This window comes from Carettochelys insculpta, chromosome 4 (genome assembly GCF_033958435.1).
Source record: "Carettochelys insculpta isolate YL-2023 chromosome 4, ASM3395843v1, whole genome shotgun sequence".
NCBI classification, from domain to species: Eukaryota; Metazoa; Chordata; order Testudines; family Carettochelyidae; genus Carettochelys; species Carettochelys insculpta.
In genome coordinates, this window is record NC_134140.1 from 132,381,541 (window position 1) to 132,669,898 (window position 288,358).

At 45.1% G+C, this 288,358-nt stretch overlaps 4 protein-coding genes and 1 long non-coding RNA gene across 8 annotated transcripts; 3 read left to right on the forward strand and 2 right to left on the reverse strand.

The window, feature by feature from the left end:
* Nucleotides 1–15,409: 15,409 nt before the first annotated feature.
* On the forward strand, nt 15,410–65,084 carry LOC142012933 (transmembrane protease serine 11C-like). Its single transcript, XM_074993980.1, has 10 exons — nt 15,410–15,507; nt 20,446–20,567; nt 21,037–21,155; nt 41,658–41,725; nt 46,691–46,851; nt 51,740–51,778; nt 55,662–55,848; nt 56,728–56,987; nt 57,988–58,130; nt 64,923–65,084. Exons 1-10 carry the CDS (start codon nt 15,410–15,412, stop codon nt 65,082–65,084), a joined length of 1,359 nt encoding a protein of 452 aa, XP_074850081.1.
* LOC142012204 (uncharacterized) lies at nt 24,991–29,874 on the reverse strand. The gene is made up of 3 exons (XR_012645281.1): nt 29,722–29,874; nt 26,504–26,684; nt 24,991–25,509 (listed from the first exon to the last, which is right to left on the reverse strand). It is a non-coding gene; the product is annotated as an uncharacterized LOC142012204 (long non-coding RNA).
* A 9,250-nt stretch (nt 65,085–74,334) lies between the features above and the next one.
* Nucleotides 74,335–140,126, forward strand: UBA6 (ubiquitin like modifier activating enzyme 6). Of its 3 annotated transcripts, none has more exons than XM_074993892.1 (34): nt 74,335–74,462; nt 75,578–75,796; nt 80,964–81,022; nt 83,412–83,506; nt 85,208–85,236; nt 86,560–86,654; nt 87,266–87,377; nt 88,745–88,825; nt 90,523–90,645; nt 94,116–94,239; nt 96,251–96,354; nt 100,972–101,034; nt 103,985–104,061; nt 104,869–104,935; nt 106,621–106,764; nt 109,302–109,369; nt 109,685–109,763; nt 111,592–111,672; nt 112,934–113,011; nt 116,111–116,292; nt 119,193–119,298; nt 119,931–120,020; nt 120,134–120,214; nt 121,148–121,276; nt 123,040–123,091; nt 123,203–123,266; nt 124,787–124,856; nt 126,916–126,987; nt 129,669–129,786; nt 131,015–131,208; nt 133,730–133,857; nt 134,765–134,852; nt 135,328–135,422; nt 138,068–140,126. In XM_074993892.1, the coding sequence occupies exons 3-34, from the start codon at nt 80,982–80,984 to the stop codon at nt 138,201–138,203; spliced, it is 3,066 nt and encodes a 1,021-aa protein (XP_074849993.1). In that variant the 5' UTR covers nt 74,335–74,462; nt 75,578–75,796; nt 80,964–80,981; the 3' UTR covers nt 138,204–140,126. The 3 variants fall into 3 exon arrangements, with proteins under 3 accessions (XP_074849993.1, XP_074849994.1, XP_074849995.1); XM_074993893.1 differs by having other exon boundaries at nt 75,578–75,746; XM_074993894.1 differs by lacking the exon at nt 75,578–75,796 and having other exon boundaries at nt 74,349–74,462.
* A 1,747-nt stretch (nt 140,127–141,873) lies between these two features.
* STAP1 (signal transducing adaptor family member 1) lies at nt 141,874–179,119 on the reverse strand. Its single transcript, XM_074992063.1, has 10 exons — nt 178,997–179,119; nt 170,332–170,403; nt 168,227–168,340; nt 163,869–163,925; nt 159,052–159,224; nt 155,879–156,007; nt 154,178–154,247; nt 144,149–144,248; nt 143,573–143,713; nt 141,874–141,953 (listed from the first exon to the last, which is right to left on the reverse strand). The coding sequence occupies exons 1-10, from the start codon at nt 179,117–179,119 to the stop codon at nt 141,874–141,876; spliced, it is 1,059 nt and encodes a 352-aa protein (XP_074848164.1).
* A 7,504-nt stretch (nt 179,120–186,623) lies between these two features.
* CENPC (centromere protein C) lies at nt 186,624–242,912 on the forward strand. Of its 2 annotated transcripts, XM_074992065.1 has the most exons (19): nt 186,624–186,672; nt 190,021–190,067; nt 190,544–190,608; nt 190,929–191,026; nt 192,534–192,624; nt 192,733–193,015; nt 193,433–193,633; nt 199,209–199,627; nt 200,551–201,424; nt 206,253–206,291; nt 207,343–207,425; nt 209,586–209,654; nt 212,250–212,354; nt 214,463–214,549; nt 216,831–216,926; nt 217,268–217,422; nt 219,424–219,514; nt 220,736–220,808; nt 242,674–242,912. In XM_074992065.1, the coding sequence occupies exons 1-19, from the start codon at nt 186,658–186,660 to the stop codon at nt 242,714–242,716; spliced, it is 2,934 nt and encodes a 977-aa protein (XP_074848166.1). In that variant the 5' UTR covers nt 186,624–186,657; the 3' UTR covers nt 242,717–242,912. The 2 variants fall into 2 exon arrangements, with proteins under 2 accessions (XP_074848166.1, XP_074848167.1); XM_074992066.1 differs by lacking the exons at nt 186,624–186,672; nt 190,021–190,067; nt 190,544–190,608; nt 192,534–192,624 and having other exon boundaries at nt 190,977–191,026.
* The last annotated feature ends 45,446 nt before the right edge of the window (nt 242,913–288,358 follow it).

The window sequence follows — 288,358 nt, forward strand, 5'->3', positions numbered from 1 at the left end:
GCCCTTACTTGTGAACTCAGACAGGCAGAGTGGCTTCCCTTGCCTGGCAAGGATGACTATAACATTAAGTGAAGTCAAAGTTTTGCTGATTGCCCTATCCACCCACGGGGAAATCCCTACAGGAGGCCTCATTCCATTGGCTGGACTAGCCAAATGGAAAAATTTTCAGCTCTTTGCTGTTTGGCACTTCCCAAGGGCTGATGCGAATGGCATGTCTGTGCTTTCACCAGCACCCGGACCCAGGCTAGAATCGGCCTAGGCATGAGGCTTGCAAACCACCAGGTCACTGTTACTGCTAATCATTCCCATTTGTGTGTAGAATAAATTTTGTGATGTACATCAAGGCATGTGTGGACATGCACCACTGCTAGAAACACACACTGCAGGTGACTGTGGGTACGCTGCCAGTCTGAATCCATCCAGAGCAGCCGCCCAAGCCCTTGGTTTACAGGGAACACTGCACCAGATCTACTAGGAGATGGCAGCTGATTTCCCCGGGCAGCTCTGGAGAAGCAAAATACCCCCAACATGCGCTACATTCCGATCACCCTCTCAACTGCTTGGACTGGTCAGGAGTATGGATTGCAACTGGACTCCTCCTCTCTGCCCCCCAATGGCATGTCTACACTACAGAGTTCTTCCAGAGTAGTTTATTCCGGAGTTGTTATTCCGAAATAAGATACTGTGGAATAACATGTCCACACAATAGCAAGCCTCAGAATAAGCAAAACTTATTCTGAAATAGTGTGTCCACATACGATAGTGCCTGTTTCAAACAAGAGCCCTGCTTCCAGGGGCTCTAATCCAAAATACTATGTCTGCCCAGCAGTGCTATTTTTGCTCTGGGTAGGGCTGGGGCACATGATCCACGTGAGAGGAACCCAAAACAGTAACAGCGTAAACAGAAAAGACAATTAGCGCCCTTTAAAAAGCAAAGGGAGACCTCAAAATAATACCTTCTCCCCTGGCTCTGAATTCCCCTCCTGCCCCCACGTTTTGTAATTCTCCACTGAGCCCTATGGGAAATCTCTTGGTTACAGAGGTAACTTTTCCATGATGAGAAATTAGGCCCTTACTATCTCTTTGTTTCCATTACTCAGCACAATGTCACTTTCTCCCTTGTGGAAACTCTCAAACCTCTCACCATTTGCTCCTTGAAACCACAAGCCTGGTGGAAGCCCAAGACTGACTAGACCTGTTTCCTCTTAGCCTGGGGGTGACTCCTCTTTGCAAGCTCAAATTCGACACATTAACACGTAATTTGAACCGGGATGCAAATTTTCTGGGTCATTATTGGGGCTCTTTTGCACACTCGGCTTAATCTAATTCTTGACTCCCCCACCTCTACCCCTATACTCTCCGATTTGCTCACCTTGATCATTTTTTTTCTGATTTGTCAACCTTGATTACTATTTTTGGTTCTCTGTGCCTTAAATATTGAGTCTGTTCTGGTATGGCTATGGTCTGAAGAAGTGGGTCTGTCCCATGAAAGCTCATCACCTACTAAATTATTTTGTTAGTCTTTAAAGTGCTACTTTACTGCTTTTTTGTTTTGATAGTATATAGACTCGCAGGGCTCCCTCTCTGTTACTTTGCAAGCTGGGTTTGAGTGAGCTCTCCCCTGCCACCTAGTGATGAGTTGGAAAAACCTTCAGGAGCAGACTTTGCATAGACACACCTACACTGGCTAGGTGTGCAGCAGATGGAGGTAGGGGACCAGTCCGCAAGTGCGATAAATTGGGGTGGATTAGGGGTAATAGGGATCAGTAGAAGACAAAGCCAAGAGTACTGGGAAGGTCCCAATAACAGCAGTTTGGCTGGTCCCCCTAAATGGAGCCGTTTTACCAAGGTGATGGATTTTGGCTGGCTTGAGGGCACTGTTCCCTATAAGCTGAGCCCTGGGAAAGCTTCACATGCCACCCAGCTGATTAGCTGAGGGCCTGTAGCTGGCAGCATGTGTTTCTACTGGTGGTGCACATGCCTTGGTGCACATAACAACATTTATTCCACCCAAGGATGGAAAAAATTAGCAGGAATGCTATCTGCGGGTTGAATGTGTTGTGTGATGCTGGCAGGCCAGAGGTCATGCCCAGGTTGCAGCGCTAGCTAAGAACTGGCAACCTTGGTGCAGAGACCAGACCAGATCACCTGTATGTTAGTTTTTTTTCAAAGTGGGTACTATAAGGATTTGCTCAATGTTTAGCCTTTGTGAAATGCTTTTACATTGCTGCTTGCACTAATCGCCCATGCAATATCTATCTTCTGTGCTATAAAAGTACATATGTTTTGCTTTATAACTTTGAAAAACCTTTGCTCTGAATTTATGAATGCACGCACAGGCCTCACCCTCCTCCTCTCCAACCAACAAAATCAGGTGGGCCACGCAGGAGCATTGCAATCCAAAGGACTTGGTAGTGGTCCTATCAACACCTGGGAAATGTTACATACAAAGAAGTTTGTCCTGTGGGCTTGGAAGCTCAAAGAAGGACATAAAACAAAGCCACAGGGGAAAATAAAAATCCATCCATTAGTCTCTTTGAACTCTGACAAGTCAGAAATTCAAACCTGGAGTCCAAGATCCCCGAGAGATATGCTGTTCGCAGACGATGCTGCTGTAGTGTCTTACACAGAAGACCAGCTTCAAAAACTGCTGGATCAGTTCTCCAAAGCGTGCAAAGACTTTGGGCTTACCATCAGCCTAAAGAAGACAAACGTACTCAGTCAGGATGTTGCTGAATCCCCATCACTCAGCATTGACAACTATACGTTAGAGGTCGTCCACGAGTTCGTTTACCTCGGGTCCACCATCACTGACACCCTGTCGTTGGACACTGAGCTAAATAGGAGGATCAGAAAAGCGGCCACAACTCTGTCCAGACTCAGCAAGAGAGTGCGGAATAACAACAAGCTGTACACTCACACCAAACTGCAAGTCTACAGAGCCTGCATCCTCAGCACCCTCCTTTATGGCAGCGAGACTTGGACCCTGTATGTCTGCCAGGAAAAGAGGCTAAACGTCTTCCACTTGTGCTGCCTCAGGCGCATCCTTGGAATATCATGGAAGGACAGAGTGACCAACACTGCCGTCCTCGAGCAAGCTGGAATCCCAACCATGCACACCCTCCTCAGGCAGCGTCGGCTCCGCTGGCTTGGCCACGCCCACAGGATGAATGATGGAAGGATTCCAAAAGACATCCTGTATGGTAAGCTAGCCTCTGGCAAAAGACCTCCCGGATGCCCCCAGCTGCGTTACAAAGAGGTCTGCAAGAGAGACCTCAGAGAGGTAGACATCGAGCTGGACAACTGGGAAGAACTAGCAGACGACCGCAGCAGATGGAGGCAGGGGTTACACAAGGGCCTTCAGAAGGGCGAGATGAGGATCAGACAGCTAGCAGAGGAGAAGCGAGCGCACAGAAAGCACACTAAGGACTTGCCAGACACCCACCACATCTGCAAGAGATGCAGCAAGGACTGTCACTCTTGTGTGGGTCTTCATAGTCACAATAGACGCTGTAAATGAAGTCCTCAATTTAAACTATAAAGGGCGTGATCCATAGTCTATGCAGACTGAAGGATGCCTACTACTACTGTTTCCTGGGTCTGCCTTTGAACTGACAGATCACTACAGCTCTTAAGATGTAGATGGTTGTTCATTGCACATATTTGTTCACTTGCTTTAATCTGTAAATAGCTCTCCTCTCTTTCCCCTCAGTAATAAACCTTAGTGCTTTATTACAGGATTGGCCACAGGATTGGTGCAAGATCTAAGCTACCAATTGTTCTGGGGTCAGCAACTGGTCTCATGGGACTGGAAGCCACCCGAATGTGATATGATCTTAGGTGAAAGTGACCATTTATTAACAAGTCTAGTGTGTCAGGAGGGGGTGGTGGCAGGGTGGAGAGAGACGGGAGAAGCTAAGGCGGCTGTCTGATTCCATGGTAAGATGATCGTAGTGATCCAGTTCATATCAGTTACTGGCTCAGTGAAATATAATGCTAGAACACGCCACCAGCTGAGTTGTCTCCCCTGATTTTAACCATAGGCACTCGTAGCACTGAGTCACTGTAGATTACGGGACACTGGTATAATGGCAGCTTGTTGTCCTTAGCGCAGGAGTCAGCAGAGCTGTGCCTAACTTGCCTGGATTGAGGGGTGCCTCTTCAATTTGAAGCTCATTTGCTTTGCAGAAGAAGGGATGACAAAAGGAAGGAAACAGAACGAGCTTGCCTGGGAGCCATCTGAAATAAGCTGTGGTAGAACTTGAGTGGCTGACTGGTAAGAAGGCCCTGAGGTGGAGCAACTGCTTTGAGTCAGCAGCCTTATAAAAAGGACATCCAACTGGAAAGTGAGTGAACTACAAACAGAGAAGAAGCAGGATTTTGTTTGGGGTGGCGGTGGGGCGGTGGGGAGGGAAGGTTCCCCAGGTGCCTTTCATGCTTCTGTGAGCAGGAAATACAACATCTGGGCTGCGTCTACACGTGCACGCTACTTCGAAGTAGCGGCAGTAACTTCGAAATAGCGCCCGTCACATCTACACGTGTTGGGCGCTATTTCGAAGTTGAAATCGACATTAGGCGGCGAGACGTCGAAGTCGCTAACCCCATGAGCGGATGGGAATAGCGCCCTACTTCGACGTTCAACATCGAAGTAGGGACGTGTAGACGATCCGCGTCCCGCAACATCGAAATAGCGGGGTCCTCCATGGCGGCCATCAGCTGGGGGGTTGAGAGATACTCTCTCTCCAGCCCTTGCGGGGCTCTGTGGTCACCGTGGGCAGCAGCCCTTAGCCCAGGACTTCTGGCTGCTGCTGCTGCAGCTGGGGGTCCGTGCTGCATATACAGGGTCTGCAACTAGTTGTTGGCTCTGTGTATCTTGCACTGTTTAATGAAAGTGTGTCTGGGAGGGGCCCTTTAAGGGAGCGACTTGCTGTTGAGTCCGTCCCGTGACCCTGTCTGCAGCTGTGCCTGGCTCCCTTATTTCGATGTGTGCTACTTTGCCGTGTAGACGTTCCCTCGCTGTGCCTATTTCGATGTTGGGCTGAGCAACGTCGAAGTTGAACATCGACGTTGCCAGCCCTGGAGGACGTGTAGACGTTATTCATCGAAATAGCCTATTTCGATGTCGCAACATCGAAATAAGCTATTTCGAAGTTGGGTGCACGTGTAGACGTAGCCCTGAAGAGGCTCTTGGAAAACAATATGGATAGTGAGTGATCAGCTCTTGTGGCCTGCACAGGATGTGCCATGTTTGTCTTTCTCCCACCAGATAGAAGTGACTTTCTCTGTAAGGTGGTCTCCGTATTGGAGGAGAAGGTTGAAGGAGCAGAGACTCAAGTATCAACCCTGCCTTTCAGCAGAGAAAACAAAAGATTATCTGGATAGAAGTCAGTGTTTGGTACTGTAGCATACTAAGGAATAGGAGAGCGGTGCCAAATGGGGAAGAAAACTGGCAGCATGTGACTTCCAGAGGAAGAAACTGGAGGACTCATGCACCCCAGTGTAGATAAAGGTAAAAAACCTTTTTCAGGCTATCTGCACCAGCACTATGGCGGAGAATGTTTTGGAAGAGTCAGCTGAGGAAAGAGATCAGAAGACCTCATTGCCCAGATGTGGATCCACAACTACCTTTCCCAAGAGGAGGAGACAGGTGGTGGTGATCAGAGATTTCCTCCCACCGGAGACTGGGGCACCCATCTGCTGTTCAGACCAGGCAACTCAAAATACATTGTTTACCTGAAGGTAGAATTGAGAATGTGACTGAGTGACTGCTGAGACTCGTCAAGTCTTTGGATTGCTACCCCTTCCAATTTCTCTATGCGAGCAACAATGCTATGGCCAAGGATGACCTTGAGTGTGCCCCTGCAGACTGTGTGCTGCTACAAAGATGGATAAAGGAGTTTGAGATGTAAGTTGTAGTCTTGTCCATCCATCCTCCCTGTTGAAGGAAAAGGCCCAGGTAGGGGCCATCAAATTGTGGAGATAAACGGTTGCACAGATAGTGTCATAAAGAGGCCTTTGGATTCCTCAACCATGGCATGTTCCATGAATGATTGCTAGGAAGAAATAGGATCCACCTAACCAAGAGGGGGAGAACATATAGAATCATAGAATCATAGAAGAGTAGGACTGGAAGGGACCTCGAGAGGCCATCGAGTCCAGCCCCCTGCCCTCATGGCAGGACCAAGCACTTTCTAGACCATCCCTGAAAGCCATCTATCTAACCTCTTCTTAAATATCTCCAGTGATGGAGATTCTACCACCTCCCTTGGCAATTCGTTCCAGTGTTTGATCACCCTGACAGTTAGGAACTTTTTGCTAATGTCCAACCTGAACCTCCCCTGCTGCAATTTAAGTCCATTGCCTCTTGTTCTATCCTCAGAGGCAAGGAAGAACAAGTTCCCTCCCTCTGCCTTATGACAGCCTTTTGGATACCTGAAGACTGCTATCATGTCCCCCCTCAGTCTTCTCTTTTCCAAACTAAACAAGCCCAATTCTTTCAGCCTTTCTTCACAGCTCATGTTCTCTCGACCTTTGATCATTCTCGTTGCTCTCCTCTGGACCCTCTCCAATTTCTCCACATCCTTCCTGAACTGCGGTGCCCAGAACTGGACACAATACTCCAGGTGAGGTCTAACCAGCGCAGAGTAGAGCAGGAGAATGACTTCTCGTGTCTTGTTCAGAAAACACCTGTTAATGCATCCTAGAATCATGTTTGCTTTTTTTGCAACAGCATCACACTGTTGACTCATATTTAGCTTGTGGTCCACTATAACCCCGAGATCCCTTTCTGCTGTACTCATTCCTAGGCAGTCCTTTCCCATTCTGTATGTGTGACACTGATTGTTCCTTCCTAAGTGGAGCACTTTGCATTTGTCCTTATTAAACTTCATCCTGTTTGCCTCAGCCCATTTCTCCAGTTTGTCCAGATCCTTTTGAATTATGACCCTATCCTCCAAAGAAGTTGCAACCCCTCCCAGGTTGATATCATCTGCAAACTTAATAAGTGTACTTTCTATGTCAATATCTAAATCGTTAATGAAGATATTGAACAGAACCGGTCCTAAAACAGACCCTGTGGAACCCCACTAGTTATACTTTTCCAGCAGGATTGAAAACCATTAATAACTACTCCCAGGGTACGGTTATCCAGCCAGTTGTTCACCCACCTTATAGTAGCCCCATTGAAGTTGTATTTGCGTAGTTTATTGATAAGTATATTATATGAGACCGTGTCAAATGCTTTACTGAAGTCTAGGTATACCACATCCACCGCTTCTCCCTCATCCACAAGACTCGTTATTCTATCAAAGAAAGCTTTTAGATTGGTTTGACATGATCTGTTTTTAACAAAGCCATGCTGGCTGTTCCCTAGCACCTTACCACCTTCCAAATGCTTGCAGATGATTTCCTTAATTACCTGCTCCATTATCTTTCCTGGCACAGAAGTTAAGCTGACTGGCCTGTAGTTTCCCAGGTTATTCTTGTTCCCCTTTTTATAAATGGGAACTATATTTGCCCTTTTCCAGTCTTCTGGAATCTCTCCCGTCTCCCACAATTTTCCAAAAATGATTCCTAAAGGCTCAGATACCTCTTCTATCAGCTCCTTGAGGATTCTAGGATGCATTTCATCAGGCCCTGGTGATTTGCAGACATCTAATTTTTCTAAGTAAATTTTAATTTGTTCTTTTCTTATTTCAACTTCTAAACCTACCCCTTTTTCACTAGCATTCCCTATGTCAGGCATTCCTTCAGATTTCTCAGTGAAGACTGAAACAAAGAAATCATTAAACATCTCTGCCATTTCCAAATTCCCTGTTACTGTTTCTCCCTCCTCACTGACCAATGGCCCTACCCTCTCCTTGGTCTTCCTCTTGTTACCAACATCTTCATATTCAGACTTGCTAACCTAATGAGGAGAGCTTTAAACTAGTTCCACTAGAGGATGGAGACCTCAGCCCTATGGTATGTAGAAAACGATTAGGAAAAATTATGTCACTAGGACGGTGGGGAACCACTAAAATGGGTTACCTAGGCCGTGCCTACACTATCCCAAAACTTCGAAATGGCCATGCAAATTGCCGAAATTGCCGTGGCTCGCCGCTGTGTGGCTTGTCCAGACAGGGGTCCTTTTTGAAAGGACCCCAACACCTTCGAAATCCCCTTATTCCTATCAGCAGAAATCCCCTTATTCCTATCTTATTTGCATGGCCATTTCAAAGTTTCGGGATAGTGTAGATGTAGCCCTAGAAAGGTGGTAGGTTCTCCATCTAGAGTTTTTTAAGGCCAGGATTGACAAAGCCATGGCTGGTGTGATTTGGTTGGTCCTGCTTTAGCAGGGGGTTGGACTAGATGACCTCCTGAGATCTCTTCCCACCCTTATCTTCTATGGGGAAAAGGAAAAGGGATAAATGAGGACAACCCAGGAAACTACAAATTAGTTAGCTTAACTTGTGTCAGAAAAGGTAATGGATCAAATAATTAAGGAATCCATCTGCAAACATCTGGAAGATAACAAGGTGGTAAGTAACAGTCAGCATGCATTTGTCATGAAGAAATCTTATCAAATCAAGAAATCCTATCAAAGATAGCTTTTCTTTGATAGCATAACAAGGCTTTTGAATAAAGGGGAAGTGGTAGACGTGGTATACCTAGAATTTAGTAAAACATTGGTCCAAGTCTTGTATGACTTTCTTATCAATAAACTAGGGAAATACAACCTGGATGGGACTACTATAAGGTGGGTTCATAACTGGTAGGATAACTGCTCTCTAAGAATGGTTATCAATGGTTCACAGCCATGCTGGAAGGAATAACAAGTGGCGTTCCATGTGGGTCAGTTTTGGGACCAGTTCTGTTTAAAAAAAAAACATAATTCTGGGATGCATTAACAGGAGCATAGTAAACAAGACACTAGAAGTAATTCTTTTCCTCTATTCTGCACTGATTAAGTTTCAGCTGGAGTATTCTGCCCAGTTCTGGATGCCACATTCCAAGAAAGAGGTGTAAAAATTGGAGAAGATCCAGAGAAGAGCAACAAAACTGATTAAAAGTGTAGAAAACATGACCTATGAGGGACAATTGAAAGAACTGGGTTTGTTTAGTTTGGAAAAGAGAAGACTGAGAAGGACATAGCTTTCAAGTACTTAAAAGGGTGTTGGTACTGTTTGTAGGAAACAGTGAACTGATAATTAATTGATTTTAAACCTCGAACCCCCAGCGCATCTATCAATGCTTACTGAACACTGGGTGAGGTACAACTATATAACTATTTATTTAATTCAGTTAACCTCACTAACATAACAATACTGTAAACTTAAGTATCAATCCGGTTGTCAAAAAATAATGAAATAAACATATATCTATACACAAGAATTTACACAGACTGACCCCACCCAAAGTCTCTCATACCACCAGTCAGATCAGGTAGGTTTTAAGTGGGATGCCAGGCTGATCTATGGACGAGCCTGCGATGTCTTCCTTCTCCTTTTTCCTTTCTTCTGTCTTCTTCTCTTCTTTCTTCAATATTTGACACGTCGTCCTGAGTGGCGTATGTCTACAAGGAATGATTCCTGTGTGCAGGTAAGTCTATAACTTCTTGTATAACAAAACTGAACTTATTCAAAGAATGGACCAGTATACACCCCTCTATGTCAAGAAGAGCGCATGTGTACATTTAGTCTCGAATCTCACTGTCCTCTGACATCACAGCAATCCAGTCACAACATGTCAGGGGAGAGTGAGAGACCCAGATGGACAGCTACCTCCTTATATAACCAACGGTTACCAGGGGAACCCTAGGTCACCTGACCCTGGTTTTCCCGCCTTTTCTTCTGAGGTAAATTGCTGAGTCATCTTAAACAAAATGGAGTCCTTACTGGCCGCCTACTGGCAGCCATTTTAAAATTCCATATTAAACAAATTTACCCTAACAGTACAAGGAGGGAGGAAAAATTATTCTCCTTAACCTCTGATGACAGGACAAGAAGCAATGGGCTTAAGTTGCATCAAGGGAAGTTTAGGTTGGACATTAGGTAATGCTTCCTACTTGTCAGGGTGGTTAAACTCCTGCAATAAATTACCTTGGGAGGTTGTGGAATCTCCATCACTGGAGATATTTTAGAACAGATTAGACAGACATCTCTCAGGCATGATCTAGATGGTGCTTGGTCCTGCCATGAGTGCAGAGGACTGGAGTCAATGACCTCTCAAGGTTCCCTCCAGTTCTAGGTAGCATTTTAAGTGACGATATAGCCCCCATGTGAGTTTGCACTTGTAGAATGTTGCCATTTCTTGTGATCTTGAAATCTGGAGATTTTCTTAAAGCAACAGTGCATGGGATCATGTCATTCCTATGCGGTTATTTTTGTGGTGTGACGGGAGAATATTAGCTTTCACTTAAAGTGAAGTTTCTAGCCCTCTTCTTTGCATAGAAAAGCTTTAAACCATGACCTGAGTGTAATACATTTCTAAAATTCAGAATTTTACTGATTTTTAAAAATAAAATTTTGTGGGGACTAATTTGATTCTGGGATGCTGGAGGCTGGCTGTGTGTACGTGTGTGCATGAGAGAGACACACACACATACACCAATCTCCCTCTTTCTCTCTCTATCTGCTTGGAAAACTTTGCTTTGCCCATATAGTGTTCTTCTGCAGAAGGGGAGCCTGCCCTTTTGCTTAGCTTTTGTACATCTTGATCTTTGACTTGGAACAGGCAAAATGAGCAGGGACTTGGACTGTCCAATTTGTGTGAAATCTCCTTCTTTTGAAATGTATTTAAGTTCTGATTTGGAACAAAACCAAAGTGTTCTGAAGTGCCCCATGAAATGAATTTCTGGAAAATTTCAGTATTTGAAAAATTTTGAAATTTCATTTAGAATTTTTTTTTGCTCTTGGAAGATTTGTATTATTTTTACATTTGTTGCATGACGTCAATAGGAGTGACTAGTACGACACCGATTGACACAACCCTTTGATTACAACACATACGGGAAACACTTTGTTCTTCCTAAGAAGTATTGATTGTCAATCTTCTCTAAGTTGCAGCTGCTCTTAATTATTTAAAATCTATAATAAAAGAACAGTTCAGTGATTATATTATGACATGACGTTAATGACTATTATAAAATAATGGAAATTGTAATTATAGTTATAATAAATAGTTAATAACATTTGACCTCTGTGGCTAGTCAAAATTCAAGGCTTTGTGGGATTTTCTAACTGGAGGAGAAGTCGGCGGTAGTCAGCAATGTTTCATCTAATTTTTTCCACGCATGGGCAGAATAAGTTTTGTTATGCGCACTGAAGCATGAGTGGATGTGCACCACCAGTAGAAAGACAGGCTGCCAGCAGTGGGTGCTGTGTTAATCAGCTGGGCTGCACTTGAATCTCTCGTGGATGTCCACCGGTGTGCTCAGACAACAGGGAACTCTGGCAGCCAGGAATGTATTTGGTGCAATCTTTGTTTATTTCCAAGGAACGTATGAGCCCTATGTCTCTGAACGAGGCAGGCTGTTCATCCAATTTTAAGCCACACACTCCTGTTTTGGGTACCTGGCTAGTCCTGGACAAGGTGTTGTCAGATATCAGCATGCAGGACGCTGCCTGACCCTGCCAAAAAGACCTCGCCAGTGGGTGTCACCTGTGGGGATTTTCCAACTCCTCTTCCTCCCTTACAGCACTTCTGGAGCATCAAGAATCTGCTGATTCCTGCTCTGTCCCTGGTACTCTCTCTCCTTCATAGATCTGGAACACCTGTCAAGCAGCTGATTCTTGGGACTAAAGCTCTGGGAAGAAGGGGTAGGAAGTGTGGGGCTCCAGTCTCAGTGTGCAAGAGGCATGTGGGGGAGAGGGGAGGGCAGGAGTTCTCAGTGGGCCCCAGGTTGTGCATACCTGCTCCCAGCCCATGCCCTCTTCGTCTTGTGTCTCTGCCTCTTTTTGGCTCTTCTTGGCCTTGTCTACATGGCCACTTTACAACGGCGTAACTTTCTTGCTCAGGGGTGTGAAAAAACATCGTCTCCCCTCCCAAGCACAGGAAGTTTCATTTTTTCTAATAAATTCTTATTTCTAATTAGTCCCTTGCACTCCACATGGAGCATAGGTCATTTCCAAGTTTCCGCCACTTCACTCCATCTTGGGATAAAACTTCCAGCTGGTTTCAGGAGTACCCCAGTCGTTGTCCTTCAGTCTCAGTAGACCTTCTCCATGTTGGCCGAGGTCTTCCTCTTTTGCGTTTTCCTTGCAGGTTCCATGTGAGAGCTTGATGGACTATACTGGACAATGGTTTTCTGAGAGTGTGGCCCAGCCATCCCCACTTTCTTCTCTTGATTTCAATGTCAAATGGTTCTTGTCCTGCTCTGTTCCAAAGCTCTTCGTCTGCGACAAAGTCTGGCCATTTGATGTGAAGGATGTACCTCAGGCATCTGTTTATGAATGTCTGCAGCTTGTGATCTGAAGATTATTTTAGTATGCTGGGTCTCACATCCATACAACAGCAAGTTCCAAAGCCCTAAAACACCAGTATAAATGGTCTCCCTGCACTCTTAGCTACTCCCTCAGGGCGGTGGTTTAACTCCCACGCCGTGAGATCTCTCACCCAGTAGTGGTGCTGGGACCACACTACCACATTAAACTTCCAAATGCACACACAGCCTCTGTCTGTGACCTCGGTGCCTGGGGCTTCTCTCACTTCCACCCAAAACAACGCTCAGCCCAAGAACTAAGGTGACCATCTGTCCTGTATTTGGCAGGATGGTCCCATATCTGCAATGCCAAAGAGGCGCCCCTACTTATTTTTTAAAAGGGACTAATTGTCCCATATTTGAGCCTTCCCCCTTCTGGCTGGAGAGCACACAGGGCACTTCCCTGAGCCACAGGGGAGCATGGGTAGCATCCGCATCCCTGCTGCTTCCCTGGGTCTGGCTGGCAGCTGGTGCTTCTCCCGGGCTCCCAGGGAGCGCCGGGCCTGCTGCTTCCCCTGGGCTCAAGGGGGGCTGGCAGCTGCCTCTTTCTTCCCAGTTCCTTGGGGTTGGTTGGAGCTGGAGGAGCTGCCCCTTCCCCACCACATGTCCCTGTCTCGTGTTTGGGATAGGGACGTACAGTTGTCCTACCGACAACTCCCAGGCGGGTGCACACCCACTTTTTGTCTTCGGTGGTTCTCACGTTTACAGTTCCATTAGCTGAAGGGTGAGCTCACACTGAGGAACCTCAGGGGGGTTTTAATGTAACCTCAGAAAAATGAAGAAAAGCCATGAAACCAAATAAATGTTCAGTGGCACTCTAAAATGAGAGCCTCCTGAAAGAAATGCAACCGTCACAGGTGGCATCTGACTCAGGTGATGAAAAGGGCAGTGGTGGAGTCCCTGAACGGAGGAGGGGGGAGCTCTGTGGTTTGAGTATTGACCTGCTAAACCCAGGGTTGGGAGTTCAGCCCCTGAGTAGGCCATTGAGGGGATCTGGGCAAATAGATTCTTGGGGGAAGAAAAAGGGATGGTATTTGGTCCTGCCAAGAAGGCAGGGGACTGGACTCAAGGTCCCTTCCTGACCTGTGAGGTGTGTGTAATACAGGCACAGTGCTTGGCTCTGCTTAGGCCTCCATGGGAGCCGTTTGTGTCCAGTTTGGTCACCAACGTATGGAAAGGATGTGGAGAAACTGGAAAGCATCCAGAGGGAAAGGGGATGGAATGTGACCTGTCTCAGCAAAGGCTGAAGGAATAGGGCATGTTTAGTTTGAAGCAGAGGGGACATGAGAGCAGTTATCGACTACTTGAAGGGCTGCCATGCAACAGACAGAGAAGAGCTGGTCTCTCAGCCACAGGGCAGGACAAGAGGCAAAGGGTTCAAATTACAGCAGAGGAGATTTAGATTAAATCTCAGGAAAATCTTCCCAACTGTAAGAACAGTAGGACAAGGGAGCAGATGCCTATCGAAGTCGTGGAAGCTCCTTCCCTGTAGGTTTTCAAAAGGAGGCTGGATAGTTACCTGTCTTGGATGGTTTACACCCAACAAGTCCTGCATGTTGGCAGGGGGTTAGGCTAGATAACCCTTGTGGTCCCTTCTAGCTCTATGGCTCTATGGCTCTTCCCCAGGGCTTCCTCTGTGTTCTTGGAGGGCTCCCACGGAGCAACTTTAGACTCCTTCCTCTTGGCCTCCATCTGCTTGCAGCTCCCTGGTTTTACAATGCTATCCCAGCCAGACACTGTTCTCACTTAGCCCTGAATCTCCTCTTCTCAGGTGGTGCCAGGTGACCTAACTGGCTTCTCAGGTGCTTCTGGCCCCCGTCAGGGCTAGCGTGGGGCACATACCTCATCACAATAATTGACTTGACCAAGGCCATAGAGAAAGTCAGTGTCAGGTTGCCTTTCCAACCTGTATTCAAAGTCAGGGCTTCAGAAACTTGTTTGGAAATAAGACACCCATCTCCTGTTAAAAGCCCCTGTTAGGAAGTTTGAAAATCTCACCTTTCCTATGCTGGACCATTCTGCTTCCACATGTGGGGTGGACAAGCCATGCTGGATGCTGACAAGGAGCATGCTTGATCTCAACCTGTAACCTGATTGGGGTGGAGAGAGGGGAAGCATAAAAGCAGACCTAATGCGATCAGCATAACCCAGTTGCTAAATGAACTGAAAACAAAGGGACCTGCTGTTGTGATTTGCAACCCCCAAAAGTCTGTTTTAGGGGAGTGTGAATTATGTGGCCTTCAGGAAAAATCAGTGGCAAGTTTTTAACCCCCACAGTCAGCTGCTGTCTGCTTCTACTGGGCTCCAAGTTGTCTTTGCAAGGGCGAGAGATTTTTACTGTATCCCTTCTAGTCTGCCCTGCATCACATGGGAGGGCTGCAGCCCTTGCAAGGCAGGCCCAAAGGCGGGGACTATGCTAATCACAGGTGCCTAACATATAATTACCAGGCCAAATGCATGCACAGTTGTGCTCCCAAATGCCAGCCAAGTTTGGGAGGAAGGAGCAGCTGCAGAGAGCCGTACAGGCAGAAGCCATTTGTTTACCTCTCTCATCATCGTGTAGGAGGAATGACGTAGCACAGCCAATGATGCTGGCTTAAGAAGGGGGCTTGGAGCTGGAATTCACGTTAGAGCATGCCAGGATGTGCTATCAGCTTTCCAGGAAGGGAGTAATACCCAAGGCAAAGTGCTTCCTGTTATGACTCCTCTTGGGCGAAGGACAGATCTTCTCACCCAGCTGGTGTGACTGCTCTGATATGTGAGCCCATCAGTGTCAAGCTCTGCTGGGCGCTGAGCAGCCAGTCAGTGTCTTCTGGGTGCCACCATGTGCACATTGGCTTGGTGTTAGAGTTGCATGCTGGCATTTCCTGATAGACCCACATGCTGCTGATGGAGGATTCTCCCCCAATGTTCTGCTCTTGCTGCAAAGCCCACCAGTGGAATGGCAGCATGTACAAGCAGCAGCCACAGGGCTTTCGAGACTTCAGGAGACCTGGGGCCTGGCGAGGCTACGAGACCTACTGGGACATGCCATGGGACCTGCAAAGGTAGGTGATGTGTTTAAGCCTTTGGTGATTGGCTTGGGGGCTTTGCAGCTCTTTGTGGGGCTCTGTAGTTTACATGAACGTGTCTCTGAAGGACCTAGAGTGAGATCCCCAGTCATCCCTTCCCTTCCCCACAGTCCAAAATTCCTGCTAAAAGGAGATCCAGATAATTCATAGATTTGTGTGTGTGTGTGTGTGTGTGTGTGTAATATGTGATGTAATGTAAGCAAGATTGCTTTCAGCTAATTCTACATTAAGAATTCCTTTTCATTGCCACATGCAAGTACTGTGAAACTGAAATAAAAAAGAGCTTTGAAATAATCAATGTGAACTATGAGTCAAATTTATTAAATTAAACATGCACTCCACCAATTCCTTAATCTTTTTTGTGTAAGGTCTTTTCGAAAGAGATCCTTTCAAAAGGATAAAAAGCAGTGTCGTCAGGGCTCTTTTGGAAATAAGACCCATCTTTGAAAGAACCCTTCTTCCTGAAATAAAATAAGAAGAAGGTGGGGTTTATTTTCAAAAGATCCTTGTCTACACTGCTTTTTTTCTTTCAAAAGAATCTCGTCTGAAAAGAGAGCATGCAAATGAAGTGTGAGGTATGTGAATCAGCACCTCATTTGCATTTTCCTTTCCCCTCATTTGCATTCTTCTTTCAAAAGAGGAATGCAAGTGTAGACACAGCCTAAGAGTTTTCAGTGTCTGCGAAACTCTTTTTAAAGCTTGTACACAATACTGAGATGTCTTTGCAAACCAATACAAAGGGAAAGCACTCGCTCAACTTTTGTCCCACCTCACTGTGCCAGCACCCTTTTCAGCTCTTTATCTCTAATAGCAAATGCATCTATTAAGCTGCTCTGATTTGTATTTGAATGTGGAAGCAAATCATCAGCGTGGTCTTGCACAGGGCCAAGTTAGTGTTGGTAAGCACGGACGGAACGTAGCGTGAGCGCGTGGAGCTTCCTCTTGGGGGACAAAAAACCACCACCGTCATTTTTTGTTTGTGATTTCTCTAAACACAGGGGGCTGAGAAGCTAAAGGTTTTCCATCTAGGTGTGACACTGCAACACCGGGGCATGTCTATACACATGCTGCTGTAGTATATTTTAATACTCTCTTATGCTGTATTTAAAGCAATAAAACACCCCTGCTGTGAATGCAGTTATACTAGTATAGCTTATGCTTTAAGGGCAGGGAAGTATGCGTGGAATGGGTGTAGTTTTATCAATCTAAAAAGTATCAGAAGGGTAGTGGTGTTAGTCTGTATCCGCAAAACAATGAGAGGTCCTGTGGCACCTTGTAGACTAACAGTATAAAAAGGCCCTTATAGCAGAATGTAATGTAATACAATATAATATAATCAAAGCCTTTTTCTGTAGTTAAAAGAGGAGCAGGTACTCAGTTGACTCCCCACCTGCCCTTCCCCCAGCTTCCAGGGCTGGGGCTGCCAAGGTGCTGGTAGTCCAGCACCAAAAAAGCACTGAATATCATATCATATCAAAAGTAATATTTATTAATAAAACCATGTCCATGCGAGGGCTTATAACAATGTAACTAGTTTGGTAAAAGAAAACATATCAAAGTCCTAACCAAAATAGTAACCAGGCCTGAGTAAAGCATGTGGCCACTACTGATTGGAAAGGCAGTTTGCCCTTGGAGAACATGCAAGACACGTGCCTGCAAATATGGCGGAAATCTCTGAATTAATGGGTGTAGCTCAGGGAAGCAATGCCGTACGCTGGTGTGGTTTCTCAGAAGGCTCACTGTGGGAAGGAATTTCTAAAAGCCCTGTGCAGAAGCCTACCTTGGCTGATGCTTGCTGCACACCACTGAGCTCAGGGTGGCTGGAACAGAGCACAGACATTGATCCCACTGTGCATGCTTTTCAACAGCCTAGTTTTGGAACCAGGATGGTCATGAGCTTTTGGAGCGGTAGCAGCTGCTGTATCCCAGTAAAAAAGCAATCATGTTATTGCCACTGAGAATACATTGTGGCAAACGTGTGCAGGAAAGAGAAATCAAAACGTCCAGGGCCTTGGCAGTGCAGAGCCCGACCGGCAACAGTTCTGTTCTGTGGAAAGTGGCATGGGAACCCTGCCTTTCAGTGCTGGCTGAATCAGCATTGGCTCCTGTTTCTACATGCAGAGCTCTGTGTGTGTGTGTGTGTGTGTGTGTTTTTTTTAAATAAAGCTGGGCCTGAACCAGATGCTGCCAACCTCACAGACCTCTGTTCAAATCCTCTCCCTGTCATTGATACATCTCCATTCAGTCCATCTCCTCCTACATTTTGTGACAATTCAAATCTAGGTCCCCGATCCAGCAAAGGATACATACGTAATCAGAAGGCTTTGAGGACTGTAACATATTTTCAGGTGGGCCTACTGTAAGTTGTAAATGATTTAGTTTCCTGTTGCCCAAGCGCTGTCATAACCAAGAGCATGTTGAAAAGAACTGCTGCAGCATACATAGAAGTTCAGCGGGACTTCTGTAGTTAAAGTTCAGTTTGTACTGAAGTTTATTTTGCTCCGGGGATTGAGGTTCTATATGGGAATCTAAGCTTTGGAGGTATGGGGGCACAGCTACAATTATAATGCTGAAGCTGCGTGGTGTTTAAACAAGTCATATCCTGCTGGGAGATGTTTCCGTTTAGAGCATTTTAAAGTTACTGTGGGAACAAACGGTTGGAAAGACTACGTAGGAAGTGGGCATGTGGCCCACAAGGACCCAATTGGTCTTTTCATGCTAGATCCCTCTGGGCAGCCTGGAGTGGATGGGTGTTATATAGCATCCATGGGAGACCCTGGTCCCAATGCCATGTGATGTAAACAGCAGGTTTGGTTTCCTCCATGGGACTGAAAAATGGGTGTAGGTGGTGAAGTATTGTAATGTGCATCCCTCTGGCATTCAGCAGGGGAGCAAAATGAGTGCAAATTGCAGTCTGCGGTGGAAGGCGTATAGCAGGAAAGGCAGCTAACATGAGGCTGTAGAATAAAATGTGCCCCCACACCTTACACCACCTTTCTTCGGCCCTTTACCACACTTCTCCACACACCGCTGACGCCAGTGCAAACCCTGTTGTCAGCTGGTTTTAGTCACATTGACACTAATCAGCATTTAAACTGGTTACTAAAGGGGTCAAATATGGTGCCCTGGGAACACCAAGCCAGTACAGCTTCCACTCCTGTTGTACATCTGGACCAGATCCTGATCCCACTAAATTCCAGGTAAAGTTCCCCATGATTTCAGTGGGACTCTGATATGATCCCTGCACATGTGAATGTTATGTTCGCTTTCACCCACTTTTCTGACCAGTTAACTCCTCAGAGGGACATGCAGAGGCTGCTGCAGAGTGAGGGTCAGTCAGTCCCTTCACCTCTGTAGGGGGACACTTAAGCAGGAGCTCTTCAGGGAGAGGTGACTTTTCCTCCAACTCTAATGCAGATTCTTTTAACAACTAGAAATGCATCTTACGGAGGCTCATGCTATTGCATCTTAGAGATTTAGGGCCAGAAGGGACCCCAACAGGTCATCTAGTCCAGCCTGCCATGGCAGAACCACACCAGCCTCGGCCATCCCTGACAAGTGTTGGTCCAACCTGTTCTGAACCTTCCAATGAAGCGGATTCTACAACCTCCCTTGGAAGCCGGCTCAATAATTTACCTGCCCTTATTGCAAGGGTGTATTTCCTCATATCTAGCCTACATCCTCCTTGCTGCAGCTGAAGCCCATTGCATTCTGGCCTACCGGCAGTAGACACAGAGAACAACTATGCGTCGTCCTCTCCATAGCAGCCCTGAACAGACTGGAAGGCTGATATCAGGTTTCCCCTCACTCTGCTTTTCTCAAGACTAAACACGCCCAGGGCTTTTTTTTTAACCTTTTCTTAGGGGTGGTGGGTACCATAGACACACGAACTCTGCCTTCCTGAACAGCCTGATGTATCCCTGTGCATTGTCACACCCACCAGACCCTCACCTGCCTGCTGTTCCCTTTGTGCCAGAGGCTGGGGCAGGCAGACTGGGGCTGGAGCAGGCAGGCAGGGGGCTCAGTGTACACAGGACCCCCAGGCTGGGGCTGTGCTGTGCATCTTCCTGGTGCTGGAGATGGTGGAGCCCCAGCTCTGTTGCCTGGTGTGGATCTCGGGGTGCTTCAGCCCCATCGGCTGCCTGGATGGTCGACCAGGCCATAGGATATGGTTGTGCTCTTGGCTCTGGTGGGGGAGGGCAGAATGGACCAGGCCTCGGGCAAAGGGGGAGGTGCTGAGGGCTAGACTCTCTCAAGGGTGGGTTTGTTCACCCGTCACCCTTGTCTTCCCCTATAGGTCACGTTTTCCAACCCTTGGCTCCTTTTGTTGCTCTGTTCAGGACTTTCTCTAGTTTAGCCACATCTCTGCTAAAGTGGGATGCACCGAAACTGCGTCCCACCTCCTGCTACCCCTGGGGTCCAGGCCATCGGTCCTGCAGGCTCCACTGCCACTTGGGTCCCAGCACAGGCCCAGGATCTACGGCCACTTACCGCTGTGAATTCCAATGTGGAGGACAACCGTCCCAGTCTGGATGGACTGGATGCCATTTGCAGCAATGGCACCTGGTCTGGGAAAGGTGGCCACCCTAGATGTGACCTGGCCTGGGGCAGTGAGGGACAGGAACAGGTGTGGGGGGAGCCACAGCTCAGCACTCCCACCCTAAAAATACTCCCAGCGCCAGTGCCCCATGGCTCAGAACCTAGAAAGCAGCTAGAACCTAGAGCTGGTTTTCCCGAAACGTCTCAACATTTACAAGCCAGTCTTGTGAGGTGTAAGGCCCGACTTGGGCGTCTGGACAGTCTGAGGTGCTGGAGTGGTTTGCTAGGGATGGGGAGGCTGGAAGAAATGGCGGCTTGGGATTACTGTTACACATAGTAATAAACGGGGGGTGTTTTTCCCCCTTTGCCGTGCAGAGTTCACCCGCTGGCCCCCACAGAGAGGTTGCTCAAGCCCTGGAAGATTGCGCTCCTTGCTGTGGCTGCAGTCCTGGCACTGGCGCTCACCATTGGCCTCCTGGCGTATTTTCTGGTCTTTGGTAAGTACGGCGTGTAGTTTCACTGTCTCGGCACACCGTACGGCGCCTCTCCCTCAGGTTCCTGGGAGCCAGTATTAAAACTCGGCTGAGGCGGACTACCTCCAAGTCCTACATCTCCTTCTCCCTTCGGCATTCTGGTTCACCTCTGCTCGGTCCTCCCTCCTGCCGCATGGGGTAGCACGTGCTGCATCGCTATTGTCTCTCTGCACTGTCTTGTACCCGTTTCAGCTCCTTCCTGTAAACCCCACCCTCTGCTGTGGTGCCTGCACCCCACTGCATGGGTCGATAGGAATCGTTCACGCAGTCCCGCAGGCTCGTGGCCTGCTGCTGTCTGAATGGCATCCATGCAGGTAGAGGCCCACCTGCTCCTGGGCCATCATATGCTTTCCCAGGAGGTCCCAGGGTGGTCCAGCCCAGCCCAGGATGGGCTGCAGTGTGAGTATTACCCGCTCCTTTTCCGTCCTTTCAGATCAGCAGCTGTTCTATTACAACGGCAACTTTAAAGTCATGGGTATCCCAAACAGCGACGACTTGGCCCGAAGAGCCTCCAGTGAGTTTCGGGAGCTGAGCAGAAGAATCGAGAAACAGGTCTGTGGGGACTTCTCCCTTCACACACTGGCCACTGAACATTCAGGGGGTGATGATGAAGTAAGAATGATCCACTTTTACACCGCAAATGTCTGACTCCTGTCCCCGGAGCTCCAGGGCTGGACTGTGGCAGGGTTTGCTTATTTCTGGCAGCCTCTGTCTTGGCCTGCGCCCTGGGGATTCAACCAGCACCTCCAGCGCTAAAAGTAGGAGCTGCCACTGCCTGAGCTAGCAGACTCAGAACCTGCACAGGCTGGGCAGATAGACCTGGATTCTGCCACTGTCCTGCTGTGTGATTGGGCCACCTCCCCTCCTCCTCCTCTCCAGTCTATTTGTATGGGATCTTTGGGAGAAGGCCTGGCTGCTATGACTGAGCCTGTAGCAATCCGAATGAGTCCCAGTCTTGTAACTGCTCCCTTTAGTAACTCAACAAGTCCCCTGACTGGGTCAGCAGGACAGCCAATCTTGACCTCAACTTGCGGTTTATGATCCTGTCCGTCGGAGGAAAATTCTATTTCAGTGTCTTGTCCTGCAAGGGTCCAGGAGCCCTAGCAGTTAGCGATGGCTTTGCTGGGAGCTGAAGGCACCCGGCCCCAGGCAGCAGGGAGCCCTTTTCTGATCCCTTTGCTATGCTGCGGTGGGTAACGATGGCACAGGGTAGGCATTAGCGGACTGGTTCTCCCTCATACAGGCAGGGGATCTGGCAGAGCTGCTGGGCCCCTGGGCAAGGTAAGGGGGGCAGACAGCTCCTGGGAGGGGCAAGGCCTCAGGTGAAAGTGGGGGGGCTGGAGCAGCAGGCCCTCAGTGCCACCCGGACCACACCGGACCCTCCAGCCACCTGCTGCGGTGATTTAAAGGGCCTGTGGCTTTGTCCTGTTGCTGTCATGGTAGCGGCAATTGGCAGCCCTGGGGCTTTTGAGTTGCCAGGCTCTGGGGCAGTTGTCCCCCTCTCCCACCATAACAGCAGGCCTGCCTACAGGAGCTAGGGAACCAGTTACATGCTGCACCGTGTAGGGAAAATAAGAGGAAATTGAACTTCCCTGCAGGTGGCGATTACAGAGTTCAACCCTCTGGGCAATAAGCAGCAGCTGTGTCCCGGTCTTTTATTCCTCACAGTATGAGGCTTGTCTCTCTGCCCCGTGTGACCTTGCCTTGGTGTTCACTCGCCAGGGCACTCAGCACCTCCTGCTCCCCTGATGCTACTCAAGCATTTAACTGAGGGCTGCACAACCTAGTCATAACGATAGGTAAACTCTAGAAAGCACCCTGCCTGAGGGAGACAGTGCTGGCTCGAGGTCCTGGCATGTATTCCAGGCTCTGCCAGTGACCAGTTGTGTGACCTTGGCTGTGTCACTGCTCTGCTGTATGCTCTGTTTTCTCCCCCAACCTCTATCTGTCTTGTGACTTGAGACTGCTGGTGTCTCCCTGTAAGAACTATCTCTGACTCTGTGTTTGTACAGCTCCTTGCACAATGGGACCCTGAATGTAGTTGGGGCTTCAGAGGCTACTGTGAGCACCTGAAAACATGGGGCTTTCAAATGGGTGAGAATCAGAGAATCTAGTGGCGGAGGAAAATTCTCCCAAAATGGAAAAAGCCGTGTTTATTTCCTAGCGTAATGTTATTTGCTGTGCAATGCATTCATTGTTAGATACATTATTGGAGAAGCCGTATTCATGGTGCTCTTGTACTGACACAAGGGTCACCAGTTTTCCATGAGCAGGGGTCTGCAACCAAAATAGCGAGAAGGGCCATTTTTGTCAAATTTGGTTACAAAATCAATACTTCATGAGCCACAATGCAGATGACTACGAGACTGTCCTTAACACACAATATCACACCAGGGCTACGTCTACACTAGCACACTACGTCGAAGTAACCTATTTCGAAGTAAGGACATTGCAATAGGCTACTTCAACGCATATTGTCTACACGTCCTCCAGGGCTGGTGCCATCGACATTCAATGTTGAAGTAGCGACGGGGAACATCGAAAGGAGCCTCCCCGGAAGGAAATGCGGAGCATCCACACACACAAGCGCTCCCTGTTGAAATAAGGGGCCAGCAAAGCCCCAAGCTGCTCCCTTAAAGGGCCCCTCCCATACACATTCGGCCTGCACAGCACAAGATCCACAGAGCCGACAACTGGTTGCAGACCCTGTGCATGCAGCATGGACCCCCAGCTGCAGCAGCAGCAGCCAGAAGCCCTGGGCTAAGGGCTGCTGCACACGGTGACCATAGAGCCCCGCGGGGGCTGGACAGAGCGTCTCTCAACCCCTCAGCTGATGGCCGCCATGGAGGACCCCGCTGTTGCGAAGTAGCAAGACGTGGATCGTCTACACACACCCTACTTCAACGTTCAACGTCGAAGTAGAGCGCTATTCCCATCTTCAGCTGGGAATAGCGATTTCGACGTCTAACCGCCTAACATCGATTTCAACGTCGAAATAGCACACGGCACGTGTAGATGCGATGCTTACTATTTTGACGTTGTGCCGGCTACTTCGAAGTAGCTGGCTAGTGTAGATGCACCCCAGATGTTTTGTTGCCCATTTTAAGAACAGCACACACCCACACTGATTTGTATCCATTAGAAAGTTAGTTACTTTCCCCCCTGGAGAGCAAACAAGGACAAGGAAAATGCTGCACCTAGGGGTAGGCCTTAAGCAGGAGGGAACAAGGTTTGCATCAACCCTCCATGTGCCTTCTCCATCCCCAGGCTCTACCCCTCTTGGCCCACAGTCCCGCTCCCCATCCCCAGGCTTAACCTCTCTCAGCCCCAAACCTGCCCCCCATCCCCAGGAGTAACCCAGCTCAGCTGATGAGCTTCTCCAGATGTGCGCCCTGCCCCAACCTGCCCACTGAACCTGGCTCTTACTTGCCCACCCAACACTCTCCCCACCGCATGTGGTCCAGGTCTCCCTGCCCTCCTCCCCTCCTGCAACTTCTCAGGCCAGAAAGTGCCTGCAACTTTCCTGGCTGCTCCCCACCCAGGGGCACTGGCACTGGATTCACTGGGTCCTGGACTGGGCCGGGGACTGAGATTGCACTGTGGGACACGGTTCCAGGCTCTGGCGGCTGCCAGCGGAAATGGGGAGGGGCTGCATCTGTGGAATCAGGAGGAGCTGGGCGGTGCCATGCTGCCCAGGAGGAGGCTCTCCTGCTCAGCTCCCAGGAGGCCTCCCCAGCCCCGACTCTTCCTCCTTCTCAGCGGGGCCACGCGGCTCCAGCAGGGGCAGACTCGCCGCCCTCCCCCGGCTCTCCTGCTCACTTCCCCACTGGCAGTGCAGCACCTCCCTGCCCTGCTGCGCTGAAATGATGGAACTCGGTTTAATGGCCAGATCCCTCCCGCCGGCCGGTAAACCATTTAAACGGAGTTCCATTATTTCGGCGCGGCTGGGCAGGGAGCTGCAACAGGAGGCAGTGGCGGTGCCCAGAGCCGCAAGTGGCTCTTAAAAGAGACACATGCGGCTCAAGAGCCTCAGGTTGCCAACCCCTGTCCATGAGCCGTGCCTATGGGCCCATCTCCCCAGAGCTGTCATTGCTCTATCTATGAATTTCCCCACAGGTGGCTTGACCTCCCCATCTCTCTTAGGCCTGACTCACTCTGATCCATTCCCACACAGACATTACCTATTGTAAAACGGCCACCACTCTGTTCTCCAGCCCTCACCAAGGAACAACCCTGCCATTTTCCTTCCCCTCTTCTTTTTAACCGCCGATGCTCTTCCCTAACAGGATGCCTGGAATGTCCTCAGATGGCCTTCTTAAAATTGCCCAGGGTGACCCAGAAAACAGCATCAGTCTACAAATGATCGATGATAGGTTCTTGTTGGATTTAGTCCTGCCCCTTAATGAAGCCAGTGGCAAAACTCCTGCTGATGTAAAATCACAGCTGTCTGTGTTAGTGGGAGTGGTTCCTCTCTTCTGCGGCACTTCTAGGAGCGACATTTATTTTGGAATGTTCTCCTCATTCAGCCCAATCCAGTCCAGACAATTTAAAGCATTCCTATTCATTGGCATGTTTCTTGGCTCACCAGCGTTTTGATCCAAAGGGTTTTCACCCATTTGTTGAAAACCAGCTTCCTACTTCCTAATTCTTCTGGACTTGACTCAAGTCCCTTGCAGACTGTCCCCTCTGGGTTCATGGTATAGCAGCCATAAGGCTCTCCATTGTTGTTGACCATAGGGATGTTTTTCATTGGCAGCTGTTGTGAACCATCTATTCATTGTAGATAAATGTAGCTATTTCATAATGATAAGCATGGTGAGCAAAGGTGAATCATCCCGAACAATTAGATATGCTTCAACCACTTCTTGTGAAACTTCTTGCAGTCTCTCCCCACTCTGGCCCTTGTCTGAAAAGAACCATAGCAGATTAGGGTTTTGAGAGATCTCAGGGGGTCATCAGTCCAACCTTCTGCTCAAAGGAGGACCTCCTCACAGCTCTCCTTCATCCATATTCAGAGCAGGTCAAAAATGGAAGGAGCCTCAAGAGGTCATCAAGACCAGTCCCTTGCACTCATGGCAGGACTACGTAGCATTGAGACCGTCCCTGACAAGTGTTTAGCTAACCTGCTCTTAAAAAATCTCCGAACATGGAGATTCCACAACTTCCCTAGATAAATTCTGGGAACTGGGGGAAATGAAGAGACTGATAATGAAAGGCTTCTGCTTCCCAGCTCGCTTGCCCTGAGTGGTCCTTAAAGATCCCCTCAGCACTTTCTGAGACACCATGTTGCTAACCTGGGGACCTGCTCCAATTCCAGGTCAGGTTGCACTGTTCTGACTAGTTGGATACATTATTTGCCCTGCTTGCCCTCAGTCAGATCTCCTCCTGTACATGGTATCTAGGGAGCCAAGGAGCAGGGATGGACCCTCCAGCTTATTTTATAGCGGGCTGCCTTACTGCCCATTTGATTTCCTAGGCACCTAAGACACCATCTGCTTGCTTTGCTTCTGCCTTCCCTCCCCACCTCCCTTGAAACTCCAAATTCTAACTTTCCTCATGTCACATTTTAGTTCAGTTTCCTTGTCCCCATCATGTTGCAGAGGAGAGAGAGACAGAGGCAGGAAACTCAAGAGAGGCCGGAGTAAATGGACCACTATATTGCCCTTACTTGTTCCTTGTCTCGTAACTCCAACACAGTGATCCGAGTGAGCAGTGATTTGACACCAGTTACACTCTTCTCTATTTCAGCATGTAAATTCACACATATATCATCGTCCTTGTTTAGTCAAGCGAGCTCCCACACCATGAATATTAACAGGAGGGAGATGCATATTATTTTACCTGCCCGTTTACTGTTCACAAGATTTTCAGTTAGATCAGCACTTTCCTACATTACATACCTCCCAAGCCAGCTGGTTACAGAGAGTAGACAGGATGTCACCCTGAAAATATTCTTGCCGAGTGAGCGAGACCTGAACAAGTGTATACGCAGCGATGTTGTTAACAAAGGTTGCCTTTGTCAAGTTACCATCTTCAAGTTATAGTTTCGATGCAGGCACATGCTGGTCTGTCTGTCCAGGCCTTAAACAAGAAGGAAAACATGTCCATAAATCAGTCAGGACAAAGCCTGGTCTGGCCAACCCCTCCACACATTATTGTATTGCTTTCCCAGACTCCTTACCAATCCCAACACACCAAATCCGCCTATTTGTCCTTGTCCCTCTCCTACACAGCACCAGCCTCACTGGCATGCACTGCAGTAGCACCAGCCTCAGCTGTGCTCTGACCCAGCCCCCAGTGGCTGTCAGAAGTAGTGGTTACTTTGACTCTCCCCAGTAGAGTTCCCTGGACTCCCCACGTGGTGATTTTTCTGGGTGACCTCCATCTCGAACAGCGGCCCTGCAGTGCCCCAAGCGCAGCGAGGACTGCAGGACTGGGACTTTCCTTTTGAGATGGCTTGAAATCTCCGTTGTCAGAGTCCTCTGCCGTAGGCCTGGCCAGGTCCATCCCCTCTCCCTTAGAGTCCCTTCTTAGGACATGCATTAAATTCAAAGCCCTCCTCCAGCCTTGAGGCTGTGTCTCTGCCCCCTCCCTTGTTCCCCCGCGACTCTCCTGCTGGGGTGTGGTGTTGAGCCAGCTCCTGGCCAGATGGGCAGTGGGGAATGGAGGTGCCAGTTGGCAGCCCAGGACCTGAGCACACTGTGTGGCTTAGGAAGAAGAGTGGAGGGACCAGGCCGCCGCACAAATGCCCCTAGTGCTGTGGGGTAGAAATGGTTTTCCCCAAGAAATCTCTGCAGGGTATCAAGTCAGTCCCTACCAGCTCCCCTTGCTACCTCAGCGCTGCCTGTGTGTCACCACTGGGGTGAACAAATCTGTGTGTCGTGTATAAAACTTTTGGACCTCTTTTCAGATGGACGGTGATAGAGGCGTAGTATTAAAGCCTGAAGGGACCATTATGATCAGCTAGTCTGACCTCTTCCATAACACAAGCCATGGGGGTTCTCCTAGTTACTCTTGAACCCAGGCATATCTTGAGGCTCATCTGGGAAACCTTCTTTAGACAGATATCTCACCTTGAATTAAAGACTTTGAGTGATGGAGAAACCACTACATTCTGAAGTATAGACATTTAGGATAGACTTACTTCAGTGAAGATCACTCTCAAAATATATTTTTGACCAGTAATTTTTGACCAGTAATTGTTCACCCGGAAACTGTGTGATCCTTTTGAAGCTCTTCACAATCTGGTTTGGTCTTACCTATCTTGAGCAGTTTAGTGTCATCTGCAAACTTTGCCACCTTGGAGTTTACCTCATTCTCTGGGTCATTTATGTTTGTATTAGGAAAAACTACTTCACCACAAGGGTGCTGAAACACTGCAATGCGTTGCCTAGAGAGGTGGTGGATTCTCCATCCCTAGAGGTTTTCAAGTCCCGGCTTGACGTGGCCCTGGCTGGGATGACTAAGTTGGGGTTGATCCTGCTTGAAGCAGGGGGCTGGACTAGATGACCTCCTGAGGTCCCTTCCAGTCCTCTGATTCTATGATATTATATTATAAAAATATAATAATGGAGCATGTGTGAGGAAAACTAATGTAGGTTTGTATAGACCATATCATCAGAGCATCAAATTTCTACCAAATACTGAAAAGGCACAATATATCGTAAAAACAATGGAAAATTATTGTTAATATGTTGAAGTGTTATAAGAAAAGTATCATAAAGCATGTTATAGAAATAACTGATTTGCAATGGGAAAGTATTGCAATTTAAATTACAGAGGAAATGAAATGTCTTGAAACAAGATATAGCAAAGGATTTCCACAATAGATTGCCAGGATAATGTGGGACAGATTATGTACACATTTACATTCACGCTGCTTGATAAGACGCATATATTTAATGCTGACAAGACGGTGAAATAATATTTTGCATCGGGCTAACTTCAGTTGCTGAAATAGACAAGCTTTCAAGTTACAAAGAGCTTTTCTTCATGTCTGGAAAAGGTAGCTCACACATCCCTATTCCCTATAATTTTTTTCCATCCCTGTGCAGAATAAATTTTTATGTGCACTGAGGCAAGTGTGACTGCACACCACCAGTAGAAACAAAAACCCTAGCTGTGGGCGCTCTGCTAATCATCTGAGTGGCATTTGAATATCTCCAGACCTTACAGGGATCACTGGCAAGCCTGACAGCTAAATACACAGTGGAACAGATTGTTTAGCATAGGCAAAGAACACATGAGGATTACTCCAGGGGAAAAAAGAGTGGGGTTAGTGGTTGTTATAACCCATCAATCTGGTGGCTCTGTTCAACCCATGATTTTTAATGTGTAACAGAATTAGGCATTTCGGTTCTCAGCTTGTCTTGTGTAAGTATTGAGCATGTTTATTTTGAAGTTAAGGACTGAGAGGTCAGATATGTGTGAAAAGTGTCTACTCATAGGTGAAGGGTGTTTTTGTCTTATCATTTGCTTGTATTAGTTCATTCCAGAGCGTAGTGATTGTCTGGTTTCACCCACGGAGTTGCTAATGAGGCATTTAGCGTGTTGGATGAAGAAGAGAACGTGTTGTATGTGATAAGCATGTGTCACACCCAGGGCTCCTGAAGGGTGTGCTGTGTGACGAGGAGAGGGTGTTGACCATTTAAGCAGTGGGGGTATGGCTGCTGGTTTTCCATCAGTTATTCTGACAGGCTCTGTTGCTGCTTTGAGTTGGTTTGTCCTCTTCTGCGTGGAGTTTGTGTCTGGTGATGAGCTTGGAGAGGGGCGGGGGTGGTTTGAAGGCCAGAAGTGTGGGGCTCAGGAAAGATTTCTTTCAGGAGGTGGTCCCCATCAAGTATGTGTTGTAGCAGTTTGATTATACCTACCCGATATGGATCCTAGTGTGAGGTGGTGGACAGGGCCATTCCTGGGCCCGGGACAACCCCCACCCCCACACCTCATTCTCCCCTGGCCACTTCCATGCCTCACTTCTTACCACCCCCACTCTGCTCCTGTTCCACCCCCACTCACTCCTTTCCCCAAAGTCTCTGACCCCTCCTCTCCTGAGAGATGCCTGGAGGGAGAGTGAAGCTGGGCCTGGGGTCCCCTAAAGTGCAGGGCCCAGTGCAATTACCCTGAATCGTCCAGCAGAGAGGATGAGTCTGGTGGTAGATGACAGCTACGGGTAGGCATTTGGGCAGGCGGGGGTGTTGTTTCAATATTGAAGCGGTTTCTCCCAGAGCATTTGGGTGGCCCATTCCATGATGAGATGTACTTCTCTGGCGGCATGTCCATGTTAAGTGAAGGTGGTTCTTGTCCATCAACCAGGAAGAGGGTGGCCTGGCTTTGCAGCCAGAGCCAGAGCTGTCGTCAGTTATCAGAGCCAGGGTCAAGACCTGAAGTGGGGAACTGGACACCAGAGCCAGGGATTGAGTCAGAGTCCATAGGTAGAAGCCAGAGGTCAGGGTCAAAACCAGAGGTCAAGAACTTGATTGAGCAGGATAGCGGGCGAGGAGTGGTTCAAGGCAGGGACGGGACAGAAGAGGCAAGATAGGTGGCAAGGTAGGATCGGTCAGGAACAAGGTAGTGCAGGAGAAGGGACGGTAATGAGTGTTGAGAAGCTAGCAGACTGCTGCTGTGACTAGATTAAGAGCCAGCCTGCTGTCCTTGGCAGCCACTCAGGTTTTATGGCTGTCAAACAGCCATTGCAGTCCAACTGTATGAACCAGGCTGCCCAGAGATCAGCTCTGCTGCAGGCCCCAATTGCTGACAGTTTAGAATGCGTTAAGCTTTATATCTCAGATTTTCTCCTGAGAGCATGCTGGAAGGTGTCTGGCTGGTGGCCTGGCTGTAACTAATGGGTTTGTTGGCGTGTTTGGGTGGTTATTGGGTCGATGAAGGTAGGTGTGGCAATCCAGGGGTTTCTTGTATAGAGTGGCTTGTAGGGATTCTTTGTAGAAACTGGTCGTGTAGTCCAGGAAGTTGATGCTGGCATGGAAATGTTGTGGAGAGAATTTAATGGACATGTGGTGATTGCTAATCATTGAGGAAGTTTTAAGTCATTCATGAAGAGGATGGACACATAATTGCCTTTCCTGAAGTATACAATTGGTTTTGTGGTATGTTTGACCAAACATTCTTCTTCAAGGCAGCCCAGAAAGAGGTCAGCATGTTGGGGAGCCATCCTATTACCCATGGCTGTTCGCATAGATTGGACAAAATGTCACTGAATGTAAAATTGTTGCGAGTGAAGATGAAATGGATGAATTAACTAATGTGTTGGGGTGGGTATCCGAGGGTTATTCATTATCTTGTAAATATTTGATGCAGACAGATATGTCTTTACTGTGAGGGGTGACTGTGTATAGAGAAATGACATCCACAGTGGCAAGAATGGTGTTCTGAGGGAGGTTTTTAGTGTTGCAGAGTTAATGGAGGAAGTCAGTTGTGTCCTGAAGGAGGCTGGCTCTTCGTGTGGTTGGTGGTTTCAGGATGGTTCCTGTGCGTTCTGATATCCCTTCAGTAAGAGTGCTGTGGCCAGCTATGATGATTCTGCTTGGTTTTCCTTGTTTATGTATCTCGTGAAGTATATAGATGGTTCTTTGAGCGTGTTCATGGGCAATGAGATTGTAGTGTTTCTCTGGGAATTGTTTGGGGAAAGAGTTGATTATATTCTTCAATTCCTGGGTAAACTGTAGTGTGAGATCATCTTTGAGTTTTTTATGATGGTGGTGGTAGAGAATTGTCAGTTGGTCTTGTTAACAGCTGAGGACTATGATGGTATTCCTTTGTCTGCTGCCTTCACTGCTGTTTGGGGGTGAGATTTCAGGAACTGTATGGCTGTGTTCTTGGTGGTGAATAGATTATGGTGCATGTGATGTTGAAGGACTCTACAGTCAGTTTTTTTCCTGTGAAGCAATCAATGCAGTCGTGATCAAGCGTGTGGTTTCTTCTGCTGTATGGTGTCCAGTCAGATGACTTTTCTTCTTATGATTTTTGGTAGTGACCTGGTAATTGTGAATGTTGTGAAAGAATTATTTGACATGGAGTCAACAGAAGAATTTCTATGAACCTAAGAATGGCCATACTGAGTCAGACCACTGGCTTCTGACAGTGGCCAGTGCCTCGTGCCTCATATGCCCATTAGTTGTCTTATTTTTCAAGCTAAGTAGTCCCAGTCTTATTAGTCTCGCCTTGTGTAGAAGCTGTTCCATACACCTAATAATTTTTGTCCATTTCTGAAACTTTTCTAATTCCAATATATCATTTGTGAGATGGGGTGACCACATCTGCACACAGAATTCAAAATAGATTTACATATATATTTATATATAAATTTATGTAAATGTATATATATTTATATAAATTTATATAAAGTTACATTTTTTTTCTGTCTTATCTATCACTTTCTTAATAAATCCCAACATTCTGTGAGCTTTTTTGATTGCTGCTGCACATTGAGTGGATGTTTTCAGAGAGCCATTCACAGTGACTTCAAAATCTCTTTCTTGAGTGGTAACAGTTAATTTAAGCCCCGTCATTTTATACTTACGATTTGGATGTGTTTTCCAATGTGCATTACTTTGAGTTTATCAACATTGAATTTCATCTGCCATTTTTGTTGCTCAATCACCCAGTTTTGTGAGATTCCCATTGTAACTCTTCACAGTCTGCTGTGGATTTAACTATTTTGAGTAGTTATTTTATCATCTATGAATTTTGCCCCCTTCTTGCTTATCCCATTTTCCAGATAGTTTATGATTATGTTGAACAGCACTGGTTCCAGTGTAAATTCCTGGGGAACACCATTATTTAACTTACTCCAGTCTGAAAACTGACCATTTAGTCTGACGTTTGTTTTCTTTCTTTTCACCAGTTACTGATCCACAAGGGATCCTTCCCTCTTATCCCATGACTGCTTTCCTTGCTTAACAGCCTTCAGTGAGGGACCTGGTCAAAGGTTTTCTGAAAGTTCAAGCACACTATATTTCCTGAATCACCCTGTCCACATGTTTGATGATACCCCTCAAAGAATTTTAATAGATTTATGAGCTGTGAGTTCCTTTTACAAAAGCCATGTTGACCCTTCCACTACAAACCCCTGTCCTCTGTGTCTCAGACAATAATTTAACCAGTTTGTCTGGTACTGAAGTTAGACTTACCAACAAATAATTGTCAGTGAATAGCATCTGGTCCTTTTCATTGATTTATTACTGTTTAGTTTCTCAGTTTGTTCCCGCACCACCTCCATTGACACTTCAATCTGGGACAGTTCCTGAGACCTGTCACCTAAACAGATTGGTTCAGGCATGCGAATCCCCCTCACATTCTTTGTAGTGAAGACTGATATGAAGAACTCATTCAGCTTCACTTTAATGGCCATACCTTCCTTGAGTGCTTCTTTAACATTTGGATCATCCAGGGGTCCCCACTGGTTATTTGTCAGGCTTCCTGCTGCTGATGCCCTTACCATCATGCTAGTTGCTCTTTGGGGTTTTTTTTTCCTTTAATTTCCTAATTATACTTTTACACTGGACATGAGTGAATGCAGAGACTAAACAGTTAATCCTACAGACTAGATCCATTTATAAGATGCCAATCATTCTGGGATCTTGGAGCCTTCGACAGTGCATGGGTTATGAATCATTAACAATCCCAAATATGGGACCATACCATTGGTTGTTAATTGGTTGTTAATTTTGGTTGTTAATTTTGGTGATTGGTTGTTAATTTTGCTACTCACTCCTTACTCTAATTCTAAGTCTAATTCAATGAAATAGCAATGCATACTAAATACAGCAAACAAAAAAGGAGTCCCTTGCTTTATGGAACTCATGTTTTTTGAGAACTATATGAATTAAAGTCATCACTTGTATAATCCCATAGTTTTAAAGGATGGAAGACAGGGAAAAACTTGACAGCCTGGAATGCCAGAGCCTACAGTGAGCTGAAAAGGTAGATCAAATAGGTGTGCCTCGTAAGGATGTGGATCAAGCCAAGCACTTAAGAATGCCAGTTATTCTGTTGACTGTGGAATCGCTTGCAGGTTTAAACAGAAGTATATGTTTTGTTGGATCTGGACCGCATTGTGCCCAGGGTTTGGCTTAGGCATACATCCAACAGGACTAGACCTCAGAGGTCCTGGGGCTTCAGCTTTCATGAATGTTCTCTTTGGGACACGGTGAGGGAGTGCAGCCAATAACAGCAGCTGTTGTGTTGGTGGATAAGTGATGAGGGAGGGCTAAACTCAGAAGTGATGTACAGAGGGGGTGGGAATTACTTATCAGGAAGAGGAGAGTCACAGCTGTGTTAGTCCTCTGAGATTGGAGAGAGGAGGCCAGGGAGGTAGAATTGTTTAGTAGACCAGATTCAGCTGGTGTGAGAGACCAGCTCTCAAGCCACACAGAGCTTGTCCTCAGGTCTGGGAAAGGCATATTTGATTTTGGAAGTGCTTGTGGTCTGCTTTGTGCGTAGACTAGTCAGGAATACTCTCACCTGCCCTTTCAGTTAGGAGGAATGCGGTCCCCCGATGGACTGTCCTACACTAGTTGTGTTTATTTGGGTTCTGCTGAGGCTGTCTCTGTCTTCGTGCCACCTAAACCCCACGAATTGTTGCGGCCACCCTCTTCCCCTCCATTTTGTTCGCTTAAGACATGTGGTGTTGTGGTGGAATCATTACTGGATAGTATTACCAGAGTCTCAATTCGTAAAGGGACCATCTCTGCTTCCAGAAAACACACAGAGGTCACCCCCCGCACTCAGGGATCCATCAACTGATGGTGAAATGCTTTCTCTTGACCACCCAGCCTCCATCTTCTCAAAGAGAAGGTGATTGAGAAGGTCAACGACTCAGTCCTGGTTTGAGAGTGGAGATTTTGCTAGTTACACTCCCAAGTGATCAGCTCTGGGCTACATCTGTTCCAAGTCAAGACTTCTCATGAGGTTTTGGTACATCCGCCGTGGTATGGTGCCTGGGCGAGAAAGAGGCATTGCTGAGCTTGCTTGAGCTGCTCTCTGAAAGGGAATCCAATCACTGGGGCTGGCCAGTCACGTGTCACCAATACGATATTTAAAATGTGAGGTCCCTCAAGGACAGGTTTCTGAAAACATGAAACCACTTGGGCTCTGTCTACACAAGGCATGTTCCCAGCTGCAGTTTAGACACACCCCTTGGCGAGATCATTTTTAAACAGAAGTTTTATCGTCATCAGTTCAGTGATGATGCTCAGCTATGTTGTAGGCCTCCTGCTCCTGTCCATATAGCCCACAGTGATGGCGCAACATCAAAATGTACTCTTCTGACTATGGGAGTCTTTAGTCCCTTCTCATCGGATCCCTTTCTCTCCTCCTTACAAATTGGATTGTTGTTTATGTTCTTCTAATATGTCAGCTTCTTAAACTAGTTTTCATTAAATTATATGGCTATGGTATCTTGCACAGCATGCAGGGAAATGGAAGCCATCATGTATAATTAATAACACTAGTTAGTAATTATCAATCTTTTAATATTTTCAATTTAAAAGCTATAAAGAAAGTGACTGAACGAAATGACTTGTTACATTTTATAGCAATAATCGGAGGAAAGTCTCAGAACAAGCTCTAGAGGCAAAGGAATCAACAGGATATAAAAGAAGAGCACTTTCCAAATGCAGATGTGGAGAAAATATCTGACTGGAGATACAGGAGCCAATGTTTGGAAATCTGTAGGACTTGTGCTCCTAAGTCATTTGGGTGCTTTTGAAAATCTCACCCACATAGTTCAGGGGGTTTTGGGAACACTCCAAAAGGAAACTGTTAGCGTACAATGTTGGCACAACCTTTGGTAGAGCCTGGGTCCTTAGGAATTTCTTCTAACACTTCAAGGCTACGTCTACACATGAAGCCAACATCGAAATAGCTTATTTCGATGTAGCAACATAACGTCTACACGTCCTCCAGGGCTGGCAACATCGATGTTCAACTTCGACGTTGCGCGGCACCACATCGAAATAGGTGCTGCGAGGGTACGTCTACACGCCAAAGTAGCACACATCGAAATAAGGGTGCCAGGCACAGCTGCAGACAGGGTCACAGGGCGGACTCAACAGCAAGCCGCTCCCTTAAAGGGCCCCTCCCAGACACAGTTGCACTAAACAACACAAGATGCACAGAGCCGACAACTGGTTGCAGACCCTGTGCCTGCAGCATGGATCCCCAGCTGCCGCAGCAGCAGCCAGAAGCCCTGGGCTAAGGGCTGCTGCCCACGGTGACCATAGAGCCCCGCAGGGGCTGGAGAGAGAGCATCTCTCAACCCCCCAGCTGATGGCTGCCATGGAGGACCCAGCAATTTCGACGTTGCGGGACGCGGATCGTCTACACGGTCCCTACTTCGACGTTGAACGTCGAAGTAGGGCGCTATTCCGATCCCCTCATGAGGTTAGCGACTTCGACGTCTCGCCGCCTAACGTCGAAGTTAACTTCGAAATAGCGCCCGATGCGTGTAGCCGCGACGGGCGCTATTTCGAAGTTAGTGCCGCTACTTCGAAGTAGCGTGCACGTGTAGACACAGCTCAAGAGTGTTCCAAAAGGCATTAACAGATTGGTTAGGAGAAGAACTAGTACAGATGTAATTCTTGAATGTAATTCTTAAAGGAGGAAAATTAGTGATAACATTCAATGTGAGGTTAAAACACCCTTTCACTGTCAAGTGTGGATTTACAGAAAAGAGAGCCAGAAATCCAGTACTGGACTCACTCGCTCATGCTGATTACTCACGTTTGAAATATTCAGAATTTATCATAACCGGGAATGGGACTAGAACATCCTTGGTATGTCTGGATGGATCACCTGACCTCTGTTATTCTGAAAACAAAAACTTCCTTGTTGACTCATGTTCAGGCTAGTTTGACTGTTCTGTAAGATGCAAAACAATGATTGATCCCCAATCATGAAATCTGTCTATATTGGCAAGACATGGATTTCCTGGTCAGTGTCTTCAGACAGCACTCCAGAATAGGGTGTGTATGGGACGTGGGGAAGGTGGAGCTGAACATGCTAAGAGGCCAAACTACCCAAAGTCAAATGAGTCGTTCCAGCTGTCAGAAACAGATGAAAAAAAACAAAGGATGCTCAGGAGCCTCCACATCTGTATCAACCTACAGAAGTGCTCTGAAAGGCTAGTGAGGCTTTCCCAGGATGCCGAGTAGTTATTCTGCCAGCTGGGACAACTGCACCAAAGCTGTGAGAAAATATCTGTACCTCTGTAGTTCTCGACAGGTTACAGGGGAATCTCCATCACTGCAGATATTTAAGAGCAGGTTAAATAAATATCTGTCAGGGATGATGGTGCTTGGTCCTGCTGTGAGGGCAGGGTACTGCGCTTGATGACATCTCAAGGTCCCGTCTAGATGTAATATTCTGTGGTATGGATGGGGATGTGTGTAAATTTTTTAACCCAATCTTCATCTGGCGCGAATCAGCACAGCTTCTTTGTCTTCAGCTGAGGCTCTGGAACTAACTTCTGCTGCCAGGCTCCCAAATATCTGAATCATAGAATGATGAGTTTGGATGAGACTTAGGGAGGTCATCAAGTCCAACCCCCACTTTGCACAACATCGGCGCCGAATTCTGCATCAGCATCAGCTCAGCTCAGGATGGAGGGGTTTATGGATCGGGTACGAAACCAAGTAATGTAATCCCTGCTGTTTTCCCTGTGCCATGTATTGGATCACATTCAGTATACTGCACTGAGCATGGGTTTTCACTTTACGGCAAATGGCAGTTTTTGCTAATGACTGTGTAGAACTTCATTGCACAAGGAGTCTAGGTGGGACCTGGGAGGTTTGGATAGCTGAACAGGAGAGAGTTGTGGCATTGGGGGTACCCTGAAGGAGTGGGGATAAATTAGGATTTGGCCATCTGGAGGAGATTGAGGAAGCAGGGAGGGGACATTTTTCTCTTTCCTCACCAGCAGGGGAAGAGCTGATTTATAATTTTATGGAGGGTTTAAATTCCTAGCTCCCTACCCCTGCAACACTGGACAGCATCCAGCCAATCCATTGCCATGAGTCACTGTATTGTTGGTATCATGTAGGCACCAAGACAGTCTACCCATGATGGATGCTCTGTCATGCAAGGCACTGTTGAAGCACAAAGGATATGTCTTCACTACGGGGAAGATCAGCCTGGTCAGGTCCCTAGCAGGGACACATGCAGTTGAACTATATAGGGTGTCAGGCTCTGGAACTAACTAACTGCATGAACAGGTGGCGGTCGATCTCTATACTCCTCAATATCACCAGCAGTAAGGTTTCTCCTGGGAACTCTCCAGGAGAGTTTCTCCTGTCAACCTACCTAGGATCGGCCAGGGAAGTGGATTGTAGATAAGTCAATCTAGCCATGCAATTGCCATAGCTAGAACTCAGTGTCTACAATTGACTTTAATGTCAAGCGTAGACCCAGCCTTAGTTAGAGAGGCCCTGCCCTACAGGGCTTACAAGTGTAGGATCTGCCATTACCCTCAACACAGCTGGCTCAGCTGCATGTTTCTGTGAATACGCTCAGCTTTCCAACCTAAGGGCAGGAAACATGATTAGTCCAAAGAGAGAGTTTAATTTTGAGGGCATAGTTCTGTAGCAGTGAGATGGCTCTCGGGGAGGCGGGGAGGATCTCTGATTACAGAATTGCAGAATTTCAGGAAATGCAGCATCTTCTGATATGTGTGTAGTACCCAGAGGCACTGAAACCTCATCTGGGGTGAGTGAAGTCTCTGCTCTACAGCCTTAGCTGAGAGCCAGCTGGCCTTTAGCTCATGCGGTACAGTGCAGGGCTTTAGACCCTCCACTCACAGGTTCTTTCTCTGGGGCTGGCAACCTGCATATGTCAGCCTTACACGTGCAAATCCTTCTTCCATCTAACCTGTATTGATAACCAGGTGATGAACTGCAGAGCTATGTGATAAAGTGCATTTTAGCATATACCTTTGATTGCCATCTTCCACTGAACTACTTGGAACATTCCATACCCTGAGCAACTTCCTACAGCTGCCACTGAAAAAAATAAGACAACTAAAAAACCTCCTGGAAAGTGTTTTTAGTCTTTCTTCCAAATGTGCATTTTTCAGCTGAAAATGATGGTGACTGTGTACAGGTAAAATTCAGGCCTGCCCGCTTGCCAGGTTTAACAGCTGATATCTCATGACAGTTCAGCTAAGAATAGGAGCTTTAGATTGCTGCAGGGGAGCCAAGAGCCTTGGTACGTGGGGCCTGGCTTCACATGCCTGGAAGGCGCAGGGTATCAGGCAGATGCGATGGGGCCGGGACAGCCAGCTCTCAGCACCAGGGCACCTTTTAAAGGGGGCTATCCCCACCCTGGATTTCATAGAATGTGATGAAGCGGGTCTTCGCCCACAAAAGCTTATGCTCCAAAATATCTGTTAGTCTATAAGGTGCCACGGGACTTCTTGTTGTTCTCAAAGATACAGAGTAACATGGCTCCCTCTCCAATACTGGATTTCATAGCAGATATCTTAAAGCACATGTGTAGTTTCCAGCTTTGCTTGGGGCAGGAAGTTTGTTTATAAACAGAGCAAGCGCTTCTGTAGCACCTTAAAGACTAAAAATATGAAATGAAAACTTTGTTCATTTGCAAGTTTGATATCTATCATCCGGGACTCAACAAAGATCTTAATTATCTTACACATTACAAGGACAAATTCCCCACCTTTGATAGCTACACACATCCCACTTAACTTAATAGACCCTTCCCAGAGGTTTCTCTCTCCACACCCCTGCACCATCCTTCCTCTCCCACCTCCCTACTTTTCATTTTTATATTTAGCTGGTCCTCAGTTTTCTCTCTTTTTCTCTCAGTTCTGCGCCAGAATCTGGAGCAGTGGGTCTTTTCCTCAATAGCTCATTATCTAATAAATAATAGTAGGCATAGTATAGTAGGCATCCTTCAGTCTACGTAGACTATGGATCGTGCCCCTCATAGTTCCGTTTGGCATCCTCATTTGCAGCGTCAGCTGTGACTGTGAAGGCCCACACGAGAGTGACAGTCCTTGCTGCATCTGTTGCATGTGTAGTGGGTGTCTGGCAGGTCCTTACTGTGCTTTCTGTGGGCTCACTTCTCCTCTGCTAGCTGTCTGATCCTCATCTCACCCTTCTGAAGGCCCTTGTGTAGTTCCTGCCTCCATCTGCTGCGATCGTCTGCCAGCTCCTCCCAGCTGTCCGGCTTGATGTCTGCCTCCCTGAGGTCCCTCTTGCAAACATCTTTGTAGCACAACTGGGGGTGTCCGGGAGGTCTTTTGCCAGAGGCTAGTTCGCCATACAGGATGTCTTTTGGGATCCTACTATCATTCATCCTGTGGACATGGCCAAGCCAGCGGAGCCACCACTGCCTGAGGAGGGTGTGCATGGTTGCTAATAATAATATTGTTAGTTTATAAGGTGCTACAGAACTGCTTGCTTTGTTTTGCAAAGGTGCAGACCAATGCAGCTACCCCTCTGAGACAATTTATAAACAGAGGGAAGCAGGGTGATTAAGATAACAAAAGATTCATCATTCAAGTAATTGAAAGATCACTAGATGATCACGAAAATGTTGTTGGGTACTCCACTTAATAAGTAAAGGGCAAACGGTAAAAAGGAGTAGGCACAGGTAGTGGTGTGCTCCAGGGATCTGCATGGACTCCAGCTATGCAACTTGTTTATAAATCATCTTGGGAAAAGGGTAAGCAGTGAGATTGCAAAATTTGCAAATGATACGAAAAGAGTTACAAAACTAGGTGATGGGGCAACACTAGAAATGCAAAAATGGTGGTGTTTAAAATAGCTGTAATAGCAAGATATCTTGGAATCACCCTGGATAGTTCCCTGAAAGCATCTGCTCAATGTGAAGTGGCAATCTTAAAAGCTGACAGAATATTGGGACTCATTAAGAAAGGAATAGATAACAAGACAGAAAATATCATATTGCCTCTATGTACAGCCATGGTCTGTCCACATCTTGAATGCTGCATATATATCTCGTCCCATCTGAAAAAAAGATATTGCATTTGGAAAAGGTACAAAGTGATGAGCAGAATGGAACAGCTTCCATAACAGGAGAGGTTAAAAAGACTGGGAGTTTTCAGCTTGGAAAAGAAATGACTAAAGGGCAGAGAGATAGGTCAGAGGTCTAGAAAACTGTGAATGGTGTGAAAAAATGTGATGGTCCAGCCTCCATTTGGGCCCTCGCAGGGTGAAAGGGACAACTTCAGTAGCATAAGATTGGCCAATTAAGGGCACCTTTGACCTTTAAAACATTTGTCTTCTGGTGAGAGAGATTTAGGAGAGGTGAGAGACAAGCTGGAGCAGGGAGAAGCCACTTCTCCTGACGGAAGAAGAAGGCTTATCTCCCATTAAAGGAGACAGCAGAAGTACGGACTGGCACCCAGAGGCCAGTGATAGGACCTGACATCAGAGAAGGGGCAGGGAAAGGTATTCCCTTCAAGGTTTCTTCATTTGGCTGAATAGCACTGGTTGGGCCTCCTGCTAGGAAAACACTGGAAAATAAAACCTGAGCAAGAAATAGAAACTCTCTCAGACTAATTCGCACCAGGCTCCCTGCTCTTGTTGCCAAAGGGGGAACACTGAATCCAGGGTGGGGAGGGAGATGCCTGGAGACGTTTACACATTAAGGGTCAGGTAAGCCTAGTTCAGCCCTTGTAAAGGCACAGCGTATGAAGAACTGTTCATAAGAGGCCAGGCCTGCATCAATTGCAGCCCCATGTTTGAGGTCAGAGAGACACTCCTGTGTCTCAGAGCCAGGGGCAGCAGTCACGTGGTGGGATGCTAGTGCAATCAGTGGGAATTTTTCAGTCAAGCTGGATGTTTTCCTAGAAGATCTTCTCTAGTTCCAGCAGGAACTGGTGCAGGGAAGTCCAGTGGTCTGGGATCGAGAGGAAGGCAGGTTACATGATTGGGAGGTTTGCTTCCAGCTTTCTAACCTGTGAATTTGTGAATTATTCTACAAGAAGGCAGCAGGACTGTAAACACACACACTCCCTTCACTTTTATTTTTAATGCTCTTTCCCCTTTCTTTTAACAGATAGACAACACATTTGTGGATTCCAGTTTGAGAAAAAAATACATCAGGTCACATGTTATCAGACTGAGGTATGTAACATTACAGCCAGGAAAACCCGGACAAGATATAACAGAATGTTCATCCCACCCAATGCCCTATTCCAGCACAGACACGCCAGCTAAATAACCTGTCGTGGGGCCACCCAACCCTGCAGTCAACCCTGCTGCTACCTGCTGACCCTTGCTCTAGTGGGGCTCCAGGCTGGTGGAGAGGTCTGCCTGCATGGAGCTCATTGCAGGACTGGGGCCTTTGGCCGTATCAAGGACTGTCTGTAGCTTGCCATCACTAGGTACACTTTGAGTTGCTGGAGGAAGTGGAGGGATAATGCTCCCACTTCTAAAAATTAACCCAAAAGCACAGTTACTGGCGGTCTTTTGATCGTCAGTTAAACAAGGCAGAAATGTCATATGCTAACCACTCAGCCTCATCTGAACTGGTTGGTTGTGGCCTCTAGATGAAGGCAAAGGTTGGTGAAACTTCTGTACACCAAAAGTAGGTGCCCTGTTGTAATGGGGTCTGCCATAGGCACTGGCTAATACCTTAGGCCAGCCACAGAGCTGTCCAAAACTGAAAGGAAAATTGTCAAGCCTTAATCTCTTCATTACACTGTACAATTTTATTATTTGTTTTTAACTTTCAGTTCTCCTCTTCAAGTTCCCCCTTGAGAGGCCTATAAAATCTAGTCAGGCCCAGTAACAGTTTTACACTCCCTGCCATGCATGGAACCCCCAAGAGAACCAAAGCGTCTTCCTAATCTTATTGGTGTGGTTGGGCCCCTTCTTAGATCTCCAGGCTTCGTGACTAACCTGCTGCAGACCTCAGTCCGGGAGAGTGCATCAGCGCTTTGAACTTCATCACCGATTTACTTTCTTAGGGGAAGGGCAGCAGTTTGGCTGGGCAGTCTCATGTCTCTCTGGGGTTCATTATGAATCACAGCACACGAATGACTTCGTAAGACAGAAAGCAGTCAAGTAGCACTTTGAAGACTAGCAAAATAATCTATTAGGTGAGGAGCTTTCATGGAACGAACCCACTTCTTCAGACCATAGCCATGCCAGAACAGACTCAATATTTAAAGCACAGAGAACCAAAAACAGTAATCAAGGAGGACAAATAAGAAAAAAAATGATCAAGGTGAGCAAATCAGAGAGTGGAGGGGTGGGCGGGGGGAAGGTCAAGAATTAGATTAAGCCACGTATGCAAACGAGCCCCGATAGTGACTCAGAAAATTCCCATCCCGGTTCAAACCACGTGTTAATGTGCTGAATTTGAATATAAAAGACAGCTTGACTGTTTCCCTTTGAATAGTGGTGCAAAAATTTCTCTTCAATAACACCCATACTCTTAAGTCATTAACAGAATGGCCCACTCCATTAAAATGTTGACTAACTGGTTTGTGGATCTGGAGTGTTTTGATGTCTGCTTTGTGCCCATTAACCCTTTGTCTAAGGGAGTTAGAAGTCTGTGCAATATACAAAGCATCTAGGCATTGTTGGCACATGATGGCATATATGATGTTAGTTGAGGAGCATGAGAATGTACCTGTGATTCTGTGAATAACCTGGTTAGGTCCAGTGATGGTATTTCCAGAGACGATATGTGGACAAAGCTGGCAGCGGGCTTTGTTGCAAGCAAAGGTTCCAGGACTGGTACAGTCTATACCCCAGGAATACCAGCAGACAACAGGAGAACCCAATTTCAGTTTTGAGAAGTGTTCTGCTTACTGTGGATTTTCCTCATGAAGCTGATTCTGTGAATTCTGTGTAAAGTATTTGTGTGAGTTTTAAAAACGCATTTCCCTTTCCTGTCAATTATTCATTTATATGGCAGTAGCGCCTCAGAGGCTTAATCTTGGACCAAGAACCTGTTGTTCTGGGCGCTGTGCTGGTCAACAGATCACAGGGTTAACAGAAGCGCTCTCTCTTTTCCAATCAGCTTCTCCTTTCAGTCTGAGTCATCCAGGGATACTAACCTTCAGAGCTTGTGACATCATAATTCTTGCACCAGATCTGATGTGAACTAACCGGTGTCACCTGCTGCAGGTTGTGTCATCACTTAGTGAACTGGATAGGAAGAAGAGGCTGAGTGGAAAGGAGAGATTCTCTTCACACACCCTTCTCTTGGTTGGTCGGCAATTAGGGGAAAGTATTTCCACAAAGAGCATGTAGGAACGTGAGGGTTACCACTCTGGGTTAGACCTATGAGGTAGGTAGTACCATGCTCTGCCTCAAGCCATGGCTAGCAACTGATGCTGCAGAGGAAGTAATAAATACCTAATAATAATGGACAAATTCAGTCCTTGTACAACTTTCCTACTTCTTCTTGAGTCTATACCTGGGATACATTGGCAGAAATTTAGCCTCCATTGTTGTTCAGGTGTGGAGGAGTTCCTTCCAAATACCCACCTCAAGAATTGCAGTCTTAAGCATTCTTGAGACTGCAATACCCACCTGAGGAAGTGAGAAAACAAATCAACAGAGCCAGACGTGTGCCACGAACCCTCCTACTACAGGACAAGCCCAAGAGAGAAACCAACAGAACACCACTAGCCATCACCTACAGTCCTCAGCTAAAACCTCTACAGCGCATCATCAGGGATCTACAACCCATCCTGGACAATGATCCCCCACTTTCACAGGCTTTGGGAGGCAGACCAGTTCTTGCCCACAGACAACCTGCCAACCTAAAACAAATCCTAACAAGCAACTATACACCGCACCACAGTCACTCTATCTCAGGGACCCATCCATGCAACAAACCTCGTTGCCAGTTCTGCCCACATATACACACCAGCAACATCATTACAGGACCTAACCGGATCAGCCACACCATCGTGGGCTCATTCAGCTGCACATCTACCAATGTAATTTATGCCATCATGTGCCAGCAATGCCCCTCTGCCATATACATCGGACAAACTGGACAGTCTCTACGTAAAAGAATAAATGCACACAAATCAGACATCAGAAATGGCAATATACAAAAACCCATAGGAGAGCACTTCAATCTCCCAGGACACACAGTAGCAGATTTAAAAGTAGCTATCCTGCAGCAAAGAAATTTGAAGAACAGACTCCAAAGAGAAATTGCTGAACTACAATTCGTCTGCAAATTCAATACCCTCAGCTCAGGATTAAACAAAGACTGTGAATGGCTGGCTAAATACAAAAGCAGCTTCCCCTCTCTTGGAGTTCACACCTCCAGATCTACTGATGACAATACAACTCAGCCTGCCTGACTGAGCTAACCTCGTTATCCCCAGCCTTGCTCTGGCCTATTTATACCTGGCCTTGCAGATTTCCAGGACCAGCATCTGAAGAAGTGAGTTAACTCACGAAAGCTCATGCTCTAAACTTTTCTGTTAGTCTATAAGGTGCCACAGGACCCTTCATTGCTGCTAGTGATTACTGTGTGGTTTCTGCAGTCCTACACCTCTTCAGGGTTCTCATGCAGAGAGACTGGTTTCAGCTTTATCACCATCCAAGTCAGGAGCCACAGAATGGTTTTAGTCAGCTCCTTCTCTTCCCCACTGGTTTTCCCTTTGCTAAGACCTGTAGATTCCTGTATTTGTTAGTCATAGAGGGGCCCAGACTTTCAAAGTCGCCTAAAATGAGGCCTCTAATACCAGATGTGGGTATCACAATGAACTGCCTGATGTTTTCAGTGTTGCAGAGCCTCTAGGCCACAGACATCAGAGGGAGCTGTAGGTGACCAGGTTATCTGAGTGCTCTGTACAGAATGGCTACGTCTACACGTGAACGCTACATCGAAATAGGCTATTTCGATGAATAACGTCTACACATCCTCCAGGGCTGGCAACGTCGACGTTCAACATCGACGTTGCGCGGCACCACATCGAAATAGGCGCTGCGATGGAACGTCTACACGCCACAGTAGCACACATCGAAATAAGGGTGCCAGGCAAAGCTGCAGACAGGGTCACAGGGTGGACTCAACAGCAAGCCGCTCCCTTAAAGGGCCCCTTCCAGACACAGTTGCACTAAACAACACAAGATCCACAGAGCCGACAACTGGTTGCAGACCCTGTGCATGCAGCATGGATCCCCAGCTGCGGCAGCAGCAGCCAGAAGCCCTGGGCTAAGAGCTGCTGCACACGGTGACCATAGAGCCCCGCAGGGGCTGGAGAGAGAGCGTCTCTCAACCCCTCAGCTGATGGCCGCCATGGAGGACCCCACTATTTCGATGTTGCGGGACGCGCAACGACTACATGGTCCCTACTTCGACGCTGAACGTCGAAGTAGGGCGCTATTCCTATCTCCTCGTGGGGTTAGCGGCTTTGACGTCTCGCCGCTTAACATCGATGTTAACATCGAAATAGCGCCCAACACGTGTAGCCGTGACGGGCGCTATTTCGAAGTTAGTGCCACTACTTCGAAGTAGCGTGCACGTGTAGACACGGCTAATGAGTGACCCATTTGGAGGCAGCCAGAGTTGAGCACATTGGCCTGGCTGCCCATTTGCAGGAAGTGTTGTTTCTCACTGAATGCAGCTTTCTTGCATGAATCTGCTCAGTCACAATGTCTAGGCGCCTGCTCAAATTTTTCAGCACTTCCCTCTCTTTTTACTCAACCCCTGGTAATAATGCAGATAATCTCTTAAATTAATCTGAAATCCTGGCATAGGTTGAACCTCTCTAGTCAGGCACCGTGGTCTGGTGTGATTTTAATCAGATGGATGTCCACGTGTCATCAGGGTGTCCAACTTTCCCACAGTCACATGAAGTTTGTTTACAGCCACCAGTCCTGGCTCTCAGGGTTCTGTGCTGTTATTTAGTTCCAATTTACCCTGAATGTCTTCTAAGGGCCCAGTAAGACATGAAAGTATTGGTAATGCTACTAGACAATATTGACCTCCTGTGGGTTCATTAAATTCCCTGGTTCAGCACCAGTTGGGTTCCAGTTTGTAGGACCTCATGAAAACCTAGGAAGAGAGAATCAGACAAGTCACTTAACCTCTGTCTTGTTGGTTTTCAGCCCTGACCCTAGTGGAGTGGTGGCACAGGTTGTGCTTGTGTTCCTTTTCTGCATGGATAACCGGCCAGCCTTACGGGAAAAAGTTGAATCTGTCCTACAGCAGAAACTGAATCAATACTCCGGGCCTTTGCAAATACATTTTTCATCTTCCACCTTCTCAGGCAAGTGTCTTAATGTCTCTGTTTTGCTCTTGATATAGTCTTACTGCCTTGTCTCTCTTTGTATAATGCACATTATTTTGCCTAGTAAATGTGAGTTGTTTCCCTGGTACATCTGTCCTCAGTGTAACTGTGGATGCAAGTCCCCCCTGTGTGTCCCATAAGCCTTCTAAATTATGCTTAAAGGAACCTTCCATGGGCCATATACTTTGTGCTCGCCTTTCCTGCACAACATGGATAAATTTTATTCCCAGGGCAATCCTGGTAGTGGTGGGAATGGGCAGCCCTAGTTGGTCAGGCAATAACCCAAATAAGCATGCTCTTTGCCTGCCAGAGTTTCTTGCTTCTTCCCTTAACCCTAAAACCTGACACTGCAGGCATGTCTGAAAACCCCTCCCCATTGTGGTACATGTGAGACTTTCTGCTCTCAAACATCCTCCCTGGCCTCCTTTCTGAGTGTGGTTTGGGTTTTTTGGTAAGTTTCCCATCATTCCCCCATCAAACCCAGAGAATGTTTCAATTTATTTTAAAAGTCTTAGCACTCTCATTTGGATAAGACAAATGTTACTGAACTGTCAGTTCAAGGATCCTGTTCTTGGTCCTTTTGTGAAGCTGCAGATTTAAGTGCTTTGCTTTGCATATGAATAAAGCTGAGCTTCACTTATTCTCTCTTCCTTTGAAGGTGAGGGTTGGTTTAAACTGTCTAAGGGTAAATAGCCAGATGGAAAAAAGTGGACTACAAGTGAAATATGAGTCAACAGTGTGCCACAGTTGCAGAAAAAAGCAAACATCCTTTCTTCTGGGGTACATTAACTAGAGTGTTGTAAGACACGAGAAACCATTCTTCTGCTCTACTCTGTGCTGTTTAGGCCTCTGGTGGAGTGTTGTGTCCAGTCTTGGGCACCACATTTTAAGACAGATGTGGAGAAATTGGAGAAGAGCAACAAAAATGATTAAACGTCTGGAAAACATGACCTATGAGAGAAGACTGAAAGAATTGGATTTGTTTTGTTTGGAAAAGACAAGCCTGAGAGGGGATATGATTGCGGCTTCCAAGTACCTAAAAGGGTGTTGCAAGGGGATGGAAGAAAAAATATTCTCCTTAACCTCTGAGGGTAGGACAAGAAGCAATAGGCTTACATTTCAGCAAGGAATGTTCAGGTTGAACGTAAAGGAAAAACTTCCTAATTGTCAGGGTGGTTAAACACTGGAGTAAATTGCCTAGGGAGATTGTGGAATCTCCATCTCTGGAGATGTTTAAGACGAGGTTAGATAAACATCTATCAGGGATGATCTAAATGGTGCCTGGTCCTGCGGTGAGTGGAGAGGACTGGACTTGATGACTCTCAAAGTCCCTTCCAGTTCTACTAATCTGTGATTCTTTGATTCTAAATAAATACCTGCACCTTCCACCATTGCAAGCTTACTTCCTCTCTAGGGCACCTAATCCTCCCTGGGATACTGTAAAACACACCTGGGCTTTGAGTTACTTTGTTTTTCCATAACGTCAAGTATCGGAGGAGTAGCCGTGTTAGTCTGGATCTGTAACAGCAATGAAGGGTCCTGTGGCACCTTATAGACTAACAGAAAAGTTTTGAGCATGAGCTTTCGTGGGCACAGACTCACTTCATCAGATGCTGGTCTTGGAAATCTGCAGGGCCAGGTATGAATAAGCCAGAGCAAGGGTGGGGATAACAAGGTTAGCTCAGTCAGCAAGGGTGAGGCTTACTACCAGCAGTTGATCTGGAGGTGTGAACACCAAGGGAGGGGAAGCTGCTTCTGTATTTACCCAGCCATTCGCAGTCTTTTTTTAAGCCTGAGCTGAGGGCGTCGAATTTGCAGATGAATTGTAGCTCAGAAATTTCTCTTTGGAGTCTGGTCCTGAAATTTCTTTGCTGTAGGATAGCTACTTTTAAGTCTGCTACTGTGTGGCCTGGGAGATTGAAGTGCTCTCCAATGGGTTTTTGTATATTGCCATTTCTGATATCTGATTTGTGTGCGTTTATTCTTTTACGTAGAGACTGTCCAGTTTGTCCGATGTACATAGCAGAGGGGCATTGCTGGCACATGATGGCGTAAATTATATTGGTAGATGTGCAGCTGAATGAACCCACGATGTTATGGCTGATCTGGTTAGGTACAAGCCACACGGTTGTGTGGAGATTTCAAGGTCAAGGCTGATGTTGTAGGAGCATTTGCTCAGACTCCGTGTTTGTTTGATTCAGTGTCCCTTCCAGTCAGAGATGACTGTAAGCTGCCTCTCTTTCCTTCTCTCAGCTCTTGCAATGGCTGGGCTGCCTTACAGGAATGGCCTAGTGCCCAAATGTGAGCTGCAAGTGTTTCTTCAAGAAAAAGAGCCATTTGTCACCTGTGATGTGGAGAAGTGGAAGGTGCCACTGGTTTAAAAATCGGACTTATCACCCCCAGCCAATGAGCTAGGTCGTAAAAGCTCTGTCTGTGCTATTACTATTATTCATATGCCTACAACACCTGCAGATCCCATTCAGTCCTCAGGGCCCCACTGCGCTAAACCTATACAACTAGAAACAAAGTCCATGACCCAGACAAGTCACCATCTGAGATTTCAAACATATGCAGCAGGTGAACCAGTCGATAACTGGGGTCTGTGGGAAGTGGGTGTGGGCAGACAAGGCAACAGGAGAGAGAGATATAAATGCAAATTATGTAAATTAGAAGTCACAGTGGTCTTAAGGTGGCAGCCACCTGAAATTACTATCTGATGGCAGAGCATAACTAACAGGTTGAACCTTTATTGAAAATCCAGGTCAGGCACTCATTTGTATGGACTATTAGGAAGTTCCAAGGAAAATGAGTAAACCTTCCTCCTGGTACCTGATCAACTTGCTGTTCAATGCCATGTCTCAACTTGTTCTTGGTTCAAAACTATTGATACTGCAGAGCAGCTAGAACAAACTATATATGGCTCTAGTGCATTGTTCGTGATCTTGCAGCTGTGATCAAGGATGACCTCGCAAAGCTGGTGTGAAAATTCACCAGACCCGGCACAGCATTTGTTTTCCTATGCCAGAGAGGTGGTGGTGGAGATGTTGGGAAGATTGGTGATATTTTACTAGTTCATTTAACACAAAACAAAATGCCTTGCCATGAGGAAGCTGGGAAGCAGGAGTTTTGCAAAGCTGAAAGAAGGGACAAGTGTCCACATTTTGTCTCATTATCAGAGACTGGGAAGGAAATAATATTTCCAGAAAGAGCTGCAGAAATACTTTAGTTCTGGTAGATGCTATATGGAACATGTTGCAGTTATACTTAATGATCTGTAGTTATATTTAATAATTTAGTGGCATTATAATTGTGTCTTCATGCAGCAAATAAAGAAGAAAATACATAGATGTCTGGAATCTCTCATATGCTCCTATGAGCTCACAGGAGGCTTTCCAAAACTGTCTTTCTCTTCTCAGTACTAAGCCTTCTTCTAGACCTGCCGCTGAAAACCTGTCTAGCTCCCACTCTTTTGTGGGCTCCAAGTAGATTGCAGTAGCTCACAGCACAGTAAACCCTAGAGATACGTGCATTTGATGTGTGCATATCTCACATTAGCACAATTGGAGGGTGACCCTGGAAGTTCCAGCCAGAGAAAGCCGCTGCCGCACAGATGAGGGGGGAGGAGATCCCCCTTTCAAAGGGGAACAGATCTTCCCCTGAGTGCCATCGCCAGGGATGGAGGGGTGGGAGAGGGGCAGGGGAGCCCCTTGTTAGCAGGGATCCTCCTGTTAAAAGGTTGCCGGTTGATTGGAACACTTGGAGCCAATCAAACCTCACTGTCTCAGTTGGTTCTAGCAGTTTCTAGATTGCATCCAGGTGTCTCCACTGGAAAATGCAAGTTCTCGATTGACTGCAAGCATGTTAATTAACCTAGGGTGGACCATGTTTGATTATCAGTGCAACACAGACTTGTTTAGCCTTGGACTAATAGACCTGTGTTATGCCTGGTCTGCCATCCTCACGGTAGGTATTAGGGGGATACCGAGGGGATGGCGGAGAAGGTGCAGGGGAGGGAGATGCAGGAGGGCAGGTATCGATGGTGCTGAGGTGCTGGTGGCAGTGCCAGGGTTGCTGGACAAGTCAGGTTTCCCAATGGCCTGCAAGTGACCAAGAAAGGGACCCTGGTTAGAAAGGGGGCATTATAGCCAGGAGACTCTGTTGAGGTATTTGGACCCCAGCCTGGGCACATTAACATCACTGATAACATTTACAGCGTGTGCTGAATCCCACAGTAGATATGGTGTCATGAACTGAGGGAAGCAGGATTTCAGCCAAGCCAGGATTGCCCACCGTGACCCAGCAAATTATTAGTATTAATTTTATTTGTTTCGTTCAGTATCCAGAAGTGTGCCAGGCACCTCCCAGCCCCAGTAGGAAGCTGTGGGAGCTGATCCTCAGCTTGTCATCGCTCCGCTGAAGTCAATGAGCCCTCCACTGACATTCTGCACTGGCTGTGGATGTGCACTGTGGTATCTGCCCTGAAGAGATCCCAGGCTCAGGGTCAGCCTGTCTGCCCCTTCAGCTGCAGGGTGTGGGGAGAGAATACAGAGCCTTCTGCAGTGCTCAGGCAGAATTTCAAACTCTGTCCATGCTGAGTCCCCTGTGTACTCGGCCCCAGCCAGGGCTGGAGATGTGGCTCACCCTGTCCTGTGCTCTGGTCCATCGAAGATGGCTTGCTCTTTTAGAGAGAGACTAAATATAAAGGTGGGAGAGCACAACAGGTGATGTTCTACCTCCAACTTATTATTCTGTAGTTCAGCTCCACCCGCCCTTTACTATGGGCAAGGTCTAAATCTGAGCCCTTTGAGTTGCATTTACATGTAAAAAAGCCCTGGCAGTGCTGACTTCGCTGTTTGTTTTATTTCAGATATAAAGAAAGAAAAGGCTGAAGCCCTCTTCAATGACTGTAAGTTAAAGCACTGCTGGCTTAGCAATTCCCTGTGTTAATAGACTCTGAGCATTGCTCCTGTTGAATGTGTTTGACCTGACACTTTACAGAGCTGCCGCAAACTTGGCAACTTAGCAAACTTCTCCATTGATCAAACTTTTACGGGGAAAGCATCTTCCCAGTGTCTTCTGGTTTTCCTTAAAGGGGCACAATCATCTGGACATCAACTCAGTTTAAAAACAAGGAGCTCATAGTTACATTTCAGGAGTGGTAAACCAGCATGAGCCCTGCTGCCCATTTTTTTTACAGTGATATTTGTCTCATCTCAAAACATTTGTCTAACGTGTTGAGAGTGTCAATTTAAGGGACAGAAACAAGTACTTAGATTTTTCAAGGAGTGCTGAAGACCTGAAGTCAGTGGAGGCTGTGTGTACTTGGCACAGTGATTGATTAGTCTGTTCTGCTGAAATGGACAGGACCCTTTCTGCTGATGTCAACAGGAGCTGAATCAGACCCTCAAATATACACGTAAGTGCCTGACTTTTGACCCGAGGTCGAAATATTTGGCACTCTTTTTTTTTTTTTTTGCAATCAGTTAAGAATTTGCAAAATATTGTTCAATTAATATTCTCAAAATTTTGAGGAGTAAAGGGACTTGAAAGTTGCCCTGGCACTTCGACTACCAGCGAGTGAGCCGCGGCTACACGTGAGCCGGCCCTTTGAAGTTTAAAACTTCAGAGTTGCTGCGGGGGAGGAATTTGCTTAATGAAGTTCTGCATATGCACCACAGCACTTCATTAGTAAATTCCCAACACTCTACTTACCATCCTCTCTTCAAAGTAGGGAGATAGTGTAGGCACAGCCTACATGGAGAATAGGTCATCTACAAGTCTCCTCCGCTTCACTCTGTCTTGGGACAAAACATCTCGCTGACCCCAGGAGTATCCTAGTTGTTGTCCTTCAACCTCAGTAGACCTTCTCCACGTTGTCCAAGGTCTTTCTCTTTTGCATTTTCCTTGTGGGTTCCATGTGAGAGCTTGATGGACTCTGCTGGATGATGGTTTTTGGAGATTGTGGCCTAGCTGTCCCCACTTTCTTCTTTTGATTTGAACATCAAGTGGTTCTTGTCCTGCTCTGTTCCAAACTTCCTCATTTGTGACAAAGTCTTGCCATTGGATGTGAAGGCTGTACCTCACGCATCAGTTTATGAATGTCTGTAGCTTGTCCTCTGAACCTGGCAGGATTAGGCACTTGTAGGAATATGAGGATTAATTGCCTTCAGTGTGCAATTGAATAATCAGGGATTTGTAATATTTTTTTCTGTGTCTCACTGTAAAAAAGGCTATATTACAGCATAAGCAAAAATAAAGATTTTCTAAATGACAGAATTCATTTATTTATTTAATTCTATCATTGGTAGAATTAAACTTTGTCATGGATGGAAAAGTGCACATTCATTTCTGATCTTCGCAGGCGTCACTGTGGGAGCAGAGTTAATGTAGGTTAGGTATCTGTTTGGAGAAATGCAACTTTAGCAGTTCATCTAGGTTTCTAACACATTGTGGACTTGTTTTCAGTTCTGATCTTCATGAAAGGTGATTATTTGTGCATACATTTATTCAGATCTGCACTGGTTTGGTGGCATCCACGTTAGTGGAAGGTCAAAAGGGGGTGGGGGCGTGCAGGAAGGGTTCAAACATTTTTTTTCTATTCAAGTTTCTGCAGTTTTGATCATGACAATTCTGGGTGTGCTTGGAGATCTATGAGATGTTCCCTACAGTTCAGACATCTGCCACTTGACTGGTGGACCCTGCTAGAAATTATTATTGGTGAAGAGAATCAAAATCTTCTCTTAAGAGGGAAACATGATTTCAGCAATTATTATGCATTCTCCTATCTTCCCAAGGAGGGTTTCTGTGAAGGCTCGAGGAGCTCTGGTTTTACCTAGTGTCCTCAGAATTCATGGATCCCTTTCAGCCTGGTTTTAGGTCAAGGTATTTTGGAACAACTGCAATGGGCTGAGTAGCTGACCTTTTCCTTCTAGGGATGGGCAGAAATGAAAACTCTGTGATTTCAGCATGGTGAGTTGTTGCTGATGTCTGTGCGGTTTTGATATTTCCCTTTTAAGACTTTCCAGGGTCTTTTTCAAAGAGGCTGAGATATTGTTTTATCATCCATCCAGGTGACTTCATTTAGGCTAAAACTGAACTGATGAAACTGTGTGGCTTAATTCATTAAGTCTCTGCTACCACACGACTGCATTGCCCAAAGGTGGACTCTTATCTATGCTCAAAATGATGGTCATGCATTGAATGAAGTCTTCAAGTTGGCCCAGGAGTGGGCTTACTCTCTCTAAGAGTGGGGATGGCCAGACCAGAGCTTCCCCAGTCAGCCCCACCCTGTCTGGTCAGTGGGGAGTGACTGCAGATGCAGCAGAAAGAGGAGCTGATGTGCTCCAATCGCTGTTCCACTCATCAGGCAGGGGAAACTTTAGCTCATATGGTCCAGATGGAGCGGAGGAATGGAGTCAGGGGCAGTGCTGTATACTAGGCTTACAGACAGATACTTGAGCTTGCAGGGTCAGTAAATCAGCCCTTATCTCTAGCAGGGAAAGACAGGCCAGGAGGGATCTATAGAAGCTACGGATCTGAACCCCTTCTCAGCCTCATCCTGTTTTAGAATTCGGGCTGCTCAAACTGTCCGGAGATGAGGTGATAGGCAGTCAGGCCTAGCAATCAGAGAGGGAGTCAGGCCTAGCGATCGGAAGCCAAATTCCAGAGCCTGGGGTCAAGACAGGATTGGTGTCAGAAGTCAGAGCTGAGGGTGAAACTGAAGGCAGAGTGCGAATGCCAGAGGCAAAGGTTGAGATGGAGTTGGAATCGGGAGTCAGCTGGGGGTCAGAACCAGATACAGGTATCGGGGAAGGCAGGGGCAAGTCTGGGATAGGTTGGGAACAAGGCGGGATGCTGGGCAGGATCTGGGCTGGAGCAGAACTTGGAGGAAGGAGCACAGGGAGGCAAAGTGTCTGTGGGCATGTGAAGTGAGTAACCAGCAAGCTCCTGGTGCTCATTTAAGAGCTGGCCTTCTGGCTTTCTCAGCCATTTAATCAGCCTGGTCAGTCCGTCAGGCAGCCTAGCTGGCTCACTGGGGTGTCAGGAGTACCGAGCTGGTGCAGCTGAGAGCCTTATGCCTGACAGATTGTCAGCTATTCCTGGATTTCCAAGAACTATGAGAAACCAAGAATCTCGTCCTCATTTCCTCTTGGCAAAGAGCTTTCCTGCCAGGTGCACACCTCACTCTGTTATCCACAGACTGTCACTTCCAGCTCGGATTAGTACCACATGCTGTTCTTGGGCCTACACTCAAGTGTTATTAGGAAACTTCCACTGGTGCAAACTGCACTTTGGTAGCAGTGTTTCACCGAGAAAGCCTTGCATGCAAACTCCATGTGTTGCCTTGTTTTACGAGTCATGTCTGGCTGCAATTCAAGGTGCTGCTTCTTCTGTAAAAATACCACAGAGTGTGTGCCCTGCCTATCCGAGAGAAACCTCTTATCCTAGCAACTGAGACCAGCTGCGACCTTCAAACAGACCATCCCTGGGGGAGGAATGCATGGTGAAAGGCTCTTAACTCCAGATTTGCTCCCCTTAGTCATGCAACTGAGTCTGAGTTTGCTGACTTCTGTGGCACTCCACAAGTCTCACCTGTTTTCTCAGGCTTTTACTTGACAGGGGGTGTGGACAGCTTGAATTTCAAGGAGTTTTGAGTTTGACTTTATGACATTACAGCATCTAATTGCATGTTCTCCTCTGGTACGTTTTGTACATGAGCCTTAAGGCATCACTAGGTGCAGTTAGTATATTGTACTTAGTACTTATTTTCTCTCTCCCCATTTTGACAGTCTGTGGGTTACGGCGCAATAAATCAAAATCTGTACGAACGTCAAACCGAGTAGTCGGTGGGGTGTCTTCTGCGGAGCCTGGTGACTGGCCCTGGCAAGCGAGTTTGCAGCAGAACAATGTTCACCGTTGTGGAGCGACGCTGGTCAGCAACACGTGGCTGGTGTCTGCAGCTCATTGCTTTGCACAGTAAGTTCCCAGCTTGGCAAGAGGCTGTAGTGAGATGTGGTGCATTCTGACTTGCACATCAGATGATGCATCATTCAGAACCAGCATGAAGCCCAGAACAGGCCATAGGAATGTTACAAGCTTTCAGGCACAGAGCTGTGGCTAATCTCTTTGAAGCTTGAGGAAGTTCCTCCTGAGGAAAAGGCTCTGAAGGGTGCTCTGCCTAAGCTCAACTAGAGCAAAAGGAAGGGCTCAGTGCTATTACAGGTTGGCCCGAATATTCGTATTTTGAGCCCTTAGGCCACCTTTATGCATTTCTTTCTATGGACAAGGGTGTGAGCTGTTCCCTGGAGCAGAGGTTAGAATTTGATGGTTCCATCATTGCTTTTACAGTACCCAGAGGTACTGAGACCTCATAGTAGGGTGAGTGAAGTCTCTGCTCTGCAGCCCCAGCTGAGGGCCACATGGTCTTCAGCTCCCATGGTAGAGTGCAGGGCTTTAGACCCTACGCTTACAGGTTCTATCCCTAGTGCCAGCAACACAGGTCTGTTGGCATTATGCTTTTATGAACAGCCACAGAGCTATTGAAGACTGCTGCAGCAATCAGTGTAAAGACTAGAATAGACTGAGTCAGCAAACAGCAAGACAAACACCTCTGGTTACCTGCTGTCGTGGGCTGTGTTCACTTTGTTTATTGGGAAGCTACCTGACCACATTTATGATTTGGTTAGTGACTAATACAGATGGAGTGGTGGAGGCCTAATTTTCCATTCTGCCAAGATCTTCCGAGGATCTAGTAGAGAAGTATAGGGCCAGTATTGAGCAGCACATGTTGGACCAAGTTTAGAGTTCTTTGTCTGTGCAGCTTCAATACCTAGAAAGTTCTTTAATCTTTTCCAGATCAAGCAACCCACATGTTTGGAGTGTTACCTTTGGAACCGTCTTATACCCTCCAAGAATTAAACGCTATGTCCAGGCTATTATCATGCATGAAAAGTACCAATATCCAGCGAACAACTACGACATAGCCGTCGTGAAACTCTCAGAACGAGTAGAGTTTACGAATATCGTTCATCACGTCTGTCTGCCCGATTCAACTCAGACTTTCCCGTATAATTCTGATGCTGTCGTCACAGGCTGGGGAGCACTAGATGATGGCCGTGAGTACCTCCACCTGTTAAAAAACCCCCACAAAGAACCAATATTGGGTACTTTACATTAACGATGAGTCCAACTAACTGTGTAAGTGAGAGCACCTGTACAGCCACGTATGGTTTAATCCTTGCCAAAAAAATTAATAGATTTATATAACTATAAGAAACACATTCCACGTTGCCTTGCTAATGTTGGAAAATGATAAAGCTGTCAGCCCCTGAAACTAAGAATGCGTTTGACTTTCTGTTCCTGTCCATACATTCTGAGCCAGCCTGGTGGGGCCCAAGGCAGCATGATATCAGTGGGGCCTGGCCGGTGGATGCTAGAGTCAGTTGGAACATGGGACCCTGAAGATGCAGGGTCCAAAGCAACCACCTTGCTCATCCTGCCCTAAGGCTGGGACTGCCTATATTTTAGACTGCAAACTCTTCAGTGCCGGTACTCTCCAGAAATTTGCTCATACAGTGAATACGACGATGGGGTTTCCCAAAACCTTCATGAGATACGTATTCTAAGCTGTGTAGCGGCGATATTAACTGAGCTGGAGATAGGTGGCCTCCCCAGCCACTGTCAGAACACAACTAGCCATAGAACCAAGCCATCCTGGCTCCATGCCATCTGCTGAAATTATTAGCCCATGCACCATTCTATCGTACTGTACTGAGGAGTAAATAGACTGCGGTAAGCCTCCTCTCCCGCCACAGTGGTAAAACTTCTGTGCCCTCACATGAGAGGGTGCCATTGGATCAGTGACTCACGCCTCTTTACTATGGAACTTTTCAAGTTCTTATTATAAAGTGATGTTGATCATAATGTATGTACAACTCCTCCCAGGTATTAGTTCAATCTAGGAAACGTGGCACAAGCTGTAGCAGCTCTAGGACATGTTAACCCAGCCCAGCACTCTCACCCGTGAACAGATACTAAATGTTCTTTCCACATCTCAGTTAGCGCAAAGGATTTGTATTTGTAGATACCAAAAGTTGTTTTGTTTTTTCCCTTCAGGCCCGGGTCCTAATGTTCTCCGGGAAGCAACAGTGAAACTCATAGACCCAGACACTTGCAATAGGAAAGAGGTGTACAATGGGATCATCACACCTGGTATGTTGTGTGCTGGATACTTGGAAGGAGGAATAGATGCCTGTCAGGTAGGTCTATGCTCAGAAGTAAGAACCAGTTGGAAAAATCACTTGAAATAATTCGATACAGTGATCTCCAGATCTTAACTAACACTGGGTATTAACCATCCCTGGATTCTTGGCCAGGCCTGCTCACGGATTGGGACGGAAGAAGGCAAAGGTGGCAGCTGCTCTGGGGAATGGAGATTTAACAGGGTCCAGTCCTCCTGGCCGCTGCGGCTACAGTAGCAATAGCAGTGGCTGGAGGACTGGGGCCTTTAAATCACCACCAGAGCCCTGGGCAGTCTAAAGGGCTGGCTGGGTGTGGCCAGTGCCCAGTCCTGTCCCTTCTGTCTGAGGCCACTTCCTTTCTGGGTGCCTGGAGCCATCCAGCTAGCAGGGGCACAGTGAAGTCTATTAGCCACCCTGACAATGGCCAAGAGGTGTGCTAAATAAAACATTTATTACATGTGCCTTAGCACATAGAGCTCATATTAACAGAAATAGGACAATACTTGTAAAATTAAAAAGTGAACCATCCAAATACATAAGCTCAAACTGGAGACTTGTAATTTAAAGTTGGCTTGTGCCTGCTCGTTAGCTCCCATCACAGCCGGCCCAGCTTGTCACCCGTCATCCTCTCCCTGGCTTCCCCATGTTGCCGGGTCAGCCTTCCTCTGTCCCCAGCCCTGCAGCTACTGACTTCTTGTGGTCAAGTGATCTGTTTTCTGCGAGCAAGTGGGTCTGATTCTCACCTACCCACAGGTTCGGCTCTGTTAAAGGGTCTTTAATGTAAGAGTAAATGGATATGCTGGAGCTGGTCATGACAGCTTCATTAAGATTAGAGTTATACCTATTTTAAGGCCCTTTTACATTGTTAGAGTGGCATAAAATGGCCTTCATAACAACGACAATCTGTCCCACGAGGAATAAATTACTTTCTACTGTGTAGATGTGATTCTGTGTAGTACCTGGCCTGCCTTTTTTTTTTCAAACTTTAAGTAAGTTAAAAAAAAAAAAAGAGTGAGTCATCATCTCAGACTGACGAGTGAAAGAGAAAAGATTTTTGAACAGCAACAAGCAGCCAGGACTAGAGCTCCACCATCCAAGAATCCTGAAGGTGTTTAGGAATGAAGTGGTTCAGCAATCGCTCATTACAATCAATTCCTTAGGCACATTGCCCCCTCTCCAGACTCTCCTTTAAAAAAGGTGCTAGCTAGGGCAGATCTTTGGAATTACAGGGCATTGAGACAGCTTCCGTACCAGGAAAACTGGTTGAAATGATAATTAAAAATTGGTCTAAAACAGTGAGATGCACAAGGGATGCTGAAATGTTTGATGTGCAAAGACTGCCAGGAAATGCTGATGTCCAAACAAAAATGATCTCTGTCGCAATATTTTTTTAAAAGTTCTGTGAGCATTAAGGGTCTAAAAAGTTCATCTAAATGTTGGGTCTAAATATTTAACAGTTTCCCACTCTGGCCCCAATCCTGCAAAGAGTTCTGCAAGTGCTTGGCTTTTTGCATGCAGGTATTCCCATTCAATTCAGTGTGTCTGAAATTACTATATGCAAAAATCTTTACAGGATCAGGGTCCACATGTCTTCCACCCAGATAAACTAGTTGCTGTGTTCCCATGCTATCTCACATAGAAAGACTGAAGGGTATAGTTATTTATATCTTTCAGTGAGGGGGAGGGGAAGTATAGTCACTGTTACAACAGAACTAACAGGCTTGAAATCCTGTAAGCCTCCCAGACCACTGATTTCTGTGTGCTGCGATTCAGTGTGTGTGAATTTTACAGTCTCAGGGGGTTATTGTGTTAACATTTAAAGAAATATCAGCTTAAACCTTTTAACCTACAATAGTTAACAAGTAGCACCTGTGATTGGGGTGTCCAGGGAGGGGTAGCACCTCTGGTGCAGGGACTTGTCATGTCTCTTCGGGGCTGTTCATGCAACTTTGGTCCTCACCTGGCACCCAGCTCTCACCTGTGGCTCCAAGAAGCTGTAGCATGCAGCAGCCACACCCCGACAAACTGCTTCGACAGGCGGGCTAAACCAGGTGAGGGTAGCCGGCAGGTCTGAAACCTGCGATGAGATAGGGAATTGCCTATCCCAGCATGCAAAGTCGGCCCCGGCAGACTGGGCGGATGAGATCAACAGCAAGATCCAATGACCAGGAAGGCTGTTCTGCAATGCTCTGTGGACAGCGAAGGGCATGACAAGGCACCGAAGATGGCCTGGTCATCTGCTGCAGCCTAGGAAGTCCCGGCTGTGATGAGTTTTCGTACCACTGGAACCAGGCTTCTGAGGTCGAGAGAGTGGAACTGCCGCTGTGCAACGGCTTTTCCACTTCAAGCATTCTCCCGCACAGGTTCTTTGCACATTCTCATCACTTCTGTCTACCTCAAAGTCCTACGGCGATGGCAGAGGGGCGAAGCGACAGGTGGAGATGACCACTGGGAGTCATAGCTCCAAACCTGCACATACACGGCCTGTGGACTTTGGTCACTCAGCTCTGACCCTGGGATGACAGAGGAGTTCAGCAGCAGCCCAGGCGACTGAGCAGGCCTTTTCAGGAACAGCACTGCTCACCCTCAAAATGAGAGAGGGGATTAGAAAAGGTGTCCCAAACATTGCCTGTCCCAACCAAAATGGCCAGCATGCCGCAGCTGGCAGTTTTACCCTCACAGCGGTCGAAAAACAGTGAAAAGAAAGATGATATTTGCAGCATGGAACATTTGCACCTTCTTGGACAGGGAGAATGCTGTGAGGCCTGAGAGAAGAACGGCCCTCGTAGCAAGAGAACTGGCACATTCTTGACATAGCCGCCCTGAGCGAGACCAGGCTGGCAGAGGAAGGCTCCATCTGCAAACCAAAAGGTGGTTACACTTTCTTCTGGAAAGGCAGGCCAGAAAATGAAGACAATCCATGGAGTGGGACTTGCCATCAAGACATCACTTCTGCCCCAGCTTCCTGACCTACCAACTTGCATCAGTGAGCGTCTGATCAAGCTCCATTTCCCTCTCAACGCCTCTCACCATGTTACAGTCATCAGTGCTTTTGCCCCCACACTGACTAGCAGCGACAAAGCAAAAGAAAGTTTCTATGAGGACCTTGACCATCTTGTGAAAGCAACTCCTCCTAGTGACAAGCTTCTGCTGTTGGGTGACTTCAATGCCAGGGTCAGCAAGGACTGTAGGACCTGGAAAGGGTTGCTGGGGCATCATGGTGTTGGTAACATGAATGCCAACAGCTGCCTTCTGCTGAGCTTGTGTGCAGAAAATGACCTGACGATTACCAACACTCTCTTCAGGCAGGCCAATAAATACAAGACCACATGGATGCACTCGAGATCAAAACAGTGGCACCTGATTGACTATATCATCAGTTGCAGGCGGGACATTCGAAATGTTGAGATCACCAGGACCATGAGGGGAGCTGAGTGCTGGACTGATCATCGACTCGTCAGATCAGTCCTTATGCTGCACATCACACCACTGCACCTCAAGAAGTTCAGGGTTGTCAGACCCTCCTCCAACATCGGGAAGTTGCAACATACTGGTCATCATGAGAAATTCGCAGCCTGCCTTGACAAAGTGCTGACGTCCCATGGACCTCTGACTGGAGACCCAACACAAAAGTGGGACCAGTTCAAAACCCTAGTGATGGAGTCAGCCAAGTCAACGCTAGGACTGAAAAAGAGAGTTCACCACGACTGGTTTGATGAAAATGACGAAGCCATCATGAAGATCTTGAAGGAAAAATAGAACGCATTTCTGCTATGGCAAAACGATCAGTTCTCAATCTTCAAACGTGATCATTTCAAACACCTTCAGAGCCAGGCGCAAACAGCACTTCGCAAAATGCAAGATGAGTGGTGGGAGAGTAAAGCTGGTGAAGTCCAATACTACGCTGACACCAAGAACCCCAAGATGTTCTTCAGTGCTATCAAAGCTATGTATGGACCTTCAAAGCCAAGTGCCACACCTGTCCTGTCTGCAGATGGCATGACCCTTCTGAGGGAGAAGAACAGCGTTAACAATAGGTGGAGAGAGCACTTCAGCAGCCTTCTCAGCAGACCCTCCATTGTTGACCCTGTGGCCCTAGACCAGATCCCTCAGAAACCCACAATAGACAGTCCTGACCTGACCCCTACAATGGATGAGGTCTAAAAGGCAATCAGCCAGACCAGCTCTGGCAAAGCCCCTGGGATGGACGGTATCCCTGCTGAAATTTTCAAAGCGGAGGACCAGTGTCACTTGAAGCCTTTCACAACATCTTGATCAGCTTCTGAGAAGAAGAAGACGACATGCCCAAAGACTTTAAGGATGCCACAATCATCTCGATCTTCAAGAACAAGGGCAACAAAGCTGACTGTGGAAATTACCGGGGCATCTCCCTTCTCTGTACTGCTGGGAAGATCTTGGCTCAAGTCATCCTCAACCGTCTGATCACCAGCATCTCAGAGGAGAACCTACCAGAGGCACGGTGTGGTTTTCACCCAGGCTGCAGCACCATTGACATGATCTTTGCTGTTCGTCAAGTCCAGGAAAAGTGCATAGAGCAGAACTTGGATCTGTACGCTGTCTTTATAGACCTGACCAAGGAGTTTGACACCATCAACAGAGAACCCTTGTGGATTATCCTGTCAAAACTTGGCTGCCTGAGAAGATTCGTTAACCTCATACACCTGTTCCACGGTGACATGACTGGCTTTGTTCTTTCGAATGGCGAGTCCTCAGATCCATTTGAGATATCCAGTGGTGTGAAGCAAGGGTGTGTGCTGGCCCCAGTGTTATTCAACCTCTTTTTCATGTGTGTCCTCAGCCACGCAGTTAGGGACCTGGACCGTGGAGTCTACATAAAGTACGGACTTGATGGGTCACTTGTCGATCTTCATCATCTGAATGCTAAAACCAAGACACTTGAGAGGCTCATCCTTGAAGCCCTTTTTGCTGACGCCTGGGCGCTTACAGCACACAAGGAATCTGATCTCCAGCTCATCGTCAACAAGTTTGCTGATGCCACTCGCCTCTTTGGTTTGACCACCCGCCTAGGAAAGACCCAGGTGCTGTTTCAACCTGCTCCAGGATCTGCTGCTCTCCCCGCTTCAGTCTTTATTGAAGGAATGGAGTTAAAAACAGTAGAGGAGTTCAAGTACCTTGGCAGTGTGATAGCCAATGATGGCTCCCTTGACAAAGAAATCAATGCCAGAATCTGCCAGGCCAGCCGGGCACTAGGACATCTGAGAGCGCGAGTGCTGAATGAGCACAATATGCGGTAGTCTACTCAACTGAAAGTGTACAAGGCTGTAGTCCTGACCAGTCTTCTGTATGTCTGTGAAAGCTGCACCTTGTACAGAAAACATATAAAACTGCTGGAGGCTTCCACGCATGCAGCCTGAGGTCAATATGGCACATTGGATGGCAGGACAGAGTTATGAACCTGGAAGTCCTGGACAGAGCAGGAACCACGAGCATCGAAGCCATGATTCTGAAAGCCCAGCTTCGCTGGACAGGGCACGTCATACGAATGGAGGAGTCAAGAATCCCTAAGCAACTCCTCTAGGGTGAACTCTCCCATGGCAAAATGAATCAAGGTGGGGCTCGCAAGAGGCATAAAGACTGCATCAAGGCCAACATTGCTCATGCTGGTTTAAAACCAGATCAGCTAGAGCAGCATGCAAAAGACCCAAAAGGCTGGCATGCCCTCGTACAACATGCGTATGACAACTTTGAAGAGCAGTGATGCATATGTCTCACTGATGCTTGTGAGAGGAAGAAAGCAACAGCAGCAGCCACACCAACAGAGCCAGGACAATTCCCTTGCCCCCACTGTGAATGCCCATGCCGTTCAAAGCTTGGACTCCTCAGGCACATGCGAGTCCACAACCGATGAGCCAATGCAAGCTGAAGATGTCATTGTCGGACACGACGGACTGCCTGCTACTACTAGCACCTGTGATTATTTAGTAGGAAAAAGATTGCAAGAACAATATTGTTCTTGTTCTCTTTGCTGTGGGCATTTGACAGCACTTAATATATAGCTGCTTTACTGTTTTCCCCTGAAAGACCCTCTCTGACTTCACTGGGCTAGAGATTAAGCCCTTAGCCAGGTTTCCCTGATGAGCTAGAGAAGCCTAAAAATCTAATTGGGAAATGGGATTGTAAAACCACAGAAAATGGTAGGGAAAGTCCATGGCAGGTAAAGAAGCAGAAGCAGCTTGTCATGTAGGGAAGTCTGCACTGCAAATGAAGGTGTGACTAGCACAGTAAGAGAGTCCATTTCAGCTTTAGTCTCTAGTGTTGACAAGAGTAGTAGTGCAAATACGGCATCAAAGGCTTTGGCCCAGGTTAGTTATTCCAGTATAAACCCACCAGGCACAGGGAATGTCCACTCCATGAATCTTACGAAGTGGGTCTTTGCCCACGAAAGCTTATGTTCCAATAAGTCTGTTAGTCCATAAGGTGCCACAGGACGACTATTTCTTGTTTCCACCAGGTACTGTGGATACCTATCCTAGTTGCTGGCCCATGCTGGCTTCTGCATCTTCATTACTGCTGTTAACCATGCCAACTAAATTAAAACCAGCATGTGTATGCCTACTTGTGTTGCAATCACACCTTCGTTTGCACTGTAGATGTACTCCTAGTTTTTGGAAAATTACTATATTCCGTGTTGATGATCATTACTTAAATAATGCTCATGTTCCATCTTCCTTCAAAGGAAGCTGTTCCCTTGTGTAGCTGATTGTCTGTGAGCTATATTTTCCTTTTGGAAGCATTGATTTTTTTTCTTTTTTTTTCCTCCTCTCCTAGGGTGACTCTGGTGGGCCACTGGTTACTCCAGATTCTAGAGGCATGTGGTACCTTGTGGGAATAGTGAGCTGGGGACATGAATGTGCTAAACCGAATAAGCCAGGAGTCTACACAAGAGTAACTTACTACCGGGACTGGATCACTTCAAAAACTGGCCTCTAATGCAGCAGAAGTCACAACTAGCCTAAGCTACACAGGCTGTATGCAGGCATACTCATTTGTTACTCTACAAAGTGTCCTTTCAATCGTATATCCCCATGTAGTATTGGTCAGTTCCTCGCTGGAGCTGAGAACCCTTGTGAACTTACACCAATGTGTGAGATCACCTGCCTCCTCTTCATACTCCTCTTCATACTGTGAGCTGGGCCCATTGGAGGAGAGGACCACACCCCATGAAACAAATGCAAAAGCTGCTGATTTATTTATTTTACTAGTTAAAATGTGTATGTACCTTTCCAAGGAAAGGGGATTTACCGGTTCCCAGGTCTGAGGATTCCCCCAGCCTTGCTGCCCCCTTCTCTTCCACTGGGGCCCAAAGTCTTAGCTGCTACTTTCATTTGAGCCAAGCAAGCCTGGACAGCTCCTCCTTTCAAATCCTACCAGCACACTTCACCAATCACTAGTTGCAGTTAAGACATGGGGCATTTCCCTTTAGTTGCTGAGAGAGGCCTGGCCTTCCCCCCACTCCAAACCATGGAATGAGGAGGATTAGCAATAAACCGGAGTGTAGAACTTGGCAGTGCGGAGTCCAGACGCTAGGCTACCGCCTGTAATCCTAAACTGCAACATCACTGCTGACCTCAGAACTGTGCTGGGACCAAAGGCAGGCAGGACTACCTACTTCTGCAACAAGAAGTAGGGCTGTACCAGGGAGCACGTAATTTAGATACAATGCTACTTAGCAGTCAAGGCTGCTGCGAAGAAATTTGGAGGGAGTTTTGTAGCTCACTAGAAAATCTAATGGTCCCCAGAGGCCAGTCAGAAATCTTCTGAGTCTGGGAAAGTCACAAAACCAGGACTAAGGGGAAGACTTTGTTAAAATGAAGGAGGATTTCAGTGGTTTTAAAAGTAGGTCCTTGGCTGGGCGGTGGGGAGCAGGGGGAGGGGAATCTGCCATGCTGCTACGAATTATATTTTTATTAGCAACTCAGTGGAGTCAGTGAAGCACAGATTATCTTTAATTTTTTTTAAAAAATCTTTATCGCAGTAGCCTGCTGCAGCTCTCTTAGTATACCTCTTAGTATGCCTTCTCTCTACCTGCATGATGGACGTGAAAGGCCAAAACACTCTAGAGTATCCTATTTTTGGTGCTTAATGTGCAAAACAATGCAGTTTATTATTGATTATTATTATGTTAAGAACCGTAAGGAAAGTCAGATAGCAGGAAAGACCTCCCTGCCTTTCTTGCTCATGTTCTCATCTGAATGTTTGCAAAAAGGGGACAAATGTTCACCATAAATTAGTATGTTAAGTAAAGGGATCATGGCCATTCCTGAGCCTCTGGTTCACTGAAAAGAAAGAACTGGGTGCTTTGCTTCCTGCTGCACCTGCTGGATTTATCCCAGCCAAGGATGACTGCGATCTTGACTCAGAAGGCTACAACTAGAGGATAATTTTACATGCTAAGTGTAGTCTAGAAGTCTTCAAAAGCAAATGCCCCTTCTGCCCAGCACGAGAACTTTACTGCCCACTCCTTCAAGTGCTTATGCATAATCCCAGGCACATAACGCTCACCTCCAAATCCCTGTGGGACTCATCTCTGTCACATCAGTGCACCAAAGTGAGGCTGTTGCTCTTGCTCCTGTCTCTGATTGGCCAGGAGAAGCAACAGGTGGTATAAAATACAGAGGATCTCCATGGGAATTGAGAGACACCGCAAATCCCTCACAACTGAAGATTTCTTCAGATTTACCAGCTTCCTTTTCCATCCCACGTCTATTCCTTCTCACCCAAAATTAACAGTGGCCCTTGATGAATGAAGCTAATGGGAGTTGCAGGCTACTCAGCATTTTATGAAAGGTCAAAGCATTTACTTGAGTGTCTAACTATGGATTTAGGAGCCTAAATTCTAGGTCCCCATTTTTAAAAATTCTTGGCTTAATTTCAGATATTTTATTAGTGGTGAGAGGGTTTCCCTGTACTGGGCTGAATGAAATGTATGCAATATGTGAAGTGAATTTCTACGCTTTAAATTGTGGTATTTCTATTCTGTTTTGTCATGTCATTATAAAAGATTTTTCCCTCTCCTAGTAAAATGCAAAAGGTGTCTTCAGACATGCAGGTCTCTCACTTATTGACAAAGGTTGCTACTCATGCTCTTTTGCGTTGCTGCTGCTTTTAAGCTAAGAAGTCATTCTGGGCCACATACAGTACTCAGTGGAGAGACCTGATGGGGATTCCAGCAGGGTTTCTGGGAACAGTGTTTTCAGTTATTGTGCACTGCCTCCACTGTTGATATGGAACAACAGAGGGAAACAATTTCCCATCTCAGAAGAAACAGCAGGTTATATAATAAAAGAAGATGGCTCAGGCTGTGTCTGCACTATCTGGGCAGATTGATCCACTCGGGCAATTTTTTTCCAGGGTTGGATTTTGTGCATCTAGCATGGATGAGCAAATTGACCTTTCAGAGGTTGCTGTTGACCCCTATACTCCTTGTGAGATACAAGGAGTAGGGGAGGTGGTTGGGAGAAATTCTCCTGTTGACCGTCTCCAGTATAGACAGCCAAGTTAGCTGAGCACTGATATGTCGATTTTTAGCTACGCAATGGCCATAGCTAGAATTGTGTATCTGTAGTCAACTTTCTTTGCCTAGCACAGATGGAGCCTAAAATATCATGGGCTGCATTTTCCCCCGTGTCTGTAAAATCTGCTCCTACTTTTCTGGGCTTGTATCTGATTTGCACCTCCTCTTCACTTAACTACTGGGGTGCAGGTGAGAAGCAGGTGGCAAAAAGGGCCAGGGCTCTCACTTGTACCTGGGGGGGCGGGGAATTATTTTGTGCCTCAAACTCAGCTTGTATAATCCATAACTAACTGGTTCCAAACTTATACTGAAAGTGTGTGTGTGTGTGTGTGTGTGTGTGCGCCTGCGCGCGCACACGCATATATTATAAAAGCTCCTTTTGGACATGGGAAAGGAAACATTTATTACTTCAGATGTGAGAAACCAAAGCACCTACTGGGAGCAAGTATCGGAGGGGTAGCCGTGTTAGTCTGGATCTGTAACAGCAACGAAGGCTCCTGTGGCACCTTATAGACTAACAGAAAAGTTTTGAGCATGAGCTTTCGTGAGCACATGAGTCTGAGCTCACGAAAGCTCATGCTCAAAACTTTTCTGTTAGTCTATAAGGTGCCACAGGACTCTTCGTTGCTGTTACTGGGAGCAAGGCTCTCCACCTTACTCAGGAACAAGCCAGACAGAAGCACCGTTCTACACATGCTACTAGTGAATCAACCTGAGTGCCTGTCTGAATTTAGAACATTGTTAAGGTTTGAACAAGTTGTACATGTCCTGCTTCAGGGCTTGGAAAAAACTTGTCCACAGGATATTTCTAGCTATTCCATACATTTCCCAAGAGATTTACACTTCCAAAGGTTTGGCTAAGCTTCCAAAGTTCATGCATTGTACTCTCTGAAATCAAGCTCTGAGTCCTCACAAATGTACGCAGTTTTAGACGGTGCTGACTTTTCTCTAGAGGCCATTCTCCTGTGGAAGCCACACGCAACCTCAGAAGAAGATTCCTGGGCTGCAGGCAGCAGCTGATGTGGTAGAGTTGTCCCCTAAGAGAGTGTTGTACTAAGCCAGAAGGCAGCGTGGATGTGCAGGGAACTGGTGCAAAGGGCCCTGCTCTTTATCAGATTTCCCAAGAGCAGGCCCACTGCTAGGGCTGGGGCTGGGGCTGGGGACGAGGCTGCAAAGGGGGCAGTTGCCCCTGGGCTTGGCATTTCAAAGGGGCCTGGAGCTCTGGCTGCTGCTGCTTCTTTGGCAGCGGTGGTGTCTGGAGCTCAGGACCCCTTTGAAGTGCCACTCCAGTGCTGCTCTGTCTGTGGGAGGGAGTGGTGAGGGATGGCTCAGTGCCGCAGTCTGGGTGGCACTGAGAGATGACTGCCCTCAGCCCCTTTCCTTTCAGGACATAGAGTCAGGCCCTCCTCTCACCTTGCCCCGAAGCACATGGCAGCTATCAGCACCGCTTCCCAAGATCATGAGATATGTGAATGCTAAGGTCTAAACCTTGTGCTTGCTCCATGAAAGTGTGTACTAAACACTTCACAGCAATGCTCCCTCCAGTCTTTGCCTTCCAGGTGCAGAATAAATTTTATGTACACTGAGACATGTGCAAATGTCCCCCACCACTAGGAAAAAAAACTTAGCCATGGGTGGACAGCATTTGAGTCTCTCCTGAACAGCTGCACAAATGCCCAGCTTACATGAACACCATCCCAAATGTGTGATCGGGTGGAAAATCCAGCAGATTAACCTTGTGGAATAGGTTGGTTCCTCTATGAATTTTATCAGGCAGAGTGTTGCAAGGATAAATATATTGATGATTGAGGACCTCTGATACTTAGGGTGAGAGGAGGTCCTGTAGATAGTACAGGCAACGTTCAGGAACAAAAATCAAACATGGAGCCTGATGCTTTCAATGCCACCCAAGAGATTTGGATACCTAATACCCATTCATTAAAATTCTGCCTTCCAGCATGTACATTGGCTCCAGCCAACTAGCAAGGGAGCAGCTTAAACACAGAATTTCACCCACTGAAGCCTAAAACATATTTGTGGGGCACAGGCTGAAGTGCAGTGTTCTAAGAAACCAGCCTTCAGCTATTGCAAAACAGATGTGCTCAACCCACAATGTGCTGAAAACAAGGTCGTACAGTACCTTAAAGCTCAGTTACGTAACCCCACCAGCTGCTTTATTGACTTCCAGACAATGTTTTTATTTACTTTCATGAAGCCAGGTGCTCTGCTTTGTTGTGATTGTAAATTTAAGCTTTTGCCAGCCTATGAAACATTAGCACTTAGGTAAAAGATTTTGTTTGTATTGGCTACTGGCTGCAGTACCAAAAATACAACTTGCTTTCCCCTTTCTTTCTGGCACATCATACAGTACATGACAGTGTTATATAATATAATGGGTGAAAAAATCAGATACATACAGGGTTTTAGTAGCTCAGTATCAGAGAGCTATAGGAAATACATGAGCAAATGGGATGTAAAGATAAAACGATACAAGTGAAGCAGTAAAACGTGTGATGCTTATATTTCAGGCCACACTTTATTGGTAAATTTTTACCCCAGCCTTTGTCACTTGTCATGTAAGCTGATAAGGATTAAACACATCCCCTTGTAGGTAAGGAAGTAATTAAAGACAAAGAGAATGCTGAAGTTAATAATCTGCTATTTGGGAATATTCCTGTACCTGTCTCTACAGGACAGCTTTTGTTGCCTTTGTGTTATTCTCGCAACTTCTTTTTATTCCCATTTCACTCAGTCATCACCTCATGCCTAAAACACTCCCTTTGCATTCTCCTCCCATGCTTGCTTCACCACATACCTGAACCCCACCTGAGGAGTGGCAAGCATCTCAGACTCTCTTCTTTAAAATAGCTCCCCAACTACACTTCTGTGAACTCCACCTGCACAAGTGCTCATGTTATAACTTTAAAATGCTGCCTCTCTGGGTGAGCATTCCCTCACCTGGTCATCTGGCGTTTCATGTGTCCACTGAGTTATTCATCATTGGTTTGCATGCTGTATTTTGTATGTATATCCAAACCATATTGGTGCACTTCACCACATTTTAAACTGGTGCGAATTTTGTCTGCACTTCCTTACATTGGTTTAGAGTTGGTTAGACCAATCTGGCTGTTTCCTGTAAAACTGTAAAATCGGGGTGGTGATACACAATGCTGAAGCAGTTTAATTAAACTAGTATTAAAATCACACCTTCAGTTAAACTGGAACAGCTTTGTGTATAAACCGAAACTTCGATTCTAATGTGTTCATGTCTCTCTCATTCATATTACATACCTGCAATGAGGACGAACACCCAGGTTCCAATCAAAAAATAAAATAGTGATGTTTTATCCTTGTATTTTCCCATTTTAATAGATATTATTTGGAGCAAGCAAGTAAATAAAGTATCTCACTTGTGCCTTTTGTTTCTGAATCTCATCTAGAACAGCTGCCCTGCTCTCTCTCTCTCGCCCATCACCCAATTTAGAAGTTTGGTGTCCTCTAGTGGTCACCTGAGAAATTTCTTTCCTTGTCCCATTCATTTTGCCTGAGAAATAAAGGCTGGGTGGTGGGAACTCTGACCCTGATCCTGCCGACCTATTTGTATGCTTATACACATTGTGAGCACAGCAGTTTCAGTCATTGGTATCACTCACAGTGCATAAAGTGAAGAATATGTAAATCTTTGAAGGGTTGGGGCCCCTTGAGCCTGGTTTTCCCCCGTGGCCCTCTTTGAGGGGATGTGGAACAGAGGACGAAACCACCTTCCAGCTGACACAATACAGAAGAAGACGGTGGCAGCAACCCAGACAGGGACAGCAGCAGGGGGTCCTTGGGATCTAGCACGAGGGCAATACAAGGGTCCCACTGACTGGGGAAGGTGGCCACCCAGGCCTGCACTGGGAGTTGGGCTGTTGGGTGTGTTTGGACCCTGCTCACTCTCTCAACCATGTTTTGCCATGCGGAGTCTCACTGCAGTCTGGATTTTCAGACTCTTGGGTGGACGGTGTAGCTCCATCTCACTTAGCAGAGAGATCAGCTGGACTCCCCTCACCCCACAGGTGATCAGGCCTCTGCATGGAGTTCATTGTGGGACCAGGGTCTTCGACTCCAAAGTACTCTGTGTTAAAAAGTACTCACCATTCCTGCTGGGATATACTCTAAATTCCAGACCTGCATCTTTAAAGTATCTTTAAAGGCTTACAGGTGGGATGTAACGTCACACTGTCTATGTGTAACCCTTCTATTAATGCCAGGTGCCTGCCAGAAGGGCCAGGTTCAGCTCCTAGGGGGCTCCTGTCAAGGCTACAACCAACTGGCTCGAGCCCCCACCCAGTGGCCTGGGACAATCTCACTCCACTTGCTGGATGCCTGTAAGGCCGTTCTCCCCACACCGCAAGCACAGAGTCTAGGATAGAAACAGCTTATTTGATGACCATAACCTACCCCAAGTTCACAGTGACATATACAGTATATCTAAGCAAAGGAGAGACAAACCCCCTTAATAAGATACCCTCCCCATACACTATATAACCAAGTCGCTTGCTGAGGCTCTTGGCCTTTACCCCCCAGACCGTTACAGGGTGTACCTCTCGCAGTGCAGTCCCGGACCCAGAGCCCACAGATACATATCCAGGGCAGTACTAGCTGTCCACTTGTCTGCAGCATCCCACTGACTGCCACCTGATAGCCACTGGCTACTCCTCCTACTTGCCACCCACCAGTTGCTATCATCTGCTGCTGCTCTGCCTACCGGCCGTCCGCCAGTTGCCAGCATCCACCACTCCTACCAGCCACCCACCAGCATCTGCTGGGGATTACCCTGAGGCAGATCCCTGTGATTTCAGCTCTGTATGGTGAGCTCTTCATACCTCCAGTGGGGAGTTTCACAAAAACCTAAGCATCCAACCCTATCTTTCAACAGACAAGAAAAACTAGTCAAGCTAGGCTTATAACTGAATGGCCAAAGCATAATGAAGTGAGTTTGTGCTCACAAAAGCTCATGCTCAAAACTTTCCTGGTAGTATATAAGGTACCACAAGACTTGTCATTACTGTTACAGATCCAGACTAACACAGCTACCCCTCGGATACTTGAAACCAAACCAAACCAAACCAAAGCACTCACCAAGCTAGTTTGATCAATATCCCTGCCCTATTACCTTACAATGTTTTAAACTAGGGAGCCCTGTGTAATCAATGTCTTACACAGCTATGGCAACTGCACTGTCCCCCACAACAACCCAGGGCATTGGTGAGGTCCCACAACTCCCACACTGAGTGTCAGCATAAATTGTGATTTTACAACAATGTGTTTACAATAGACAAAATCTTATGTCTTACTTGCTACCCATTAGGCTTTGCCTGAAAGGTATCACACATGCATACCTTTGCATTCTCATGCAGATGATCTCTGGGAGACACATTCCTCCCAGCCTTCAGCAGCATTGCGTTCCTGCTGCCACATTCCTTACATATGCAATATATTCCTTACATGTACATGCGCAAAACTAATTCTGGGAGTTAAGTGGCTCTATCGGGGTGAACATACTTCTCAGATTCAGCCCCCTTCCCCATCCACATATTACAGGGGGTAGTTGGGTGTGGCTGCAAAGGGCATCTGAGGGTGAGGATGGCTTTCTATGGGCTGCTGAGTGGCAAGGGGCTTCTGCGGAGTAGAGCTGGTTATGTGGAAGGGCTGGGAGGTGGTAAGGTGCCTCTATGGGATTCGACTTGCTGTGTGAGGTAGGGGACCTCTGTCACTGGGCTTCTGTGTGGATGTTGGTGAAGGCAGGATCCTATCTGAGGAAGCTAGAGGCTGGGGACACTGGTGTATAGGCCTTGGTGTAGGAGCTGGATGGTGGGGAAGGAGAGCTCTGTCTAGGAACTAGGGCTTGGCTGCTGCGGACAGAGCTCTGGGAAGGGGTGGGACTGCATGGGCACTGGGGCACTGGACAGGGCTGGGTAGCTCTGGGACCTAGGGTCCTGTAGGGGCTTGTGCAGTGGTTGGGGCTGTGTCCAGACTAGATGCAGTACTGAAGCTAAGGCACTGCATGGAGCTGAGCCTCATGCCTGGAATGCTGAAAGGGGGTAGGTTCAGGGGCTGGGGTTGGGGCACTGAGCACGGTGGGGTGCAGGGCCTGGGGCCAGAGCAGTGTCCAAGGTGTGGCCTGGGTCTGTTGGGGGCAGGGACCATGGTGTGGTGCTGGGGCTCTGTAGGGGCTGGGCTGGGTGCAGGGCTGGGGCTCTACATGGTCTGGGCAGGGGCTGGACTGGATGCAGGGCTGGGCCAGGTGCAGGGCTGTGCAGGGGCCTGGGGCTTGGCTGGGTGCGGGGCTGGGGCTCTACATGGCCCATGCAGGGGCTGCGCTGGGTCCAGGCTCTGCAAGGGCCTGGGGCTTGGCTGGGTGCGGGGCTGGGGCTCTACAGGGCCCATGCAGGGGCTGCGCTGGGTCCAGGCTCTGCAAGGGCCTGGGGCTTGGCTGGGTGCGGGGCTGGGGCTCTACAGGGCCCATGCAGGGGCTGCGCTGGGTCCAGGCTGTGCAAGGGCCTGGGGCTGCGCGCGAGGCCCGCGGGCAGCAGCACACGGAGGGCTCCGGCCGGGCCTGGCCGAGGGGGCGGGGCGGCGGCCGGCCGCGGCTGCGGGGATTGGCGGCGGCAGCGGCCCGGCCCCTGTCTCGCGCAGGCGGGGAAGCGCTGGCTGCGGCTGCGGCTCAGGCCCGGCCCGGCTCGGCTCGGCTCTGCTTCCCCCCGTTGGCGGCGCCCAGGCCTCGCAACCGGCACCGAGCCCGCCGCGCGGTGAGAGCCGGGACGGGACGGGGCGGGGCGGGGCGGGACGTGGGTGCATCCGGCCGCGCGGGCGAGGCGAGACCCCGCTTCCGTGTCCTGGCCGCGCTGGGGGGGAGTGGGGAGTATGGGGGGGTCGGTGGCGTGGGGGTTGCGCAGGGGTCGGGTAGTAGGTAGAGTGGGGGGTGTGCAGGGGTCGGGTAGTAGGTAGAGTGGGGGGTGTGCAGGGGGTGGGGCAGTAGCTGGAATGGGGTGTGGGGGGCAGTAGCTGGAATGGGGTGTGCAGGGGAGGGGGGGTAGTAGCTGGAATGGGGTGTGGGGGTAGTAGCTGGAATGGGGTGTGCAGGGGAGCTGGTGGAGGGCAGTAGGTGTAATGAGGGTGTGCAGGGAAGGGGGGGTAGTAGCTGGAATGGGGTGTGGGGGGTAGTAGCTGGAATGGGGTGTGCAGGGGAGGGGGGGTAGTAGCTGGAATGGGGTGTGCAGGGGAGCTGGTGGAGGGCAGTAGGTGGAATGAGGGTGTGCAGGGAGGGCCTGTGGGTCAGGGGTGGGGTGTGCGCAGGGGTCGGGTAGTAGGTAGAGGGGGGGGATGTGCAGGGGGTGGGGCAGTAGCTGGAATGGGGGTGTGCAGGAGGGTGGAGTTCTGAGAGGTGTATTTGCACCACTAGGCCGACATACTGGGCACCAGTCCCTGCTGGGCTCAGGAGTGGGGTGCCAGGTGCAAGCTGGAGGTTCTGGAGTGTGTGAGATGGGTGTGTCAGGGGGATTTGTGACTAGAGTGTGCGGGGGTGTTGGGGGTCTGAGTGTTGGGGTTGGTGTGTGAGGTGCTCTCTGGTGGGCAGAGAGTAGTGGAGGTGCAAGCCGAGAGGCAGGAGGATGAAGTTACAGGAATGTGTGTATGGGAGATACATGGAGGGAAATGGTTGTAAGAGGCACTTCTTAGGTCTCATTTTTCCATGTTGGACACGTGGGGTCATTTATTTTCAAAATAAAATCTCACAACAGTTGTAGTCCTTTCTCACTTTTGGCTACCCGTCTTTCCCTCCTCCCTAAACCCAACACCCGTGCGTGTAAATCTGACTCCATCCATAGTAACAGAACTCTTACCGTGTGTTTTACTGTCCTTGCAGGTGTGCTCAGTATCTTTACAGTCATTGATCATCTCTGAGGGGTTTCATAGTCAAACAAATCACGTTTCCTTTCATCCTTCCTCACCTTCAATTTCTTGCTGCACTGAAGCCTTTCCAAACTCTTACCAGCATCCAGAAGTGGCTGAAATAGATACAGCTATACTGGGAGGTCAGCGGAACTAACCAAATAGCAGAGTATTGGTGTGCTCTTTCCTTTGAGTAAGTGCCACATTATCATACCATGTACCTTACGTATCATTTTTTTCTACCAAATGATTAAAATTTCAGTTTAATTTGTAGCACACATTTGCATTGCTTGTGGCAGCATAATTGTCTCAGCCTTGAAGTTAGAGTGAATCCTTGCAGAAGTCTTTAAAACAGTGGTGTGGTGCGGTGTGAGCTTGTGAGGGGGCACGCATTTCAGTGGTGCAGGACAGCAAAAATCTTGTAACTGGGGCTCACTGGCATCCATGTTCTCAACAAAATAGTCACATTGTTAGATATAGACACTGAATTACCTTCCTGTCCTAAATGTGAGCTAGAATGGGCTAATGCAAATGGTCTGCATCTTGACTGTAGTTTTTTGTGAAAAGGTGTCACTGTTGGCGCATAGCGGTGATGTTAGCACTAGTGTAGACTAGCTGCAAGTGTATTTATCAGGCCAGGCATTCCTCTAGTAGGTCTAGTGTAGATCAGTGGGTTTTCAAACTGTTTCTTGCGTCCCGGTTGAAGAAAGTTGATGCCTATGACTAAACGGAGCTGGGAAAGAGCAGCGCAAGGTCTTTGGGTTGGGACAGGGAGCTGAGGTGTGTGTGTGTGTGGTTGGTCAGAGCTCTGGGATGAAGGTTTTGGAGTGCAGAAGACAGCTACAGATTTTTCTGAGGTGGGCATCAGATTGGGGCATGGGGTTACCTGCAGTAGCTCTCAATGGCCGTGTCTACACGTGCCCCAAACTTCGAAATGGCCATTTTGAAGTTTACTAATTAAGCGCTGAAATGCATATTCAGCGCTTCATTAGCATGCGGGCGGCCGCGGCGCTTCGAAATTGACGCGCCTTGCCGCCACGCGGTGCGTCCAGACGGGGCTCCTTTTCGAAAGGATGCTGCCTACTTCGAAGGAGCCCCGTCTGGACGCGCCGCACGGCGGCAAGGTGCGTCAATTTCGAAGCACCGCGGCCGCCCGCATGCTAATGAAGCGCTGAATATGCATTTCAGCGCTTCATTAGTAAACTCCGAAATGGCCATTTGCATGGCCATTTCGAAGTTTGGGGCACGTGTGGACGTAGCCAGTAAGTGGTGCAGTGGGGTTGCAGAGGCAGGCTTCCGACCTGACCTGGCACTGCTGACGGTACTGCACCCTGGAATCGACCAGCAGCATGTCCAGCTCGTAGGAAGTGGGGCCATGGGGCACCAGATGCTCCCAGGCATCTTGGCTCTACATTGCTATTGACCAATTCCTGGCCAATGGGAGCTGGGGTTGCGGTGCCTGTGGGTGAGAGCCACTTCCACGCTTCTGCTTAGGTGGTGGATCTGCTGCTGGCCACTTGTGGGCCACAACGCGGTGTCAGAACAGTTAGGGACTAGTGGTGGTGTTCAAAACACAGGCCATGACCCAGCTTTACCTGGCTTCCTGGGTGCCTAGGTGCTGAGCAAGGTGGCCCAGTGCCTTACATTTGGGAACCTGGTCCTGGCTTGTTACCTGAAGTTTGAAAACCTCAGATCTAAATGATATGGTGATGATAAACCTAGAAGTCAGTGTGTGGTGTTGCGTCTGCTTTTAGCAGGGGTGTTGTTCTCTTGTGCTTTAGTGACAAAGGGAGATAGTCACAGTGTAGAAAAGGCCCACTGATGCAATGTGAGGGGAAAGCATTTCAGAGGCAGAGCATTTGTGGGAAGTGCCATGTGCATTTCTAGTTTTGAATACGTAATAAGTGCCCAGTGGACTAGGTGATTCAGGCCTCTAGAGCTGTGGCTCGCACAGATTTCAGGAGTGTAAAAGTCAAGAGCTGAGCTGCTCATAAAAACTCATCAGTACTGCTTAAGAATTAGCGGTGAGTTTGCTTGGAGCATGATAGGCGGTGCACCCAGTTCCGAAGACATTGCTATTTTTATGCCATCCTCTTTTAAATATTAATGCATGATGGTGAAATAGTCTGTCTGACAACCCTGTGGCTCCTTATCCGTACAGAGGAAGAATAGTGTTTTGTCTCCAGATAGGTCTCCCCAGAACCAAGGTCCATTTTTTTTTTTCTGCTTAAATTCCGCTGTGGCTTGGAGTAAGTCCCTTAATCTAGCTTGTCTCAAATTGCCATCTGCAAAACAAGGTAATGGAATATTATCCCACAAGAGACCTGTGAGGATAAAATTCATTAATGGTTGTTAAGGTTCTCAGCGCTCTTCTGAGTGCCCTGGATATATTTAGATGGAGCAGTTCAGCATGGGTAATGGTAGTGCAAATTCACCTCCCTTGACCAATAAATTTGTCTTGTTTTTGGCCTGAAGGGATTAGAAGGTATTTCAGTTTCTGTGTCTGCTCAGTCCTTAGTTTCTCTGATAAGACTGTTGACAAAGGAATTTGTTACCACTAATTATGATGGTGGTGGATTTTTCCATTGTAGCCCCTGGGAATCAGCATCTTAATTTTTTTCAAATAGCTTTGAATAGTTGCTTAACAAAGGCTACTTCACTACTAAGCCAAGCTTGGACTGGTAAATTATTGTTTAACCCTCTTTCTCCTCACAATTTTCTACTATAGATTTATCACCAACGCCCTGTTTCTCCTCTTCCACATATGTCCTGAAAGTAAGAAGAATCCCAACCCTTCTGGGCGAGGGTTTTCAGCAGACAAACTCATTTCCCCCATGTAGTTTTGCAGAAATATCTGTTTGTTTTGTTTTTTAAAACTTTGCTTAAAATTGTGGCTAGGGAATGGCATTGCAAACAAAAAGCTCACATTGTTAATGCTGACATCTTACTTTACATTAAAAAAAAATCACAACCCAAACAAAACACCAAATGTGCACATCTTTGGGTGGCTTACAGAGAGAATTTTAATCCAACTGCCCAGTAAGCTTAGTTGTCCTTTGAAAATCACTCAGATGACGAGAGGATTTACTTATAGGAAAATATTTCTGGGTTTGTTGGAAAGCTAGTTTAAGAAGAACATTATCATTAAGTTTCTTGTTGAATAAGAGTTGTATATGCTGGAAATTATATATACACTAAAGAAATAATGTGCAAGTGATTTGTGTGTGGTACACACAAGCTTGGCAGAATTCATTTTTATCTTTTGATAATTTTCATGGCCAGTATCAATGTTTATTTTCAAACATCTTTGATTATTAATTTATTTTTTCACTTTTAAACAAAATGATGGGTTGAAGCTTTATATTTATTGATTGAAGTTTTCATAGATGCAGAAAATTATTCAGGGTCTGACTATAATTACTTTAGTAATAAATGTTGCGATTCAAAAAAATCAAAGCTTTAAATTGCTAAAATGCACCATCAGCATCACGTGCCAAAATATGGAAAGTTAATATTCTTAAATCAAACATCTAATAGGTTCTCAAAGTAACATTTTCTTTTTTTTGTGCATCCGTAAGTTTTATTACAGTTGGAAATGTGTTTTGGCCCATTTGTGTGTATACAGTTAAATCGATGTTTACCAACATTTACTGGTAAAAGTCTAATACTTCCAAGTCTAGATATGTATGGAGAAGGTTCTCATGTTTAATTCAACTGTACTTCCTTACTGTTCGCCCAAGACTACAAATTTGCAGATGGTAGTACATTCTCAGCTGAATGGTGAGAGGCAGGGAGGTGAACTGGTCACCAGACATAGCATGCCACTACCGTACAAGCAGGGGCGGCTTCTGTAAAGGAGGAGAACGTGGAAATATGTGATATTTTTGCCCTTAAAGGCTCATACCTGTTGGCTCATGTATAAAGTTGCATGGCAAGGTCCCTGTATGTGCAAACTGAGGAAGCACAGGCTTGGCAAGTTGGTAGCTCATTTTCCACTATAAACATATGGGGCTTCTCTACACTACCACCATCCTTTGAAGGCAGGATGGTGATTAGGATGTTAGGAATTTACTAATGAATCTCTTTTAGGAGCCACTACTAGATTTTAGGTAGGAACATACAGTGATTTCCAGACTGGGTGTGTGTGGAATAGCTTGCCCAGAGAGGAAGTTTCTTTTTAACTTTGTCGCTTAATGGTGAACTTACACTCTAAATCCACTGCATTGTTGTTCTGTCTAATAAAACTACATTTTTATTCATAAAAATGGCTGATCCTTTTTGAATGCTATCTTGTGGTTAAATGTGGTGGTGTGTTTTAAAAAAAAGCCCTGTTATAAACTTGAGTTTATAGAAAGGCATTCGATTTTCAGTATATCCTGTTCCATTCATTACATATCCTAGTGGAGTAAACTCTTTCATATCTGGCAGCCCTCGGACCGGGAGGTTGCTGAATATTCAGATATTCTGGATCATAGAGAGGTGTACCTAACAATGCATAATACTAAAAGAAAAAAAATTCAGCCCAAGTTTAGATATTAAGAAATCAACAACATTTTATGCAGAATACTTTATTTACCAGCAACAGTAGTAGTATATACTGTAAACTTATTCTGTATTTACTGTATTTATTTGTATTTACTTTCACTATACTGTACTTATGGAAAACATAACTAAAATTTACTTATGGTTAAAATGCCAGTTATCTGAGAGTTGTGGATGGTAGAATGCTGGATATGAAAGCTTTTACACTGTGTGTGTGTGCACGCACGCGCGCAAAGGTTTTACTATGCATTGTCTTTCATTAAGTGGTATCATTATCTATTTCCCACCAGCATAGATGATGGTACAAATGTTTCCTCCCAGTTATTCTTGCTAAGCCTTCAAATCCACAAGATCTTTTTAATAACAAAATGTAAAGCTATTAATACATAGTGGAATTTTGCATCTACAAAATAAAGAGATTCAAAGTTATGCCACAACTTGGAACATTGCTCTGAGTTAACATTTAATTCTGTATTACAGAGATGTCAGGTTTCAGCTCCATAATTAGAGTTGAGTTTTGCACTTCAAGCAGGGATTGTCACTTTATTATAAAAGGACAGACTTAAAATGGCATTGGGGTCGTTAACTTTTGGTTTCTTGACTCTTGTGTATTTCAGCTTTTAGATATATAACATTGCATCTGTTTATAGGTTTTTTTTTTAAGCTGGAATTTGGCCTTCGAATCCGTGGGTTTTTTGTATTTAATCTGTATCTAATTTGATTCTGATGTGCCTAAGAAAACAACAGTAGATATTTGTAAACTTACTTCCTTTGTAAGCATGCTCTATTCATTTTGTTATCCTGTATTCTTTTCCTAGCACAAATTACATCACATCATGGCAACTGATTCTATGGAGATCGATGATGCTTTGTACAGGTGAGAATGTTATACCTGATAAATCACTGCAAGGTATATTCTTGATATTACTGCACACAGATGCGCGTTGCTATAGTATTTATAACAGGATTTTAAAGTATATATTTGCTGCCTATCAGCCAGAATGAAAATGTGTTTCTGTGTCCCCTGCAGTTTAAAGGAATAAAACATTTTAAATTGCAGAACACGGAAGTAATACAGTGACTCCACTTGCTATTTAATACAGTCTTTCCCAACTGTGGTTTGCTGCTGGCCTTGCTGAATGGTGGAATATTTTTGTATGCTTGATCAGTTTTGCTGGTACTTTACATGTAATGTATTTATCAACCTAAAGAACTGATCTGATGCTGAAGAATAAGTGCCAGTTTACCTGAACTATAGTAATGAAAAGTATTTAATAATTATCAAATTATTATGTGGCCAGCCATGCATAATTATACCCCTTATGATGACAAATTTCAGAGGGGCAGCTGTGTTAGTCTGCTTCAGCAAAAACAATGAGGAGTCCTGTGGCACCTTAAAGACTAACAGTTTTATTTGGGTATCAGCATTTGTGGACTGGAGCATACTCATCAGATCCATGAAGTGGCAATTTCAGTTTGACACAGATATTTGCATGGACACAGAGATGGGAGTCTCATGTTGCTGTGTGTAGGTCCAGGGTTAATTACATCAATTCAGTCAGGGTGGATGTGGCCCACTCCCAACAGTTGATGAGAAGGTGAGAATACCAAAAGAGAAAAACTACTTTCTGTAATGAGCTAGCCATTCCAAGTCTCTCTTCAGACCCGGTTTGATTGTGTCAGGTGTGCATATAAATTCCAGCTTTCCAGTTTCATGCTGCAGTTTGTTTTTGAAGTTTATTTGCTTAAGTATGGCAACTTTCAAGTCTGTTACTGAGTATCCAGGGTGTGCACACCTACTGTTTTTGAATGGTGTTATTTGTGAAGTCTCATTAGTGTCCGTTTATTCTTTTGTGTCGAGGCAGTCTGGTTTAGTCAGCGTATGGGGCAAAGAGGCGTTGCTGGCACGTGACAGAATAAATCACATTGGTAGAAGTGCAGGTGAACAAGCCCTTGATGGTGTGGCTGATGTAGTTAGGTCATATGATGGTAGCACTAGGGTATATATTTGGACAGAGTTGGCCGTAGGGTTTGTTGCAGGGATTAGTTCCTAGGTTAGTGTTTCTGCAGAGTGGCGAGTAGTTGGTGATGAGTGAGTTTCAATTTGTGGGGCTGTCTGTAAATGAGGACTGGCCTGCCTCCAAGATCTGTGAGAGAGAAGGAAATGCCATAAAGGATAGGGCGTGGATCCTTGTTGACATGCTGGAGAGATTTTAGCTGGGGGCTATAGGTAATGGCCAATTTTTTCCTTCTTCCTTTGGAACAGGTTGGGGGTTTAGTGCATGCATAATCCTTGGGGGAGCCTGTGATCTTCTCATCCAAAACTGAGACATCTTAAGAGGATGGTGCCCTAAGGGAAGGGGTTCCTTGGCTGGTTGGTGGACTTCTTCAATTTTGCTGTCCCCAAAAGCCTCAGCAAGACCTTTCTTTTTCGTCCTTGAAAATAAGACTTCCATATTTCTATTACAGAAAGAGAGACAAAGCAAACTATTTATTTAAATTTTATGTTGGAAGGGTTGGTGCAGCTCCATCATATGTAGTGTGGAATTTAAAGTCCTTCTATTTCATGTTTCAAAATCATGGCAAATATATGTAAACAATTGGTCTATTTTAACATTTTGTTTTTATATCTTATTATTCTTTTCGTGATATGTGAAAGAAGTACTAAGATTCAAATTTTGTCCTCAGATAGTAGAATTGGACCTTAAGACTTTCATTTACATTTTGTAACCTGTAAGCAACTTGCAATGGTGTACCAGTAACAAGACATGAGGGTACTGGTGCATGTTTGCCCTCTTCTGGCAGATGTGTGACCCTTCGTTGCTCTGCGCTCTCTCCACCCTCTGGTTCTGTGTGCGTGCTGCTCCCAGGACCTCAGCATCCTCTTCCCACTTCTCCGTCTCTCACCCGCTTTCAGGGGTATCTGTATTCCTCAGTCTCGCCTGCCACTGTGGCCATCTGCAGCCCCAGAGTCTAGTCCCTTTCCTCAGGGGTAATCCACAGTCTGTTCAGGCCACTGTCCCTGGTGGCTAGATGTGGTACAAGCGGGGGGACCCAGGCCTGCCCCTACTCTGAGTGCTGGCCCAGGAACCCTCTGACTGCATCCTTGTCCTGCCCTCCTTCACTCCTCTCTCCTACCTCTCGCTCCCTGTGACCTTGTATCAAAGCCTGCAGCCTGGCAGGCCTCAGAGTCTTGAAATAAAGTGTCCTTATTTTCGAGGGAATTCTGTTTGTGTGTTTACTTATTTTTTGTCTCTTGCTTGTAGTCGGCAGAGGTACGTTCTTGGAGACACAGCAATGCAGAAGATGGCTCAGTCCCATGTGTTCCTAAGTGGTATGGGTGGACTTGGTGTGGAGATCGGTAAGTTCAGGTAGAACGTATTCTTAAATAAATATCTGTCTGGTGGGTAAATGTAAATGATTGAAGATATATTTTAAAAAATGGTTGATTTAGTGTACATTGAGTGAATAAATGTACAACACAGGTACATGAAGCAGAACCACAATACGGAGTATAGAAGTGTAGATAATTTTGTACCTACCTGTTGTAAAGCATTTTAAAATACATTTTTACTGTTGTTTATACTATTAAACTGATACAGAAATTATTGGATGAAATTCTTTGGCATGTCATATGTCAGTGGTTTTCAAGCTTGCGGTTGAAACCAATTTTCCCTCTAATCTTTTCCGTCCATGTGCAGAATTATTTGTGTGGAATAAATTTTGTGTGTACCACAGCTTATGTGCATGTGTTCCACCAGAAGAAACACAAACTTAGCTGAGGGCACTCTGCTGTTCAGCTGGGTGGCATTGGACTCTCTCCTGACTGGCGAGACAAGCACACAGTTTACAGGGAACCGCGGTCATGTCCTAGTATTGTGTTGCAGAAGGTAAGGCACCTTCTCAGCACTCAGAGACCCTGGCGGTTTACTAAAGATGTGACCCAAGCTTTGAAAATCATGTCTAGTCCCTAACTCTTCTGACGCCACATTGCACCTCAGTAGCAGCTGGTCTGGCTTCTAGGCGGTGGGGGCACAGGGCTCTAAGCACTGTCTAAGAGCTGAGCACCAGCTCCGCACTCCCATTGGATGGGAACTGGTTAATGGGGGCCGATGGGGGTAGTGCCTGTGGGTAAGAGCCATGAAGAGATACTCACACACTTCTACCTAGGAGCTGGACCTGCTGCTAGCCACTTCTAGGAGCAGTGCTGTTCTCAGTGCCAGGACAGCAGGGAAACCTGCCTCTTCATCCCTGCTGCACTGCTGACTGGGAGCTGCTGGGGGTAATCCCATGCTCCAAGCCCCTTCACCATCCCAGAGGCCCCCCCCCACCAAACCCACAACCCTCTCCTGTAGCACAGCCGCCTGACCCCCAGTTCCATCAGGCTGTGGGCTTCAATAATTTTCTTCAACTGGGTTGCCAGGAAAAGGGTTGGAAAAACGCTGTTTTATGCAGTAGACTAGATTAGATTACAATGACTCTAATTTGTGGGTGTATGCAATTAAATCACCTGACGCTACAACCACTATTCTCACTCAGTTGGTGGTGCCTAGTTGTTAGAATTTGGCCCTAACAGGCCACCTGAGAATTCCCCGGGTGTAGAGGATCACTTAACTGGTACCTCTGCTTTGGATGGGAAGAGACTTGTCAGCAAAGTGTTTCTGGGACCTGACAGCTTCATCTGGGAGATAGTCACTTGTGTTGACTTCATTCGGAGTTTTATGTGACTCCACAATTGAGTGTGTATCTTTTGGAATGGTGAGGATAGCCCTTTCTGCGACTGGCATTTTGGTAATAATCTCGTCAGATGGAGTGCTGTCGGAAAGCAGAAGCAGTTCACAAGTGAGAGAGAGAAAATTTCTTCATGCTTCTTGAAGATTTCCACTAAGAAGCTGAATGACTAATTTTAAAATTATTTATAAATGACTTCTGCAGTGTGTGAGTTTTCTGTGTAATTAGGAGGAATGAGCAGTATCATTGCCAACCAGTAACTTTTAATTCACTTTGAGCTTTACATTCAGGTCTGTAAATACGTTTATTTTATTTTGTCTTTGTCTTTCAGCTAAGAACATAGTTCTAGCTGGAATAAAGGTATGTAAATCAGTCTTCTTGTGAGAGGAATTGGTGCTTTCTATTAGTTAAATACAATTTTCATTTTTGCAGTGACTGGAAATCTTGTTCATAGAACAGATGATTGAGGAATCTATAGTTTTATGGTGAAGTGCTGATAAGATATGCTCCACCTGGAGTAAAAGGGTTTAAAAGCAGATGAGAGAGCTGATTAACACAGGCTAAAGTTGTTTCAAAAGTATAGTCTGATTCTTTCCTTAGTCTGTTTCTCATAGATGGGACCCTTTGAGAAACAACTCTGAAATACACCATTTAATAAAGATTACTCATCTGTCGGTTGGGTATCCTATGTCTTGGCAAGATCGAGGTCCTTTTGTAAAGTAAACAGTATGTCGAAATTTAGACGTTTTTTCTGTTCTGAGCTATACAGTGGCTGTGTTTGCACTACCCCTCCCTTTCAGAAAGCGCATGTGAGTGACACGGATTGGAACTGGTTAATGATGAACAAATTGGGAATAAGGGAATTTCCAAGTCTGGGGTTTGTTTCGAAGCACCCGTATCTATACAGCCAGCGCTTTCAAAGCATGGCTGGCTGCCATTATGCTCATGAGGTGCTGAATATTCATATCAGCACCTCATTAACCGGTTTCTATTTGTGTCATTTACATGCCCCTTCCAAAAAGGGGCAGTGGTGTAGACACAGCCAGTGTCAGTACACTTCATGCTTTGAACTGTAAAATATTTCTAATGTGGATTAAAGCCCCCTTACTCTTCATTCTTGCTGTCAGGTGTAACAGGAGGATAGATTTTTAAGGGCTTTTCTCCAGCTCTTCTCCAATGATTGCAGCTATAATTGCAATGCAACAAAAATTATTCTTGTGCAGCCAGGTTAATATATGCTTAGGCATTCTAGGTCTTGCATCAATAACAATTTCATATGAGTGGAATAGGGAATCTTCCATTTTAGGCAAAAAAATTATTGCAATGACTGCTTTTACATATATTTTACCACTTACAACAAGTGACTGTGAAAAATCAAGTTCCACATCATGTTACATGCTAAGCAAAATGCAGACATTTTCTGATTGAATTATTTATTGAGTAGCAATTGAAAAAGGTGTGGGGGTATATTGCTTTTAATTAAAGCAGTACATGTAGCACTTCTGTTTAGCTCACTTAATTTTTTTGCAGTATTAGTCCATCAGAATCTCGGTATTGAACATACTACCTAGACTGAACTGTGTCACGGCCAAGTGCATTTCTTTCAGTTAACTAGTGCTAGATGTATGCTTTAATTAAAAACAATAAACTGTTTTAACACACCCCTCTTGAACTCCTTTAAAGGCTCTTACAGTTCATGACACCAAGCAGTGCAAGACATGGGATTTGGGAACCAACTTTTTCATCTGTGAAGATGATGTTATAAATCTAAGGAACAGGTCAGTACTGTTATTTAGATGTGTCTGAGCTATCTGTCTGTCACTTGTGCATTCCAATAATGTTAAGTGTTCCATTGGCTGTGATATATTCTAATTGTTGTAACTAGTTTTATTGGCATCATGGCCTTTTGAGCTCAGTGCCTAGATATGAAGGGGGAGAGCCTTTTAAAGTGGGATTGAATTTTGTTTGTGCTGCTCATCTCACTTCCCATAGCTAGCAGCACATAAGATTTGATTGTTTGCTTGTATACAATGAAAGAAGAAATGCATATCTTTTCCATCAGTCCAAAACTGTCTGAAAAAAGCGAATAAAACACCTTATTTTTAGTATTTCACTCTTCCAAAGCCAACATTAAAAAACACAAGTGGTCAGACTCTACCTCTTGCTATCTGGTTGATGGATCCAAAGTTATCAGAGCACATATGGTAGATAATTTAAATGTGAGGAAGCATGATAAGTAATGTCACTATTTTTCTTTTATCATAAGAGAGAGCTGTTAAGAAATAAGAGTTCTGGAAATGGATTGGAGGGATGGCATTGAACTTGTGGAATTAGACATGTTCTCATTATAGTTTGTAAATGGATGAAAACTAGAAAGCTGTTGTTTCAGAGCTGAGGCCACACTTCCACACATCGCAGAGCTCAACCCATACGTCCATGTTTTATCATCAGCTGCACCGCTTGATGAAACTACAGACATCTCCTTTCTCAAACAGTATCAGGTATGTAGCATTTATTTAAAGCAGGCTGTGCAACATTCTACCTGACCACAGTGAGTAGTTTCTCCTTTTTATTTGAAGTGGGGGGAAAAAAACCCCAACCAACTCCCTTTTTTCATCATGTCGAAAAGAAGATAAATAGGTATTGTGCCCAGACTGGTAAAAATGTTAAGAATTTTGCAAGATTGAAAGAACGTATTCCTAACATTGAACTTAAAGCTGTCAGTAAATACTTTTAAATTGTGAAAGGCAAAGCTCCTGGATAGTGTCTTTAAGAGATGAGAGCACTTCCTACTGTAGAGCTGACCTTGCTGGATTGCAAAACTTGTATTATATTGTATGCACTTTATGACAAGCTGTGATATTATTGAGCTACGTATTTAACCTGAAAACTAGGAATGGAAAATGCTACATTTATGCCATGGCACAAAATCCTAAATTTTTAAAAGTGTGTGTTTTTATGTTGTTGTGAGTTTGCAGCTTGGGCGTATGCACTTGATGTGTGTACAAGTACTTTACATTAGATCATAAGAGGTTGTGCCTATTTTCTTTAAAAATATTGTCACTATTATTTGCATTTTCTAACTTTATGACTTGAATCTTAAATGTTTGTATTATAGTTTTATTTATAACAGCTTTGCCTTATGACTAATACTAACATTAAAATAGTCCCAGTTAGGCCCCAAACCACGCTACTTGTAGGCGCAACCTTTGAAGTTGCTTTGTCATGAGACTGTGTGCTAAGACTGTTGTTAGAGTAGAAATAGACGGAAATAGTGAGGGAAGCATTAAACACCAATGGACGCTGAGCCCATGGTTGATGATGATGTTGAAACCTGCACGACAGAGGCTTTGTTATGCACCTTGGAGTAAGGGTGTATCTTTTATGTTACTTCAAAACAACGAGAAGTCCTGTGGCACCTTACAGACGACCAGATATTTTGAAGCATAAACTTTTGTGGGCAAATACCCGCTTCATCAGATGCATGACTGGGGTTTCCAGAGGACGGTTTAAATATATGGGCTTATGAAAAGGAGTGAGTCCCACTCAAGAAGTGACATAGTCAGTTCACTTCCTCCGTGATTGAACTGACCTTGTGAACTCTGGCCCTCCTCTTCACTGGCACTCCCTCCTTTTCATAAGCCTATAGATTTAAACCTTCCTCTGGACCACCCCGCCGCCCACGTATCTGACAAAACGGGTCTTTGCCCACAAAAGCTTATGCTCCAAAACATCTGTTCGTCTATAAGGTGCCACAGGACTTGTTGATTCTGAAGATACAGACTAACTCGGCTACCCTGTCTGATATTTTATGTTACTGGCTTTCAGGAGTACCTAGACGTCATTTCTTGTACCTATTTCTCAACAGTGTGTCGTATTAACTGAAACGAGACTGTCGCTGCAGAAGAAGATAAATGATTTTTGTCATGCTCAGCACCCCCCTATTAAGGTAAGCCAAACAGTGGCGGGCTTGTTGTGTTTGACCATCTCCTGTGTGTGAAGGATTTTTCCTTCATCTTCCTCTTTACACAGAAATGAGAGAAGGAGAATGCTGCCTCTATAGCAAATTGCCCACCACAAAGCTCCTTTTGCTGGTATATTGTGGAAACTCTGGAGATGTAACTTTTTATGACAGTTCCCTGTCCTGCTCCTGGATTTTTGGTTAAATGTCCAAGTCTGAGGTAGAAGAACCTGTGCTATATTATCTCTTTCTGGGGACTCTTCCCAGTGTAATGGAAACAGCTGCTAATAAAAGGAGTTCAGCATTTTCACAGCTTTAGATTGGGTTGGGGAACCTTTTTTGGATTGAAGGGGAAGCACAGACTTGCAGAAAAATCAGTTGGGGCCCCACACAAGTGAGAAGCAAAAAACCCCAAAACAATCTCTTGGACATGCCCCGCAACTGATCAACAGGGAAAAAGAAAAAAAGACTCTCGCCTCGCTGATGGAACTCGGGGTGTCAGTGTTCCCCTCACACTCCAGCCCTGTGGGTTGGGGCGTGCCATGGCTCAGGGCTTCCCTCCGTTGCTGAAACAATCCTTCTTGGGGTCCAGAGCTGGTAGATTTATGGGGCCCTTGGGGTCTCTGGGGGTAAGGCCAATGTGTGGCAGGGGCTGCTGGGGAGTGGGCTGGGTGTGGGGGATGCAGGGTGTGGGCAGAACATAGGATGCAGGAACAGGCTGAAGGTGGTGATGCAGGGTCTGGGCAGGAGGGGGAGTGTGGAAGGGATCTGGAGGTGGGAGTGTGGGGTCTGGGCAGGGGAAGGGTTCTGGGAGCAGGGTGTGGGATGAGGCAGGGGTTTGGGAGGCCTAGCTGGTGCAGCTCTTGCCGGGGCCCCAGGTGGCTCCATGTTGCCCTACACTTGCAGATACTGCCCTCTTACTACTCCTATTGGCTGTGATGCCTGGCCAATGGGAGCAGTGGGGATGAAGCCTGCAAATCAGCACAGGAACAGAGTTTCCCTGTCAGCCAGTCACCTTGTCGGGAGCGCAGAAGGGGGGACGGCAGCTTGCAGAAACACTTCCACCACCTCCAAGCAGAGCCCAGCGGCTAGGTGAGGCCAGCAGCTTACCTTGATCCAGCCCATGGGCCAGAGGTCCCCCAACCCTCCTGTAGAGTGAAATGGTCAATCTGATTCTGAACAAACGTGTGAAGACTGAGTACAAGAGATGGAGAACATCTGTTTTGCTGTGTGCTGGTGCCATCTCTGGTGCTAGCTGAGATTGATGGAGGGCCAAATTCTCTCTTTTGGCACATTCTCTGTTGGGTTTAGTGCAATACACAGGGTGGAATTTATGTGTAAATTAACAATATTTGATGGTATTTTTAAGTGATGAGCACTTCTGTTTCGTGCACAATGCAGGCCACGTCTACGCTAGACATAGAAGTCAGCTGTAGATAAATCAATTTTAGCTATGCCAACTGTGTATCTGCGTTTGACTTTCATATCTATATGGCAGAACGTCGATGGGAGCCTTTCTCCTGTTGACTTGCTTTATTTTTCACCTCTCACAAGGAGTTCAGGGTTTGACTTTGACCCCTGAGAGCTTGGAATGAACTCACAGAAGATCGACCCTGAGTGGGTTGATCTTCAGTGGTAGTGTGGTTGTAGCCTCAGAATATTCATAGTTTTCCCTTATTTTATAGTTTATCAGTGCAGACGTGTATGGAATATGGTCCCGTTTGTTTTGTGACTTTGGGGATGAATTTGAAGTGCTGGACACTACAGGAGAGGAACCAAAGGAAATCTTCATTTCGAATATAACACAAGTAAGAGGAAGAAATCTTACTGCTCTGATTTGACTTGTTTTTTGTGGTCTTCATTTCACCTGATGTTGTCTGTCTCTCCGTAGCATGGCGACTTTTGGATGCTTTATCTGAGCTGTTGTGGAATTTTTGGGAATGGTCTAAGACAGTGTTTCCCAGTTGGTGTTCTGGAAATCCTGGGGTTCCAGAGAGTGAAATTAAGGGGTCTGCGATCGGGGGTCGGCAACCTGTGGCTTCAGAGACCCATGTGGCTTAAGGAGTTGTTTGCAGCTCTGGACTGCCACAGCTGACTCCCCTTGTGGCTCCCTGCCCCGCCGAGCTGAAATAATGGAACTAAATTTAATTGGTTTAACACCTTGTAGGGTGGCAGGAGGGATCTGGCCATTAAACCAATTAAATTTAGTTCCATCATTTCAGTGCAGCAGGGCAGGGAGCTGCCAGTCCTGCAATTGGGGGAAGTGAGCAGGAGAGCTGGGGAGAGGCATGGCTGAATCTGCCCCACTGCTGGAGCCACGCAGGCACGCTGAACATGAGGTGGCGTGAGGAGGGAGAAGCATTGGGGGAGGGAATTCAGCAGCTGCAGAGGAGCAGCAAAAGTGCCTGTAGCACATTGGCTGAAGCAGGTTAATCGTGAGAATCGGGGTGGATTTGGGGCTGATAGGGATTAAGCCTGGGGATGGGGGAGTGGGTTTGGGGCTGAGAGGTGTTATGGGGTTATTAGGGGCTCTGCAAATTTCTTTCAGGTTTAAAAGGGTTCCGTGGCTAAATAAAATTGGGAAACACTTGTCTAAGATTTTGTGAAAACTGGAAGGGGGAAGTAAGGGACGCTTGGAGCCCTTAGTGTCTGGTTAGCAGACTGAGCAGTTTCAGCTACCTCTGTAAGCCTGTCTGGATCACAAACAGTTGATGACAGCCACTATTGATATAATATACTATAATGATATCCTGCCCCCCAGCCTACCAGCTTTACCCATCTTACCAATTCGGTTTAAAGTGCATGTGTGCATGACTTTTCTTCTAGGCGGAAAGAAGAGAACTAAAAGGGGTGCAAGTGAGGAATGGGAGTGGGAATGGAAGATCTTGGTGTGGGGGCAGCAGGAAAGGGTACACTGAGCCATTGTCATGGGGGAAGGAATGGGCAGAGGTTGGAGGCAGACCCTAAAGCAGAAGGCCATTGGAGTGTAGCATGCAGGGAGCTTGTTGGGGAAGTACTGGAATGCAAAGGGCTCAGCCTACAGACTCCACAACCCTTTGTTTTTGTTGGGTGTCTGTCTTGTGGTGGCATCTAGAATCTGGAGGGGTCTCATTTGATCCTAGGAACTGTACAGGCGTATACATCCATTCCTCACTTAAAGAGTACTTATGAGTACTCGCTAAAATGAGGGACACGTATACCTACCTATGTTCACTAAGGGTGTGTCTACACGGGCACAAATCTTCGGTATAGCCATGCTAATGGCCATTTCGAAGATTACTAATGAGGCGCTGAATTGACTATTCAGCGCCTCATTAGCATTAGGACGCTTCCGGCCGCGGCGCTTTCGAAAGTGTGCGGCTCTGCGCGGCTACACGGGGGGTCCTTTTCAAAAGGACCCCACACCTTTCGAAATCCCCTTATCCCGATCACTGGCTTTCGCAAGCGGCGCTTTTGAAGCGCCGCGGCTGGAAGCCTCCTAATGCTAATGAGGCGCTGAATATTCAATTCAGCGCCTCATTAGTAATCTTCAAAACATGGCTATTTCGAAGATATGCGCCCATGTAGACACAGCTTGAGTGAGTGAACTTCACCTGCTGATATGAGCAAGGGAGACCTGCACTCCCCCAGCAGCTCCACACTGCCCCCAGCCTTAGACCCACCCCCATCCCTAAACCACACCCAGCCTTAAGATTCCCCCCCTCCCTGCCCCACCGCTGGAGCTGCTAGGCTGGGGGGCTCCCCAAGCCCTCCTGCTCCCAGCAGGTAACAGTTGTTAAAGCTGGTTAGTTCAGCACCTAAGCACAAGGTAATTGCTATCTCTAGTGATAGATATCGGCCTGAGGCAGCAGCGTTAAGAACTGCAAATGGCTTCTTTAACAGCCACCTGCAGCTTGGAACCGCCCAGCTGGTGAGGCTTAGCAAATCTAATGGTGACTCATGTTTGAGTTCCAGCCCATAGGCTGGGAATCGCTGCTCTGCGTACATACACTACATCCTATTTCTGGTGCCAAACTATTCAGATACATCAGAAAAGTACCTAAACTCAACTGGTTTATGTCAAGTTACAAGCCCTTGGAACAAATCAGGGACTTTTGCATGTATTTTAATGGGAATTTATTGTCGCTCTTACGAGTTTTCGCCTGTGAGCAGAAATTTGGGAACCAATTGTGCTCATACAGTGAGGGATGAGTGTCATAGAAGTCAGCCCCAGATTAAGAAAGTTTATGCTGTAAATAGACCAGGCAGACAAAAGGGCGGGAAAGGCATATAATGTATAAATAGAATGATGGCGTAGCAGTGTCATGTTAACGTTACCATTTTTCCTGTTGTTCAAAACAGATGGGGTAATTTTTAGTTACTTCTCAGACTCTGGTTACAGACTAGACCTGGCTGGAGTTCTGTTTTCCAGGTTTGTTTTTACAACAAGCTTGAACTATAGTGAACCAAGATGTGACATAGTGCAACCGAGGTTCGTATTGGTGTAATATAAACCACTTGAGCGTTAGCTGCTGTCTTGCAGCTCTACCCCTATAAACAACATAAAATTTCTTGGGGATATGTACAGAATATAATGAGCGTGGCCAAGGGAAAACTACATACCTGGCCAGAGGTCTCTGTCATCTAGTGTGGAATAGATGTGTAGTTCTCTTTACATTGTCCATCGGATTAATATCTTCCTGGACTGAAATTGTTACTTAAAGTAGAAAAGGTAATTATCTTTCCCATCTGAGTGTTAAAAATGATATGGATGATGAAAACCAGCTTTTTCAAGGAGTTGTTCTGGTCGGAGTGCAGAAGTGAAATAACGAATTAGGAGTCTGGTGTAGACTCGGGCAAAGGCCAAGGGTTTTTTTGTTTTGTTTTGTTTTTACATGATATACAGGTTCCCAGGGTTTACTGGTCTAAAATTTGTGAAGTTTTGTACTTATATCCAGGGATCCTAAGAGTTTTTCTTCCAGCATCTGTTTGGGAATCATATTTTGATGAATTCACATGAGTGGTAATGAGACCTGTTTGGAATACATAATACTGGAGTAAAACTTTTTATTAGGAGAAGAAAGAAATGTGTAGCAGGTGTCTTTCACAGCCTGCTTTAACACATGGCTTGCACATAGTCAGCCCTCCTTGCAGTTTGACTTTGGTAACAAAGATATTGGGAGTAAGGTAACAAAGCCTGCTCCTACCACTTCTTTGTGTTACTTGCTTCTGAGGCTTCACTTTCAGGATTGTTCAGTTTTTTCTTGCTTGCTAACTTTGCAGTTGATTCCATTTTTAGTCAAACCCTGGGATTGTCACTTGTCTTGAAAATCATCCTCACAAGCTTGAAACAGGACAGTGCTTAACATTTCGGGAAGTTCATGGAATGACTTGTTTAAATGGATCCACGCAACAGATTACAGGTAGGACTTCATCAGCTGTTTTACTTGTTGAAAAAGAACACTTTGCGTTAGTAGATATGTGAATTTTCCTTCCTTACAATGCCAGTAGGAAGAGTGCAGATACACTGGTGCAGATCAACACTGAATTAGAGTTTCTCTTGTTTGTGGAGCTGTGCTTGGCGTTCCGCTAGACTGGAACACGCGGAGATGACAGGAGAGGATGTTTTTCTAAAATTGCTATGAATAGATCAGAACCACTGGGTGTGGGACCATCTGCAGTGTTTGGACACCTGCTATTTTCAGCATTCAGTCACAATAGTAGCCACAAAACATGGAGCTGGTATCGCATCTAAATCTCAGCCAGGCTCCACAAATTTAATTGCATTGTAAACTTGCTAAAGTAAATTTTGAAGTCAAATTTAAATTTGGAATAGGAAATACACTGCACAACTGTGTCAAATTATCTCAGGTCAGTTCTGTGTTCTTTATCAGGGACCTCTAAATGATGGTACTTAATTTTTGTGGTAACATCTGACTATATTAATGTAGATTTTATAATACAAACTTGCATGGGGACATCTTATCCTAACTGTATTGAAGGTAGGAACTGGGAATCCCGAGCACAGAATCCAGTAATGCTGCTGATGAAATATCTGTATTGTTTTGAGCTCTTCTGAACTGAATACCTCTGTTCTTTTCTCCTAGCATTCCTGGTTCTCCCCAAGTCCTCCTTCCTGCCCTTGATTTCCAGTTTGCTAAAGTACCCTGATGCTTAGGGATTCAGTTTTGCATGGAGGGCCTGGAAATTGTGTATTTGAATTAAGTCTTTGAAATCTTAGAAATTAATGTAAAGCTACATTTGATTAGGTTCCCTAACTGAGTGGCATTACTGCCTGATGCATGGGGTCCCAGCACCACTCTGGTTGGCCCACTGGCCCCGCATGGAGACGGAAGGGCAGAAAGGATGCATGTGCCACGTCTTGGTGTCCTAGTCAAGGCCTCCTGTGCAGTGAATGCAGGTTGGGTAGGCTTGCTGTCCAGCCCCCAGCTTGTGTGTGTTGATGTGGCAAAAACAACATAATTTGATGACTTTTCCATGACTTACTGTTTATCTCTCACACCTCTGCCATGAAATTTACTAAAGATACTGTGCCAAGATCATAGCCTTACTTATGTTTATTCCCAAGTAATATTCCTTGAGTAAACAGTATCCTGGCTAATGAGCTTTGGAAAAAAGCCTGGGCTTTGCCCACAAGTGCTCCTGCTGCTTTGCAGACGTTCCTGTGCTGCTATGGTGCTGAGCTTGGATAATTATGCAAAATATACCAGTATTGATTAGGCTAATGTGTGTTGATCTAATTATCTGCTCCTGGGACAAACTAATATTTCAGATTTCCTGTTCCATTATAGTCAAACTAATAGTGAGAGTTCTTTGTTGTGTGTATCTGTCATAACGAATTATTTGAAACTTGTATTATAGGTCCATACCTGTGAAAAGACATGAAAAGTTGAAAAATGGGTTAATTGCACTGACCGTCATGCTTTTGTAGTAGGGTTAACTTGTAGCAGTTACAGCCTGGAAAGAAGCAAGGAGAGAGCAGAGGTACAGGTTGAACTTCTGTAATCAGTAACGCGCTCATCTGACACACTCCGTAATCCAGCATGATTTTAGTTATTGGGACGACCACTTATCATGGGTGTGGTCAAGTTTCCCGTTGTTTGATTAAAATTTGTTTTACAGTCACCAGTCCTGGCCCTCAATGTTCTGTGCTGGTATTTAGCTCTAATTTACCCCTAAATGTCTTCTAAGTGCCAAGTAAGCAGTGAAAGCTCTAGAAAATATTTACCTCCCATTGACTGGCAAATCTTCTCATCTGGCACCGGTCAGGCTCCAAGGGTGCCAGATGAGAGAGGTTCAACCTGTATTCTCGGAAATTAGTATGTTTCTGAGAAATGGAGTAACTGAGTGCACCTAAGCTGTTTATTATATGATGTCGTCACCAAAATAATAGTTAACCTTTTATCTTTTCAGTGGTGTCACCTTATTCTTTCAGCATTGGAGATACTTCACATATGGAGCCTTACTTACATGGAGGCATAGCGGTCCAAGTAAAGACATCCAAAATATTTCAATTTGTAAGTATTCTCTTGATGTGGCATAGTTTTCTTCTAAATGGAAACATGTTTTTAAACGGAGAATGAGAATTGAGTGGTTACACATAGGAAAATATAAATAGGATGGATAGGTAATTTTTTGGCTCAGAAACATAGTAATTTCTTTATGCCACTGTAGAGAAGACTGAAAACTTCAACTTAAATGTGTTATTTATCTGTCTGGTAAATCTGAATGTTTGAAAAGCTTCCTTCTAAACCTGGCTTACTGGAATGCTATAAGAATATCTCATGGCTGGGATGCTGGCCAATATGCCGCGAGAGAACAAGACTGTGGGATTGCATTTCATATGTGAATATGTATGGTATTTCCAGTGATAAGAGACCATGTGCAGAATTGTGTTGTGACAAGCCCAAATTACGAACTCATGCCTCTAAGAGTGAAAAGTTCATGCTCTATTCCCTCTGCATTGCCTTGCCACTCCCCCTCTTCCTCCCCCAACACTTTTAAATAATTTGTTTAGTCTGGATTCTGCACCAGAGTTTTGGCTTATCATCTTGACTGCTCATCCGTTCTGTGCTTTTATTGTTTTTCTGCTCCTGTGATTAGGTGTGGAGTGGTGGCTAGACCTGGTGACCTGAATTCAAATCTATAGTTAGGGTTAGTCCTGCTTTGAGCAGGATATTAGTCTGGATGACCTCTTGAGGTCTCTTCCAGCCCTCATCTGTGCTTCATTACTTCAGAGTGTTTGTTTCCAAAGGCTTTCAAGAGCTCCTCATGGATAACAAGAAATAGCTAAATGAGTGGTGGGAGGTCCATCTTGTAAGCCACCAGTTGATACACAAGTGCATTTATCTAGTTTCTCTTTGTGCATGCAAAACTGTTTCCCAGTCAGCTGTTGGTGTAGAATGGCCAGTAACAGACAGAGAGGGATACTGGTAGGATATCTATAGCCAACTGGGTATAAAAAGTAGCTAGAAATATCAGTTGTAGAAAATCTTGGAGTGAAAGTAGCAATACATAAATTTGTATAGCACTAGTGAAATGAAGGGCCAGATAGACAGGCAGAACTTCAGAGTCTCAATGCGTGGATGAGACGATGGTGTAGGGAAGAGGGGTTTAGATTTATTAGGAACTGGGGACACTTTTGGGGTAGGGGGAGCCTATACAGGAAGGATGGGCTCCACCTAAATCAAGGTGGATCCAGACTGCTGGCATTAAACATTAAAAAGGACATAGAGCAGTTTTTAAACTAAGAGGTGGGGGAAAGCTGATTGGTGCGGGGGAGCACCTGGATCGGACGGAGACTTCTCTTACACGAGGCTCCATAGACAGGGATTCCCTAGAAGTTAGTCAGATAGGGAACGTGGGAAATAATATATGGGCAAGATCAGATGTGAAACAATCGTGCATAAAAAAATCCACCACGTCTGTGAGAGGCGGACATATAAATAGTGGTAGTTTTCTAACATGCTTTTACACTAATGCTAGGAGTCTGTCTAATAAGATGGGTGAACTGGAGTACCTCATATCAAAGGAGGAAGTTGACATAATAGGCATCTCAGAAACATGGTGGAATGAGGACAATCAGTGGGACACTATCATACCGGGATATAAATTATATCGGAAAGACAGAACAGGTCGTGCGGGTGGCGGAGTGGTACTATATGTGAAGGATAATATAGAATCAAATGAAGTAAAAATCCTAAAGGAATCAAAATGTTCCATAGAATCATTATGGATAACAATTCATTCCTCTAATATGAATATGGCATTAGGAATATATTACCGACCACCTAACCAGGACAGTGATAGTGATGCTGAAATGTTAAGGGAGATTAGAGAGGCTATCAAAATAAAAAACACAGTAATAATAGGAGATTTCAATTATCCCCATATTGATTGGGTGCATGTCACCTCAGGACGGGATTCAGAGATTAAATTTCTTGATGCCTTAAATGACTGCTTCTTGGAGCAGCTAGTACAGGAACCCACAAGGGGAGAGTCGATTCTCGATCTAGTCTTGACTGGAACGCAGGATCTGGTCCAAGAGGTAACTGTTACTGGACCGCTTGGAAATAGTGACCACAATATAATAACTTTTAATATTCCTGTGTTGGGAAGAACACCGCAGCGGTCAAACACTCTGGCATTTAATTTCAAAAAGGGGAATTACACTAAAATGAGGAAGCTAGTTAAACAGAAACTAAAAGGTAGAGTAATTAAACTAAAATCCCTGGAAGCTGCATGGAAACTGTTTAAAGACACCATACTAGAGGCCCAACTTAAATGTATACCCCAAATAAAAAAACACAGAAAGAGACCTAACAAAGAACCACCATGGCTAAACAGCCATGTTAAAAAGGCAGTGAGAGAGAAAAGGGCAGCTTTTAAAAAGTGGAAGTCAAATCCTAGTGAGGAAAATAGAAAGGAACATAAACACTCCCAAATTAACTGTCATAATGTAGTAAGAAAAGCCAAAAAAGAGTTTGAGGAACAGCTAGCCAAAAATTCAAAAAACAATAGTAAAATGTTTTTTAAATACATTAGAAGCAGGAAGCCTGCTAAAAAAGCAGTGGGGCCCTTGGATGATAAAGATATAAAAGGAGCGATCAAGGAAGACAGTGCCATTGCGGAGCGATTAAATGATTTCTTTGCTTCAGTCTTCACGGCTGAAGATGTTACAGAGGTTCCTAAATCTGAGCCAGCCTTTTTAGGCGACAAATCTGAGGAACTCACTCAGATTGAAGTGACATTAGAGGAGGTTTTGGAATTAATTGATAAGCTGAATAGTAACAAGTCTCCAGGACCAGATGGCATTCACCCAAGGGTTCTGAAAGAACTCAAATGTGAAATTGCGGAGTTATTAACAGTGGTTTGTAACCTATCCTTTAAATCCACTTTGGTACCAAATGACTGGAAGACGGCCAATATAACACCAATATTTAAAAAAGGCTCTAGAGGAGATCCTGGCAATTATAGACCGATAAGTTTAACATCAGTACCAGGTAAATTAGTAGAAACACTAGTAAAGAGTAAAATTGCAAGGCACATAGAAGAGCACGAATTGTTGGGCAAAAGTCAGCATGGTTTCTGCAGAGGGAAGTCGTGTCTGTCTAATCTATTAGAATTCTTTGAAGGGGTTAATAAACATGCGGACAAGGGGCACCCAGTGGACATAATATACCTAGATTTCCAGAAAGCCTTTGACACGGTCCCACACCAAAGGCTTTTATGTAAATTAGGTGGTCATGGGATAGGAGGAAAGGTCCTTTCATGGATCGGGAATTGGTTAAAAGACAGAAAACAAAGGGTTGGAATAAATGGTAAATTTTCACAATGGAGGGGGGTAACTAGTGGTGTTCCCCAGGGCTCAGTCCTGGGACCGATCCTGTTCAACTTGTTCATCAATGATCTAGAAAATGAGGTAAGCAGTGAGGTGGCAAAGTTTGCAGATGACACCAAGTTGTTCAGGACAGTCAAAAGCAAAAGGGATTGTGAAGAACTACAAAAAGATCTCAGCAAACTGAGTGATTGGGCAGCAAAATGGCAAATGAAATTTAATGTGGGTAAGTGTAAGGTAATGCATGTTGGAAAAAATAACCCAAATTACACGTACTACATGATGGGGTCAAATTTAGCTACGACAGATCAGGAAAGGGATCTTGGAGTTATAGTGGATAGTTCTCTGAAGACATCCACGCAGTGTGCAGCGGCAGTTAGTAAGGCAAATAGGATGTTAGGAATTATTAAAAAAGGGATCGATAATAAGACAAAAGAGATCATACTTCCCCTATATAAAACTATGGTACGCCCACATCTCGAGTACTGCGTGCAGATGTGGTCTCCTCACCTCAAAAAAGATATATTGGCATTAGAAAAGGTTCAGAAAAGGGCGACTAAGATGATTAGGGGCTTGGAAAGGGTCCCATATGGGGAGAGGCTAGAGAGACTGGGACTTTTCAGTTTGGAAAAGAGGCGATTGAGGGGCGATATGATAGAGGTATATAAAATCATGAATGGTGTGGAGAAAGTGAATATAGAAAAATTATTTACCTTTTCCCATAATACAAGAACTAGGGGACACCAAATGAAATTGATGGGTAGTAGGTTCAAAACTAATAAAAGGAAATTTTTCTTCACACAGCGCACAGTCAACCTGTGGAACTCCTTGCTGGAGGAGGCTGTGAAGGCCAGGACTCTATTAGGGTTTAAAAAAGAGCTTGATAAATTTTTGCAGGTCAGGTCCATAAATGGCTATTAGCCAGGGATAAAGTATGGTGCCCTAGCCTTCATAACAAGGGCAGGAGATGGATGGCAGGAGATAAATCACTTGTCTTCTGTTCTCCTTCTCTGGGGCACCTGGCATTGGCCACCGTCGGCAGATGGGATGCTGGGCTTGATGGACCTTTGGTCTGACCCAGTATGGCCATTCTTATGTTCTTATGTTCTTAAGAGTAATAGAGATGAGACCACTGAAAAGAAGGAATGTGCAGCTTTCTGTGCCTCGTGTGAGTTACAGATCAGTTTCCATTGTTGGCTTAGTATTTTGTTGGTCCATTCATTCCCCTAAAATAGAACAGGATCTGTATGTAAAGGTTGTAATAATGGTCTGTTCAGAAGATCTTGTTTTCTTATAGGAACGGCTGGAGAAGCAGTTAACAAACCCAACTTACCTTATTGCAGATTTTAGCAAACCTGAGGTAATTAGCATGTGGATTTTTTTTAAGGACTAAGTGTCCTGTAATTTTGTAATATGAAGTTGCATGTTAATCTAACTTTGTATTGGTTGAATGTGAGTGTGCTGGAAAGTATGGGATAGGAAGGGAAAATGGAGGGTTTCTCTGTGTGAATGTGAAATGAATGTTTCGTTCTCTTGCTGGAAAAGCTCTGGACTCAGAAGCCCTGTTGGGGATTTTGTGGGAAAATGTAAGTGTTGAATTTAGTAACCTGTTCAGAATTCTAGTTTTTCTAACATAGCATAAAAACAGATTTAAAATATGGGAGTACAAAGCTTACAGAGCAGGAGTTTCTAGTTTTAGTGGTGATTGCATGAGTACTAAAATTACAGTATGGTTTAAATGTGGAATATTTAAAAAATATAACTTTAAAGTACAATATTTTGTGATTGGCCAAGGCTATTAACTAATGATTTCCGCTGCTAGAAATCTGAGCGCTGTCTGGTGAAAAATCTTTCATTCTTCTTGGAGTGCTTGCTCATGTTCATTCTACATTAAATGTGTGTGCTGGCTATGCGTTTTTCCCTCATCAGTATCTGTATGGGAGTGACTCTGGGGCCCCTTGGAATGGTGCCCACGTGGCATGATGTAAGAAGGGTGGTACACTAACCCCCTTACCCTCAGTTCCCTCATGCCACCAGGGACCTTGCCTGGAACATTCGCTGCTCAAGTGTTGCTTAGGCTTCATTTAGAGAGATTTTGTAAAGTTGTTGTGAATAATTAAGTTTTACCATTAGTTAGTTTCTTCACAGTAGCTACTGTGTTAGTCCTGACTGAGATTTAATCTGGGGACAGGTCATGCCCTGGTTCCCAGACTTTGAACCCTGCAATTGCTCTCACCATTCTGTGCCCATTAGTGACCCACACAGTAGCTGTCTTTAGGTTCCACAGTGAAGGGCACATTAGCCATGAGCGTTGGATTTGTAAATCCAATATTGAGGAGTACAGGGGTCGAATGTGGAGCCCTGATAATTTTATTTTGCGCATCCCCACTAGGCTCATGAAATCAAACCCTGAAAGATCAGCCCTGACAAGGTCGATCTTCCAGATAGTGAAGACACACCCTAAGAAGGAGTAGGAAAGCAGACTTGGAGTACTCCTGGTGGAGTTGGCGCTCACTCTGGCAACAGAGCAGCAAGCCATCTTGGCATCCAGCACGGCGCCAGCGTTGTCTTCGAGGCAGCACCAATCCTCCTTTGTGGTTCTGGCCAGGAAAACCAGTGTGGCCAGTAGGGGTCAGTCCCTGGCGGAGTGTAGGTGTCCTCGGCAGCCTTCCCAATCCAGGACGTCTGTAGCGCTTTGACGTGGTCCTCTGTTCACACATTCATGTCTCAGTGTGCCATTGCATGGCAGTCAAGAGATGATGCTGGGTTCAGCAGAGCCGTTTTTCAGTATACATGGCCATAAACTCCTACCCATTTCCACAGGTATTGTTTGGAATCGCCTCAGGTGGCAAGGACATGAGCAAGTACTTGAAGAAGAGACAGTGACCTATTCTGTAATGGCTGTTTTTCAAGCTGTGATGCTTGTGTCCATTCTATGACTCACCCTCCTTCCCCACTATTGCAAGAAGGAGCTGAGGGCGGAGGGAAAGTGGGGGGCACCTCTTATACTCTGCCAGGAGGGCACCGCTTCTGGGGTTGCCCAAGACACTCTGCTATGGATACTGCTGAGGGAAAAATCTTCTCGCATCAGTGCATGTGGTGAGCACACCCCCCCAGCTGTGGAATGGACATGAGCAGTAAGTACATCTTGAAGAACACTAGTTTCAGAACAGGTAATGCTTTTTCCACTTCACCAGGATATCTTCAGTGTGACAGTTAGGAAATGTTTAGTCTCTGAAACAGACATTATGTTGTAGCTAATATATAATGTTTAATTATATTGTTCTAATCTCAGGGGTGTTTCCCAGTTCATAAATCTGTCCTAAATTCACTTTTCTGCTAACAAATACAAAAAAGAGAAACTATAACAATGTGCAGTAAACTCTTTAATATCTGACACCTGCGAATCCAGGAGGTTGCCGGATATTCACATACATTGGATAAGAGAGAGAGATACCTAGCAACGTATAACACTAAAGAAAAACAAGATTAGGTAGTAAGCAACAAAAATGTGTGCATAGTACTTTGACTACCAGCAGTAGTGGTCTTATACGGTGTAACCTTGTACTGTATTTGCTGTTTTTACCTTCTCTGTACTGTACTTATGGAAAACATAACTAATATTTTCTTATAGTTAAAATGCTGGTTATCTGAGAGTTCCAGGTAATAGAATGTCGGATAAAAAAGAGTTTACTGTAAATGTATTTTAATTTAGTGGGTTTTGTGTAAATCACTTAATGGTTTGGTTTTGTGCCCTGCTGTTATAGCAAGAGCAGAAATTAGCAAACTCTTCTTTTGTTAGAACTGTAGTGCTAACTTTAATTTTCACCTGTGCTCTAGCTAGAAGATAACTAACAAAACTTTTAGAACACTGTGGAAGAACCTTTGCCACCTAGTAGAAGGACAAAAATGGGTGTGGTGTGGTCGGGAGGCAAGGGCGAGGAGTTTAAACATAACCATGAAAGGTATTTGGCAGTGTTCTCTTGGGGTTTGTGTACACAGTGTGACAATGTGCCCAGCGTCCCCAGAGGGCATTCAATTCTAGACTGCTCTGTTTGGGTGGACCCTACTCATGGGCTCTGTAAGGTTCTTAGTGCATGGTAACACAGCTTTTTTTTTTTCAAACTGGACTAAGTCAATGTGCACTAGTTACCTTTTAGAGCACATCACCAGGAGCTACCCATGGCAGTTAGAGCACAACACTTCCACGCATTTCACACCTCTCTGGTCTGCATTGTTTCACTGTGTAGACAGGCACTCAGTTAGCCACTGATCAGTTCTATGTAAATCAGACGTCTCTTTCTTAACAGGCGCCTTTGCAAATTCACACTGCCATGCTCGCACTGAATCAGTTCCAGGAAAATTTTACTCGCTTACCGAACATTGGGTAAGGTCATTCGAACACTGTCTGTCAAGTTTATTTTGTGGTGCTTGTTTCGTTTCCAATATCAGACTGCTGCAGGGGCTTGTCATGGCTTGTGTTAGTGGTCAGTTACCTGGAGTTTTGCAGCTCTACCTCATGAGTTCAAATGAAGATCAGTTTAGTGACGATAGGAAGTAAGAATCTATTGACAGTTCAGTGGCACATCCACAATGAATTTGGTCCGAGTCCATGGTAGTCTCAAAAGCCACCCTGTAAGTTCATGTTATCTGGCACTTTGTTGTCGGTAACAGCCAGAGAGGCCAGATGTCAAAGTACTTATTCTGTCTGTCCCTGTGTGTTATCCTGGTTTCCCACTGATGGAGCCAGTGAGGGGAAGCTTGCACTGCCTCTGTGCACTGTGTGACATTGCGGCTCTTGCTTGGACAAAGAGAGGATGTTAGTCTTGCCCTTTCACTAGCAATAAACTCACACAATTAAGTCTCTGTACTTGTACAAACATCAGTAGCCTTTAGCCACTTGACATCAAGTATTGCTCTGCGCTTATGTTGTCAGGTATTACTTGCCTTCAGGTAGTGATCTGCGCTTATGTTGTCACAACTCAAATATCAATATTTAAACCTTTTGTGTAAATCTATCCAGTAGACATATCTATTTTTGAACTAAATATGAGGCTATTTAAACATTTTAAAATGTGTTTAAAACTAGACAGTTTTTTTGAGGCTTTTGCCTAGTTTTTTGCCATGGGAATTGTTCTTCTGTCTGTATTTACAGAAAAACTGCTTTCACTGCTGTTTTTGTCCTGGGCTTTAGGTGCCTTCAGGATGCTGAGGAGATGTTGAAAATAGCAGTATCCGTCAGTGAAACACTGGAAAGCAAAGTGAGTAGCTCTAAGCTGAGTAATATTTACTATACAGGGTTGAGTTGGTGGTTATAATATGTATATGATTAATACTCTGATGAGCCTAATTATAGACCATTTTAAATACATGTGCATCTGCCTTGTTTGTTTCTGGCCCTTGATCCAAATTTTCTTGGTATTCTTTAGATATGGGAGTTGTCATGGCAAAGATTATATACGCGGGATTGTTCTGGAGCTGCGCTTTTATCCAGTGCTCCTTGTGTACAAGGCAGCTGTTGATTGCTTATATTTTTAACTTGGGCAGCTTGGTGGTGAGGGGTTCCGCAACGACAGATCGTGTTACCTTCAGCCTGAACAAAGTGGGTACAGCTCCTTAGCTGTTGTAAACTGGTATAACTCTGTTGGGTAAGAGGCCTAAATCTGAGGCCTATTAAATAGCCAGTTATTTGGATGGTGACTCCTATTTTTTATTTCAGTGCTCTCTTAGAAGTTGCCCTTATATTTGAGAATGAGTTTTATACGTAGTTGTAATGAACATGGATTTTAAAAAGACTGGGGGTCTGAAGTTTTGCTGCAGAAGGACAGGCAAGAGAAGAGAACATGCATCCTTTTCTCAGGGAAGGATAGGCCGGATGCTCCCTGAAGTCTAATATGCAAACCACGCTCCCCTGCCCATGTATCCCATTTTTTATGCAGTTCTGACTTATGTAAGGTGCTCTCTGCAATCCTCTTCCCTCCCATCCTATCCACTGTTTGCTTTTGCCTGTATGTTTTCACCCATCTTCTGTTTGGGGGCAGTAGTTTAAGGGACAGACAGAGGGGGAGCTGTTGCTGATTAAAACATGGTTCAATCTAACGTGGGTTGCCTTTTGGAAATCTGGGTGGCTATTAGATGAACTGGCCTGACTGGGGCTGGTTCCCAGTTCCTTTTGGCTTTGGAATCTCCAGTGGTATTCCTGCAGGCCCACTAGGGAAACTTACTCTCTGCCTCACTTTTTGCTCTGTATTCATGAGCAGGCTAGGGTTCAGAATCAGGTCCACTAAGGAGGACTGTTTAGTCCAAAAGGTATCTTAGTCCACGGTCCAGTAGACCATTACAGCTGCAACTTGGAGCAGAAAATAAAGGAAAGTAAAACACAGATCTTGTGCACGTAAATCCAAAATAGACAAGTCCCCTTTTCAAATTTCTGTACTTTATATTTCTCAGACCCATGGAAAAGTTATTCATTGTTCTCTCCTGATGCTTGCACTAGATTTTTCAAAACCGCTTTTGGCCCCAAGCTGTGCCAATTTCTTAGCCTTCGAACTTATCAGCTGAAATGCAACTTCAAGAGGTGACATAAGTTGATAGATGTTGTCATGACTAGGAGAGGCAGGCCTTCTCCTGGGACTGTAGGACGTTTTTCCTTAGTTTGTAGGGCATTAGCTACTTCAGTATGTCTTCCTGTTGTAGGAAATACACATCTGTTGTGCACCTCTTCTGGCAATGGATGCGAAATTAAAAGCTAGGCCTCGAATAGATATGGAGACCTGAATTAGCCACATCTAGAAATGGTATGTTTGGATCAGGGATGACTGTGTTGTTTCTATTTTGTGGATACAAAGTACAAGACCCTGACTTACAGCACTGCATGGCAAGCACAGAGTATTTTTAATTTCTGGGAGAAATTTGTAAAATGTTTTTATTGTGGATTATCTTTCAGCCTCAGGTGAATGAAGACATAGTGAAATGGCTCTCAAGGACTGCTCAGGGATTTCTCACACCCCTTGCTGCAGCAGTTGGCGGTATTGCTAGCCAAGAGGTCTTGAAAGCAGTAACGGGAAAATTTTCTCCTTTGCAGCAGTGGGTAAGTTTTTTCTCTGTTCTAATGGTTTGCTTTATTAATATATGGCAGTGGATATGAAGGTTGTTTCCATATGCTGAAACTGAAGGCAGGCCTAGACATTCACTGTTGTCTGTGTGAAGATATATGTGATATATGGTAGCTTGAACTACTATAGACAAGAAAGTTGCTGCCAAGGCTAATGGGAGTGGCCTCTAGAATGCTGTTAGATTAAAAAACACTCAGGCTACGTCTGTACTACAAGATAAATTCAAATGTATTAAAATCAATTTTATAATGCTGTTTTTTTAATTCGATTTTGAGTATCCTCACTTCCCACAGGCTCCCAACAAATTCGACACGTAGTTTCCACACTGAAATCACCAAACATCGACTGTTGCAGCAGTGCATTGTGGGAAGCTATCCCACAGTTCCCTCAGCCGCACATTCTGAGCCAGGTGCAGCAGTGCTGTCAATTTCCTGGGTCTGACAGCTTGGGGAACCTGGGAAACTGACAGTGCAGCAGCCCTGGTCAGTTTCTGCTCCTGCTAGTACAGTAAATCCTTCATTTAATGGACTAATGGGGGGAAGGGCTGTCTGTTTTTCCCAAGAGTCGGTTAATGTGAGGGTTTATTCCCGCTCCCCGCAGGCTGCCCCAGCCTCAGTTCCACCCCAACTTCCCCTCCGAAAACAACCCCTCCAAAAAACACCCAAACCTCCGCTTCCTCTCCCCTCCCTTCCCCGCCCCCCACAAAAAAAAAAAACCCACCATCTCCAAAAGAAACCAAACCCCTGCCACTCGCCGGCTCTGGTGGAAGAGCTGCTGGAGCCCGCTGGCTGGAGGCACCTGGTCACAGGTTTCCGAGGGTGCCTCCAGGGTAGGTGCCTGCCCATGGGCATCTGGGCCCATGTGGCTCAAGCTGCCTGGCCGTGGGGTGCCTGGCCCCTCTGGCTTGAGCCACCGGGTTGCGGAGTGCCTGGCTGCAGGGTGCCTGTCCGCGCACCACACGAGTGCAGCAGCCCTGGTCGGTTTCCCAGCTTATGCTAGTAGAGGGGAGCTGGGAGCCAGGTGCACATAGTTTTGTGGGATACATAGGGGACACTTGTGGAGGCTAATAAATTTGATTTTTAAGACGTGGCGCTTTCACACTGGCCTTTAATCAAACTTTTGAATTTGAGCTTGATACTATACCCATCAGATAACTGCAATATTGTAATCCAGATATTAGTGCTCCCAAAATCCAGGTAGTGGTATTTACAGTGAAGACTGTTATGTGGTAATATCGAGCTAACTGCCTTAAATTCGAATTTATCTCATAGTGTAGACACAGCCTCTGACTCACTGGCTATGTCTACATTATAATGCTCTTTCGAAAGAAGATCTTTTACAGAAGAGATCTTCTGGAAAATCTTCTTTCAAAGGAGAGTGTCCACACACAGAAAAGTGGATCAAAGAATGATCTGCTCTTTCGAAAGAGAGCATCCACACATCCTCCACTCTTTCGAAAGAATGGGCCAGGGATCAAAAAACCTGGCACCATGAGGACTGCTCTTTTGGGAAGGGGGGGCGAAAAAAAAGAAAAGGAAAGACCGCAGAGTGTCTACACATGTCTTTCTTTTGCAAGAAGCTTTCAAAAGAAGGCACTCTTCCTGCAACAGGAGTGGAAGGGTGCTTTTGAAAGGAGCACTGTGTTTTTTCGATTTAATTTTGAAAGAACGGTTTTTGTGTGTAGATGCTCCACTGGATATTTCGAAAGAGCACTTTCTTTTGAAAAATATTTTGAAAGAACTTGCTAGTGTAGACGCAGCCATTGGGCATGTCTACACAGCAGGGTTATTTTGAAATAACAGCCCTTATTTCGAAATAACTTTACTAGAGTCTACGCAACGAAGCTGCTATTTTGAAGTAGAGGTTGGCTTATTTTGAAATAGATAAACATCATTCCACGAGGAATAGCACCAATTTCAACCTATTTCAAAATAGGGGCTATGTAAGACAGGGAATATAGCCTGTTTTGAAATAAGCCATAGTGTGTCTCTGCAATGGCTCTATTTCAAAACGGGATCTGTTGTGTGTAGATGCTGTATTTAGAAATAGCTGAGGGCTATTTCAAAATGCAGTTTGAATATAGCAGTGTTATTTCTAAATAAGCTGTTCTGGAATAGCTCTTCTGGAATAGTTTATTTCAAAATAAGGCTGCTGTGTAGACATACCCATAGAGAACTATTTTGAAAAGGATTGGATAAGTCATGGAACTGTCATTGATCACAAGAGATTTCTGAGTAGTATGAGGTTATAAATGGTTATTTTCAGGTTCATTATAATCTTTGATTAACTAGGAAAAGTGACTCCCAAGTGAATGACTCTGTTAAAATGTGTATTGACATCAGAGATTTAGCCTTTGTCTTTCACAGTTAATTCTCCTAATTTCCATGGTTACATATTATATTCAGAAAGTGTGCATTCCTAACGGACTCCTCCTAAATCAAATTAATACATAATTTATCTGCAGTCTTTTTAAATAGATTTTTATTTGATCAGATCTTTTTTCCCCCTTTAGCTCTATATTGATGCGTTAGACATCACCATATCTCTAGACAAGACCAGTTGTGACGAATTTCTCCCAAGGTAAAGCTGAAATTTTCTAAATGTAAAAGGGGTTTTCTGTACTGAGTCACTTGTGAGCATGCTATCTCAGTTAAGATTTTAACCTAGTAATAATTCAGTACAAGCTTTTAAAAATGTAGTTAATCTGTTAGGGGGAATTTTCCTGAGCTGGTCATATCTTATTTTTAATATGCAACTGTAAGAGTTGGGGGGAACTTTTCACTTTGTTATCTTACCTAGTGTTAAAGTGTAACATATGCCATGTGTTCACATGTAGGTTAATATCACTGTTGCCAATGTACTGTTTTCCATCTTTGTCTGAATATGTTTGCACAGGGGCGATAAATATGATGCCTTGAGGGCGTGCATTGGAGAGTCTTTGTGTCAAAAGTTGCATAACTTGAATGTTTTCTTGGTAAGTTTGGGTTACAATATGAAGTCGTGCTACATGAACTGTTGTGTAGTATGGTGCGAGTAATTATAATTGTCTTCAAATTAGCCAGAGTTGCGGTGGTTACATGCAGAAATGGGAAGATAATTGTGCACTGGTAAAAGTAAATTCTCAGTAATACACAGTCATGTCCAAGAGGCACTTACTAGACTGTGTAAATGATGCCTTCAGCCTGCAAGAAACTCCGTACGGTGAGATCCCACCCTTGTGGACTCCCTTGAAGATCTGGGTTTTAGTGAGGAAAGGAGTAAAAATAAAGCCTAAAAAGAATTCATTGCAAAGCTATTATTTTAGAATGACCTTCATAGTGCCCTAAATGTAAAGGACCTATGCAGCCACATAAAAAATATGGTAAACAAGTCTTACGAATACAAAATGTATTAAATCTTCAGAGAAGATCTTGTAGCAAGAGGGGAAAAGGGATTTGTAGAAATTCTATTTGTAGTTGCCTGGACGGGTCATCTAATAAGACTAGCTGGGCAAGTGTTCTCTTTAATTTTTCTCAGGCATGTGTAGTAGGAACTTTATGTGCATCAGTACAGAGTCCTATGTGGTGGAGGTGGGGCAGAGGAGCTCAGTGTATGGGAGGGAGCTTGGGTGGGGCAGAGAGTTAGGGTGCAGAAGGGTGAGGGCTCTGGGGAGGGGTCTGGGAGGAGACGATCAGCATGTGAGCTGGGGCAGCGGGTTGGGACTGCGTGTGGGAGTGAGGGCTGCATGTGGGGTTGCAGGCTTTGGGGTGGGGCTGCCGATGAGGGATTTGGAGTGCAGGCTGCCCCAGGGCTGGAATCAAGAAGCATGTCTCCTCAGCTGCTCCAGGGGTCGGGGAGAGCATCTCTCCCTTCCTTTCCCTGGCCGTGACAGGTCCAGGGCTCAGGCCGGTAGATGGATACCTCTTATTGCTGTGGCAGGTTTGGGGCTGGGGCCAGTGGAAAGGTGCCTGTGTCTGCCCATGGCCGGTGCAGGGCTGGCTGGTAGAGAGATGCTTCTTCCCACCACAGCAGGTTCAGGTCTGGAGATGGTGGAGACGCACCTCTCTACCTGGCTGCAGCAGGTCTGGGGTTAGGGCTATGGAAGTAGTACTACTCCCTTGCTATGGCAGCTGCAGGGCTGGGGCTGGACCACAGAGGCACGTCTCCTCAACTATGGCAGATCCGGGGCTATGGACAGATGCATCTATGAGTATCTGCACAGCCAGTCAGTTTAGAGGGACTTGGGCGACTGGTAAACGCTAATGGAAGTGTTTATAGGATGCCTGCTGCTTTACGTTCAGGCCTGATTTATGAAAAGTTGGCCCAGAAGCTAATCTTTCCTGCTTTGTAGTCCATCAGAGCAGCCAACATCGTTTCCTGTGTGGGTGCATGGTTGTAGCTAGAAGCTAGTATAAAAGCTGTCAGGCAAGCTAGTGGCAAACCTAATAGAACAAAGTCTGGGCTCTCGCTCAGAGTGGCTAAGGTAGGGATCAGCTGTATAGTTGGCAGTGCTGAATGCAAAGGGATGGTGTCGCCAAGAGCATCCTGTCCCTAGCGTTTGGGAGTTTCACCCTGGGTTCATATGGCTGGAGCATTCCTTCTGAGTGGAATTGCTGCGGCAGGTGTTCTAATTGTTTATGGTAACTAGAGTCTAGATCGTTTAGGACTTTTGTAGTGAGACATCTCAGTTATGAATTTCATCCTGGTGTTTACTGTAATTTGTAGACTTTCCCAGCTGAACTTGTTCTGGTGAATCCCTTCTTGTTTTTTGAAGTGAAAGAAATGAATGATGGCTTTAATCACTTCATGTGTATTTTGTTTAGGTTGGCTGTGGAGCAATAGGCTGTGAAATGTTAAAAAACTTTGCGCTGCTTGGTGTTGGTACTGGCCAAGACAAAGGCACGGTAAGTTTTATGTACCCATTGGTTTGTCACTATGGCTACGTCTACACGTGAAGCCTACATCGAAGTAGCCTATTTCGATGTGGCGACATCGAAATAGGCTATTTCGATGAATAACGTTTACACGTCCTCCAGGGCTGGCAACGTCGATGTTCAACATCGACGTTGCGCAGCACCACATCGAAATAGGCGCAGCGAGGGAACGTCTACACGCCACAGTAGCACACATCGAAATAAGGGTGCCAGGCACAGCTGCAGACAGGGTCACACGGCGGACTCAACAGCCAGCTGCTCCCTTAAAGGGCCCCTCCCAGACACACTTGCACTAAACACCACAAGATCCACAGAGCCGACAACGAGTTGCAGACCCTGTGCATGCAGCATGAATCCCCCGCTGCAGCAGCAGCAGCCAGAAGCCCTGGGCTAAGGGCTGCTGCACACGGTGACCATAGAGCCCCGCACGGGCTGGAGAGACAGCGTCTCTCAACCCCCCAGCTGATGGCTGCCATGGAGGACCCCACAATTTCGACGTTGCGGGACGCGGATCGTCTACACGGTCCCTACTTCGACGTTGAACGTCGAAGTAGGGCGCTATTCCTTTCTCCTCATGAGGTTAGCGACTTCGACGTCTCGCCGCCTAACGTCGAAGTTAACTTCGAAATAGCGCCCGACGCGTCTAGCCACGACGGGCGCTATTTCGAAGTTAGTGCCGCTACTTCGAAGTAGCATGCACGTGTAGACACAGCTTATGTGTCTAAACAATAACACAAGATGGGGCATTCTGCTATCTTGTAAATGTGATGTGCTTTGTATGTATTCAAGACTGAGATTAACGTTAATGATGGTGTACAGAGATATGTGCTTGTCTTATTTTTCTCTTTGAAAGAGGATTGTTCATAATGAAAACCAGTTTAAATACTGCCTTACGGATGGATATTTTAAATAAAAATTGTATCCCGCTGTAGTGTAGTGTTGTTGGCTACGCTTGTTTTGGATCGAGTTCTTGGGGAGGAGGAAGAGAATTAAATAAAAATTGAGATCTCCCTATGTAATTTGGTTGTGGAGCTCAGGAGCACCACTCTTGGCAAATAGTTTGTTTTAAAATCTGAGACATGTTAAAATAGATAATTTCACCTGTTAAGATTATCGCGCCACCATTTGTCAGGGTCATTTTGACACTGTAAACGGTTGATTGTTACAAAAAAAGGGGAGTGCTGCCACAGAGCACACTGTTTATCATTTCGGCTGTTCTTTTCTTCTGTAGGTCACAATTACTGATCCAGACTTGATCGAGAAATCCAACTTGAACAGGCAGTTCCTTTTTCGGCCCCATCACATACAGGTAGACTTTCTTTTTGAAACCTAACATCTCCTGGTCAGAGTCCGTGCTGCTGCTTTTACCTGCTGCGACAACTTAGTTTGGGAATATAAATACAAATGAGTCTTTGAGAAGGCTGTGGTTGGGGGTGGGAAATGGACTTTAATGATACTAAATGTAATAGTTAGGCGTGGATTTGCTAATGTTGATGCCTAAATCCATTAATGGATTCAAAGGGAGCAATTCTCCACACTTATACACCAATGCCACTGCCCTGACTTCAGTGAAGTTATTCCTGCTTTACACAGCAGTGAGTAAAGAATCAGAACCAAGACCTTTGCAGGCCATTGAAAGTGATGTGAATTATGAATGTGCAAGCAGCAAACATCTTACATGAGGTTGTTGTTAGTTGACAACTGAAATCTCAGAATTACTTAACTGAGAAATGCAATAGAATAGGATAAAATAATCCAGGAGCAGGAATCCTGTGTGCAGAAATACTTAAAAAAGAATTTATGATAAAATGTTAGTCTGCTTTAAACTCTTCAGCTTTCAGAAATATTGGTATGGAGGCCATGGAGTTACAAAATCAGATTTTTTTAAATTGCAGTTCACAATAGTGAAATCAGTTTGCTTGGTTTTGTACACCTTTATGTCTAAATATACACTGTCCTAACAATTCTGCTTCCATTAAGTAATTAATTATTTTGAAAATTGTGCGTCATTAATCATTGGCTAACAGAAAGCAATACTTCATCCACTGACACGAGTAAAAGGGGAAAGAGGATGCAGTTCATATTGTAATGTGCAGTCATCTTAAACTTCAGCATCAATTTCATAACTTAAACGCCTTTCCGTCAGTTCTCTACCTTCAGATGTGGCTGTTTCTAACAATTACTCAAGTGACAGCAGACTGGGGGAGGAATGGTGTCTTACATGGCTAGAACCTCAATGTATGTGGGAATTTACAGACCAGTGTTAGCACTGAATTGCACTTATATCTAGGTGCAAATTTTAAGGGAAATTAGAATAATATATTTGTTGAGTGCTTGCACATGTTCATTCCAACAGGCGTGTGCGCATCCTGTGTGTACAACTGTCAGAAAGTTTTTCGCCTAGCGGTACCTATCGAGTCGGTTGTGAAGCCAGCTGAAGTGGGGCCCTCATAGAGCACTAGAACTTGAAGGAATCTCAAGAGGCCAGTTCACTGCACTCACAGAAGGATCAGGAACCATCTAGACCATCCCAGACAGGTGTTTGTCTAGCCTGCTCTTAAATATCATCATTGATGGAGATTCCACATCCTCCCTAGGCAATTTATTCCAGTGTTTAACCACCTCTTTTCCAGACTCAACAAACCCAATTCTTTGTTTCTTCATAGGTCATGTTTTCTAGACCTTAAGTCGTTTTTGTTGCCGTTCTCTGGACTTACTCCAGTTTATCCATATTTTTCCAGAAATGTGGCACCCAGAGCTGGACCCGTTACTCTAGTTGAGGCCTAATCAGTGCAGAGTAGAGCAGAGGAGTTACATCTCATGTCTTGCTTACAAGGCATCCCCAAAGGATACTTGCTTTTTTTGCATCAGTGTCACACTATTGACTCCTGTTTAGCTTGTGGTCCACTATGATCCCTACATCCCTTTATGCATTACTTCTTCCTACACAGTCATTTCCCATTTTGGATGCATGCGAGTGTTAGTTTGTTCTTTCCTACGTGGAGTACTTTGCATTTGTCCTTATTGAATTTCATCCTGTTTACCTCAGATCATTTCTCCAGTTTGTCCAGATAATTTTGAATTAAAATCCTATCTTCCCAAGCACTTGCAACCCCACCCAGCATGGTATCAGCTGCAACCTTTATAAGAATACTCTCTATGTTGTTATCTAAATAGTTGATGAAGATACTGAACAGAACCATTCCCAAAACTGATCCTTGTGGAACCCCACTCATTATGCCTTTCCAGCATGACTGCAAACCATTGATAACTACTGTCTTGGAATGGTTATCCAACCAATTATGCACCTGTCTTAGTAGCCCCATGTAAGTGGTATTTTCCTAGTTCATTTATAAGAAGGTCATGTCATTCTGTATCAAATGCTGTACTCAAGTCTAGGTGTACCACAGCTATCATTTCCCCCTTTTCTGTAAGCAGTCAGCAACCAGATGCACTCCAGCCTCTCCTGCCAGGACACTGCTTGAGAGTCACCTATTGGGATGGATATGAGCAAGCATCTGAACAACAAAACATGGTTTCTATGTCTTGTAACAGCTGTTCTTTGAGATGTGTTGCTTGTGTCCATTCCAGATCTTCCCCTTCCCTGTCTGTTGCAGTGGTCTGGCAAGAAGGTGCTGAGTGGTGTCCTATACGCAATCACATGGGGGTGCCATGTTACAGGGCTCCACAGCTGATCTGATGGGTCCTGCTGGGGGAATAACTTTCCAACCGTTGTGCGCGTGGCGGGCACATGCACCTGTTGGAATAGACATGAGCAACATATCTTGAAGAACAACAATTATGAGATGTAGGTAACCATTCCTTCCCCCCAGCTAATGCTGTCCGAGGAGGTGGATAGGGCATTTGGTGTGATCTTTGTCGTCAGCCTCCCATGGATGACTTTGCAATAATTCAGTATGAAATCACAGTGCTGTGGGTTATTGTTTGAGGTCCAGTTTGGTTGAGCAATGATCACGTTTTCTGCCTGTATGCAATTGAAATACATGTTTAGCTTCTGAAGCTATCCAAGGGCAATAGGAACTTCAGGAGCACCACAGACAGACAGAACATTTATAGGACACAGAGCGACAAGCACCTCCTCTACCATCCCCTATAGAATGCTGTCTTTCCAGCTTTCCCAAGCCATCAGTATTGCATCTTGTCTGGAATGGGTTTTGGCTCGGCACTGAGAGCAGAGCTTTCACAACCTGTTTTGAATGATTCAAGGTGAAATGCTCATTTCTTGAGTAACCCAAGCTAGGTTTCCTTGTTCAACTTTTTATTTCCTCATTTTCACCAATGTGGTTCCAGATTTGTACGTTTTATATGACGAACTGTTGTTTAATCCATAATCCTGAAGGAGGTTTGGTGACCTAAATCTGTTCACCTTGGTTTTTCATTTGATTAGAAACCTAAAAGCTATACTGCAGCAGCAGCAACACTGACCATCAATCCTCAGTTAAAGATAGAGCCATATATCCATAAAGTGTGTCCAGCCACTGAGAACATTTACAATGATGAATTCTACACCAAGCAAGACATAATTGTTACAGCTCTAGACAATGTGGAAGCAAGGAGATATATTGACAGGTACGTCTGGTGAGATGGGAGTCAGACCCACTCTTCTGTATTTCCCCTTCTGTTCTTCTCTCCCTCATAATCTCTCTTTTTCCTCCAGTTCTAGAGCGTTCGGTTTTTTTAACGTGGTTTGATAGTAGTAGCCTCAGTCTTGCCTTCCATACCTTGAGAGACATGCAGGCCACGGACCAAATTGACATTAAAAAAATGTAGCAAAACCCATCTCAGCTGATAGAAACAGCAGTGGCTGCATGCAAGAGGATGATGCAGGAACCTCAGGACCCATCTGGCTCCACTTCTGGATAGCTATTGGCTCCCCTTGCCCCATCTCCATGGCATGCTCACTGGCTACCTCATGAGTGAGGGGCTCTCAGCCACTGCTGACTCCTCTGTGGCTTCCTGCCCCGCTGCTGCTGAAATAATGGAACCATTTGGGAAACACTGGTTTAGCAGGTCCCTGTCAGTGTTACAAGCTACAACCTTCTGGGCAGAGACTCTCATTTTCATCTGCTTGCGTAGTGTTTAGAACAAGGGAGTCTTGGCCCATGTCTGGGGTTCCCATTGTTACAATAACACAAGTAAGAAGAGACTAACCCTTTACACAGAGTGTTGGGCTGCTGTGTGAGGGTATCACCTGTTTATCATCAGCATTCTAAATCAAGGAGTCTGAAAACTCAAACACATCCCTGTTTGTGTCTCGGTATTTCTGTACGTCGAGCACAGGCCTGTGTGTACGTATTAAAAGTAAGCAGTGGCCAAACCAGCTGGGAGAATTTGAACCATTATGTTCTTTCATATCAGGTAAATCATCAGAGCTGTTTTTAGTTTGATTGGGGTTCACTTTAACTTATCTTCCTGATCATATAAAACTACCAGGAATCTGCATTTTCAAAGCTCCCTGGGAATAGAGTGATCGTGTAATTTGAAAGGAATGTGAAGCTTTTTCTGTGCTGGTGATTTGTTCTGGCTATAGCTGTCCTAGGCCATCCATTCATGTAGTGGCACTAATAGGAACCTTGAGCATAGGCCAGGGATAGGCTGCTCTCTTGTGGGCTGCTACAAGTCCATTGGTGCAACAGGGTTCAGGCAGGCTACCTGCATGCCGTGACTCCAGGCTGCTACCGAAAGTGAACGGCTGCTGGCGTGTCTGTTTGGCCCCTGGCTGGCAGGAGGGAAGTGACTTCAGGTGCTACCTCAATCCCAGCACCATCCTTACAACTCTGGTGGGCTGGTACTTGCTGGTACAGGCAATGCATGGAGACCCACTGCCCTCTGCCCCCTAGGAGCATGAAGAGATGTGTCAGTAGCCAGCCACATCTGGGAATGGTGTGTGGCCCTGAAAGGCAGGCAGCCTGCCTGAGCCCTGCTGGATTTGCAGACTGGAAACTGCTTGTCATAAGTACCTTCCGGCCAAAGCCTGTGCCTTGCACCCCCTCCTACACTCCAACCTGCTGCTCCACAGCGGAGCCCCTTGTGCAGGTATGTATGTGCTCACACCCTTCACCCTCTCCTGTACCCCAACATTCTGCATCTGCTTGGAGCTCCCTCCTATACCTGAATTCCCTGCACCAAGCCAGAGCCCCTTCCGGCGCCAAGCCAATTTTAAATGTAATGGAATGTATAGATAATAAGACGTTCAAATAGGACAGGAAGTAGGTCACTATGTTACGTCTCAGTGACATAATAGGCAAACTGTATTGTGAAAGAATAACCAAGGAGGGAAATAGCAAAATGTACAGTTTATTCCATCATCTATTGTGTTTATTTAAGTGAGAATTTGTTTGTGACAGCTATACTCTGGTGTCTTTGTGAATGGGTAGGAGTAGCTATGCATATGATGCGGCTCTTAAAAATGTTTTGGTCAAAGGCAAAAACAATAAAAAGGCTCATAGTCTTTAAAAAGTTGCCGACTGTTGGCATAGACAAGCAGGGCCTTGATAAACTGTTTCCTTCTAGTATGGCTTCTCCTAGTTTTACAACAGGGAGATGCTACACCAATACAAATCCGTTTATATTGGCATTGTCCTTATGATGGAAATCCTCAGGGAGACATGGCTCAAGACCTAACAGTTAGGAGTCAATTTGTCAGTCTCTTTGAACTCTTTTCTATATCCTTAAAATCCATTTGGGCTTCCTGGGTACCTGTGGCATCACTGGATAATGCATACATTTTCAAGTTGCACACACAATGCCCGTTTTACCTTGACAATGGGAACATTGAGGACAGATATTGGAAACTGATGTAAATTTACAATATTCTTTGTAGTTCCTCTGTAAAACTGAGCTTGATTCTGCTTTGAAAAGTGACTGCTTTTAAATATTACATCATGAGGTTCTCCCTTTAATGTGTCTCAGTGATTTCTATATCGTAGGCGATATGTATTGTTAACTGAGATTATGTAACTGTTAGTTCAGCAAAGTATTGAATGTTTGGCTAATAAATACAGTTGAGGGTTGCAGCTTCTAAAGGAAACATTATTGGAAAAGATCTGTTAACAAAAGACCAAGAGTGGTCAGTCTGAAAATACTTGCTGGAGTAACAACATGAAAATACTTTCCAAGATGAAGAGAGACATAGTGAGTTCGGGCACAAATTCTATTGGGAATGATTCTCTGCAGGGAGAATGAGACTTGGCAACTTCAGACACAATGAAGGAAAACCCAACCAGTCCGTGGGCTACAAGCACAGGATCGCATAGGAGAGATTGTGAATATAGTCATGACAAATGCAGTCAAGGGCTAAAACATCATGTGGGATCTTTTATTGACTTATGATGATACAGTCTTTCACTTACTCTTTTTGCTTGAGGTTTTTTTCAGGACATCTGAATTGGTTGCAGATGCTACAGGGTCTTGCTGACCTGAAAATTTTTTTTACCCCCAATATCTTTTGTGTTATATTTCCACTTTAGTCGTTGTGTAGCAAACCTTCGTCCGCTCTTAGACTCTGGAACAATGGGAACTAAAGGACACACAGAAACTATTGTGCCTCACCTGACAGAGTCCTATAACAGTCATGTAAGTGTCATTTTCATTTAAAGTAATTTACCATGTGTGGTTTCTCCCACACCTCCTTTTTTCTTATACTTTGTTCTACCTGTTGTTTATTTTAAATACAAGTGACCCATTTGAGTCACTGACAGTGCAGCACCTTTTGTTGGAAACTGACTTAAAATATGACAATGTAGATTTTTCTAAAGATGTTCACAGAGGAGACCCAATACTAATATGTATTTGTGAATTTTGTTTCCACTTTGTAACCAGCAGTTACAGTGGGAGTGAAAATAACTTTGAAATAACTTTGCCACATTGGCATCTGCTCTCATGGCAAAGTGAGAAAGTGACACCCCTGTCAATAGTGTTCCATTGTTCTCTTTTGCCTGTGGAGCACCTGTCCTCATGCTTTTTAAGTTTTTTGTTTTTCAGTTATAGTGAAAACAGTTTCCTTTATGATATCCCACTTGCCTGTAAAGAGAGATCTAATGCCGCTGTGGCAGTTTAGCTTTCATTGGGCAATCGTATTCTAATATTTTTGTGAACAACTTCCAACACTCTTTAATGTCAGTTGAAGTTCGATCTACAGTGCACCTGTAGTAATGCACTTTAAGACCCCTGTCAGTATACACTGCTATTTTTGTCTTCTAATTCAGCGAGATCCACCAGAAGAAGAAATACCTTTTTGCACCCTAAAATCTTTCCCAGCTGCCATTGAGCACACCATACAGTGGGCAAGAGATAAGGTAAGTATATTGCCTGATAAGATACAAACAGTCATTCTTTATTTGGAGAGGGATGAAATCAATTTACAGTATAGCGACCTGCACAATACCATATTTCTGCTTTTGTTTTGTAGTTTGAAAGTGCATTTTCCCATAAGCCTTCACTATTTAACAAATTCTGGCAAACCTACCCATCTGCAGAAGCGGTCTTACAGGTAGGAATAAATACTGTGATTAAAATAAGAGGCTTAAAATAATAGTGTTTATTTTAAGATCAGGATTCACATTAAATTCTGTTTTCAGTCCTTATACAGAGTCTGTGATGTGATGCTCATTATTGATCATGGTGGGTGCAAAATAAGATTCATTGTAAATATTCACAATAACCTTATCAGGAGCACCCCCACCACTTCCTGAATTGCTACTGTCTCTCAGTTGTGTGTAGAGGCCCGCAGACAGCAGGGGGACAATGGGGACAGTTGCTGCTGGGCCTCCTCTGAAATACCGTGGCAACGGTACGCACCATTCTGTGTGTGGCTCGGGGGAGCAGGATGGACTGTCCTAAGCCATGCCCCTTCCACCTTTGGTCCCACACCTTCGGGGGTGGGAAGCCAGCACCCCCACCACCTTCCCTCCGGACCCACGGCTATTGTTGGCTCTGCTGTGCATGCAGAAGGCTTCTCTAGCTGACGTACCTGTGTTACGTGGATGGGAGCATCTTCCTGACAACCGGTATAACTACTAATCAGAAGGAACTAAAAAGGAACTAATTTGCTTCTAAGTAAATTTTGTTTTGCTGGTAAATTTAATATGCAACTTCCAGTAAGAGCATTTGCACCTTCATCTTTTATACTGAGCATTGATTTCCCCTGCTACCCAGGACTGAATCTGACTGAAACCAAATGGAATAAGCAGCTAACAAACAGGAAACTCCAGAGCTGCTATTTTAGGCAATATTGTTTGGAAAAATTGCAAAGCTTGAAGTAGCAAAAAGGGAGGCATGGCATGAAATAGCGACAGCTAGAACAAAGGACATTTCATAAATTAGATTTCCTTTTTGTCTTTGCTTAGTCATGTAACAAAGCTAAATGGTTGTGAGAGAACTTGTCCGTTCTAATACTGTTTTCTTATTTTCCTTTTCTGTTCAGAGAATAAAATCAGGAGAGAGCTTGGAAGGCTGTTTTCAAGCTATTAAATCACTTAGTAGAAGACCCCGAAATTGGCCTCAGTGTGTTGAACTTGCAAGAATAAAATTTGAGAAGTATTTTAATCATAAGGTATGTATGCAAAACCTGCTAATGTTGAGAAATGGCTTCTGCATAATTGAGGCACACAAAAGAATTTTTATTTCTTTCATGGATAAAATACCAAAATTAGTTGCAAAAATTTTTTCAGATCTTTCCTGTAGACTTACCAAAGAGTGAATCTTCTGCACAAATGCTTTGATTAAAAAACCCCCAAAATCTAGCTTGTCTCTTTAGAAGGTCTCACATTGTGTATATTCTTGCATAAATTATTAGATGTTTTTAAACTTTTATGAATCAGCCTCACGTTGTTTTAGTGTCTTTAGACTGAAAATTTGGGGTGAGCCTTATTGTATTTTTGGTGGGTATCTGCTGAATATGAACCATTGTCCTTCAGTTTTATAAGATGGCCTCTTAAAATATAATTAATGCTTTCAGTAAATAGGTCTTTGAAGAGCTCTGTGTAAGCATGACAGCTGATCTCTGTCTAACAGAGCTGGGTCCAATAGAAGATACTGCCTCACCCACTTTATCTCTTTTGTTTCAAGAGACTATTTTAATATTTCATTAAGATTGCTGTCATCTAATTTCTCCTTCTGGTGTGCCCTCTTCAGTCTTCTCAACTATATAGCAGACAGGAGGATTAAAGTGTGACATATAAGCTGCGTCTACACGTGCACGCTACTTCGAAGTAGCGGCACTAACTTCGAAATAGCGCCCGTCACGTCTACACGCGTCGGGCGCTATTTCGAAGTTGAAATCGACGTTAGGCGGCGAGACGTCGAAGTCGCTAACCCCATGAGGGGATGGGAATAGCGCCCTACTTCGACGTTCAACATCGAAGTAGGGACGTGTAGACGATCCGCGTCCCGCAACATCGAAATAGCGGGGTCCTCCATGGCGGCCATCAGCTGGGGGGTTGAGAGATACTCTCTCTCCAGCCCTTGTGGGGCTCTGTGGTCACCGTGGGCAGCAGCCCTTAGCCCAGGGCTTCTGGCTGCTGCTGCTGCAGCTGGGGGTCCGTGCTGCATATACAGGGTCTGCAACTAGTTGTTGGCTCTGTGTATCTTGCACTGTTTAATGAAAGTGTGTCTGGGAGGGGCCCTTTAAGGGAGCGACTTGCTGTTGAGTCCGCCCCGTGACCCTGTCTGCAGCTGTGCCTGGCTCCCTTATTTCGATGTGTGCTACTTTGGCGTGTAGACGTTCCCTCGCTGCACCTATTTCGATGTTGGGCTGAGCAACGTCGAAGTTGAACATCGACGTTGCCAGCCCTGGAGGACGTGTAGACGTTATTCATCGAAATAGCCTATTTCGATGTCGCAACATCGAAATAAGCTATTTCGAAGTTGGGTGCACGTGTAGACGTAGCCATAATGTGCTTAAATTGTGTGTATACAAACTAGTGACTGCAGGGGGAAAATGCACTACATAATTGCATTCACAGTTCCTTGGTTGCTAGCATGTACTTCACTTGTCAAACAGAATGTTTGGATGAATACGGTGGAGTGTCGTATTTGGTTGGCACCTGCATCTTTTGATGTGATTAATTGTGCGTAGCAGATTCCATTGATAAGAACAACGGTTTTGTTACGTCAGTCCTACACAGTTGGGAAGGAGTTCCTGATATGAGCATTTTTTCTTAAATTTTCCCAACTTTCCAGCTATATCAGAGGGAATTATGACAAAGCGGGATCAAGGCTTCAGGGCGCCACAATGATATTTTATTTGATTTGTATTTTGAAGCATTCATTTGTGTACAATGGAATATTAATAGTACTCTGGCATTTCTTCTCTAGGCTCTTCAATTACTTCACTCTTTTCCCCTTGATACACGATTAAAAGATGGAAGTAAGTGTATAGAGCCACTTATACCTCACTTTGTGACTTTATGTAATAGGTCATTGCTTTACTATGTTATTAACTGCTTAAAATTTCACTTTGCATTCTTCCAACTACCAGGTTTGTTTTGGCAATCACCAAAGAGGCCACCTTCTCCGATAAAGTTTGAATTCAGTGATCCTTTGTAAGTATTATACCTCTATAGGTATTTTGTGCATACACGAAGGGAGGAAGGGATGTTATGCAGGAGGTGTGTTTAGAAACAGCATGCATCCCATACTGATAGAATGCACACATAAATGATCAGATTTGTTCTCTATGAAACTCAGGGATTTGAACGGAGCTAGACCACACCAACTGAAACGAGATCTGCATTGGATAGGCTTTTGCGCCCCCTTACGAGCAACCTCACTGTTGCAAATCACTACACTTAAAAGGTTTAATGCAAAAGAAACATCAAAATCTTGAGATGTGTCCGATGAAATACCTGCTGCTCCTGAGAAACTGCTCCTACTGAGCCTCACTCTTGGGAAACGCTCACCTAGTTTGTGAACTGAGATGGGAGTACGGAGGGCAGTGGGTTGGCTGTAGCTATTGTTAAGACTGGATTATTCTGAGTGTGGGAAGGGCATGCAGTCCCTGTAACCAGCACTTCAGTGAATTCTCTCTGGAGTGACACTGATAGGATAAGGGAGAGAGGAGAGTCGATCGCACAGGCCCCTCCTGAAGTTGTGCAGTGTCAGTGAAGGTTTCAGCATTTCGACGAGAGGTTTTGATTGTACTCAGCTGTGATAAGCTGAAATCCTCCTTTCCTTGTGTGTCCCATCTGCCTTTTAATGATCCTGTAATGTGGCGGTTCAGAGTCTGTGTGTGTTATGTAATGTGTTACATGGACTGCAGGTTGAGAACCACAGCCTGCCCCCAGAAGCCCCTGCCACAGACCCCATGCCCAGTGCTTCCCTCCCAGAGACCCCTCCAACAAATGGGTCTGGGACCCAGTGTGGAGGCTGGTCAGAGCAGCTCTGTTTTGGTGCAGGGCTGGGCATGGAATTAGGGACCTTCCCAGACCAGGGTGTGGAGCTGGGCAGCTAGTCAGGGACCTCCACCGTGGAGTAGGAGCAGAGCCCCAGGTAAGACCTGGGGATACTGTAGCACCCCTGTAAACTCCTAATTCCTGCCTCTGTGTGGCACAGTGCAGCCCCTCTCCTCCAGCCTCCCTAGAGGCCTCTATGGCACTGTGCCCCCTGCGGCACACACTGGCCTGTTGCTGGGAGGAGTGCTCCTGCAGGTTGCTTTAGGCTCTTTCCCCCTCAGCCGACCCCTGCCTCCTGCTGGACCTGAGTGGCAAACTGAATTTTTTTTAAGCACGTAGCTGAGCTGAAGCTGTGTTATCGATTGGGTACGCGTGGCCTGCAAGCCACAGGTTGAGCGCCACTATGCTGTACGGAAAGTTATTCTTGGGCAATGGTTCCCTGCTGCTGAGAAGCATCTGCGGTGTGGTGTTGTCATTGAAACGTCCTCCTTCATTTTTAGGTTATAAACACTTCAGGGCAGGAGCCCGAGCGTCCTTTGTTCTCTCGGAGCCTGGCCCAATGGCGCTCCATCCTGGTTTGAACAACAGTGTTCTACTGAAACACAAACACTGACTTAAAGTCTGAATGTAGATTTTAGTACAAAAACAATTATTTTTCTTTCCCGTAACAGACACTACAGTTTCATAGTGAGTGGTGCCAAACTCTTTGCAAGAGTATACTGTGTCCCTTTCACAGAAAAGGTAGGTAACCATGCTGTGAGGGAACTCTTACCCCCAGTGGCAGAGAGCAAAGGTTAAATGCACGTGATACTCATGATGCATTCACATGCTACTGTTTGTTCTTCAGTGATAATTTGCTGAGAAACAAAATTCTTTTACATCTGCAGCTGAACCCTCAGTGTTTGTCTTCAGCAAGATGGTCCGGTTCTGCCACTGCAACTGTTTATCAATGCTGATCTTGACAAAAGTGCTCTCTCTAATTGTGCCAACATTTTTGTTAGTTCCATCCTTAAGAGGAAAACTAAGCCAGTATTTCAGCTGTGTTCTATCAGGATTCATTTCATTTGCCCATCTCACTTACTAGTGGACCTGTTTTCTCCTTACTTTTACCTTCCCTTGACTCTATTGTAAAGGCCTGTCTTGCTTCCCCTAAATTTTCTTTTGCTAGCATGAGCTCATTTTTCTGTCTATATCCTTTTTCCTGTACTCAGAGAGGAGGAGAGAGAGAGAGTTTTGCCTTGCCCCGTGGGCCCCCCCCGCCATAATCTCTATTTGCAGCTCAGGTTTTTTACCTTCTGATCTCTGAACAGTCTCTCCTGTCACTTTCACCACCTTTTTTTCTTTGCAGTCTCCTTTAGCAGATCCGCTAGAGTCAAAATGTTGTTGTCTCAGGCTCTCCCACTTTTGCCAGTAGTGCTTAGATGAAGGAAGAACAGGGATTTTAAATACATGAAATTCTGGATTATTTATTGTTTGCTTTTGTGCGTTTAACTTGTTAGTACACATCTCTAGCTGCAAGAAATTTAATGTTGGTAAGTGTAAGGTAATGCATGTTGGAAAAAATAACCCAAATTACACGTACTACATGATGGGGTCAAATTTAGCTACGACAGATCAGGAAAGGGATCTTGGAGTTATAGTGGATAGTTCTCTGAAGACATCCACGCAGTGTGCAGCGGCAGTTAGTAAGGCAAATAGGATGTTAGGAATTATTAAAAAAGAGATCAATAATAAGACAAAAGATATCATACTTCCCCTATATAAAACTATGGTACGCCCACATCTTGAGTACTGTGTGCAGATGTGGTCTCCTCACCTCAGAAAAGATATATTGGCATTAGAAAAGGTTCAGAAAAGGGCGACTAAGATGATTAGGGGCTTGGAAAGGGTCCCATATGGGGAGAGGCTAGAGAGACTGGGACTTTTCAGTTTGGAAAAGAGGCGATTGAGGGGCGATATGATAGAGGTATATAAAATCATGAATGGTGTGGAGAAAGTGAATATAGAAAAATTATTTACCTTTTCCCATAATACAAGAACTAGGGGACACCAAATGAAATTGATGGGTAGTAGGTTCAAAACTAATAAAAGGAAATTTTTCTTCACACAGCGCACAGTCAACCTGTGGAACTCCTTGCCCGAGGAGGCTGTGAAGGCCAGGACTCTATTAGGGTTTAAAAAAGAGCTTGATAAATTTTTGCAGGTTAGGTCCATAAATGGCTATTAGCCAGGGATAAAGTATGGTGCCCTAGCCTTCATAACAAGGGCAGGAGATGGATGGCAGGAGATAAATCACTTGATCATTGTCTTCTGTTCTCCTTCTCTGGGGCACCTGGCATTGGCCACTGTCGGCAGATGGGATGCTGGGCTCGATGGACCTTTGGTCTGACCCAGTATGGCCATTCTTATGTTCTTATGTTCTTAAGAATACATAGAATGTCATAGAGAAATGGACATAAACATAGTAGCATTAACATGTGACTATTGTAACTGGTATAAGTACCTACTTGTATGTAGTCATGTGCTTGCATTTTATAAAGTAGGTCAATGCCATTTTTACCAACTTAGATCTTATGCAGCTGTTGCTTATAAAATGCTGTTGTGCCCCCCAGCCTGCTAGGTTATGATGTATCTTTTGTGTAAAGTAAGTGCTGAGTACCTGGCCTGTAAAGCTATAATTCTGCTGTAAATTAAGTATACAGTGCTAATATTTTTCTCTTTTATAAAAAAGGATAGTAGCTGTTTATAAGGGTTTATTTTTCATACAAAAAATCTTCAGTTACTTTTACATTAAAAACAGGATTTGTCTGAAGAAGCTATTCTGAAGATAATTTCAGGAGTGAATATACAAGAGTTCAGACCTTCAAACAAAGTAGGTTTAATATTTTAATAAACCCTAAGTTAAGCAAACACCTTTATCGTCATCTTGTTTTGTCTAGTATTGGGGGTAGCTGTGTTAATCTGTATCCCCCAAAACAACGAGAAGTCCTGTGGCACCTTCTAGACTAACGGATCTTTTGGAGTACAAGTGGGTCTTTCCCCACAAAAGCTTATGCTCCAAAAAGCCTGTTAGTCTAGAAGGTGCCACAGGACTTCTTGCTGGTAATTCTCCGCTTCTTGTTATGTGGAGGATCTCCTGATTAGAATATGATTTGTGTGGTATATATTCTTGTATTCTTTCCCCATGCTGTCTTTTTCAAGATCTTGTATTTAATATACCAACTAAGTTGAGCCAAAATAAAGTTAGCAATGGACTCTGTAGAATTGTTTTGTTTGTTTTTTAAATTGAACTGTAGAAGGGCAGAGCAAGTCCTTAAGCCTGAAGGCTTTTTTCTGTACCTGCATATCAAATTTTTTTAATTAATGTTTAATTACCATTACAGTAAATGCTCTAGGTTACATTATTTTACTACTAGACAAGAAAATGTGAACCTTTTTCTCATGGAGGAAGGCTTTACAATACATGGCTGCAGACTGTCTTGTGTAATTATTTATGGTTGCATCTTTGTAGAGAATAGAGTTTTAGTTGTGTCTATAAATGCTGTTCATGTGTAGTGCTGCTTTCTTACAGGTGATTTTATAGTTTGGCAGAAAGATCTCTTTAAATGTCAGGGCTTGGCTAGGCTTGAAATGCAGCAGCAGTATATTTGCATATGTGCCTCTGTAGCACTTCAGCATAGACACGGCCTAACCCAGTGGGAAGGGTTCCCCTGTCTGTACAGGTAACCCGTCTCACTGAGAGACAATAGCTAGGCCGGCAGAAGAAGTCTTCCATTGACCTAGCACTGGGGGCTAGGTTGGCTTAACTCTGCTGCTCAGGAGCGTGGATTTCTGCAGTTTTCTTAGAGTTACACTGAGGCTGCTTCTACACATGCTGCCTTCTGTTGGAGGTGCCATGGTAATGAGGCAGTTCAAAGCAGGCTAATGAGGCACTAACATGCATATTCCTCACCTGATTAGCATAATGGCGGTTGTGCAGATTTCAAAGTGCAGAATTCAAATTACAGATTGACCAGTGTAGATGGGGGTGGCTTCGAAATAAGTTCCCCACTTTGACATTCTCTTACTCCGATCTAGCTCTGTGGGAGAGAGGTAATGTTGAAGTGGGGGGCTTATTTTGAAGCTGCCCCCCGCTACACCGTCAGTCTGCAGTTTGAAGCCTGCACTTTGAAATTCGCGTGGCTGCCATTATGCTAATGAGATGCTGAATATGCACATTAACGCCCCATTAACCTGCTTCGAAATGCCTCATTATCATACCACCTTGGAGGTGGCACGTGTAGAAGCAGCCTTAGAGATATAGAACCAGCAGAATCTTTTGGGTGGGACAAAGCAATGTGCTGCCTTTATTGTGAATGCAGAATTCATTTACTGTCCCTAGCTACCAGAATTATGCACCATACGTACGCACGCTCGTACACACAGTTCTACAGATGGGATATAATTACCAGCCTCAGTTGCTCATGCTTTTCCATTGGCCAGGTAGTCTAAACAAGAGGAGGGGAGCCAGGTCATGTCAGGACACACAAATGCTTCAGGTTGCGGAAACTAATTCTTTTGGGTCCTTTGCGTCCTTCTTTTTGTATGTTTTAGTCCATAGACCTGTCCTGTCCCACTGCCCCAGGGCACTGGGTGACCATGAGTCATCAGTTAACAACATATGTGACTTTGATCTTCTTTTCTTGAGGGGCTTTTGTCTTTCTTTTTTGGTGTGTTCTTTTGCAGGGCTGACTCTTGTTGTTCTTCAGCCGTCAATATGGTGCTGGCCACTGGTCAGCCAGACAGGTTGGCTTTAGGGACCGATTCCTTTACACTTACACCTACATTCACACTTCTGTATAGACACAGGCCTGACTTTAAACAGACTTAAGGTAGTACAAGTCAAGCCTCTCTCTAGTCTGGCATGTTGGGACCTGACCAGTGCCAAATGAGAGAATTTGGCGAACCACAGGAGGTCAATACTGTCTAGCACATTACCAACACTTCCGCTGCTTACTGGGTTCTTGGAAGATGTTTAGGGGTAAATTTTAGCTAAAAAACAGCAAAGACCACTGAGAGTCAGGACTGGTGGCTATAAACAAACTTTATGGGACCATGGGAAACTTGGCTACATCCTTGATAAGTGGTTGCCTGCCTAATTAAATCATGACCGACTACAGATCTTGCTGGACAAGGGAGCGCAGGACTAGAGAGGTTCAGCCTGTAGTACAAAGTTTTCCGTACAAAGTGTAAAAATAAGCTGTAAAAACTTGCAGTAACAGACTCTTCAAAGGTGATTCTTAATAGGTTCCTAAAATATTAATCCAAATCCCATTCAGAAGAATTAGGCTGCAATTCATGAGATTACATTAAGGTCGTAATGGTAGATATAACTCATTACAAAGGGCAATTTTATCCTTCAGCCCCACGTGAGACATTGAAAACAGCTCAGGTTTTTGGTGTAATGTGGTGGTGATGCCAGGCAATGCTACATTTTAATCTCTTGGGGCAAACCTGGCTCTTGGCCTATTGGTAATATCATGCTACCTATTCAGTGGCTGCATATATTCACAGGTTGTGCAGACAGATGAAACTGCAAGGAAACCAGACCATATTCCAGTAAGCAGTGAGGATGAGAGGAATGCCATTTTCCACCTGGAAAAAGCGATATTAGCGAATGAAGCTCTGAAAAGTGAGTACCTTCTCTTGTGAAGTGTTATACTCTGTGATGGCTGTGGCTAGACTGGCCCCCAGTTTGGGAGGGGGCATGGTGATTAGGGTGTCGGGAGATTACTAATGAAGTGCTGCTGTGCATATGCAGCACTTCATTAGGCTAAATCTCCCACATGGCAACTTTGAAGTGTGAAACTTTGAAGTGTCACAGGCACTTGAAGTACCTGCGGCTGACCTGTGGCTACACGCAAGCCGGCACTTCGAAGTTTCACACTTTGAAGTTGCCGCGGGGGAGATGTAGCCTGGTGAAGTGCTGCATATGCACCGTAGCACTTCCTTAGTAATCTCCCAACACCCTAATTACCGTGCCCCCTTCGAAGTTGGGGGCTAGTCTAGACACAGCCGATGAGTTTTAGCAGCTGCCATAGGGCCAGCTGTGTGCAGTTCAAGGCTTTCTTTGGAAAAATAGTTTAGTGCCCCATCAGCTTTTGGTGCAGGCGTTCAGGCTTTTTTGTATAACTCCTAAAAAAAGTAAATGTTTGCGTTCAGAGGTAATAGCTATCTATTATCGGCTCTTTAAAAGGATAACTAACACAGTACGGCTTCCAAGGGCTTTCTAAGAAATAAACATCAAAGTTCTTGCAGCTTTGCCATTAGGACTGTGAACATATCCTGTACAGTATTGGTTCTCAACCAGGGAGTCACAAATAGGTGTTCAAGCATAGTGATCACCCTGCCCTTTCCTTGTTGCTATGCATATGGGGGTCCTGGCTCGATCCAGAACCGGAAGTTGTCCTGGTATGGAGAAAAGGGCAAATCACTGCCGTAAATTACTTGTTAAAGGGCACTTGATTTTGTATTTCCACAAAGGGGATCCATACAGTACAGGGTGGGGAGAAAAAAACCATTGCCTGGTTGGAGGAAAATGCTCACAAAACAGTTCATCTCTGGTTCCTGGCACTGCCAAGGAAATGAAGTGTTTGGAATCTCCATTAACGGTGAAAGAAAGTAAATAACCTAAGTGCAATAAGCTCAGTCATCAAATATGACAGCTGCTTCTCTCTGCAGCACAGATAACCCAGTGCTAGGACCCGGTACTCCATAATCTTTATAAAGCACATAATTGAAATGGTATTAATAAAACAGAGCCAGATCATCAGTAGTTTATTTTAGGATTCATTCCTTTTACTGGTGAACATCTGATTTGATTTGATTTGATTTATTTACTTATTTATTTTCATGACCAGATGATTTGCAGATGAAGGTGCTCTGCTTTGAAAAAGACGACGATGCGAATGGACATATAGACTTCATAACAGCAGCATCTAATCTGCGAGCCAAGATGTACAACATTGAACCAGCAGATCGGCTCAAAACCAAGCGTATTGCTGGAAAGATTATTCCTGCCATTGCAACTGCTACTGCTGCAGTGTCTGGCTTGGTGAGTGAGTTTACATATTGGAAATCTTTATTCTGCACGGCCCCCTCTGATCTGCAGGAAGCACATACCTTCTTTTTCTGTCTTGTCTTCATTGTTTGAATATTAATGCTAATGCATCCCTGCTGCAAGACTTTTGGTAAAACTTATCCTAATGTAGATGTGACCTCACAGTGGCCTCTTGCTTTTGTGATCTTGCAGCCTATGCTGTATGGCATTGTGGAAAGATTGGGCAGGAGAGCGTTAATTACTGGTATAATAGTTTTGTTTTTAAACCAGCAGAAAACTTGGAAAAATAAGAAGCAGTTCTTTCTGTGGTAAATAGCTTAGGTCAGGATATGTGTGCGAAAACTCACAGTTTTGACTCTGGTGCAGTATTTGGTGTTAGAAATATGAGAATCCAGTAGCATAGTTTATAAATCAGTTTGTCATGCTTTTAATGCTAGCTTGGCAATTAGAAGGAGAGCATAATGTGGAAACTCTAAGTATATCTATTGCTATTGCAAAAGATCTGTTTAACTACAGTAAATTTTCATATCTGGCAGCCAGGAGGCTAGATTCCCAGCTCTTTGTTACTGAAGTTCACTCTTAAGACAGCCTTCTTGAAGATATTTTACCAAGCTTGGGCTTTTTTGCCACTAACAAATTGTCCTTTGACATAATTTTAAGATAGTCTGGGTAATAGAGAGGTATAACTAGCAATGCATAACACTAAAGATAAACAAGATTAGGTATTAAGAAACAAAAACGTGTTCAGAGTACTTTATTTACCAACAACTGTAGTATTGCATGCTGTAAACATATACTGTATTTGCCATATTTATTTATATTTACTTTCATTATTGTGTACACATGGAAAATGTAACTCAAATTTACCTGTGGTTAAAATGCTGGTTATTTGAGAGCTCTCGATGATCGAATGCCGGATATGAAAATGTTTACTGTAGTATTAAAATAGGATAAACCTGTACTAGTGTTAATGCCAGAGTGGGAGTTAGCAAGCAGGTGTCAGCTACCAGACTTGAGAGGTAAAATGTCATTTTGCAACCCCTCCACCATGCACATTTTTTTTTTTAAATGCACTCCTCACTTTTTACTTCTGTACTGATTACGATGGCTATGTGCTGTCAAGGAAACGTGCTGTTGCATGGTTTTAATTACTTAAAATTATATGCATGCCCATACTTTTTCCATTGTGAAGTGGTCGTGTATTTTTAATAGTGAAGAAATAGTTAATAGTCCAGGAGAAATAAAGGCCTGGACTGTGTCTTGGTGATCTGTGTATAGATCTCTGAATCTTCACAGCAAAAGTGGAGCTCTCTCCCTTTCACACTGAGGCACAGGCACACTCTGCAACACTGTCCTGTAACCACTTCCGCTGAATGGAACCATTTCAGAAGAAGGTGGGAGCCAGCCCTTACTCATGATTGCTGCATATCTTAGTTACAGTCTGAAGAAAGTAGCAGAGTAAAAACACGTTCTTGTGTCTAAATGGTAATTAATTTTGAATATAAAACAATAAATATCTTACCAGCAAAGGGGAAAAGAAAAAAAACACCTGAAGACAATGTTGGGATTTTTATAGAAAACATCAGTGTCAAACTGAAAATTCAACAGTAATGTCATTGGTGTCAAGGTTTAGCTGTTTATACCCCATTCCAGTTTTGCCTGGGAATTTCCTTGTTTTCCAAAAGTGAAGCCAAAATTTCAGTGACAGGGGTAGCTTCCATGCTATGCAGTGATTGAAGAAATTGCAGTTTCCCCTGGGCTTGCTGCTCTCCATAGCAGAGGTGCTGCAAACATTGGGTAGTGGAGTTCAGAACTCTTTGGGCTCATCTGACCAAGGGATGCAACCTGGTATGTTGTTAATACTGATTTAATTTGCATTGCACCTAGATACCATGATGTTGGGCATAAATATATGAATGCCCCTGATAGCTCAAGTTCCTCAAGGGATCAGTAACACAGCCCCCTCTTGTACTCTATCCTGTCCACACTCACCCTCCCTCCCACAAGGCCACCCCAACAGTCAAAGCTCGGTCCTTGCCAAAATCAGAATAAAACAAGATGTTTGGTCATTGGCTAAGCAAAATATTTAAAATGGTCAAGATGTGAGATCATCTCTTTATTTTGTTCTGAACTCATCTGTCTCCCAAATTCCACGTCTGGTTTGTTCCGAGTCTTTACAGACTATTCTAGCCCAGTGTGAGACTATAACACATCTGGATGTAGAACTGGGGATATTATGAAGGTGTTTGAAATGGAGTGCATTGGAAGGTTAGCATCAACCTTCATTGTGGCCTGTTGTGCTGACACTGTCTCCTTTCGCTGACACGGCTTCTGGTGTTCCCCTTAATATTAGTGCAAGAGCATATGAAGTGTCCTCCACATACAAATCTTAGTCTGCCATGTGTGTTTATTTGAATTGGCATGCTGCTGAGTATATCCAATGTTATGTACCAGCTTTATCCCAAGAAATCCCATAATTTGTAATATTAGGTAATTCTCTTGGCATTTATCCTAGGTTGCCCTGGAATTGATCAAGGTTGTGGGTGAACATCCATTTGAAGCCTATAAGAACTGTTTTTTAAATCTAGCCATTCCAATCATAGTGTTCACAGAAGCTGCTGAAGTAAGAAAAACAGAAATACGGTAAGGAGCACAATGATGGAAATAGCGTTTTCTAGGAACTTGTGTTTGGTATTTGAGGGCAGTTACATCAGGAGCTGGAGACACGAGCTAGTGTGTGTGGGAGTTGGAGGGAATCCATATGACTTGGCTAAGTTTGTCTTTTCGTCTTCATACGATGATATGAAGAAACCACAGTTGTGTTTTAATTAACCCTGCTAATTTTGTACAGATGTACAAAGCTTAGCTGCCTACTCTGGCAGAACATAATGATCAGATAGAGAGTTCCTACCTGATCCCTATGCACTGCACCACGCATTACTAGTATTCTTAGACCTGGTGAAGCTGTTCTCAAATATACAGTACAAGGGTTTGGAAAACCAACCTCAACGTTCTGACCTATGCAAACTGGAGACCAGATTTTCAAAGTGTTCAGCGTTGTTCTCAGTTGGAGCTGCTGATTACTGAACACATTTGAACTTCTGCCCCTACTTACTGCCTTTTTAACTATTATATCAGTTAATAAATGTATTTATCAAACATTATTCACTCTGCAGAGTTTTTGGTTGCAATTATACATAGCTGTGCAGGATAACAATATAAGTTTGCCAGTATCTGTCTTCACCTTATTTGTTTTATGGTAGTATCTAGAGGCCTAATCTGGGTTCAGGACTTCATTGCACTGAGTAATGTGTACATACACACTGAGAGATGGTCTCCGCCTCAGAGAGCATAGCCTAAATAGACAAGACTGACAAAGGGGAGGGAGGAAATAGAGGCAGAGAGAGGAGGAAAGTTCAGTAGCAGGTTAATAGCAGAGCTATTGATAATGATAGATATAAGGACTTTTTCTGAAAAAAAGGACTTTGAGCCCATGCGTCCAGAGTGGAAGGTCAAATGAATGCTTATCACTCTGTTCTTTCTCAAACAGCAATGGAATATCATTTACAATCTGGGACCGGTGGACTATTTATGGGAAAGAAGATTTCACTCTGTTGGACTTCATAAATGCTGTCAGAGTAAGACTTCACTTCCTGTAATTGTTTAGTAGAGGATGTGGGAAAAATAGCTGCTTTTTTTTTTCCCCCAGCCCCAGGTCAAGCAGTTACTTATGCCGAAATAATTCTTAGGAATAAGTCCATGGCTGTGTGCCCCCTGATCAGATGAGCCCAAAAGTTCTCTGAAATTGTCCTGGCTGTGCATTGAATGTATACAAGACTTAATAAAATCAGTTTCAATAAACCATTGGCCAATTTTGTATTCCATGCATGGATATGTTTCTGTTAACAGAAGACTCATTGTCTGTAACCAAACTTGTGACGTGTTGAACATCATTCCTGGCAGAGCTTTGAAAGTAAAACAAGTCCCCATGGTATAGACTAGATCAGCCCTGCTGGCTCTTGGTGTTTCTTTTTAGATAGGTTCCATGATTCAGAATGAATTGCCTGCCTGTATGGGGCAGTCTGCTAAAATGTTTGCATTTATGTATTGTAGGAGAAGTATGGCATAGAGCCAACAATGGTTGTACAAGGAGTCAAAATGCTGTATGTTCCTGTGATGCCCGGTCACATCAAGAGATTAAAGCTAACGTAAGTATTAATAGGGTGGTAAAAACAAATAGCGGATCAAGGGATGCAACCTGGTATGTTGTTCATACTGATTTAATTTGCATGGCACCTAGATACCATGGTGATGGGCATAAATATATGAAAGCCCCTGATAGCTCCAGTCCCTCAAGGGATTCTTGAGCAGCAGCTTGGAGTTCTGTCCAGACGCTCACCATACACTATGCTCTAATTCAAGCCACAGGTGTGGATGCAACTCTAGGGATGGCAGTATTACAGGAATCTGCTGACAGCTTCCTTACCCCCTTCTCCACTCTGCACACTGCTTGCCAGTTATCTGTGTGATAGGGACCATCATTCAGAGAAGACATGGAGGTTACTTACTATAACTGGAGGTTCTTTGAGATGGGTCATCCATGTCTGTATTCCATTACCTCCCCTTCTTCCCCTCTGCTTCAGACCCTGTTGAATTGCCCTAAGAGGAGGAACTGAAGAGGTCTCAACCTGCACTGTCTCTCATACACTTGGTTGGGAGCACAAGGGAAGCTACTGCACATGTGCTTGTCAAGGGATACTGCTCTGGAAAAATCTCTGGATTTGGTCACATGGCATGCATGTCTGCCCACAGGTGGACTTCAGATAGGGTCTATGCATGCTGAAGACTCTCCAGTTACAGTAAATAACCTCTGGTTACAGAATGCTGAGGGCTGGGGGCACAGTGCTTTTGTTCATTGTGTAGCTGGCTGTGAGCTGGCATTTCCACAGTGAAAACGGAGTCCTGCATAAGTCCGATTACATTTGATTCACTCTACAAAGTTGTTGTCTTTGATCTCTTAAAGCTCACTTTTTAGCTGTACTGGTGACTGTAGTGCATTTTGAATGACCTGGTGTGAAAAGGGTGGGTAAAGTAATGCCTCAGAGGTTCATCACACCCCTTTTACGGTGCCTCTTGTTTTCCCAGAGGTGGGACACAGCTTATTGAGCCAGTCTCATCATTGGCCCAGTCAGAAACGGGGGAACCTCCCTCTTGAGCATCGGGTCTCCTCCTGCCCCTTTGGGCTGTGTGTGGCTGCCTGGGGGAAACCGGTCCCCTCCCAGTTGTTCCAGGTTCTGTCCCAGGAACCCTATGTTCAGCTACTGGAAGGGCTGTCTCCCTTGGCCCTAGGTGTAGCAGCTTTCTCCCTGGACCACTCCCCCAGGCGGTTCCCTGAGTACCTTCTCCAGGTCAGTGCTGCAGTAGCTTTCCCACTTGCACTCTGTTTAAATGCTCTCTCTTCTTCCAGGTCCATCCCCTTTTCTCCTTCCCCCTGCTTTCCTGAAGGGAAAACTTTTGAAGTTCCACAGGCCATAATTGGCTGCAGGTGTTTTGATTAGCTGTAGATGCTGGATTAGCCTGCTGCTGCAGGCTGATCCTTGATGAGTCTCAGTCCCTGGGAAACATAAAGGCACAGACCTAACTGTGCACATATTTGCCATCCACAAGGCTACCATCGTCTGCTGTGAGCTGTGTTCTTTCTCACTTGTAAATCCTAATTTGTGTGTTTCCAAGGCATGGCACATTTTTATTTTTCCTTTAACAATAATTGCAAGCGCCCCGTGGCTCAAATTCGGCAGTGCTGGGTTTTGTGTAATGTTGTTGCCTTAGGAATGATGACCTGCTGCATGACTTTGTCATTCTGTCTTATGAAACCTCCTTTTAAGGATGGCTGGGTGACTCCACTGAATTTACTGGCCACCTCCTGGGGAAGGATGACATTTGCTGGTCAGGGCCAACGTTCCTAACGAAGGCCGCCAAACTCATGGATTCTGACTGCAGAGCACCGATGTCCTATGCTAACGCAATCAAAATAGCTGGTAAATTTGTAAGCTAACCACATTAATTGGCTCTAGCAGTTCAGAATGGTGCCACAAATCTTTGCAAAGGAGTGGTGCTGCTCCTCCAGGGCAGTACTTCAGTTACAAGGCCAAGTACTATCTACTGCAATCAGCCTTACTAGCACTGCAGCTAGCATTCAGCAAGGGCTCAGTTATGGCTCTTTCCCACAACTACTGCTCCGTTCCGCAGTCCGTGGCGAGAGAAGGCCCAAACAGTCCCCTTGTGAGGGGACCTGTAATTTCCTGCATGCAGAGCTCCATGGGTCTCTCTCCAGTGGTCCATGGGAAAAGCCATTGTTGGACAGGAGGGGTTCTGGAAATGTGACCATTGGATGTGTTCGTACACAATACAAATCCTTTGGTCAAAACCCCAAGCTGGCGTACAGAGGCCCATGGCCATTACTGCTGCCCATATGAAGGGGGACAACAGACCATGCATGGATCTGTCTACCACGTTGGTAGATGACGGACAACAGAATTGTTAACCTCCAGTCTTCCAGACTTTTCTTTGCTTTTTGTCACAAGTAGCTTGATAGCTCTGAGGTTGACTGCTCTGACTAGCAAAATCTGAAGTACCCTAACTGAAATGTGGCCTTCCACGACCGAGAGAGCAGCTTTGGCACATTGCGTTAACAGAAGGCTCATTCTCTCTAGCCAAACTCGTGACGTGTTGAACATCGTTCCTGGTAGAGCTTTGGAAGTAAAACAAGTCCCCATAGTATAGACTAGCTCAGCCCTGCTGGCTCTTGGCTTCCTTTCCTGATCTTATAAAACTCATCTTCCTTTCTCTGCAGGATGCAAAAGCTTGTGAAGCCATCAGCTGATAAAAAGTATGTGGATCTCACAGTGTCATTTGCTCCAGAAACAGATGGAGATGAAGACTTGCCAGGGCCACCAGTAAGATACTACTTCGCCCATGAAGACAATTGATGGTAATGCTACTCAAGTGGCTCCAGGACCATTTACTTGGAAGGGAGTGGGCTAATTTCGGCTTAGAACAAGTAATATATTTATTTGGCGAAGCCTTAAAACAAGAACAGTCCAAGCCAGTGAACTGAAGAGGTCTGTCAAACTGGATTTAGTGCTCACCTGTCTCTATTCTCTGCATATGTCTGTCTGCACATAAAGAGGGTTGGAAGTTTGCTGAAACAGAGTGTCGTATAATCCATGCCACACAGAACAGATTTATATTGATTTATGGGACCGGGGAGGAAATGACAAACGTAACCTCTGATTTCAATATGCAAGACTAACATTAAATGAGGGGGGAGAAGCAGGATCTAGGGAAATTTATCATTTGATAACATGATGGTCAGTAATGTTTTATGCAGTTTCTCATGACGACTTTTTAAAATTGGGGTGCCAACCACCTAATCTGAGCACTAGGCCAAATTCATCTGAAGTGTTATTCCACCAAGTAAGCAAATGAATTCACCCCATTGTCAGTGTCCTCTTCTGAGCCATTGCTAATTCTGTATGTGGGAGCAGCTTTTTACATCTGTCTTGATTTGGAACCCCTGGGGTGGATTCTCAGCTGGTAGAATTTGTCTTTGCTCCATAGAAGTCAGCCAAGTTTTGACAGTTGAGTTCCACTCCACGATCACTCTGAGAAAGCTGAACTCTGTTGGAGAGCTGTGCCCTTGTTCTCCCACTCAAGCTCTTGTGCTTGATAAAGAAGCAAACAAAGTTGTGGCTAAAAATTTCTGCCCCCACTTTAAGAGCACAGTTGCAGATTGTTTCTTTTTGAACAGGGAGAGTCAAGAAAGTATTCTGTGTACACCACACCAAACATGTTGTGCCTTTTATCTCTTGTTTGGTGCCAGGACTCTAGAAGGAAGCTTTATGGAGCATGTCTGTCTCTACATCACAAGTCTGAGTTACCCAGAAAATATGAGTTTATATTGGCCTCAATTTATACTTTAGGGTATCTGGAGTCTTAATAGATCCGTTTAATTGAATGGAAATAAGTAAATCATTTTGGCTGTGGCAATTCATAGAAAATGCTCATGCAAGATGGCAGCATCAGTGGTAGAAATCTTCAGCAGTTAAGCACTGGACCCGTGAATGTGTGTGAATGGCTTTCCTGAGTACAGAAAAACTAAAGCAAATGAAATAGGAACAAAAGTCTAATCTGCTAACATCACTCTGAGCATTATTATTTTTGCTTTGGAAATACAGTGAATGCAGACTGTCTCCTGTGTATGAGTCAAAGCTTACTTACCCCTATAAAATCAGTGATGTCAATATTAGCTTTAGTTGATTACCATTTCAGAATATCCTGGAGCCTAAAATACGGAATAATTGTGTGTGTTCTCATTCCCTCTTTCCTCCCAGTTTGCTTATTCAAGAACAAAATATTAGGATGGTTGGGCATGTGGACACCAAATATGCATTGAATTTACAAGCTGGAATCCACAAAAATTATTCCAGTATTTCGGAATAAGTCTTAAATGTAATACCTCTTTTGTAAGGTGTATATATTTTTACTCTCAACATAGTTAATAGATATTTTATAGTTTGGCTTTGAAACCTAGTTTGTTTATTTAATTTCCTTTTTTTACAACTTCTTTGAAACAAAAACAAACATTCTGTACAACAGGCAAAAAAGTGGCATTTGTTGAGACAGCAAAAGTGCACAGTAATTAACATAAGGCAAAAGTCAAGACTTTTTGAGAGAAAAAAAATCTGTTTCTGAGTTCTGACTGAAATATTTGTTTCCCTGGAAATAGCAGAGTGTGCAAATTCAAAATGAAGTCTGGGATATGGTTTTATTTTTTATTTAAATGTTGAGGGCAAACATAAGACACCATGAACGTGGAATGTCAGGGGCTGAGAAACAATAAAATGTAATTTGAATAACTAATCTCTTTGTTCATTTACTCATCATGAAAGCAGAGTTGGGTTTGTTACGCTGGATGTGGTTATCACATAGAACACTTGGAAAATAAGGACACTATCACAGTCTGTCAGGAGGGGTGTTTTCCTGACTTACTTCAGATGGCTGCTTCAGGGTGGAAAGTCAGGACTCAAATGTGACATGCTGCCTGGCCTTTGTTAACAGGTTCTTATTTCCTGACTGTAGTTACATGGAGCATTGGCACTGGGAAACAGTTTGCTCCATCACTGAATATTCATGAACTTCTTTGGGAACTATGTGACAGAAATACGGGTGGCCTTACCAGCCAGGAGGAATTGCTCCTCATCTTTTTTCACATTAAAAATAACCTGGACTTCTGACAAAGCGGATGAGCATATTTTTAAGTGATGTCTCGAGGGACTTCATTGCTGCTGGGTGTGTACTGATTCATCTCAGCAGTATATTAACTAGTAACACGAATGACAACATGAACTGTGCTGCTGCTAATTACTTCAGCACTCTGCACGTTGATAGTAACTGACACAAAGGTAGTGAAGGAGACAAAAAATTCCTGACTACTTCGATTCACAGCACTGTGAAAATTGCACTTCTGGGTATTGCAACCTACAGCTGAGTGATGCTGCGTAGACAGATTGTTCAGCAGAATGGTCCTCCTGTGTATGTGCTGAAATAATTATCTTAAATGGGAAGCTGCTCTCTAATACTTTGGAAGATCACTGTTCAGCAAACAGGATGCAGCAGTGTACAGTGTGAAAAGTGGCGTGCTTATTTTCCCTTATTCCTCCATTGGAATAAGACTGAGGAGATAGTGGGGAAGGCACCTACGAGAGATGATTCGTTCTGCCATGTTGAGGGCATACATCCACCTCTGTTCACTCAATATGCAGCCTAGGGCTCCTTCTGAGCTGCTGTAAGAGGTTCACAGTGTTGTCCAGGGCTCTCTAAGCTATGTCTGGCTTGCTGGTTGTGGCCATCCTTTGCAGAGTTAGGCACTGTCTACAGAACCATGGTCACCTCAGGATTTTGCTCTACAGCCCACAGTCCCTTGAATCAGTTTGCAACCTGAAGCTGGTGCAAAGTGTACCAGCTTCATCTTATGTGGGGAAAGTTCACTGATTACCTTCTGGTTTCTGAGTGGAGCTTATGGTGTTTGGTTCTGAGCTAGAAGACTCTTAAGTGCCCTGGAAACTTCCTACATGAGGGACTGCTTTTCTCCGCAACACAGTACTGCATAGTTGCTATTTGCTGCCCAAGCTGGTCCTACTCACTTACTCTAAGTGGGGCTGTGTACTGGTGGGAGCAGATCCTTTGGGAGGGCCTCTGAACCTCAAAATTCACTTTCTTCTTCCTTGGGCCACAGAAGCCCAATGCTAGACTTTATGGGGTTCTCTGAAGATCCTGTCTTTTGGCAGGGTATGGGGAGGGAAGGTGCTGTGATTAAGAGCTAGGGTTGAAATGGGTTTTCCCCCATTTCCTGCTTTTGAGGCGGCTGCTGAGACAAATGTGCTTAGTGCTGTGGAGATGGACTTTGTTTTGTACAAAGGGGAAGCCTTAGGAACTAGATAGCCAGTGTATTTTGCCATAATTTATTCCACCAGCCTCTGAGCTTTGTTGATACAAGGGGAGGCTGTGCTATTAAACTTAGGAACCCACCGGGATTTCTGGGGCTAGAATGAGCCTTTTCCCCTAAGAAAAGTCCATTCTGCTCCCATATTCTCCACTTCAGAGGCGTTGGTGTGTACGTCGTCTTTCAGCTGCATGTCTCTTCTTTACTCTTTCTTTCAGCTCTTTGCCAACATCTTCTGAAAGAATGGGAAAACACTTGTTAATGCTGGAGAACAAAAGCATGTCATGCGAGAGCCCTGCAGCTCCCCAGCAGGGCTTGTGCTCTTCGTTGTCCTGGCAACATGGTTTCTCAGCTCTTTCACTCTGCTTATTTGCCTTATGCCTATTGCAGGTAGAATCTGCTGCCTCCACTGAACCAGGCACGGTACATGTACGTACCCATTCGTTTCAGCTTCTGTAATAATTTGCCGTAAACACTCCATTCCTTATGTGCTGGGCTAGCCCCAGCTCCTGTCTCCATTCAAGATAACAGGAGAAATGTCCTGACGTGTCAAAAGGCCTCAGTTGTGATTGGGGTCCAAATGTACCAGGTACTACACAAACAGAGCTCCGGCCGTGAACTCATATTTAAAGGCATAAAGAGGCTTATGATAGAGCATACAAGCAACGGTAGTGAAGAGGCACAGTTTTGTCAATTACAGTGTTTGTCTTTTTTAATGGGCTAGAGAAAGAGAACCAGGGAAGCAGAGGAGTTGCAGCTGGTCACCTGCCTGCTGTGATGAGAACTGTGGCTTTTGGAAGCCACCTAGCAAAGGAGAAGTTTGAAGAGGACATGTGGTTAGCGCCTGCCCAGATTTGTCCATGAGTGTGGGCCAGAAAACATGAAGACATTGAAGCTGAGTTGTGGACGCTAACGGCCAGTGGAGCAAAGACCAGAGCTGGATATTGTGAGTGGTTACCAGAGCAGCTAGGAAGGGTAGGACTCAGTAAGAAGGGCTTACGAGAAGCTTACATTCTTCTGAGGCAGTAAAGTGGGTCTTTGCCCATGAAAGCTTATGCTCCAAAATATCTGGTAGTCTATAAGGTGCCACAGGACTTCTCATTGCTTTTGTTGGAAGTAGCTGGCCAAAGGCTAGGTAAAGCTACTCTAAGATGCCATTTGTGCTAGTGCAAATCATGGCGTTGCCTAAACAAGGGGTTTGTCCAAGGGCCACTCAGGAACAGCAGCTGCAATTGGCAGAGCTGAAAATAAGTTTCATCAGCAGCAGTTTTCATGTCACCTGGGGATGATCATGTCTAGGGACTGCGATATGCTGGACATTGACCATGCAGTCCTTGGCCTTGCTGCTGAGCCTGCCAGCAAGTGTCAGTGTCAGCTGTGGTCTCTATTGCCACAGAAATGGACAGACCACACCAATGCATATAACACAGGCTGCTGAAGAGGTCAGTGGCTACAGTCATCATCTGGGTTGAACCAGTAAATTGGAGGCAAAAGCCTCTCTCTTCCCTTCCTAATCCCCAGTATCCTCTCCCTGGATGCTTTGTTCATGGACAGTATCTACTTGCACATCCGTCTAAAATTAAACCCAGGCTGCCAGTAGAACCTCAGCAATGCATTGGTCGAAGTGTGGGGTAAATTTAATGGAGTAAATCGAGCCTGCTGGAATGCAGCTACTGCACGTGCTGAGAAGCCCTCACCCAGGGGAACAGCAGAGCTGCTTAGCAGCACTCCTAACATCTGTCCTAGGCTGTGCCCCACAGCACATGACTCTTCCCTCCCCCCAAAACTCTCCTTCGTTCACCTTCAAACCTAATGTTCAAAGCAGCAGAAGGCCCCAAAGCTGCCTGTTCTCACCATGCACATGTCGGGCGACAGGATGCTCCAGGTGTGGTGCTGTTACATTCTCAGGCACTGGGTCTGCGAGAGTCTTCCTGCTGGGCGGTGAGACCATGGCCATGGGCCTCTCTCTTGGAGCTTGCGCTGATGGAAGCGCAGCTGCAGGAAAGGGTCAGAAGATGTAGTGCTCCCCTGCGTGGGGAAGCAGTCTCTTTCCTGAAGAACCTACCCTCGTTTACTAGGAGTAAAGGTGCATGTGCACAGCAAAGATAAACCAGTTGCCTGGTGGCAGATGGCTGCTGGCCTGTTTCGTTGCTGTATATTCTTGTGGGCTTGGACGGGGGCTCATGCTCTGGGACCCGCTCACCTCCCCTGAACTAATAGGTGGCTTAGTTCAGTAATGTGGAAACGAGCATGATTGATTGGCTAGCATTAACTCCTCCCTCTGTTTGTAACGTCAGTGTGATTTGGGTATTCAAAATTCATCCCTGTTTTAGGCGCACCCATTTCAGCCTGTAAGAACTGCTGGGCAGAAGCGCGGTTTACCAGCTGGAATGCAGGAGCTGTGTTGCGCAGGAGGAACGTGCCACTTACCGAGCTTGTTGTCATACGTGTGGGCGACAAATGGCATCAGTTTCCCTTGGGTTTCCTTCACAAAGTAATCAATGACATCATGAAGGCTCTGGAGCGTAACCTGGGTCACAAAAAAGTGTGGGGGAGGTTACCACGTGCCACGTTCTCAGTCAGAAATGGGGGAGCTGGTGGGTATCTAACGATCTTCACTGGCAATGCCATGTATTCCAAGGGCCACCTGTGACGCGTGCAGGGAAAAGGTGCTTCCTGGGGAATGCAAAAAGCTTGCTGAAAATTAGCAGTGCTTGTTAGGCATGCAGTAGGAGGGGTTATGTGTAGCAGTAAGGGGCATGGAGCCCAGGCCAGGGCTTGCTCCCCGCAAACCCCTCCCACTACCTGTCTGTGCAAAGCTTGTCTCCAGCCAGGCTGGAAACCAACTGATGTGCAGCTTCTTTGGGCCCCAACCATAGCAACAGGCTAGCAGAACGCTGCAGGATCCTCCCTTCTTCCCACAGAGAAGGGTGGACAGAGACATGACATAAGCCACCAGAAAAACACTGGGCTCTTGAGCTCCTGCCCCTCTGCACATCAGAGCTTTTCTGGACAGGCTCTCTGCTCCCACAGTGCAAATCTGAGCTGGGAGAGAGCTGCTGGCTCTGGCCTTTGATTTTAATCTTTTTGTAGATGAGGAGGGTAACGAGCTGAACGGTTTTCATACAGTGGCTACACAGGAGATTCCTGCATGCCCATCCTGGTATCACCAGAGGCACCTTTTTGAATAGCAGTAGGAGATACAGAGAGCTGCTTCCAGGACAACAGGTGAGTGGAGATCTGGCCTGAAGTTTTGTGCGGTCCAATGCAAAATACACGTGCTCCCTCTAACGGCCAAGTCCCCCTAGGTTTGCACACCCATGACACCCTTGTTGCTGATCCCTGTAAGCAGCTGCCACATCCATTTCCTTTCTGCACAGCTTCGTGGATTTGCTATTTGATGTTTAGTCAAAATAATTTTCGTTAGTGTTTCACGGTGCTTTATATCAATAGATCTCAGTGGAGAAAGGGCTCTATATCCCACTTTTACAGCTGAGGAAACTGGGACAATGACTCAGTCATTCTTAGTCCAGTGCTCTGTCCACTAGGCCATGCTGCCTCCCATTCATTTTGTTTTGAGTTCAGCTTTATAAGCAAAATTCTGTACTTATCATTTGGGCACTTAGAGCATCTCTTTGAACTACAGGTTGCACCTCTCAAATCTGGTACTTTCTCATCCGGCAAAGGGTCCCTGGGCTAGGCCAGGTCTGGAGTGGCAGCTGGCAACCTGGCTGGCAGACTGCCTGTCCCACAGCAGCATGGGGGCTGGAGCTAGAGTCCCTAAGCTGCCCTGTGGCAGTGGAGGGCTGGGGGCCAGAACCCCTACCTGCAGCAGTGTGGGGCAGGCTGGAGTTCTCTGGCAGCCCTGCAACAGCCTGGGGTTGGGGCCAGAGTCCCGGGCCAGGAAAGTGGGAGGCTGGGACCACAGCAGCCCGGGGAGCGTGGACACCTGGGGACAGAAGCCCTGGGCCTCCACTGGTGCAGCAAATTCTGTTGTTCAATGCTTGGCAAGGGAGGTGCAACCACCTCATTTAACCATCTTCCAGTTAGTCTTTACCTCTCTCTGTACTACTTCCTTACCACTTTTATTTGAACTGTCTGCACACCCAGCTCCAGTTAATTTGGGCGTATTCCCTGGCAGATGCCTCTGAGAGAAGGCAACTTCTTGTAGATTTTAGAAGAGGCTGAGTCAGGAAAATGCGTGGTAACACCTTGCATACACAGTCAGGGACAAGAGAGGTTACAGTTCCTACATTGTGCAGTTCCACAAGGAAGCTGGCAAGGGCCGGTATGGGCTGGGAGCGCCAACCAACCTGCAAATCCAAACGGAACCTTAAAAGTCATCCAGAAATGCCATGGTACTTGTGGGTGGGCAGGTTGATCTCTCGTTTCAGTTTCTGAATTGTGCTGGCAGACCAGGCATTTCAGAACTAGAAGGATGAAAAGTGTGAGCCACAAATAACTAAATTGCACTGATTAAGTTTAAGGTGTGAATTTTGACACATCTAGTCAAACTGGTCCAAAGGTTTGAGTGGACACTTCTGTCTAAACCAGGGCAATTTCAGTTTGGTTGATACCTCTTCTTAATCGATTTAACTGAGACAAGCCTGACTAAAAGGAAAATGAGAGAGTCCACACAGATGTTGCAGTTTTAGAATTGTAGAATTCTAGGGCTGGAAGGGACCTCAGGAGGTCATCTACTCCAGCTGCTGCCTAAAGCAGGATCAACCCTAACTAAATCATTCCAGCCATGAGTATGTCAAGCTCGGACTTCAAAACCTGTAGGGATGAATTCCACCACCTCTCTTGGTTAACACGTTCCATTCCTTTACCACCCTCCTGGTGAAGTAGTTTTTCCTAATGTCCAACCTACATCTCCTCCTCTGTAACTTCAGACCATCGTTCCTTGTTCTGCCACCTGTCACTATTGTGAACAGCCTCTCTCCATCTCTTTAGAGCCCCCTTTCGGAAAGTTTAAGGCTGCTATCAAATCGCTTCTCAGTCTTCTCTTCTGCAAACTAAACAAGCCCAAATCTCTCAACCTTTCCTCATAGGTCATGTGCTCCAGCCCCCTAATCATTTTGTTGCCATCTGCTGAACCTTCTCCAATGCATCCACATCCTTTCTATACGGCAGGGGGGTGGGGAACCAGACACAATATTCCAGATGTGGCCTCACCAGTGCCAAGTAGAGGGGAATAATAACGTCTCTAGATCTGCTGGAAATGCTTCTCCTAATGCACCCTAATATGTCGTTAGCTTTCTTGGCTACAAGGACACACTGTTGACTTACATTTAGCCTCTCATCCACTGTAATCCCCAGGTCCTTTTCTGCTGCACTGCTACTTAGTTAGTCAGACCCCAGCCTGTAACAATGCTTGGGATTCCTCCATCCCAAGTGCAGAACTCTGTACTTGTCCTGGTTGAACCTCATCAAAATTTTTTGGCGCAATCCTCCAATTTGTCTAGGTCACTGTGGACCCTATCTCTGCCCTCCAGTGTATCTACCTGACCGCCTACCTTAATGTCATCTGCAAATTTGCTGAGGGTGCAATCCATCCCCTAACTGAGGTCATTAATTTAAGATGTTGAACAGTACTGGCCCTAGAACTGATCCCTGGGGCACTCCACTTGAAACCAACCAGACATTGAGCCATTGGCCACTACCCATCGGGCCCACCCATCAAGCCAGTTTTCTATCCCTCTTGCAGTCCATGTATCCAATTCATGTTTCCTTAACTAATGAGCAAGAATGATGTGGCTGAGTGTATCAAAAACTTTGCTAAAGTCAAGGTATATCACATCCACTGACTTTCCCATGTCTACAGAGCCAGTTACCTCATCACAGAAGCTAATCAGATTGGTCGAGCACAACTTGCCCTTGGTGAATCCATGTTAACTGCTTTTGATCACTTTCTCCTCTTCCAAGTGTTCCAAAATGGATTCCTTGAGGATTCCGTCCATGATTTTTTTCCAAGGATTGAGGTGAGGCTAACCGATCTATAGTTCCCTGGATTGCCCTGCTTCCCTGTTTAAAGATGGGCACTACATTTGCATTTTTCAAGTCATCCAGGACCTCTCCTGATCTCCATGAGTTTTCAAAGATAATAGCCAAAGGCTCTGCAGTAACATCTGCCAGTTCCCTCAGTAATTGGGTGCATTAAATCCAGACCCGTGATTTGTGTGCGTCTAGCTTTTCTAAGTAGCTCTTAACTTGTTCTTTCTGCATCGAGGGCCGCCTACCTCCTTCCCATACTGCATTGCCTAGTGCTGTAGTCTGGGAGCTGACCTTGTCCGTGAAGACTGAGGTGAAAAAGCATTGAGTACTTCAGCCTTTCCCACATCATCTGTCACCAGGTCACCTCCCTGATAGGCGTCTTATTGTTAACATGCTTGTAGAAGCCCTTCTTGTTGCCCTTCGCATTCCTTGCTAGCTGCAGTTCCAATTGTGCTTTTGTTTTCCTGATTACCCCCCCCGCCATTCTCCAGCCATATATTTATACTCTTCCTTACTCACCTATCCAAGTTTCCACTTCTTATACACATCCTTTTTGAGTTTAAGCTCACCAACGATTTCCCTTATAAGCCAAGCTGGTTGCCTACCATATCTGCTTTTTTCACTGCGCATCGGGATGGTTTGTTCCTGTGACTTCCATAAGACCTCTGTAAAATACTGCCAGTTCTCCTGAACTCCTTTCCCCTTCATGTTAGCTTCCCAGGGGATCCTGCCCATCAGCTCTCTCAGGGAGTCGGAGTCTGCTCTTCTTCTGAAAGCAAGGGTCTGTATTTTACAGTTCACCTTTCTTTTTTTGTCAGAATCCTGAAATCTACCATCTCATGATCACTGCAGCCCAAGCTGCCACACACTTCTCTTTCTCCTACTAGTTCTTCCCTGTTTGTGAGCAGCAGGTCAAGTTGTGCATGGCCCTGGTTGGTTCCATCAGCACTTGTACCAGGAAGTTATCCCCAACATTCTCCAGAAACTTCCTGTATTGTTTGTGTGTTGCTGCATTGGTCTTCCAACAAATGTCTGGATGATTCAAATCTCCTATGAGAACCAGAACCTATGATTTGGAAGCGTCTCTTAGTTGTCTGAAGAAATCCTCGTTTACCTCATCCACCTGATCTGGTGGCCTATAGGAGACACCAACTACAACATCACCTCTGTTGCCTCCGCTTCTAAGCTTAACCAAAAGACGCTCAAATGTTTCTACTCTCTCCGTATACCAGAGTTCTGAGCAATTGTACTGCTCTCTCACATAAATCGCATCTCGTCCTTTCTGAACAGTTTACACCCTTCCATGACAGTGCTCCAGTTACGTGAGTCATCTCACCAAGTCTCCGTTATTCCAAACACCTTCTATTTCTTTGACTGTGCCAGGGCCTCTAATTCCTCCTGTTTGTTTCCCAGGGTAGAAAGCTGTGTCCACATTTGCCCCAACTTGGAAGGGGGCATGGTAATCAGGTAATCAAGGCCATGGGACATTACTAATGAAGTGCTGCGGTGAATACTAGGCTAATTTTCACCCACATCAACTCTGAAGCTTCAGACTTTGAAGTGCTGGCATGTCCACGCTACTATGAAGTCCCTCAAAATTGTGAGGAGTAAAGGGACTTCAAAGTGCCTGCAGCTACAAGCATGCCAGCACTTCGAAGTTTGAAGCTTCAAAGTTGATGTGGGTGAAAATTAGCCTAGTATTCACCGCAGCACTTCATCAGTAATCTCCCATGGCCCTGATTACCATGCCCCCTTCCAAGTTGGGGCAAGTGTAGACAAGCCCGAAGAGAAACAAAACTGTAAAAAAAGAAACCAAATAATAATTTGGGGCTCCCCCCAAGGTGAACTCCCAGGCAAACTCCCCTGTTAGCAGCATTGCCCTAAATTAGCAGCTCTTTATCTAAATTGGCATTAGTTCACTCCTTTAGTTAAACTGGTCCTGGTAAACTGGTACAACTCTGCAGTAGGTGAGTTCAGATAAGACTTGACGAAGACATGGAATTAACTTCTCAAAGGTATAGCATGATCCAATGCCTGGAAGTTGAAGCTAGATGAATTCAGATGGGAAATAAGATGTAGATTTTTACCAGTGAGTAGTTAATCATTGAGGTGTGTGGGGTGTACAGGGAGGGGTAGTACCTCTGTTGGAGGGACTTGTCGTACCCCTTTGGGGGTAGTCCGTCCACTTTGGTCCCCGCCTGTCACTCAGCTCTCACTTGTGGCTCCAAGTAGCTGCAACATGTGCAGCGGCCACATCCCGGGCAATGGCTTTGACAGGCCGGCCAAACCAGATGAGTGTAACCGATGGGGCTCAAACCCTTGGTGAATTTTTGGATGTGCCTACCCAGCATGTGAAGTCAGTTCCGGCGGACTGGGTGGAAGAGATCATTTAGATCCAACAGCCAAGAAGGTGGTTCTGTAACGCTTTGTGGAAAGCGAAGGGCTTGACAAGGCAGGAGAGACATCAAGGCCATCCACTGCAACCAAAGAAGTTACCAGTCGTGACGATTCTACGTACCACTGGTGCCTGGCTTCCAAGGTCGAGAGAGTGGGATTGCTCCCATGCATCGGCTCTACCACTTAAAAAGCTTTCACGCACAGGTCCTGTGCAAATCATCATATCACATCACCCAAGTCCTGCGGTGATGGGGGAGGGGTGAAGCGACAGGTGGAGGTCACCACTGGGAATCGTAGTCCCAATCCCGCACGTAGGCGGCCTGTGGACAAGCGGTCGTCCAGCTCTGTACCTGGGGCAGCAGAGTTGCCCAGCAGCATCCCAGGCGTCTGAGCAGTCCTCTTTAGGACAGCACTGCTCACTCTCATAAGGGAGGGGCCTACAAAAGGTGGCCTAAAAATTGCCTGCCCTCCAACAACAACTGGCGAGCAAGCTGCGGCTGGCAGTTCAACCCTACTTGCGGTCGAAACCGAAAGAAAAATTTGAGAAAACTTACCATTGGTGTACGGAATGTTCGTACTCTCATGGATCGAGAAGCTGTTGCAAGACCTGAGAGAAGGACCGCTCTCATTGCTCGTGGACTAGCCCACTATAACATCGATATAGCAGCATTAAGTGAAACAAGACTGGCAGGGGAAGGTTTCTTGAGTGAACCAGGAAGTGGTTATACCTTCTTCTGGAAGGGTAAGACTGAGACAGAGGATAGAATACATGGAGTCAGTCTGGCAATAAAAACCTCATTGATGCGTCAACTCCCAGACCTTCCAGTGGGTATCAATGAAAGATTGCTGAAACTACGCTTCCCACTAAATGCCAAACATCATGCCACCGTCATCAGTGCATATGCACCCACTCTAACCTGCCCTGACACCTCAAAGGAACAATTCTATGAAGATCTCGACAGACTGATCAAGGCCACACCTGCAACAGACAAACTACTCCTACTTGGAGATTTCAATGCCCGAGTCGGGTATAACAGCGAGAACTGGAAAGGAGTAACCGGGCCACATGGTGTAGGCAAAATGAACAACAATGGACTACTCCTTTTGAGCCTTTGTTCTGAAAATGACCTGACTATTACCAACACTCTGTTCCGACAAGTGGATAAATACAAAACGACGTAGATGCACCCTAGGTCTAAACAGTGGCATCTGATAGATTATGCTATTGTCAGGAGGTGAGACATCTGAGACGTACTGATCACCAGAGTAATGCAAGGTGCAGAGTGCTGGACAGATCACAGATTAGTCAGGATGTCTCTTCAAATTTACATCGCTCCCTCTCGGCACAAATGCCTTAAGCATGTGTGACCTGCTTTTAACATAGCCAAACTGAAGGATGCCCAGTGTTTCAACAATTTTCAGAAGAGTCTCGATGACAAATTAACATCCCACGGTCAACTGATCGGTACTGTAACCTAAAAGTGGGATCAGTTCAAGCAGATAGTGACTGGCGCAGCAATAACATCGCTTGGACCAAAAAAAGAATACATCAGGATTGGTTCGATGAGAACCAAGAAGAAATATGTTCAGCACTGGAAGTAAAGGGAAAAGCCTTTATTGAACGGCAGAATGACCCCTATTCAGCCTCCAAACATGACCATTTCAAGCACCTTCAGAGCAAAACACAGAAAGACCTCCGTCAGATACAAGACAGATGGTGGGAGAGCAAAGCCAAAGAAATTGAGCACTATGCTGAGACCCACAACTCAAAGATGTTCTTTAGTGCTATTAAGGCTGTCTATGGACCTTCTAAACCAAGGACTACCCCATTGCTCTCATCAGACAACACAACACTGGTCAAAGACAAAGAGGGCATCAACAAAAGATGGTGAGAACACTTTAGCAACCTCCTTAACCATTGACCGTGAATAACAACGTCCTCAATGAAATTCCACAATAACCCATCCTGACAGATCTTGGCTTTCTGCCCACTATAGATGCGATTAAGAAAGCTGTTAGCCAGATGAGTTCAGGAAAAGCTCCTGGAAAAGATGGGATACCAGCAGAGAGAGATAAAGTGGCAAGTCCAGCAGCACTAGCAGCATTCCATAGCATGCTCACCAGCATCTGGGAGGATGAAAACATACCACAGGACCTCTGCGATGCTATTATTGCTATCTGAAGAATAAAGGCAGCAAAGCAGAATGCGGAAACTACAGAGGCATATCCCTCCTCTCCGTTGGAGGGAAGATCATCGCCCGCATCATCTTGAACCCCCTAATAGACAGTATTTCCGAGGCAAATCTACCTGAAAGTCAATGTGGTTTTCGACCTGGCCGGAACACAGCCGGTATGGTGTTTGCTTTCAGACAAATACAAGAGAAGTGCATTGAACAGAACATGCACCTGTATGCTGTCTGCATAGATCTGACAAAGGCATTTGATACCGTCAACAGGGAAGCCCTTTGGACCATTCTAATACGACTTGGCTGACCAAGAAAATTTGTCCAGATTATACACCTTTTCCATGGCGACATGACAGGCGAAGTACTGTCTGATGGAGCCACATCAGCCCCCTTCAACATCACCAACGGCGTGAAACAAGGATGCGTTCTCGCTCCTGTCTTATTTAACCTGTTCTTTGCATGCATCCTTAACCGTGCAATGAAAGATCTGGACCGAGGTATATACTTGAAATACCAGCATGATGGATCACTTTTTGACCTCCGTCGCCTGAATGCAAAGACTAAGACAGTGCAGAAACTCCTTTCTGAGGCACTCTTTGCCAATGACTGTGCACTTATGGCTCACACTGAAAACAATCTTCAGCATATTGTCAACAAGTTTGCTGAGGCCTCGCAACTTTTCAGACTAACTGTCAGCCTCGGAAAGACAGAAGTTCTCCACCAACCTGCACCTGGATCAAATGCTCCTATCCCAAATATCTCCATTGATGGCACTCAGCTTAAAGTAGTGGAGAACTTTAAATACCTGGATGGTGTCATATCCAGTGATGGATCACTGGATAATGAGATCAACGCGCGAATAGCCAAAGCGAGCCAGGCACTTGGCTGTCTGCGTGTCAAAGTTTTAAACCACCATAACATCCGGATGTCAACAAAACTGTTTGTGTACAAAGCTGCTGTTCTCTCATCTCTTTCGTATGGGTGCAAAACATGGACACTATATAGGCGTCACATCAAGCAGCTCAAAGCATTCCACACATGCTGCCTCCGTAACATCATGAAGATCCGCTGGCAAGACAAAGTGCCCAATCTTGAGGTCCTCAAGAGAGAGCCCAGATGACAAACATCGAAATGATGATTATGCAGTCACAACTACATTGGACTGGTCATGGCAGCCCTATGGATGTCAGCAGAATCCCTCGCCAGCTTCTGTATGGTGAACTCTCCCAGGGCATCCAGCGTATAGGTCATCCATGGAAACGCTACAAGGATACCATCAAAGCCAATCTGCAGTATAGCAGTACCAAACCTAGGGACCTTGAGGACGCCGCCAGTGACAGAACACAGTGGCATGCAACAGTCAGAAATACCTGCATTGCCTTTGAGAAAGACCACTGCCAGCGTCTACAAGAGGCACATGAACAATGTCACAGAGCATCAGCAATGCACAACCCACAGATTGCAAACTTCCCATGCACCATCTGCGGCAAAATGTGCACCTCTAGAATTGGCTTATACAGTCACCAGAGGGCACACCATGAGACCAATAACGGATGATCTGCACAGATTTGTCATCATCGGATCGATGGACTACCAGTAGCTAATCATTAGAACAAGTTACCAAGGGTCCTGGTGGATTCTCAGTCACTGAAATTTGTTGCGTTAAGTTTGGATGTTTCTCTATTTGCTCTAGGATGTATATGGGGGAAATCTATTCTTCTCTGTTACACAGAAGGTCAGATGGGAAGATTACTGTGTTTAGAATCTCTGAAGCAGACAAACCCCTCCTTTTTTGTTCTAGTTTTCTGTAACCTTTTCAGCTTTCTAAGGCAGAACCAATACATTATTTTGTGTTTCCAACACACAAACATCCACTTACTGCTCTTGCCAATTCAACTGTGTAACCTTTGCCCGTATTCATCACTCTGTAGTGCTTTATGCTTGGACCACTGAAACAAGAAGAAAGCACACTATTAATACACTGCTGTCAATAAATTATAGATGAATGGTGGTGGCTGCAGGTTCCCTATCTTTTATTTAAGATGTTTATTGGATGGCAAGTTTCAAGAACACCAGTGTGGTGTACAAGTCTTTTTTGTATCAGTTCATTTAAGGGTGACTGGCTAAGGGGGAAAATTTTGGTTTGTTTGCCATTTTGTTGCTTTGTGATCAATCAAGAAGAAGCTGGATGAGTGTTTTTTATGTTCTTTGTTTTACGTTAGAAATACCAGGAATGGCAAGTTTTGTCTTCCCATCCTCAGATGCTTCCTTGAGCAAACCCTGAGAAATTCCTCAGTGCAGATGCTGTTAGTGAGGTAGTGGTGGGGATCGGAGATGAGGGAAATTTGGTGGGTTCTGTAACTGAGACAACAGTGTTTGCAGCCTTTAGGGCATGGGATCAAGATAAGGCTGGAAAGAGCAGCAGGGCCTGGGATGTGGGGGTCTCTTGGAAATATTTTCTGGTTCTACTGGAAAATTCCATCGAAACAATGCCACAACTAAAGTGACTTCGGATTTCAGACTTGGATATTTATATAAACATTCTACATTATGTTCCCACACAGTACAGGAATTCCCTAGTCTGGGGCAGAGGGGTCCCTTCTGTTGCCAAGCTGTCAAAACTCTGTGGCATAGAGCCTCCAGATCACCAACCTCAGGAGCAGAAAGGACTGCAACTTTGTGCACCAGGTCACAACTCCTCTCACTGGAATTTGGCCAAGCCACCCCTCTGTCTTGCCAGTCAGCAGGGGCTCTGTCATTGTCAGTCAGCTCCAGAGAGAGGCCGAGGCAGAGGAGCCTGGGTCCTCAAACCAAGGTGTAGACCTGGGCCCCCATCCCTCTTGAGCCAAGTTCTCAGGTCTGGGTCACATGGCCCCATTTAAAAAAAATGGTAGGCAACAGACATGTGCCCCTCTCCCATCTCTCTGGCCTGTCCCCAGTCTCCAATGCCCATGCTCACCAATCCAACCTCCCTGTGACTTCTGTCTGCTTGGGGTCCTGACTGACAATCTGGCCTCCCTAGAGGAGGAGGCAGAAAAGGTGAGTAGCTGAGGTGAGTGGGGCCAGGAAGGCAGGATAAGTGGTTTTGCTACCTACAGCTCCCCCACTTTGTCTTGGGGTTCAATGGCCTCTGATTTGAAACTCTCCAAATGTTGAACTGTAACAAGGTTTGTTTGGTGTGATGTTGCATTCAGTTTTATTATCTGTAGCTCTTACCTGTTGTGGTAGTTGTGGCCCCAGCGTGCACATGTGTTCTTTCTGGTGCTTGCTCTGGGGCTTAGAAAGTCTAAGATTCCATGACCTCACGTAAGTGACTTTAAGGACCAGGCACATGCTCTCTGCTCACCCGTCAGTGATGGTTGGCTGATGTCTATCACGTGTTAATGTGGCAATTCCTTCTTCCTCCTCCGTAAGCCACACTGTCTCTTGAACTTTTACTCAAGGCCTGATTAACCTCCCCCTAGTTATTCCTACAACAAGGGCCACATTTCACAAACGAACCCTGGGAATTCTACATTCGGCAGCATGATGTGGTACAAGTCAATTAGCAGTTTGATAATATCTTGTGGATTCAACTTACTCTATCACCTGTCTGATAGTTACGGCGTATTTCTTACTGTCACTACCGGGTCTCAGGATCAAGTTCCCCCAAGATGGATTCTTCTCCAACATCTCAGTCGCTTCCTGCCGAGACACCGTATAGAAGCACCTGCAGAGAAAAGAGGTGAGAAGCAGCATGAGTCAAGCTGCTCAGTCTACACTGGGAAAATAGCCTGAGGCGACATGAGGGCTAAAGCTGCCTTGCCAGTCTGTTAGTAGAGTGTTCTGTGCCATAGGTATTGGGGGCTGTCCTTGGCCTTTGTCGCTCCAAGATGTGTCAAGTGAATGGGCCATTCCAATAAGGGACGTTGTCATGTTAGTCAATTGGCAGAACCCCAGACAGCTATGATTCATCCCTTTCTGCATGCAATGGGGGGCGCAGCTCAGGAGGTGGGCTGTGTAACCGCCAAGGCTGGGTACCCAAAACAAAGGGAGTCGTGTCAACTGGCCCATTTTGCTCATTTTACATGAAATATTTTGAATATTCACCGCCAGCACAGTGTTATAGCTTTCCTAGAAAGACAGACATATGTGACAGTCCAAATCATGGTCAAGAAGTCTTCTTGGAAAGGTGCATGTGGCCCACTTGTACTTCAAAAAAACAGCAGGGACAAAAGTCTCTGGTGAGTGGAGAGACAAGATCAATGCAGTGTCCATTCTAAAACGCTGCTACGGTAGATGGACATATCAGTAGTGGTGGGGCTGAAATGCCAAAATGTGGAAGTGGCAGAGGTCCTGAATTACCTCTTTGATTCTGTGTTCACCAAGAAGGTTGGTGGTGATTGGATGCTTAACATAGTGAATGCCAGTGAAAATGGGGTAGGATCAGAGGCTAAAACAGCGAAACAATGTTAAAAATTAATTAGAAAAGTTAGATGTTTTCAGGTCCCCAGGGTCTGATGACAGCCTAGGAAGGAGTACTGCAGAAAGATCTCGGAATCATGTGGACCACAAGCTAAGTAGAAGTCAACAATGTGACACACTTGCTCCTCCTTCCTCCCCCCAAAATGTGAACATCATCCTGGACTGTATTAGCAGGAGAGTTGTAAGTAAAAACCAGAAGTAATTTTTGCACTCTCTTCCACACCAATTAGGCCTCGACTGTGGTATTTTTGTCTCGTTCTGAATGCCACATTTCAGGAAAGATGTGGGCAAACTAGAAAAAGCCCAAAGCAGAGCAAAACTGAGTAAAAGTCAAAAAAACATTATTTATGAGGGAAGATGGAAAGAATGGGGTTTGTCTAGGTTAGAGAAGAGAAGATGGAGAGGGGACTTAGAAGCTTTCAAGTACCTAAAAGATTGTTAAAAGGAGGAGAGAGGAAAAATTATTGTCCTGAACTTCTGAGGCTAGAACAAGAGGCAATGGTCTTAAATTGCAAGAAAGGAGGTTTAGGTTGGATGTTAGGGAAAACTTCCTGTCAAGGTGATTAATCCTGGAATAAATTTCTTTGGGAGGAGGTGGAATCTTCATCGAAGATTTTTAAGAGCAGGTTAGACGAACACCTGCGAGGGAGGGTCTGCATGATGCTTGGTTCTGCCAGGAGTAAAGGTGACCAGGACTTTAGGTCTCTTCTAGTTCTCTGTTTCTATGAAAATCTCTGATCCAAACACCCCACCCCTCCTTGAATTTTGAAAGGATTTGAATTCTGAACACAACTTGGTGGCTTTGGCCCACCACTGTGGCAGAACCTGCAGTCATGCTGTACGAGCCACGATTATCAGGGATTTTTGGAAGATAACTGTAGGAGTGTGAGAGGGAGGCCAGGCAAGGCAGGGGTTAAACAAGGCCTGTTGGCCCAATTAGCCCCACCCCAGTTCACCTGTGGCCAGTGTCAGGCCTGGAGGGGTATAAAAGTAAGGAAGCCAGCCCAGTTTGGAGCTGACCAGCCAAGAGGCAGGAGCTGGCTCTGAGGCAGTAGGCCCCAAGCCAGAGCTGCCACCTGGTTGGCTACCAGAGGGTGCTGCCAGGACCCTCCCCCAGGCACTGAGGGGACTGGGGAGCCCCCCCCCAGGGAACCACTCTCCCACCAAAGGGGGAACTAGTTTCTCAGGGCCATGCCCCAAACTTAACCCAAAGACTCTCAGGTGGGGCTGAAGACGCGCCCAACAGGCCCTGGCCGGGGGGCCAAGCCACTACGCCACCCGGTCCCTGGTGCGAATTGCCCACAATAACATTAGATCCCAGAAGCAAATGTACCCATCAAGTGCGCATATGCATACACATAAGCAAATGTTGCAAGGAAACAAATTAGCAACATTTACTCTCACATCCTCAAGCATCCTCTTCTTTTTCTGCAATAGGTATTTTCTAGCACTGGTTCAACAAACCCAAAGGAAGAAGTGTCGCAGAGTGCTCAATGGAGGAGCAAAATAAACACATGATGAAGTCCAACTCAGAGCCCTGATTTTGGGTTGTAAGCTTCAATATAGTGTGATAGATCCACGCCCACAGCCAGCTACAGCACCATGTGGGAGGGGAGATACGTAGGCAGCTGGGTGTCCTCTTTTATGTTCTCCATGGAGTAAGGCCCTGGAAGGGTCAGCCTGCAGCACCAGGGTGGGCCAACACCTGGGGCTAGTTAAGCAGCTGCAGCCAGTCAAGGCCTGTGGAGCCCTCAAAAAGGCTTCCCCCAGGAAGGAAGGGGAAGGAAATAGAGGATGAACTGGGGAGAGGAGACTCACCAAGGAGAAGAACTGTAGCTATCAGAGGAAGGTACTGCAGTTGTGTTACAGGGGGGTCTGGTGGAAGTGGCCCAGGGGTGGCAGCTGTGGCACTAGGAGGACCCAGAGAGGGAAGCCCCTCCTGCCAGAGCTGCCTGGGCTGGAACCTGGGATGTGTGGGAGGGGACTGGATTCCCCCCCAGACCACCCCACACATCTGGCCGGCCTTAGAGGGGCAGTGGCTAAGGAGTGAGCCTCCTCCCCAAAAGACTGTGGTTTTGGACTGGCCAATGATGAGAACGGCCCAGTGGTGCTGTGAACCAAGCACAGGAAGCAGGGTGAGGGGGACAGCAGGCCTCTGAGGCTGCTTTTAAACTGCCATGTAGTGCAGGGACCCACAAGGACAAGCCTTGGGTTGTGTCACAATACAAAAATTAAAATGCTGTGAAAGAAAAGGGAAAATTCTAATTAGGTGTGTATTGCTGAACTTACTCCGGCATATGGTTCAGGGTATTAACATGCGCTTCATCGCTTGGCTTCTCTTTTCTTGAAGATGCATTGGGTGGCTGTTCTATGGCAGCCCTCCTTTTCTTTTCTTTCTCTAGCACTTCATTCAGCCTAATGACTTGTCTGGGGAGCAGTGATGTACATGCTGGCACTGACAGCTGAAAATTAACAAAAAATAAAGTTGCAAAAGAAACGGAACAGGTAGAACAACATCGGTGGGTATTAACTCAAGTGAACCCAAGCACCACCACCATCACCACGCTAATAAAAGACAACTACAAAGCAGAAATCTTTTTTTAATTGCTGGATGCGGTAGATGAGTATTGGCTGATAAACGGAACTGCTTTGTGTCTAGTCTTTGAATACCCCCCGAAAGTGATTTTTTTAGGGTATGTCTGTACTATGTGGAAGTTCGACCTGGTCACGGTCAATCATCCAGGGTTCAATTTCGTGTGCTTGCTAAACACGCACAAAATCAATCTATCTGGGGTTGATAGTTGATCCCGGTACACCTCAATATTGTGAGGAGTAAGGGAGGTCAACAGGAGAGTTTGTCCCATTGACCTCCTTCTGTGAAGATGGCCAGGTAAATCGACTGTAGATAAGTCAGTTCTAGCTACACAATTGCCATAGCTAGAATTGCGTATCTACAATTGACTTACCTGCCTAGTGTAGACCTGCCCTGAGCTAATATAGCTAATTGGTCCCCAGAAATGTTTGGGACAGTAATATAGTATTTAGACCTGTTTATTAGCCTGAGAGAGAATGTTTGGTTTTGTTTGCCTGTTGGACTTTTCATAGTCTTATACCCTTACTAACATATCAACAAAGAGTAAAAATTTGTGTTGCATCTACCCGTGGTCAGATGGGATTTATAATACAAGGAGCAAAGATCAGGCATGCAGTTCAAGTGTTTCTGGGTAATATCTGAGGGTATGTTTGAAAGCTTCCCAAGCCCTTTCCCAAACCAAGGTGAAACAACCAGGTGGGGAGGGACAAGGGGATGGAAGAAGAAAGGCCTAAGAAACAGTAAAAGCCAACAAACCAGTGACCTTGGCTGAAACAGTTCCCACTGAAAGCCACCAGAGTCAAGACTCTCCAAAGCACAATAGGACCATAAATTGTAAGGGGTGGTACCAGAGGCAAGCATCACAGCTACAAGTTTGACTTGCCTGATCCAGCATCCTCAGGATCTGAGTGGTCCAGGACCAGGGAGTTTTGCTTAACTAGGGGAGGTCAGTGCTCCATTGCTGGCTTCCAGCCTCAGCCCCAACAGCTTCCTGTTCCTGGTTGCTGGCTTCCCATTCCCGGCCCAGCTGTGGCTTCTCAGCTGCCGGCTTCCCAGCCGTGGGCCACCCACTTCCCAACTGTGGCTTCCTGGCCTTTCCACTGCTCCCAGGTCACAGATCCCCGGCTGCTCTTGGCTACTGATCTTCCACCTGCATTGCCCCACCACCACCTGAGCCACTGGGGCTCTCTGGTCCAGGAACAGCCATAGTCCTATTGGCTGGATGTGGAAGTCCCATATTTCAGAGGTTGAACCTGTATAATTGTTTGCTAAGAAAGGAGAAGGGGAGAGAGAGCTCTACTGGTGGATACGCTTGATCGTTAACCACAATATACATCGTGTTGCCTGCACTTTGGACTCTGGTCTTCTGCTTTCTGTCTGCATGACACGCACCAAGGGAGGGCAAGGAGCCTTAAAAGCAAATCAAGCAGTGGCCTGACTTTCTGCAATGCTGGACACCGCAGCGCCATTGACTTCAGTGGGAATTGTGGACAGGCAGCACTTCTGAAAACCAGTCACAGCATGTCTGCGGTATAATAAAAAGCCCCCAGCACTGAGCCTCAGCACCCAGGCGAGTTGACTGGCTAACAGGGCTGGGATTGTGGAGCTGGCAGTTGTAAGACTCACAGACCTCACTGAAGTTCTGGCTGCACAAGCAAGATTTGAATTCGGCCTGGTGTGTCAGTAAAAAGACCCATGTGAGGAACGTGTCTGAAAACAGAGTTAGGCTCAATTTGACCCTTTTTCTGAGGTTCCACGTGAGGATTTCTGAAATCTGATCTGGTATTAATAAATCGTCCCTCCCATGATCCCAGGAGTGGGGGTTCAGTTAACCCATGTATCTTTTCTTCTTTCAGCTCTGCAAAGTGAAAGCCCACCACGGATGTCTGGTGCCTGCTCCACCCAATGCACAGGTGCCCGCACTGCTAGGAATGTCTCGCCCATTACTGACAGGATGGGAAGACGGCCGTCTGTCAGTGGGGTAAATCCTTTTTCCCCCCACAATATTGAACAATTGAATTTTTAAAAATTTGAGTGTTGTTCTGAAAGGGCATTTCGCAAACACTGTAACTACTCAAGCTTTTAAAAACCAAGCTGGAGCCCACAATCTGCAAACATAGGCATGAGGTTAATTTCCCTAGTAAGGACCAGAAGGCCCTGGCACCAGCCAGATGTGTTCAGTCAGGCCATCTAGGACATAACTAGCTGCCTGTTAGCAAGAAGAGGCAGGACAAAAGTGGTCAGTCAGATGACAGCCTGTTACGCAAGTGAGCCTTCTAGAAGGGCTGAGAAGGCTCATGCTGCAGTAGAAACCGCAGCCAGCAACACAGTCTGCTGAAGAAAAGCCTGAAGAGTTGAGGAGACTTGAAGAAGAGAGTCTGGGCTCTGTTCCAGAGCCAGAGACTTAAAGGTAACCTAGCAGAGGCTGGAAATTGTGTCTGGAGAGTGGGCTAAAGAGGAGCTCAAGTGATGCGAGAAGAACCATTTGCCTGTAAACTCCTGTGGGACTTTCCTCACCCTGGAGTGGGATCTCAGCTAAATAGAATACAGCTGGAGGGCTAAGCCGTGGACAGAAACAGGCCAGTGTAGGCCCCAAGCAGTGAGCGGTAGTGGGTGCTATATGGGCAAAGGCCATTGCAATGTCATGCCCTCAAGCTAGGGGAATGGTGTGTCAAACTACTTACAGAGCTACGGGTACATGAAAAGTTAGCTTGTGCCTAAAATGCTGGCAGGATTGGTGCCTAGCTTGACCTCACAGCAGGCTCCCAGTTCCCCAGCTCTTGGGAGGTGACTTTCCAAGGCAGTCTACGCTGAGGTCTGGGAGATCTCTCTAAGCCTATACAACAGCATGCGTGTACCTCAGGAAGGTATACTGAGCCTCCAGCACGGGCACCGCCTGAGCTTTGTGCTGTTAAGAACTCCTGGGTATGGCAAAACCAGCTACCCTGACCCAGTTTGAATCACATGATTATTGAGAAGTACATTGATGGCTCCTACTTATGCAGTCCTGCCAGTCTGACACATACAGGGCACTTGACCAGCTCTGTCCCTTACGGATGAGTAATCGTTATGGTGCCCAGCTGTGAGTAGCTGAAAGTCTTTGAACAAAGAGATGAACGTATACTGATATCCAGCAGCTGTCATGCAATACTGGCAGAGCGAGCTCTGTTGACCAATATTTAAGCCAGTTGTCCTCAGCTAATGCAAGGTGCAGCAGGATAGTTAACATAAATGAACAGGGTTGTAGAATTCAGGCCAAGTAATTGTTAGAAAAGTGTGTGATTTTTATTTATCGTTAGCACATTAATTAGAAAGACATGCTGTTTTGATAGTGTGCGCTTTGTGCATAGTCTATATTGTGGTTAATTATATAGCAATGTGTGTTAATCACATCACATGTGTATTAAGCACCCTATCAGTACAAATTTGTGTGCCACACGCACTTGTGGCAGTTACTTGGCATGAGTTCAATAATCCTGGTAATTTGTTAAGTATCCTATAGCACAGAAGTGGATAAACTACAGCCAGCGGGCTGTGCATGTCCCATCAGAGCTTCTTAATTCAGTCTTTGAGCTCCCGGCCCCCTGGGGAGCAAGGTCGGGGACTTGCTCCCCATGGGCTCCACATATTGCCCCCATCCCAAGCACCGGCTCTGCAATTCCCACTGGGCAGGAGCTAGGGCCAATGGCAGATGGTGCCTGTGGATGGGGCAGCACAAGAGCTGCCTAACTGCGCCTTCATACAGGAGCCAGAACGGGGACATGCCGCTGCTTCCGGAAGTTGCTTGAAGTAAATTCCATCCAGAACCCACAACCCAACCTCCTCCTGCACAATTTGCCTTCCCCCACAGCCTCAGCCCAAAGCTCTCTCCTGCACTTCAAGCCCCTCCCCCCTGCCACCCCCCAAGAGCCCACGCACCCTCCCACATACCAACCCCCCCCACCCCAATTTCATGAACATTTAAGACCTGCAATACAATTTCCATATGAGATGTGGCTGTCAGGCCAAACAGTGTGCCCACCCCTGCTATAACACCCAGTGTGAGCTGAAGTCGGCATTGCCTTAAGTAGAGGAGTGTCATACTGGAGGAGAAGCCCAGGAGGTGCCTTTGTGACCTTGGCAGTAGGAATGCACCTGCTCAGGCCAAAACGCTATGCGAGACACCTGCTACCAGAAAAACAGGATGGAAAGGCAACTGGCTAAATCGAGCCTCCGCTGAGGTACATCATATCTTTTTACTTGTGAAGTGATAGGGAAATGTTGAGGTGTCTCTTTTGACACGCGCCTCCTGTGTCAGGTGGTCTTAACAATATGGCCTGAGATGGCTTCCTGAAAATGAGTCTTGCATTGAGCGGTTTTCCCGTGTGCTAAACTCTGGACTTTTCTGCAACAGACAAGGCTGGAACTGGTTATTTGGTCTCTTGCGCTTATTTCATGCAAACCACCATGTGACCAAGCAGCTGACTACACAATGCATCCTCAGCTGAGAACCAGCACTGACGAGCTCCCGTACCTGTGTGACTGTGAGGATAAGGCTTTTCCACTCCTCCCCATTGTTGTAGTCCTCCACCTGAGAGAATACAAAGAGAAACTGAAGCGTGACTGACACCAAACACTCCCAGGTCTCTGCCGTGTGTGGCCCTCCCCAAATCCCCTCAGAGTCTGCATTTTTCAGGTGACTGGGGCACAGCTCTTCTAAGGAAATAAGATGGAACTTGTCTAGTTTCCGGTTTCCTTATTGTCACCTCTTCCCCACTGCCTCCTGATGCCGAGTGCAGTCTGTACTCTGACCAGGGTGGCCATATGTTGCAATGGGAGAATGGAGCACCACACAAGTCCTGCCTGCCAACCTGCATGGGGCCCGATCGCCACTCACTTTCCTCTGCACGCCACTTTCTTGACCATTGGCAAGAACAAGTGTCCACTTTGCCAAATAAACCAGGAACCCAGGACAGGTCTTACAGGGACTGTCTCAGCTACAGTGGGCCGGCTGGTCCTCCTGACTAGGACCCCTTCTGACCCAATGCACTGGGCACTGTAGTGGCTGCCTGCCTGAATGAAGAACTCAGGTGTGATCCCTCTGTATGACGCCCTCAAACCCTTTCTCACATAACGGGGAGAGGGCAGCGTAGTATGGACAGCTGATTCCCTTGGCCCAGTCCCTAGCAGGGGTGGAGGGTGAGAATAGGCCCCCTTGAGAGGCCCAGGGACCAGTAGCTCATCACTACATTTCTGCCTCTGTGTGTGGAGGGGCAGAATAGGAGATGAAGACCCCCACCGTAACTATTTAGGAGGGGAGGGGAGAGTCCTATTTCCCCAAGGTACTTCATACTCCCCATTCATCTCTGCCACTCCCTCTTGCTTTCATCTTCCCCTTCCTGTTCTTCCTCCCAGACCCGCCTCCCTCCTCCTTGCTGTGTCCAAGGGAAGGGAAGTGGAAATGAGTCCTGCACTAGGTGCAGACCTGGGCTCCGTAACTGGATCTGCCACCAGCTTGCTGCCTGACCCTGAGGAACTCACTTCTTAGCTTGGTTCCACGCTGTCACCTCGTAGTCTGTCTCGGTCTTGTCTTGCTGGACTGTAAACTCTTCCGGGAGGGGATGGACACTGACTACATGTCTGTGCAGTGCCTGGCATGCCAGGGTGCTGCTCTTGCTTGGGGTGCTATGGAACGTATGGAATCAGTGAAAGTGATGACATGGAGGAAGGGAAGGTAGAGATGGAGACAGGAGCTCTGACATTGGCCAGAAGGGGCAGTGTGGGACAGGAGAAGAGGCTTCAGAAGGGAGCAGCAGTGACTGCATGTGCAAAGGGAGCCCTGCTTCTGCCTTCCAGGACTGGGAAGAGGTACGTGCTATAGCCGCAGGTACCAGAAAATGGAGAAGCCCTAGAGACTCCTTCCCAGGTCAGAAGTGGCAGTGTGTTCTCCTGGAGGAAGGCAATTCCATTCCGCATGTGTTTGTTACTTAAACTAGAGTGTTTGTTTCCAAAATGCGTCTTTCCAACCCCAACAGGCAGCGGGTTCGTGCATCTCACATTGGAAGGCAACAGCTCTGCCGCTACTTTCTGCTCTCCTATGGTGAATGCCTGGCTTTGGAGATGGTGTCGCCAGGAAGGCTTTGGCTTCCTCAACCACCGGATGCTATTCCTGGAAGGACTGCCAGGCAGAGATGGCATTCACCTTTCGAGGAGGAGAAAGACCATATTTGGACACAGACTGGCTAACCTGGTGAGGAGGGCTTTAAACTAGGTTCAACGGGGACAGGAGAGCAAAGCCAACAGGTAAGTCGAGAACATGGAAACTTGGGAGATGGGTCAGAAATGGGAGGGAGTATGGGCAACAATGTCAGAGTAAAAGGAGAGTCAGGGCAAAATGGAGGCAAGATCAAATCAATATCTTAGATGCTTATATACACATGCAAGAAGTATGGGTAATAATCAGGAAGAACTGGAAGTGCTAATACATAAATACAACTATGACATCGTTGGCATCACGGAAACTTGGTGGGATAATACATATGATTGGTATGTTGGTATTGAAGGGTACAGCCTGCTTAGGAAGGATAGACAGGGAAGAAAGCCCGGGGGGCGGGTGTTGCCTTATATCTTAAAAATGTACGCATTTGGGCTGAGGTGGAGATGGACGTAGGGGATGGACATGTTGAGAGTCTCTGGGTTAGACTAAGAGGGGTAAAAAAACAAGGGTGATGTCCTGCTAGGAGTCTACTACAGGCCGCCTACCCAGGTGAAAGAGGTGGATGAGGCTTTTTTTAAACAACTAACAAAGTCATGCAGGGCCCAGGATTTGGTGGTGATGGGGGACTTCAACTATCCAGATATATGTTGGGAAACAAAGTCATGCAGGGCCCAGATTATCCAGTAAGATCTTGGATTGCATTGGAGACAATTTTTTATTCCAAAAGGTTGAAAAAGCTACCAGAGGGAAGCTGTTCTAGATTTGATTTTAACAAATAGGGAGGAATTGGTAGAGAATTTGAAAGTGGAAGGCTGCTTGCGTGAAAGTGATCATGAAATCGTAGAGTTCACAGTTCTAAGGAAGGGTAGAAGGGAAAACAGCAAAATAGAGATAATGGGCTTCAGGAGGGCAGATTTTGGTAAACTCAGAGGCTGGGTCTACACGTGCCCCTTCCTTTCGAAAGGGCATGTTAATGAGCAGGTTCGAAAGATGCTAATGAGGTGCTGCAATGAATATGCAGCGCCCCATTAGCATAATGGTGGCCGTGGCGATTCGAAAGTGCGGCTTTTCGAATCGCACACTGCCCGTGGAGATGAGACCTTCCGAAAGGACCGCCCCCCCAGTTTTCGAAAGCCCTTCTTCCTATCTGTGATATTGGGAGACAGGAGAGATTCCAGACGACTGGAAAAGGGCAAATATAGTGCCTATCTATAACAAGGGGAATAAGAAGAACTCAGGAAACTACAGGCCAGTCAGCTTAACTTCTGTGCCAGGAAAGATAATGGAGCAGGTAATTAAAGAAATCATCTGCAAGCATTTGGAAGGTGGTAAGGTGATAGGGAACAGCCAGCATGGATGTGTAAAGAACAAATCGTGTCAAACCAATCTGATAGCTTTCTTTGATAGGATAACAAGCCTTGTGGATAGGGGAGAAGCGGTAGATGTGATATACCTAGACTTTAGTAAGGCATTTGATATGGTCTTGCATGATATTCTTATCAAAAAACTAGGCAAATACAACTTAGATGAGGCTACTATGAGGTGGGTGCAAAACTGGCTGGATAACCGTACTCAGAGAGTAGTTCTTAATGGTTCTCAATCCTGCTGGAAAAGTATAACAAGTGGGGTTCTGCAGGGGTCTGTTTTAGGACCGGTTCTGTTCAATATCTTCATCAACGATTTAGATATGGGCATAGAAAGTAAGCTTATTAAGTTTGCAGATGATACCAAGCTGGGAGGGGTTGCAACTGCTTTGGAGGATAGGGGCATAATTCAAAATGATCTGGATAAATTGGAGAAATGGTCTGAGGTAAACGGGATTAAGTTTAATAAGGACAAATGCAAAGTGCTCCACTTGGGAAAGAACAATCAGTTTCATATATACAGAATGGGGAGAGACTGTCTAGGAATGAGTACAGCAGAAAGGGATCTAGGGGTTATAGTGGATCACAAGCTAAATATGAGTCAGTAGTGTGATGCTGTTGAAAAAAATGCAAACATGATTCTGGGATGCATTAACAGGTGTGTTGTGAACAAGACATGGGAAGTCATTCTTCCGCTCTACTCCGCGCTGGTTAGGCCTCAGCTGGAGTATTGTGTCCAGTTCTGGGCACCCCAGTTCAAGAAAAATGTGGAGACATTAGAGAGGGTCCAGAAAAGAGCAACAAGAATGATTAAAGATCTAGAGAACATGACCTATGAAGGAAGGCTGAAAGAATTGGGCTTGTTTAGTTTGGAAAAGAGAAGATTGAGGGGGGACATGATAGCGGTTTTCAGGTATCTAAAAGGGTATCATAAGAAGGAGGGAGAAAATTTGTTCTTTTTGGCCTCTGAGGATAGAGCAAGAGGCAATAGACTTAAACTGCAGCAAGGGAGGTTTAGGTTGGACATTAGGAAAAAGTTCTTAACTGTCAGGGTGGTCAAACACTGGAATAAATTGCCAAGGGAGGTTGTGGAATCTCCATCGCTGGAGATATTTAAGAACAGGTTAGATAGATGTCTGCCAGGGATGGTCTAGACAGTACTTGGTCATGCCATAAGGGCAGGGGGCTGGACTCGATGGCCTCTCGAGGTCCCTTCCAGTCCTAGCATTCTATGGTGATCAGGAGCAGCGTAGGTCAAACCCTACCACTGTGCATAAGTTGTGCCTTTCCAGCTTCACTGGGATCTCTCACCTTGAGCTCTACGTCCTCATGCGTCAGCACCAGGATGAACTGTGCACCGCAGTTTTCATCTGGATAAAGGTTAGTTATTGATTGTAGATTCGCCAGCTCTAGTTTCTCTAAATACTGAGAAAGGAAGGAAAGATGGGACATGCATTGTGGCACATCTAAACAAATCTGCTGCTCCCAGCAGAAACTAATTGAGACAAGAAAACATTGTTTTGTTCTGGTGTTTTTAAAAGTTCGGTCTGGTACCTTTATGCAGTCCTTTATTTCTTCTTTTGAAAGCTATTTGCAACTACACTACACTATGCATTTTGGGCAAACACCTTATCGCTCTTCACTATATGGCTATCCAGCATATACATCTTGCTTCATTTGTGCTTGTTGTGCTATGTGGCCCTGGAACATCCATGCATAGAACCAACAAAGCACTGATTATCCAACTGAAATACATAGTGTCCTGCCATCTAAAGATCCTGGAGTTCAACCAAATTCCCAGACTGATTAGAGACAATGTGCTAGACTCAGCCCTGGGTTACACTGATGTGTGCAGGTATTGCATGTGTCGGTACGCAATTATTTTGCTGGCTCAGCCTGATATGATGGGTCTCATTAGCTGCAACAGAAGAGCATAACAGGTAGGTTCCTCTGAGGTGAGAGATAACGAGACAGTGGGTAAGAGGTGGGTCTGCATGGGGAAGCTCTCAGAACAGCCACCTCAGCAGAAAGGGCACCTTACAATACATGGCCCCTATTCTGCCACTAACCACACAATAAGGATAATGTGTTGGTACCGAGCGGCAAGATGGGACTCACCCACGACAGGTTCCCTGACAGAGAATGAGCTCACCTGAGCTCTCCTGCAAGCGACCTTCTCCTTAGGCAGCAGGTTAGCAGCTAATCGGCTACGAACATCCAGCTCCCAGCTCTGATGGCACATGCTGTTGGCCTGAGCTCCCCTCAGCTGCTCCCTCCCTTCCTTGGGCACTCCCCTACTCTAGGAGAAGTCTGACGTGGACAGCTGGCTGCTCGGAGGACACTATGTGTCCACCTAATCAGCCCCAATTAAGTGGTAAAACTTCCCAGTGCCCTAAACTTCCTTTCCCATGCCACTGGCAAGAACATTAGAGCTACAATTTGCTCTTAGAGCTTTAAGGTAATTCTTGTGTAATTCTTACACAAAAGGCACCCACAACACCTCCTAACTCCAATCCCTGTAGACCAACAAAACAGGAGTTACAGTACTTCATTAAATGTTCCCTCTACAGTTCTCGTTAGGGTGGTCTTTGGGGGGCACAGGAGACATCTGTGACTGTGCATGGGCCTGTTGGATTAAAACATGAAGAAAACATCTTTCTCCTATTGCAGGGCCATCTCAGCTTGCACATCCAGCGTAGGCGAACACTGTGTGGATATTGGGCCCCTTCCTTACCTATAAAATGGGTATCAGAAAACAAATCCCTGCACACGTTGCTCTGAGAAACTATATAGAAACCACAGAAATGGATGTGAGTAGTTTCAGCCGTATAGCAAAACAAGACAGGAATCTGAAAGAACTTTATATTGGCCCTCATTTCTGAGGTGCACAAAGCCAGCAGCTCTGCGCTGGAGCAGAATTTAGAGGAATAACCAGTTTAAGTACCTATATGCAAGATGCAGAGGGTGTGTCTTATAACTGTCCTGCACCTTTCCCCTGGCTGATCTCCAAACAAAGGCTATATGAGAGCGGCTGCTTCTGAGGTAAAACACAAGGGAGGGAAAGGATCCCAGCAACCCCTTGTCTCCCAGAAGGGCCCATGTGCAACGTGTTCTTGAACAAGCCTGTATAGTAAATGGGGAGGCTTCAGTTAGTTCTCTTCTCAGAAGTGAAAGCACAGACAAAGCTGAGTGACTAAGACCTCTCTGTTTGGTAGGCGTAGATGTACATTATTTGTATTACTTCCTACAATGTGGTGCAGCCTCTGTGTGGTGAAGTTTGATTTATGTGCCATGGCTTTCAAAGACATGACCGCAGGGATGGGAGAGGCAGTTGCAGTAAGTGAGCATATACTCACTTGATGAAAAGGACTATCTAAATATTTTTAGCGCACACACAAGCACATGGTACTACTCACTGCTGGGGTTTTCTTATCCACATAGAAGAAAAGTGTCATTCCTCTGAGTTCTGTCCAGTACTGTTGAAACTCCTGATAGAAATGGACAAGTGTCAGTTTAACTGGAAAGTCTTTTCAAGTCTTCCCTCCCGCACCCCAAGGAAAACAAACAAAAAAAAAAAAACAAAAAAAAGGGAATGAAATGCTTAGAAGAAAAATACCATAGCCCACATGGGTTTATTTCTGTGCTTTATCATTTGGGAAAGGTCAAGGGCATTCTGCTTATAACTCCCAGCAAATTTAACAATTTGTAAAAGTATTTTTCATTCCAGGTCAGGGGTTCATATATATCAACCGGGGAGTCTGATTCATTACTATGTTACTCCACTTTATGCCAAGGTCATTCACTTGGCTTCACTGGAGTTAGGCAAGTTTAAACTAGAGTAGCACAGCAGCGGTCTGTGTTCAATGTCTTGGTTTTGGTAACTTACTAAATATTGGTATCAGAATGGATTATCAATAGCTCTAGCAATGCTTCAGTGTGGAGGACCAAATAGTTAATTGGGAAACCAGCAGTCCTGTAGCACCTTAAAGACTAATGAATTTGTTTATTAGGTAATGAGTTTTCATGGGGAAGACCCACTTCTTCAGATTATCTACGAAACAGATTACTTCAGAATCTTCAGATTTTATGCATGAAAGCTCGTTACCTAATAAATAAATGTGTTAGTCTTTATGGTGCCACAGACTGCTTGTTTTTGTGAAGCTCCAGACTAACAAGGCTACCCCTCTGAGACAAGGATTTAATTTTATGTATATTTCTGCCCTCATTTGCCTGGGGGAAACAAATGTTTGATATATTTTATGTTGCTCTCCCAAGCTGTGTAAAGAGAAGACTCCATAATGAAAACAGATGGAAAGGAAATCTGGCATTGTATTAATTCATAGGATGATCACTGATTGTTAAACTTAAAGCGACGCTTTATCTACTACTCCTTTTGTGATGAAAGCCTATAAATCGGCAACCAGCCAGGGTAAGGAATATTGTTTGACTGGTACAGATCTTCCCTGTAATGAACATACGACCTAGGAATGAGAGGCTGCAAGACAAGAACTGGTCCATCAGGACTGGGACAGTGGGTGGGCGCCAAGCCAGCACGCTGACAGCGGACCCCAGACGGCAGGAGTCAGTTGGCTTGTGGAGCCCTGAAGGCACGGGGCCAAGGCAACCACCTTCCCCTAAGGCCAGGCGTGATTAAATATTGTCCCTTCTTGTCCGAGGAAGCACGAGAAGCATTTAATATGGGCAAGACCTTTCATTTTAGGGTTTTATATGTTTAAAATTGCCCACGTATTTATCATTATTCATTATGAAAATTAAAAACAGGTGAAAGTTGGTACATAAAATTAGCTTAATAATTTTCTGGATAAATACCAATGTTAATAGTGAGACAGGAGGACAGAAAAAAATCCACAAACAGAGAAAAATATCAATACTGATGGTAAAAGCAGTTTCAGAAGGTGGTATATTTCACGAACTGTACACTAACGATATGTTCCCAGATGCACGTGTATCTTCCGCTGCACTGCCTTACTTTAACAGATAACTTCACATTCATGGTTCTATTAATCTATTAACATGCACATGTCCACCTAATGTAATTTCTAAAAAAATAACATTTTCATGTGTTTGTGTGCTCCAAACTTCGGGTGAAAGGCAGTAAAATCATTTTTGAAATCTAGGAATTATTTGGTAAACAAAAAAGAAGGGCCTAAATTATGGACTAGTAAATGAAGATAGCAAAACTGTAAAACTTTTGAGCAATTACTTCTTCTTTGGCAAAAATGTGAAAGCTTCTCATACAAGGGTAAAAACGGCAAGTCTGCTAGGCTAAAACGTGCAGAATGTCTTCCCCAAATGCCTACCTGATGTGGTGACATATTCCCTGTATATTTCAGTCTCATAGTAAGTCTTTTCAGTTTTCCACAACCACTGGTGGACTAGTGGAGTTCTTCCCATAGCACCCTTGTAATCTGTGATCTGTCTAGAAATGGGTAGAGCCCTGCAAATCTTGGCTATTAATTTTCTATCCGTAGGCATCTGCATTCGTGGACGTGAAGGTGCATGGCCAATGGGGCATTTCTGCAGACTAGGATGCGGATAGCAATTTTGCATCTGTGCAGGGCTCTGGAAATGGGTCATGCTTTTAGGACTGACAGCCCTCTTCCAGCTTCAGTCCTAAAAGAACTAATGAAGGCTGTTGGCCCCATCCTTGGTTAGTAGTTTTGGCCAAGAACAGAGAAGTGCAGGCTGATGGGGATGTTTCACCATTTTCTTTACGAACAAAGGATGTGATACTTTGCTTTGCTGAAAATGTGCTAAGTGACAGGAGGAGTTCCTGCTCTCAGTCTACTGGGAAAGCTGGTAAGGACGTTGCTCTGTATGGTTGTCTAGGATGCAAGGTGCTCAGTGATACTCCCGTAGAGCATTGAAGCAGCATCCCAGAGGCTGACAACCTTCCCCCGCCAAAAAAAATGCTAGCTGATAAACTGAGGGATGTGCTCTGCACCAGGCGTGGAGCTGATGCATGTTCCTTTCCCGCCCTGTTGCAGAGCACAGTGTGTATCTGCTTCTCCAAGCAGACCAGTGAAACTGGCAACACTTCACTTCACTTTTGAAAACGAGAACTTGGGAGACCTGATCGTCTCATGCGGTGACAGCAATCAGGCTCCCACTTTGGATAGTCTGTAAAAGAACAAGGCCTGGTTCTCCATGCGCCACTCTAGCTCCACTGAAGTTAGTGGATAGTTACATTTCTACGTTGAGAAAAGAACAGGGCTTGGTATTTTTATTAGATAAGCAAGAGACGTCTTTTCGATTGCTGATTAAAAACACAACTCTCTCCCCTGTAGTAATAAACTGAGTAATCAGCAGTAATATTAAAACTGCAGGATCTCAAAGACTTTCACATTCATTCAGCTGTCTTCACAGTACCCTTTTGAGGCTGGTCAATAGTACATCTCAATTTAATAGAGAAACTAGCCTGGGCAGATGGAGGGACTGGCCCTGAGTCACAGACTGTGTTGATCACAGACGCAGATCTTGGACTCCCGGATCCCTGTCTTTAAACATGAGCATTTTTCAAACTGAGCTCTTGTCAGATGTAATGCTATTAATAGGCACAGGCAGTGTGAGACCTCTCCTTTTCAGAAAGGCGTTCTGTGGTTTCTATCTTGAGGTCACTGATTAATATTATCCTATTTATGGTGGCTCAAGTGGAATATGATGAAGAAATATATTAATGGGAGAAGTTCCTCCCCACATACTGAGCTGGCACAAGGACAATCCACAGCGTTAGTCCCACATAGCCTCCCTCCACCCCCTTCTTTTGAAGGTATAAGCAGTGAATAGCCTTCATTCAGACACTCCGCACAGCCCTGAATTTCACCCTAGTAAGAATGAGCAAACTCTGCAAGCACTGAGAGTTCAGGAATGGCTTTAGGTCGCTGGTACCCAAACGGAGCTTTAGACCCATTTATTTCTATAAAAGCTAGTGGAGGAAGGTGATAAAATGAAACGATGTTTAGAAAAGTCTGATTGCGGCTAGCTATTTGGATAGCAAGACAAGCATTTTACTTGTGGTTTCAGTTTTCTGTGCTACCTATTGCTGTGCATGTGAAGCAGTGTGCTATTTTGGTCCTTCGACTGTGTTCGTCCTTGGTAGCATGTAACTCCTGTGTGCTGTCTGGTCCCATCTACATTGCAATTTTCTCCAGGGTAAGAAACCTTTTTATTTATTTATTTTTTTTACACAACGTTTTATTTAAAGAGTTCTGATGGATGGAGCTGTGATTTTCAAAGAGGAAGGTTTAGAAATAAAATTTAAATGGTTGTTTTGGCAAAACTATGTTCGGTCCATGCCAGCTAGAGTGCTGGCTTCAGCAGAAGTCATTCATTAGACCTGGAGATACATTGTAGCACAAATGTGGGAATCGTGTTTCTCTGATTTTCATGGTTTTATTTTGAGAACATCCCAGACGTTGATTTGGAGCTGAAAGAAAGGCCACAGGTATAAAGAAGAGCAGAGAGAGGCAAGGTCCCACTGGTGCGGAAAGTACTGAGCAGGCTGACATTTTGATGGGGAAGAGCCATGCAGAAGTCAATGGGGAATACGCTCATCTGCTCGTGAGGTTCTCTTTGAATATGATTAACCGAGGGCTCTCAAACCTCACTGCACTGCGACCCACTGCTGACCACAAGAATTACTTCACAACCCTAGCTATGGAGACTGAAACCTCCGAATCGTGAGCCCCACTGCCCCAGGTTGCGGGGACAAAGCCTGAGCCTCACTGCTCTGGGCACCAAGGTCAAAGGTAAACTTGCAACCTGAGCCTTGTTGTGCAGGGCTGAAGTCCTCCAGAGCTCCCACCGGCACCAAGCATTCCCCTCTTTTCCCCCAGGCCTCTTGTGTGCCACAGGCCGCGCTGGCCAACTCCTCTCGCACTCTCCTGGCACTTCCCCAGTGTCGCAAGCAGCTGTTTCAGGGCGTTAAGCTCCAGGAGACAGGGAGAAGTGTGAATCGGGTGCCTTGAGGGGAGGAGGCAGAGCAGGAATGGAGCTTTGGGGAAGGGATGGAGTGGGGACAGGGCATAGAGCAGTGTGTGTGGAGGGATCAAGCACCCCTGCAAGAAGAGAAGATGATTCCTATGCCTAGTGTCCCCATTCAAAGCAAGTTGCGACCAGTGTTCCTTCTAATCTTTTCCAGGTGCAGAATAAAATTCATGTGCCCCAAGGCATGTATGAATGTGCTTCACCAGTAGGAACAAAACCGAGCTGTGGGTGCTTTGCTGATCAGCCGGGTAACATTTGAATGTCTCCTGAGCGCACAGCTCACAGAGAACACTGTTACAATCCACTTTGGGGTCCCAATTCACAGACTACATGTGTCTGACCAAGCGGGTCTTTGCCCGGGAAATCTTATGCTCCAAAATATCTGTTAGTCTAAAAGGTGCCACAGGACCTAACACGGCTCCCCCTCTCATACAATTCACAGTTTGAGAACCACTGTGATGAAACTGATTGCTGTGGCTACAAATTGACAGTAGTAACTAATAAGCAGTACATAATTTGTTTATAATGAATACACCCTGAGGGGGAACCACAGATCCAAGCCACTCTTCATCTTTAGGGAAACTTGACTCTAGCTCGAACTGCAAAATTTACAGGTTGGTTCCAGCTCTACTTTTTCTGAACAGCAGATATGCATTCGAGCCGATACCTCAAACACAGATTCTGCTGCTGTTTGATCATGAAAGATTGCATGTGAAAGTTGGGAAGAGGAGTATATTGTCCTGGTCTCCTGGCCCAATGCCCCGTCCCCACACACTTCAGTTTGTTACATTGCCTATTGTGTGCCAGTGAGTCATCGTCTGTCCTTACAGCTGACTGTGTTTCATGTGACCTTTTGGAGGTTATTTGGGGATGCAAGTTGCTACATTAAAGTAATATGCCACATTTTATGAAAACAAAAAAGCAGTCCTGTAGCACTTTAAAGACTAACAAAATAATGTATTAGGTGATGAGCTTTTTGCGCTTTTTAAGCTCATCACCTAATAAATTATTTTGTTAGTCTTTAAAGTGCTACAGGACTGCTCTTTTTGTTTCGCAAGAATACAGACTAACATGGCGACCTCCTTGTCACTATATAACATGTTTTAGTGGGTGTTGTATACAAATATAGCACTGTTAATGATTATCTTGGACCCAAGAGGAAGGTTTCAGTTATGGATTGGCCCTGAAACACCAATATTTTCAACAATGATGATCTAAAAGTTAGGCTTCTGAACCCATATTTAGGTCGAAGCGATAGGACCTTCAGAGGAGGTGAGCGGTGCTGTCTCCCCGAGACCTCAACAGCCGACGCCATTTATAATGTTCCTCACCATGTCGGCTTCTGAGGCATTGTGCCTCAAATGTAACTCTGACATTTTAGCATGCCAGTGGGGGTAGCGGGGGCTTGCACTGTTCTAGGATGGGGCAGGGAAGAATTTGGTCAGTGGTCATGGGCTGCGCTTTTCTATATCAGTGGATGGGGTGTGGGTTCTATATGGAGGCTGGGTACAGGAGAAAGCTCTGGGAAAGGAACTGGGGTGCAGGAGGCAGGGTGGGTTCTGGGAGGGAGCTTGGATGGAGGAGGGGGTTCTGATCTGGGTTGGGGTGTAGGTGGGGGTGCAGGGCCTGAGAGTGTGGATGTGGGAGGAAGAGGGGTTGTGACCAGGGGTGGGGGATAGTAGTACAGGAGGAGATACCAGCTGCAGGCTCTGGCCAGGGCACTTTTCATAGGCAGCTCCTGCTTGGCGGGTCAGCGGGCCCCAGAGGAAGACTCTTGCCGTGTATCTCTGCTTTACATAGGGGAAGGAGGCAGCGAGTCTCCATATGCTGTGCACACCTGCACATACAGTCCCACAGCTCCAATTGGCTGGTTTCTGGCCAATAGGAGGCTGCGGGGATGGTGCTGGGGCGGGGGTAGCATATGAAGACCCTTCCCCCCACAAGTGCATGCAGCTCAGAGAGACGGTCCTGCTGAACTGAGGCAGGCCAGCTCCAAATGTTTGCTGGGCTGGATCTGGCCTGCTGGATACATTTTACACCCTCCTGCTCGAGTGCCATCTGCAATAACCTCAAGACACATCCTGTCAATGGCTTCACTGACCCACATATTAAGTTCCGCATGCTACCAGCATTCCCCACTTCTGCTGAAACAATATTCTAGGGAAGCTGATATTTTCTGGCAGCAGGCAAAACAATTCTGGAGGGCAGAATTGGACAGAAGTATCCTTATGCCATCCCATCTATGTATTGAAGCTGCCTTCAAATCTTTGAGTATGCTAAGAGAGTCAAATCATTAATTATATGGCACTAGAAATGCGCACTGCGCTTTACAAGACAGATACAGGTGGACGTTCTGCCTTACAGAATTCATGGTTGTGAAAGTCTGTCCCCGTAAAGGGATCCGTATGGGTTGGCCTAAGTGAAGTCTTGACAGGGATGAGGTCTAAGTTAGAACAAGAATGAAGAAGAATATTGTTAGTTTAAACCTCTGCAAAAGCCAAACTTTTGGTAATATCTATTACACCTCTGCTCCTGGACACTTTTGCCCTAACCTTGACAGCAGGCCCTGAAGTCCTCCCATTGTTAAGAGTCTGAAGGAAATTCCATTCTGTAACTGACCACTCCATTTCTGAAATTATTAGTCTTACTACAAGCTTCCCTGCCCTTTTCTGATGCCCATGAAAATCATATTGAGGTGCTGAAAAATTGCCTATTACGTGTATGATCTCATTCTTGTTTATTGAATTGCCAGTGTGTGAGCCGGTGACTGAGTTTTAAAAGATTCCATATATGGGGGAACTTTGAAAAATATCTGGTGTTTATTTGTGGACTGTTTTGTAGCATAATGAAATGTCAGCTAATCTTCCATGTTGGGATACATCATTAATAGTTCAAAAATATTACTGTTCTGAACTTTTCTCTTGTATTGTAGAGAAGAAAGAAGGTGGTAGTTACACTTATCTCACAATGAGAAAAGTATTCTTCCCCTACACGCTACTAAAAGAAACAAAATTTACCTTTCAGTTTATAGATGAAAAAGTTCAAATTTGAGAAGTGATCAAGCACAAAATATGACATATTTTATAGCTAAGATAGGGTGGGGAAAAGAAGGATTATAATGGAAATAGTTTTTCAATTTTAAATACGATGCTATCACCAAGAGCTAAAACAAAGTATACTAAAAAACAATCAGCGTATGTTCAAGGACAAGATCTGTAAGTACTTAGCAGTAATGGTCACACATTCATAGAAGATCGGGGTCTGCATAAATTATTATCCTGCCTCATAAAAATTCCACTGCACTGTTTCCAAAGTAGTACATAAATAAAAATGAAATCATTTAGACATTATATATTTTTAATTCTTCTAAGTCATTGCCACACATTTAAAAAGCTGTATAACTGAGAATTTCAGAAGTAAGATTAGCATTGGATTTTTCAGAACAATGGAAACAAATCAAATTGTGTCTTAAATATAATCTAAGTCATGCAGCTCTGAAATCAATCAACTTTCCTGTAGCTTATAAAAATATATAATGGAAATATTGAATACTATTATGTTACATTTTATACTATGTAGATGAAAATGTTATATGTGTGTGTATATCTATATCTATATCTATATATCTATAGATATATAGATATGAAATCAGAACAAATAGTTTCAAGTATGGGAAATATTGTACTCTGATGCAACAGCAGAAAGTGCCAAAAAACAGTCAGGATGTATTTACATAGAAACTTGCACTAAAATAAGTAAAGGTATGAATTAAAATAGATGTAGTTAATGCAGTCAAATTTGTGTGTGCACACTGACTCAGAATAAGAGTATCTTATTTTGATTTTGCTTAAATTGGTAAAAAATTGACTTCCACCAAATTCTTACGGGACACTTTTATTCTGAAAGGTGCACAAGAGGCTTTCACTGACATGACAAAAGGTGAGAATTAGAACAGGTTTAATTCAGTCCAAGTTGAGGTGCAGATCAGACCTAAGGAATGGAGCTGTAAGGAGTTGGAATACATTTCTCAAGGAAAATTTAATTGAATGTAGTTGCTTGGACTGTACGCCTTACCTTGTACCGTGTACGTCTGATAGATAGAAATCCTTCAAAGTATAGAGGTAGAGCAGTAATCCTCTGTCTCTCGTGGAAAATTCGACGTGGAGCTGGTTCAGGGATTTTCCCAGGCTGAGCCATCCTTCCGCCCCTCTATCCCCTAAATCTTGCCTGTGTTCTTCTCTGTGTAGTCTTGTCAGTTTGTTCTTTAGCCCCTGGAAAAGGAAAGCTCACCCTCATTTGAGAAAACAAGGCAACTGTACAAAGAGGAAGTCTCAGTGGTTACTTTTAAATAAACACACACCACACAGACCCCTTTCTCATGTATAATCTGAGGAGGAACAAGATTAAATGGATTAAAGGGAAGTTTCCTACCCCCGCATTTGTATGTTTCCATCTTGCAAATAATAATTATGCCATTTTTTTAAAACAGAATTACTGGATTTACCTGGGGACTTGTTGGAGAAACCCGCCTTCCACAGTTTACAGATTCTGGAACCTTTACTGGTGACTTACAATTCTGCTTGGCTTTTTACAGAAAGAACATCTGATTGGTTTTGCTGGAGATCTGGCGGAACTGACATCCTCAGAGTGATTGACAGAAGGGATTTCTAGCGAAAACTGCTGGTTTTGTTGTTCATACAACAAAAAGGAGAAAAACTTGAGAGAAAGCTTTCTTTGGGAAAAATCCATCATCCCCAAATGTTCAGACAAGGTATGTGAGAGTTCCCTTTTCAAGGCTAAAATTCTGTCCCTCTTGTAGTCAATGGCACAACTCATGTTGACTTCAACAGGGCCAGGAAAGATCTTCTGGTTGTGTCTTTTCTGGAGATCTTCAAGATAGAACAGTGACACTAAGACATTGTGATAGATCTATAAATAATGAACAAGCAGAACATATTTGAAGGCCTGTTCTAGAAAAAGGGGAACAAAATTTAAAGTCCTGCTCTAGAAAAAGGGAACACATTTTTTCTCTTATTCTGGTGGGTTACCTTCAAGGCTCCTTTTCTATTTCTCTGCAACTTGCAGGTAGATCCAACAGGGCTTTAATATATGTGACCCGCTTTCAGGGCAGTTTTTTGACTGTATTGCTAGACATGGATAACATAAAAGCTGGTCCTTCCCAGAACTATGTGAAAGCAAAATCTCTATTTTTAGTCTGTACTATTTGGGAAAGTCCCATATTCTTAACTTGTTGTACGAATTTATTAGCTTACAGAATTTTTCTAGTTGTGTTACTTTTGGCACATTTTTGTAGTAACATAGCAGAACTTGATTCTACTGGGTATTTCAGCAATGGGGCAAGATACGCACAAGTTTTGTGATGCTCAGCAGCTGGAAATGGGCAGCTACTGTACGCCTGGCCTTGGAAAGCCTGCATATTCTAAACCATAATCCATTAAAATAAAAATCAACATGTCATAAAACCTGATGCATTCTTACTAGATTTTGGCAGTTTACAACATGATTTAGTGACTTTTTTATTTCATCTCAGAGGTAGACCTTTGAGCTCTAAAACTTGACTCTCTAAGTAAAACTAGACCTGACACTGTGCTGCAATTTATGTGGGTGTTTTTCCATCATGAATGCAAAGCAAGTGTAAAACACTAGTAAATCAGAACGAAAGCATTATACTCACACTGCAGTCATGTGAATCACTATATAATGTGGAGGATGTTGGAGAATCAGTTCCTCTGTTGATTAATTCCTGTAAGAATGCTTCTTTTTAATGAAATCACTGGAACAGAATGTCATGTGTAGTGTAACATTTCCTACTCTTCAATATAGTTACAGAGATGTTGTGATTATTGCATAGCACTGTATGTACAATGCTCCTCTAAGCCAGGGGTTGGCAACCAAAAGAGCAGGAAGAACCTTTTTTAAAAAATTCCGGAAAAAACTTAATAATTCAAGAGCTGCAATGCATGGGGATACGAGATGGTTCTTGATAATACCATCAAACCATATTTTCTGTAACACCTATTTTAAGAACAGTGCACACACATTCCACAATGCACTGCACATATTAAAGGAGGAGTTATCCAATGTTTCAAGATCATATATCATTTGCTATTTAGAGATGATTTGTTCATTGTTGGGCTTTTAGATGTTCACTGAAATATCAAAAATAATCAGGAGGGTTTTTTTACCTTGCAATTACAGTGTCGGGAGCCACAAAGAAGTCTTTAAAAGGCTGCATGTGACTCCAGAGCCACATGTTGAGACCCCTGCTCTAAGCACAAGGCTATCGTGGTAGTCTTGTTTTGTCATTAATATTTAAATAGCAAGGATGTGTAAACCTCTCAACTATTCCTCAAGAAACAATGTTTCTTTTTAAACTTACTTTTAGGGTTCTGTTTTGAAGTGACTGTTCTCAGTGAGTTGCCTCTCAGCTTTATAACAGAGAATATGATAGCTTCCCTTTTGCATTTTTCAGCTGGATTTTTTATTTTGAGCACAGAAATGGTAAGATATGTTGTACCCTCTAAGAGGTGACATTTAAATCTGTTTGAAGCTTCCCTTTCCTTTGAAATGTGCCATTTATGATGAAATGTCAGCCGTAATGTGTTCCCTAGCGGAAGAGAGAGCTTTCACAGTTCAATCTGTTGCCAAAAACTTCTTGGTGACAAGTATCAATGGGGTAGCCATGTTAGTCTGTATCTGCAAAAACAACTAAAAGTCCTGTGGCACCTAACAGATTTATTGGAGCGTAAACTTTTGTGGGCAAAGACCCACTTTGTCAGATGCATCTTTCCTGGGTCTTTGCCCACGAAAGCTTGTGCTCCAATAAATCTGTTAGGCTGTAAGGCGGCACAGGACTTCTTTTTGTTCTGCCAAAGCTTCTTGTGACTTTGTGGTGTTTAGCTTTTTATAAAATGAAACAAAACAGCAACCAAACACAATAATAAATTGCAGGCAAATACTGTTTCACATTTTCACAACACTTTTCCACCGAAGGCATCTGCCAACCCTCTGTTAAGATACTAACCTATCTGGCCTTGCCCTGTGGTCCTTTTACTGCACTCCAGTGGAGCAAAGATGCCATGAAGACAACAACATTTACAAGGGCATATCACTAGTGCAGATCTTTGAGCACTTAACTCACATCCATGCCACATTAGGTGTGTGCATTTGCCACATGCACCGGTCCCAAAAAGTTTTCCCTCGACCATATCCACAGGTAAATGGCTGGGGTGACTCCGAGAGTGGCACCTTCATTGTGCAGCGCAGCACAAGCGTTGCCATGTGCACCCACCACTCTCAGTTGCTTCTTCCCATCAGTGACAGTGCACAACTTGTTCACTGCGCTGGAGCTGCTTAGGCTTCATTCAGAGAGAGGACAAAGTTGCTGTAAATAGTTGTTGTGTTAGTACCTTAGCAGTAGTTAGTGTGTTAGTCCTGGCTGGGACTTAGCCAGGTGTTGGGGAGTGCCTTGATTCCCAGGCTTTAAGCCCAGCAACTGCTGTAAATATGCTATACCTGTTAGGGACCTGCACAGTACGGTAGAAGCTCTGTTATCCAGCATCCCTGGGGGTGCCAGATAATCAAATGTACTGGATATTGAAATGGGGCCACTGGATAGCTGGCTGCCATGGCTCCCGGGAAGCCCCACACTGCTAGGTGGGCACTGGCAGAGCAGATGCCAGTTAAAGAGCATACATGTTATCTGAATTCAGGATAATCCGGCTCTTACTGTAGATGTTTTATATGCCAAAAAGTGTCAAGTGTCACATTTGTAAGTCCTTTAGGCTGATGACTAGGAAGGAGCGAGAAATCAGCCTGAGAGAGCTTCTGATGGTGTTGGTTCTCACTATGGCACCAGAACAGCGATCTGACTCCGCATTCCGAACCACAACATCACTGCACCATGCCCTGATAGCTCCATCTCTGAGCCAGCACTGATCCCCACCTGCAGTTCTTGCCAAGAAACCCAGTGAGGCCTGTAAGGGTAAGAACAGAGCAGGAGTTGGGAAGTCAGGGCCCAGCTCAGACACAGCAGCGCAGCCCATCCAGTTTCTTGCCTGGAAGTATGCACGCAGAGGAGAGCCTCTGTCAGCTTCAAGTGATGTCAATGCCAGAAGCTCTCCAGACGGTGCAGGAGATCCTTTCGCTCCTGGTACCACCCACACCAGCACCAGTGGTGGCCGGACTGAAGTGTAAGCCCACCTTGGGACCCTTTTATCCTCCCTTGTGAGGGACAGCATGTCAGTGGCTAGCTGCACTGGACTTGGGGAGCAATCAGAGTAGAGCCCTCTCAGGTGGTCAGATTCTGAGTGCAAGCAGAGGAGGTCGAGATGGACTTTGCCGGCGACCTGTCACACGTCCCCAGAGGTAAGCACTGCCAGGCATGAATGTTGGGACCAACTTAATGAGTCACTGGGCTGACACTACCGTTTCTGGGATCAGTTGGAGGACAGGAACCAGGGGCCCTGCTGCTGGTTCCTGCGACTAGTGTCATGATGTGCCAAGCAGTCCCCCAACCCCAACACTAGACTGTGATCCTCATCCTGGTACAGAACTTGAGATGTGGATTACCAGGTTCGCACTGCAGCTCCACTGAGCATCACTGGTCTCCAAGGTCCATGAGGAGGTGCTTGTCTCATTCTGACTGCTTCTCCACCAGATGAGACCAAGTGCAAAGTCATCACTCCAGCAGATCTTGGTCACTGGATACCGACTATTCCAGACAGATCTGGTGTGCAGCCAGGCTCAATTTCTGCTCAGCATCCCAGACCCTCAGTGTCAGCTACATTGTTGGCACTGAAAACTGCCCAGTAGCCAGCCCTGTGAGCTCCTTAGACCCCAGGAGCATTCACTAAGCCCTCCCAACCTGCTCCATTCATCATCAGGAGTTTCTAATAGGCCTCAACAGCTCATCCCCCTCCAATGCATGAAGCCTTGAGGGAGAAGACTCCCCAAGGTCATGTGGACAAAGTGGGCCAAACCACTGAACTACCAGTGGGGTATCATGGACCCTGCAGTACCAGCCTCCTTGTCATTGTTGCTGGATTAGCCAATCACAAAACTCCTCATCCTCTTCCTCAAGATGATGACAAGGCACACAGGAACCTCTGAAGAAGGTGACTTCCAACCTTAGGCTGCAGGCCCAGGACTTGGAGGAGCAGACGGACTCCTTGTTTGATGTTCTCTGCTCCACAGCCCCTGCTAGGATCACCCTTCCTCTTCAAAAAGGGGTGTCAAACATCACTAATGCCTTGTGGTCAACCTGCTCCTCTCTGCCTCCCATTTCCAAGAGGACAGAGCGGAAGTACTTTGTCTCATCTAAGGGTCGTGAATATCTTTATTCCCACCCTGCCCCAAATTTTTTGGTGGTTGAAGTGGTCAGCCAAAGGAAATGCTGGGGCAACTTGGAGCAACCCATCAAAATAAAGAATCCAAGAGGCTGGATTTATCTGGACTAATATTTATTCATCATCTTGCCTACAGTTAAGGGCGGCTCTTCAAGGCCGTGTCTACACTAGCCCAAAAACTTTGAAATGGCCATGCAAATGGCCATTTCAAAGTTTACTAATGAAGCACTGAAATACATATTCAGCGCCTCATAAGCATGGGGGCAGCTGCAGCACTTCGAAATTGACGCGGCTTGCTGCCGTGCGGCTCGTTCAGACGGGGCTCCTTTTTGAAAGGACCCTAGCAACTTCGAAGTTCCCTTATTCCCATCTGCTCATAGGAATAAGGGGACTTTGAAGTACCTGGGGTCCTTTCGAAAAGGAGCCCCGTCTGAACGAGCCGTGCAGCGGCAAGCTGCGTCAATTTCGAAGTGCCGCGGCCGCCCGCATGCTAATGAGGCGCTGAATATGTATTTCAGTGCTTCATTAGTAAACTTCGAAATGGCCATTTGCATGGCCATTTTGAAGTTTGGGGCTAGTGTAGACACGGCCCAAGTGGCATGTGACATTGCAGACTTTGCTGCTTGCATGATGGCATCTGCCACTGCCAGGGGACAGGTGTCTTGGCTTCTCCTCTTTGAGCTGAAACACAAGTCCCAGAGGTGGGGAATTTCTTGGCATAGAACCAATGAGCATGCTTCCTCTTTCCTGTTGATGTAAAATGTCAAGTCCATGTTCTCCATGAGGACAAACTTGCCCAATATGTGTGGCAGGAAGACCCTGTCATATCAGCAGAACCCTTCAGAGCTCCTTTGAGGATGGTATGCAGTGCAACCGCCTCTGAGCTCCATATCTCTTGTGTTTAAAGATTTCTGAAGTGTGCATCCCAGCAGAGGCCCAAGGCATCCAATACCAAAACCAGAACCCCTTCTCGGGTGTTCCAATCAACACCCACTATTATCATCTTCAGTTTTTAGGTGTTCACCTGTGGCATGAGCAGTCTGGATTTTAGCAAAGCTAAACACCAACCACTTCCATGAATCTGTTTATGTGATGGGTACTCAGCATTGCAAAATAAATCAGGCCCTTTTATTCAGAGCTCGACATTGCATTTTTTACAGCACTTTGCAAAACAAAGCCTCCAACATGGCCCTTTAGATGTGATATGAATAATGATAAAAATGTTGGCCTCTAAAATTGAGTAGCACCTGTCCCATGTTAGGAAGCCAGTATACAAAGTGAGAATCTTTGCATACCGTATCTTTCGCGAATAAGGTTCACTCGCCTTCCTGAGCTGAAAACAACAGTTTGTTAACCACGTTTCTCCTGGGGACTGACTCAATCACGCGGGGATTCTACAGCTTGTCTGCAAACTGAGAGTCTAAGAAGTGGGGACTTTAGCCTTGGATCTGACATATTACTTGCTGTTTTCTTGATTGCTTGATACCTTGTTTTCTATTTACCACGGGTTAGAGGGAAGGCAAGATGGGCTTTGAGTTCACGACAGGCTACCTTATTATGGAGGGTGTAAACGAGGGTATGTATGTCTATGCATAAGGGTGTGGTGTGCACGGGAGGGGAGAGCATGTACAGAAGTGCTTGAGTGTGAGTAACAATGGTTAGGTGAAAACAATCAAGGAAGGGGCATGTGCTGGGGGGTGCCCAGGAGCAAGGGCGGTGTGGTAGGAGTGTGACTGAGGGGTCCATGAGACAGTGGAGCACGGGGGGCTGTGGGTAGGTCTGGGTAAGCGGCGTGCTATTTAGGGTGTAGGCCATATGGGGCACAGGCAGAGGGAGTGGGTGTGCACTGAAACAAAGCCGGGTTTGCTAAGGAGGTGCCGGCTGTCAGGGAGACTGGGCTGGGGGTGAGGTGTGGGCAATGGGTGAGGCACAGGCGGGGGGTGTGTGCGGCTGGAGCGGGGGCACTGGTGGGTGTGCAGGGCCAGGCGGGAGGGCGGGTGTACCCAGGGGGCGTGGCAGGCTGTGCAGGGCGAAGCGGGCGGGGCTGAGGGTTGGGCCAGAGTGCGAGGTAAGGGGGTGTCACGTGATTCGCCCCCCCCCCCCCCACCCGCCTCTATCCCGCCGTAGGCCACCGGCTCGCCGGGAAAGAGGCTAGTGCGCAGGCGCAGTAGTGCTTGGCAGCCGGGTGGGCGGGAATGGGTCTCTGACTCACGCGCCCCTTAGCCAATGAGCGTGCCCTGTGAGCGCCCTCATCCGGCGCGCATGCGCAGAAGGGGAGCGCCGGAGTTTTCAAATTGCCGGAGAGCAGCCAGGCGGTGGGCGCGCGCCCGGCGGGAACGGGAGCGGCCGCGGACCGGGCGAGCCGATATGGCGGAGCCGCTGGTGCGAGACCCGCGGGGAGCTGGGAGGGTCTGAGGTGTCCGCCCCCCCCGCCCGCCGGCCCGCCGGGATGCGGAGGGGGGTGTCGGTTGTGACGGGCCGGGTTGTCTCCAGGCGGGCGGGCCGCGGGCGCGTGAGTGTGGGGGTCCTGCCGGGGCGAGGCCGTTTCTGAGGTGCGCTGCGGTAGCGCTGGGGCGACCATATCTCCCCCTGCAAATGCGAGACAGGGAGATGGGGCGGCCCCTCCTGGCTGCACCGCGCTCCCTGCCCCCCTCACCCCCCCGCCAGCCCCGGGGAAGCAGCAGCCGTGGGCGCTCCCAGCCTGGAGCCCAGGGAGAGTGGCCGCCTGTGGGCGCTCCTGGCCCAACTCCCAGCCCCTGAGGGCCTAAATAAGGGACAGTTCGTCCCTTTTGAAAAATAAGTTGGGGCGCCTTCTTGGCATCCCACAGGCAGGACTGTCCCGCCAAATGTGGCATGGTCGGTCATGCTCGGTAGCGCCCAGGAGTCCGCCGGCGGCGGGCGTTATTAGGTGTGTGATTGTAGTGCCCGGGCGTCCCAGGGCAGGGCGAGTTGTTATTTCTTAGGTGTGTTACGGTAATGTTCGCGACACTTGGGGAAGTGGGTGTTGCTTAGGTGTGTCATGGTAGCACCGAGGAGGACGGTGATGGGGACGGGTAGGCAGTACAGGTTGAACCTCTCAGCAGTCTCAGCGCCTAGGCTGGTGCCCAACAAGAGCATTTGCTAAACAACGGGAGGTCAATATTGTCTAGCACATCACCAGCACTCCCACTGCTCTTGAAGGGCATTTAGGGGTAAATTACAGCTGGATAACAGCACAGAATGTTGAGAGCCAGGACTGGTGGCTGTAAGCAAACTTTATGGAAACTTGGCCACCCCACCCCGATAAGTGGTTGTCCGGGTAACTAAAATCATGCCAGATTATTGATATTGCTGGATGAGTGAGTATTGGATTAGAGAGGTTCAACCTGTGTAAATACTTCTTCTGCAGGTCAGTCTAAGTGCAGTACTTTGGAGAGGCATAGAAATGCTTTTTACTTGAGGAGCTTGCAGATTAACTACCATAGCTTGTTCTACTAATTGCATTAAATATGCATTTAAACTTGATCTCTGTTATTAACCAAGCCTGATTTCCTGTCAGTTTTGAATGTATTTGACATGCATATGCTGAAGCGGGTCTCTGCCCACAAAAGTTTATGCTGCAAAAAATCTGTTCGTCTATAAGGTGCCACGGGGCTCCTCATTGTTTTCGTGCATACAGACTAGCATGGCTACTCCTCTGATACTTGCATGTAGTTGGATTTTATGTGAACTTTATGCTGGTGTCTTTGAAGTTTCCCAGTCTGTTTAACTCAGCTGTTAGTGTCTGGGAAATATTAAATGCTCCCGTTTCCACTTTTTGGTGGCAGGTCATAGACATGGTCATCTAAGGGCTATGAGAAACAGAAATATAAGGAAAATTTTGTAATAATACCATTTTCATAGAATTTTAAATTTTCAGTCTTTTTTGTTTCTTTTTGATACAGGTGGGATCTGCTCTAAATCTTAGAGGTGGCTTTGAATTACCACTAGCTGTACACACAGGCATAGTCTGCACTATCAGGGGTTGATGCTCTAAGTTATGCAACTTCAGCTATGTGAATAGTGTAGTTGATGTAGATATTTTTAAATCTAATTACCATGGTGTCTTCACTGCAGTGAGTTGACAGCTAATGCTCTGTGGTTGATGGGAGAGCAGTTGGTCAATTTACTGTGCTTTAGATGTGAAAAATTGTCCACTGTTGGATTGACTGCTGCCTCTCAAGCCAGCCCCCATAGGGAAGACCTGTCCTCAGATTCACATTTTGATTATTTCATCTTAGCTTCCTCACTCATTTTTACTGCTGATATCTTTCTGTCCTGGTTTAAGCAGTGGAACCCTATGTAGCTTCTGCACCTTAACTGCTGCTTGTTGCTCTCTGATTTTAACAGACTTAGTCTAATGCCTGGGACAAATAATCTTGTGGTCACTCATTCTCGTTTGAGAGAACTTGTTCTTGGTCCACCTGTATATTGGATTGCATGATTTGGTGTGGTGGTCGTTCACACCTTGACTGCTAATATTTTTCTTGATGGTGTAGTCCTGACTTTTACCAGTACCATAGCGGGTCAGAAAGCTTCATCACAGGGAATTCCTTTCTATTTCACATCAACAGAAAACTAACCTGGGGAGTTTGTTGCATGGTGTTAAGGTTCTGGTCCTATAGTTTTCCCCATTGAGATGGTCGTTGTTTGCTTTGATCAGCTCTTATGTTGTCATTAGCTTTTGGTGCTTGAGAAAGATTGCTTCCAGTTAAGTGGTGGCTTTGATGTATATGTGATGCTGCTTTGTTAAAGTCATCATGTTAGAGCCCTTATAATTTGCCTTGGTGAATGGCTGTACTGGTTATTTCTTCACAGGGATGGCTTACATAATGACAACTGTAAGGGAAGGGGACTGGACTCGATGACCTTCGAAGGCCCCTTTCAGTTCTATGAGATAGGTATAAGCACAACCTGTAGTTTTGATGTTTGGTGCTTGGGTATTCTGCAGGGGGCACAATCCCAGTACTAGCACCGTTTTGAATCTTCTCTGGAGACTTCATATCTTCACTCAAGCCCAAATTTCTTGAATATCTTTTTGTGCGCTAGCACTGATATGCCAAGCATGGTAAAAGTCTCTTGAAGATTGCTCCTGTTAGAACTAGGAGGATCAGTGTGTGCTAGTTATTCTGTTTGATAGTGGAATCTTTTTATATGTATCTGTGTAAAACTTCAGACTCTATTTGTGATGTATCTCCATGCTGGACTTGCATTCCAGAGCTTGGAGGGAGAGGGCTAACAATAGGTGGTCATTGATTTAAGTGCTCTCCCATTGTCATTTGATAACAACCAATTGGCTGACTATTATCCAGGAGAAAAATAAATTATTTCATTAGTCTTTAAAGTGCTACATGACTGCTTTTTTTGTTTTATTAGAGGAGAGAAGACCTGTCAATTGAGGGATCCTGGTGATAGTCTCTGGGATCATTTGAGAGGTTAAACCAGGAGTTACCCTACTAAAGGTCTTGTGTTAATTTAGATGGAATCAATGTTAGACAGCTATGGCGATGTTAACACATTAAATACTGAGGGACCAGTGTTAGTTTCAGGGACAGGACAGTGGGTTCTTAGAAATGGAGCGCTTCAGCTTCAGGGAGTTACCTGTTTCATACGCTTGACTGATGTACCCAGGGATCAAGAATTAGTTAAATAATTTGTTTTCATGTGTCATTATGTTTGATCTTAAGAAACTGACTTCTGTGTTTTTAACAGAATCATTTGAAAAATGACTACAGAGCAAGATTCTGCTATGAAGAAGGGTAATTAGTTTGTTCCTGCATTTTAAATTTTAATTTGTAGACATCGCTCACTTATGAAAAATGTTGGTTTGTATCTGTAGGCGACTATCAGAAATAGAGTCTATCAGCTTTATCCCTTTAAATTGGTTATCAAACTTGGTTTGTGTTTTGCCTTTATTTTTGTGATGTGGCTATTTGGAGTGAAAATTTCCTCACAATCACATTTATTCAGCTATTTTCTCTTGAATGTTCAGAAAGGAAGCAAAACTCAACTTCATGTAGAAAACTAACCATGATAAAGAAAAATTGATTTGCTAGGAGGAGCAACACAAAGAAAGATCTAACAAACAACTGAATTCTAATTCTATGAACTAATATAAATAGTGATGGCAAAGTAATGCATTATGTGACATTAATTAAAGTACTTGCTGCTATGTGTACTATTATAAACAGCAGTAACTTTTTACTGTAAATGATTTTTTTATTCTTCCCTCTAGAAAACAAGAGATTAATGTACAGCCAGGCCAAAATGCACTGAAAATTATTCAAGATTGTTTTGAAAGTAAGCATCTAACTTTTTTCTGTAATTAGTATCTTTGATTTATCATGTTGTAAGCAAGCTGTAACACTCTACTCAGTCTTGCTCAGTGGAAAATTAAGCAGTTTTATAAGTGGTTTGATTTGTCATATAAAATACATGTAGAATAATACAAAACGTATAAATGTTTCTTCAAATACATGACAACTGCATCCTAATGTACATAAATCATCTTTCCATGTTGTCTTGACTTTTTTATTAAATATGAACGAATTATACCATTTAAAACATGTAAGATATGTGCTATTCCAGTTATCTTGTTACATTCAGTTTTTTCATTTTAGACTGTGTTAGTGATTCTACGGTAAACTCTCCAAGCATAACATATTGCTCAACCCCTGGCATTTTAAAGCAAAAGGAAATTTTACTACTGACCGAAGAGGTAAGGTAGTTACATGAACAACAATATAACTGGTTAGCATGGGGACACCCCTTCAGGGTTGTGTGTTATTGGACAGTTTTATACAAACACCTCTTGAGATAGACATTTTTATATATTTTCTTTATTTGTGGCATAAGTTAACTCTCTTCTGCAGTGGTTGATGACATTATTTTCCTCAGTTTTGATGGTAAAACATTCTGGGCGTATTCTCTTACATACTTGTGCATCTCCTTGTTCCGTACTTCTTTTCATAGTAGATTACCCTACTTTCATTTCTGATTACTTTTCCCAGTAGTGTCTCAGGTTCAACTATTTATGCACATTGCCTAATTTTACACACTTACATAGTCCCCTTGAAGCCAATGGAATGATTCAAGGAAGTAAAGTTATTTATCTGCTAACGATTTGTTAGGTAAGGACCTGAATTTTCAATATTTTGTTTTGGTTATAGTAGTTGTGTAAAAATCAAATGATGTTCCATCATCAGTGGGGTTAACATTCCTCTTACTCAGCATTTATAATTTATTATGTACTAAACTAAAGTTTCAATAGCACAGAATTTCAAAATACAGTAAAATCTGTGTTATCCAGCACATGGATAACTGGCCCACTGGGATAACTGGCATGCCCATCCAGGGCCGGCAGTCCCAGTTTGAATATTGAGCACATTATGTTATATGGAAACCCCAGTTCCACAGGGTTGCTGGATAGTAAAGCTTTTACTGTTTCTCAGCGCCTCAAGCTGTGGCCACGATAGCCCCTCCTTTTGGCAGGGCTATGGTAGTGTGGCGTTTTGGAATAGGCTAAGGAGGTGCTGTTGTGAATATGGCCACGTGGGCTTCGAAACTACTGGTTTTGAAACACATGCCATCCATGTAGCCAGGGGCCTTTTGAAACAACCCTTCTGATTTTGAAAGCCTCTTCTTCCCATCTGGTTTTGGGAAGAAGGGGCTTTTGAAATCAGGGTGGTCATTTTGAAAGGCCGCCGGCTACATGGATGGCATGCGTTTCAAAACCAGTAGTTTCGAAGCCCACATGGCCACCATTATGCTAATGAGGCACTGCAGGTTCATGTCAGCACCTCATTAGCATATTCTGAAGTGCCACATTACCATAGCCCTTCTGAAAGGAGGGGCTAGTGTGGCCACGGCCTCAGTGTGATTCATATGAGTGGCTTTTTTTTAAAAAAAGTAACTTAAATCAATTGCTTACATTAGCCTACATTAATGTAGGGGATAAATAACTTGCCCAGTGTCTTAAAGAACTAAGAATTGAATCAAGGGGTGGGTGAGAGGCTTGCAGTGGCTTAATTACTCGAGTATGTTATCATTTTACTGACCATTTTAAAATACTGGAAATATGTGTTGAATTACAATGAGAATCTGCTTTTAAATGATTTAAGGAAAGATTATAAAATAATCCTGTAATAAGGATTTATATTAAATACTTTTACTGTTGCTGTACCTTAACAAACATTTCTCTCACTGTTCATTGTAAACCATTGCAGCTGAATTCAGTTTTATTTAGCTCTGTGAAGGAGCCATTTATTTCTACATCCTCTGTGGTTGAATCTCCAGTAAAATCAGTTAGCAGTTCAGGTGGGTGCTGCTATTATTGAATTGTTAAAATTAGAGGGTAATTATTTCCTGGGATTTTTTACACTTTTTTGAGATAAAAAAGCTAATGCTGTTTAATATCTGTGGCAGGATGGTCAACTGAAGCCCATGAGAAACTTATAGAATTTGATGACATAGTTGGCTTTAATGAAGAGGATGGGTGTGTGTTAAAAGAAGATAAAAATGCAAGTGAAAATGGTTTTTTTGAAGCTGGTGATGTTGTTGGTAGCAACAAAAAAGCAAACAGTTTATTAAATTACGTTGAAAGATCAAGCCAAAGCCCTGTTGGTGTCTTTGATGTTGATGAAGATAATTATGAGGTCCTTGGATCACCTGTTCTTCTTGTTGAGGAAGCAGAAACGTCTGTACATTTGTAAGTTGCTTCTCTTGTTAAATATACAAAAATAGCAGTTTTCAGTGCTCACAGTTAAATTTAAGAGAAATGGTAGTGATCAAAATAAGACTTATGTATGATGATTCCTTCCTTTTTATTTATTTATTTTTTTTTTGGCTTTTTTGCTCACCTACTTCGTTATCAGGCATAGAAAAAGTTAATGTTAGACTCTACCTCAGTGTGTCTTGGAAATAGAAACCTAGTGTGGCTAAAATAGTCACCTTCAAAACTATATTTTAAGTTGCTTACTAGAATATTTGATCTTAACATTGACATATTTTACTAACTTTTTGTTTAAAGAAACTGATCATTTAAATTAGTGGAGGATTTAGGAAGAAACAAAGTATAGCTGGAAAATAATAGTGTCAGAGCTAAATACCGTGTTTTTACATGTAGATTAAATTTTGATGAAAAAGCAACTCCAGCAGTGATGAAGGGACAGACTGAAGTTCAAATGTCAGAAAGTCCTCAGTCAACAACACAAGAGCAGACCGTTCCAGAGGAAAGAATGCAATATTCTATTGTACCTTCTGAACAGAAAAAGTCACTTTCTTCAGCATTCTTGGTGGCTGTGACAACAGGAGCTACTGGAAAAAGGTTCATTGAATTTAATTGTTGAGCAAGTAATTACTACAGTCTGAAGTACTGTAGCAACAAATTTAAACGTTATCTACACAATTAATACTGAATTATGAATACTGAATTGAATACTGAATGATGGATTAAAGTAGTTCATCAGAAATCAGAAAGTTTTAAATGAGTGGTAATGGTAATTAGAAATAATAGCAATTAGTAAGTGTTAAGGTGTGCCAAAAGCCACAGTTGATGAAAAAGATCCTAGTGGTTAAAACATGGAGCAGGTTAAGAGGGGGAAATCATAGAGCACTAGAACAGGAAGGGATCTTGAGTGGTCATCAAGTCCAGTCCTCTGCCCTCATGGGAGGACCAAGAACAATCTAGATCATCCCAGTAATCACTTTTTATCTAGCCTACTCTTTTAAATAGCTCCAGTGACAGAGATTCCACAACCTCCTTAGGCAGTTTTAGTGTTTAACCACCTTGATAATTAGGACAAGACACAATGGGCTTAAATTACAGTAAGACAGGTTTAGTTTGGACATTAGGGAAAACCTATCATCAGAGGTCAAAGTAGAACAATTTTCCTCCCTTCTCCTTGCAACGCCCTTTTAGGTACTCAAACTGCTATCATGTACCTGCTCAGCCTTCCCTTTTCCAAACTGAATAAATCCTATTTTTCCAGTCTTCCATCATATGTCATATTTTCTAGACCTTTAATCAATTTTCTTGCTGTTCTCTGGACTGTCTCCAACTATTCCATGTCTTTCTTGAAATGTGGCACATAGAACTGGACGCAGTACTCTAAGGCCTAATCAGCACAGCGCAGAGCAGAATTACTTCTCATGACTTGCTGACAACACTCATTATTAATGCATCCCATATTCATGTTTGCTCGTTTTGCAACAGTGTTGCACTGTTGACTTATACTAAGCTTGTGGTCCACTATGACCCCAGCGTCCCTTTCTGCAGTACTGTTTCCTAGACATTCACTTCCCATTTTATGTGTATATGTATATATGTGTATATATATATAATATAGGTGAAGTACTTTGCATTTGTCCTTGTGAAACTTCTTCCTGTTTACCTTAGACCACGGTTTCCCAACCTTTATATAGTTGGGACCCGTTTTTTTCAGTACCCTTTTTTCAGCCCAAAAATATAAATGCACATAAAAAAAATGAATAAATTTTCACTGTTTATTCACAATAATAGTACATAGCAATAATTTTTATATTTTCTAAGGGACGGTAGTTTTTTTCCAAGGACCAATACTGGGCCGCAGCCCACACTTTGGGAAACGCTGTCTTAGATCATATTTCCAGTTTGTCCAGATCTTTTTGAACTATGACCCTGTGCTTCAAAGCACTTGCAGCCTCTCCCATCTTGGTGTCGTTTGCAGACTTCATAAGTACTCTCTCTGCCATTATGTAAATTGTTGATGAAGATATTGTCTCAAAACTGATCCTCGTGTAACCCCACTTGTTATGCCTTTCCATCATGACTGTGAAGCATTAATAACCACTCTGAGAACAGCTATCCAGCCAGTTATGCACCCACCTTTATAATACCTCATCTAAGTTTCAGTTCTGTAGTTGATAACAAGGTCATGCTAGACCATATCAAATACTTTACTCAAGTCTAGGTATCCTTTTTGGTGCATAATTAAGGTTGCTGTGAAAAGAATATGTAAGAAGTGGAAGGAAGGGACAGTTGATAGTGCAGGCTGAACCCCTCCTATCCAGAACTGTCTCGTCTGGCAAACTTTGTAATCCGGCATGATTTCAGTTACCTGAATGACCACTTACCATGAGTGTGGCCTTGTTTCCTGAGGTCCCATAAAGTTTGTTTCCAGCCCCTAGTCCTGGTGCTCAGAGTCCTGTGCTGCTGTTTAGCTGTAATTTAGCCCTAAGTGTCTTTGAAGATCCCAGCAAACAGTAAAAGTGATGCTAATATGCTACAAAATATTAACCTCCCATCATCCGGCAAATTCTCTTGTCTGGCACTCATCAGGTCCCAAGGGTGCCAGACGAGAGACGTTCAACCTGTTGTGAATATAAACTGGAGTATAGGAATTGTAGAATATTGATACAGGAAGCAAATGATACACAAGAAGAAATCTATGACAAGCAGAGTTAAGAACAATAAAGTTTTAAATATATTAGGGTAAAAGAGTCTTGACAATGATACTGATCCATTTGTATGGAAATGACAGAATTAGCAGCAGGAATGCAAAAATGGTAGAAGTGTTCAATAACTTTTTTTTTATATTTTGGGGAAAAACATTGAGTCCATGAATGTTACACTCTTTCCATTCCGTTAGAATCTCAGAAGGATGTTAAAGCTACTAAAGCTAGACACAGTTTTAAATCAGTAGGTCCAGATAACTTTCATCCAAGTGTTTTAAAAGTTGGCTGAAGAGATTGCTGGACCACTAGTGCTCATTCTCAGTAATTCTTGGAATACTGGGTAAGTTCTAGAAGATGGAAAGAAAGTTATCGCTGTGCAAACATGTAAAAAGGGCAAATAGGATGATGTCAGTAATGATATCTCTGTCCAACTGACATTGACCCTGGATAAGATAATGGAGTGGCTGATATAGGACTTGATTAATTGAGTAAAAGGGGGGTAATGTAGTCAATTCCAGTGAACAAAGGCTTATGGAAAATAGTTTTCAAACTAACGATATTTTTTTCATGAGATTGCAGGTTTGTTTGATAAAGGTAATAGTGTTGATATAATATAGTTAAGCTTCAGTGAAGTGTTTAATTTAGTATTGTGTGGCACTTCGAGTTTAAAAAAAAAAACAAAACACAAAAACCCTAGAACGATACACCCAATGCCAGGTATGTCAGGGGGACTGAATAGAACAGGTAATCATTTCCTGTCACCCATTCCGAGCTTCTGGCAAACAGAAGTTTAGTTACCCTTTAGAGCATGATTTACATCCCTGCTCATCCTGGCCAATAGCCGTTGATGCACTTCTCAGTGAACTTAATTAGTTCTTTTTTTGAATCCTGTAGTTCTGGCCTTCACAACGTCCTCTGGCAAAGCGTTTGACAGATTGACTGACTGTGCATTGGGCGAATAAATTCATCTCCCTTTTGCTTTTTTAAAAAGCTTGCTTCCTGCTAAACTGACATGAAGGCTGCTGCTGCTGAGTTGAACCATTCTGTGCAGTTTGATCCTAGCAAATTCATTATTAACTAAATCCACAAAAATGTAAAGAAGGTTGAGGGGAAATACTAAGGCATCAGACATCTGGAATTCTGGCAGAAATATTAAGTGTCCTGGCTGCAAATGCTGTTCAGTATCATCTGGAGAAGAGTCAGTCCTACCCAAATGGCAGAAAAGGCATTATCTTTTATTGCTTTGAAACTTTCAGGGAAGCAAATGAGATTGTTGTAACTATTGTGGAATTATTCTGTCTGTCCCGGGGAAAAATGTTCTTCTTTTGTCTGAGCTGCTCATATTTTAAGGAGCAAGAGACAATAACAATGTGGATAAAGACCTGTTTCGTCAGATGCATTATGGGTCTTTGCCCATGAAAAGCTATGCTCCAAAATATCTGTTCGTCTGTAATGTGCTCATGGGACTTGTCATTGTTTTTGCAGATACAGACTAACACAACTTACCCCTCTGATAGAATTCAGGTGCCTCATTCACACTGCGTTTGTGGATTTCGAAGCTGCTTTGAACTGTGTTGATCAAGAATTGCTGCGGCTGAACTTGAAAACTTGCAGACTACTTTTAGAAACTTCAAGCTGCATTTGTGTAAATGGGGGTGGGGTGGGGGAAGCGTTCTTTTGAATTAGGTCAGGCATTTGACAAGGTTACAGTGCTGTTATAGGTTCCGTGCTTGACCAAACCTTAAGTAAATGCATTTTAGGCATATGTCTTTATGACAAGAACCTCACTGGCACTGTTTGTTACGTTGATGTAGACTCAGTCATTGACTCGATGGACAAGCTATTTGAGTCACTAAAAGCCCTGGAAAGCTCAGTGGCAAATGTCAGCCTGAAAATTGTGGGTAAAACCAAAATTCTAGCAGTTAGCTATTTCAGACACCTTGCAGGCTCCAGGGTCTTAGTGGGCCACTGCCAAGTTGTGATCATTTGCTCACCTGTGTCAGCTCTGTTGTTAACTTAAGTGGTATCAAGAAAAACTTGAAACTTGCATTGCAAGAGTTGTCAGTAATAGGGTTCCTTTTCAAGAATGTCTTTTGCAAATTGACTAGTGAATAAGCAGATGAATCAAGCTGGTGGTGAATATTCTGAGTTGTTTTATTGAAAATATGGCCCTTTTGTGTCAAGATTGAGAAGAAGCTGAATACAGTTCAGCTGAAGCCTCTGCAAATGGTCAAAAACATCGAATGGTACAAATTTGAGTCAGGTGAAGAGGTCCATTTTCTAAATAGGTTCCGCTCACTCAGACAGTTTCCTTGTGCTCTCTAAGGTGCTATCATTACCTGCTCTGAATACCCACTGACTTTTCTGAGAGAATAATCTCTCACTTTTTCCCCAATTAAAGTTGGGCGCAAAAGACCCTTGTGAAAACTTAGAACCTGATGGCTCGTGGGTGTCAGTAGAAATCTATTTCTCACAGATATCTTGCATTTTAACATGCCAGATTTGGCTCAGGTCAGTATATCATAGCTGTGCATAACACGTTAAATGGCCTGTGTGTTATCCAAGTGATGGCATTAGAACTAACCAATGGACCTAACCAATTTTGTATCTTTATGGTTTGACACTTATTCTTGCTTGTATGTGCCAATAATTTTTTGTCATGTGGTTGTTTTGATCAGTAAAGTAGTGTGTAATTTTTTTTATAGATGATAGTAGTTTGAGTGGGGTACAGGTATCTTTATGATAGGGCAAGGCTGTACTGGAGTGACTTAAGAGTGATGGTGGAGCTGAGCTCTCTGGAAGATAAGCGTATGGGTCTTTGCCTGAGGTAGAATATTACTTTCCAGGGAGTTTAAGTTGATGGGGGACGATGGTAGTGGAGACAAGGTCAGGTGGGAGCAGTGTTATGGCTCTCCGAAGTGTCTTAAGAAAGATGAAGCACAAACCTGTGTCCATAGGTAGGAGAAAAGGTCAAGTGGCAAGGAGAAAACAGGACAGGATAAGGAATGCCACAGTCATTTGTTTGAGTAGTACATTGTCATGTGTTCAGGTGTTATAAAGTCACTCTTTGCAGGGTTCTACTCTGAAGGGTTTTAAATTGAAGCTTTTTAATGTGGCTCAGAGATGGAAGCCCAAGTTCCTTTTTGTTGGAATAAAAGCCAGAGGGCTGTTATTCCCAAAAGGTGTAAGGCAATTTCCGGAAAATAATTACTGATGATAAAATCTCACACAGTACAAGTAGGGAGGAACATTCCAGGAAAAACAAATTGAATGTGTATCTATTTTGCTATATAGATTGTTAGTCTCCACAGTAGTACAATGCTCAAATTACTAGTGATTTTTTTCAAGATATTATGTAGTTGGTAAATAACCCAAAATATTCTGCTTTGTTTCACCTGTTTTCAAAACTGTTTTATTTCTGAACTAAGTTACATGAGAGAAAAAAACTTTTTTATTTTTATCCTTAGGCATTCAGCCTCCATGCCACTGCCACTACCTTCTCCTGTAAAAGATTTAGATTTAGAAATGGAAGAGGAGTGTGAGTTTATAATTGATGAGCCAGATGGTCTGTCTTTCACGTCCTGGTTTTCAATTCCCAAAAAGAACAAAAAAGTAGAGAAACAGGCCTTAGCAGAGCCTATGACAAAATCTCACCCTTCTGAAAAGAGAGAGGCAGGTGCACGAGAAAGCAAGAAATGCAAGGATAAAAAGGCGCAGGATGAAGTAGCTGTTAAAGTGACTCACATGGAACAGTCGAAAAATAAACCATGTAGTGTTGCTGAAGGGATACAAGATGAGTTACAAAATGCTTCGGACATAAATCTCGGATTTTCTGACCAAAAGAAAGATACTCTTTCATCTACAAGGCACAGCGGTCCTAATGTGGGTAAGTTTTATATTTAGATAAATAGTGCAAGAGGTAAAGAAACTTTTTATTTTTGTTCTTGCAAAGGCAAAAGTTGAATATTGAATTGTTATAATAAGACAATCTTATTAATGTAGATCTTCTGCCCTTTGACATATTCAATTAAGAACAGGCAAAAAGACTTTTTCCTTTGGTTTAGAATGGTGCTACTTGTAATTGGGAGTTGATCTCTTTGGGTATGTTTTTATTGATTCCATAGGACTCTGTCAGGGAATGGGGAATAGAACTAAATATTCCTAGGTCCTCCCCTTCTTTTTTTTTTTTTTTTCCTGGGAAAAAATTTTTTTTTGGTTATTCAGCAATTGTGAGGCAAATTGTGGGAGTCCTGAATGGGTTGGAGGCAGCAACTGCGAAGTTGAAGGTATTTGTACATGGTGGTATGGGAGGCAACAGTGACTTAACTCCACATGTGGGCAAGGGGGAATTATTAGGGAAGGTAGTAGTGATTACTTGCTTCCATATTTTCATGGGAAAAAAGGAAGGTGATACGATCTATTTTCCACTCCTAATTCAGGTGGGACATATGTGCTGTGTCTTCACGGAATGAGAATTCAAGGAATGGTGGCATAGAACTGCTTAATAGAAAGAGTTTAAAGTTGGCAAGGAAGTAGCTGTGTGAGAGTAAAAGTTGCTGCAGATTGTTCTAGATTTAGGAATTAAGACTCAGTAGGTGAACTGAATGTGGCACACTGAGTATGCTACACTGTACACAGAGAACATACTATATGGTGCTACTTTAAGACCCTTAAATGAAAACCTCCCACCAGGGAAAAATTAATGTTTTGTGAGATTTCAGTTAATCATACAACAATATAGGTGTATATACAAGTTAATTTGATGTTTTTTAAAAGGAAGTGAATTAATGTGTTTTTGTATCTTCGCAGAAGAGAGTAAAAAGCTTATACATGGACAGAGATCCACAAGAACCCCAAATGAGAGAAAGTCCACGGCCTTGAAACAGATACCGCCCAAAAAATTCACTTTTTCAGTTTCTGAATCGGACACAGAGACTGCAGACAAAGAACAACATAAACCAACAGAAATACTTAATGAAGATTCCTATGGATCTTGTAGTATTCCTGAGTCTCCTCAAGAAGAGATCGTACCTTCAAAAGAGAATCACAATTTTCCAAAACCTCCCCGGTCCAGTTTAAAAACCACTCTGTGTTCATCCCACAAGAAACAAACTGCTAAGCGGAAACTTTCAAAAGTTGCATCATCTAGCAAACTAGTAGAAAATGGAAAAATCAAAGTTAGAAAACCTGCCCTTAAGTCTAGTAAAAAATCGAGGGTACTAATCTCAGAGGAGAGTTCTGAAAGTGAGCCAATGGAAGAGGTTGATGAAAGAGAGCTTTTAAAGTCAAAGAAAGTCTTCACCCCTTCACTGCAACAGGAGTCGCAGACTTCTGAATTACAGATGTCCCATAAGTCCCCCAAACCTAAAAATGTCATGTATCCACTGGAATCATCTGGTAATGGATCTATCAAAACTCCTGGAATATATAAAGAACCATTCCAGAATCTCTCAAACAATATAGAATACCTTAGTGGGAGAAAAAGAGCAGCAGCTAAATCTGCGGGACAGACAGTTACTAGGACAAATAAAATTAATTGTTTAAATCCTGAAGATGCTGAGCCTGGGAATACTATGTATCACAGGAGTTCTTCTGGGCAGGATATGGGAGAACGAAAAGGCAAGAAGTCAAATGCATCTGTGAAAACCAAATATAGAAAAAGTAGTAATGTCCATCAATCACAGTAAGTGTTTTTATGTATTTTTTAAAATACACAGTGCAAATTAACTATTCATAAAACATTTGTACAAAGGTTGAGTCATTATTAAGCAATTATACAATACTGGTTATAATTCTGTAAGTCAGTAATAAGCAGATAAATGAAGCTCTTGCTAAACATGGGTTTGACAAAACTAATTTTCTTGCAGTGGGGACCTAATGCTGTGTCACGTGATTTTACAGTATCATATTTTTAGTAGAGAGGTTCAGATGGGGAATTTTATAATGTCATGTTGTTCCTGTGAAATCAATTTTGAAGTTTTATAGTTTGTTTTATTACAGAATATAGAATAATTGTTTAAAATATCCGAAAAGCCTTGAGAGAACTCATATTTGAATTTACATTTTTGTGTGTTAATTTAAACGGTAATCAGTTGCGTTTTAAAGGAGGCAATCAGCTTCAAATGAGACCTCACTTGGTTTTTCTGTAGAATAGTTTTACAAAACAGTAATCTAGGATTTACTATACCATATAAAATGAGTGGGCCTGTCTAATCGTGGATCCTGTTTGACAGTGCCTAGAGCTAAATGCTGTTGGAGAATCTGGCTTTGCATGATGATACTGCTGTCTACTCCATTAAAGCACCAGATACCTCACTTTCATAATGTAAAGCCCACATCTTCTTTGTGTGGTGCACCCTCTTCCTCATGACCTAAGTAGATGAGGGTTTCGCCTGCTGCCAGGTATAACTGTCCAGATTGTGTCCATGTTGTGTGTCTCAAGCCCAAAACTGCAAGCTTGTACTGTTTCATCTCTGCTGCAATCTGTGCTGTCTTTCCTGCTTGAGACATGGTCTGGACATTCAATGTACCAAACGGGTTGGTTGTCCTGGGTGAGAGAAGAGTTGTCTGCGGGGCAGCTTCCTTTTGGCTTTCCCTGCCATGCTTCATGCCCAGTCTGAGTGGATTGTCAGCTCCTCCCAACACCTGTGAATTTGTACATTTCTTGGTAGATATTTCTGAAACTTTATTTTTTTTACGCATAGGGTTGTTAACCCTAAGCCAACCCCTTGTACCTTGAGGAGAGGTGATTCAAATGTGTCTCGTCTCTATCCTTTGACCTGTCCAGTTTGGGTGACCCTTCCAGGAGCTGTAGCTCCCGCTGGCATAGCTCTCCATGTCCTTGAGACATACAAGCCATCTCACCACTACAATAAAGCAGATGTAAAACAGACTTGTATAAGACACTACAAAGTGTGGTGAAACCAAAAAAGCAAAAAAGTATGTTGATTTTATTGGGTGACTCAATGCGAAAATTGGAAGCATAAATATAGGCAGAGAACAGACCATGGGAAAAGATGGCTTAGGCAACATGAATGAAAATGGAGAATGCTTCATGACTTTTGTTCCTTCAATGGATTGGCGATAGATGGTAGTTTTCCATGCAAAAGGATCCATAAGGTCACTTGAGTTTCACTGGACCACCAGTCAGAAAACCTGATGTGATCAATCTGTATCAGCTGTTCTTTCACAAGACTGATGAAGGACATCCGTGCTAGAAGAGGAGCAGATGGAGGTTCACACCACTATTTGGTCATGGTAAAACTTAAGTTCAAGCTCAAGAAGTGCACCACAACAGTGACAAGCTGGGATTGAGATTCAGCATGGAGCAGCTGAAGGATTTAGAGACACGAGCCAGTTTCCAGGTGGAGTTGTCTAACAAATGCTCTTCTGGCAAACCTCATCCCGAAAGATGCTATCATGGAATAAATTTGGGAACACACCAAAACAGCCTGGAAAGAGATGCGATAAAGCACTGGGGAAGAGGACAAGGCATCACAAAGAATGGATCATGGCACAAACCCTGAGAAAAGTGAAGGAATGAAAGGACAGAAAAGCAGCAGTCAACAGCAAAATCAGAGTAGGCAAAGTGGAAGCTCAGAGACTGTATTCAGAATCCAACAAAAGTTAAAAAGGCTCTAAAGTGGGACAAGAAGAACTTTGTGGAAAACCTTGCACAGCAAGCCAAACAAGCTGCAGGACAGAGAAGCTTGAAAGAGCTCTATAACATTACATGGAAGCTAGCTGAGTCATGGCATACAGTCAATCAGCCAATACAGGATAGGGAGGGGTGTGTGCTAACAAACCCATGGGAGCAGCTCAGGAGATAGAAGGAACACTTTCAAGAGCTGTTAAACCACCCTGCCCATATGGAACCTCCCAAGTTACCACCTGCAAATGTACTGCTGCAAATTAACATCAGTATCTCTACAGAAGAAGAAATTCCAGACAACATCACCACAGAATCAATCAAGGCAGGTAGTGAGACATCATTCAACATGATGTATAATCTATTTGGGAAAATTTGTGACACTGAAGAGATCCTGCAAGACTGGAAACATGGCTATCTTATCAAGCTTCTAAAGAAAGGCAACCTGATAAATGCAAGAACTGCAGGGGCATCACATTACTGTCTATTCTAGGAAAAGTGTTCAGTAGGATTCTCTTGGAGACAGACAGCTCAAGGAAGAACTGGCCTGCTTCCGAAGTGTGACATCCTGAACTGACCAAATAGCAACTCGGGGTGATCATGGAACAGTTGCTTGAATGGAACTCACCTCTGTACGTAACTCTTATAGATTTTGAAAAAGCCTTTGGAAGCATTGACTGACAAACTTTGTAGTAACTACTGCAACACCATGGCATCCCATCCAAAATTATTAATTTGATTCGTTCAGTGTATGAACCCTTGACGTGCTATGTTGTTCACAATGGTGTCTTGACAGACTCCTTCAGCATACTGTCAGGAATGCGACAAGCGTGCCTCTTGTCACCTTTCCTCTTCATCACGATGGACTGGATTATGAACAGGACAACAGATGGCTGTCAACGAGGCATTCAGTGGCCACTTTTTTCAAACAGCTAGAGGACATTGATTTTGCTGATGTTGCCCTCCTTTCACACCAACATGAAACTGAGGTCCCAACACTAGACAAAACTGCTTCAGTGGCTGGATTGAGCATTAACCGGGGAAAGACCAACACAGTGAGGATCAACCAGTCCAACAACCCCACCATCGCACTGGGAGGGGTTGCCCTGGAAGCTGTGGAGCAGTTCACTTACTTGGGGAGTATTATGGGCATAAATGGAGGAACAGATAAGGATATGATTTCCAGGATAGGGAAAGCAAGAGCAACATTCAAGATTCTCCGTCCCATATGGAGTTCACAGATAATATCTGTGAAGATGAAACTGCAGCTCTTCAACACAAATGAGAAGTGTGCTCTTGTATGGCTGTGTGACCTGGCATACTAAAAAGTCTTCAAATCACAAGCTACAGACATTCATAAATAGATGCCCGAGGTACATCCTTCACGTCAAATGGCCAGACTTAGTCACAGATGAGGAGCTTTGGAACAGAGCAGGACAAGAACCAATGGACACTGAAATCCAGAGAAGAAAATGAGGATGGCTAGGCCACACTCTTAGAAAATTATCATCCAGCATAGTCCGTCAGGCTCTCAAATGGAACCCACAAAGAAAACGCAAAAGAGGAAGACCTTGGACAACATGGAGAATGTCTACTGAGATTGAAGGACAACAACTGGGGTTCTCCTGAAGCCAGCTGGAAGTTTTGTCTCAAGACAGCGAGGTATAGGAGACTTGTAGATGACCTGTATGCCACGTGGAGTACGAGGGTTTACTAGTAGTAATGCTAAATGCTGGAAGGTGTACAAATATGGAACCAGCTGCTTATAGAGGGAGTATTTCTCACCCTGCTAGTAGGTGTTTAGCTTATGCCCTGATGTTAGAGGGTATTTTCTACTTCTTGATTTCTAATTTTTTCCTAATATAACTGTATGTTCCTATTACCATATAAATGTCTGAAGCTGTAAAAAAAAAAAAAAAAAAAAAAAAAAAAATAGATTTTTCAAAATCCAAGACTGGTGTGAATAGTTCTTTGGAAACAAGCTTTTGGTTGAATGGAAAAATTCCTCCGCGGTGTTCACAAGCCAGACATTTGCAGCATTCTATACGTTTTGACATCCAGATAGCAGGGGAGGAAACTGCTAGAAATATATAGCCCTAAGTTAAATTAAGTAGAAACTGTTTGTAAATAAATCACATTGTATTAGTTTGATGTTATTTCTCAGGTAAGTGAATTTATATAGTAAACAGAAGAGGCTGTGAAAAGTAAATTCTTTTAATAATACAGTAATTATTAGTCTAAAAAATTACTATTCACCTTAGTTTAAGTTCCAAGAATAACGTTCAAAATATGAGTGACAAGCATAAAGAAGTGACAACACTATTTACATTAGCATTGGGCTTTAAAAAGCAATTTTATGACTTCTTGATGTTACTTGTATTTAAAAAAGAATCTTAATTTGATTCATTATTTTTATTCGTGGGTGGGGGGAATAGTTCAGTGGTTTGAGCATTGACTTTGTAAACCCAGGGTTGGGAGCTTATTCCTTGAGGAGACCGTTTAGGGCACTGGGGAAGTAGATTTCAAACAAACAAATATCTGTCAGGGATGGTGCTTGGCTTGGGCAGGGGACTGGACTCAATGACCTCTCGAGGCCCCTCCCAGTTCTGAGATATGCATACATCCCCATATATTAAGTGTAGTAGTAGATGTCTCATTTACTTTGAACAATATTTAGTTGTAGTGAAGTTGGTACTAGATATGACTGGTGGTTATAGCTGGGGAAGCCTGTCTGATACAGCCAAATAACTTCTGGATTCTTATTTCATATCAGTATTCTTCTAAAACTCTTTACATGTGCTCCTCTATATTATGAAGAATTTCTTATTTTCAGTAATATTTCTACTAATTGCATCTCTTCCAGAGTAATTCCTGCGCCTGAGAAAAACAGGAGTCATAGCAGGTAAATTCCTTTATTGTATGTAGAGCTGTCATTTTGATGTTTCTCCATACTAAGAGACTATGTTAACTAGAATAGATGAGTCATCACCAGGGCTGTGTCTAAATTACATCCCCCTTTCTAAAAGGAAATGCAAATGAGCAAGATAGAAAATGCAAATGAAACACAGGTTTATGTATCTTTTTGCCTCATTTGCATATTCTCATGAAATTCCTCTTCCACAAGAGGCTTTTCTGGAACGAAAAACAGCTGTGTAGATGCAGTTCCTTCAAACTCAAACCCAGTTTGCAAAATAACCCTTCTAGAAACAAAATAGGAGGAAGGGTTCTTTAGAAAACAGGGTTTGTTTTTGAAGGAACCCTGTCTACACGGCTGGTTTTGCGCTTCCAGGAAAAACTTTTCCAGAAGCAATTGCATGATGATATGCAAATAAGGCACAAGATATGTAAATCTGTGCTATATTTGCATTTTCTATCTTGCTGATTTGCATTCCCCTTTTGAAAGGGGAATGTAGTGTAGACACAGCCCAGGTTTTTGCGTTTTTACTTCTGAAACTTGTTGCCTTGATCCCAAATCAAATTGGCATTTTTAAATCTTGCTTGTTTTCAATATTAATACTATTTATGTCTGTTCTGGGCTTCTGCTGTGTCCCAGCTGCCTGTCAGTCAACCATTTCTGTTTGGACAAAAGGAACTACCAAGTCCGTTGCACTACTTATAATGTGCTGAGGGCATGTATAGATACCAGGTCCTCTGCCCCCTCAGCCCAGATGTTCTGCCACTCCACTTCTACAAATGTCTTTTCATAAAAATCAAATTTAACTACCGGACGTGGTTTTGTTCCCATTTCCTTGTAGTGGGCTTCGAAAGTACAACGGAATGTTTACATCTGTTTCCGTGTTTGTTTACATTGACAAATATTTGACACATTTAGAAGGACAAATTGTTAATTGTAAGGTGGGGGGAAGCTTTGACATTTGATACTGTTGGTTTTATAAGGTTTATTTTTCATACATTGCCATTTTCATGCAGATGCTATTTTCTTCTTTTTAAAGTGGGCCTGTACTAAAACGTTGTATAAAATTTTCTTCAAAAAATGATGAGCCTATTGCATATGAGCAGGAGGATTCCTCTTCAGGTAAGCATGGTTAAAAGGTAGCGGTTCTTTTTTTATATCAGTGGTGTCCAATAGACGTTCAAAGATTGCCACACTTGTGGTTGTTTTTCCATGTTTGCCACATTATAAAACACAAAACTCTATAGAGCCAGACACACTCAGCCCTTACCCTGCGCCCTAAATAACTGTGCTTCACCAGAGCCAATGGCAGTGATTCACTGGATTCACTGCCGCTTCCACCACACGCTTCTCCCACCAAGCAGTGGGACACGCGCAGAGCAGGCGGATGGCACTCCACATGTGGGGCTCTCAGGAGGAGCTACATTTAAAGGCTGGCTCCGAGAGCCACAGCTTGAGAGCTGTGGGCTGGCCACCTCTGTCCACCATAATGGAGTGTCCTGTTAGCTGCATATGGGCTGGGTCTACACTAGAGAGTTATGTTGACAGAAGGGACCTTCTGTTGACGTAACTCGGGGACCGTCTATACGCTTAGAGTTCTGTCAACAGAATACTTTATTTGCCTTGATAGTAGTATTCCTCAAAAATTTGAGGCATGACAGTGTCTTGACAGAGTACTGTCAATGGAAGTGTAACGTAGAAAGTCTGTCGACAGAGGGCTTCCAGTTGCTGGGCAGCCCTCTTTGCAGCGCTGCCATTCTGCTTTTTGGCGCCAGAGGACAGTGTGGTCTGGCAGCTCTCTTGTCGACACAGCAAGTTATGTGTAGACGCAATCTGTTGACTGAGGTTGTCAAAATTTCCCTGTTGACAGTAACTTCTATCAACAGATGCTTCTAGTGAAGACATAGCCATGGTGAGTGGCAAATGTATTGGACACCCCTATTTTACATACATGAAAATATTGCAGATTTCATTTCAAGTACTTAAAACACTACTCAATTTAAAATTGCATGTGGTATCATGAAAAGTGCTGGTGAAACTGAGAGGCTAAAGATCCATTCTTTAGTCCTCTGGGATCATCCATGAATGGGATGTACACACATACATATACATAAAACATAAGGGGAGAGAGAGAGACTGTCTCTTCTCCACACCCCCTTCCTAAAAAAGGGTTTTACTTAAATTTTGGACTTGAGTTTAGAAGTATTTTTTCAAATTTGTGGCCTATAGCCCGTTCTGCTCAATGCAAACCTTTCTGCAGACAGTCAGCCAACTACTAATGATATTCAAATACATTTTCTTATCTCTAAATACCTTAAATACTAAAATTATTCACATTAGACTTCTGGATCATAAAAAAGTAAATCTGCATCTGTGATACCTGTGGAGGGCACTATATTTAGATTGTACTGTGTGTTTCATGTTTACCAAACTTTGTTTTAAATAAAATACTTTAAGTTCAAAACAAAGTTTCAGGATTGTCTTTGTGGTGGGAGTAACCTTTTTTTTTTGTTGGGGGCAACTGACCCACAGAAAAATAAGTCGGGGCCACACAAAGGTGAGAAGCAGGAGGGATAAAAAAAGGAACAAACCGAAAACCCCCCAGCACTCCTTACTGATGTGGCCCCGAACTGAGGCACTTCACTCTCCTTGTGCTCCAGCCCTGTGAAGCAGGAGTGAGGACCAAGGTTTAGGGCTTCCTACAGACTAGATTAAGTGTTCTGGGTCCTAAGTCTAGTAGATATTGTGAGCTTCCCTAGTGTCTCAGGTTCACTGTGTAGCAGGGTGCAAGCTCTGGATAGCAGAGAAGGTGCAGTAACAGGCTAGGGGGTTTGGGCAGGAGGGAGGGTGTAAGAGGACAGTGGGGGTGCTGGGTCTGGGTGGAAGGGTGACAGGAGACACTTGCCTGGCTCTGCCCTCCCTAATACTGGCAGGCAGTGCCTCCCATTGCTGTCATTGGCCAGCCAATGGAAGCAGCAGGGAAAACCTCCTGGGATTGGTGTCTTGCACTGCTGTTCCCCCTGCTAAGGGGAGTGGGAGCATGGAACTGGTGTTGGTGCTTCAGCCTTGCAGAGGGGGTGGAGCTGGGCCTCCCAGCATGAGCTCCCCTCTTGTGGGGGTGTGGAAGCCCTCATTTCCTAGCCCATGCAATGGTCTGTGGACTGCACTTTGAGAACCACTGGTTTAGAATTATGTATAAGTGTAATGAGGCCAGAGTCCTGAGGGGAGAGTAGCATATGATCATAGTCATACCTGTTATGCTTTATATATTGCATTTTTCAGATGCATCAACCTCCAAGACTGTAGATTTAAGTGAATTTTGGTCAAACACGCCACAAAAACATAGGATAGGTAAGGTTATTTTTTAAAATTGTTTTGTGTATGATATTAAACTAGGTTTTCAATTTTGCCATAAGATGATATGAGTGATAAAGTGGTAAAACTCCAGGAGGAAAACAAGCATGCTACTTTTACCTTTTATATTATGGTACTCCCTATCAGATTATCATCCCATTGTTCAACCAAAGGAATGTGCAGACAGCAACAGCCTGCAGTTAAGGTGAAACATGCTAACGGTGAGAGAAGGGAATGTAACACAAGCATAAGTGGTCCGGATGGTGATAGAGAAGACTTATTTGTTCGGTCTTTTAAAAATTGACCTAACCTTTGTCTAATTTTAAAAATGAATTTAAACTCTGGTTAATTCTGAATTTTCTTTTTGTGGCTTTCTTTTTTGCCTCACCATGTCTGTTAATGATGATTAATTATCACTTTTTCTTTTATTTTACACCTTTCACTTTTATATAATTATTTAAAATTCTGGGTTAATTTTTAACATGTGGATTTTGGTATTTAATATTTGGCACTTTCTGTTATAAATATTACAAATTGTGTTTTCTAACTTCTCTTTGTATTTTGAAGATCTCACCCTCTTCTGTTTAAATTAAACCTTTTCCATTTAATCTTCTGTTTTCATTTTCACTCGTGTCTTATGTGCTCTGACTCTGAGGCGCTTTTGGGTGCAGCAAGAGCACTTGTTCCTTCTTTTGTCTAGTCCAACATTTATATTAGTCCATGTTACAATTACTTATTACCTTATTTTCTTCTAGGTGCTTACAAAGCCATTTATTTGTTCCATTGTCTTCCTGGGTACCAAAATCAAAGGCTGGGTTTACACTACAGAGTTTTGTTGACAGAAGGGGTCTGGGTTTTGTTGGCAGTCTGGTTGCTGGGAAGTCCTCTTTGCAGAACTGCAATTCCACTTTCTGGCACCAGAGGGCAGTGCAATCTGTCAGTTCCCTGTCGACAAAGCACGTTGTGCATAGATCTGTTGACAGAGATAATGTTGAGATTACCCTGTCAACAGTAACTTCTGTTGACAGATGCTTCCTGTGTAGATATAGCCAAACTGTCTGGTCTATAATTCCCTTAGGCTATGTCTCTACATTAGAAGCATTTGTCCACAGAAATTACTGTCGACAGGGAAATCTCAACAGAACCTCTGTCAACAGAATACACGTGTACACAACTGCCAGACTGCACTGCCCTCTGGTGCTGGAAAGCAGAATGGCAGCTTTGCAAAGAGGGCTGCCCAGCAACCGGAAGCCCTCTCAGTCGACAGATATGTCTACACTGTACTTCTGTCAACAGTACTCTGTCGATAGATTGTTGTGCATCAAATTTTTGAGGGATAATACTGTCAAGGCAAATGCAGAGTTCTGCTGAGAATCTATTTGCTGACAGAATGCTTTGTGCATGTAGATGCTCCCCAAGTTATGCTGACAGGAGGCACCTTCTGTTGACAGAACTCTCTAGTGTAGACCCAGCCTTGTTATCCTTATTCCCCTTTTTGTCGATAGGGACTATATTTGTCCTTTTCTAATTATGTAGGATCTTTGCTATGAGTTTTCAGAGATAATTGCTAATGGCTCAGAGATCTCTTTGGCTAGTTCCTTAGTAGTCTAGGATGTTTTTTGTCAGATGCTAGTAACTTGAAGACTCTCACATGTCTAAAGTCTTGTTCTTTCTGTATTTAAGCTCCAGTCCTATCCCACGTATACTGATATTCACTAATATTTCCTGTAGGCTGAGTGCTTTGGGCGGCCACCGAGGAGAGGTTCAGGTGTCCAGCTGATTAGTAGAATGCCCACAGGTGGCAGCATTTGGTTTTCTTGGTGGTGCACATAACAAAATTTATTCTACCCAGAAATGGAAAAAAATTAGAAGGGACACTGATGCTCACTATGTTGGTCATCTGGTCATTGTTGTTCTTTTTGTTCAAAAAGGGCATGTCACGTTTTAGCCATTGTTGAATTTTCTATGGTCTTTCTTTCCTCATTGGTCTATTCTGCCATGTGTCGTCTTTTGCTTCTAATATATTCATGATTATAGCCTCTTTACTACTCTTACTGTTTGCAGTGTTAAGGTATCATGAATATTCAGTTTTAGCCTAATAAATAGCGCTACTTCTTTGGAACCATTATTGTGTTTATAAACTATTAATTGGTAAAAACTTGACTAATGACCACATGTTAATTACTGTGGTAATCTCAGGTTACCTGAGGTGAAAGCAGTTGTTGAACACTGCTCAAATGGTGCCAACCTGGGTGTGCTTGCCAGTAGACCTCCATTTTGAACAGCGAAAAGCAGGGCCTGGTTTGAAAGCTAACCAGTCTGCAATAATTTTGCAAGAGTGCATGTTTTGTAAAGAAACTCTTTCCTGCCAGTGCAACTTCAGATTATGCTACAGTCACCAGAGTGTAATACACACAATTTAAAGCAAAGCCCTCCAAAATTTGTCAGAGGTCTTGTGCTGTGGGGATAGGCATCTTGTTTTATGGCCTTCCACAGAAGGGTGGAATTAATAAGTGTACTGGACATCTGATGATAGCTTCTGGGTTTATTATAACCAAGATGAATTGTGTTTTCTTTACATCTGTTCATTAGTAATGCCATCCAACACGCCCAATGTTCGTCGGACAAGAAGAATACGACTAAAACCTTTGGAATATTGGCGAGGGGAGCGCGTGAACTATCTGACAAGACCTTCAGGTATTGTTTCTAAATATATATCTGCTTTTCTTTAATTTTAAATCGGTGCAGGACTTACTGTTTTCTAATTAAGCTTTTGGAGTCATTTATTAAACCACACTTTCATAATAGAACTCAAGAGTAATTAGTGACAATCTTCTGCAGCTTCCAACTTTGACATGTTTACCCTCAGTTTCTCTTTCATTTGCTCCCCAGGCCCATTAAGTATTGCTGTCCTTACAGTATATATTGGTTGAACTTCTCTAATCCGGAACTCTCTTGCCCAGAAACATCCATAATCTGGCATGATTTTAGTTAGCCAGATGAGCCTTTACTGTGGGTGTGGCCAGGTTTCGCATGGTAGCATAAAGTTTGTTTACAGCCACCAGTCCTGGCTGTCAGTGTTCTGTGCTGTTATTTATCTGTAGCTTACCCCAAATGTTTTCTGTGAGCCCAGTAAGCAGTGCCAGTGTTGATGTTAGATAACATTGACTTCCAGTGGTCTGGCAAATTCCCTCACTTGACACCTGACAAGTTCGGAGGTTGTCAGGCTAAAGTTAAACCTGTACCATCTAACCTGGGGACTGAGCCCTCCATCTCTGGGATGAGTCTTGTAGGCTGGAAAATGCCAATATGCCCTTGTTCAAAGGATAACCGGGACATCAGTCTGCAGGACTGTCAAACTATTGAAATTAAATTTTGAGATTCTTATTTTGTTAACATGGGACATTCAGTAAAGGTGGTTTTGGTTGGTTGGCTCTTTATTTATTTTTGTCTCCTCTGAAGTTGGATGTAAAATGTAGGTTTCAGGGGAAGAATGCACACGTATCTGGGCCTGATTGCTAAGTAGTGAAGTGTATCACCAGGGCTTGGGATGCAGTGTGCTCCTGCACCCTCCCTCCCCGCAGGATCTCTTCTCTCTGCCCAACCCACACTGCAGGGGACACAGATAAGGAGTATCCAAGGAGGCTAAGGCAAAGTTTTGACTCTGCCAGTGCATGCAGTTTGGTGCCCTTCCCATTCAGCCCCAAGGAAGAGAGCAGGAAGAGCCAGGGGCAAAGTCCAGAGTGGATCAGGAATCAAATGGCTGTTCTGAAAGAAGGGAGCCCTGCCAATCCCCCAAGATCAGCATAGAGGTGGGAGGGATAACTCCAAGCATCTGGGATTTGCCTCTCAGCTGTCAGCTTTGCTCCCTAGTCTGGGCAAGCTCCATGCAGAAGTGAAGAGGAGCCAGAGCAGGAAGGGTAAGCATACTTGACCAGGCAGCTGCCAGGAACTCTGGGATATAGCCAAAGGTCTTCCAGCACCCAAGGTAAGGCAGAGCTTTGTGAACACAGGAAAGCAGCAGGGCCGCACCTATGGTGTAATGATCATCTGGCTAATTAAAATCATGCTGGATTAAGAATGTTGCCGGACAGGTGAATGCCAAACTAGAGAGGTTCAACCTGTGCTTTGGTATAAGACCTTCTCAGTTTGCTGCTGTTGTGCTGAAAAAAGCCATAACATGTGCTACCTATGCAGTTTATCTACCAATGTGTTCCTTATGGGTGTCTGAGTCCGTCCCACCACTAACACTTTCCCAACTGGGAAACAGGGTGGGCAGTTGAGTTTTCCAACAGTGCACCACATTCTTAGGGCTTAAAGCAGGAGGAATACAGGATTGGACTTCTCTTTGAACCTTACTTCACCATCCCCTATGCCCCGTTACCTGGACAGGCAAGGGGCTGGGTCGTTGGTCACTGTGAAAATTCCAGGAAGGAGATTGCCTCTGTTGCATTTTTAATTCTTTCTTGCAGGAGGTGCTGAATTCCACTGAGGCAGAACAAAACTAGGCAGGTGTCTGAAGAGTGGGGGCTAGTCCCCAGCTGTAGTCCAAACATTTTTGATTCTCCGCACATCTGTAGACCCATATTGGGGATTTCTGGATATAGCCCTGAGAGAGCATCTGAGTTTTTGGAATGCATGCCCAAATGCCTCTGGGTCATGTCACAAAAGGTGGTGGAAGAAAAAAATTAACCCAAGAAGTGTCCAAAGTACATTCTGAACCACCCTGTTTATATTAAAAAAAAAAAAAAAAAAAATTCATAAAAATAACTATGCAGTAATGTGTTTCTTTTCTTCTACTTCAGGAGGGTTTGTGGTAGGCGGAATAGTTTCTCCAGAAAGGAATTCATGTAAGAAGCCTAGAAAAAGGAGAAAACACATGCCGAAAAAAGGTATAAGCTTCCTTGAAACTTATTTTTACTTCAGTAGTAGTATGGAGCAGTGGTTCAGGTTATATGCAACACTAGCTCTTCACACTCCTCAGAACTACTTTGGTGTGGGACATTGTTGTAAGAAATTAATATGAATTAAAACTAACGTATTAGCATGGACAAGGAGATGGGTTTTAAATCATTGGTTATGGCTAACCAGATCACCTGTAGTTTCAGAGAGGTAGCTGTGTTAGTCTGTATCTTCACAAAACAAAAATATTTTCAAGTTTAACACCTACCACCATAGACTCAAGAAAGATCTCAATTACTTATGCATTACAAGGACAATTTCCGTATCTTTGATATTCACAGTGATTGCATGCATCTCACTTAACTGGATAGACCCTTACAGAGGCTTTTGTATTCCTCCCTCTTCCTTTCCCCATCTTCCTGATTTGTCAGGCTTTTTTCTTTTTCAATTTTTGTAATTATTTTTCTCTTATTCTCCAGATCTGAAGAAGTTGATCTTTCCCATGAAAGCTCATCCATCTAATAAATAATATTGTTAGTCTTTAAGGTGTATAGGCCTGCTTCTTTTTTTTTTTTTTTTTTTTTAAGATCATCTATAACTTCACGTGGTGGGAAAGGAGGAGGTACTTTAGGTAATTGGAGGTTAGCGAGAAAGTCAGAGCAGTGGGCAGAGAAGGTGGACTGCAGTTTTGTTCTTGAGCAACCTGTTGGTTAGGCATTATAAGTTAATGCATGCACTTGTTTTATGTGAAGGTGAGCTACTGTAACTATCAACCATTTCGTGAATAGAAGCAGACTAATATACCTAAAGGCAGTGCACAAAGGTCTCAAGCATACTGGGAAAACACATGGTATTAGACAGCATGTTGTTGACTAATATTTTTCAACTAATGTGATGCATAATGATTTTGTGTTCAGTGAGGATGAGATGCTTTAAAAACATTATCTGGTTGTGCTGATGAGACCAGTACAGTTCTAATCCATACTGCAGGTGGTAGTGACTGATTTCATTTCCTGTGATTGAGTTGTTTTGCCAGTGATCACTTAGAAACAGGGCACCACATTCTATCCCAGTCAAGAAGCTGGCTTCTTGTCAGTCTATCTGGTAAAGGGTACATGTCCAGAAGCCTGATATTTCAGAGAGTCTATTAAAAAAAAAAAAAAAAGGTAATTATAACTTGGAAAAGGTTTGTAGTGTGGAGAAAATAGTTTTAGCAAGATGCCTCTTAACTAATTCAAAATGCCCCAAACAAAAACTCAAAAGACTTTCACTTGTGCATTTGCATTGAAGACCAATTTACTAAAATGTCCTTTTGGCACTAGTTTTGACATTTCATGAAATCACTGAAAAGATGAGTTTCTGCAGTCTGGAGAGGGTCAAACTTTATCTGAGGCAGAGTGGTTTGTTTCCAGCCTTAGATTTGTCCCCGTGTTGAAGATCTGCAAACACACTTGCCATATAGTATGAAGCAATATAGGTTGCATTTGACATCATGAAAAAATCCAGATTCTGATGGCTTGTAGGACTTACTCCCCAGTTACAGGGTGTCCAAACTGTCCTGCCCCTTTGAGTTTAGATGAGATTTGGGATATCTGTCTTTTGGTTTGGTTACCTCCACTTGCCCTGGAGGTGTTTGTTTATAGGAGTCCTAAATTTTCTGTACTTCACAAGAAGTTACACTCACTTTCTGCTATTTGGTCATTACCTTCTCTGAGATTTATTTTAGAAATTTTCCCTGATTTTAGTTTTCACGTGAAAATCCTGTAATCTTACAAACTAAAGGAAAGCCTTCACAGGAAGTAATTTTTCCTTTGAGGGTTTCATCTTTCAGAATTCCTACTCACTCAGTCAACTCCATCAAAGTTTTTTTAGGGGAAGCCTCTTTTTTATTTCATAAAAGGTTTAAAATTCTGTGTGGCTTCTGGGACTTCAGTGCTTTTAAAGTAGCACATTAATTGAGAAGGTGTATGGTTTTGGTTATATTTGTTAATTTTTTGAAAGGAGTCACTAGTATTCTAAGGGAGTCTGTCTGTTTTGCATAAGTGACTTCACTGAAAAATTATATCTTCAAAATTTAGTATTACAGGTAATTCCCATTTATTAAGGAAATAGTAATTTGACTAGTTGAATGTTTAAAATCTGGGAAACCATCTGAATTCATAAATGCACACTTGAACGCTAAAATATTTGAGAAATTATAGTGGCAAAGCATTATTTATGGTTGGATTAAAAACACAGTGATTAGTGTTTTTTCCCATTTTTCTTTCGCAGGGAGGTGTGGTGTTGAACATCTGACTATCTCCCTAGCAGATGCTTCTAAGCCAACTGCTGTATGGGATCCAACAATTAATGAAGAGGTTTTGCTAGGTAAGTTGCTGAAATGACATGACTGAGTTATGAGAAATTCTGTGACGAGATTGCAGAATGTGGTCCTCCTTTGAGATTGTATGGGAAAGTATGCTGACCAGGGCTTCCTCTGCTCACATTAACTCTTGAGGTGCTGAAGGTCAGGGGAGCCTGAGAATAGGGAAGTAGCACACTACTCTAGAAATGTTCAGTCTGCTGCTGAACTTAGTACTTTAGAATCTTGCAATGCTCCTATGCTGAGTACTCAATATTAAGAAATTGGAGGCTGTACTGTGCTGGTGACAAAAATGTTTTGTACATGTAACTGTCACTCAGCTTCTGGCCATTTTGTTTTTCTGTAGATTGTGTTAACACTGGAAGTAATCATTCTTGTTTCTTTAATGATGAGTCAGTGGAAATATATAAAAACCTGAACACATCTGGTTTTGCTGCTGGTAAATTGATCTTGAAACCACTTAAAGAAAAGGGGCACCAGTTTGTTCACACAGATAAAATAGTGAGTACATCTGTTTCCTTATGTATACTTGTAAGCAAAATATGTACGGAAAGACTTTGATACTTTAAAGACCTATTTAGTGTTGTTAGAGGAACTTAACTGTTTGGAGTTGATGCTGTATTGCTAACATTTACTGCATATTTTCTTAATGAAATACATACAAAAAACTTAACAAAACATTTAAATTGAAGACTCAAGCACTGGAAATAAGGGAATTTGTTAAATTAAATTTTTCTTTACAAAAGTAACTCAGCCACCTGGCACACAGGGTAGCTTTCCTGTGTTCTTCATTTTATAGTAAATAACCATATATTGTTAATAAATTCCATGACATTTAGAAAGCAATGTATAAGTCTTTGTTATAGGAAAAAGGTTTACCTCTACTATATGTTTTAGAGAGTTTGTGCTTGTTCAGGAACTCTTCCTAAACAGCAAGAACCAGGAACATCATGTGTTATATATAGCCGCCTCTTGTCATAAATTTAAAGCAGCGTAAGGGTTTGGTTATGCCAGGAAAATGGTATGTGCCTGGAATGGGTTTGCTTCTCATAAAACCAAACATAAGAGAGTGAATCACCTGGTAGGTGAAGGGGGGGCGTAGCTGGGGGAATGCCTCTTCTCCCCTTTCCAAATATGGGACTGCTCCAGCTCTGAGCTTCCTACCCCCAGGCAGTGGAGGGGCTGAAACAACCCTCCACCCCAGATTCATATAGGCCCACTGCTATCTGTTGCTCCTTATCACTGCCAGGAAGTGATGAGAAAGTGCTGTTTGCTGCATTCCTCACTCTGACTGGGGAGGGACAAATGTGCAGTGCATTTTGCTCTCAGTCCCTGACAGGGATGGAAGGCGGAGGAGCAAACAGGCCTGGTATCAATCTGGAGGGAGGGGAGAACTTTAGCCCCCTACTGTCCCTGTACAAACCTCTTGTGCATGTGTGTGCACGTGCAGACAGTCCTTTTGCTTTGAGCCCCTCCTGCACACCCCATGCCCCCCAGTCTCCTTACACTCAGCTGCTCTTCACCCCAGCCCTGACTCCTGCACACCAACCACCTGTCATGAACCCCTCCTCACCTCCCATTCCTGACTCCTTCAGCCCCCATACTCCCAGTCCCCTGTCGTGAGCCCCCAACACTCCTCCACACACTGCTGTTCCTCACAGATACTTTTGTATCACCTTCCAACCTCCTGCCCAGAGTGGACAGGTGTAGGGAAATGAGTGGCACAGGAAGTGTTGCAATATGACAGTACCTGTGACAAATTTGTTACTTTTACCCTGGACTGAACCAAGGTGAGCCAGAAATATAGGCTAAACCTGTGATAGTATTGCTTCTCAATGAATCTTACAGCAGAGACAAAACAGAAAAATTTGGACAAGTGCTGTTTGGGCACAGTAACTCAGTGCTTGAGATTTGAAAACTATTGTGTGTTTTGTTGAAAACTATTGTATGCTTTAAAACTATTGTATTTGTTACTGCAAACCATGTTGATTATAGCTCTTTTTGTTAAAATGGAGTAAATGATAAGAGTTTATAGGGGTGAAGAAAAAGTACATTTGATGGAATTTCCATTTTAAAAAATTAATATAAAGCAATCACACAGAAGAATGTTAGCAGTCTCTTTTTTAAAAAAATCTCCAAATAAAAATATTTTGAAAAATACATAATTTAAATAAAGCATGAACACCTTCCTTCGGTTTCCCAAAAACCTCCCAAAATTTAATTATGTAAGGACCCAATCAACACCTGGTAAATGTGCTAGTTTTAAGTACTTCTCTTTATTAAATGCTTAATTTCACAGCCATAATTTGCAATGGGGTCAGTGGGGTGGTGAGAGGAGTTTTACAGGGTTTTTTTTTTGTGAATGTTTTTGTGTTTATACTCAATTTTAGTGACAGGAGGGGAGGAATGTTATAAATAATGTTTTTTTTCTTTGATAGTCCTATCATTTTGCAAAGAAAATATATCTCACTAATGATAGAATATTTGATTTAATTTCTAAAGGCTTTTCACGTTATCCGTGGTGAGATTATTTTTACTCTTCATAAGACATCTTACTATTTGACAACAGGAGACTTTTTCTATGTTCCAGAAGGTAAGGACATTTTAAAAGCAACTTCTTGTAAAGGTACCAGCTGAAGGAAGAGTTTAAGTGGTGGAAACTAATATGAAGAGGGTGGAAGAAAGGTTAGAGTAACAGTTGCTGAATTTGGAAGAAGAACCTCATTAAGAGTGAATGAGAATCTATTGGTCCATCATGTGTAGGCAGTAACACAAAACTGTGTGTGTTTATGTTGATTGTCTTCATGCTTCAAGTGTGTTGTGAAGCCAGACTGTTTGCAATTGCACAGGAAGGACTGGTAATATCACCACCAACCTCTGAAAGTTTCTGTACTGCCATACAGTATTTAGTTCTTTGATCCTTTTTGGTTAACTAAACCAGCTTGCTCATTTTAGCATGGATCTTTGGTTAAGTTTTACTAGTATAATTTAATGGTCAGTTAGGGATAATGATACATACTGAAACTAAAGAAGGGAAGCCCGATTGTGGTAGCAGTTGTACCAGCATAAGGGTGATTCAAACCTGTGTAGTTATTTCAGCTTCTTGTTCAGGGATGGCTATACTTGTTATAAAACATATTTATGCTGACATAACTGTACCCCACTGGGTGGATTGTAAGGCTTCATCTACACTAGAGGGTTTTGCAAACAAAGCTGGGGTTCCTTTATTAGAGGACTGACATACTAAAAATTGCTTCCTGTGTTCATCTGCTGATGGGAGATCATATAATTAAGACTAAGATGAAATGATGGGTATTTACAGTAAAAGTCATAGACAGGTCATGGGCAGTAAACATGGCCTGTCCCTGATTTGTACTATAAATACCTATGACTAAATCTTATATGATCCTAGGGTTTTGCTGCACTGGTGGATCTTGTGGCATGGTAGAGGGCCCCTGCTGAGGTGGTGGGGGGCTGACTGCCTCCTACTTAATCCCAATCTGTGAAGAAAATTAGTTTAGAATATTGGTTTTGGTGGCAGAAAAAAGACTTCAAGTCATTGCCAGAAGTCCACATTAAGAACCAGTTTTATTAATAAATATTAGTATTTTATTAATACATTTTAAATTCACGTTCAGACTTTGGCGTGCCCATTATCTTTTGTTTGGAATTATGGATTAAATCCCATTTAAATTGCTGACCTGACCTGACCCAACTGCCAAAAGGTTCAAAATACCCAAGGACAAAGTGTTGAAAATGCTGCTCTAGCAATTTGTTCATAATGCAATAATGACTTTTTATTCCCCTTTTTTAGGAAATGGATACAACATACGCAATCTCCTGGATGAGGAAAGTATTCTTCTTTTCACGCAGCTGAAAGGAGAAAGGTGGGGAAAATTTTATACATAAAGGTTTCCACTAAAAATCAGTTCAAGTTTATATGTAGTTTGGTTTTCTGTCATCCAATATCTCTTGAATATAAAAGAGCCTTTTATATCCATCTCTGTCTTTCTTAAATACACATTTTAATAAAATAACTTTTCCACTACCAAAAATAAGATGCCTGCCTATGGAATTAAGAATCCCCTTTTTGTCAAAAGGAAGTTGATTATGATTGAGCAGTCCATAAAATGTTTTAAGTAACTTTTATTTCTAATTAGCAGTTAAGTATTCTGAAACCTGTAACTTTTAAGTTGAGTATAATATCATCCCAAAATGATTTGTTAAAAATATACTACTCTGAAGACACACTGATTTTTATAAACATAAATATTTTTCCTGTTCCAAAAACTTGAAGCATATGCAGTTGTTAAAATAGGTATCTTAGGCTATGTCTACATTAAGAGAGAAATTTGACTTTATTGATATTGATTTTGTAATTCTGGAATTAATAAGTTGAATTTGACCATCCTCACCTCCCACGTGTTCCTCACAAAGTCGACTCATTGCTGCCACGCTCAAATTGGCAAACATCCACTGTTGCAGCAGTGCATTGTGGGAACGTATCTCACAGTTCCCCTATCCCCATAGCATTCTGGGTATGCTCGCAGGTCTTTGACAATATCGTCCCACATCGCATTTTCCTCATTCTCCTCCTGTGCTACGCAAACTTCCATTTTTCTCGTTGAAAGGAAGGAAGAGCAGGGCATCCCCACAGACACAAAAAAAAGTTTACAGAAATGTCTGTCTTCTGTTGCTGAATTCTCAACTGGCCATCCACTGAGTGTCCCGCCTCCTGTGATTGCATCCGGTCCCTGAAAATAATACAGGGGCCCAGACTGTATTCTCAAAGTTGGAAGGAAGAGGTTAGAAAAAGAGGAGAAAAGAATTTTTGACTTTCCCTTTCACTACACAGGTATTGGTGATGGTCATGAAATATAATATACTAAACGTATAATGCAAACAGGAATCTCAATTAGACACCTCACTCCCCTGCCCCCTGTTTCTCTGAGGGAGTCAAAGCATGAAGACAGATGTTTGCAAAAAGGTTTTATAACCAAAATATATTTTTGGTGAGGTGTGGGGGAGGTGCTGTGGTCTGCAATTGCAGAGTCACTTGGAATGTTGAAGTTGCTGAAGTAGTTCCCATGACTATCTTAGCTGCCAGGGGAGACTTTCCCTTGGTGGCAGCAAGTCCCCCAGTATCTTAGCCACTGGGGGAGACCCCCCCCAGTGGTTGCAAGCCCCCAAATATCTTTCCTGCACTTGGAGCCATAAACGCGTGCAATCTGACGTGCTGCCTGGCAGCATGGTCAGCACCAAAGGGCAGGAACATCCTTTTATTGGGTTGGGGGCTACCCACATGATGTGGCTGAGCGCAGGAAGGACCCAGACTGCATGGTTCCTGTTGGGGAGGAAAGGAGGTTCATGCACAAATGTAAACCACTGAGAAGAAGTTTCTGGGTGTCTTCTGTAAGCATGACCCCCCACAACAGCCTGGTTGCCACATGGTGCAGCGGCTGGTGCCGGGCAGTGCAGAAAAACACCAACAAACCGAAGGTATGGATAAAAATCAAAAAACTCCCTGCAGGGGATATTTGTAATGGGTGGATGCACTCTCAGCGCTAATAGCTTAGAAAGAAAGACATTTCTCAAGCTCTCATACAAACATGAGCCCACAGCCACAGGCTTGCTGCTCTCACTTTGTAATTCACGGTCTCCCTGGTACCTAATTAATTGGGGAGTGGTGGCCTGAGCGGAGCAGTGAGGGACATTGTGGATTATATACAGGATACCTCTGGAGGCTAATAAATTCGATTTTTAAGATACTTCCACGGTGATCTTTAATTGGACTTTTGAATTTGAGCTTGATGCTATGGCCGTCAGGTAACTGTGGTATTGTAATCTCGATATTAGCGCTTCCTAAGTTGAGCGAATGATATGTACAGAGAAGACAGTCGTGGTAATATCAAGCTAACTGCCTTAAATTTGAATTTATCTTTGAGTGTAGACACAGCCTTAATTTAACTCTTAAGTAACTTGATTTTCTAACCTGATGGGCACCCAACAGACAGCGTCCAGTGACTTCAGTTGCCATGCCCAAGTTTAGAATTGAGAAATAAAATTGAGTAGTCCTGAAATTATACAAATTACTGAGAAATAAACTGTGGCTTCTGAAGCCTGTACCTTAGTATGCACTGAGGCTGGGCTTTAAATCCTAACATCAGAAAATTGACACACACAGGTTCTCTTGTACCAGTTAACTCCGATCTCTTGTTAATGCAGTATAAAGCTGTGATTATGTAACAGAGGGAGAGGTGTTAAATCTTATTAGCTCATATTTTAATAAATGATTTAAAAATGGTCAAAGTTGGTAGAGGTTGCAGACAATTATGAGGTTTTTTTTTTTTTAAATATCTCAGGCCTCTTTTTTATCCTTGTGTCATTGGTAATAGCAGTGACCATTCTCTCTCCATCTAGATGTCAGTGCACTGTAATGTATCTCAGGGGACAAGATGTTAGCAGAGACATAAAAGTTGTCAGCTCTGTCTATATTTCTGAATGTCTCTTTGTAACAACTATATTATGTCTCTGTAACAACTATATTATGTCTCTTTAACAACTATATTTTCTTAGCCATTCAATTTTTCATCTTTCTTCCTTTTTTGAAGAAGAGATCCTGGTTATCTCCCTTGACAGAGACTATGTTGCTTGACAAATTACCTCATATTGAAATTAACAAACCTTCCCCTCATTGGTAACCCAGTCCCCCCAATTAATGACAACCTGGTTGAATGCTGAATGTCTTTTGTGTACATTGGAATGCAGTTTTTCATTTTAATTAACAGTCTGATTACAAAGAGACATCTGAATTGTAATTCATTCAGAAGTTCGATACCTATAAGTTGGGGCTCAGCAAAGATCTCAATTATCTTACCCATTACAAAGAAAAGTTTCCCACCTTAGATATTCCCATGGATGGAAGACATCCCACTTAATTAACACTTCCCAGAGATTTTTTTCTTTCTCTCTTTCCTCTCCCTCTTTTTTTAATTTTTACGTAGCTGGTTCCTCAGTCTTCTCTCAGTTCTCCTACAGGATCTGAAGAAGTAGGTCTTGCCCACAAAAGCTTGTTACCTAATAAATGATATTGTTATTCTTTGAAGTGCTACATGGCTGCTATTTTGTTCTGGCAAAATTCATAAAGACTGTCACTTTCATAATTTTACCAAAACGCTGTCATGTAGCACTTTAAAGACCTAACAAAATAATTTACTAAGTCATGAGCTTTTGTGTGGCAGACCCACTTCTTAGGATTTGTAAAAATAGTGCTGAAAGTGAACTGGCATGGTGAATATATGAGAGAGAGGCAGGGAGGAAAAATGAAAACTGACAAATCAGCTAAACAGGACGGAAAGGTGTGGGGATCAATAACAGAATACCGCTTGTCGTCATCTACAGCCCTCAGTGCAAACCCCTCCAGCGCATTATCAGCAACCTACAACCTATACTGGAACATGATGCTACAGTCCGGGAGGCTCTGGGTGAGAGGCCCGTGCTGTCCTACAAACCACCACCTAACCTCAGGAAGAGTCTCACTATCAGCCACACCACAGAAATACTAATCCTGGAACGTCTTCTTGCCACAAACCCCATTGCCAACATTGTCCACATATCTGGTCTGGAGATACCATCAGTGGACCTAACCACATCACTGACACAGTCAGGGGCTCATATTCCTGTATTTTCACTTATGTTATATATGCCAGCAATGCCCCCTCTGCTTTGTATATTGGATAGCCTGGACAGTCACTTTGCTGAAGAATAAGTGGACACATATCAGACATTAGGAATCTGAATACACACAAATGCATATTCAGCGCTTCATTAGCATGCAGACTGCCGCTTCGAAATTGATGCGCCTTGCTGCCGCGCGGCGCGTCCAGACGGGGCTCCTTTTCGAAAGTACCCCACCTACTTCGAAGTCCCCTTGACTTGACTTCGAAGTAGGCGGGGTGCTTTCGAAAAGGAGCCCTGTCTGGACACGCCGCATGGCGGCAAGGCGTGTCAATTTTGAAGCGCCGCGGCAGCCCGCATGCTAATGAAGCGCTGAGTATGCATTTCAGCGCTTCATTAGTAAACTTCAAAATGGCCATTTGCGTGGCCATTTCTAAGTTTGGGGCACGTGTAGACATGGCCTAGAGAGAGCAACAACCTACTACAGTTTCCAGCTCCTCTGTTAGCTCTGTTAAGTTTGTTGTGGATCTAAAGGTCCTAGCTTTCAACCCTGCTGATGAGACAAGCAAAGGGCTTGTTCCACCTTCCGTTCAGCCTTTACACCCCTGAAGTGTTCGATATTAAGCAGAGATATTCCCTTAACTTCATTTACACTTAACTAATCAGCTCTTAGGTTGTGGCCACACTTGGCCAAAACTTCGAAATGGCAATGCAAATGGCCATTTTGAAGATTAGTAATGAGGCGTTGAATATTCAGCGTCTCATTAGCATTAGGACGCTTCCGGCAGTGGTGCTTCGAAAGCGCCACTTTCGAATGTGTGCAGCTACACGGGGGTTCTTTTTTCGAAAGGACCCCGCACATTTTGAAACACGTGCCATCCTTTTGAAAAGAACCAAGTGGGGCCACAACCTTAGTGTTTACAAGTTTCAGATAGTTGGAGAAATTTAGCATATTTATCACTTCTTATGCATCTTTTAGCCAAGCTGTGTGTTTATTTCAAAACATTTCATTCTTATGAAAGGTGTTGTAAAGCTGTTCCTGAGTGATTTCTGTGGAAGCAGTAGCCTTCAGGTTTGATTGATTGGGAGGTTTTACAGGATTTGAGGATTGGCTGTGCTTTGCAGTTTACTTCCAGAAGCATCCTTTTTTTTTTTTTTTTTTTTTTAATAAGATTGTGGGGCGGTGGGGAGGGGGCAAGCTATGGCCTGTGGGCTGCATCAGGTCTATCAAGGTTTTTAATGTGACCCTTAGGATTAGTGTTCCCTGTAAAATGAGCACTTGGGTGGCTGCCCAGGAGAGATTCAGGTGCTGCCCAGCTGATTAGCAGAGTGCTCACAGCTGGCAGCGTGTTTCTGTTAGTGGCTCACAGCCGCACATAACAATTTATCAGTATATCTGCACGTAAGAATTTACTCCACTTATTGATGGAAAAAAATGAGGGAACACTTCTTAGCACCACTGCAGCCCCAAACTGGTAATCCTAAGACATGCTCCCTGTGTGATGTAGCCCCAGGCTGCTCCTGAAAGTGGCTGACACATCCCTGCAGTTCCACATGCTGCTTTCACTCTCAGGTGCTGTCCCTTCAGCTCTCATTGGTGGGGAATGGGGAACCGGGTCCAGGGGAAGCTGCAGGTTGAATGCCTGCAAGTGAGAGCAGTATGCAGAGCTGCTTGTCTCCACCCCCAAAGCTGTTGCCAGATGTGCTAGCAATTTCTGGGAACAGCACAGGGCCAGGGCAGGTGGAGAGTCTTCCTTAGCCCTGCTGCGCTGCCAGCCAGGAGCTGCCTGAGGTTGGTGGCTCCTGTCTGCGTCCTGTACCCACTCTGGCACTCCAGCTCTCTGCCCCGCCATATGGTTGCTTTGCCCAGAAGCATCCCTCGGTACCAGTGTTTACCCAGCTCTGTTTTAGATCCATGTCAGCCAGGAGTTAAGCTGGGAGACAGTCATGCTCTTCTGAACTGTTCCCACCTGAATTGCTGTGTAATGAGATGCCACTCTGTGCAGATGCCTCTTTTGGACTTCATGGACTTTCAAGCCTTGCTTTGCTAAAAGGGATGCCATTTGCAGTAAACAGTTCATATGTTTATGGGCCGATCATCCTTTTTCATGAATGCCTCAATGCATAGTGAAATGGTTAAACACTGACCTTGTAAATAGTTTCAGTGATGATGCCATTGAGATCAGTAGGAGCAGGTCATACTTTTCAGAGCTAGCATTTCAGGCCATTGGCTAATTTAGACAGACCTAACTGCAGTGGTATTAGTGAGCTGGCCCCTTGAGTGTTGAGGCTCAGCAGCACCTGTGCCACACTTGACTAGCCGCCTCTGCTATTAAATCATGTGACTAAACCAGGCCTGCTTGGGGTGGGGAGACTTAGAAGAGCCAGGCAAGGAGGAATTCCTGGGAGAACATCTCTAGGAGTCAGTGCTTGATAAAGGAGGGGAGGAGCAGCCAATAAGTCTGAGGCAGTGTAGGCAGGATCCCTGGGAATGAGAAATTGGGCATGCAGAGGCAAGGTTTAAGCAATGGGGCTAGCGCTGAACCCAGTGTAAGCAGTGCTGGAATGCTTAGGAAGACACATACTTAAGAAAAGGAAGAGATGTTTCTTGACTTAAGACTGGTGGAGAGACTCTCTGGGACAAAGTGGAAGGCATGGTAAGGGAACAGCCCTCACATCAAGTACAGCTACCCTTTCTGAAATTAGAATGGTTAAGGCGTCTCACTAAAACCCATACTTTAAATACAAAAGTCAGTTTGTCTTTTTACAGTAAAATGATTTTTTTTCTCATATATTAATGGCCATCAGTGTAGTTGGGGCACCCCCCAAGACTATGAATGACCTGTCTCCTCTTGTTGTTAGAAGGGCAGGGTTGACGTTTATGGTAAAATTGCGTATGGTAGAGTGGAGGTGTAAATAAAGATATTTCATGAAATCTTGCACAAAAAGTCAGGCTTTGCATTTGTTTCTGGGTGCTGAGAGGTAAATAGTCATTCTTATTTCAGCTATAGGTTTGGAACTCAGTCTTGGATCATGCTAGAGTGTGTTCAGTGGTTTCATGATTTTCAATAAAAAGTAATTTTCACTAATTCTTTGACTATACTGCTTGCCAGTGCTTTTTTGTGGTACAAAAAAGAGAAGCTGCTACTCAGCCTGCTTCATAGCCCCATCCACTCCTGTGGCTGGTGCTGCGGGGGTGCTGGTAATCAGTACCAGCACAAAAAAAGCACAATTGCTTGCCATTCAACTAGCAGGTATATTTTCTTTTGAGGCATGAATAGAGCATGTCACTTCCTGTGCAAAATTGAGCCTTGTGTCTGGATGAGTTATTTATTTGTTGAATATATGTTTTTCCTAGTTCAGTAAATCCTCGAGTTAACAGACCCTGATATAACAGGCTTTGGAAATAATGGACGCTGTCTGCCAGCCCTCCTGCCCCCACCTAAATAAATGCCAGAAACTCACCAGAGCTGCTGCCAGGGCTGGAGGAGCCGCTGGGGCCACCAAGGCCAGAGGAGCCCTGGGGGGTGCTGCGGCGAGGTACAGGAGCTTTCCTCCCCCAGCTCTGTATGCGTGGAGCATGTAGTTCCCCAGCTGCTGCTGCCTGCAGTAGTGCTGAACAGCAGCTGTGGTGTCATAGTCTGCTGCCCACTGGTAGGGTGAAGGTGGCCACCCTCTACTTTGCAAAGGTAGCTCAGGGCTGAGGGCTGGAGGAGCTGCAGTGCTGAGAGCTGCAGGAGGTGGAAGGAGCCAGGTCGGCTTTCATCTCCTCTCCTGGTAATTGGGAGAGGGAGATGGAGGTGTGAGGGGAAGAATGGGACAGGAGGGAGGAAGGGAAGAGGTGGGACAGAGGACAGGAGTGAGTAATGGGCTGGAAAGGTTAGCGCATCATCATACGGTATAACCATTCGGATATAATGGACTTCTGGCATTAACAGACACCCCTCCTCTCCATTAGTCTGTTAAATTGAGGGTTTACTGTAGGGTAGGCTTCTGTTCTAAAGGCTTTTGTTGCTCATTGTTTTACACTCAGGATATCTGATCTGCACAGGCACATCACGCATTTGACAAGGGCAGCATAACATTTATTGAGGGGAGACTTCCGTATTCTCAGCATCAAAACTATTTCCCAAATATACTGGGGGGGATGTTTTTAGTGGCTAGAAAACTGGGAGTCAGGGCTCCATGTTCTTATTCCTGCCTGTAGCATTTACTTGCTGTGCAGTCATGGGCAAATCACCCCTCTTTCCCAAATATATCAACTTTCTCACTTATAACATGGGTATAATACTTAACTATGTCACAGGGCTATTGTGAAGTGTAATGTCTGAAAAGCGTTTTGAGCTCTTCAGTTAAAACGTATTGCAGGATGTTCAGTAATGCATTAACCTGATACCAGCAAGGTTCTCAAATAATCTCTAATTAAACATGTAGCCATTCTGCTTGCCCTTCAGAGAATGTACTGTCTTCTTAAGTAAACCAAAGATAATTGAGTTGCTGCACTGGCTGTCAGCATCCTTAGCTCATTCTATGCATTTAGGTATATATGAGGACTACTGAGTGAATGTATGGTTAGCTCAGAGTATGTATTTTATTTTACCTTGTACCTTTTTACCTTTACAAGTACACTCATCCCTCACTATAAGAGTACGCCAACTCTTTGCTCATAGATGAAAACTTATGAGAGAGACACTAAATTCCCATTGAAATATGTGTAAAAGTCTCTGATTGGTTCTAAGTGCTTGGAGTGTCAGCAGGTGGCACGACTTGTGAAAGGTAAGTGAACCTGGGGTTGTTGGGGGTTAAAGGCTGGGGGCAGTTTGGGGACATGAGTGGGAGGGAGGATTAAAACATGGTGGTGGGTTGGGTCTGCGGGGCTGGTGGGGGGCTTGAGGGGGCCAGGCTGTGGTGGTTTAGGTGCAAGGGGCTGGTGGGGGGTGGGGGTTAAGGTTGCAGCAGTTTGGGGTCTGTGGGGCTGGCAGAGGGGTTTAGGTTTCGGTGGTTTGGGGTCTGCGGGGCTGGCGGGGGGGGTTAGGTTTTGGTGGTTTGGGGTCTTCAGGGCAAGCAGGGGCAGGGGGGTTAGGTTTCAGCAGTTTGGTGTGTTCAGGGCCGGGGGGAGGGAGGTAGGTTTGGGTGGTTTGGGGTCTGCCGGGGGGGTGTGTGTGTGTTTCAGTGGTTTAGGGTCTACAGGACCAGCGGGGATGGGGGTTAGGTTTAGGGGTGTGTGGGTCTGTGGTAGGGATAGGTTTGGGGTCTGTGGGGCTGGTGGCAGGGGTTAGGTTTGGGAAGTTTGGGGTCGGGGGGTAGGTTTGGGGGTTGGCGGGCAGGAGGGGTTAGATTTGGGTGGTTTGGTGCTGGTGGAGGGATGGTGTGTGTGTGTTAGGTTTGGGTGGTTTGGGGCCAGTGGGAGGGGGTAGGTTTGGGGCTGGTGGGCTGGGGGATTAGGTTTGGGCAGTTTGGGGCTGGCAGGGTGGGGGGGTTAGGTTTGTGTGGTTTAGCTGTGTGGGGCCAGCAGGGGGGTTAGGTTTGGGATTGGCGGGGGGGAGCGGGTTCAGGCTGCAGTGGGTTGGAGGTGCGGGGAGGGAGTAAAACTCATTAGCAGGGGAATTCACTCATCCAGTGAACAAAAGGTAAGTGTGTGTGTCCATCCTTTTAATTGAGTACTTGTAAATAAAGTATTCGTTTAACAAGGGATGAGTGTATGGCAACTGTCCACCACATTAGAATTCTTAACATTTACCTCTACTATGCTTCATGACTTCCTGGAGACTAACGACCTCTTGAGAAAATCATGTGTGATCAGTGCATGCCTGAAGCCAAGAATCTAGACCACCAATATGCAACCTAGGCTAGTGAATGATGCTCCTTCATCTCAGTGAGAACAAAATTACTGTAACCAAGAAGGTTGCCCTGGAGAGGGCAGTGTTCTTAACCACACTTATGTACCTAGAAATGTGCGGGGTGTGTCGATTAAAGCCTGGCATTGCTTTGACTGGGTGCAGCCAGAGCATACTTCTGTCAGTCAGTGCTGCTTGCAATCAGCATGCACCTCACATCACATTCCCTTGATTTGTGTGTGTGTTTCACTATAGTAATACTGATAAGGGAAAAAATCCCTATGCAGATGGAAACCAGTGGAAACTGGGAACTCTGCTCTGTGCTTGGGCAATGGTAAACAAAACATCTTGTGGGCCACACACAGAACACCAGTGGATCGCAGGTTGCCCGCTAGCTTAGATGGCAAATAACTAGCTTTGGAGGCTAAAGTTAGGTGCATCAGTTTTAACTGGCATAAGCATAAACTGCTATTCAAATAGCCTACCTTCTCTGCCATTGCACAGGAAAAAGAGGAAGTAGGAAAAAAAAATCTGAATAGGAGTTGAAAGCTGTTGAAAATCCTGGCCGTGATTGTTATGCTAAACTTCTTGCACATGTGAAAATAGTGAAGATTAATTAGCTTTGTAGTACCTCATATTTGCTTTGTCTGCTAAGTAACTTCAATACTGTTTGCAGAAGTGCTTGGACGTTCCAAGTGTATTGGTCCTTTGAGGTTGCGAAAACATTGGTAGCTTCTTTAACAAGAAAGCCCAAAATTACAAAGACCTATATATTTGTTTGAAAAAAAATTCTGAGCTAAAGTAGTTCTCAGCCATACTGACTTTTATTTCTGTGCAAGTAGCAGTGTCACTTGTCTTCCCTGTGCTAGCTATTACCAGTCAAATGCAGCATCAATTGAAGATGCTATATGTAGCATGCAGAGTTTGGAGAAGGTGTGCAGATATTTCCAAACTGGTGTCTTGCCTCTTCAGTGAACATGTGTACCTTCTTGTTCTGCCCACAGACCTAAGTTATTTGGACAGACTTCATTTTGAGATAAATAATGGAATACATTATCAAACCAGCTAGCAATAATGGAAGAGTACGCTTTTTTTTCCTTAGTTCCATAATATGCCATGAAAAGAGCCTGGTTTTGTGAAACAGGAAGGAGATCAGAATCTCTTTTCATGGCCTACTGTAAAACTAAAGGAGAGTGTACACAGATCTGGGTGGTTCTAAGGGCATGTAGTTTATGGAAAAAATTTTCTTCAGGGGAGAGGGAAAGGCAGAAGAGAGAAACATACTGCTAATTGTGAAAATCAAATGTTTTAAAAAGCGTACTCCATTTTTAAATCTTATTTCTTGCTATCAGTATTTCTGATATACTCCAGTAGATGGAACTCTAAGCACACTTATTTTTTTTATTCCAGCATCTGTATTCAGCTATTTTATGGGGTTGTATAATGCACATTGTTTACATGATACAATTACTTTGTCTAGTGAAATAGGACAACCGATCACTTGGTTTACTTGATGACATCTATTGTATATACAATGATATATGAAAATGAGTTTGGCAGCTAGCTGGTAGAATACAAAGGTTTTTAATAAGTTACTTGTTCCAGTCTGAGCCAGGTTGGTGTTGAACAAGATCAGTGTTTTCTTTAGCTGTAGTTTGTGAAGTATGAGATGAAATGGTGACATTACTTTTTCCTGGGCACCACCTCATAGTTGCCATACTTTTGGTAGGCTTAGCGGGGCAAGCAAGGATTGATGGTACCTGAAGACTGGAATACTCTGTTCTTCTTTGAGCACTTGTTCATGTCTATTCCACAATATGGCTGGGTTCCAAGACATGGGGGCTCACAGCACACCTCACCAATGTGGGAGAACATATCCTTGGAGGCATGTGCTCTGTGCATGCAATTTGAGAGCAACAGGACTGAGGGTCCATAAGCCTTCAGCAACTTTGAGGATTCCAGCCTGTATGAGCAGTGGGGCCTGTTGTCCTGGTTGTTGACCAGATATGGACACTGTTTGCACTCTTACACTCCAGATCATGGGTTTGGTGCTGCTCAGGAAGTGCCAGGTGTAGATCACAGGCCATAGGTCACTGCAGATCTGCTGTTTGAAGCCATTCTAGGAGCATCTGGGCTCTGAGGGAATCCAGAGTCTTCATGTCAGACCTGTGGTCTCAGACTCAGTATTGCTTCCAGTGCACCTCTACAGTCTCCAGGTCACTGTGTGTCAGGAACATGGGTTCTACACCATCTTCATTCCAGGGCTCCCTACCAGTGCCAGTCCAACCCACCTGGTGGAACCCCTGACAGTGATGACACTGCTAGCCTTCCTGGAGCCTTACCCATCTCTTGTGACCCAGTTGGTAGCTGGGGTTTTGGACAAGCATGCAGCTCCTCACTATTCAACCCTGTGCCCTCAGTAGCAGGGTTTATGTCGGCTCCACAGGAAGAGGTGGCACCAGTTTTGGGTGGGGCAATGTAAGTGGGTCTCTCTTCCTCCTCATTCGGAGATAAGGCTATTGCTGAACTGCATCCTGTACTGCAGAAGGGCACTAAAGGACACCAACTACTACTGGAGAGGGTGGCCTCCAGTCTCAGCTTGAGGGCAGAAGAGCTAGAGGAACCCTCCAATACCCTTTTCAATGTACTATCAGCTGTGACACTAGCTAGAGTGGCACTTCTGCTCTATGATGGGGTTTCACACATCAGAAGTACTGTAGCAAACTCCATCCTCTCTGACCTCTGTCTCCAAGCAAGCAGAAAGCAAGGATTTCATCTCCTTCAAGGGTCATGAGTTACTTCAGCCAGGCCCCCAACTTCTCAGTGATGGAGGTGGTGAACCACAAGGAGTGTCAATACCAATCTCTGAGTGGATGCTGCTGGTAGTGGAATGGACACGAGCAATCACTTGAAAAATAAACAGTAACCTGTTTCCATGACTAGTGCTCTTCAAGATGTGTTGCTCATGTCCATTCCACAGTCTGCCCTCCGTCCCCAGTGTCAGTCTCCAACAAGAAGGGACTGAGGGTGGGTGAAAGCACACAGTACCCCTTATACCACTCCAGGGAGACCCACTCCAGCTGTCATTAGAGACGTGCCCTGATGGGTGCTGCTTGGGGAAAAGCTTTCTTAACCAGTGCATGTGGTGAGTACACACATGAGCAAGACATCTCAAACAACATCAGTTATGGAATAGGTAATTGTCTTTTACTGTGGGAGGAGGTACATCCAGATCATGGGCACAAAATAGACACAATGGCAGCACAGACCTGCCTCTAGAGGTATGCCTAGTTTGTTGACAGAAATTTAAGGCTGTCAGTTTAATATGTTTCATGATGACGAAGAGTGCTAAAGCCCAAAACATGTTATGCCCTAGTATAGTTTCTAACATGGCTGATCAGTTTGCTTTGTGCAGAGTCTGAGCTCACATCAGTGGACATGGGCTTAGGCTGCAGGGCTAAAAGCAGCCATGTAGACTTTCCCACTTGGGCTGGATTTCAGGCTCAGAGTCCAGGCACGAGCCCAAGTGGGAATGCTGACATAGCTATTTTTAGCGCTGCGGTTTGATTCCTGTGAACCCAAGTCTCTTGACCTGCTAGCCAATGGCCGGGTAATGAGTGGTGTGTGAGCCTAGTTACACCCGAGTCTTTGACTGCTAGGACTAACAGTCCCTTTGCAGCGGGCAACCAGAATGGCTGGCGGATGCCCCCAGAGTTTCACCCGAGTCTTTTAACTGCTAGGACAGGCAGTCCCTTCGCAGTGGGCAGCCAGTGTGGCTGGTGGGTGCCCCAAATGTTGGTGCAGAGAGCTTATTTTACCCGAGTCTTTAACTGCTAGGACAGACTGTCCCTTCGCAGAGGGCAGCCAGGGAGGGTGATGGGTGCCCCAGGAATCAGTCCTGTGGAGGCGACGCAACTCAGCACTCAGCTTTTACTGCACCTTACCACTGACCAGACTGATATAGCCAAATGGCTAAGTTTCTTTGTTTTGTGTTTGGCCGAGTTGCTAACTGGAAGGAGTCAGGCTGAAAGCTTAAATGGTTACTATTTATTAAAAGGGCAGAAATTAGAATCTTAGTGGTTACAAGGTTATTGCTCTATCTTCTTTACTAGTAGGCTTATACATCCTATGTATGTGGTATACCAGTTAGATTACAAATGAAAGTTACATATTTGAGGACAAAGCGCCTCAGTTTACAGAGCTCTTACTATTAAATGTGCACAAAGTACATTTCAGGTACAGTTCTCACCCCTGCATCCTTCGACTCCGGTGTAGCCAGCGTCTATCACTCAATTCCTCGGGAAGAAGTAGTGTGAGGAGGGTGTCCCCTGGGACCTCGGGAGGCAAAGACCTATACCTGCTGGTCGAGTAAGGTAATTGGAGCTCAGTTAGAGTAGGCTGCTGGGCCCATCTTTATGCCCCTTGGTTCATGCACACTCTTCCTTATCTGTTAGATGCCAATTATGCTGGTTCGCCTTTGTGATGCCAGTTCTTACAAGGGAGTTGCAACTTGATTTACACTTGTAAGATAAAGGAAACTAAATCATTAAGACAGGACATTGTTTTTGTAGGGGTGCGAGATTCCTCTCCTGGGACAATCTGTAGGTGTATCAATTATGAGTACCAGCCAAGGGCAATTTAAGGCCCTGTGGTCATTGGCTGGCTTGTTAGCCCTCTTCTCTGTGTTCTTCCGTTATACAGGATCATGATGAGGCAGCACATCTGTGCTCTGAGGCATCAAAGACTGTGCTTGAGATTCGCACATCTGTGTTCTCAGGCATCAAAGACTGTGCTGTTTCCTTTTGTGCTCTGAGGCACCTAAGAGGGGCAAAGTGGAGCAGAGCAGGGGGATTCTGTCTGGCTACACGACCTCAGCTCTGCAACTGCGTAGACATAATTAGTCCTGCATGGGACATAAGTGATGCAAGCGCAACATACAAGCCTCTGGAAAAACGTATCTTGTTTAAGTAAATATGTGGGGATAGTCTGTTGATATCGTATGGTTCCCCTGACACAGAACAATTTACCAGTACCTACCCGAAGCAAAGGACAGCCCAGTTTATGGACCATTGTGGCAACAGAGGTTGACCCTTGTTCATTCCTGATTTGCTGAACTGAACACTTGCCTATGGAAGTGTTTTATTGGTGGGTTGTGAAAAAACTCGTGTGCGTTGGCCATTCATTAGGTCTGGGAGCAGCCAACTGGATGGCATTTGAACATCTAAGTGGGGGCACAAATGCACCGTTTACAGGGAACACTGTTGTGAAGTTGAAGATTTTCTTCTGAGTGGGTTTATGCAAGGCGAGGTGAGACTTATTTTTTTTAAGTGGAGAGTTGGCATCTCTTGACACAAGATTACCCTCGTGTCCTTGGATAATGTTGGAACTATATAGATTGTGTAAGCTGGAAAGAGTCAGGTGAAGACATATGAGACAATGATTTAAATGGAATTCTAGTTTTATATTAGACACCTTAATGTCTGACTAATTTTTGGTCATTTTTCCTTAGATTTACCCAATAGTTTCTTGAATAGTAACTGAGAGGTAGCAGTGTTAATTTGCATTCTAACAAAACAAACGAGCAGGCATGTACCACTTTAAAGGTGATGAGAGTTCGTGGGACCCATTTCCTCAGGTCTGGAGATCAGAACAGGGACCCAGAAGAGGGAAATTTTAAATCATCGGATGTGGATGATCTGAGGAAGTGAGTCAGCCCCAGGAAAGCTTATCACACAATAAATTATTTTGTTACTGTTTAAAGTGCTACGTGATTGGTTTGTTTTGTTACAGTAGTTTCTGATATTCTCAATACAGTCCCATTTTACAGCCATGCCCCATTTCCTTTTTCACTTCGAACTTGTTGCTCTGAAGTATTTACACAAATGTAACACATCTAAGAGCTTTTGATGCTAGAAAACTTTTTACTTTCAAACAAAAGTTATATCTGTTAAACAGTGAAATGGAGGTGTTAAGAGCACAGTTCTTTCTGCCTAATAGACAAGTTACAACCTTATTTTGTGGGATATATACCAATTAGATGTTCTTTTGTCTTCACAAAAGAAGGTGGGGTATGAAAAAAAGCAAGCTTGGGAGCTACTGGCCTATATTTATCTGTCTATTTAATTTTATTTATCAGTCTCTCTGCTGTTGAATTCGGTAGTTGGTGGTTTCTTGTTCTAACTGTAGTAAATATGAAAGCTCCTTTTCAATACTGCAGTTGCATGAAGAGTTCGGTGATTATCAACCATCAGTATATAGATGTACCACAGTTGATTGGGTCAACGTAATAAAGTATTTTTATAAGTAATGTATAAATTTTGTTAAGTAATGTAATGAAGTTGCTATGGTAAGTAGACCCCAGTGTTGATACTAAATTTGTATCTGCATCCCCATCTGTATCAGCATAAATGAGCTTTGGATATTTCCATCCATATCTGTGGGTGCAGATATCCATGGATGTCTGCAGATTTAAAGGCCTCTAATACTAAGTCTGCAGGAAAAGAAAAGTTTCTTTAGATTCTTCAAAGTCAAATATGCCATCAAATGGAACTTTGTGTTTTGAAATGGAAGAGCAGAGCACAGTTTGTGCAGATGAAATATGGCTACTGTCATCCGAACATAACCACCTGGATGATTTAAATTTCTCTGTTCTGGTTTCCAGTAGTTCTTATATAATTCAGTGGAAACGATGAGCTTTTATTTATTTTTTTTCCAGCACCTCAAAAGGCAGTGTTCATCTGGTGATTGTTCCATAAAATCAACAGAAGGAGATACTTGAACTTGAAAAATTGTATTCTTTCTTTATGCTAACCTCATTCCTGTTGTAGAATACAATGGGCAAATTAAAGAAATTCATGAAATATTGAGAAGTTCTTCAAACACAATTTGCGAAATTTTAGTGCTGATGGGAGACTCCTCTAGGGTTCAGTAGTCTACAGTGAATAAACTAAGAAACCTGTCGTGTCTCAGTGGGTGCCAAGTCAGCTTTCGGGCTAATTAATCAAAACAAATTTACAATTAAGCTTTTGAAGACAGCCTAATTATGTAGTCTGCCAGGGAAAAAGTGCTGAAGGAAGGACAAACCTTGAGAGGAAAATCTTGAGGGTCCCATTATTGGCCCATAAAGGACAATTAAGTAATAATTGCAGAGGTCATGCTGCACCCAGCAAATATGCTCTCATTATTATTGTAGCTGATTTTCTTAAATATTGGTAAATGCAAACACTTTTCGAGTAACTAGAATTTTTTGTACACTTTCGTGAAACTTCATAGCTAAGCCACAGTGGCTTCTGTGAGAGTAGTACCTACCCATTTAGAATAGCTGCATAAGTATTTAACTTATAAATGAAGTTCAGTATATTTTAATGGCTAGAAAAGTTATTTTGAATGTTGGCTCATGATCTCTTAGATTTCAAGGCTAGCAAGGCACCTAATCTGATTTGCCCTGGTTAAACTTTGCCCCACCCATACTTTAATTTTTTCAATCTCATCCAATTGCAATCTAGGCTAGGTTTCTTTTTACTGACATTAATTTAGTCTTCTCCTGCAAGAAAATGTCATTAAATGGCCAGACAGCCCATACTCAAGATACAAAACAAAGAACCTATTTTGCTTCCTGAACCTGACAAAATGAAAAATAAAACATAATTAAATTTGTACTGAACAATAACACAGCTTGCATCTGTTTTCTGCGAAACAATCCCAATTCTGGTCTTGTAACTCATCTGCTTGGGGGATCTACTTGTTTCAATGTCAATACCTTTCTTGATTTTTAAATGTGTATAAGCATGCTAAGCTTTATTTTCAATGTCTTGGATTTGGTTAGTCTAATTTGTGATTTTATTTTGTTTCACAATAACAAGGGGCCCTTGATCTCAAACACTTGTGTAAATAGTAACAGAGAGAAAGCCGTGCTAGTCTATATACTATCAAAACAAAAAAACCAGTCAAGTAGCACTTTAAAGACTAACAAAAGAATTTATTAGGTGAGCTTTCATGGGACAGACCCACTTCTTCAGACCATAGCCAGACCAGAACAGACTCAATATTTAAGGCACAGAGAACCAAAAATAGTAATCAAGGTTTACAAATCAGAAAAAAATTATCTAGGTGAGCAAATCAGAGTAGAGGGGCAGAAGGGGGTGGGGAGAGTCAAGAATTAGATTAAGCCAAGTATGCAAAAGAGCCCCTATAGTGACCCAAAAAACTTGCATCCTGGTTCAAACCATGTGTTAATGTGTCGAATTTGAATATAAAAGAAGGTATGGTTATGGTCTGAAGAAGTGGGTCTGTCCCCTGAAAGCTCACCTAATAAATTATTTTGTTAGTCTTTAAAGTGCTACTTGACTGGTTTTTTGGTTTGACTTGCGTAAATAGTTTTACTGATAGTGCTGAACTTCTTCATCTCTAAAAAGGAGCTCCTCAATCATATATAGGCATTTTAAAATAAAAATCACCCAAACGCTGTCATTCCAACATATCTGGGTACAATATGTTTTAGGGCATATTTCTAAATATCAAGTGCATGTTGTTTTTATATTATGAGAATTTATATGCAGAATTTGAATAAATTATGGCTTTCTAGATGTTAGAAAATAAGAGTGCAAAGATATGGTCCTTCTACCAACACCTTACCAACTGTGGTAGCAGTACAACCCCAAAAAAACACAAATCTTAGAAAAATCAAGCAATACCGTCTGACGGTGACAGTTCTCGTACAATCTTAACTCTCCTCTTCTTGGGGCAGTAGTGTCAGACATATGGATGAACATAATTGGAAGGGGAAGAGTTGCATGATTTTTGTAAAGGGAAATCATGCCTCACTAGTCCACTAGAATTCTCTGAAGGGGTCAATGAGCATGTGGACAAGAAGGATCCAGGGGAATATGGTGTACTTACATTTTTCAGAAAGCCATTTGACAAGGTCCCTCCCTCACCAAAGGCTCTTAAAGCAAAATAAGCTGCCATGAGATAGAAGGGAAGGAGCCTTCATGGGCTATGTCTACATTAGCCAAAAACTTCGAAATGGCCATCCAAATGGCCATTTCGAAGTTTACTAATGAAGTGCTGAAATACATATTCAGCGCTTCATTAGCATGCGGGCGGCTGTGGCACTTCGAAATTGACACGGCTCGCCGCCGCGCGACTCATCCAGCCGGGGCTCCTTTTCGAAAGGACCCTGCCTACTTCGAAGTCCCCTTATTCCTATGAGCAGATGGGAATAAGGGGACTTCGAAGTAGGTGGGGTCCTTTCGAAAAGGAGCCCCGTCTGCACGAGTTGCGCAGCGGCGAGCCGCATCAATTTCGAAGTGCCGTGGCCGCCCGTATGCTAATGAGGCGCTGAATATGTATTTCAGCGCTTCATTAGTAAACTTCGAAATGGCCATTTGCATGGCCATTTTGAAGTTTGGGGCTAGTGTAGACATGGCCATGGAGTGGGTCCTCTGGGGGTCTGATCTGAGACACATTCAATGTGTTCATAAATGATCTAGAGAAAGGAGTAAACATGATGTGGCAAAATTTGCAGATGATACAAAAGTACTCAAGATAGTCAAGTCCTAGGCAGATTTGGAGGAGCTACAAAAAGATCTGTGAATGCAAACTGGTTGACTGGGCAACAAAATGGAAGATGAAATTTCATGTTGAGAAATGAAAAATAATATACCTTGGAAAACATAACCCCAACGGTGTGTATGAGGTCTAAGTTAGCTGTTACCACTCGGGAGAGATCTTTAAGTCATTGTGGCTAGTTCACTGAAAACATCCACTTAATGTGCAGTGGCAGTTAAACAAGGAGACAATGTTGGGAAGAATTTAGAAAGATAAGATAAAATATATTGCCTTGATATAAATCCACATCTTGATACTGCATCCGGATGTAGCTGTTCCATTTTGAAAAACATTTATTGTAATTGGTAAATGTTCAGAAAAGAGCAACAAATGTGGTTAGGGGTATGAAAGGTTTCTGTATGAGGAGAGGTTATTAAGACAAACTTTTCATCTTGGGGGGGAAAAAACGTGAGGATGTGATTGAGGTCTGTAAAATCGGGACTAGTTTAGAGAGGAGCTAGGGATCACCAAATGAAATTAATAGACAGCAGGCTTAAAGCAATAGAAGTATTTCTTCCCACAACATACAGCCTGTGGAGCCAGGGAATGGATCACTTGGTTACTTTTTCTGTTTTTTTCCCCTGGGCCACCTGGCACTGCCTACTGTCAGAAGACAGTATACTTGGGCTGGGTGAATCTTTGGTCTGACTCAATATGGCCATTTTTATGCTCTGCCCTGACGTCATGTTTGGAAGGACATGGTATCTTATGTCTCCCTTAGTATTTTTTTGTCCAGTGTGGTCTCAGCCAATCAGCAGCAAATACTTTTTGAGCACCGATGCGCAGAGCACTTTTAGGGTCAATTGGATTATGAATGATACTGGTTTTGAGTGGTGTGCACTGACAGTAAAATACTATGACCCTCTCAATTCCATAGGACTTCGCAGTCCTATGGGTTAAGAGTTATGATTATGTTATGTGGGGAGTGTCACCTTTATGTCTGCATTTCCTTTCAGCTTTCCTAGATTGTTGGGGTTCTGAGATTCAAAGTCTGACTTTTTGGGAGAGCCGTCTTTTGTCCTGAGAGTGTAAGCCATGTTAACAAGGATTTTAGGTCTTTAAGTGCCACCATTTCATTAAAGGAAACAGCCTAATAACTACTGTTAATCTAAAAAATGTTACACCAAGCACAGTATTGGCCTCTAGACCAGCACTGTCCCTCCACTGTCTTCCTGGTATCTTCCAGGCCCTTTACATAATGCTTTTCACTTAGTAGGGGGGTGATTTCAAAAGGAGGATGCATGCAAAGCTTTGGAAGGCTCCTTGTACCAAACCAGCCACAATGAAGAGCCAGAATAGCCATGCTGTTTGGAAAATGAAGCATGGAGATTCTGACTTGCTCAAAGCTAAGTCATGAACTGAACTAGGATATCCTGAGTCCCAGTCCAGTGTGTCAAACACAAGACCATTCTTCCTGCCTTTCTCAGAGAGTGGAGTGATGTTCTTACTCCAGACCCCAGGGAACAATTTGTATCACCTCTAAAAATCCTGGTTCAGGTGACTTCCTAACATCACAGAGGAAATCTGGAGTAGATCACAGAACAGAACCCTCTGTCCCCCACCCACTCCATTGTTTCAGCTGCAGGGACATGGACCATATTTAGTTTATTGAACATCCTGAAACCTTTCAATGAATAGACTCGTTCTCTGACTATTCAGCTCTGGCACATTTGGCCATAGTTTTTGGAAGTGAGTCTTGGGTCTTTCATATTATATTCCTGGATATTAATCCCAGCTGCTTTAGAGGTGACCCTGCAACTCTTGTTTGCAAAATAAGGGAAATGTCAATTGCCATCCACTATAGTAGGGATATGAAACTATGGTTGTTAAGAGCTCATACATATCCCATAGCAAGCCTATGCACCAGTCTGTAGAATTAAGAAGTCTAATACATTTTAGGTTGTTATATTTTGGTGCTGGTGCCCGGTCCTGGACTCTAGATCTCAGGAGGGAAGTTCATTGAAATGTTCTGTGGTACTGCCTATAATTCCCTCGGATCTCTGTGTTCAAAAGGATTAGAAGAAAAATTAAAATGAAGTATTTTTACCTTAGGAACACCTTAAAAAATGCCTCTATAACTTGCTCCACGAAGTCTTCTCCAGGTCTAGATCTAGTGTACCAGGTTTGTCTGATGATACGTGGAGATTTTAGGGCAGTTTGAAAATTCAGTGGCCTGTTGTAACCCTCCCCACATAGCACGGTGCACCTAGACTGAGTTCTGTGTGCATAATAATATGTACTGGACGTTCCAATGGTAATTTTATCTCTCCAAATAATTTTCGTTGTGCTACATAAAACATACAATCCCACCATAAACAACAAAATTAAGCACAAAATGAATAACATTTATAGATAAAATGCAATATCACACCCAGGAGTGACAGAGTGGTTTGGGAAAGCACGAGATCTTGGAGCTGTCAGATGACGAGGTTTAACATGTGCTTTTTTTGTGTGAAAATTGTTGTGGGATCTGGACAATATAATACATCACTGTTATGAATATAATTTGCCTTGCTTGCCTCTAGCTTTTTAAAGTTACGGTATGGACAATAGGGGGAGCCATACATTTGTGCTGTAACGTTTACCTGCTAGTTTGAATGAACCATCTTCCATATTTCTTGTATTTCAGGCCAATTATAGAAGATTCAGTAAATAAGTCCTCTTCTCCATAACCTCACCAGTAAACTGGAGATCATCATACATGTGATATGGAATTCCATCATTACTTTTCAAGTGGAATTCCCTTCCAGTCTGAGAATACATTGTTTATGGACATTGAAACAGACCTCTTTGTCAGCTGTAAGTTGTAAATTTATGTAAATTTATGTAACCATTGTGGTCACACAAGTAATTTCTGTTTTTGTGTCAATAAAAAGTAAATAGTGTAAATCAGTCGTAAATTCTTAACTTTTTTAGCACATACAAGAATGCATTTTCTGGCACTTTATGGGGTTTCTTCAGAAACTCCAGATGTCTGCAGGCCATTGGACAATGATTCGCTTGTAACATTCATTAACATATGAGCTGTGCTGATGAAATTGCACTGATGGAAGCCAAAGGGAGTTTGATAGTTGATTTCAGTGAAAGAAGAGTTAGGTTGGCGCTGAGCACTTTTGTAAATCTTGCCTTTAAATTTTGTGATTTTTAGTTTTGAGCTGAGCTGCTATTGAAATCTAGGAAATCTAATGTGTCTTACAAGCCAAGAAGGAAAGCTTCATAGGATCTTTCCATTGTTCAGCTGGGTCACTGTTAGCCGGTGGCCGGGTAATGTACAGTGAGGGAGCAACTATGCCCCTGTTGTCATCTGAGTTTAAAACTGCGAGAGCAAGGAGCTCGTGGCTGCAAGCAGCCAAGACAGGCTGACAGATTCCCCTGGGTCCTAAGCAACCCAGTTTTTTACTGTTAGAGCAGGGACCTGCTAGCACACTCACCTATGGCCAGGCTGTGGTAACCAAACGGTTAAAGTTCTTTTTGTTGTGCTGGCTGTGTTGTAGTGACAAAAGGGTTAACAGAAGTCAGGCTTAGATCTTAACTAGTTACAAGTTTATTAAGCTACAGTTATAAGCATGTGGTTACAAAAGGCTATTGTCTACTTCATATATGCTAGCAAAGTACAGGTGTTAACAAGTTACGTTACAATCCAATACAAAGATATCTGTTACCATCTAACACAATGATATCTTGATACAATGACGTCTAGTTACAGAGCTCTAATTCTTTAGCTGTGCACAAAAAAAATTGGAGACCTAGCATGGGTGTATCTTACCCTCTTTGCGTCTCTCGATACCAGCGTAGCCAAGCCGGATCAGTCACTCAATTCCGCGGAAAGACGAATACGAGGTTGGGCATCCCCAGTTGTGGACCTCAGGAGGCAATCACCTGACCCGACCAGCAGGTAGTTGGTGGAGATGCACTCAAAGTTAGAGTTCTGCTGGGCCCACCATTTATACCCCTTTAGGTTACGTATTCTCTTATCTAAGGTGCCAGATCATACTGGTCTGTCTTTTGTGATGCCAGGTTGTTACAAGGGCATTTCTTTCTTAATTTGCACTTGTAAGACAGGAGATAAGCAATTTGAGAGTACAGGACATTCTTTTTGCGGGGGTGGAGATTTCCCTTTCTGGGATGGTTGTGTGGTCATCAAATTCATCAATGCCAGCTGGGGTGATTTCCTGAGGGTACCCCCCCTCTCTTGTTGACAGTTTGGCCTGTTAGCCTTCTATCTGTACTTTCTGTTTCTCAGGGTCACGATGAGCTAGCGCATCTGGGCCTCAATGAGGGCATCAAAGACTGTGCTGTCAGTAGCCGTTTCCGTGCCCTGTGTGCTCCTCAGTGGTGGCGGCGGGGGCAGTGAGCAAGCTGGCTTGTAAGGGGGAGACTTTGTCTGGCTACAGTCACAAATTTAGATACGGTGAACCCTTGATTTATCAGACTAATGGGGAAAAGGAGTGTCCGTTAATGTCTGTTGGAGCTGAATGGTTACACTGCATGATGATGCACTGATCTTCCCAGCCCATCACTCACTCCTCTCCTCTGCCCCTCTTCTCTTCCCCCCTCCTGTCCCATTCTTCCCCTCACACCTCCATCTCTCTCTCCCGATTACCAGGAGAGGAGCCGAACACTGGACAGGCTCCTTCCACCTCCTGCAGCCCTCAGCGCTGTGGCTCCTCTAGCCCCCGGCTCCGAGCTGCCCACACAAAGGTAGAGTGTGGCCACTCCCAGCCTACCAGCAGGCAGTAGCCGCCGACACGATGGCTGCTACTCAGCACCATTGCCGGCAGGGGCAGCTGGTTGCTGACGTGCTCCATGCACTCAGGGCTGGAGGAAGAGAGCTCTTATGCCCCGCTGCAGGCTCCCCGCCCCAGCCACTGCAGTGGCCCTAGATGCTCTAGCAGCAACTTCAGCCCTGGTGGAAGCTCTGGTGAATCTCTGGCATTTATTTTGGGGGAGGGCTGGCAGGCAGCATCCGTTATTTCCAAAGTCTGTTCTATCAGGGTTTGTTAAATGGAGGGTTTACTGTACATCGTGCTGCATAATCCCCTGCCTTCAGTACTCCTGTCCTAAAATATCTGATGGCTCACTCTCACCTCCTTCGCTATCCTTTCTTTTTAAGGCGTTCTCTGTTAGCTGGAGCCGCTGATCTCTGAGCCTTACTGCTGTGGCACATCTCAGTTATCAGAGTGAAAAAAAGTTGAAGGCTCCCCCATTCCCTCCGGACAGCATGACCCATTAGTTTTTCATTTTCCAGAAGCATCAGTTTTTAATGTTTTTCCTTTCTTTTTATCTCCTAGGAATATCAATCTACATAGATCTATTATTAATACCACAGCAAGAAGCTCAGAAATCTTTACTGTAGGTCATAAAAGTAGGTTTCCCTAGAGCCATTTAAAATCAGAACTGGATTCACGTAAGCTGTGAATACTGCTGTGTTTTAGGATCAAAACTTCCTAACACTATATAAGAAGGTGGAGGTCTTGGTTGAGGCAGCCTTTGTGTAGTGATTTGAACTGGGAGTCTGGCCAATACTGATAGACTAGGGTTGTGTGTCTAATGCAGTCAGGAATGTGATTGCAGCTTGTGTTGGATATACCTAAGTTAGCTATGATCAGTCACTGTGGCAGCAGGGACTTCAGTGCTTATTAGCCCCCAAAGTAATTACATAGGTTTCTGGGTGGGCTTGCAACAGCCTGTGCTGAAGCCCACCCATGCTGTCAGTATCTCTGCTTTAGTGCTCAAGCTAGGTTAGGTATGTCTGTACGAGCTGGAGTCATACCTCGCCTCCCTATGTTGTTGCATTTGTAGATGCACCACAGGGGTGAGAGAGAGAAAGCTTAGAGCTTTTGGAATGGAGGGAAAAGAGGAAAATTTCTCAGAACAGGGTGATCTCTTCTACAGACCACTACATAAAACTGAGGCAGAGAAGAGTATTTAATTTCCAGCTTCAGAAATAGCCAAAGTTCCATTGTAATGTTGTTGTAGCTCTCTGGGTTCCAGGATATTAAAGAGACAATGTGGGAGAGGTAATATCATTTATTCGATCAGCTTTTGTTGTGAGAGAGACAAGTTTTCATGCTTACGCAGAAATCTATCAGGTCTGGAAAACCAATCAGTTCACCCCATTTGTCTCCCTGAGTTCTACTGGAGTTCATCGCAACAGTTTAGTTAATCTGCTTGAATTACTCCACTGGATCCAGCCAAATTCAAGTCAGAGTTAGTGACCGCACTGCAAAACCACAACAGTGATTGGACTAGCAGCTGGTGGTAGTTCTTGCATCCACAGTATATGACTAGCTTGATGTTCAGCAGCACTTCCCCCCCCCGCCCCCCCGCTCAAGTCCTCTTGGGTGGCATAGCTAAATTGAGTTTAAAGCACCATTTAACTTGGGCTAGAGATTTGTATGTATGGACGGGAGTCAGATTAAGGGTGAAACACGAATTCTAGCTCATGCTGACGCTGCAGTGAAGATAGCCCCTTAGGTTCCAAAGTGCCTAAGTGACATCTGAAAGTAGAATGTCATGTAGGCATGTTTGAAAATTATGTCCATTATCTAGTGTCTGTCTAAAGCTTGGCCAAAGTGCTGGGGAGGATATTCCAGGGAACAATTCTGCACAATAGGCAGATGGGAAAGAAGATCTCATATGTAAGTCTCTGCTGTCTACTATGATCTGAGAAATCTGTACATGCATTTCCTATGCTGATTAGTTACAATCATAAGCTCACAGTAGGATCGCAGTCTAATAAAAACCCATCTTGTAATCCACTATTGTGCATGTTGATTTCTTATACTTGTCGCATTTTTTTCAGACGTCGTTCTCGGATATGTTATCAGATGCCTTAACATATAGCCTTGTAACCTTGAATAGGACTCTTCCCCATCTAGCATCTTTCTGCACTTGATTTCATTCCCCCTCCCCCCGCCCCCACCCCCGGCTCCGTTAACTGTTGCAAAAACACACATTTTCACAACTCTAATGCTGTGCATTTAGGAATCCTACACTGGTGTTTTAAGTGTGTAGTTACTGGAAGTAGATATTTTTGTCATGAAACTGGATGTTCAAGCAGCTCCAACTTTCCTAAATAGCATTTTATTAAAAGAATAATAAATAGTTAAAGTAACGCTTATCACTCAACAAAACCAAGGTATTTACAATGCTCTGGTAACGTGGAACTTAACTGATTAATTTCTTCATCATCATCATCAACAACCATGTGCTCAGCACCCATTATTGTCTGATGCCTCTCACTATTTCCTTCTATGTTTCCCTGTCCAGGGCGGAGTGGCTTAGTTTCTGTAGACTAGCTTCGCACCAATCTACTATATCATCTACCCATTCTCTGTGGGGTCTGCCTCTCCTGTTCGAACCGTCCATTAGGCCGAATACTAGGGTCTTGATTTTTCGTTCTTCATTCATTCTGCAAATATGCCAAAATAGCTGTAACTTCCATTGTATAACTTCTGCAGTAGATTCTCTTTTGGATGCATCTTAAATAATTCCTCATTGGTGACCTTCTGCATCCATCCTATTCTCAGGGGCTGGGTCTACACAGAGCTCCGTCCAGCACCGCTGCTGGCATAGCTATGCAAAATGAGCTTCTTGGGATTACAAATCTAGTGCCATTTGCATACTCATGAAGCTCATTACCATAGCCCCGTGAGAGTTCAGCATCAGCAGAAGAGGGTGCCGGCAGTGCAGAGGCCGGGTGGGTGTGCCTCTGCTGGCCAAACTCCCCCCTCTGTTGCCAGTCCCTTTATGCCTCTGAATCGGTGTCAGAGTTGGACTCCTGCTCAAGCTCCGGATGGAGCGGGAGCTTGAGAAGGTTGCACCATAGCCATTGCCGGCACCGTAGTCGTTGGTTGGGCGATACAGGTTGGCCAGCGGGTTTGCAGGCAACTGAGCAGTGGCCCTTCTGGACCCTGTGGGCATTCCATGAGGCACAGGGCCAGGATGTTGGAGTGCCTTTAATGGTGCTGCAGGTCTTGCCAATCCTGTGCTCGGCACTGTCAGCGTCACTGGGTGCCCCACTACCAGAACAAAGACCGGACGGGGGTGGTCATTGTGGAGCTGCCTGCTTCTACCTCATCAGAGTTGACCTCTGCACCATCATCGGTGCCATCGTAGTAGGACTGGACCCCTTCGTTGCCAGTGCCATCTGTAATTGCACCTACAATTCTGATGGGGCAGGCACCAGCTCAGGCCCTGGCACCTATCCAAATGCGGGGACTGGTAACAGTGCTGTCTGTGACTCCTGTGGCGGGGTTTTCGGGCCAGCTGGTGCCCATGCAAGCTCAGCCTATGGTGCCCCCTGGTTTGCCCATAGTTTTCATGGGGAGCCAAGTGCCTGAACAGGTCACTACTGCCATTCCCTTCCAAATGGAGGCGCAAGGGCTATCATAGTCTTCCTCCTCAGATGAGGCAGTGGCGGATTCGTGGGCTTCGCTCATATTGGAGGATGGCAGGGCTTTTCAACAGCTCCTTAGAGGGTGCAGGCAGAGGAGGTCCAGGATGAAATGGACCCTGTCTTGGACATTGTGTCCTCTGCAGGGCCCCACCAGCGTGGCTCTGCCCATAATCAAAACAATTGCTACTGCAGCTAAAATGGTATGGCAGACCCCTGCTTCTGCCCTTCCTGCGGCCTGTAGGAATGAGAGAATACTTTGTTCCATCCCAGGACAATGAACGTTTGTTCATGCACCCCCCGCCCACCTGACTCCCTGGTAGTGGACACTGCTCATCATAGAGGGCGCCAAAAGTTCTAGGGTCCCTCCGACAAAAATAGAGAAGCTAAACACTTGGATCTCTATGGGAGGAAGGTCTATTCGAGAGAGAGAGAGAGAGTGTGTGTGTGTGTTGCAATTAAGAATTGCTAACCAGCAGGCTTTGGTTAGCAGGTAAGCCTATAGTACAGTCAGTGCCCTCTCTAGTTTCTATGAAATGGTGCCACCCGAAGCCAAGCAGGACTTCACACCCATGGTGGAGAACAAACTGATTTCAAGGGCGGCCCTGCAGGCAACATTGGATGCTGTGGATGCTGCCATGAGGGTTATGGCCTCTGGAGTGGCAATGCACAGGGGGGCTTGGTTGCAGGTTTCTAGCCTGCCTCATGAGGTCCAGATGGTCCAGGACCTCCCCTTTTGAGGGCCCTGATAAGACAGATAAAAGACTGCATAGTCTGAAAGACTCTAGGGCCACCCTCTGCTCCTTGGGCCTGCATACACCTGCCAACCAACGCAGGCACTTTAACCCGTGTTCAGCAAAGACAGGTTATGCAGCCACAAAGGGATGGCAGTAGAAAGTGGAACAGGATGGGCAGCTGTGTGCCATTCAAGCCAACAGACTCAGGGCCACTGGAAGGGCCCACAGGAAGCCAAGCCACAGTTTTGATGGCACTGGCGAGAGTGTCAAATCAATCTCACCCACTCTGGTATCCCCACTTTTTCTGTTCCGCCTATCCCGCTTTTCCCATATGTGGTGCAGCATCACCACAGACTGGTGAGTCTGGTGTATGGTAGAGGGGATACGCCATTCAATTCTCTTCCTACCCCGCTTCCCCACCCCCTTTCCTATTCCCCTTCAGGGACCCGTCTTATGAGATCCTGTTATGGCAGGAATTGCAATCCCTCCTTGGTTCTGGGGCTATAGAAGAAGTTCTTCCCAGGTTCAGGGGATAAGGGTTTTATTCCCAGCATTTCCTAATTCTGAAACCAAAAGCGGGTTTCAGACCCATCCTGGACCTAAGAGGGCTCAATGAGTTTGTTAAAAAGATAAAATTTCTAATAATATCCCTGGGTCTCATACTCCTGGTGCTGGAGCGGGGTGATTGGTTCATGGCTCTTGACTTACAGGACCCACATTTCAATCTACTCTCCTCACAGGAGGTTTCTCAGGTTTATGGCAGATGGAAGCCATTATCAGTTCACAATCCTGCCTTTCGGTCTGGCTGCAGCCCCAAGGGTCTTCACCAAATGCATGGCGGTAGTAAGAGCACACCTACACAGGCAAGGGGTGCAGCTGTTCCCGTACCTGGATGACTGGCTAGTCAAAGGTCATTCCAGGGAGCTGGTGATTCAGCATGTACAGTTGATCTGTCAAACCTTTGTAAGCCTCGGTCCCTTGATCAATGAGGCAAAGTCACTGTTGGTCCCATCTCAATAGAGTTTGTAGGGGCACCACTGGGCACCAGGAGTATCAGGGCATTCCTGTCTGACGATAGGTTCAGGTCCGTGGGGGCCATCATCTGAGACATCCTGGCAGTTCCCACCATGGTGGCCAGGTGCTGCCTGTATTTGCTGGGTTGCATGGCAGCGTGCATCTTCGTGGTGCAGCACGCCAGGTTAAGGATGCGCCCTCTACAGCTATGGCTGTCATCGGTGCATTGCCCTGTAAGCAGCAGTTCAGACTTGGTGGTTATGGTGTCAACACAGACTTTGTTGATCCTGCACTGGTGGTTGGACAAGGGGTCGTCCTCTCAGGAGTCCCTTTTTACCCCTTAGCAGCCCTCACTTTCCCTAGTAACAGACGCTTAGGGCTGGGGCTAGGGAGCACACCTGGGTCAGCTATGAAGCCAGGCTCTTTGGAGTGTGTCGGACCTTCAGCTCCACGTAAATGTGAGGGAGCTCAGGGCCATCAGACTAGCACGTGTGACTTTCAAGGCCAGTCTGATGGGACATTGCATGTCGGTCAGTACAGACAACACCACAGCAATGCGCTGTATCAGCAAAGGGGGGTGCACACTCCTCTCCCCTGTGTCACGAGGCCATAATGCTCTGGGACTTCTGCATGCAGCACATCATCATGCTGCAGGCCCCTTACCTGCCAGGTGTGCACAATTCACTGGCGGACCAACTCAGCAGGACCTTTACGGCTCACGAGTGGTCTCTCCACCCGGAGGCTGTTTGTTCTATTTTCCGGAGGTGCGGGTATCCCCAGGTGGACCTGTTTGCCTCCCATCTCAATGCAAAATGCAGGACGTTTTGCTCCTACTGCAATCAGAGCCCAGGGTCCTGGGCAGACACCTGCAGTGTCCCCTGGTCAGGCAGGCTGAGGTACGCATTTCCTTCAATTCTGCTAGTTCACCGAGTCCTCCCCAAGATTCACTCAGAAGGGGCATTGATCATGTTGGTGGCACTGACGTGGGCCTCTCAGCATTGGTACTCGACCCTCCTACACCTGTCAGTCCTCAAGCTGATGACGTTGCTGATCCGCTGGACCTGCTGACGCAGAAAACAGGGAGACTGCAACTTCCCAATCTCCAGTGGCTGCACCTCACAGAGTGGATGCTCCATGGCTGAAGGACCAGGAGCTGGCCTGTTCAGATCCCATAAAGGAAGTGTTGTTAAGTAGTAGGAAGCCCTCTACGAGAGTAACTTATTTGGCTAAGTGGAGAAGGCTTTTGGTGTGGGTGTCTCACAGAGGACTATCTCCCTCGCAAGCCCCATCCCATTGATTTTAGATTACCTATGGGGTCTGGTATAGGAGGGTCTGTCTGTCTCCCTGGTTAGGGTGCACTTAGCTGCCATCTCAGCCTTTCACCCAGGTCATGGAACTTCTTCTGTGTTCTCAGACCCCGCAGTCAAAAGGTTTCTGAAAGGTTTAGAAAGAATCAAGCCTCAGGTTCGGGCACCACTGCCCCCATTGGATCTCAATTTGGTGTTAGCCAAGCTTTTGGGGGCCCCCTTTGAACTCCTGGCTACCTGCTCCCTGCTGTTTTTGAGTTACAAAACCACACATTTGATGGCAATCGCCTCAGCCAGGAGGGTATCTGAGTTGAGGGCACTTTCAGTGGACCCCTTGTACACAGGGTTTCACAAAGATAAAGTTAGGCTGAGACCTCACCCTGTATTTTTACCTAAGGTGGTCTCTGTGTTTCATGTTAACCAAGACGTTTCTCTAACAGTATTTTACCCAAAGCCCAGTGCCTCCCCGAGGGAGCAATGTTTGCATACCTTGAATGCTAGAAGGACACTGGCCTTATATATGAATAGGACTAGGCCCTTTAGAAGAATGCAGCAACTCTTGGTGACAGTTGCTGATAGGATGAAGGGCCTTTCTGTCTCCTCCCAGCAGATTTCTTCCTGGATAGTGATATGCATCAAGGAGTCTTACAAGCTCGTGGGGGTTCCTCCCCCTCTGGTTAGGGCACACTCCATGAGTATGCTCTCGTCGGCTGTGGCGTATTTTGGTGCAGGTGCTTATCCAGGACTTCTGTAGGGAACCACCTGGTCCTCAATTAATAAGTTTACCGCACAATACTCTTTGACACAGCATGCATGGGAAGACGCTGCAGGGGGCAGGACTGTCTTTCAGTCCGTTTGGGTCTCTGACCCCACCTCCTAGGCACTGGCTTGTATTCACCCAACTTGGAATGCACATGAGTAATCACTCGAAGAAGAAAAGACAGTTGCCGGTTCTGTAACTGGTGTTCTTTGAGATGTGTTGCTCGTGTCCATTCCAAAACCCTGCCACCTTCCCCACTGTTGGAGCAGCCAACAAGAAGGAACTGAGCATGGGGTGTGTGTGTGTGTGTGTGTGTGTGTTGGGTGGTGCCTACATTGATCACCATTATTGGCCCCAGTCCAGGGGGTGCCGTGCTGCACCGACCCTATGGCTACTGGCAGGGGGAAAAAGCTTCTGGCAACTGGGTGTGCACGTGCGCGCACCCCAACTTGGAGTGGACCTAAGGAACACATCTCGAAGAACGCCAGTTACAGAACAGGTAACTTTTTTCTTTTCTGTGAGATTGGTATATCTCCATATTTATAATGGAAGTGCACAAGTGTATCTGTGTTGGGCATTCTGGCTTTTCCTTGCTGGGCTGTCTGGAAGCTCAGCAGACACTGCAGGACCTCCCATTTGATGGCCACGGCCTTTTTGCATAGCTGAGAGATAAAAAGTTGCATGGGCTTAAGGGACCTCCTGCATTATTTTAAAGACCCTGGGGCTGTATGTTCCCAACTTGGCCCAGCCTGGGAGCAGTTCCACCCCAACCCTCTGCTAAAAAGAGCAGGGGCCACAAAGGACTCGAGCCAGCCCACCCCCTCAAATCAGCGGGGCTCTGTGCTCCCCTCTCCCCACCCAATCAAGGACAAGAAATTCTTCGGAAGGCACATCTGAGGGTGAGGTACCAGATGGGCCTGTGTATTCATTACTCCTCACTGTACGGCAAACCACCTATCCCATTCCTGGCCTTGTCCACCATAACCTCAGACAGCTGGGTCCTGGCTACTGTTTCCAAGGGTTACACCCTCCAATTTATCTTCTCCCTTCCTTCCCACTCTCCTTGTCCTCTCTTCCGGGACCCTTCTCATAAGAGTCTTCTCGTGTAAGAGGTTCAGGAGTTGTTGAGATAGGGCATGGTGGAGGAACTTCTGCCTGAGTTCCAGAACAAAGGGTTCTATTCCTGTTGTTTCCCAATCCCAAAGGCTAAGAGAGGCCTTTTGTCCGTTCTGGACCTCAGATGCCACTAAATATCTGAAGAAGCTAAAGTTCTGTATAGCCACTCTGGTCTCCATTATCCTCTCCCTGGATCTGAGAGGCTGGTATGCTGCCCTGGACCTGATGTATGCCTACTTTCATATAGCATCTTTCCAGGTCAAAGGGATTTTTCTTTGCTTGATTGTGTGTTCAGCCAACTGCCAATTTGCAGTCCATCTCTTTGGGCTAGGCATGGCCCTGAGGATGTTCACTGTATGCATTGCTGTAGTAGTGGCTTGCCTGAGGTATCGGAGTGTTCAGTTCTACCCTTACCTTGACTATCGGCTGATTTGGGGCAGGTCCAGATCCCAGGTCTGTCACGATCTGGTGCTGCCTCTGCTGATTGCTGGGTCTCTTGGTCCACGACAAGAAGTAAACATTAGTACCAGTTCAAATAATAAAGTTATGCAACCTGACCCATGCCTGAGCATTTCTACCTCTGGACAGGTTCCAGGCATTGGTGCACCTCATTCAGAAGGTGTCTGCATATCTTCTGATTACAGCTTGGTCTGCTTGTGCCTCTCTGGACACATGGCAGTCTGCACCTATGTTGTCCATCACAGCGGTCCCCGCGTGTGGCTGCTCCAGCAATGGCAGGCTTCAGCTAATCCCAGTCCATGGACAAAGTGGGCATGAACCTCTGTCGTGTATTTACACCCCTGCAGTGGTGGACCATTACAGTGAATGTCCTAGAGGCAGTCCTGTTCTCTACTCCAGCCTCTTCCTTTGACTCATGTGAAAAGCCTGGGATCTGGGCTTGGCCATGCACCTCAGTGCCCTCTGGACACAGGTGCTGTGGAAACCACAGGAAGATTGGCTGCATATGAACATCAAGGAGCACAGAGCCATGTGTCTGGCTAGCAAGGTCTTCCTTCTTCACGTCTTGCAAGTGGTGAGAGTCCTCACATACAGTACGGCACCAATATTCTACAGAAACAACCAGGGACGAGCACGTTCCACCGTGCTCTGTCAAGAGGTCTTCTTTTGGAAAGTTTGTAGCAGCCACAACATCCATCTGGAGGCAGTTCACCTTTTGGGGATCAGAAACACTTTTGTGGATCACCTCAGCAGGGACTTCCCCATCTAACTGACATCACTGCAACTTCCCATGGTTTCAGGTTTCGTGTCAGCCCCTGTAGGTCCAACTGATCCTACAGGACTCCCCCTTAGAAGGTGAGGATTATTTGTGGGGCGAACAGACGCCAGGTGGCACAGCCTAAAGAATTTGAGGGCGATACTGAATTTACTAGTGCTGCATATCACAGCTACTCAGAAGAAACTTTTCAAACCTCAGCTACTTCAAGGACCCTATCAACCTTATTCTACACAAGACCTGCCCAGATGGCACAGTAGAAATGGCAGGCGTAAGCTCTCCTGGGCCTCATCCTTGCAGGGCCAGGTGCTCACATCTTCAGCCTCCAAGCAGGCCTTTTGAAAGTGCGTCCAGTAATGATGTACCAGATGGCATACAGGATCCTCAACACTGTTTCTAGGATTGTTTAATCCCACTTCTTCTGTGCATGGTCCCAGATGGCATCAGACTGCTGGGTTTTTCACAAGGCGAAAGTGGGATACTCTCTACTTGTGTTCTCCCTGTCCCTTCCACCATGCCTTCCCATCCCATTTAAGGCACCTTTCTCGTGAGAATGTCCTTATCCAGGAGGTGCAGTGACTCCTCGCCATAGGGCAGTGGAGGAGGTTTTGTGGGAGCTAGAGAGCAGAGGTTTCTATTGTATTTGCTAATCCCCAATGCCAAGGGGATAGAGGGATCTCAGACTCATTCTAGACCTATGAGGACTCAATAAGCTCATGATAAAGTTGAAGTTCTTCATGGTTTCCCTGAACATAATTATCCCTTCCCTGGATCCAGGAGACTGATAGGCTGCATACATCACGAAGGGCATACACTTTATATAGCCATTTGCCCCACATAGTTGTTTTCTACAGTTCATGGTCAACCACAAACACCATCATTGTCCTTGCGTTCAGTCTAACAGCCCCCAGAGTGTTCACCAAGTGCATTTCTGTGACAGCAGCCTTCCTCCACAGGAGATGGGTGCTAATATACCCCTACCTAGATGCCTGGTTGATTGGGGTCACACCAGGGAACAGACGGAACTGCAGATCTGGTTTGCCAGACAAGGAGGAGCCTGATCTTTGGTTTGTCTGGGAAGCCATTCTACTTTGTGACTTCTTCACTGACACCTTTATACTTCTGAAAGAGACCACAGGGTTGAGAGTGAATTGGCAGATCATCTGAGCAGTTGTTTATCAAACATAACAAGCAATCCCTGTGCCCAGACACAAGAACTAATTTCTTACTCTGGGGAAATCTCCAAGTGGACCTGTTTGCAACAAAACTTAACAGAAAATGTCACCAGCTTTGCTTCCAAATGGGTGACAGCATGGGTTCATGGATGGATGCTTTTCTCCTGCTATGGTCAGAGAACATTCTATATGCTTTCTTCTCCGTCCCTCTTCTAACAGGACAAGTCTCATCTCATCCTGATTGGCCCAGCATGCCCGTCTTCACTTGTTTTCCCAGACGTTTGACCTTTCAGCTATTCCTCTGCTGTCAATGCATGCAGATTTGATTTCGCAGAATTGCAGCCACCTTCTCCATCTCAGTCATCAGACCCTTCACCTCATGGCCTAGAGGCTCAGTGAATAACATGTGCAGAAGAGTACTGCTCTTCAGGAGTTCAGGAAGCTGCTAAATAGAAGAAAGCTGTCAAGTAGAAGTACTTACTTGACTAAATGGAAGAAGTTTTTTGTCTAAAAGGGGGTTCCCCTAGTCGTCCTCTTCAGCACATGCTGTGCTATCTTCAGTCTCTAAAACATTAAGGATTGGCATTTAGGTCAGAGTGCAGCCAGAGGCTGTCTTGGCCTTCTGTCATGTTGATAAACCCTCTCTGTTTTCCAACCTGATGTCTGGAAGATATTTAAAGGTTCTAGAGAGGCTAATTCTATAGGTACAGAATCCTAATCTCCCATAGACCTTGTATAGTACCCAGAGGCACTGAGACCTCAGCTGGGGTGAGTGAAGTCTCTGGTCTACAGCCTTGGCTGAGAGCCAGCTGGCCTTTAGCTCATGTGGTAGAGTGCAGGGCTTTGTACCCTATACTCATAGGTTCTATCCCTGGGGCCAGCAGCCTGGGTCTGTTGGCATTACACTTGAATCTAGTCCTAATGAACCAGTTAGGTCCCCCTACTGCCTTTGAGCTTCTAGTGACCTGCTGTCTGGTGCACCTTTCTAAGAAGCTGTCATCTTTGGGTGCAATTGTGTTGGCCAGAAAAATGGGAAAATTGAAGTCATCAGTATCAAACCATCCATATACCATTTTCTGTGCAGGCCAACTTTATCTTCATCCTCATCCAAAGTTTCTTATTGACATGATTTCCAGTTTTCATATTAACCAAATATTCTTGCTGACCATCTTCCCAAGGCCTCATGGTGATAAATGTGAGGTGAGGCCACCTACACAAGATCTTGGAAGAACTTTAGTTTGTATTTAGACTGGATTAAACCTTTCAGATTTTTGACTCAACTGTTCATTGCATTTGCAGACAGAATACGTAGCTGTTCTGAATCCACTCACAGGATTATCCAGTTGCATTTAGCTGTGTTACCAACTGGTTAATGAGAAGTCTCTGGGCAGAGCATTGAATCATTCAACTAGTCCCAAGCAGCCTCTGTGTTCATGATCCCACATTAAATATTTGCAAAACAGCTACCTGGTCATCAGGTCCTAAGTTTAGTTTTCACTGTGCTGTCTTTTAACAGTCTAGAACTGATGCTCAGTTAGGACATATGGGCTTCTAGTCTCTGTTCAAATAGCTTCTGTCCCCACTTCCAGCTGGTTCTGTTTGTGGGTTGCTTATAGAGGAATGGACATGTTCGTCTTCGAGTGTCCCTGTGGGTGCTCCATCTTAGGTGTCAGGCTTGCCCTGGTGCCACAGCTTGGAGATCTCAATAGCTGTTTTTAGCCAGACTGCGCATATGTGGTCTCCAATGCGCTGTTTCATGCTCTTTCTATCACGTTTACGGTCTGGTCTCAGTCAGTTCTTCTCAACCACCAGTGGCTGCAGATGAAGCTTCTACCTTCTCCTCAGCTCCACAGTTATTCTTCCATCTCCTCTTTTTTCAGGTTTGTTACCTGAAATAGAGACTTTTTACAGTTAATAGTTTGTTAAAGTTTGAATTTAAAGTTGAATTTTCCAAGCTGCTTGTTAAGTCAACAATCAGTTACGCTTCATTGACAATCCCTGTGGGGCACACGGACTCCTTATCTTCACTTAAGTAATTCAATCTACATTTGAAAGAACTGTGATAATCATGCCGGGTACAGCCTGTTTTAAGATGTGTGACTCAGATGCACATGAGGTGCAGCTGTACTTATTGGATATCACAAGGGCTCTAGCCTTCTGCATCGATAGAACCAAACCCTTTCGGAGGACCAAGAGGCTGATGGTGTCTATAGCCTGTCACTCTAAAGGCAAAGCGATATCTTTGCAGAGACTCTCTAACCTTATCACATCCTGCATCATGACTTGCTGCTCCCTGTGGGGCATGTTCTTACCGTGTCAACTGAGGGTTCACTTGACCCGAGCAATGTCAGTGTCTATGGTGTTCTTCAGAGGAGTCCCTCTTCGTGACATCTGCAGGGTGGTGACCTGGACATCCTAACGACAAGTTCGTCCGGCACTACACCATCTACTGACAGATGGCTGAGGATATTTCCTTGTCCACAGCGGTGCTGTCTGTCCTGGACAAGACGTGAATCTGGTACCTGCTTCCTTGTTTATTCGGGGGGAATACCGCTATTCAGTCACCTAAGGTGGGGCACCCATGGGGACACTCGAAAAAGAAAAAGAAGTTACTCACCTTCATGCAGTAATGATGATTCTTCGAGATGTGTGCCCGGGGTGCTCCACCACCCACCCTTCCTCCCTGCTTCGGATTCTTCTCTGTGCTTTTCTGTTTCAGATTTGGAGCAGTTTCGAGGAACTGGCTGAGACTGGACCATGCACGTGATAGAGCGAGAAACGGCACGTTGGAGCCTGCACATGTGTGGTCTGGCTGAAAACAGCTATCAAGATCTCTGAGCTGTGGTGCCAGGGCAAGCCTGACACCTAAGGTGGCGCACCCATGGGAACACGTCTCAAAGAGTCGTTGTTACTGCACAAAGGTGAGTAACTTCTTTTTCAATCACTTGATGCAGCGGCGGTTATTAACCTTTCTGTAACAACTGTTCCTCAAGGTGTGTTGCGCAACCCACCAGTCTTCCCTTGTTTATTGAAATCTCGAAGGTCAGAAGGAACTTGGAGGGGTTGGGAGCAGCTCTACCCTTTACGTCTCTGCATGGCATGTGAGGCAGCAGAGGGGGCTTATAATGCACTGACAGGTACTGCCGAGGATAAACACTTTGACAACTGTGTGCTGGGGCACGCATGAGTTGTCAGGGGAATGGACATGTGCAGCACAATGCGAAGAACAATTATGGAAAGTAACGGTTTCTCTTTTCTTAAAGGTTATGATTATCTAGTAGAGAGGTTTGGCTGCTCACTACAGAAATTTATTAGTTGACCTCTTCCTACTTAACAGTAGGCGAAGAGCAGAGTGGTTGCTTCCTTTGTCACCTGTTTATTCATACCCTCCGTCTTCCCCCCACGCCCAGTGGAGAACACATGATCTAACCTGACAGCTGTGGATTTTCACTCTGATTCCTGAGCTCATAGCTTGTGGTTGAACCAGAGTGCACTTTTGAGAAAGATATCTGGTTTTGATTTAAAAACTCCAAATGATGAAGAACCTGTCTCACCCCGTGGTAATCCATTCCAGTGTTTAATTACCCTCACTGATAAAAACATTCCTCTTAATTCCATTTTGTGGCAGAGTGAGTGCTGTATTCCCTTTGTGTTCTTCTGAAGCAATTAATCGTGAAATATTTTAATTCTGTTGTTATATATTTTTAAATATCATATTTAATTGCTATTATTCCCTTGGTGGATGCTGGAAGGTCTGTATGTTTGCCAGCCATGTGAGCACTGAGCTCAGCTTCCCACTTTCGTTTATAGCCGTAGATGTTTGATGGGCATTAATGAGCTGGAGGTGGCTCAGTGGAATTTTCCCCCAACATTGCATGTTTATTAATGGGCATTGCTTTTCCTTGTAATGTGATATTGTTAGTTCTGTTGTAGTGCAGCAAGCAATTAAGCTTTTTCTTCTTTTTGGCTGAGAAGGAGCTACCAGTTGAGCAGTGATATGGAGACAGCCCGGAGCCCTTACCATGATAGCTGGCTAGAGGCCGCCGAACTGGTGCAGAATAAGCACTTAGCTGCTGACAGCATGTGGGGTTGTACTGACCAAATGCTGGAGAGCTGAGGCATTACTGAGCAGTGAGCTTAGGAACAAAATGAAAACATAGCTTAGCTTCGATTCTTCCAGGAAGAATGAGGGAAATTCTTCCCCTTCTTAAAAGTATTGCATATTTTCTGCAGTAATATTGCACAGAAAACAAGACTATGGGCCTGATTCTCATTTACATAAAGTCCCCTTCACACTGGCAGAGTAGGGTAAAGCAGCGTTAGCTTACATGAGACTACGACCAGCACTTCACCCTGCTCTGTACAACAGGTGTACCCGGGAGACTTAATTACAGTACAAGGCTGTAATGGTCATTGGTTATCCCTGGAGGAGCTGTCAGAACATGTTTGTGTCTCTGTGTGATGGTGCTGGAGAATGGGGGGAGCTGCACTTCTCTGAGGTAGGCTGTGGTGTGATAGAAACATTTCACTCCTTTGAACGCACGAGGCAAGACTTTGGGACAGCTCTGTGCTGCTGGTAGAGAAGAGAGGGATTTGTTATTAGCAATACCACTTAGCCATGCATTGGGCAGTTCAGGATTGGCCCCAACAGTATGTTTTTCCAGTGCTATTATCTAATATGGTTTTAATCAGATCCACCCACCCCTGCAGGGCACTATATCGTCAGCATTGGCTTGAAGTATGCTGGAGTTGCTGTGGGTCTGATTGCTTTCTCTTGGGATTCAGCTCTGGCACAAACAAGAGTCACGTTTCACAGGTAGTAAGCAGTTTTAATGAAGTAATTATGGGGTATCATGTGAAAGATATCCCTTCGTTAGCTGCTCTGAACTGGATTTTGTGCCATGCCTGAGTGTGGGAGACCGAGCTAGAGTACACAGGACGCTAGCGCCAACGGTGAGGATGGAAGTTTTTCATTCTGCGTGGGCAGAGTGATAAGACGAGGTGGACACAATTACAGTCTCCTGTGGTATTGAGTCAGGAGTTTCCTTGTCCCTCTTTCTGACTAGCAGGGGCCCGTGGTGGTGGTAGAGAAGCAAGTGCTAGAATGCATTTGAGGGGCACTCTCCTCTCTAGTCTTCCTCTTTAATAACCTGACAATATAATCTTCGGCTGACAGTGGGACAATAGAGCCATGCCCAAACTGGCAGGCAGGGAATGTGGGACAGACTTTCCCTTATACCTAAGAGCTGGCAGCATCAATGGCTGATGGCTACCATCCTTACAGGTGCCCAAACACAGCCAACTCTGGTTTGACATGGAGGCAGCTTATAATGTACAAAGAGCATTCCGTTTACACCGGTGCTGGAGAAGAGTTGTCCCTGCTCAGTGCAGTGACCTTAGATCCCTGGGCTTAGCTCTCTTCTTCACTTGCTGTGTATTAGGGAAACATGATCTAACTTAGCGCATGAGAGTTGCAGGAAGGCAGGGTGGCAAACTCTGAGTAACAGCAGGTCTGGAGCTCCTGTGATTGACATTTGCCACACTCAGGATGTGAAAAGAAAGCTCTTCTAGCCTTTCATGAGCACATTTAACTTTATTTCAGTAGATGCAAGTCATGGACCAATACAGAGCCTAAGGAAATCAAGCCATGAGAGCCAGGTAGCCTGATATTTATGCTGCAGACTTGGCACTGTGAATTGCGGGTGTCAGACTTCCCTGCAAAAGAGGATGGACAACAAACATGGGTAGGACCCAGAGAGCATGAGCTCACACAGGGTCCCTGTTTCCCTCAGCTGGGCTGTGAGCAGATCACTGCTCCCACGCTTTCCTCGCCTGGGAGGACAAAGAAGAGCGTGGAGCCTGTTGCCCAGCAGTCTGTCTAGGAGAAAGCAAGAGAGCAGGGCTGCTGTTGCAGTTATGTGCCCCTGGATGACTTAAAACAAGAGCTGATTTCCATGAGGAACTCAGCCCTGGTGCAAAGCCAGCCTCGAGTGCACTGTCAGCTGACTTGTGTGCTCGCTGCTGGACCCTCTAGAGGCCTGTCCTGCCTGCAGTGTTAAGACACTGAACAGGGACACCCACTGCTGGATTGCTGCAGTCAGGAGCTCACTATTTAGGTGACAGCAACAAAGGGTCCTGTGGCACCTTATAGACTAACAGAAAAGTTTTGAGCATGAGCTTTCGTGGGCACAGACTCACTTCATCAGATGCTGGTCTTGGAAATCTGCAGGGCCAGGTATAAATAAGCCAGAGCGAGGGTGGGGATAACAAGGTTAGCTCAGTCAGCAAGGGTGAGGCTTACTACCAGCAGTTGATCTGGAGGTGTGAACACCAAGGGAGGGGAAGCTGCTTCTGTATTTACCCAGCCATTCTCAGTCTTTGTTTAAGCCTGAGCTGAGGGTGTTGAATTTGCAGATGAATTGTAGCTCAGAAATTTCTCTTTGGAGTCTGGTCCTGAAATTTCTTTGCTGTAGGACAGCTACTTTTAAGTCTGCCACTGTGTTGCGTGGGAGATTGAAGTGCTCTCCAACGGGTTTTTGTACATTGCCATTTCTGATGTCTGATTTGTGTGCGTTTATTCTTTTACGTAGAGACTGTCCAGTTTGTCCAATGTATATAGCAGAGGGGCATTGCTGGCACATGATGGCATAAATTATATTGGTAGATGGGCAGCTGAATGAACCCACAATGGTGTGGCTGATCTGGTTAGGCCCTGTAACAGTGTTGCTGGTGTAGATATGTGGGCAGAGCTGGCAACGAGGTTTGTTGCGTGGATGGGTCCCTGAGTTAGAGTGACTGTGGTGCGGTGTATAGTTGCTGGTTAGGATTTGCTTCAGGTTGGCAGGTTGTCTGTGGGCAAGGACTGGTCTGCCTCCCAAGGCCTGTGAAAGTGGGGGATCATTGTCCAGGAAGGGATGTAAATCCCTGATGATGCGCTGTAGAGGTTTTAGCTGAGGACTGCAGGTGGTGGCTAGTGGTGTTCTGCTGGTCTCTCTCTTGGGCTTGTCCTGTAGTAAGAGGCTTCGTGGCACACGTCTGGCTCTGTTGATCTGTTTTTTCATTTCCTCAGGTGGGTATTGCAGTTTCAAGAATGCCTGGTAGAGATCCTGTAGGTGTTTGTCTCTGTCGGAGGGGTTGGAGCAAATGCGGTTATATCTTAATGCTTGGCTGTAGACAATGGATCGTGTGGTGTGTCTGGGGTGGAAGCTGGAGGCATGAAGGTAGGTGTAGCAGTCAGTGGGTTTACGGTACAGGGTGGTATTGATGTGGCCATCGTGTATTAGCACTGTGGTGTCCAGGAAGTGGATCTCCTGTGTGGACTGTTCCAGGCTGAGGTTGATGTTGGGGTGAAAGTTGTTGAAGTCCCGGTGGAATTCCTCCAGAGTCTCCTTCCCACGGGTCCAGATGATGAAGATATCATCAATGTAGCGTAAGTAGAGACGGGGTGTTAGTGGACGAGAGCTAAGGAAGCACTGTTCCAGGTCAGCCATGAAAATATTGGCATATTTTAGGTGATGTTTAGATGAGTAGCTGGTTCGTTACCTCAAGGAAATGACCCCTCAGAGGAAGGATTCTGCTTGCTAAGGCTTTGGTGAAGAGCCTGGACCCTGCGGCCATTGTCTTGGTTGGTCATCAGTCTGAGTCTTTACAAGGTTCTCTAGGGATTCCCACCTGTGAGGCACTCTCGTGTTAAACTCAAGAAAATATTTAAAGCCACTTCTATGGAGGTCAGAGGTGGAAAAAGTACACAAACAGTTACTTGAGTAAAAGTGCAGCTGTTTTCACTTCTGGATACCTGAGTACAATCAAGGTGTGTGTGTGTGTGTGTACGTGTGTACTTTTACTCCTGTAGTTTTCCAGAGGGATGTTGGTGACTTGTACTTAAGTACACCCCAAGACACCAGCAGCTGTACTTTTACTCAAGTAACTTTTCCCACCTCTGATGGAGGTGAACAAGCATCCCCTTGCCCTGTGGTCTGTGTGGTGCTAGAGGTATGGAGGTTCTTCCCTAGTGCTTCTCCATTGCTGCAGAGAGCACTGGTACCCAGGCTGCTTCTGGTCCATCTCAGGCAGGATGTACCTTTGTGCCCAGTCTTGTGTGGGAAATAGTTTTGTTACCATCACAGCAGAGGCGTTTCTGGTTAGGGCAACACCCAGGGCTGGAGATTTTCACAAGGAATGCCTAAAATTGCTAGCTGTGCATGCCTTTTGCACAAACTCAGGAGTCCTGGTCTGGGCCCTAGCATGCAACAAGCAAATGGGTCATCTTACCTGCTGGGTAATGTGGCTGGAGGTCGATTGGCCTTATTGGTTATTACTTTGCTGTTGCTTCCTCCCCTTGATACAGCTCAAAATGCTCTATTGCTGCCCTAGGAACTTACTTATTTTCCTTGTAAACAGAGTTCTCTCACCAGAAAGGATGGTGTGGCCTGGCCCCTGCTCCCTAGCTAACCCCCTCTCTTGCTGTCCCCAGGCTCCCTGGGATCCCTGCCAGCCATAGTTCACCCTCCTCTGTTCTATGGCCTGAAAATCTCCAGGCCCAGGATGGAGGAAAGGTGCAGAAACTAGTGAATGAATAGAGGTTTTTTTGGGGGGCAGTTTTCAAAAGAGCTCTGTGTTCCTTTGGGCCTCTAATGTAGTGGCCAGATTTCAGAATGTGTCCCCTGCCCACCAGCTTCCATTGTGAACACAACCAGCTGGCTGGGAATTTGTTTGAGAGCAATGGGCACTGCTGAGTGCTTCAGAGAATCTGGCTACCCATATTGCTTGTGAACCCTAACAGCATCCCTGTGAAATAGGTACAGAAGTTCTGAAATCCCCATGGCCTGGAGCAGGGAAGTAAGTGATTTGATTTATGGCAAATAAGTCAGATCCAGGACTTTTGATGCCAGGTCATCTGGCACTCAGCTCTAATCCTAATCCCCTAGATCTCTGTGCTGGCCAGGCCAGGCCATTAACCTGATGTGTAATTAATTAGCAGCCTTGCATCATGTTGGGAGCTCTTCTTCAGCTGTCCTTGGGGCGCTGGGCTCTTTGCAAGCTTGTGTTGACTGGTGCCTGCACCCAGGGTGAAATCACCAAAGGGTAGGAAAGAAATGCAATGTGACAAAGCAGGAAATACCTTGCAGGAAATAGCTTGCTGGCTCCAGAGTGTGCATTGTCTTTTGCGACACTTTGCATTGCTTTTTGTCTCTTGGTGATCCTGCCAGCAATGCACCTTCTGCTGTTTCCCTCTCGTTCTGGTGACCTGACGCAGGAGTCCACCCTGTGAAACGTTTCTACAGATGGCGTAAGGCATGATATCTCTGCAGCTCTTTCTGTGGGCTGAGGAAAGACCTCACACTTCAGCTGCAGAGAATAAAGCCAGCATTTGCAGAGCCCATGTCCTGCCTGCCACCATTTGAGGCTACCAAGTGGCAATTGCTCGTCTACCTACCTGAGGGATAAGCCAAGCAGAAACCTCAGCGTGGCTAGAGAACTTGTAACTCTGCTGCACTAGGGTTTTCACAGGGGCAATAAAACCAAACATCATTTTAGGACAGATGCCAGGGCACTGACTGAAGTGCAGACAGTATTAAACCTGTACTACCCAGTGACCACTGCTGCTTATTTATTAGAGAGGCCCCATATAATTCTTGCCATATCTTTTGACTGCAGGTCAGAGACTGATTGAGTTCTGACGGATTGGGGTCTTTACTTGAAACTGGTTCCAGTTCAGAGAGAGTTCTGCTCCTTTGATTTTTTTACCTGACATCTCTCAAATCTCTTGGGAGCTTGGGACTAACCTTCTCAAGTCGACTTCCTTGGCCTTTCTGTGTGGGTCACTTCCTTAGTTTGTGTTATGGCCCTGGTTTCTTCTCCCTTATTTCTGATCCTTAACTGCTTGCCCTGATTCCCTTCTCACCTCCACCAGTATAAACGGGAGTAATGGCATTGAAGTCAGGGTTGCTATATCTATGTCAAACTGCTCTGACATGCAATCAGCCCCTCAATGGAGTGTTTTAAAAATGTCTATATCTTGTTTGTTTGTTAATTCTAGAACGGGGGTCAGCAACTCCCTGGATTAACACCTGTGGATTAACAAAAGACCAGCTGATGCTACCAACCACCACCTAAACAGTAAAGCCCTGCTTCTTTAGTTATTTATGAATGAAGCTGTTGTAAGTAGGCCTGTTAGTGACTTCAAAAGTATCACCGGCACTCGGACCGTACATAGGGGTAAAACTTCAGCGCTCCGCCTTGGGAAGGCTTCTGATCCCTGTTGTGGATAGCAGGTGAGCATGGATGCCAAACAAACCCTCATTTGGTTGTACTCTCAGGGCTTGTCAGCACAGCTCTTGGTGCATAGAAAGCCAAGGTGACCTCCCAGTGCACTCGGGTGCCACACACTCACTTGCTGTATTGGCCCTGCTCCTGGGCATTAAAAGTTCTGCAGTGCCTTTGACGTGCTGCTGGGGAAGTCAAAGCACACCAGAGAACTTTTCGTGCACAGTAGGAGGTCCCCTCGCCAAGCTGATGCACAGCACGCTGAGGCGTTGCAGATTCACACTGCTTTGCCACTGCCACATGCTAACTTGCGGTGTGAGTAGCCAAGCAGGCGGGTCTCAAGCAGTCCGTGCATCAGCAGCTTGAGCACACAACCACAGTGGCTCTGCAGTCAGCAATACAGTTACAGTCAAACCGAGAGGGAGTCACCTTACCTTGTTGACTGCTCTCCACAGTCACCTTTGTAGAGAGCAGTTAACGAGGCAGTGTCTATGGGAACAAAGGGAGATGTGGATAGAGAAGACAATTTTGCTGAAGGGTGGCACTGAATGTCAGCCGCCAACTCCTTCTCAGCCCAGACTGCACTCTTGTTTTCTGGAGGAACGCCTTCTTGGCATTTTCTTCCATCCGCACATCTCGTCAGTGGGTCTGATTGTCAAGGGCACAGGTGGAGGGATGCAGCTCTTTCTTCTCTCACTGTGAAATGCAAAAATCTCTTGGCTACAAGGGTCCCTCCTCCCCCACACCTACAAGCATGGCTTGTCCACTGGCCCATAGTGGATAAACTGCCCACATGTCTGATACAGAATACTTGAACCCCATATTCCTGGATAGTAACAGAGAGGGAGCCGTGCTAGTTTATACACTATCAAAACAAAAAGCAGTCAAGTAGCACTTTAAAGACTAGCAAAATGGTTTATTAGGTGAGCTTTCGTGGGACAGACCCATGGTCTGAAGAAGTGGGTCTGTCCCACGGAAGCTCACCTAATAAACTATTTTTCTAGTCTTTAAAGTGCTACTTGACTGCTTTTTGTTTTGACCATATTCCTGGGTATGTATAAGTAATGTTGCCAAATCACCACTAGAGGTCAGTAACAGGTAAGGAAATTAATGAGACTTTTCTGCAGAAAAGTCGTCAATTTCCTCCCAGACCTGTTGCTTACATCTTCCGTCTCCAGCCTGCCACTGACAGAGTTTTATTGCTCTGGAAATGGCTTGCCTTCCAGTGAAGTAGAACTCAATTGCCAAGTCTCCCATTCAGATTCTACTAGGGCAAAAAGTTCGGATGACCTTAAAGAATCTCTTTATTCTCTGGGCAATTCCTGGTTTCTCTCCCATTCCCCATTGTTTGTAATAACTAGGTAAAAATACTCTGTAACAGTAATCTCTGCACATTCTACAGCACGTTAGAAGCGCAATGCGAACAAGGCAGCAGCTGGTTTGGGTGTAACTTCTGGCTACACATTCTCTGTTCACAGGCCTGCACTGTGATACGCACAATGGCCCAACATTGTGAAGAAAGGGGGAAGGGGCGTTTCCACACATTCCCCTTCGTTCATCTGATTTTAGTCTTCTGCCAGAGTGGCCTGGGAATTTAGGGCTTAGGAAAGGGCCCTACAATGCTGCCATTGGCTGGGTGCTGGTCAACCTTCCGGGGGGTGATGGAGAGGAGGGATTCGCCCTGCATCCTTGTTGCTGCAGCGGTTGCCAGCTGCTCCAAGCAAGGTCACGCAGCCACAGCGCTGTCTTGCTTTCTTCAGCTGACATGGTTTGGGTGCTGCAAAGGCAGAGGGAGACCTCTGTGTGTGAATCTGGATTGCTGTCCAGTGAGAACAGTTCATACTTACGGGCCCTTTATAGACCTCAGAGGGCAGGCGTTACCGTCCCCACGCACAGTAGTCGATCTGGAATGGAAGCATAGCCCGAGGGTGAGGGCTGTTGTGTGGCACTTGGGAGACCAGGTGGGGGAGACTGTTTAGGAAGGACACAAGGGGATGGGGGGTGCACACCGGCCACATGACAGCCCCCCCCCACGGCTCTTTCCTGTGCCAGCAGCTGGGACACCCCCTCTTTGCCCTGGGGCCTGCCTCTTCCGCTCCCTTGCTCCAGCCCCTCCCACCTCTTCTCCCAAGCAACCAGGCTGGGTGGACTTAGCGAGGGTCTGGTGCCAGCAGCTGGGGATTGGGTCCCTCCCTGCACTTACTGGCAATTGTAGGAGGAAGCAGAGCAATTTGTGCTATGGCTGCCAAGCTTCCCCCGGCACCCGCTAGTCCCTGGGCCGCCCAGGTGCTTTGGCCCCACTGGCTGCTGGCCCCTGGCCTGCCCCTCCTTCAGCATTTGGGGGATACCTGTCTTCCATGTGTTGCCCCTGATACCAGAGTTCACATCTGAGCTGTGCCACTGGCTTTTTGAGTGAGCTTGGTCAACTCACTTAGTCTCTCTGTGCCTCAGTTCCTCATCTGTACCAGCAGGTAGTAGCACTGTGCTCCCTTACTGGGATGTTACGAAGAGAAAAGAAGTGCTCAGTTACGATGGTGATGGGAATATATGAGTACCATAGCTAGAGGGGTGAAAACTTCTAAACGACTGGGATTTGAACCTCAGTTTCCTTTCAGCAATTGACAAGGGTCACAAAGGGGTGGGTGGGAGGGTTGTATAATTTGGCAGGTTTGTTCTGTGACTTGTCTCACTTCTGTGCAGGGAGAGTAGTACTTGACCTGTTTGTTCCTGCCCACCTCTCCAGCAAGATGACCAGCTGTGTGTGCTTGTAAACAGTCCCATTGTTTAACCGTTGCTGCTGCTAGTATCATTCTGCTGGACTAAGTTTCGACAGTTCAGCTGACACAGCAGGAGACTGGCCTGCTCAGAAAATCTCCGGAGAGTGGTGAAGCACTGGATTGGGTTACCTAGGGAGGTGGGGGAATCTCCATCCCTAGAGGTTTTTCAGTCCCAACTTGACAAAGCCCTGTCTGGGGTGATTCAGTTGGGCTGGTCCTACTTTGAGCAGGAAGTCGGACTAGAAGACTGCCCGAGGTCCCTTCTAACCTTAATCTAAGATTCTGTCCCCATCCAATTCATTAAAACTGTGAGGCTATCGGTGACTCAGACGTGTGCTGGGGTTGTCTAGTTAAATCGTTCTCAGGAGTGCCACTTGGAAGTGATGTCATAACCTCTGCAAGCCACATGATGGACTTAAGGCGAGATATGTAAATAGCTGGCCTGAGCATTCACCAGCAGAGGTGTGGGGCAATGCCTCTCTGGAAACCTTTAGCTGCCTCTTACTGCAGCGAAAGGCAACTGTTCATTGAAGAGAATACAGATCCCATTATACTCCAGATTTACGCTGGGGTAACTGCCAGAAGAATGTGGCTCCGTGCATGGGAAGCCATAACTGTGCTCAGGCACTTCTCAATGGCTGATGTATGTGTAGTGTAATAATGTAACATTTACTGAGTGCTTTAAGGACAGGTGCAGGTACCTGACAATTGAGACTGAAGAAAAAAGAGAGGAGGGAGAGGGAATCCGAATGGAATTTTTTAAAGAAACACAAAACCTGTAACCTTAGTGACGAAAATGAAATAAAAGGAAAATAATGCAAAAAGTAAATAGTTTTTGTTTGATAAACTAGCTAAGTATAATACCCCGTTGCATGGGCAGAGGGTTGAAACTAAGCTTGTGTTTCCTATTCCCTTCAATGGAACAAGATACAGTTTCTATTTAATCCTCTCACTCTCAAGTCAGGTGCAAACTCTGCTGCTTCCGAGACTCTCCTTGACTTTCCTATTTTAATTATTGTTGTTTGTGTTCCAGCTGCACACGGAGGCCCCGGCTGAGATCAGGACAGCACGGTGCAAGGTGCAGCACCGGCATGGCGAGAAGGACCCCTTAAAGTGCTTTCACTCAAAATGGGTAGGGACAGTAAGATATTATTGTCTTCTCGTTATGTGTTTGGCACAATAGGGCATGATTGCAAAAATAGTGGTGTAGCCCCTATTGTGCGAAAGGGGATGTGAAGAACAGAGAGGTCAAGTGACTTGCCCAAGGTCACACCGCCAACAAGAGATAAGGGAGGGGTCTGATGTATCAGGTCCCACGAGTCCTAGCCTAGTGCCTTAGCAACAGATGTATCCTTTTGTTGATTGTGTTATGTGAAATATTAAGTTGGGATGGTGAGCTAGGCAGAGGGGAAGAGAGCGGCCCCTCCTCTGGGTTTGGGACTAACTAAATTACAGTTGTTTAAAAGTCTCTAACATACCTTGTAGTTGTTCCTGGTGTGGACTAGGTGCTGGTGCTATCTTGCTGGACTAGAAGTGGAAGCCAAGTTCTTCCCCCTGCTCTGCCAGGGACCAGCTGTGTCATTGGGAAGCCCAGCCGTGGCACTGCTGCATTCCTGCTATGGGATGGCTCATCTACGTTTAAGGGCCATTTTGGGTGAACATCTTGGAATTCAAAAATGTTCGGCTTGGAACCATATTGATCTCTCAGGGTTTACTTCAGGTGTATGTATAAGGGACAGTGAGAGTAGAGGATCTAGGAGCCAGGGCTCTTGCGTGAGTAGCTGGGTGAACGTGGACCATTTGTAAAATGAAGCGAATATTTAAAAGTGAGGCATAAATAACATAGATAAAAAAACTTTGAGATCCTTACCAAGCGTGCTGCAGAAGCGCAAATAACATTTAAAGAGGTGTCAGTTAATCTAAAAGCCACTGGAAAGCCATCCACTGGTGAGGAGCAGGCGGCCAAGAGTCCAGTTCTGGTCTGTGCTGGAGTAAAACATTAAAACGTCTATTAGGCCACATGTCAGAATGCTTGTCTGCTTGATAAGGAACCTCTCCCACCGCAAACCTCAAGCATGAAATCGGTACCCTGAAGATAACGCCCAATTAGTGAAGCTCTGGCATTACCCCAAGTACTAACATCCTTTCATCTTAATCTGGAAAACAGGGAGGGGGGTGGACTCTAGAATGTGGTGCAAGTCACATGTGAACACTCAATCTTAGCTGGGAGATTGAGTGCCCCATTATTACGGCAATTGTTACGAGCTCACTGACTCCTGTTTTACTAACTAGGTAAAGAAGGGCATCGGTGTTCATTTCAAGCTGCTGTGACCAGGGTGGGTGGGGAGACAGGAATATTTGTCATTGCACATCGTGCTTTATTCTGAGCCTTTTATCCTGTACGTACTCTCACGAGTCAGTAGGACACTGTGAATTATCTGCAACGTTTGATTGGATCCCTTAATTTTGTTAACTTTCTTCTTATGTGAATTGACATTTTGGTGGTTTTGTAAGAAATTATTCCAGAATCTAAGATTGCTATAATATTAAGCAGCCAATATTAGGGCTGCATATTTCCACCTAATTAATGGCTCTTGATTAAATTATGCATTTTTAATACAAGCCTTCCATGTCTCTGCAGTGTATCCCTCTGTAAAACCAGAACATTTCCGTTTCCACCTTCGTTGCTGTTGGCGGTATGTTCCTTGTTGTGTAACAACACTTTCTCATTTTTAGCATGCTGTTTGCTTTCATTAGCCTGGGATAAAGGAAGATCACGGCAAGCCTGGCTTTCTTTTGGAAGTTGTTTTCATGTCATTTTTCATAGACCTGACATGCTTAACCCCGAGCTATTGAAAAAATTGGATTAATCTAAAATTACTATTTCTCACAGGAAAAAATGACATTTTTAATTCAAACTTTAAAACCAAAGGAGATTTTTTGCATTTTCACCTTGCTTTGCATTTTGAAAACTGACACTGAACAAATTTTCATTTAATTTTACTGCACATTTTTTGTCAAGTTTTTCACTGGGGAAACTGCCATTTTTGACCAGCTCTGCTTCATGCCAGACTGGGCTCTAAGCTCAAAGTCCTGATTCAGGCCAGGAAACTAGTAGTTGCAGTTTCTACTACAGAAAGGGTTGCAGGTAAAGTGTTCTATCAAAATGACTCAAGGTGAAATCCTAGCTCTTTTGAAATCAGGGGCAAAACTCCCATTGATTTCAATAGAACCAGATTTCATCCGTTGTAACTGAATTTGGCCAGGCCTCCTGCTTGAGATGCCCTTAGGCTTGTAAGTTCTGTGGGTTTTCTGTGATATTCATTATGTAGTTTGGCTGTTCAAAGCAAGTTAAATAGAAGAAGGAGATGTTTTTATTCCGTTCACTGCTGCTGCCTTTCTCCTGTAAGAGTCACGTCAGACACTGGAAAATAAGTGGAGGTAGCCCACTCTATGGTGAGTGGCTTAAATCTATGATGGAGCTAGAGCTCGCTAGTTATCCTATCTTAGGTCGTACGTTTCCTTAGGAAGTGTGTACAACCTCTACTATCGACTCATAGGAAATTATACAATAAAACCCACCTGCTCGGGAAGATCCGAGACTTATTTGTATTATAGTAAGGTGCAGAGGCCCTGCTTGAGACCATTGTGCTAGGTGCTGTGCATATGCATAGTAAGAGACCATTCCCATTCTCACTTGTCTGCAGTAGGGATTTTTAACTTGAGTTAATTGTTAGCGAGCACATTGGTGCATGTGTAATATTACAGGGGGTTCTGGGCACAGCTCAGAGCACCAGCCCAGGGTAACTTGCTCAAAACTGAGTAACTTACAGTCTAGACTGTGATTTTCTTCTCACTAAGGCAAATCAAACTAGCCACAGAAGTACCTCTGCCAAGGACTGGTCAGCCAGAAGCCACACGAGCAAACCCACAGACTCTCCAGCGGCTCCTAATGCTCACACCAGCAACCCCCTTTACTTAGGTGAGAGGTCATTAAAAACCTATTTCTCCAAATCCACACAGATTCTTCCTGGCCCCAAAGCATCCAGCCACAGTCCAAGGTAAATATATAGTTGGATATTACCCAAAACAGCACTCTGGGCTGATCCTTTAGAATCGAATATCTAAAGGTTTATTAAGAAAATATAGTGTGTAAGAGAAAAATTGTTAAAGCGGTACATTACATACATGAATGACAGCTACTGACACAGGCCATCAGTGTTATATGCTGATTTCTTGAAAGTCTTTGAAAACAGGACCCCTGTTCACATAGGCTTAGTTCATGAAGTTTGGAGACCAAAGGCAAAGGATCGTCACTGCCGGGGCCATCTTATAGCTTTCCATCAGTAGGGAGAAACTCCTTTCTTCATCCATAGGCAATGCAGGGTCACATGACCAGGTGGGCTGCTGTGGCATGTTCCCATTGGTTACTGCCAGCAAATCACCAAGCCTCAGTCCATGCACATAGTATGTGAAATTGACGTCTGGGCATCTGGTCTCTGCCCCTTTGTTTAGCCCAGGTCATCGGGCTGGGGGAAGTGATCACACCTGCCGTTGTGAATCTCATGACTAAAGCGTTTCTAGTTCAGGTATAAAGCCAATATCTATAATTTTACATACAGGTATACAAGTAGCAGAACCAGATTCAGGGCATTACCAGCTTTCATTAGACACCTCACTTGGCCCACAATCTGGTGCCACTCTATACAACAGTGACAGAAACGGCTTTCCTCTTTTGTTTAAAAATCCAGTAGTGTCACAAAATGCTTATCTCGATGCTCCAGAAATGTCTGTTCCCAAAACACTTCAATGTTTTACCATCTGGGTTCCTGCTGAGACCTAGGCAGCTTTGATCATTTCCCCAGTTTCGTCTTGGGTATTTGTGGTAAAACCAGGAACAGAGCCCAGGTTTCTTCCTGAGCCCAAAGCACAAGCCCATTATCATGCTGAGATCGAAGTACCCACTGCACTCTTTGGAAGACCATGAACTCTAAATTGTAGCTTGGGTAATTATACTGAGCAGAACCAGTCTGAAATTTTCTGTCCAATGTGCTTGTTAACGAAAAATGGCTATTGGATGATAGGGAAATGTTCACATTCTGATTGCATGAGATTTTGATCACTTTCAATGGACGTGCACCTCCGCCTCCCCCAAAGTCAGCTAGTCTTTCATTTGCTCCCCCTCCCCCCTCACATTTCAAAGAAAAATAGTGATGAAAATGAAAAGAAATTCCATAGAAACTTTTCACAGAGAGGGGAAAAAAATCACTTTCTGACCAGCTTGGAGTACCTAAAACTCCAGTTTCAAAGGGATCCTCCATCCTGCACTTCCTATCCTGAAGTGCTGGGGTGAGATGCTGACCTCTCCCAGAGCTCCTGCATTCCCCATCTGAGAGGTAGATGATTGGGTGAGTTTGCTTAATTCTCGGGATTCCTGGATGCAAATGTTAAATATGAATAGACATGGCTATTTTACCACTCGGGGGGCGGGAGGGGTGTGGTGAGGGGGTGGCAACACCTTCTACCTCCTTTCCTTTCCTCTTTGCTGTGCATCAGGCTATGTCTACTCTACCCTGGAAGACCGACCTGCTCAGGGTCGATTTCCCAAGGTTCAGTTATGTGTGTCTGGTAGGGTCATATGAAATTGACCTGTATGGGGTCAGCATCAACCCCTGCACTCCTGGCGTGATGCAAGGAGTGAAGGGAGGTTGATGGGAGAAACTCTCCAGTTGACCTTCTTCAGTAAGGACGGCTAGGTAAGTCGATTGCAGATACTACCATAGCTAGATCTGCATATCTGTAATCGACTCACTTTCCCTAGTGTAGACATAGCCTCAGACATCTATTTCAAACTCTGGTCAGGTTTCTCAGGAGCACACCTGCGGATAATGTGGATAACAGTTTTTTCCAGATTTGTGGCCCAAACAGAAGCCTGCAGCTCAAACTTCATTTGCCTAATGTGAGGACCTGCCTTTGCTGCCCAGGTCTGATTTGAGTGGGTTTTGGCAGCTCTGCTTTTGCATGCTGGTTTTGGCTTTGGCACTTGACTTTTTCTGTGCATGAGCTCTGTATGGTTTCTGCAGAAGCACGCAGTCAGTTTTTGTGTCTTTGGTCTGCAAAGCTCTAATTTATACCTGTTGTTTAACCACTATGTATCTTTTCTGTCCCCATCAATCGTGCTGTTAGGCCACTAACAGAGATCATTTGGAGCAGGGTTAAGGTTGTTGGTTGCTTTTTTGTTCTCTGTTGGCACATTGCCTGGTCCAATCTGATGCTGAGCTCAAGCAGGACTCCATTCTGTAACATAGATTAAAAAAATAATCAAGATCTGGGCTCTCTTCTTGGTTTACCACTGACCTGCTCTGTGCCCTTGAACAAGTAACTTCCCTCTCCTCAACCTCCCCTTCCCAAGCTTCATGTGCTTTGGTTAGTTAGATGGTCAGCAGTTCCAGGCAGACGTGCTCTTATTATGTACAGACCCTAGCGCAGGGGTGGGCAAATACTGGCCCACAAACTGGAGCCGATTCACCAGGGGTAGTCTCTGGTGGGCCTCCACCTCTATATTTACCTGTGCCTCTGCAGGTATCGGGCAATGGCAGCTTTCTCTGGCTGCGGATTGCAAGTCTTGGCCAATGGCAGCAGTGGGAAGGGCTGTCCTGTTCCATACCACTTCCCACCACTCTCATGGGCTGGGAAAGGCAGTTTGCCAGGGGCTAGCCCTGTCACCTGCCACTTTTTTACTGTTTGTCCCAGCCTAGCGCAGTGGAGCTCTGACCGTAATTGAAATAATAGTTGTAGCGTTGTTAGGAATTTTTCTTTAATAATATTAGGAAACAAGTCTGGCACCAGCATGAGCTAATCGAAATGTTTTTAGAAACTTCTGCAGTGCTCTTACGTAGCCTGTTTGTCTGAGGAACTCAGAGCGGTTCAGGTGTGCGGGAGGCCTTGCACTTAACTGGGTGGTGACACAGCATGGAGGCTTTCCTTCATTCTGCAGGTGAACCGCACCATGGGGAAGATGCTGGCCCCAAGCCGCAAGAATTACAGGCAGAGGCAAAGGTGGAAAGCATAGGGCCAGATTCCCAGTCCCCAGGCCTAAGTACTGGACTGGGTTCCCTCCCCAGTCGCTGAAAGGCAGGACATGCTTCCTTGGTGCAAATCTCTTTATGTTGAGACAGATGGACTCGAAATCTTAACTGTGTAGCGGTCCCATAACCCCTCTCCTTTGTGTAACCGCTGGGCTTGTGGTTATCTGGGGCCAGCCAAACTGTGCTCATTCCTAGCTCCCATGAGCAAGTTCAGCCAGCAAGCTCCCGCCATGCTGGTTCTGTGTTGTTTTTGGTGGTGGTTTGAAAAATTCACCCGTGTAGCATTTACAACTAATTAGCCAGCGCGAACGGGTTTTAGACCAAGGGGGGTTTGGCTTTGTGTTGCCCTCGGTATTACGTGCTCCTAGCTGGCAAGGAGCTCCTCCATTTTTCATGTCCAAAACAGCAGCCATGGGAGGCATACAGCCTGGTTATGGAACATGAAATGGAGCAGAAGATGATAATCAATTTAGAAAATAATCCCCAGGCTTCAGCCTGAGCGAAAGGCTTGGGCCTGGTCAGGCTGGAGAACACCTGTTACTGACAGCAGTGTAATCAGGATTTGAATCAGCTTCTCTTTCCCCACTGCTTTTGCTCTCTTTCCTTTGGGCATTTCGTTACTGGGTCCATGGAAGTCAGGGGTCTGTCCTGAGGAATGTACGTTCTCGGCTAGTGTTGCATTGTCCGCATCGTCGTTATTTATACAGTATGCCCTGGCTGCGGTGAATCCCTGGGGAGCCAAGCCATTTGTTCCATGTAGCTGGGGCTTTGTTATAGTGAGGGGACAAAGAGCTCCTGCGGCTGTGGTGGGAGGCTGACAGGTCCTCCAACCTCAGGACTGTAGGACCATCGGCCTCTGGCCATGGCCCTGTGCCAGAGGAGCTCTCTGCCTCCAGACAGAGTAGGTGGGATCCAGGGACCATGTTCTCTAGCACCAGGCGAAAGGCAATATGGTGAGGGTCTGTTGTGCTACAGTAGCACTTAGTGGTCCCAACCAAGAGGCAGGTGCTGCTGGCGAGATGCAGTCCTTGCTCCCCAGAGCATGCAGCCTCTGCAGCCAGGTGGAGGAGGAAAGTCAGAGGCTCAGAGCAGGGGAGTGACTGACTCAAGCTCCCATAGTGGCAGAAGCAGGTCCAGAACTCAGGGTTCAAGACTCCCCATCCAGTGGCCTGACCGCTAGACCAGCTTGCCTCCCAGAAGTGACAGCCCAGCGGTGTCTCACCAGTCCGAGTTCCCACACTGGTTCATGTCAGCTACTTCCTGATGCTCTGCTGGGTATGGATCACCGCCCATTTCCCCGTGACAAAGCTCCCGCTTTCCTGCCGCCATCGGGAGGGACGGTTTCCTTACCTTAAAGGAGTTGGGGCTTGTTTGACTTGACTCGCCACATCCAGCTCAGGCTCTTTAAAGGAAAAACAAAACACTTGCTTTGACCGAAAGCAGAAAATGGAGATGCCACAAGAATGGTTGGCGAGTAGAACACAAACATCCCTTGCTGTGGGAAGCTTTACTACAAAGTAAGTGGCTTTGCTTTGGGTATCTCTACGCTGCGACCAGACATGTGGCTTGCTGGCATATTGACAGGAGTTGTAGCTGTTACCGTGCAGACTTGGTGAGGGTAGCCTGAGTCATTACCCTAGCTCCTGGGCTGCCTTGTGCAGCCCACACTCCTAAGTCTGTCCTGTTACAGCTTCACTGTGCAAGCTACCTTGCTGCAGGTCTGCCCGCTGCAACCAACAGCTGCAACACGGGGTCGTTGATTACCTTGCTGAACGACTTCCTCTGTGGTCAGCCAGTCAGCGAGGCTCCCAGGTGGCATTCCCTGTAAGCTGAGTGCATGGGCAGCCACCTAGGAGAGAGTCAGGTGCTGCCCAGCTGAGCAGCAGAGCGCCCCCAGCCTGTGTTTCTATTGGTGGTGCACATCCGTACATGCCTTGGTGCACAGAAAAAAATTTATACTGCCCATGGATGGTAAAAAAAGAGGGAATGCTGCTGTCAGGCCAGGCCTTTGGGAAGCTCTGCTGATGTTGTTCCAGAAAGGTCTGGGAGAGTTTCTTTATCACAGACTTTATTCCTGTGGGGCGTGTCCCTGGGTGGGCATATGAGGAGGACAAGGGCATAGTACTTTGGCATGAGGCAGACTGAAGGCGACAGGCGGATTGGGTGGGAGCCTCTCAAGTCTCTGTGGCTGCTCTCCCATTAGAAGGGGCAGGGAAAGAAGGGCACGGGCAGGGATGGAGAAGTGGCACGACTGAGGAGTTTAAGTGTGATTCTCAATGCACGTAAGGCTCTTACAGTCCTCCCAGGGCTCTCACTTCCTGCCCCACAGCTGCTGCAGTGTGGCGACATCTTAGTTGTGCTCTTCGCGCCAGAGTGGGTTTCCCACAGCTCCCTCCTCAACGATCCCTTCCGAGCATTTGCAAGCTCGGCACCTCCCACCTGCTCTTTGTGGGGCTGACCGTGAGTACAGTCACATAGATCCCACGCTGTTGGAATGACCGTTCTCGGAGTCATGGTACACGACACTAACGTCCACTTCTGGGCGCTGCATTTCAAGGAAGATGTGGAGAAATTGGAGAGGGTCCAGAGAAGAGCAACAAAAATGACTAAAGGTCCAGAAACGATCTATGAGGGAAGACCGAAAGAACTGGGTTTGTTTAGTTTGGAAAAAAGAAGACCGAGCAGGGACGTGATAGCAGCTTTCAAGTACCTAGAAAGGTGCTACAAGGAGGAGGGAGAAAATTGTTTTTCTTGACCTCTGAGGGCATGACAAGAAGCAATGGGCTTAAACTGCAGCAAGAGAGGTTTAGGCTGGACAGTCGCAAAAGACTTCCCAATTGTCAGGGTGGTCAAACACAGTAATAAATTACCTGGGGAGATAGTGGAATCTTCATCATTGGAGATATTCAAAAGCGGGTTAGACAGACACCTGTCAGGGTGATCTAGGTGGTGCTTGATGCTGCCATGAGGGCAGGGGACTGGACTTGATGACCGCTCGAAGTCCCTTCCCGTTCTAGTGTGCTATGATTCTATGACTATGCTGACTCCTTGTTCTGCTTTTGATGCACGAGTGCTCTGTGCTGCCTGCTTGTTTCTTTTCCTGTTCTTGCCCTCAGCCAGATGCGGACCTGCTTTTGGTAGCAGGTTGGCTTTCCAGTTCCCACGTGTATTCCTTAGATTTTCAAAAGTGCTCAGCGTGCTCAGCTGGAACAAGTTATTTTACTGTGCTGCACTCCGAGGTAAGTAGAGTGTTCAGCAGCTGTTTGAAAATTCTTCACTTTAGAAGTGGAGGCTGAGTGGGTTTGAAACTCTGGCTCTTTCTCAAAGTGTTGGCTGGTGCTCCTTTGCACTTCCTGAAAGAAAGACGTTGTCTGACTTAGGACTGGGATCTTGAAACAAGGGTAACAGATTGAGGTGCCCAAAGTCCTTGGGCAAATTCCAGCCTAAAGGTCCAAACAGAGAGAGTCTGATTTTTGACTAACTTTTACACGCTGTCTCTTACAGCCCTGCGTCACAAGATACTGCTGGTCATAGCTGATCGAACAATAAAAGGCCACTAGTTACCAACTAAGGCCATTGCCCTGAAATTCTGTTTTCAGTACTTTGAGCCAAAGAGGGGCCCAGAAAGGGCAAGGCCACCTTGCTGTCTTGTAGAGATGGTTGAAAATCTGGTTTCTTTTGATGAAAAATGTGAATATGTCATTTTTGTTCTAGGAAGCTGCCTCGTTCGGGAGCTGGGTCGCCCCCAAGGATGGGTGCACAGGCCAGCCAGCCATGGTCTCACTCAGCTTCCACTGAATCTTTTGACTACATCAACATGTTCCTGCAGAAGGCATCAATTCCATGGCTTCAGCATTTTCCAGCGGAAACTGGTTCTGTCAGAAAATCTTGGACCAGCTCTATTGTCTTGTCCTGATTTGTGAATCCTCCAGCCTTGGATTCTCCCTCTCCCTGCCAGGTAAGGAAATGTGATTGCACATCATCCTGTCCTACAGTGCTTGAGCTGTACTGCATTCGAAAACGATACGTGGTGCATGTGATCATGGCTGTGTGGTCTTCAGACTGGTGTAGTGCACTCACTCCCCCCAGAAGTTGTTGAAGTAAGGCATCTGCCTGTGCTCCCAGTGGCACTAGACATCCCCCCCCGGCCCCTGTCAGCACTTGTCGCTCTTCCTCCTAACGCTCAAAAAACACTTCATGCAGTTCCAAATGCTAATGGAGCGTATTTACAGCCCACGGAAAAGCATGAACTGGAGATGAATCAAAACGATTCCGGATGGCTTTGACGCTGTAGGCCCTGCTCAGAATGATGCATCTGTCTTCTCGGTGCAGGAGGCACTTATGGACTTCATAAAATAATGTGCTGGGAAAAAGAGGTGAGGAATAAGTAGTTAACAGTACAGATCCAGGGCTGAGCCTCAGCCGGGTTGTGCTGTCTTAGCTGCGCCAGAAGCTGCAAGGCAGATAACGTTGATTGAGCCGAGCTGAGGCGCTGACCCATAACACTTGATCAGGGAGAAAAAAAATCCTACTTGGGTGAATTTATAGATACTACTATGTTATATTTTGTATTACAGTGGCCCCTTCAGGCACCTGACCCAAGGTCCAGTGTGCTAGGGGCTGTACGTATATGTGAAAGCTGCTGCTCCAAAGAGACGATACTTCTCAATAGCTGGGAGGGGGTGGGAACAGATGTGCCAAAAGGTGAAGGACTTGCCCAAGGCCACCTATCAGATTAGTAGAAGGGCTGGAAACAGAACCCAGGTCTACAGTCTCCTCTGCGTTCCTGATGTGATCAGGGTGCCTCCTGTGTTCCAAGTCCAGTAGCACTTGGAGCTAAATTAAAACACTTGGTTCTTCAGGAAAGAGCTAGCTAGACTGAAGCTTCCTTTCAACACAGCCTGGTGCTGAATTTGGGGCTCACTCAGAGTGCTAGCACGTCATCTCCCCATCCCACCCCACGCAAGGCATAAATAAAGTTTTGAAACCTTTCAGGAGCTGAAGTTGCAATACAAATGTGGGAGCACTGAGCCCATGGTAAGCAATAATTTCACTCATTTTTATTAGCAAGTGGATATATGCGAGCCGCAGCGCATGATAAATCAACATGTCTGCCTCCTTACCAGCTTTTATGATAGGCATTAACGGTAGCAACTGTCACAGAGATTATAGCTGCTTTATTTCAACTGACTCTAAAAGACATGGTGTAACGCAAGCAATTTTTTTAAAGATTATAAATGCCCCTTTTCTGTCCTGAATTGATGACTCAATTCCTGGTACGGTTTGAAACTGGAAAAAATAAAATGTTTCGTTTTTGTGTTTGTAGCTTTTTCCTCCCTTTTGAAACACCCATTTATATTGTTTTCACTTACTCACAGCGAAACCGATGCTGCCCCCTGCTTTATTGGTCTCTCCTGGGGGAATCGAACAGTGCCGTGTATGCCCCGAAATCCCTCGTGCCCAGTGCCTGCAGACACAATTCCTTGCTCAGTTACAAGTCTCCTTTGATAATTAGTCTCTTGTTTGTATTGAACAAGGCAAGGACAAGGGAGAGCGTTTGCCAGGAATCTACGTTGTTTGGCATATGCTCATGGAATAAGCTCACAGGTTGTCCTTCAGACTCCCCTTTAAAAACTCTCCTGATGCCTACAGAAAATGGGTCAAGGATTAGGTTGTTTGTGATCTGAGAGCTCTGCCTACCATGCTGACCAGCATTATCTCATTGTTTTCTGCATTGCCTCTTGTCTTAATTTACACTCTCTGAATATCTTCGGGTCAGAGACTTTTCGTTCTGTGTTTGTTCAGCGTCTACCACTGGGAGGGGTCTGGTGTGTGAGTAGGGCCTTCAGATGCTACTTTAATTAATATTAGTGTGCAGGAAATGAAGCGAGTGTCGACTGAACAGCACATCCACAGGATTCGTGTGCCACTGAAATGGACGTGACCATATTAATGGGGACTCCAGAAATAGGAGCTGCTGTAATGCACAGAATAATGATTCCGTGTTAAAAGTATCAATATTTGGCAGCCTGCTCTGGGGCAACGGGCGTGGGAGAATAAATGTGTGCCCATTTTTAAAAAAAATCTTCTTTACAGTTCTGAAATGTTTCTATTTCCTTCTGTAGATACATTATTGGAACACTGAGATCACAGGCAAACCAATGCCGCTAAATCATGCTCAGTTGTAGGCTATCATAAATCAGCTTGACATCAACTAAAGATCACACTGTTCTTTGTGAGCTTATAGTATGGGAGACTGAAAGACTGAAATGGTGGTAACACGGCAATGCTGATAGAATGTATCCTTAGATGTAAACTCCTGGAGGCAGATCGTGGTTACATGTGCGTATAGTGCCAAATAGAATGGGGCCCTTAGCTTTGTGGGTGAGGCCCCTTTTGGGCTACAGCAATACAAATAAATGCTACTAATTAATGTTAATTAGGCAAAAAGTTTGAGTCTAATGGTTTATTTGTCCATTTGAGTTTCTCAGCGTAGAGAGTGAAAAATACAAATTTTCTGATCAGGAAACTCAACGATTTCATCAACATCAACATTTTAAGGAAATTTCCTGGTAGGTTTTCTTCTGAGGCTAAGATTACCAAGAGATGTTTGTAATAGACTAGCTAGCATTATGCCACATGAGAAGCTGGTACACAATAAAAGTGTAGTGGTTAGAAAGACTGAGAGGGAGATGATGCATTGGAAAGGAATGGATTTCTCTGGCCCAAATTTTACCATTGGAACTCTGGCAAACAGATTTTATGGAACTTCCAGTCACGTAAGTTAGTTCTATTTACAGCACTTATGGAAAAACACAGCTATCAGAAAAAGTTTTTCTCCACTGAAAATTTCCTGCAAAAAATCCCCAACCCCTTTTTAAAAAATTTCAAGCCCCTCTTCCAGGTTTTCCACAGGAGTTTTAATTTTGAAATAAAGCTATTAATTTCTAATTGACATTTTGAAATTAAAAGTTTATTTTTGTTTTGTTTTGACTTAAATATTTTATTTTAGTTTTTGGAAATGGAAAAATTCCAGCTTCCCATTTGGGCTGTCTGTTCCTTTTTCACTCTCCTATTTACTCTGCCTGCTCTCCCTTCTCCACTGTCCCCACTGAAAAGAGAGTAAGAAGATAAGTGTGTGAAAATGAGGTAGGGGAATCACTTTCTTTCAAATGAGGAAAGTGGGAAAATGGTACAAAATGGAAAACCAAATCAAACAACATTTTAAATCAAAGCTAAATGAAACCTGATTTAGAAATGTCAATTAGAAACAATCTTTTGTTTCAAATTTTCTGATCAAGAAACTCAACAATTTAATCAACATCAAGAGTCTCCTGTGGGAAATTCCCATTTAGCTGAAACCACATTTTTAGATGGGAAATTTTTTCACAAAGTAAACCGTACGGACCTTCATGAACTATGCAGCGCTGTGTTTGGCACTAACTTGTCCTCTTGAAATTTTTGGCAAGTAACTCCCGGGACTACGGCTCATTTTAGGTGCATGTTATTATTCTAAGCATAGACATAGTCAGAAACTGACCTGATGCAATCCATCGAGGTGTCTGTGTAAAGTGAGACTTCCTATAAATGACCTGTCACAGGAAGGACTGATGCACTATGAACATATTTTCAATCTCCAGCTGTCCTGACAAATAGAATAAGCCACAGGCCGACGTTGTTATTAAAAATGAGCAAACAGCAGCCGTAAGTTGATGCATAACAGCTGATGCTCTTGTATAAAACACATATGCATCAAGCCAGACAACAGGAAGTAATAAAAGCAAGAGGGGAGATATTTCATGCTGTGTTGCCTTCCTGTGCGGGAGGGGCGGCGGGTGGGGGAATTGTCACCACCTGTTCTCCAAGGATATTTGGAATGTTTGCTATGAACACACCATGGGTTTGCACTTAATTTAGTCTTTTTCTTGAAAACGAGATATTAAAGGAGAAAACGGGCTGCTGCTGCTGCTGCTTCATAATGCTGGGCAAGCATTGGGTGGTCTGATAACAGAGTAGCTCTCACCTGGGAGGTGCTTTTCTGGTAGCGCAAACTCTTTCCCCCAACCCATTCTTCTTGGTTGACTGCAGGTCCAGTGCAATGTCATCAGCTGATGGAGCTGAGCTGTGACGCCCACCTTGGGAAGCACTGATGATGAGTGATGGCCTCATAAAATACAGCAACAATAGAAATGGGCTCTGGGATAATTTGTTTCAGGCAATGTTTGTCATGTTTCCCCTCTCCCCCTGCCCACTTTCCCTGTTCTCGTGCCAAGACGCTAGCTCAGCTGCAGGCAGAGCTCGGTGAAATTCTGTGGCCAGTGAGCCGCAGGAAGTCAGTCTAGATGATCAGAGGGGGCCCTTCTTGTCTTAGAATCTCCGAATGTTGCTGTGTCTCGGGAGCATGTGGTAAATGCATTTCTCTCTGCCCCGAAAGCTGGGTTTAAACAGTGCCATGTGGACTTGCTTTGCGAAGCACATTTAAAGCAATGGGAGCCTCCAGTGTGTTTTTATTATTGTAATTTGTCTGACAATGGTATCTCTGGGCCTGGGCCCAAGCTTTCAGCTCCATTGTGCTGTGTGCTGAACGTGCATAAAGGCTCTCCCCGCCTTGCGAAGCTTAAAACCGAAGTAGGCGAAAGGGCAGAGAAAGGAAGAGGTGTTACCCTAAATGACAGAAGGGGAACTACAATGTAAGCAGTTAGGAGCTAGCTTCTCAGCTGATGTAAAGCTGCATGGCTCTGCTGATTTAGGGGACTTGTCCAAGGTCACACCAGAAGTCAGTAGCAATGTCAAGTATTAAAATCAAGTTTCATGAATCAAATGCCTGTGCCTTTACAGCAGCAGGATGGTCTCAGAATTAAGGGGCTCCAGTCTACAGCTATACAACAGTCCCACAATAAGGGCTTCCTGCAACCAGCCTGTTGGTACTGATTGAGGGGTACAGTGGTTGGAGCCAGTGTTGCTGGTAAGCTGAGCACTTGGGCGGCCACCCAGGAGAGATTGAGGTGCTGCCCAGCTGATTAGCAGAGCGCCCACAGCTGGCAGTGGGTGTTTCTATTGATGGTGCACATCTGTACATGCCTCAGTGCACATAACAAAACTTTTTCCACCTGTGGGTGGAAAAAGTCAGGGGGAACAGTGGTCGGAGCACCCTGCTGGGGGAAGCGAAGCTATTTGACTCTGCTAACAAACTAAACGTGGTAGGAAAAGTCGAATTGCTGTCCTGGGTCACCTGAAGCACACTGCTTCTTCCTTTGGGAAAACAACGTGAGACCTTAGGCAATAATCAAGCCCATAACTGCAGTCTTCCCAGAGTCTCGTTTCTGCACGGTTAGTCCTTCAGACTATTCCTTGGTCCATATGGCTCTGCTGACTCTCTCGCCTGACATTATGGATTAAGTACAGCTGGGTACATTAATAAACGGGAGCTTTGCAAGCATCGCTCTCACACGAGGCGCACAGTTGCGAAGAAACCTGACGCATCTGCCAGGCTGTCTGAAGAAACTATTAGCCAGTTGCTGCCTCCTGTGCTGGAGAGCTCCAGGCAATTTCACAGTAATAGTTTCTAGGTTTCTCTCATGCAGGCAGCCCTGGCCTTGGGGAACAACTTAAATATGTATCACAGAGGTGCATCCTTAAGAGAGCCGTTCCAGGAGCAAAAAGCATCTTAGTAATCTGCAAAGGCTGCTCTGTTGTCTTTATTGCACTAACAATGTGCAGCGCGTGGGGCTGCGAACGGAACAGGAATAGGAGCATTTAAGTCGACTCTCTCGGTTTATCCTCCCTGGTCACTGTCATGTGTGCCTGGCCATGGAATAATGGGGAGCGGTGTTGGTGAACTCCGGGGTGACTCTCCAGTCAGATCTCCATGAGAGCTGCACAGCTTGCAGAAGCAATGAGCTTTCATGTCCCAAGCTGGCTCTGTCCTATGGACCCAGTGGTGCAGGAGAGCCTTTAATAGTGGGTATGCTGAAAGACAGCCCCCTTACTCTTGTTTGTGGGGGGTTGGGTGAGTGCAGGGCCAGCTGTCAGGATTCCTAGTATGGGGCCAGCAGCAGAGCCCTGCCTAAAACCTGGGGGTGCTGCAGCCGCTCCCCCCTCCCTAGTTTCTGTGGCTGTGACCACGTGTTGAGGCTGAGGAAGTAGGCAGCGTGGGTCTGAGAAAGGAGGAGCTCAGAGAGGATTTATCAGCTGGGTGAGAGTTGTGGGGATGTTCAGGGAAGTGGAAGGAGACCTGCATTGGGGGAAGGGGCTGGAGGTGAAGGTTGTAACCAAGGCACTTGCAGGCAGCAGGGTCTGAAAACACACTAATTTGTCTGCAGTGTTCAATGTGCTGAAATACCCAAGCTCCCTCAGAGGAGCCACTTAATTTTTCTGAGCGAGCGGGAGGTCTGGTTTTAACGTGCCTGCCTGTGCTCTGGTTAGAGACAGCACCTGTGCAAGGGTTGGGGGATGGTGGACACAAGTAAGGTGCACCAGCAGGGTCCCCTGATTTCCTCCCCTCACCCTTTTACCTGGATCCCCATTAGCTGTAGATTTCCATTCTTTGCAGAGGGCCACCGCATGGCGAGGAAGCTGAGAAAACATTTGGGGCTGGGGGAAATACATTGGCATCGTTTTCTTGGTTGTCAAGTTTCACTGAGTCAGAGCAGCCAGTGATTTCTCTCTCTACAGCTTTCATTATGTCTGCCCCCACAGGAAAGGACAGGAGGGCAACTTCATTTAAAACTGGATGGAGAGTGGCTGAATTCCTTTCTGCTGAAATGTGTGCCTCTGTCTCAGCCCTCTCCATGGGTTCTTTACATCACTGGCGCGAAAACGTAATAGGAGTTTCAATCTCAAAATACCATTAAAGCCTTGGAGGAGAACATGTTAAAGGCAACCTGGCTGAAAGCACACTCAGGAGGCCTTCGCTGTGAAGGAGATATTTTTGTGCAGAAGCAATAAACGCGGACACCCAAGAATACAAGGGGAAAGTCGTGAGGAGACAATTCCGCTTGAAAACAATCAGTCCACAAATGAGAGTGACTAACATTTATGTAGCACAAGAGCTGGCCAGAAATTTTCCAACACAACCTTTTTCCATCGGAAATGTCGAGCTGTGAACACCAAAATAATGGGGAGCGGTGTTGGTGAACTCCGGGGTGACTCTCCAGTCAGATACTCAATCTGCAGTGTGGGCTGCCTCAGAAACATTGTCAGGCCCAGCTCTTCATTCTAATGGGTCCCAAGTGCTTCACAGACTAAGACTCTGATTGCACTAAAGAAATTCATTGGTCTGCACAAGACTTCCCAATCTGGCTCAGACCCGGTGTCCTCCTTGTACTTGTGTTGGAGGACTGAATTGGACTGAATGGCTTTACAATGTTAGTACTGCACGGGGTGCAAGGTTTTGGCTTGTGTGTTCACACTGGCATTGTCCTGTGATAGCTGTTGTGCATTGCTTTTTGTGGTGGCTCCCCATAATTCCTGGGGTGTTGCCTTTTAGCAGTGTGTCTGTGGTGACTAGTGCATGCTGGGAGAGCAGTGGGACTAAATGCTTATTGCGTTAACAACATTCCAACAGAGAAATGCATCCATACCGCTGGTACCTAGCGATACCGGACGCTGGGTGATGCTGAGCTCTTAGACCGTATGCTCTGTGGGGCAGGGACGGGCTGTTCTGTTAGAGCAGTGCCAAGTGCAACTCAGTCCTGGCACGTGACTGGATTCGTTGGCAATATGGTAATGCTAGTCAATAGTAATAATTGATATTTATTCCTGCGTGGAGACAAGATATTCACAGAACACTTGACAGCGAGCAGGTGAGTGGTGACTGCTGATTATTTTGTGTTACTTCATGGACCCTCCTTTCTCTGTTGCACTGATTTTTTTATGCAACGCTTCGCCTGTAAGCGGTGTAGTGCAGGAGCCCCCTTTTCATTATTGGCTGCTGCTGATAAATAACAACTGGCCTCACCAACAAAAATACAAATTTCCCTCACAACTCCAGCTGGCCTAACTGATGCTGAAATCTGGCCGTGCATGGCAAGGAGGGCACTCAAACTCGGTGACTTCTTTTGAAAATGGAGACTTTTTCCTCTTCTTTGCTGCTTCTCTCCATACTATGCATTGAGCTAAAGCCTCACATTGCCTTATGCCCAGGCTGCATCAGTCCCACAGCATGTGACGTATTGTGAAGTAGCAGAGTGAGCTGTAGCGCTAGCGTAGGCTGCCTAAGCATTTGAGTTTTAGCTGTTGTACTGGAACTTTCTGTAGCTCTCATTGAAGAGGCTGAAATGAACCTGGCCTCTAAATTTTCGTTTGGAAAGTTTGCTCAGTCGGGGGTCGGCCATTGTGGGGAACCTTCTTGGCCTGTGGCACATGACGGTTTGGCCTTCCGAGGGCTGTAGGACTTTGCTCTAACTCTGGCCATTGGCTTGGTGTAGGTTGCTGTTGCTGG

Bases quoted from the DNA above. Each gene is read 5' to 3' on its own strand.
- LOC142012933 (XM_074993980.1), top strand. From the start codon at position 15,410: ATGTACAAGCAGCAGCCACAGGGCTTTCGAGACTTCAGGAGACCTGGG. The intron at 21,156-41,657 runs GTCTGTGGGGAC...TTCTTTTAACAG, and splicing joins GCAGAAGAATCGAGAAACAG to ATAGACAACACATTTGTGGA. The intron at 51,779-55,661 runs GTAAGTTAAAGC...CCATTTTGACAG, and splicing joins TGAAGCCCTCTTCAATGACT to TCTGTGGGTTACGGCGCAAT.
- UBA6 (XM_074993892.1), top strand. From the start codon at position 80,982: ATGGCAACTGATTCTATGGAGATCGATGATGCTTTGTACAG. The intron at 116,293-119,192 runs GTACGTCTGGTG...TTTCCACTTTAG, and splicing joins GCAAGGAGATATATTGACAG to TCGTTGTGTAGCAAACCTTC. The intron at 123,092-123,202 runs GTAAGTGTATAG...TCCAACTACCAG, and splicing joins TACACGATTAAAAGATGGAA to GTTTGTTTTGGCAATCACCA.
- STAP1 (XM_074992063.1), bottom strand. From the start codon at position 179,119: ATGGCTCAGCCTGGGAAAATCCCTGAACCAGCTCCACGTCGAATTTTC. The intron at 159,225-163,868 runs GTACGGGAGCTC...GTTAATTTTCAG, and splicing joins TTATCCTCACAGTCACACAG to CTGTCAGTGCCAGCATGTAC. The intron at 144,249-154,177 runs GTAAGTGGATGT...TTTGTGACCCAG, and splicing joins CAGTTGAATTGGCAAGAGCA to GTTACGCTCCAGAGCCTTCA.
- CENPC (XM_074992065.1), top strand. The intron at 216,927-217,267 runs GTAAGTTGCTGA...GTTTTTCTGTAG, and splicing joins TAATGAAGAGGTTTTGCTAG to ATTGTGTTAACACTGGAAGT. The intron at 217,423-219,423 runs GTGAGTACATCT...TAATTTCTAAAG, and splicing joins TTGTTCACACAGATAAAATA to GCTTTTCACGTTATCCGTGG.